We start from the raw sequence: 284,939 nt of genomic DNA, 5'->3' as shown, positions 1-284,939 counted from the left end.
ACAGTATACCTCTAGGACAACATCCTAAAATTTCATTACCATCCAACGGTCGGATCTCCGTCAATTTCCAAAACTAAGTGACGGTTAACATTCTATTTTATGAACTTACAACTCCAATTCCGGAAGATCCGTAAATCGGATTCCCAATCCGTAAGTTCCTATAATCCTCAAATACTACGTATTACAACATATCAAAGTTTGGTGACGATCCAACGGTCGGATCGTCAATTCACATTTTCACCTAACCACGAACCGAAACGAACTTAGATTCAATTACTCAATTTACGTCCATCAATTATCAAAACTGAACCTAGAACCTTAAACACATGCTAAAAATGACATTGGCGGGCCATTGGCCACGTGCCGCCGCACGGGCCGCCGCGGGTGGCGGTTGGCCACCCCGGCTCGTCGGAAATTTCAACTATTTCCAAAAATTACCAAAATTTGTAGATTTGAAGATCTCAATGAGTAGAACAACTTTCATACCTGTGGCCAAGGCCAATTTGGCCTGGAAGTGCTTCAATTTCACCAAAACCGTGAAGAACCCTAGAATTGGGTGTTTCCAATTCGACCTTCAAACTTGTTCCAACGCCTCCACTACCTCTTGGGCTTTGTTCTAGGTCCTAAAGGAATGCTAATGGTGTTAGTAATTGAAAGAAAACATTTCAAAATTTGATGAATTTAAACAAAAAGGTCGCGGCACCCGTGTGGGTGTTCTTCGCGAAATCACCATGAAATTCAATGATTCTTGGGGTGAAACGTGAAGAGGGAAGGCCTAGATGTTGATTAGGAGTGGTAACTTGATCCAATTCGTCGGAAAATTGGACGAAAACGGCGAGAACCCGCCGATTTGAAGGCGCGGGTCGGGCGGGTATACGGGTTGGGGAAAACCCATTTCTTCCTTCTCTCCTCCGCTTCACGCCCTCTCTCCTTTCCTCCTTTCCTTCCTCTGGTTGGTCAGCTTCTCCCTCTCTCTTCTCCCCATTCGGCCTCCCTTCCTTCTTCTCCGATTGGGCAGCTTTGCCCAATCTCTCTTCTTTCTTTCTGTTTTCTTCTCACGCACACACACACACAAAACTTTCTCTCATCCCAGCCATCCAATTCATTCATCATTAAATCTAGGCCGTCCATTTTCATAAAAAAATTTCTATATTTTACTAAAATTATAATTCCTTAAAATCCCAAATTTCAAACGTTAATAACTTCTTCGATATAACTCCAAATCATGAACCGTCTGCGCCCACGCGTCCGTAACGACGAGTACTATGAGGATATGACAAGAAAACAAATCTTAGATGGCACGACATGGTGATTAACCTCGAATAATGCACGTACCTCCAAAGGGCATTTTTGTAAAATCCTTTATTAAAACTTTAAAAATTCTTAAAATTAGGGACGGGCTGTCACAATCTACCCACCTTAAAGAAATTTCGTCCTCGAAATTTACACAATCTTTACAATCCATCAATATCCATGAAACAGCCCGAAACACATCTCTCTCATTCGATTCTCTGGCTTCTAAGTAGCTTCTTTCACTGAAAGATTCCTCCATAAACTTTCACCAACTCATAGTCTTATTTCTCAGTACATCATCTTTCTAATACAAGATAGGCACTGGCTCCTCATCATACGTCAAATCCAGATTGACTTCCAAAGGTTGAGGGGGTATCACTCGTGAAGGATATGAGGTTTAATGTCGAAGTATCGAAACATAAAACATATCGTGCCCTTTCGTCGACTCTGGAGGCAACTCAGCCTATACGTAACTTCACTGACTCGTTCGATGATCACATATGGTCTGACGTATCTAGTACTTACTTGTTTTTCTTTTTAAAACGAATCATACTTTTCCAAGGTGATAATTTCAAAATCATTCGATCACCTACATATACATCCGGTCAGTGGCATGTTTGTCTGCTAAGCTCTTCAGCCGATCCTGGCTCACTTCTAGGTTAGACTTAATTACTTGAATATTCCGAATAGTCTCCTCCACTAACTCAGGGCCTTGAATACCATCTGTCCCCAATTCTAACAATTTTGAACACAAGACACAGCTTCCCACGGCCTTATGGCGTTACTCTAGGGAACAAACTGAAGGGACCAACATACCCAAGAAGTTTAACAGATCCCAAATCTCTTTTTCCATAAAACAAATAAATAACTGTTGCGCTTGTCTGGAAAGGTTGATGTTCTCATACTGAAGTAACATGCGCTGACGTCACAAGTCGATCAATTAGTATTCAAATTCCAACCTAACTATTTTGTATACGAGGAAGCTTGTCCATGAAATCCATAGTAATATTCTCCAATTTCCGCCGTGGAATGGGAAATGACTACATTATTCCAAAAGACTTATTTCTTTCTGCTTTAACCTGATGACGGATGATACGCCTACTAGCATACTCCGCCATTTCTCTTTTCACATTAGAGAGTTAATTAGCACATCATAAAAAATTAAAAAGATCGAGTCAATGACGAATTATGATTTATGATCTCCAATTCCCGGATTTGGGAACTTAATTAGGAGGGAAGTGTAGAAAGCACCAAGAACAAACACAATCCACAAACTGCGGAGCTAGCTAACCCTGTTATTATTAACAACCTTGGATTTGTCAATTTGTCATTACATAATTGGATCACAGACAACTCCCAAGAAAATGGACTACCAAGTTCATGAACTTAAAAAGTTGATAAGTTTCCCGAATTAACACGATTAAACAAATAATAATAATAATCAAATCAAAAGTATTGACCAATTTTGTTTGTTACACATGAAGAAGAAGATAAAATGAAGTGGACAACACCACTCCGGGTTTTCTTACTTAGCTCCCCACATCTAAACCCTAATAATCTACCTTTAACCTTGGAAATGGAAAAACAGGGCAAATCTGTGGGCAAATAAGAAGATACAATGTATATCGTTTTCATGTGAAAGTGTTTTTGCATCTGTTGATTCTAAAAATTACAGAACTTATGTGCGGTATCGACTTGTGCTCTTATTAAGAGAAGTATGTGGAGCGCGCTCTTATCTGAACCAACATGAATATTTCTTAATTTGTGACACTGACAAGTTAGAAAACTCATTTTCTTGTTTTGCTTTATTAAGTTATCCAGCATTTTAAGTCTTTGGATCTAAAAATTCTAAACTAAAATAATCTTGTGACTAATATACATTTGATCCTCATATGTCTTCAAAATGAATTTGCTATGCTTCCACATTTTTTTTATTAGGATTTTCTTATTTTGGATATTGGGCCTGGTACTTGGTGTCCAAGATTTAATCATAATTCCCTCAAACGAAGCTCTTACCCAAACCCAACATGGCCACAGTCCAGTGGCAAACTTGCTTGATCTATATGTACACACAAAATAGTGAAACATTCGTAATCACAAAATTGCCCTCTCGCATTAAATTTTTAAATAAAATAAGAAAATCACAAAAAAACAATAAACAACAAAATAAAATAAAATAACCAACCCACAGAGTGCTTGGTAAGTAACTTTATTATTATTTTTTTCAAATAAAAAATAAAAAGAGCCAATAAGGGCTGGTTTGGTATTGTTGTGCTTTGAAAAAAAAAACTAATTCTGATGTGCTATGAGAATAAGCAGCTATGAAATAAAGCAGCAGATTGTTTGGTAAACTTTTTTGTAAAAGTGCTTTTGAAAAAAAAAAACCAGTATTATAGTGATTGATAAACTTTTATGTAAAACAAATGTGAAAAAAAATTGGTTTTTCAAAGCTGGGTTTTGCAACATGTGAGGGTAATTAAGTCATTTCACTCTTAAAAATGATTACTGTCACAACCCGTCTCGGAATTTCATTTCCGAGGACGTGAAGTTACGAAATTACCCTTGGTCGTCAAGTGGGGTTGTGTGTATGTGTGACTTAATTAAGTTGGTTTTTTGGGTGATTTTACTAAGTTTGGACCTAAAGTGATCTAGAGACTTAAAGAAAGTTGGGTTGTGGTTTGGTTTGGATGGATCACACACACGGGACACGTACACACTCACACAAACTGTCATTTCTCTCTTTCACTCTACCGTACCCTCCCTCACTCTCAGTTTCACTCTTCCTCTCTCCCTTTCGAACTCGTACGGACAAGACCCAAAAACCCTCAAATCTTCACGGATCGACGCCAAAAAGGTGAGTTCCTTCATCCTTGCAAGCTTGTGAGTTTATTGGTACCATTTTTGGAACTTAGAATCTTCGAAACTCCTGAAATCTGAACCCCCAGTTTTGAGTACTGTTCATGTGGACGTGAAATGTTGATTTTCAAGGAATTCTAAGCTTACAGGGAGCTTAGTGAGGTCCCAAGAAAGCTCGGAGTACTTAGTTTTAAGGTTTTGGACGTCGGGATCGTAGGGTTCGAAGTTGGCCGGTTTTCTTGGATTTTCTCCGGTGAGATTTCGTGTGTTTTTTAGCCTTAAAGTAGTACATCGTGATTCTACATGCTTAGGGCTTCATTTTGGTATAAAATGCGTAAAAAATGGTTGAGAAATGACGGAGAACAAGGAGTTTGAAAAATCTCCAATTTTCCGGCGCCGGCAAAACAAGTCCAGCGACTGGAGGAAGAAGATGACGCGCGTGGGGGTGCATGGGTCCATGCCCCTCCCAGCGCGTGGGGGCGCGTGCAACATTGAAATTTTTTTCTAAAAATACCTCGACGTCCGTGATGTCGAGTAGGTCACTATGGTATTTTCATATACTCAATTTGAGCATCGTATGAGAAGTTATTACGTATTATTGGTTATGTGCTTTAAATAACGTTTTTATAGTTGTTTCGCATATAGGTGAGACCTATCCCGAGGACGAGCGCGTTCAAGGGCGTCACGGGGGTTACGACCCTTCGACTTACCAGTGAGTAGGCAGTTATTTTCTATTTATACATATATACTACTGATTTTTCCCAGAAATTGAATATAAATGAAAGTATGTTTTAAAATGCCATGCATGCATATTATATGAAATATATGAATTAGTATTTGATGCATATATGTGAAATGGTGTTGTGGACGCACAGGTGAGTTTTATGTTGTTCATATGGTGTATTAATGATGTGAATTGTGTTGAGAGCTCATAATCTGCACCCCTGGTGTTAGTGCTTTTATTATTCACCCCGCACCACACGCTCACCTTGGATCCAAGTAGGTGCCTGTCGTACAGACCATTAAAGGTGGTTCTGACTTGTAGGTGACTTTAGATTGTTATACAGCTGTTGATGAGAGAAACACCATAGCGTATTCTTACACAATTCTTGTCGTATAGACTACTTCAGGTAGTTCCGATTTATGTGCAGAGTAGTGTCGTACATGTCACAGTGGTGACTCCGGTTAGGTTGGATATTGAGCTATAGAATTAACCGTACAGGACAGTTGCAGGGTCTCCGGTTGATTCATTATTGCACTTGTTATATTGATGCATCCTTATCATGTTTGAATCATAGCATGGCATATTCTTGAAAAGTGTTAAAGACTTGTGATTTGAGTTTTGCTGTGATATATGATTATGTATATACTATTTTTCTGGGAAAGTATACAGGTTTTACAGTGAGGGGTTATAAATGTTGTTAAATGAAATATTTTTGAAAAACTTTGTTTTACTGACCCACTCAATCTTGTTTTGCGCCCCTCCAGGTTCTAGTTAGCAGCGTTGGTGGCCCACGAGGATTTCCACATCGTACTGACAGACTACATAAATGTAGGACTCACATTCGGGTGTTGTAATTTAGTTATGGTCCTACTTGACTGCACTTAGTACTTATGCTCTGAATATGTGCATTTCACACTTAAACTCACTCTAGCATGCTAGTTGGATATTATTGCTAGTAGTTGGTTTTTATTCCTTCGTAATTCTTTTATCTTTTGCTTCCGCATTGCACTTTTGGTTACGTCACGCCCACGTGACGGCCAGCATACCTTGATTCTAGGATCGGGGTGTGTCAATTACAAAACTGAAAATAAATAAATAAACAAAATTTTCCCTCTATTTTTTCCTACTAATTCATATCCTCAATTTTATTTTTCCCTCTCATTCCTATGCATGAGAAATGACATATGATGTTATTGTCTTCATAAGTAGCTAAGTTAGTCTTTTTCTTAAAGCATGTACTACTATTTTTATTTTCTCCAACAAATTAATAATTTGACAAATGCTCATGGTGTTATTGTCTCCAAAACAGTGCATTAATATAAGAAACATGTTCATAATACTCATAAAAAAATGCTCAAGATAATTACATACTTTTCATAATGTCATAATAATCCCAATACAATTCCACAAAATGATCCTTAAGAAGTTGGAAAACATAACATCCTCAACCTTACTCAGCCATCAGAAATGAAAATAGATTTAGGTACAAGATTCCAACCAAACCAGGAAGGCCATGGAAAGTGTAGTTGATCTCCACATGTCATGTGCATTTCGAGCAGAATGTTTTTGCTCTTGTTTTGATAACTGAAACCTTATTTTGCTTGTGTTTGGTTAAGTGGAATGCCCATATTTTGTAATCGAGATTCTATGGGTTATATACCTTATGTATGGTAAAATCTCTTACGTTTTCCAACTTCTTAAGAATCATTTTGTGGAATTGTATTGAGATTATTGTGACGTTATGAAAAGTAGGTAATTATCTTGAGCATTTTTATGAGTATTATGAATATGTTTCTTATATTAATGCACTGCTTTGGAGACAATAACACCATGAACATTTGTCAAATTATTAATTTGTTAGAGAAAATAAAAATGGTAGTACATGCTTTAAGAAAAAGACTAACTTAACTACTTATGAAGACAATAACACCATATGTCATTTCTCATGCATATGAATAAGAGGGAAAAATAAAATTGAGAATAGGAATTAGCGGGGAAAAATAGAGGAAAAGTTTATTTATTTTCAGGTTTTTAATCATTTTATGAGTGAAATGACTTAACTACCCTCACATATTGTGCACATGGTCTCATTTAACAGAAATATGGATGAAATATATGAAAAACTAACGTTAGGGGGCAAATTGGCTAAAAAATTTAGTTTGAGTCCTTAATTTTCCAATAGAAAAGTTTAGGAGGGAAATCGAAAGTTAGGTGAAAGTTTAGAGGGTAAATCGACAATTTACTCAAACATTTAAATTACCAATTGTTAGAGGAAATTCCTTCACTGCTACTGAACCAAGAAGCCATGCATTTGGGCCCGTAAATAAAATACTAACAATGTGAGTGAATTTTTTAATTCCTTATTATTTTCTGGTATCATTTTCTCTGTCTGTTTTGTTTTCTGGGGTTGCATTCAGAGTTCCTCTTCTGCAAAACCTGAGACTAACAGCAACCACACAAATCGATATCAATTTACAATACAAAACTTGAATTCATTGGTTGTAATTGCATATTAAAATAATAATATATATATTTTTTTATTGTACTTCAGAATATGAGATACTTTAAACATCATATGTAAAAATTATTGTGAGTACGTATCTCAGTATCAATAACTTGATACTCAAGTAATTTATTATTTAAGTGACTTGATATTCGAGTAATCTTGCAGCTCTAATATGACTAAAATAATAGAATCTTAACTCTGATTAATCAATTTGGGAAAACAATTTGATTTAACAATGATTTGCTATTTGTGACACCTCAAAAAAAAATTTTGGCACCTTAATCATACTTTCCACCTACTTTATAGTTGTGTTTCTAACCTACCTTATATCAATATACTCTTTTATTCCTATTATTTTTATAATTACTCCATAAAACTTCTCCTTCACAAAAGAAAATTTACAAGCTCGTCTCAGATAAATTTTCAGACAACCCACAAAATCACAGAGCCGGCCTTATTTGCCATATTTGTAAAAAGGGAAATGATAGGAATGCTTTTTCAAAAGTAGGACTCTCTATAGATTCTCTGTCATCTCATGCGTTTGACATAAAATATTATAATGTTGACACAAAAATTAACGTTAAACTATGAAATGACAGACAATAAATTCATCATCCATGTCTTTTTCTTTGGTCTGCCTTCAAACGGCAAGTCCCCAAGGTTTCCAAATTAAAAACTTGTAAACAAATAAGATACACTCAACTGGACCTTACACCAATGTTCAAACCTAAAAGTCCACGACAAGTAATCAAGTAATGAAGTTAAGAGTTTTATCTATAACATGGATCAAAATTCATAACCAATGAATTCTTAATGGGTTAATCATTTATTAAGAATTCACTCAATCTATACTTTAGACATGTCTATTTTAGAAAACTTTGATGAAATTAATCAACATGTTAGTAGTCATTGAGTGTTGATTTGATCATTAATATAATAGTCGAACACGCTATCTAATTGAACAGTTTGATCATATTAGATGATCGGACAAATTATGTGATTAAAAAGACTAACTCAAAGATTTTTTTTCCCTTTTTGACAAACTCCATGAGCAACTATTCCCTCTTGTATTGCAGCTTGCGAATCTCTTGTTTTAGGGACGAGCTCATTGCCTATTTGAAAATAACGTATCTTGACTGTAAAAATTTCATAATTGGAGATCATTTATTCATTCAAATGCATAGAACAAACTGACAGTGTAAGTATCAAGTAATATATAACTCGTTTGAATGTGTTTTTAAAATGACTGAAAACACTTTTAGAAAGGAAAAAAAATTTGGGTTCCAAAAATACTTTTAAGTGCTTTTTCAGGATTTACTTGTATATTTATTAAATATTGGTTCTAAAAATATTTTCATTAAAAGCGTTTTTTGTGATTTTAAAAGCACATCCAAATGAGTACATAATCATGAATCATGATGAACCGTTTATTTATTTGATACGTTTGGACGATTAAACGATATCCAGTTCGAATGAATTTTAGATTAAACAATTCTGGTCGATTTTATTCAATAAAAATACATTATTTGCAAATGAGAAAATATATTCATTCCTAAATCCAAATCGGAATGAAAGTATTATCGAACATAAAATCCAATAAATGATTTTTTTATGGGAACTTTAACGAAAAGCACCGGTACTGTTCATTTTAACGAAAAACCACATTTTTACACTAAAAAGTCAATTTTGGTACTATTCACTTTACCCTTTATTTTGTCCTTATCATTAAAACTCAAAGTTTTCAAGCCTTTTCATTAGTTTTCATTTTTTTTATTGGCTTGAATAAATAAATAAAGTTTCATCTTTTTTAATTTTTTGAAATTTTTATAATTTTCTCCAAATTATTGTTAACGTAACCCAAAAACTAGAAGAACAAGAAACACAGATAAAGGGAAAGAACTCTCCAGAAAATAAAGTAGCTCCCTTTATCTCCTCTAACACACCCAAATTATAATTTGTAAAACCCTAATTTCTACCCATTTCTCTCTCTCAGCTGCTCCAGAAAAAAAAAAACCCCTAATTTCCATTGGCGAAGGGACGAAATTGAGAGAAAATCCCCAAATCGAGCTGCGAGTTGCGTCGATCACTGTATAAATTATCGATGAGAAGAATCGGGGTTGCGGAGGAATCGAAGATCGAAGCTGGGGAGGCGTAGATGCATGTCGCGGGAGTGAGCTTGGATCTGAATTGGTTCCTGCACTTCATATTTACAGTTTTTATAATCGCCTTCTGTTTGCTGCACCTGGTGAAGAACACGGCGTCGAAGTACTTTGAGGTCGACGCCAGCTTCGAGGGAGGAGGTGACGGGGGTGATCGGACCCCAATGCCTGGCGCGTTCATGGAGGATCCTGTTTGTGCTGTCTGTGGGAATTCGGGTTCCAGGAGGTGCTCTCGCTGCAAGGCTGTTAGATACTGGTATTGTTCTTCAATTTAATTCGTTAATTTTTTTTTATGAATTTATGTGCTGCTTTAATCATTGTATCTAAAGATTGCTTCTTGGCACTTAATTATGGTGATTTAATTTCTTAATTGACGCTGGTTTAATGGATTATGGAAAAGTTTTAATCTGTGATGCAATTTATAAGTTGTCTCAGATATATATAGTTTTAATCTGTGATGGAATTTATAAGTTGTCTCAGATATATATAGTTTTGATCATGTTGTCTCACAACCATCGAGTATTTAGTGTTCTGTTTCATAAGAAAGATAAGGAGGGAAGAGTTATTGTTTTATTGAGTGGAAGTATTTATCTGTCTGAGTTTCTTAGGGTCCTTCGCACGGATGGTCGGTTGTCTCCATTTTTTTTACATGTAAAATTTCTTCGTCCAATTATTGCACTTTAGGCTTTGATTCCAACTAGGCTATTCAATTCGAAAATTCTGGTTCAGTGTTATGCTGGCAGTTAATGTGTTGCAAGCATCCTACGTTTAGGCTCGGGATTGATCCATAACATAGATAACTTTGTTTTCGGTATTGATACTTGCAATGATATATGGGATTGTTTATAGGAGACGTATGAAGTAGCAATAGCATGTTGGAACTTTGCTGAACGGGTGATTTGGTGATATCAGTCTAATCTTATAAAAGTGGTGATTTGGTATGTGAATTCAATATTTGTATGATGGTGAATGTTTTTAAGACAATGGTAGAGATTCCTATAAGCGTGTATTCTTCCTTAAAAATTTTGGTCATAACCCCTTATAATTTTGTAGCTCAACGAAATGCCAAGAAAAGCATTGGAAGTCAGGGCATAAGACAGAATGCAAGGACTTTCAACTATCTGGCAGAGTGAATTCAGCTCAGAACACATTGGGTAATCGGAGATTTAAAACTTCTGGTGCTGGAGGAAAAACTTCCCCTGGACTTGCACTTGTTCCTGCTCGTGGAATCTCTAGGCCTATCAAGATGCCTAAAGAGGTGAACTTTCATTTAGTTTTTCATAAATGCTGCTTACAGATTTTTTGTAATTCTTATCTGGCACATATATGTATTAACAAATGCTTAATACTTTTCAGATTCTTTTTCCCTATGAAGAATTTGTTGAACTTTTCAATTGGGACAAGCCAGGGTTTCCTCCTTGCGGACTCTTAAATTGTGGAAACAGGTTTTTCTTTACCCTTTTTACAGTACATTGTAATACCACTAATTGGGTACTTCCATTTGATCAAGCGGCAAACTTGACCACAGATGCCTTCACTCTATATACATGCATGTTGCCTGCAAGCACGCAAGCACTCACACACTTGCACTGACATTCCTATCATACTTGTACTACCTACAATTTTGTTTATGCTTCTAATTTCCCTTTTATTTGCAGTTGCTTTGCCAATGTGGTTCTACAGTGTCTTTCATCCACTCGACCGCTTGTTGCCTACTTGTTAGAGAAGGGCCATCGGAGAGAATGTAGAGTCTTAAAACCATTCAGTGCTACTTTTTTAGGATGAAGGTGATTAAGCAAGTCTTGACTCATCAAACAATTACTCTTTTTTGTTTTTCAGGCATACGTGAAGACTGGTGCTTCCTGTGTGAACTCGAAATCCATCTTCAAAAAGCTAGCCAAAGTTTGCAGTCCTTTTCACCAACCAACATTATCTCTAGATTACCAAATATTGGTGGTAATCTTGGCTACGGGAGGCAGGAGGATGCTCATGAACTCATGAGGTTTCTTTATGTGCACTTGATGTAGTTTCTATATTGTCTGATGGCTGTTAAATTGAATACATTGTCAACACTCTACTTGCACTTGATTTTGTGCATCTCTACTTGCACTTGATTTTGTGCATCAACAAATTGTATTGAAGTTCTTGTATTGTTTTGTAGGTTTGCCATTGATACAATGCAGTCGTTGTGTCTTGATGAGTTTGGTGGAGAGAAAGCTGTGTGTCCAAGCTCTCAAGAGACAACGTTAATTCAACATATATTTGGTGGCCAGCTACAGTCTCAGGTTATCATCTTATGGCTAAGTGTAAATTCAGTTATAAGCTGAATTATTTCTTTATTTTACTGTTGAGCCTTGCTTGACTGACGCTTACAATCATGTATCGACTCACGTATGTTAATTGGAGAATATGTCACAGCAGTTTTATATTCTATATCTAGATAAGGTTGTAGTGCTTAACCTTTTTGGTTCTGGTATCGTTACTTGGAATATTTTCAATATGCCTAACATTCGAACTTTGGCTATGGCATTTTCCTTGTTTTGTAATTTTACATCCCTTCTAATGTACTTTCTCTTTTTGGAATATTTTGTAGGTGATTTGTACAAATTGCAAGAATATATCAAATCAATATGAAAATATGATGGATTTAACTGTTGAAATTCACGGGGATGCTTCATCATTAGAGGAATGTCTAGATCAATTCACCATCAAGGAGTGGCTTCATGGAGAAAATATGTATAAATGCGATGGGTATGATCTCTACTTTTTCTTTGTCAATTCCATTCGTTATATTTGTTGCCTTTTTCAGTTTTTTGTCAATTCCATTCATTATATTTGTTGTCACAATTAAAGTGGCTTCATGAAGATATATTGTTTCTGTTAACAGGTGCAATGACTATGTCAAGGCTTGGAAGCGTCTTACCGTTAAACGCGCTCCAAATATTCTCACAATTGCCTTGAAAAGATTTCAGGTTCAGCTATACTCATTTTATACATGTTGCTTTCTTAATTGATGCTATGGTGAATCCTGAAATTTTTGTGTTGGCAAATATTTCAGAGTGGACGGTTTGGGAAAATTAACAAGAGAGTAACATTTCCGGAAACATTAGATCTTAACCCCTACATGAGTGAAGCGGGAGATGGTACCAATATTTACAAGCTGTATGCCGTTGTTGTCCATATTGATATGCTGAATGCTTCATTTTTCGGACACTATATCTGTTATACCAAGGATTTCAGTGGAAACTGGTACAGAATCGACGACTGTAAGGTGATTTTTCTTGTCCCTCGCTCCCTCCCTCCCTCCCTCTCTCTCTCTCTCTCTCTCTCTCTCTCTCTCTCTCTCTCTCTCACACACACGCACACACACACACACACACACACACACACACGCATCCTATAGCCTTCCCTATTACAGAATATTCAGGTGCACTCGAAACTTTTATCTAATATGCACTATGTACCCAAGCAGCTTATTTCTTTGCTGACTTATTTTGCTATTTTCACAGGTTACGACCGTAAATTTGGAAGAGGTACTTTCCCAGGGAGCATATATGCTACTATATAGCAGGTGTGTATATGTGTGAACTTTACATGTTACTCTCATTAAGTTCTATGTAGTTGGCTTAGACGAATGCAACATGTGTGATTGTGGACCCTAGTTCAAACTGAACAACTGATATTGTGCATCTTATTTTTTATGAGAAGCATTTTGTTTTGACGATCTAAAATGGTTTTGGTTGCCTGTTGATGTGCAGGGTTCAGCCACGAGCATCATGTCTAAGGACCCTCGAACGCCCGAAGAAAAAGGAGGAAATGATGAATGTTGAAGTAGAGGCTTGCCAAAAGGAACAACTTGGATGTTCCACTGCTGAGTCTGCAGATCCTACCCACTGTTCTGGCTCTGTGCCATCTGACACTACATTGCTGCCACAGATTCCAAGCTCTGTAACAGAATCGGCTGCTGTAATTGACGCTGAGGTTGTCCTAGAACACTCTGATAATGTGGATCGCAGGCTTAAATCACCGCCAACTGTTTCAAAAGAGGTTTGCATAGTTGAAAATGGTGCGGTTAATTCCCCGTCTTGTCCATCTGTTTCAAGGGAGATTTCTATATGCAAGGACCCTGCTGGTGAGTTGGATTTGGATACCGTAAGAGGTGATTCAACTCCAGCTCCAGATGGTATGGATATGTCTAATGGTGACTCATGTCAGGCTATTCTGGACGATGTATCAGCACGCTGCGAGAAGGATCTCTCTTCTTCAGGTCGTGAAGCTGAAAATGGCGTTTCCCAAGATATGGATATCGATCATTGTGAGTCAAGTTCATCCCCTGCAGAGGACATTCAAATTTGCCGGAGCAATGGGCCAACAACTCGAGCAAATGGGAATGGTTCTCCGGTTGTGAATTCTGGTTTTCTGAACGGGAACGGAATCCACAGAACAAAAAAAAGTAGATGACGGCTAAATAATCGAAGGTGGATTTCTTAACGATTATTATTTTGTTCATAATTCTTTAGGTCCCCTCATCGTTGCCATAAGGAAAAAGATGGAGGCTGGGAAATTTTTGTCCGGGGTTTCATAATTTGCAGAGACCTCCGATTAACAATTTAGTTGGGAGAGTCATTAGTAATTTAATGAGTTTAAATTCTTATGACACAGTTAAGCGTTTTTTGTATAATGAAGACTAGAAACATTTTTAATTACTGTTGACAAATGTAGTTAAAAGCGTTTTTGGATGTTGGAAATTTAGAAGTAGGCTATCTAATAGGTTGTGTTTATTGTGTTCGAGTTATATCCGTTATCTTAACAAGTCGTGTCATGTCAAATTCATTACTTTAACAGGTGACTGAATAACAACCTCATTCATTAACAGATCATGTAATTTCATGCCGGGTTGATTGGTCTAGTTGTTTCATGGTAAATTAAATGATTATGCAAGAAATTATCATTTTTAATGTTAAGGGTTGACAAATGATATCTTATAGAGTTTTTAACTAGTGACGCGATTTGTTAAAGGGTTTTTAATGAGTGATTGGGTTGATTTGAAATTCGTTATTTTTGTATTATTTCGTGTCAAGTAAAACCGAATGTGCAAAAAGGTATCTAGAACTACTTAGTAGTAGTCTTGAACATGCTAAAATTTGGTTTATTTAGAATATTAAATAAGTTCATTAAGATTTGATAATCCAATGGGGGAAAAGATGCCAACTTGTAATTTACCAAAACAGTAACACAGAAAGCTTGGAGACCCGAGCTTGATGAAATGTACGCATCGAGATCTCTGCCAACTGCCATGGCAGCCGGCCTCGAAGCCTTGGACTTTGGAGGTATTTCACAGAGAGAGAGAGAGAGAGAGAGAGAGAGAGAGAGGATAAAAAGGTAGAAAATAGAACGTAATCAGCTGTTTTCTCTCTCTTGCTTTGTCTTTTATTACTTGTATTCTAGTTTGAAAAAGAAATGCTTGCTTCTGGGACTCGAAGAATCTGGTCTGGCCATTGACTTTGAAGGCTCACGAACACCCAGATTCCTTAACGAGGCAAATGCAGAAGCCAAAAGCACCACCAAGTTTCTGCTTTTGCTTTTGCAAACTGCAAAAGTCAGCTTCCGGCAGCAGCAGAAACCCTAAAACTCAACCCACGCATCTGAAAATATGACAAAGACAAACCCTTTAAGCACTTTGAGCCTTTGACAATGTCATGATAATATTGTTGGCATATATTGTATTCCCAACCATGTCGTTTTGTCCTTCTTTGCAACCATGCTCGGATGCTCTCTCTCTTTCTTTTGTGTGTAAAAATATTAAAAAGACAGACGACCAATTTAAAGTGTATTCTCCTCACGAGGGAGAGTTCTTTATATTCGGACCACGATGCTGTTGTGGTACTTCAAATTAATGAGACATTATTATGTATTATTTATATTTATTGTAACAATACTTTAAGCTAATTACGTATTGTTTTGTGTATATCAAGAGCGGAGCCAACTAATGATTCACGTTTCAATCCTCTCCAAGTTTTAAAAGATGAAAAAATTTGGTGTTAAAAAAGCATGTTATGGTAATTCAGTCTAATATCGCACAAAACATAAATTTAGCCTATTCTCAATGACTAAATTTCACTCCATACAAGATAAAAAATTTAGTTAACTCCTATATAAATTCTAGCTCCACCCTTGGTGTGTACTAACGCTTGATTGACGTGAACACCATCAAAATGAAATTTAACTGTATGTAAGTTAATCACACATTGAAACATGCATTCTTGTCACAATTTATTTATATTTTAAGTCAAACACACATTGTTATATATTAGGAAATTTTAACGAAAAGCTCCCGGTGTTGTTCACTTTAACGAAAAACAATATTTTTACACTAAAAAGTCAATCTTGGTACTATTCACTTTACACTTTATTTTGTCCTTATAGTTAAAACTAGACCTGACAATTTCTTACACGAACTGTTAACACGACACGTAAACGACAAGAAAATAACAGGTTTCGGGTCAACACGATAATTAATTAGGTCATTATTGGGTCACACGATAATAACCTGTTAATAACGGGTCCTTAATAGGTTTACACGAGAGTGACATGCGGATAACCTGTTTCAACACGATAAGAAAAAAGTTATTTTGATGATTTTAATTTTTTAAACTACTAAAAAAAACTTACTATAAAATACAATAGATATAATGAATATGTATATATTGTTTATTAATTATTATTCTATATAAATTTTAAATTTTAAGTTTTATTTATTTATTTTTATAGTATATTATAGGCGAATATTGAGATTAAAAATCATAAAACACATTAAAAATAAAAATATCAAGCAATTTAAAAATACCAAACACATTAAAAAAATTATAATAATTAATTTATATGTGCGAAAAATATGAAAAAAATAAGCAATGCTCATAGTCGCATCCTCTACGCTTTGAGGATGGGTATATGATCGTTTGAATTTTTAAAACCATACAAACTCTCATGAATAGTATTTTTAAGGGAGTTCAAAATAAACAAAATTCATAATCATTAATGTATAAGTCTGAAAGATGTGAACTTATAATAAACGTTCATAATTGCATCCTCAACGCTTAGACAATGGTTACATGGTCGTTTAGATTTTTAAAACCCACCAAATCTCATGAATAGTGTTTTTTTATTTTAGTGCAAAATTAATAATAATTATTGTAGAAGTGTGAAAAATGTAATCGCTCGTAATGAAAAACTTAACAACTTTCATGAAGGGGTCAACTCTGAAATTTAGTATTATGTTTCACATTTTTTTGGATCAAATTATGTTTTTCATTTTCATTTTTATTGATTTAAAATATATTTTTCTTAATGGGTAACTAGTCGGGTCATATTACCTGATAATATTAACGGGTTGATTTCGGATCGGGTCATATTACCCATTTACTTTAACGTGTATTACACGACACGATCCGTTAAGCTATCGGATATGACATGAAAACGACACGAACACGAGAAATATGACACGAATGTCAAATCTGGTTAAAACTCAAAGTTTTCAAACGATTTTCATTAGTTTCTCAAGTCGTCCGACTAATTAAACACTGCTAAGACTAAGTGCAACATTTTTTGTTTGCAGCTTGGGAATCCAAAGCCAAGAGCCGTGAGAGCAGGGAGTCAACTACTCTCTCTCTCCTTTCACACTGTATCTCTCTCCCCCTCTCTTTCTCTTGTTTTATAAATATTGGGCTGAAAAAGAAAGAAAAACCAACCACCAACCAACCCCTCGTGTGTTTGTGGTGTATGTTCTTGGTTGTCAACCCCTACAAAAAGAGCTTCCCACGAAGCTTCACACCTTCCTTCCTCCATAGCTCTTTTTCTCCCTTTCTTTCTTTCCTTTAATCTTTTCTCCCAAACGCTGCCCAATTTAAAGACAGACAAAGACCCACCAGCCTCACTTCATCACTCTCACTGTCCTCCTCCACTCAGACCTCACGGCAGCGCCGCCTTTGAAGCAGCAGCACCGCCGCTGAAACGGCCGCAGCAGGAAAAGGTACATTTTCTCTCTCTGTTCATCTTCTCCTATTGTCATCTTGTTGTTCAAAGTCTGCCTCGTTTTTCTTGAATTTTAGCTGTTTATCTGTCTAAATGTGACATTTTGATTGATGGGTACAACGTTGTTTCTAGTAACTCCAAGTCCTAGGATTCTTCTACTGTGATTTGGCGAATAATAGGACTTTGTCTCGAGATCTGCTACTTATGGACATACCAACGGTCCAATTTCATCTTTTGGCTATGAAAATTTAACTTATGTTTTCCAATTCTGGAACTTTTGAGCCTCTAAACATGCTTTTTCTCATGGACGGTTTCAAATTTTAATCCTTTTTTGCTTCAACAATCTCAGTTCATACCTGTTTCTCAGTGTTTTTGACTGTACTGTGATTTACCATCCTCGGATTTTTCTTCAGTCTCACTCTCGAAAGAAAGTCGGACTCTTTATTCGATAGATTAGATTGGTTTTCAACTTCTTCACTGCCATACGAATTGTTTGATTAATAAGATAACCGGCAGGTAGGAAATAGAAACGGAAGGATAGGGGCTGAGATGGTTAAATTGCGCTTCTGACTACATTTGGCAGAAAACACTTAAAAACGCATCTGGGTCGTTGAAGCACTTCTGCTTGAAGTGCTTATGAGCATAAGTGCCCTTTATAGAAGCAGTCCCAAACGAGCCATGAAGTAGTTTAGAAAAACATTTCGTAGATTTTTGAAGTACCGGAGTCTTTTAATGAATGTTTGAGCCAGATTCCCATTACATTTTCTGTATGCTTGATTTGAGCATTTTGTTTCTTTGGTTTCTATCTGATGGGCATTTATAATTCACAAGTAACACTTCGATCCCTTTTTGTTACTGCAGTTGTGTTCTTACTAATTTCTAGTTCATGGAGCACAACATTTGCCCAGCTTTTACGATGAATCGGAAGAGAAAATCCCTAGAGCAAGATGATTGCATTTCAAGCACCTTTGGTATGGATGAGCTTAATGAAGACCTTCTCGAAAGGGTGCTGTCGAGACTACCAACATCTGCCTTCTTCCGCCTTACTTCGGTGTGCAAAAGATGGAAATCAGTTGCATCTTCTCCCAGTTTTAAGCTTGCTTGCTCTCAGATCCCCTCTCGGGATCCATGGTTTTTCATGGTCGATCCCTTTCTCAATCGATCAATTGTCTTTGACTCCTCTGAAAGAAGCTGGAAGAAACTCAATCATCCCCCTCTCCTGCAGACAAACTCCAACTGCAATTCCATGCCTGTTTCAGCATCTGGTGGCTTGATCTGTTTCCGCAATTCACAGGGCAACTTCATTGTATCCAACCCCGTGACAGGAGTTTGCAACGAACACCCTCCACTGGATCCATCCCTGCAAAATCTCACATTCCATGCCATTGTGATGAGCTCATATACAAAGTATGATCAGTCCTCTTATAAGCTTGTTGTAGTCTTCGGTGAGTTTCCAAAACTGTCCTTTCGAGTGTATAACTCAAGCACTGCCTGCTGGGAAGAAGAGACAGCCTTGTGTAAAAACTTTGACGATGATGATTCAACAGAATCAGACTCAAACGATGACAGTGCCGTTTACTTCCTTAGCAAGGCTGGAAACGTAGTGGCAACCAACATGCAAAGAAGCCCATCCAAGCAATACTCATCCGTCATCACTACCAAAAATGGTGAGGAGACACTCCATTTCCTCAGCTCATCAGGCTCAGTTGTAGCCTGCAACCTGACCACCAAGTGCTTCTCGGAGTACCCCAGGCTACTCCCAGTCTTCTTCGAGTACTCCATTGACTTGGTAGCATGCGGAGGCAGAATGCTGGTGGTTCTTCTCTCAGAATTCTTCGAAAGCGCGAGCCTCAGGGTGTGGTGCTACGATGAGGAAGCTCGATCGTGGCAACAAATTGCAGCAATGCCTCCCGCGATGTCACACGAGTGGTATGGCAAGAATGTGGACATAAACTGCGTAGGGGCCGGTGATCAGATACTGATCTGCTTAAGCTCTGCCGAGATTTCGAGCTGTGTTCTGTGTGACTTGACTGCCAATGATTGGATTGAATTGCCCAAATGTTTTGTGGATGGTGAAGCCATCAAGTTCTTGTCTGCCTTCTCATTTGAGCCAAGGATTGAGGCTTCTATGTGATATGAAAATTGTGTTTTTGGATTTATATTTTTTGCTTCTTGATCTTTTAGCATTTGTCTTAGATTCTGTGTTGCATTGTTTATAGCCAAATGGAAAATTGGCTCTGATTTTATTGTACAATGGAAAATTGATTTTAGATTGATGAGGTAGATCAATGTAATAGACTTCCATTTGTTGGCCTTGTAACTCTTCATGTTCTAGTGGATTTTCTCTTTTGTTAAATAAGGGAGACGTTTCTCTTTACCTTTTCCTACTTTTGCACACTCGTGCTTATTTATTTTAGTAGATCAATAACGTTAGTGGATTGAATAGTTAGTTGTTAGGGGGGAGAGGAATTGATGGGGATCGAACCTGCATCATTCAGCGTACCAAAATGAACTCAAATAAAGTAGCATATGAAGATTTTTTTTTTAAAAAAAAACGAAAGATAAAAGCAAAAAAAATAAAAAATAAATTGGAAAAGCATCCTGACACGCAATGCTTCTTAGATGGTGGTTGAAAAGCACTTTACCCGAGCGCTAGACTTGATAGCATATAAGTCTCATCATAGACTTTTTTAATGTCCATGGATACTTGCGGTTGTGAGTTGACGTTTGGTTAGACCTGCCTTTGGAGCTCTGTGCCAGAAAGTTGTCAAGTCTACCACCAATCGACTTGAGCGGTCGAAAAATACTTTTTCTGCACTCGTCTCTCCTTGTTGGAAGAGAACCCAGGGCTACGAGCAGTCATCTTTGTTCTCGTGGTGGGTGTTCTGTCATATAGATTCCTTGAACTAGCTTACAAGCCCAATGACTTGATCTTCTCATCTTTTAGTGGACTTTCTCTAACCCATATTTTGGGCACAAAACAACCATATTATCTAATGAGTCTACAAGAATCTTGAGTTAACATGAATGAAAACCAAACAAATTCAGATAAAATGACGTAAAAAGAAAGAAAGAAAAAAACTAAAAGCATAGAAAAAAAAGAAAAAAGAAAAAAAAAGGGAAGCACAAACAACTTGCTACATGTCCTAACTTGTTGGTAATCTTATGCTTCACATTAATATTTGAGTGTATTGAATTACATGAAACCAACCCCTCCACTTATCCTACCTGCCGGGCAACACAGGCAAGTAATCACATGAAAAACAAACGACGTTGATAAAGGTGTCCGGAAAGACAGTTGGAATCTGAGACGGCGCTCAGACGATCCCATGCCCACCTTCGTCTCCCAACGGTGACCTCCTCGCCAACCCAAACTCCACAAAATATAAGAAAAATCCGAAACCATACAAACCGATTTAACCCGAATCTGAAAATGGAAGTCAAATTCAAAGACGAAAAGAAATTGAATTTTTGGTTTTTTAGGATATTTGTTTGACGTGAGGCTCTCCGAGGGTCCCGCCTGCGAGCAAACAGGTGGTGGCCAATCTTCCGGTGATCATGATCACGGAGGAAGTGTTGAAGAAGCTCGGAGAGGACGCAGATTGCTGCATTTGTAACGAAAACTTGGTTGTCAATGACAAAATGCAGGAGTTTCCCTGCAAGCACTTTCATCCTCCTTGCCTAAAGCCATGGCTGGTAATTCGATTTTTTCAACATTTGCTGTATTGCTTAGGTGAAGACAATCAAAACTTGTTGGGAAGCTTCGGTAGTGGTATGTTGATGGTCCACATCACGCTTTTAGGTTCTACAGAATCCCTGAAACGATAGGTAAATTACCTATTCAGCAACATCTCTATGACATTGTCCTAGAATTAAATTTTCCTAAGAAACAACCAAATAATGTATATTAAAGCCAAACAACAAACCTCATGAGAAACCTGAAGGTGACCTCAACTGACGCTCTTTATTTGGCTCGCCTCTGCTCAAGTCTAACTATTTTCTACGAAAACTTGAGCAACTAAGATAACAAAATTATGCGCCGTACAAATTTGATATCGAATTTGGTACTTACGTATGAATAGTTACTAAAAAGTGCTTCATAAATCAGTAAGATGAATGCACGCTAAGTTTCCTAGATGGTTTATTGATATCATAACTTTCACTCAGTCGTCCAGCAGATAAATTAGAAATGAGTAGCTAAAGTTAAATAATCCTTGAAATATATAAAGAAAGAAAATCACCTTTTAAAAGAAGATTAATATTTATGCTTAGCTCGCGAGTCTCCAGTTGATCCACATTACTGATACCTTTGAAGAAGAAAAATAAGAAAATTAAACAAATATGATGATAGCTTACATACATGTGTAAATAAGATAGATAGAGCTCAACTACCAGTATGTTGAGATTTTGATGTTTGGGATGTGAGAAATCTCGGGCCACTCCTCTCCACTGCTTTGTTCACATTGCTTTGAAAGCATGGGACAAGCCTTAATGATAAGATCCTGCAGTGGTGTTTTGCAGAGGAAGTCTGGCAGTGTTTTTATGCCTTTACAGTAACTAATTTCTAAAGAGGAAAGACATGGCATGATTGAAATTTCAGAATCCTCTTTGTTCCACCCTTCCACGCCTACTTCCCACTCCTCCAACGTTGACATGAAACAAATTTCGAATTCTTTCAACTTTGGAAAAAATGAGGTGGATGATGATGATGATGTCAACGACGTTTCATCTGAGTCAACTATTCCCAAAAATTCACCACCAATCTTTTCCACCTTCTCCATACCATACATAGTCAGCTTTTCAAGGTGGGGCAATTTCCCAAGAGGAGGCAAAAACTTGCATTCACTCCATCTAGATAGACTAATGATTCTTAAGTTGTGCAAAGACATCATCCAACTGGGGCAGGTGGCGCCTGAATGATAGGAAATGCATATGGATTCCAGATTTTCATGCGGTCGTAAAGCATTCAGTATTTCTATTGTGCTTCTCGTCTGCTTGTACAAGACATCCTTAGAATCAATTCCAAGATGAAATAATTGCTTCAAGTCCCACAACTGCGCCTTCTCAAGCTCCCTCTCATCTTTCACATTCCCCTTCAATTTTATTGTGAGTCTACCCTGGAGGCTAAAGACTCTCAGATCTGCCAGTTGTAATGCTCTGTCCTCATCCTCACCATAAACCACAACAAACCCATCTACTGTTTTCAAACTTTTTTTTAATCTCCGAATCCCTTTCGGCAAGTACTCCAGCTTATCACAGCCCAAAACATCAAGGTACTTTAAGCTAATCAACTTTCCCATGTTATCAGGTAGTTTTTCAAGTGACCAGCAACTAAGGAGGCGCATGGTATACAAATTGTACAACTCACAGATACTGTCCGGCAATCTCTTAAAACCATGATTCCATGACAAATCAATGTGCCTCAAATGTATCAATTCACAAATTTCCTTAGGGACTTCACTTATGCCACTGTAACTCAAATTTAATGTCCTAAGATATTTCAATTGTAGAATAAAGTTTGAGTCTATCATAGCAATAGATGTATCAAACCTCGAATATGAGATTTTTGTGAGTGAACGCAGATTTTTGCAATTGTAATATGCATTCGAAGGTGGGAGTGGCTCACCAGGTTTCAGTCTTACGGTCAAATGGCGAACCTTTTCACCCAAAGCCTCTATTTCACTGTCAACATCCTCAACGTCGGTGATCAAACATTCGTTCTTGGTGAGAGATTGCACAAATTCATGAACAATATCATGCATTTTGCAACCTATAATTTTACAACTAACACTATCTTTCTCCAAATCTTGAAAAAAAGACCGTGCTACTAAGTTATCAAAAAATGTTTGACCAACTTCTCCCTCATCTTTATTTCCTTTTGAATTAAGATAATCTTGTGCCATCCAAAGATTAATCAATTCATCCCTCTTAAACTTATAATTTTTAGGAAAACAAGCACAATACAAAAGACAACATTTGATTGCTGAGGCCAAGTCATAATAACTTAGAAAAAGTGGTTGAAAAACTTCTTGCTCCACCTCCTCTTGATCCCATATTTTACTATTCAAGACATCTAGCCATTCCCTCATTGTTTTCTTATTATACATGAGACCACCTAAAGCCTTTGCAGCGAGAGGTAAACCCTTGCATTTCTTCACAATATCCTTACTAATATCTTCAAACGCCGTATCTACTTTTATATCAGCAAACGCCATATAATTGAATATTGATAAACAATATTCTTCACTCAACTCTCCCAAATTGATCATGTCACTTCTTGCTCTCATCATATCAACAACATCATGTTGTCTTGTGGTCACCAATATTCTACTGCCATGAGCACCACTTTGAATTAGTGATGCCCTTAATTTTTCCCATTTTTACAATCGTGGGTCCACACCAAGGAGAAACCTTATGCCCTCGATGGATATTGACATGTGGTGCAAGACATGATCCAACTCATTTGAACTTTGGGCATCATCACCGCTTATAGCTTTGGCAATCTTAATCTCATCAAAAAGATCTGAGACACAAACCCACACTCTCTTTTCAAAATAGGCTTTAACCTTGTCATCATTATAAAAAAGTTGGGCTAGAGTTGTTTTTCCCATTCCTCCCATCCCTAGAATAGGGATGATAAGGAGCCCCCTCCGATCACTCAACAACTTTGTTATCAAAATGTCTTTTTCCTTATCTCGACCAAATACCTCTGACACGACGACAAAAGACGAAGTCTTCTGCCGTTCAGGTAATTCTTGAATGCCTCTTTCTATGGGTTGAAACCCATACCTTTTTCTTTGCTCATCAATCACACTTAACTTATCGTTCAAATCTTTTATCTTACTCGCAATTTTACTACGAAAACAAAAGCAGCTAGGGGAAACAGAGAGAGTTACCTTCTTCTTCTCAGGAACAGGAGCTTTTTCACCTTCTCGTTCTTGCTTCTCAACCCGTTGTCTCAGCATGTCAGTGTTCCACTCGTCCAGCACGTCCACCATCTGGAAAGATATGTCTTTGAGCTAATCTAACCAGATCCTCACGCTGGCCTCCTTGACTTGCCTTTGTTCCGCATCTTCGAGAATGGCTTGAATAGCTCTGAGATTGCCTGCAAATTCTTCAACATCTTTCTTAGCATCCAAAACAAATTTCACCTCTCCGTTAACGTACTCGTAAACTGTTGAAGTCAGCTGATCCAGTAGCATGGAGATGATCCCGTCAGCCATTTTTTCAGCCTCTGTAATCTGTTGACAGTGGAAAAAGAAATGAAGAAGAAGAAATGCAGAATGGTTTGTGGCGTTGGCTCTCTTCTATCCAAGCTTATATGATTATTCCAAGTCAATCATATAAATGGGATGGAAACAAACAGAATAGTTCAAACTGATTTGTGATGTTTGGCGTGTGGACGTGTGGTTTGAATCAATTTGGCTTGGTTGCCAGATATTCATTAGCATTATGGAAGAATACGTACAAGAGAGGATGGGGTGCACCACTGAAAGGGACCTCAATAAAAACATTGTTGGGGATTTGAACACAATCAAAGGAGAAAAGAACTCTACACGCCAAAATTACATAGTATGACTATCCTTTACAAGGAGATCTACAATCATGTAAGCTCCTCAAACCAAACTACGTCTATGCGAAATGCAGCTAGCTTCCCTGTTCACATGATTGTATTTGACCTGTTGAAAAATGGCCATGAAGGATCGTTAAGCGCAGGTCCAAGCAATGAGGAGTCAGCAGAGGAATGCTTTGAGGAATCACTTTCCAATGCCTGCAACTTCTCATGGCTTAGGTGAAGATGATCTGTCGGGAAGCTTCAGTAGTGGTATGTTGATGGTCGACATCATGCTTTTAGCTTCTACAGAATCCCTGAAACAATAGGTAAGTTACCGATTCAGCAACATCTCTATGACATTGTCCTAGAATTAAATTTTCTTAAGAAACAACCAAATAATGTATATTAAAGCCAAACAACAAACCTCATGAGAAACCTGAAGGTGGCCTCAACTGACGCTCTTTCATTTGGCTTGCCTCTGCTCAAGTCTTACTATTTTCTGCGAAAACTGAGCAACTAAGATAAGAAAATTATGCACCGTGCAAATTTGATATTGAATTTGGTACGTACGTATGAATAGTTACTAAAAAGTGCTTCATAAATTAGTAAGATGAATGCACGATAAGTTTCTTAAATGATTTATTAATAAGGAAAACTAACGAAAAGTAAAATAAAACTTCACTTTTAATGAAAAGCCTTTTTTAAATGTATAGTGAATAGTACCAGGAAAATGTATAAATGTAGTTTTTCTTTAAAGGTGAACAGTACCGTGAGTGTTTTGTTAAAACTCCCTTATTAATATCATAACTTTCACTCAGTCGTCCCGTAGAGAAATTAGAAATGAGTAGCTGAATTTAAATAATCCTTGAAATACATAAAGAAAGAAAATTACCTTTTAAAAGAAGATTAATATGTATGCCTAGCTCGCGAGTCACCGGTGGATCCACATTACTCGTACCTATGAAGAAGAAAAATAAGAAAATTAAACAAATATGATGACAGCATACATAAATGTGTAAATAAGATAAAGCTCAATTACTAGGATTATGATGAGATTTTGATGTTTGGGATGTGAGAAATCTTGGGCCACTCCTCTCCATTGCCATGTTTACAGCTCTCTGAAAGACTCGGACAATCATCAATGATAAGATCCTGCAGTGGTGTTTTGCAGAGGAAGTCTGGCAGTGTTTTCAGGAGACAACATTTTTCAATTTCTAAGGAAGAAATGCATGGCATGATTGAAATTTCAGAATCCTCTTTGTTCCACCCTTCCACGCCTACTTCCCACTCTTCCAACGTTGACATCCAGCAGATGAAGAGTTGTTTCAACTTTGGAAAAAATGAGGATGATGATGATTTCAGTGACGTTTCATCTTCGTTGACTATTCCCAAAAATTCACCACCAATCTTTTCCACCTTGTACATAAAAGAGAGAGACAGCTTTTCAAGGTAGGGCAATTTCACAAGAGGGGGCAAAAACTTGCATTCACTCCATCCAAATAGAAAGATGATTCTTAAGTTGTGCAAAGACATCATCCGATTGGGGCAGGTGGTGCCTGAATGACAAGAAATGTTTAAGGATTCCAGATTCTCGTGCGGTCGTAAAGCATTCAGTATTTCTATTGTGCTTCTTGTCTGCTTGTACAAGACATCCCCAGAAATAATTCTGAGATGAAAGAGTTTCTTCAGGTCCCACAACTGTGCCTTCTCAAGCTCCCTCTCATCTTTCACATTCCCCTTCAAATTTATGCCGAGTCTGCCCTCAAGGTTTGACAAGCAATATTTGAGAAATTCATTCGGTTTGAGAAGCAATATTTGTGTGCTTTGCTAAGGCCAATGCTATAATAGCATACAACAATAGACCGGCAACAGAGGCCGTGCCTTACTTTGAGCAGGTAACCGATCTGTATGCCCTGCTTCATAGAGTACATTAACGTTTAGGAAATATTGTTGTAAAACTTTATTTCGTTTTAAAGTTTTAATGCTTTTGCTTTTGTAAATTGTGTATTCCATAAAAAATTGTTTCCATATTTGATGGAATCCACAATTTTGCATAAAAAATAAATTGGAAAAGCATCCTGACACACAATGCTTATTAGATATTGGTTGAAAAGCACTTTATCCGAGCGCTGGACTTGATAGCATATATGTCTCTTTGTAGACATTTTTCACGTCCATGGATACATGTGGCTGTGAGTTGACATTTGGCCAGATTTGTCTTTGGAGCTCTGTGCTAGAAAGTTGTCAAGTCTGCCACCAGTCGACTTGAGCGGTCGGAAAATACTTTGAGATATGCACTCGTCTCTCCTTGTCGAAATACAATCCAGGGCTACGAGCGGTCATATTCGTTCTCATGATTCCTTGGACTAGCTTAACAAAAATGAAAATCAAACAAATTCAGATAAAATAACGTGAAAGAAAGAAAAGAAAAAAAAAACTAAATGCAAAAATAATAATAGCAAAAAAAAAGACAAAAAAAACTGAAGCACAAACAACTTGCTACATGTCCTAACTTTTTGGTGATCTTACGCTTCACATTAATTTTTGACTGTCAAACATTGAATAAGATGAAACCAACCCCACCGCTTATCCTATCCTACCCCCCAGGCAACTCAGGCAAGTGACCACGTGTAAAACAAACGACGTTGATAAAGGTGTCGTTTATGAAGTAATGAGAAGGCGTGAGAACGCAGTGACGTGGAAAGTTAGAATCTGAGACGGCACGCAGACGATCCGATTCCCACCTTCGTCCCTCCTCGCCAAGCCAAAGTCCACAAAATATATGAAAAATCCGAAAAGATACAAACCGATTTAACCGGAATCTGAAAATGGAAGTCAAATTCAAAGACGAAAAGAAATTGGAGCAGCGATTGGAATTGAATTTTTGATTTTTTTAGGATATTTGTTTGAGGGGCATTGGACGGTGGACCGGGAGCCGCCGCAGCCGCAGTGTCTGTTGCAGCCGAATCTACTGACGGCGGCCATGGCGGCGGGGTCCTCATCTGAGTCGGGTCCCGGAGTCGAATAGAACTCGGAAAGCGCGGTGAATCTGCTTCAGTCGCTCATTGACAACCTCGACAGCGTTTTACAGCCGGGGATTTTGGATGACGTGAGGGGGGCTCCGAGGGTCCCGCCTGCGAGCAAACAGGTGGTGGCCAATCTTCCGGTGATCATGATCGCGGAGGAAGTGTTGAAGGAGCTCGGAGAGGACGCAGATTGCTGCATTTGTAAGGAAAACTTGGTTGTCAATGACAAAATGCAGGAGTTGCCCTGCAAGTACGCTTTTCATCCTCCTTCCCTAAAGCCATGGCTGGTAATTCGATTTTTTCAACATTTGCTGTCTTGCTAATGTATCTCATTGGTTGTCTTCAATTCGAATTTTAAGTGGCTGACTGACTGGGGTTTTTGGGTTGTTTTGATTGTGGCAGGATGAGCACAATTCTTGTCCGATATGCCGGGATGAGCTGCAGACGGATGATCATGTGTACGAGAACTGGAAGGAGAGGGAGAAGGAGGCCGAAGAAGACAGAAAAGGAGCTGCGAATGCGATTCGAGGTGGTGAATACATGTATGTTTAATGTTTAGATGATGGCATTTGCTTCAACAATTGTCAAATTTGCAGCTTCATTAATAAATTCTTATTCAGTCCATCACATTAAGCATGTCTATGAGTGTGTTTTGATGTGAGCCTGTTTTGAAGTGCTTTTAGAATTGCTAAAAGTGCTTTCGGACAACTAAAACTGCTTTAATTGCATCTGTTGTTGTGAGCTATTTGTTGAGTGTCTTTGCTTGGAACTGAAGACTTGGATGTTCTATTTCAACTGAAATACTGGCCTTTTTCTTTAGACAAGGCCAAGGTGGTAGAGAGCTAACCATTTATTCCAGGTTCACGGCTTTTATTCCAGGTCGCCCAACTATACTTTACACCGAACTTCGTCTTAATAGTGGTTAATTCGTGTACTTGCGAACATTTTTCTTTTGTTGGAAAGAAGTATGATATTCATTAGCATTATGGAAGAATACGTACAAGAGAGGATGGGGTGCACCACTGAAAGGGACCTCAGTACAAACATTGTCGGGGATTTCAACCCAATCGAAGGAGAAAAGAACTCTACACACCAAAATTACATAGTATGACTATCCTTTACAACGAGATATAAAAATCATGCAAGCTCCTCAAACCAAACTACGTCTATGCGAAATGCAGTTAGCTTCCCTGGTCACATGATTGTATTTGACCCGTTGAAAAATGGCCATGAAGGATCATTAAGCGCAGGTCCAAGCAATGAGGAGTCAGCAGAGGAATGCTTTGAGGAATCACTTTCCAATGCCTGCAACTTCTCATGGCTTAGGTGAAGATGGTCAAAATTTGTGGGGAAGCTTCAGTAGTGGTATTTTGATGGTCGACATCACGCTTTTAGGTTCTACAGAATCCCTGAAACAATAGGTAAATTACCTACTCAGTAACATTCTATGACGTTGTCCTAGAATTAAATTTTCCTAAGAAACAACCAAATAATGTATATTAAAGGCAAACAACAAACCTCATGAGAAACCTGAAGGTGACCTGACCTCAACTGACGCTCTTTAACTTGGCTCACCTCTACTCAAGTCTTATTATTTTATGCGAAAACTTGAGCAACTAAGATAACAAAATTATGCGCAATGCAAATTTGATATCGAATTTCGTACATACGTATGAATAGTTACTAAAAAGTGCTTCATAAATCAGTAAGATGAATATTAGAAATGAGTAGCTAAAGTTAAATAATCCTTGAAATATATAAAGAAAGAAAATTACCTTTTAAAAGAAGATTAATATGTATGCCTAGCTCGCGGGTCACCAGTTGATCTTTGAAGAAGAAAAATAAGAAAATTAAACAAATATGATGATAGCTTACATACATGTGTAAATAAGATAGATAGAGCTCAATTACCAGGATTGTGAGATTTTAATGTTTGGAATGTGAGAAATCTTGGGCCACTCCTCTCCATTGCTTTGCTCATATCGCTCTGAAAGCATGGGACAATCCTTAATGATAAGATCATGCAATGGTGTTTTGCAGAGGAAGTCTGGCAGTGTTTTTATGTAGTCGCAATCACTAATTTGTAGAGAGGAAAGACATGGCATGATTGAAATTTCAGAATCCTCCTTGTTCCACCCTTCCACGCCTACTTCCCACTCCTCCAATGCTGCCATGAAACAAATTTCGAATTCTTTCAACTTTGGAAAAAATGAGGTGGATGATGATGATTTCAATGACGTTTCATCTGAGTCAACTATTCCCAAAAATTCACCACCAATCTTTTCCACCTTCTTCATTTCCGACACAGTCAGCTTTTCAAGGTAGGGCAATTTTCCAAAAGGAGGCAAAAACTTGGTTTCACTCCATTCAGATAGATAGATGAATATTAAGTTATGCAAAGACATCATCCAATTGGGGCAGGTGGTGCCTGAATGATAGCAAATGTATAAGGATTCCAGATTTTCTTGCGGTCGTAGCCCATTCAGTATTTCTACAGTGCTTCTTATCTGCTTGTATTGAACATCCTTAGAATCAATTTGGAGATGAATGACTTTCTTCATGTCACACAGTTGTGCTTTCTCAAGCTCTCTCTCATCTTTCACATTCCCCTTCAATTTTATGATGAGATTGCCCTCAAGGTTCAAGACTCTCAGATCTCCCACTTGTAATGCTGCTCTGTCCTCATCCTCACCACAAACCACAACACACTGATCAAGTCTTTTCAATTTTTTTAATCTCCGAATCCCTTTTGGCAAGTATTCCAGCTTATCACAGCCCAAAACATCAAGGTACTTCAAGCTAATCAACTTTCCCATGTTATCAGGTAGTTTTTCAAGTGACCAGCAACAAACGAGGCGCATGGTATACAAATTGTACAACTCACAGATACTGTCCGGCAATATCTTCAAATCATCATTCCATGACAAATCAATATGCCTCAAATGTATCAATTCACCAATTTCCTTTGGGACTTCACTTATGCCACTGCCACTCAAAGTTAATGTCCTAAGACATTTCAATTGTAGAATAAAATTTGAGTCTATTTTAGAAATGGATGAGCCAAAATATGAGTTTGAGATTTTTGTGAGTGAACGTAGGTTTTTGCAATTGTAATATGCATTAGAAGGTGGAAGTGGCTCCCCATGTTCCAACCATGAGGTTAAGGTCAAATGACGAACCTTTTCACCCAAAGCCTCTATTTCATTGTCAACACCCTCATCGTCGATGACCAAACATTCGTTCTTGGTGAGAGATTGCACAAAGTCATGAACAATATCATGCATTTTGCAACCTATAATTTTACCACTAACACTATCTTTCTCCAAATCTTGAAAAAAAGACCGTGCTACTAAGTTATCAAAAAATGCTTCACCAACTTTTCCCTCATCTTTATTTCCTTTAGAATTAAGATAATCTTGTGCCATCCAAAGATTAATCAACTCATACATCCCAAACTCATGATCTTTAGGAAAATTAGCACAATACAAAAGACAACATTTGACTGCTGGGGCCAAATCATAATAACTTAGTAAAAGTGGTTGAAAAACTTTTTGCTCCACATCTTCTCTATCCCATATCTTACTATTCAAGACATCTAGCCATTCCCTTTGCGTTTTCTTATTGTACATGAGACTACTTAAAGCTTTTGCAGCGAGAGGTAAACCCTTGCATTTCTTCACAATATCCTTACTAATGTCTTCAAACGCCTTGGACTCTTCTACTTTTGTATCATCAAACGCCATGAGATTGAAGATTGATAAACAATATTCTTCGCTCAACTCTCCCAAATTGATCATTTCAGTTTTTGCTCTCATCATATCAACGACCTCATGCTTTCGTGTGGTCACCAATATTTTACTACCATGAGCACCACTTTGGATTAGCGGTGCCCTTAATTTTTCCCACTTTTCACGGTCGGGGGTCCACACATCATCTAGGACAAGGAGAAACCTTTTGCCCTCGATGGATGTTGACATACGTTGCAAGACATGATCCAACTCATTTGAGCTTTGGGCACCATCACCGCTTATAGCTTTGGCAATCTTAATCTCATCAAAAGGATCTGAAACACAAACCCACACTCTCTTTTCAAAATAGGCTTTAACCTTATCATCATTATAAACTAGTTGGGCTAGAGTTGTTTTCCCCATTCCTCCCATCCCTAGAATAGGGATGATAAGGAGCCCTCTCCGATCTTCTCCACCATCACTCAACAACTTTGTTATCAGAATGTCTTTTTCCTTATCTCGACCAAATACCTCTGACACGACGACAAAAGACGAAGTCTTCTGTCGTTCAGGTAATTCTTGAATGCTTCTTTCTATGTGTTGAAACCCATACCTTCTTCTTTGCTCATCAATCACACTTAACTTATCGTTCAAATCTTTTATCTTACTTGCAATGTTTCTGCGAAAAATCACCTCTTTGGCTTTGCGAAAACAAAAGCAGCTAGGGGAGACAGAGAGAGTTGCCTTATTCTTCTTCTTCTCAGGAACATGAGCATTTTCACCTTCTCGTTCTTGCTTCTCAACCTGTTGTCTCAGCATGTCAGTGTTCCACTCGTCCAGCACGTCCACCATCTAGAAGGATATGTCTTTGAGCCGATCCAACCAGATCCTCACGCTGGCGTCCTTGACTTGCCTTTGCTCCGCATCTTCGAGAACAGCTTGAATAGCTATGAGATTGCCAGCAAATTCGTCAACATCTTTCTTGGCGTCCAAAACAAGTTTCACCTCTTCGTCAACGTACTCGTAAACTGTTGAAGCCAGCCGATCCAATAGCATGGAAATGATCTCGTCAGCCATTTTTTTCAGCGTTCGCAATCTGTTGGTAGTAGAAAAAGAAATGAAGAAGAAGAAATGCAGAATGTTTTGTAGCGTTGCCTCTCTTGTATCCAGCTTATATGATTATTCCAAGTCAATCAAGTCAATTAAAGTAAAGTGAGTGGTTAGTGTGCTGTCATATTCGAGAGATTTTTCAGTGTGATCGGTACACGGATGGTACACCATATGTCATTATACAATTGATGAGATATATATGCTAAAAAGTTAATAACTTAAAAAATAAAATTTCCTACCACTTCTATTAAAACACGTGATGTACCACTTATATTCTCGTCACAACTAAAAATTTTCCGTGCACTCTATAGAAATAAAGTAATCATGTGACAAGAAAAGGAGAAAAAATCATCAAGCCTTCATTACCCTACCATTTATAAACGACAAGCGTTCAATTATTCCTTGGTAATTTGTATTCAAACACTAGTTTTTTGGAACAGGGATTCTCTTTGAATTTTTTTTATAGGGATCCTACGGATTCTTACATCATAATCATTTATTATACATTGTGTGATTAGTTTTCATTACTTATTATTTTTAATTAATTTTAAATTAAAATATTCAAAATAATTTTTATGATAATTGATGGCACAAAAACTCCATGACTTGGGAATTCTTCTCAGATTAGCCGATGTTTTTACGAAACCATTAGGCAAGAAAACGTTCTCGGTGATGTTACGTAAGTTGAGAGTTCTTAACATTCGTTCTCCAACTTGAGAGGGTGTTAGAAAGTTACAAATGATTAGATAGGAAACTTATATATGATTGATTCTGCATGAGAGCTGTTAGATCCACTATACCATCATATAAACTTATACCATCATATAAACTTATACACTATTTTTAGTTTAAAATATAAATTAAAATTTTAGACGATGTCAATCATTTCAAGTGAAGTAAATTAAATGGTAGTGCGCTGTCATATGTTGTGGAGGCCAACTCCAACTCACATGGAACCGGATCCTCTCTGGATTCTCAAAAACTGAGCCTTCTGAAAAAAGAATCCGTACTTTTGAATTTTGATCTAACGATTATAAACAGGAGACCTCTCTAAAAGTTATAATAATTGTAGTCGTTTGATCAAATTTCAATGGTTCTAATTCATTAATTAGTGGACTCAATTTTTGAAAATTCGGAGGAAATCCGGTTCCACCTCACATCACAGAAATAAAGTAATTCTGTGTGAAAAGGAGAAAAATATCATGCCTTCATTGACCCTACCTTTTATAAAAGATAAGCATTCAATTATTGTTTGGTAATTTGAAAACTCTAGTAATTCTGTTTTTACTTTTTACCTCAATCATTGTAAATCCATTTTTATGTAAATTTTCATCTGGAGCATTTACCAAACTTGGAAGATGTTATATGACTTGCATTTGACTGATACACTTGATGCGTGAGAGATTGAATAACTGGAATGTACTCGGAGACAACCAAGAATCTCCCTATGTTCATGGAACTATACATTAAACTATGAGGAATTATTTCAATACTCTTTTTCAACACGCCCTACACTTTTATTCTGATTGTTAGATCTATTTTGGTCATATCGTGATCACGCAAACTACTTTGCTTAAATATGACTATCGCGCATTATTCACTCCACTTACTACTCATTGTTCTCCGTAATACAAAGAAAATATGCACTTAAGATACTTAAAAGACCATGGTTTCTTGGTTGCAAGGGCTGTGGAGTTTCCGATGGAAGAAATTAAACCTTTTTATAAAGGGGAGCTACTCAAGAATTCTGCCAATAACTGATGTTTGGTTGGATAACTAATCTATCTTACCATCACTTGTCTGGATATCATATATTCCGTACATATACTTAGTTGGTTTATGCATGAATCGCAGCAGCCCCAAATGGATGCCGCTCTTCGAGTTGTTTGATATCTTAAATCTACTCCTGCTAAGGTTTGTTCTTTCCATCAGACAACAAATTAAATCTAGTTGCTTATTGTGATTCTGATTGGGTTGGTTGTCCAAGGACTCGTCATTCAACTATTAGGTATTGCGTGTTCTTGGGCAATTCATTAATTTATTGGTGAATGAAAAGATAGATAACAGTTTTTTGTCTTCAACCGTATAGAGCTATGGCAGTTCTTGTTGTGTACTTGGCTACATTTTATGTTGGAAGGTTTACAACTGCCGCATTATGGAGCATCTCTTTTATATTATGATAATCAAGCAACTTTACATATACGGATGAATCCAGTTTTTCATAAGAGAACTTGGCACATTGAGATGTATTATCATTTCATCATGGACAAGATAGTTGATGGTACAAAAACTCCATGACATGGGAGTTCTTCTGAGGTTAGCCGATGTTTTTACGAAACCATTAGGCAAACAAACGTTCTCGGTGATGTTACACAAGTTGGGAGTTCTTGACATTCGCTCTCCAACTTTAGGGGGTGTTAGAAGTCACGGGTGATTAGATAGGAAACTTATATATGATTGCTTTTGTATGAGAGCTGCTAAACCCACCATAATGTACTATTTTGTCACACATTATAATTTTTCCCACCATAAAAAGTTCAAAAGTTGAAATGTTATTTCTCCACCCACTATTATTCTTAAAATAACCTCTAATATATATCTAAAATTATAAACTTATCTCTTAAAAAAAAAGAATATAAACAAATTATATATAAAACTAAGATTAAGGACATAATCGTTATAGAATTTCATCTGCTTCATCTAAGATAAGAAAAATACATGATTGTTTGATATCAAGATCGTTATTTTATATTATTTAAAGTCCTTATCGGTCATTTTATAAACAGGCAAATTTGTAATTAAAAAATAATTAAAGCATGGATGAGGATATGAGACACTAAGGTAGGAATAACAACACTTTTTTTTTTTTTTTTTTTTGGTATTTATATTAATCCCTAGAATTTTGGTTTTCCCATTGTACAAGGAATCTGAGATGTATATATGTATACAAGTCAATGAAAATATTCATTCAAGCCAAATATAATGTTCCACTATGCCTACTAGATTTTGAGGATATTATTGGATTGTTGGCGTCTCTTGACAGCGGCTTGCTGCTAGGGGTGTTAGATGAATGATCTACACACAACCACCCCTGAAAGTGAGTGAGAAATTCTTGTTAATTTAAAGGTGCCTTAGTCAAGTCTTGCGTAAGCTCTTAGGCTCTCTTGTAAAAATGTTTCAGGCGTCCCACTGTCGATCAAGATCAATGGACTGTTTACTTTTAGGTGTTGTACCGCAAGGAACTGGTCTTCTTCTCAAAGGATTGTTATTTTGAAAGGGTTAAATTCATATAAAGTTCTTTTATATGCCTTGAAGACAAAGACTTTATATTTCTTATGTTAATACCAAGAACAATGATCACAAACTAATCAAAAGATGGTTTGAGCCAGCCGGCAAATCCTTGATGGAAAAACAAAGTAAAGACTAAGAGCAAAATAAATGAAGTAAAAGCAAGAACCGAAGAGAAAGTGTTTTCAAATGCTTGCGAAGTGTTGGCAAAAGGATCATAAATAGCATTAAAAGCCATAACATCAAGTAGATTATATACATAAGCAATCGGGAGAAATTTTTAGTTGTGACGGGAATATAAGTTGTACATCACGTGTTTTAATAGGAGTGGTGGGAAATTTTATTTTTTAAGTTATTAACTTTTTAGCACATATATCCGACCGTTTGTATAGTGACACGTGGTATACCATCCCATGTACCGGTCACACTAAAAAATCTCTCAGCAATCGTGTAAAGCTTCAACCTATTTGGGCAAATTACAATGCATGTGGGGCAAGTCCTTGCAATTGCGGACAATGTACTAGTGAAATATTTTAATACATGAAATCGATACTATAAAGGAAAGTAGGAGGCCTATAAATACAAAGGGAATGTACCAAGTACAAAGGGAATAATTGAAAAGTAGGTTGCTGAACTTTTAGGCCATCTCTAACCGATCCGGTCAAATAATCATAGGGCTAAAAATATATAGCTCAACATGACACGAAAACCGTCTCCAACCGAGGACTAGGCCAAATGGCTTGTGGGTCCCACCGGGCCAAAACAACCAAATCAGGCTAACGGGCTGGCCATTTCCAACCAGCTCGATGAGCCAATCTCACATACTTTTCACCATTTCATACTATCCTATCTCATTTTATTTCAATTCTTCACATTCTATTTTCTTCCAATAATCCTTGCTTTAATTTCTACAATAATGTTCAAATAGCCACCTCTTTCAATAATCTTCCAATATGTCCGAAAATCTTATTTTAATATAGTAGTTTAATTTAATCAACTATATAAATTCAAATTATGTTTGGCCTATGGTCCTTTGGCCTCCTCGGTTGGAGATGATTTTTTGTCAAATGGCTATGTTTGGCTTATGACCATTTGACTCATTCGGTTGAAGATAGTATAAAATATAGCCTGATAATATTCATTAAAATATAATTTTTTGCAGGGCTATAGGGTTAAACATAGCCCTTTGACCCTTCTTTAGTTGGAGATAGCCTTGGAAGTCTTTTTTTTTTCTTTTTTTTTGAGTTGAGTGTCATTTACACATTTTCTCTAATTCTTTTGCTGCCTTTTATAAAAGCTTTTTTACTTCATAATTAAGCCTAACTCGGTTCATTTCCTTTCATCCAAGTTATTGATGTGATGTTTGTTAGAGAACGAGCTCCCAATTGGATACTTGAGCTTTAATCCTCTCGAAATTACAGATTTGCCATGGAAAATCACTCTTCCTTTGCAAAATTCGCTGAGTAAGCCACTTTCAGTGTGGAAGAGAGCATCTTCGCCGCCCATTCTTGCCACGTCAAAAGTACTTTCAAACTTTTGGGCCGTTCACTGTTTATTTCTGTTAAAGATAAATACCCAACAACAAAACATGAATTAAGTGAGAAATTGGGCCTTGGCTAGGCCCAACTGCTTAATTTAGGTCCAAACAGAGGGTTTTGGATGACGTGAGGGCGGCTCCGAGGGTTCTGCCAGCGAGCAAACTGGTGGTGGCGAATCTTCCGGTGATAACGATCACGGAGGAAGGGTTGAAATGGCTCGGAGAGGACGCCGATTACTTCATTTGTAAGGAAAACTTGTTTGTGAATGAAAAAAATGCAGGAGTTACCCTGCAAGCACACTTTTCACCCTCCTTGCATTGTATTCAAATTTTTGAACATTTGTTATATTGTTTATGTATCTCATTGGTTGCGTAACTTGCGTTCAATTCGATTTCCGAGGGACTGACCGGCTGGGGTTTTTGAGTTGTTTGAGCGTAGCAGGATGAGCACAATTTTTGTCCGATATGCCGGCATGAGTCGCAGACGGATGATCATGCATACGAGAGCTGGAAGCAGAGGGAGGAGGAGGCCGAAGAAGACAGAAAAGGGGCTTCGAATGCGATTCAAGGTGGTGAATACATATATGTTTAATGTTTAAAGGATGATATTTGGTTCAACAGTTTGTCAAATTTACAGTTTCGTCCATAATTCTTATTCATTCCATCACATTAAGCATGGCCGTGAGTGTGTGCTCTGTTTCTCTGGTAATGTATGTTGTAATTCAGACAAATAATAGAGCAAATTTGGTTGCTTTTTCTTATAATGAGACACATTGCATTTGCTTTCTTAAGTTTGGTGTAACCAGAATAAGTGGATACCAGCCTGTTTGTAGTGCTTCTATTCTAGAAGCTAAAAACGCGTTCTGAGTAAGACAACTGAAGTGTTTTAAGTGCGTCAGCGAGGATTGGGAGTTATTTATCTAGTTTCTTTACTTGGAACTGAAGAGTTGGATATTATATTTCAACTGAAATACTGGCTTTTGTGAATTTTGAGTTACCATATGTAGAAAATATCAGATGATTGCCGGACAGATTGGAGTAAATGAACTAGATTTCATGGAGCTGTACCGTATCTGATAGGTTGGCCACGACTTATAGGACGAATTCTAACCAACGATACGTCTCAGACATTGTGCATGTGAAGAGGGACGGTATTCATTAACATTTTGGAAGAATACGTACAAGATAGAATAAGGTGCTGGAAGGGGCCTGGGTAAAAAAGTTGCCGGGGATTTCAAAGGAGAAAAGAGCGCCACGCATCAAAATTACATTGTATGACTACCCTCTACAAGGAGATCTATGATCCTGTGTGATGGCTTCTCAAACCAAAACAGGTCTAGTGTGAGCGTCAATCCATTCCATGCAAGCAACGCCATTAGCTTCTCTGCTCACACGATTAATACTTGACCAGTTGAAAAATGGCCATGAAGGATCTAGTGTCATCGAGCGCAAGTCCAAGCAATGAGGAGTCAGCGGGAGGAATGCTTGAAGGAATCACTTTCCACTGCCTTCTCATGGCATCGGTGAAGAAGATCAAAATTTCAGTTGAAAATTCAGGAGAGGGACATTGAACATCATGCTTTTAACTTCCGACAGGATCTCTGAAACCATACACAGATTCCCAATTCAGCAACCTCTCTAAGACATTGTCTCTGAATTAAATTTTCACAGAAATTAGCAACTAAATTATGTAGGTTAATGCCAACCTCTTGAGAAACTTTGGGTGGCTTGATGAAACCGCAAGGTGAATTCAATGGAAAAGCTTGATTTGACTCCATCCACCCAGTCTATCTCCTGTATGTTCTATTCTGCGAAAAAAAAAACTACTAAGATAAGCAAATCCCGCACCATGAAAATGTGAAATCGATCTTGAAAACATAGGAGTACTTACACTTGCTGATGAATAATGACGTAAGAACCTCATCAATCAGTCAGATGAATGCGCGTTAAGTTTCCTTGATGGTTTATCGATCCCAACTTTACACTCAGTCAACGTCAGAGAAACAAGAGCATTTTCACCTTCTAGTTCTTGCTTCTCAACTTGTTGTCTCAGCATGTCAGTGTTCCACTCGTCGAGCACGTCCACCATCTGGAATGATATGTCTTTGAGCTGATCCAACCAGATCCTTACGCTGGCCTCCTTCACTTGCCTTTGCTCCGCATTTTCGAGAACGGCTTGAATAGCTCTGAGATTGCCAGTATATTCTTCAACATCTTTCTTGGCGTCCAAAACTAGTTTCACCTCTTTGTCAATGTACCCGTAAACTGTTGAAGGCAGCAGATCCGGTAGCATGGAAATGATCCCGTCAGCCATTTTTTCAGCGTCCGCAATTAGGGGTGGGCACTTGAAACTGAAAACTGCAACCGAAACACGAACCAAATCAAACCAAACCGAATGGTTTGGTTTTGTGGTTTCAAAACGGTTTCGGTTTGAAACCGAATCAAATAGGGGAAAAACGGTTTGGTTTCGGTTTCGGCCCTCCGAAACCGAAACCACGTACCTTTATTAAATGTTAAATTTTAATTAGTTATTTTCATTGAGTCCATACATTTAGTATGGACTCAACCACATCATAACATGGCCACATAACATAACCTTTTATTTTCTTTCTTCTAGTCCCGTAGTCCGTGGACTAAGACTTTGTGTTCTCTTTCTCAAGTTTCTCAAGTTTATTCATCTTTCTCAAATACATTTAGTATGGATTTTCTTTATGTTACACTTTCTGTGTGTTTGCAACTTTACTAAAACACATCTACCACCTTTTGTTATTAAAAAAAATTCACATAGTTTTGATTGGTAGGTTCTACCAAAACCAGAGTTATTACTTATTAGAATCTTTTTTATGCTTGGGTTTGCGGTACTGTCATTGGAGATTTGATGTGCTCTTAGTTGCCTCAAGTTGAATTATTTTGTTGTGGTCCTTGTGGATGTGAATTTTGTTGTCATCAATTAGGTAACCATAATAGTTTTTTCAAACAATGAAACCAAACCGAAACCGTTTGAAACCAAATCAAACTGAACCAAATGGTTTGATTTCATTTCGGTTTTAGCCTCAAAACCGCACCAAACCAAACCGTAAAAACTTGCGGTTTTGGTTTTGGTTTCACTCAAAACCGCACCAAACCAAACCGCACCCACCCCTATCCACAATCTGTTGACAGTGGAAAAAGAAATGATGAAGAACAAATGCAGGATGGTTTGTGGCGTTGCCTCTCTTCCATCCAGCTTGTATGATTATTCCAAGTCAATAATTTCAAGTAAAGTGAATGGTAGTGTGCTGTGTGCTGCCATATTCTGTCGAGGCCAACTCCAACTCCAACTCCAATTCCAATGCCTTCATTGAGCCCACCATTTATAAAAAACAAGCGTTTGTTTATTATTTGGTAATTTGTATTTATTTTAAAACTTTTTTTTTCTTGGCTCGGCACTTGGTCATTCGATGCCACGGTTGCCACCAACCAAATGTCACTATTAATTTAATTATTACTAGCATTTACCTACACACTTTATGTGTATGAACACATTTTTTTAGAAAATGAGAAGGAGAGAGGGAGAGAGAGAACGGGAGAGAGAGGTTTTTTTTTTGGTTTTTTTTTTAATATTGGAGGTATTTTAACATCACCTGTAGGTGATACTTCAATAAAAAATAATAAAACTTGAACCTTTGAAATTATATTATTGCCCATCAATTTTTTGTGTGATAGAAGACTAATTTGCCTTTTCACCATCTTTTAGTTGACATAGATGATTTCATTAATTAGTAAAGATTACATAAAGAAAATAAATACATAAAATATTAATGTACCTTAATTTGAACGCTTCAATTAAAAGTAATAAATTTCTGTAAAAGGAGAATCTACTAGCAGTCATATTTAAGATATATTACATTTATTCAAAATTATATTTAGGATTATACAATCATGATAAAGTTTAAGCAGTGACAAGGAATAGCGTGAATATTACTATAACAAGATTCGCAGTCGCATTACTTTCGTGGTTAAAGTACAGTAGACACTAAACAACGTGATTGCATCACAATATAAATAATTTAAATTAAATATTGTGGTCGGAGGAAAAAGCCAATTAGAGGCAAAAGCCCAAAGCTTTTTCTGTAATCGTGGCGCGACCTTTGAACAGAAAAATGAAGATTTACTTCACAAAATATATATTCTAACAGTGTATTAGTATGTAAATAAATAGCAGCAAGACCCATTGGGGCTTTGGACATGGAAATCGCCGCCTGTTTCTCCTCCTCCGCCGGCTTTGCCGCCAAATTTGGATGCCTGTACGATCACATCCCACATCACGCCCATACCCAAATCAACGGCTATGGTTCCTTCTTGGGTTTTCGCGGGACTAGCAGAAGCAGCAGAGCAGTGGTCGCAGGCGGCTCAGCCTCGGCCTCCGCCAAGAAGCTGGCCGTCAACGGATACGCCGGTTCCAGTTCCAGCACTAGCAGATTAACCTACACTTGGACCGATTCCTGTCTGGTGATTCCTCCGCCCGCCGGCAAGAAGCCACGCGCCATCATCAAGTTCTTGGGTGGCGCCTTCATCGGAGCTGTTCCGGAACTTACTTACAGGTCCCCGAAGCTTTTCATTTTTTGCTTTTTGGGTTTTGTAATTTTCTTCATTTAATTTTGGGTCCTTCAAGTTCATGTGAATTATATGTCGCAGCTACTTAACTGAGCTATTGGCAAAGGATGGGTTTCTGGTTATATCAGTGCCGTATAATGTGACGTTTGATCATGTCCAAGCTGCCCGGCAAGTGTATGAGAGGTTCAATGGCTGCTTGGACAACATCTCAGCTTCTGGATTGCCCAATTCCAATCTATCAGCTGCCCAACTTGCTCAACTGCCCGTGTTTTCGGTTGGCCATAGGTAAAATTTAGAGCCTTTTCAGAAGGGATAAAAGCGCTTTCTAAAAAGCGCTTGCTAGGTGCACACAGCACTTCCAAGTCTTTCTAGGTAGAACTTGGATTCTTGATAAAGATTTTAACATGTTTATAACAAGCGAAAGCACTTATGAAAATAATTGTTCTCTACTGAATGAATCTCAAACGGATCGTTAGTTGAGTGGTTTCTAAGTTCATTATCAATGTATCCTGGCAGCAATGTGACTGAAATTTCTGTGTTTTGAATATTTTTTCTAGCAATGGTGCCCTTCTTCAAGTACTTGCCGGGAGCTATTTCTCTGATAAAATCCCTAAGGTGTGGTTTGTTTTGGAAAGTACTCTTTCGTTTTAAGTGATTTGAGAAATTCATTTGCTTTGACAAGCAATATTTGTGTGCTTTGCTAAGGCCAATGCTATAATAGCATACAACAATAGACCGGCAACAGAGGCCGTGCCTTACTTTGAGCAGGTAATCGATCTGTATGCCCTGCTTCATAGAGTACATTAACGTTTAGGAAATATTGTTGTAAAAGTGTATGATTTGATTGTGCAGTTAGGTCCTTTAGTTAATCAAATGGTGCCTATTATAGAAGCATCTCCAGTTTCTTCAGTGGCAAGGACTGCCTCAGGTAGTGTTCTGACTTGCTTTCATTGTATTTTTTTTCTATGATTCTGTTTATTCTTTTCTCTAGTTTTCTGTATGAATTGCATTTTTGCTTACTTATCGGATTTCGCTTTCCTTTCCCTTTGTTAGCTAGTCATAGTACCCTACACGAGCCTGAATGATGATATACTTTCAGAACTATTAACATACTTTCAATGCAAGTCAGAGAGAAAAAGTGTTGATACTTTATGTTTTTCTGTATTGGTTCATTCTTGTAAATTCAAACTCGTAATTATTCTGCGATGCATGGCTACCCTGTGGCAAGCCATAGATCATCATGTTTTCCTAACTGCCTCCGCATTGCATCCTTTGAATGCCTTTGAACTGAACTACTCGTATACCATATCAAGGGTGGTGTACTGAAACTTTCCAGCGTTCCCACTTTTCACCACTTCCTATATATAGGAGATGCATGGAAGGCACTGATTGATGCAGCTGGAGCAATGCTACCAGACAACCAGGAAACTCTAAGTTCGGTGACTAAATTTGTTGATCAATTGCCCTCAGTGCTAAATGAGGTATCTTGTTGGATTGGCAGAAATCGTTCCCTTTATTCTTCAACAGTTAATATTGGAGACTATTTCTGCTTATTTAGTCTCATTAATTAGAAGAAGAAAAAATCATAATCTTTCTGTCAGGTAGCACAAGGGATATCAGAGTTTAAGCCAACACCCTCTGAAAACCGTGATTTTTGTAAGAGCTCGTACAATGTCAAACACACGCTACTGGTACACATGATGTCTCACTATTCTGAAGTCATGCAATGAATGAAAATTATCCGTTCTCTGGCTTAACTATTATTTGCATTTTTAGGTGAAGTTCAATTTCGACGCAATTGATGAGACAGATACTCTTGAAGAGACGTTAAAGCCTCGCGTGGAATCTATTGGCGGAACACTAGAAAAGGTCGAAATAAGTGGAAACCATATTACTCCATGCGTACAGGTGAACTTAATTCTAAGCTTTATTTCGTTTTAAAGTTTTAATGCTTTTGCTTCTGTACATGATTCCATAAAAAATTGTTTCCATATTTGATGGAATCCACAATTTTGCATTAGGCTGGAAGTTTAGAGGTCATTCGTTTACAAAGTTGAAAGCTAATTTAAACAACCTTTCGGACCTTTTAACAAATCACTTATGCTGGTGCACTCTTTTGAACCTATTTTAGTTTTGTGACACAAATTGATCAAGATCAATTAAATAATCTTTAGTAAGAACTGTCAAGTTGATTAATTACTCAAGTTGGTTCAGATTTCCGCACTAAATATGCAACTTCTTATGCTTTTAACTAAAGTTCTTTACCTTGTTTGTGCTAGTATGCTGGCAATCAACACTAGACCTTTTCTTCCCCAAATCTGTCATGTTAAAGTGGAATCAATTGTGATAATCGAATTGCTAGTCACACCAAAACAAGCCAAAGAGCCCGGGAAACAGATCAAGAAATAACATTTGACTTGTATCTTCATTCATATCCTAACTTGAACCCCTTATGGAGTCTTCATGTCCATATCGCTGTGAGCTATTAGGAAACAGTCATCTCAGGCTTCCAGCATTGCACAATTTGCATTATCATAAGAAGTTAAGAACTATGCATATCATAAGAAGTTAAGAACTATGCATCTTATTTCTGCTTGTTTGTCTTAGAAGCTTTTGGTTTATGGTCATCATGCGTCGTAATCTCTTCTCTTTCCATTTTTATGGCCTGATCAGGAACCTAAGTGGCAAGCAGGTTACGTTTACACTCCAGCAGATGCTATTGCTCAGAGTCTTAAGACACTTTCGCTAAATGACGTTAGAGTCCTTTCAAGAACTATAAGCGACTGGTTCGGAGGCTTTGAAGATTGAGCTGCCATGGCTTCAGTGAATTCATGTTGTTAGTTAGAGTCCTTTAGAGAAAATTCATGTAAAGTTTATGCTACTTTTGAATACATTAGTTGGGCCACCAAGTGAGAAGTGTCTCATCTTTTATTGGCGTTGGCCTGGTATTGTTACAACAGCAATGTCACACTTATCGCATTTTTTAAAGGGCTTATAACGTTTCTCTATTTTGTCGATAAAATATTCTTGGAGAAAACTCAACATTCTCATTTTTTACAATAATTGTGGAGCTATTGCTGACGATTTTTAATCGATTTTGTCAAAAACCATCACAAAACCTATTTTTGAGGAATGTAAGCTTCTTAAAATTTTAGGACGACATTATGAAGCAGATCGACGAAACTCTGCTCTGGCTAATTAAATTCAGAGATCCACTGGTTTTTTTTTTTTTTTTTTTCTTTCTTTCGGTTTTTCAAGCTTAAAAATTCAATGAAAAATTCTTATATCATAAAACTGCTTTTAAATGATTTATAACGTTTCTCCTGAAAATGGAAATCTAAGACTTTAGATTGACTGTGAAACAAGTTTGGGGGGCTTTCCGAAATGTTTCAGAAATAAAATGGAATTTTTTGAAATATTGAAATTACAAGAACTTAAGAGTTCAGGATGTCGAACTACATTGATGGTTGTAAGATTTAGACTACGATCTTCTCTTTCTTTTCTGGTATTCAGCAAGAATCATGCATGATATACAAAAGTGGCTTGCAAGATTAATATGACCATCTTTCCAACTTGAGGGCAAGGCAAGCCCACTGTTTGATTTTAATTAATTATGCATGCAACTCCTGAAACCTTTTGCATGCATGTCACCAACAACCCCTTTCATGTGCCCACATTTAAGCTTTTTTCACTCTTGAAGGAACCGGCAGGTGGCTTCTCCATGACAGTTTACTTTTTTGGGAACTATGAAGACACTATCGTATGATTTTTCAATGCCAAAAATTAAACCCAAAACGTATCATATGAATACAGACCTGAATTCATCCTTTACTACTAAGTCACCCGTAATGGTTGTATGACCACATTTAGTTGACTCAGAAAAACAAAAATGAAAATTTGTATTTAGCTAGATAGATCATAAAAATTCATCTCAATCTTCTTGCAAGAAAAGCGGCAAAGTGTTGTTGTTTGGAAACAACTTGTAGTCAAACATTTTGACGATGATAACGATGAAGATTGATGGTGGATAACTAGATAAAGATGATCATATACAGGACTAGTTTCTTAAAGAGATTTTGCCCAACTATACCAAAAGCGAGATTGGATAATGTTCTCCTATTAACAGGACCAGTTTCTGAAGGAGATCCGCTCAACCATAGCAAAAAATGAGATATGTTCTCCTATTGACCGTTTTATGATCATTTAGTAACTATTTGGAATTCAGCAGTTTAATTTGTCTTTTCCTTTTTTTTTTTTTTGTTTTTTTGTTTTTTGGATGAAGGTAATTTTCATTACCAATAGAGCACAAGTACAACAAAAGGGGCCCAAATACACAATAAACACAAAATAAAAAGTGAACCTCTAACACTAAACGAAAGCCCAACCCAAGAGAAGAGCCCAAAACAGAAACACACAAAAGCAAAAAAATACCCTAAAAGACGAGCTTCCTTCGCCGCCGTTGAAGAACCTGCCGCCGACCACAAGCTAGCAACCCATGCCAACGATCACACCAAACACAGCCTCAAAGAAGAAAGCACCATCAGCCTCCACCAAGCACCACACAAAACGAAACCGCACCAACCGAAGAAAGAAGCCAGTTGGAAAAAATCTTCCCCCAGCAACAAAGCCGAAAACGACATGCAATTGGAAGGTGGTGTTGAGGTTTTGGGGAGACAATACAAGTAAACAAATTACTTGTATTACACTCACAAAATATTACAACACATACTTTCAAGGACACTCTTAGAAGCTATGACACTCACTTACTTTCTAGAGACACACTCTAGAACACTCACACTCCCACAAGACTAATCTTGCTTCTCACTCACTTGGTTGCCTACTTGGCTACTTTCTTGTTGGTTGATTGGTTGATACAAATGGTGTGAATGCCTTCTCCTTTTATAGGCATGGATGGAACCTTGGAGAAGCATGGAAACATCATGCTAGAGATATCTAGATAATTCCACTAACTTCCTAAGTTAGAATTATCTACACTAATCTTGCATGTTGGTGGAAACATCACCATTCTTCTAGACTCTTCCACCAACTTAAGAAACAACCTTCTAGTCCTTTCTACAAATGACTACTTTAAGAAGGGAAGAGAGACAAAAGAAGAAGAAGAAAAAGGAATGCCACCGACCCTGGCCACTACTAGGGTCGACGGCAGAGCGAGTTGACAGAATTAGGATCACTCACACATTGGCTCCACAATACAAGTGTATTGGCTTTATGATCAATAATGTGGTCACAAAACAATCAATACAGGAGTATATCTATCTCGCATTATAAAAAATAAAAATAAAACCCGTTAAATAGGAGAGATTCTCTCATGCAACCAAATTTAGTCATAAAAACATTTTTTTCCAATAAAAATTTGAGTAATGTTATTCATACCATGTTTTTTGTACCACATTTTTATACCACCTTAGGTGTCATTTGATGTGGACATCCACATCATTTGAATTAATTAGATTTTTAAATTTAGTTCATTATTTAATAAAATAATAATTAAGAAAAACTAGTTAAATTAAATGATGATTGTGGTATACGAGGAGTCTTTCTCCTTCATTTCCTTGGGTTTTGCAAATTTTTCAAATGATGTGGATGTCTACATCAGATGTCACCTATAGTGGTATGAAAATGTGGTACAAAAATATGGTATGAATAACATTACTCTTAAAATTTGTCAAGTGTTTAAAAAGAGTATTATTTGTCTAATAAACAATTCATACAGGATCAACTCATTATGTGCATTTCGTAATGTATTTCAACGATATTTCAGTACATTATTCATAGATCATCTTTACAAAAAATTAGACAAATTCAAATTCATTAAGACATTCATTTGTAGGGGAAAAAAATGAACGAATATAGATCTAAAAAACACTAAATTTAATACAACGGTCATATGATTTTGAATTTGGATGGTTTTTGATAGATTTGATTTTTGAGGTAAGGCATTAAAATAGATTCTTGGATTGTTGAAATACATTAAGAAGAGACTTCATAAAAATGTGTGTCTAAGACGTGTTCCCAAATCCTAAACATGATCTTAATATATAGTTATATGTACATATATACTTGTGTGTATGCATATGGCTATACACACGTATGTTGGTTATGGTCGGTAGCGTGAGGATTAAGGATTGGCTTTGCTTGGTTTTTATTGGTTGCAACTTGTGGTTTGAAACCATGACTACTAAAGTTAGCTCCTTTGAATCTAGATGCTTTTTTTTCCATCTGATAACAGTAGCAAAGCTTCTTTCTTTCCTTTGTAGAACACATTGTCACGTACACGGTACACTCTCTCTTTCTCTCTCTTCATTTCTTATGCTACCGTTAGCCTTTATGGCCTTGCCTCTCAGTAACTCAGTGACTCAGTCTCATCACAGAGAGAGAGAGAGAGAGAGAGAGAGAGGGTAGAGGGTTGTTGGTGTTGATGACAGATTAAAAATGTTATGGTCCACCGCCACCCCCACTTATAGCGGAAAGTGACCATACAATTTGGGGGTTAAATGAAAATGGGAGATCAGCTGCAGCAAACTGTGTCACTCAAGAGGCTACCAGCAGCAGCAGAAGCTACTTGCAATTGCATGCAGCTCCCACTCTCTTATCTCATGAGAGGTCCCTAGCTAGCTAGCTATCCAAGTCCAGTAAATACGAACAACTTTCATTTGATTTACCACATTAAATACCATTCGGCCATTATTTCACACGATTTAAAAATAAAGCAAAAATTAATTCATACGATAAAATATCGAAAATAAATAAACTCCTCAAGATAGTAACACCTCTATATAGTCATAATTTTGGGACCAACCAATTTTATAGTTTTGAAAGGTAATTACTAAATAGAGATGTGCACACAAATATTATCTTTTGACTTAGTTATCGTTAATAGAAATTATATGAGTACAAAACTACTAATAGAGCACGTCAATTTTCAAGATGAAACATTGAAAAAAAAAACGCCTAGGCTTTAGAATCCAGTTGATGTATGCATGTAGTACTCTTCTCTATAAACATGCTTGAGAATCTTAAAGAAACATCATGGCTACACTAAGAAGATGTCCATATTGACGAGGTATTACTTACTCTTAAATTGAAAAACATGGTATCAACTCTAAAAAATAAAATAGTGTCCCAAACAATTATACGAACAACGTAAATAAAACTAATATAACCATCGGGAATCACATAATATTGTCCGATTCATGAAGATATGAGAAAGAGAAGTATTTTAGTTCATCTTAAACAAATATTGAATATTTTTGTACTTATTGATAATTTTATTATATAAAGGTACATAATTGACCCAAGTCGAAGACGATATTCTTATATAGAGGATCTATAGAGAAGTTTTATTGTAATAGAACTTTTGCAAATCCTCAATCTAACCTTGAACTATTTTTTTTTTCAATTGTCTATAAATAATGAACAAGATTTTAGAATTTCGCTACAATATTTTTATGTATTCAATACGATTATTATTGTGACATACGTATAATAATTGTATTAAATAAATATGTTCTTATGAATTATATTTATAGTCATATTATTAAAAACGTGCAAATATTATAGCCAATCCATCATATTTTATTCACGTCTTTTATTTTCTGAAGGGGTACAAAAATCTTCTCTTTTTTTTTTTTTTGGTGAACAAAATCTTTTTTTTTAATGAAAAAATGATATGACCTATACTAAGAGGAGAAGGAATGTAGATTTAACCTCACAATAAATTAATAATAATATGGTTTAAATTTACCTGTTGCAAGAATTGAATTTAAAACCTCTCACTCTCACTTATAAAGTAAAAACGGCAATACAAGTCGCAAAGGTTGTTTTCCTTTTAGACACAAAGAAAATCCTTTTCTTTTTTATGTTTTTTGGAAAATACCAGAACGGTTAATTAGGGTAATTAATGGATGCCGCAGGCTTTTTCGGCCAGGTGGGCCAGGCCCATTTGCTGCCGATTTCATGTTCCTTTCGTCGTTTCCCACGTGGCAACCACTCTCTCATTGGAGCCTTGGACCTCAGCCCACGTGGCATCCACAGCCTCAGCTCCGTTAGTGGAAAATGGCCGTTTGATTACGACCCGTCACATCATATCCGTCAGTGTCTTCACAGGCGGGCCCACAGTTCTTTAAGCTGAGAACAATTTCCGTATTGCGGTATGCACCTCCACGGTTCCACCCTTTCTCTTCGTGGAAATGGGAAATAAGTACTGAAAACTGTAAATTTTAGACATACTAGTTGGCAATAAAAGAGAGTTATTTGTTTTGTTCAATTTGATACAATTGAATATTGAAGGAATAAAAGTGTAAGAATTCTTCACGATTTTAGCTACGATTTACTACATTCTTGTTTATTCTTGTTTCTTAAACAAGAATTTGAAACGACTTTGTTACTTTTAGAAAAAATTGTGTATATTATCATACGAGCATTGTTAGTACTGTTTGTCAATTGGATCTATTGCAGTCCAATCATTCATTCTGTAATTCATACATCGTTTATGCATATGTGAGTGATCAAAGATTAAAGATTACTTATCTAATGCGTCGCTTGTGTATGCACATGTGGGTGTTCAAAGACACAACTAGTTTATGACTTGGATCGGTCGTAACTCTCCCTAACATTTGGTTGACATTTTCCTCTGTAAAGTTTGCTTTAATTCTTAATTTCTTTTAACATAATATGCAGTTGCATTAAGGTATAGAAGATTGGGCAAAACCAATTAATGAGCCAGCCACAATAATTTAGTACTTTACTTATTATTTATAAAAATTGAACTTAAAATTTTTATTTATAAATTAATAAAACTGTCAGAATAAATAAACCAAAATACCGAGCGTACGAAATTTTCAATCACAAAATTGCGTGATGGTGATATTGTAGCACTTCAAAAATTTAACCGTCTTCTAGTCCGGCCCAACCCGTATTAAAAACCTTATTCCGTCACTGCAAGGTGATTGTGACACTGACATTTTCCTTACAGTGTTTTTACCAAGTTACATGTACTAATAGATTTCTCTTAGAAATGATAATAATTTGGGTTCATTTCCAATAAGAGTTAGGTCCTTTATTTAATACTAAAAGCAGTACAATAGTTTAGTGAAGTCCAGCATGCAGCCTGCAACCCTAATTCAGATTTGGGGAAATATATCTTTGTTATGGGATAATGAGAGGGCAGAGAGAAAAGGGCACGACCAGCAGGGCCAGCAAATCAAAAGCCTTTGATGCAGTGATTGCAGTGAGGGCAGACAACAAAACTGAGCTACTGGTGGGTATGAATGGATTGCACAAGTGCGAGCTCTTTTTGGTGTAAAAGAGTTATATAAAAACTCAAGCTGATGTTACCATTTGACTTTCAAGAGATAAGAAGTTTTATTTTCTCTCACAAACACAGCGGTGTGAAATGTGAAATGTGAATGGAATCCCCAGAGACAGAGAGAGAGAGAGGTGAGGCGGTTGGTTAGGGTTTTGGTGGGTGAATGTGATTCGTCAAAAGTCATCTGTTTTGTGATTTTATCTTGAAGACACCTGCACCTGTTGCTAAGCGAGGGGATTGGTGGAAGTTGGCTGCTTGTTTTTTATTTTATCAGGAAAAAGAAAACTCATCAAGTAATCAAAAGCCCACATGCATCCATCCATTCAACTTTGATGTTATCCACAGAACACCGCAGAAGAAGAAGAGGTCTGTTTCTCTCTCTCTCTCCCACTTTCTTACGTTCTTGTATATTATGCATTTATTATTATTATTCCGAATATTTTATGCCATTCATGTCCCTTTACACTTGTAAATCATCTTATGTTGTTCTTCCAAGTTACCATCTGATATAGTTTGCTGATCTATCTGTATCATGGGTATCTTTTTTACTAAAACAAATATTGTTAATCCTTCTCATGTTTGTGAATTAATCATCTGCTGAAGTATTTGCTCCAAGATTATATTTAGTTTGTATGGCTATATTTATATTTTGTTAAAAGTTATAGGGAATTACTTATTCGAAATTTTCTATTTTGTTTAGAAAAATGGTAAACTAGCACAATTTTTGGTGTTGGAATGGTTATTTTTTCAGTGACATGAGTGCTTGCGTAGCTTATTTTAGATTTATTTTTATGGCAAGACTTGATATGTTCCAATCATGAAAACACTTTGTGTGGAGATCAGTTTTATCCTCCGGCATAATTTGTACTTGGGATGACTCTAAATTAGGTGGATAATTCTAGTTTTGCTGGGATTTCTTTGATGAAATAGTTTTGCTAGCTAGTCAGAAGCTTGTCAAAGCTGTTTGATCAACCGAACCATTTGTACTACTCAAAAACTGCTTTTCCAATTAAAATAAGAGGGAGCCCTTCGATTAGTGATGGTATACATTAGAATTTTAGTGGCTGTGTACGATAACTAAGTTGAGTTCATTGAAGGAAAAAAAATTAGCTGATTTTTAAACATTATGCAGTTTTTCAATTGGTTTTCACTCTTAATGTAGATGAAAAAGGACAAGGATTGTCTGCCCTCCACTTTCGATGCCCTTCTTGTGTCATTCTGTTTGTGTGGTTACGGTTAAGCCACGCCAACATTTTATATTATTATTCATTTTTGTCTTATTATATCTATAAAAAAATAATATAAAATGTTGGCATGACTTAACCGTGATCATACAAAACAGAAGAGCACGAAGAGGACATCGGAATTGAAGGGTGTCCGATGAAAAAATGCTGCCACACCCATCTGTTTACATTGTTGCTCTTCATGCATATAGTCTAGCTAGCAGACATTTCTGACATAGTGAAATAATTCAAGGGACTGTTTGAACAGTGTTGAGGCCCAAAAATGTACCTAAAAGTCCTCCAACAAACAGATATGAGAAAGTCTTCCCTCTCTTTATGGATTGATTTAACAGATATAATTCAGTCTATAGCGTAGTGTTTAAAGCAGAGATTGTCAGTGTAAGGATTTTGTAAAGATCTAAGATTGTTGATTTGTTAAATTACCTTTGTTGAGAATAACTTCCATGCGCCTGAGATATGATATCTCAAGCCAATTCTGAAATATTAATGTAATCATGATATCTTAGATGTAAGTAAATTTCTTTCCTACTTCGTTTTCATTGTCATTAATTAGAAGTGATTTTAGTACACTTTATACATATCCTTCTTAATTTTCATCCTTAATTCTCTTTTATTTTGTTTAATCCAATAAGTAAAGAAAAAAATGTGCAATATTAATTATTTTCCCCGCTGTAATGGCTTCTGGTAAAGTCTTAAATGAGACAAAGAAGCCATGCCTCTGTCACCATCAATTAGAGTAAAGAATGACAATGAAAAAGTTGATTAGAAAGTGCAGTAACAAAGTGAAATAAAAGAAATAATTTGAGAGAAGGTTGAGAGAGGGAGGTATGGAGCCTTTCTGTCTTGAACATGCTGTGGCATGGCTTTTGCAAAAGCCAAAAGGTGCAAGTTCTTTGTTTCATCAACGGATTCAAATCAAGTTGAACAACTTGTTTAAAACAGAAAATTTGGATGGTTTCCTTTCTCCACCAAAAACCAGAAATTTTGTAATAGGAAGGTTACACCAGACCCTGCGTAAAGCGGGAGCCTTGTGCACTGGGTACGACCTTTTTTTAAGGTTACACCAGTAATGGAGATTCTTCTGTCAGTCCTTGTGTAGGCTTAATTCTGCTGACGATTTTAGAGCACGGTCCCGTTTTACTTGCAGACAAGATACAAGAACACCATTGAATTGTTTTATGCCTGAAATGTCCTCAATGTCTTGAGTTAATTACTAGCAAATTGCATTACCAATGATCATCAAAGAAACAGGGTGCGTTTGGACGAGGGACTTTGAAATTCTATGAAACTTAGGTTAAATTTGTTAGGAATGCATTATAAAAATTATAAGTAGATTCCAAAAATGACTATCTGGGAAGTGTCATTCAGAAAGTCATTAGTTTATTTTGTTTACAATGAATTTTTAGTTGATTTAGTAGTACTTTTGTAGTGTTTGAGTAGTTCTTTCAAATTCTTTTTGTAGTGCATTTTTACCATTTGAGATTAAAGTTTCTTAAAACTTTAAATCTCTTATCCAAAATAGCATAAACGAAACGTATTGATGTCAATTGAATTTGTGTTCTCTTTTCTCTCTCTCTTTTTTTTCTTCATTTTTCTTATTTCCTGCTATGGATTATTTATTTGCACACGTTATACAACAATTGTTAGGGATGTGTCTCTGGGCTGTGGCTTGCATATATATTGTGTGAATTTATGTCCTGGTGTTGCATGCATGCCAGCTCCATCTGTTATCATTTTCATGGACAATCTTCCAAACCATCCACGAATCAATTTGAGAAAATTAAATATTTTCGAGTGATCGAGGCTATATGTTGAATAATGTCCAAGTTGTGCACGGAAAAAATGGCTGCAGAACGATATGGTCGAAATTATATGGCCATTGCTTTCGCACTAGAATTTGTTCTGTTAGGCTTCCATCTACTTACCATAATTTGCAATAGGTTTAATTCTATGTTAGTGTTGATCTAATGACATCCAACAGGCTTATTATGCTCATTCCCCTAAATTATGCGATGCTTCGGATGTAGGTTTTGTATCTTTGTCTTTTCATTTCATGTCACTCGAGCGAAGATTCATAAATTACTTAGTGGTAGAGCAATGTGCCTTGTAATTTTTTTGTTTATTCTTTAATGTCCATATCTTTATTTATGTTACGTTACTTAACGAGAGAAAAATATAAAAAAGAATATACTACCGAAGATTTCAAAACATCCATCTTGCATTATATAAACAGTTATTTTAGGAAATAAAGAAAGCTTAATTATTAAGACGAACTTGGAGACTTGGAGTTTAGTATTTCCTATCTTTAGTGGTAAAAGTAACTTTTTTCTGAAAGAATGTTCTGCAGGGAATACAAAGTAGTTAATTGGATAATGTGAGGAAGATTATCTATTAAATTATATTTTATAAATTATATAATTTAGTAGTCGTTGATTGATTAGTATTGGTTAACATGTTTATATTCTATTGGTTACACACATAATTTGTAAATTTGGTTTAAAAAGTTGATCAATTGATTTAAAATTACTCTAATAAAAAGGAGAGACTAATTAGGAAAATGCGGGTAATCATATTTTATAGACCATATTTTATAGACTATATGAAGTAATAGTTAATAGTTAATTTCTTTTAAAAGTTTAAAAAAGGGAAAATAACCATGAATCGCCACCTCAAATAAGCTACATATTACAATTCAAATAGATAATCTTTCTAACATCACCAGACTAATTAACATGAATCTTTAGTGGTAATTACAATTGAAAAATAAAAAAAGAGGAAGTGTTATTGGCACTCTAAAAATCTCATTCTACACTCCTCACAAGTGTATTTTTCTTTCCTAATATAGAAAGTTTGAAGTGTAGACTGAAATTTTTGAAGTGCTAATAACAATTCTAAAAAAAAAATTGTAAACTTTTATCAAGGCCAACTTTCCTAACTGCCCATTTAAAGAAAATTTAATGAAACTGTAACAAATGAGAGGTTTGCCAAATCAGAGAAAAATCCAAGAAAATTTAAAAACCCTAGACTGTCCTCAGCTATTTATATTTATAACACCCAAGAGCCTCCGGCCTTCTCCGGATCAACCTGTGCTTATCTGCACAGTGTGTACTTTGTTCTTCAGAATTTAGGAAAATCCCCATGATTCTCTCAACCCACCCACCTCCTTCTACATTTCCCACTTTTTACAGCTAAAATTTGTGAGAGATGAGGCAGCTGAGTCGATCCTCAAACCAGAAAACCAGACAATTAATGGAATTAGATAAACTCAGTAAGCTCAAAGAGGAGCCTCATCATCTCTCTGGTGCTTACATCCGTAGCCTAGTGAAACAACTCACCTCTTCAAGATCCACCTTGAACCCCAATAAGGACGTCGTCCTGAACTGTGACGGTATCCCAAGTCAAAACACTGTCAAGTTTGGCGATGATAATTTTAGCGAAACCCAGCAACACACCCAACAACCCCACCAGCCTCAACAACACAAAAAACAAGTGAGGAGGAGACTCCACACCAGCAGGCCCTACCAAGAGAGGCTTTTGAACATGGCTGAGGCTAGGAGAGAGATTGTCACTGCCCTCAAGTTTCATAGGGCAGCTATGAAACAAGCCACTGAACAACAGAAACAACAAGACCAACAACCTCAGGAGCAACAACCACTTGAGCCACAAATCCCTCGACCTTGCTTAGAACAAGAAGCGAGGATCAAATCGAGGAGAAACCCTCGAATCTACCTGTCAAGCGCGTCGAATTACCAGGAAACTCCGCCCTTCTCTTCTGATTTTTCTTACCAATATCCAAATCCATATCAATATTCAAATCCTTATTCTTGGACTCCTTCCACAATTGCACCTCCACCACCTTATGAAAATTTTGATTTCACACTTCCGAACCAAACCCTTGGCCTCAACCTCAACTTCCAAGATTTCAACAAAATAAACACAACCCTTTACCACCACACCAAAAGCCCGTCAATTCACTCCGCCTCCACCTCATCTCCCTCGTCATCTTCTTCCCCCACTCTCTCTGCTACCACTACCGATCCTGAAATTCTGACCTCAGCTGCAGGAGCTTCTTTCACTTCCCATATTGAAGCGGAGGATGCTTCTGCGGTGGCTGATGCTGTTGACTCCGCCGGGGTTATCACAATCAGTGGCGGAGATGGCATGCATGCAGCAATGGACGACAAAGAGATGGCGGAGATCAGATCGATAGGAGAGCAGCACCAGATGGAGTGGAACGACACCATGAACTTGGTCACGTCAGCATGGTGGTTTAAGTTCTTGAAGGCCATGGAGCTCGGTGGGGGCCCGCAAGTGAAGGTTGAGGACGATGATGATGGATACCACCATCCGTTTGATGAAGTCATGGAATTTCCAGCCTGGTTGAACGCAAGTGAAAGCGGATTTCAGAATGATCATTTGAATGATTGCTACCCAGACGATTATTTTCAAGATCCTGCGTTGCCTTGGTAAGAACCAACAAATTATCTTGGCAAACTCAGAAACTGTTTTTTATCTTTTCATCTCCAATTTTTTAATTTATTTTTTCTTTTGAATTGAAAATATTTTGAGTGAGTGACTGCATGATTAGAATCTGTTTCGTTTTGGATTTTTCTGAAAATTAGTAATTGGATTTTTTTTTGGACCGAACCAATTGCCACAGTATTTGTTGTCATTCGTAGAGCTGGCCATTAAAATACGTGGGAGGCCAAGAGAAAGTGTTGTTGCCACAGTTTCTGTTGTCCCATCAGCGTGTCTTTTTTCATTTTTTAGTCAGCTTGATCAATTGAGAGGTTATTTTTTCTGGCCAAAAGCTTTGTTGAGAGCTGTGCGAGTTCAATTTGACTGTAACAGTGTACAACCAGTTTCGAGACATATCAATCTCCCTATTCCTTATTTCTCCTCATCATAAAGATTATACAATCGAGTACAAAGCAACTCTCTTCGTCAGAGGATTTTAAATGCAATCAATAAGTTTGTGTTTTCTTCTTTTCTTTTACCACCTTAAGTTTGAGCAAGAGATTGTCCAAATTTTGTCATTTAGTTGTGCGAAAAACAGAGTTAAGCCTAAAGTTTATAAAAAACGAGTTCAATATTAATTAATTTATTTATCCGTAATTTAAATATTGTTGTATATAAAATGAGTTTTAACGAAAAGCTCACGGTACTGTTTACTTTAACGAAAAATCACATTTTTACACTAAAAAGTCAAACATGATACTATTCACTTTACCCTTTATTTTGTCCTTATTATTAAAACTCAAAGTTTTCAAACCATTTTCATTAATTTTCCTTAAAAAAAATTGAGTGATAAACCCCAAGGACGCAAAATTATCAAACTTGAGCCTTAGTCCAATGGAATTTTTGTTTCTAAGTCTACATGCCCATGTCAGCTAGTCACAAGCTTTTTCTATTGAGACTGCATTAGTTTGACTGAACCACAGGAATTCAATTTATTAGTTGTTACTTAATGAAAATCATATTATTGCATGGCCGTACAATCAAACAAGACAATTTGATAATTTTACTAATTTCATTTACTTGCAGCATGGACATTGGAGAAATTGAAGGTATTGATGCGGAGTGGCTAGCCTGAGCATGCACAAGGATTGATGTGTTTTTGTTAATCAAATCTTTGGCTCTCTTTTTTTGTTTATTAATTCTTTAAATACTTTCCTTTTTCTTTTTAGTTTTATTTTTTTCATCTTTGAGTATATAATAAAGGCATGCCAAAAAATATATATTAGGCAGGCCATAGGGGAAGACACTGGAGGAAGAAAGGAGTATGCCTTTTACCTCTTTTTTGGGCTTTGATATTTCCAACTTTTACACATCTTTCCTCCATTAAATCTTCGATCTTTGTAAGTTTCAGGGCCATTGCTTCATATAATATATTTTAGAAGATTTGCATGTGGTTCTCTTAGTGGATAGAATGATGGGTTTCAATCCATGCATCACGGGTTAGAAACTACCCTTAATAATAATAAAATTTAGAGGTATTCATCAATTCCCCCCCCCCCCCGTGAACTTGTGACTATTGGCTAATTTCCTTCCTCAACTTTAATTTGAATTTGGCCAATTTCCCCCCCCCAACTCTCATAATTAGTCAATTTGCTTAATTTTTTAATTTGATCATAATTAAACAAGTGTGTGTAAGAAACTAAATAAGATGTATGTTAATCATTTTCCTATGTCTTTATCCTATTACAAATAGATTAAAATTTAGAATTTTACAATTTATCATAGATAGTATTATTAGTCATAATAAATCAATATGGAGTAATTTTATTTGATTTTTTACTATACAAAATTGATAACGAAAAGGATTGATGTGTACATTTTTGTATGTGAATACAATTTTCTTTATAAAAGTGAAAGATAAGTTCAAGTAAATTGCGGATAATCGAGCTTCAAAAATGGTTAGTTAATTCATAATTTTTGACTCCTTATTAAGAATAACCCATTTTATTGAAATAGGTCTGATCCATGAGTTTAGGATTATTTTTTCTTCTTCTACATGCTTTAAACCCGATTCATAACTTTTTCTTATAATCAACCCATATCACATACTAATTGTATTATGTCTTTGTACATTTTACCCTATATTATGCAGGTGAGTTTATGTTAATTTTAGTATTTTGTTGGAAGTTATTAGAAAGATCGAAAGAAAGAAAAAATAGATGGAAAATTTAAAAAAAAAATTAACAGTAGGGTGCAAATTGACTAATTATGAGAGTTGAGGGGGGAAATTGGCCAATGGTCACAAGTTTAGGGGGGGGAATTGATGAATACCTCTAAAATTTAATATATATATATATATATATATATATATATATATATATTAGAAGATTTGGTTTCCTGGGCTCCACTCCGTGGAGAAAAAATTGTGTGGAAATTTAGGAAAAATAGTTATGAGAGTTTGTTTTTTTGTTTTTTGTTTTCTTCAAACAAACGATATTATCTACACTCAGGGGGAGAGGTTGGGTTTGGTCTCACAATGAGTTAGCAATAATGTGGCGAGAGTTGTGTTTAGCCTCATAATGAGCTAGCAATAATGTGGTTCAAATTCACTTTTGGCGAGAATTGAACCTAAAATCTATCACTTACAAGTGAAGAGGACTACTACTAGACCCGTAGTACTAAGTGACAATAATTATGAGAGTTATAAATATACAAAATAATAAAAGATTATATTCAAGATTTTCTATATGTGGTGAGTTTTGATTGGATAGTAGCGTCACTCAACAAAGTTATTCTACACAAGTTTTTCTCCACTATGTGATCCACACTGATATATGAGATTTGTATATAACAATATAATAACAAAAGCATAATTTTGTTATTTTATTGATCAAGCAGCTAAACACAGCTTATGAATAATATGAAAAAGAAATGCTTAAATCAACATATGGGGCGCTTAAGAGCCTAAGAACTACGTTAATTACGTAATAAGACTTGATAGGGAGCTAATAGGCACTCCAGAACAAGCTTCGAAGCTTCGAATTCACTCATTATTTTTGTAGCGCAAAAGTACATGTTTGGGTTCAATGGTCAACTTCTTTGTAGTCTCGGCTGTTATAGGGGCTAAAAGCTTCTGAAAGCCAGTTACTTTTCCTCCAAGATTTCCATCCCATCTCTTCACAAATGTCGTCGCTGTGGTTGATACTGAAAGTTGAAATGCAGTGCCTCTTGTAAAATCGGGTCGTCTTCTTCATCACTTCCATCTCTCTGCCTATCTGTTCAAGCATTTTTTGGACAGTCGGAAGCTTGAATTCGTTGTCAACCAATCTTCCTAACCATTTGCATCTCAACTCTGCTGTGTGCAGGTTAGAAACACTCTCTATGAATCCCACGAATGCCATGTTGGGAATCAGTGGATGGATCGTACCCCTGAGATAACATGCATGTGCAATCATTATATATAAGGAAAACTAATGGCTTGAAAATTTTGAGTTTTAACGATAAAGACAAAATAAAGGGTAAAATGAATAGTACCAAGATTGACTTTTCAGTGTAAAAATGTGATTTTTCGTTAAAGTAAACAGTACTGGGAGTTTTTCGTTAAAATTCCCTTATATATAAGTTAATTATATATATAGGGATATATATGTATGTATGTATATGTACACACTACCACTTGTTATTAATCAATAATTAGTCTCTCAATGTATTTGTGTAAACGGTATTGTCAATATCGACTGTGTTTGTGTCAGTTTGGTAATATGAAGACATAACAATACAATTTAAACCATTAGTAAATGAGTTTTGCGTCAAATTGGCAGTATGAAGACATAAAACGTCAAATATTTGACAGTAATTAGGGTTTACCTATACAAGGGCATAGTTCCAGAGGAGTCAACCATGAGACTGCGGAAGGGCTCGGGCAATATAGATTGGAGTTTCTGCTTTCCCTCATAGCCAGTTGCAAGAAGCACAACATCGGCCTCCAATTTGGTGTTGTCTTCAAATTCAATTCCTCCGCTCCAAAACCACCACTTTGGTGACTTTTTGAACAATATTTTGCCCTTGTCCGCCTCAGCAAAGAAATTCTCCGGCAAAATAGCCATCTGGCAAGAAGCATAATCCTCCAAAAATGGATGATCTGGCTTTAGTCCATACTTGACAAGGGGAAGCTTCCACTTTAAGTACGACTCTATGAACTTGGAAATTGCCATCCTCTGGTTAAAAAAAAAAAAAAAAAGCAAAATAATAGTTAGGAAAAAATAGCTAACAATGCATATAGAGTAGTAACGATTAGGGTAAAATGAGTGTGTTAAGAAATATGTATTTTTACCATAGGTGATGAAAGAAGACAAAACAAGGCTCGGAACAAGCTCTGGTTTGGCCTTTCATGGAGGAATTGAGATGACCTTGTTGAAAAAAACAGGAAAAATGGAAGTCCCCAAATCCAATAAGATGGAACTGTCCAATGTAGAGTCCTTATTACCATTGTGCATGCCTGCCCATCGGGTCCTTGAATTCACCACAATAAAAAATAAAGCACACCAAAACTGTCAATTTATGTTTGAATGATTTAGAGAATTATATTTCAATCTGCTCAATTGGAAGAAAAAAAAAATTAACTAATTCTTAATTTAGTGATATTTCTCTTTTAAGTGTTGATGGATATCTCAAATTTGTATCGCATTTTTTAATAGAAAAACAAAATTAAAGAACCCGGGGATCATTTGTTACAAATGATTTTGTTTTATCTAAAGTGATCATGGTGTGCTGCAAATTGATGCTAATTATGGATAAGGCCAATAAAGTAGGTGCTAAAGCCTCAAAGCAAGCTATAATTGGTAAAGTGGTCAACTGAACTGAGTTTAATGCATAATCTATGTTGCTTATGTTACTTTTCAGACTGACAGTTCCCACCAGGTTGACAATATCTGGGACTTGGCTTATCTGCCCTTCCTGCCCTTCCAGTTCCTATACATTTTCATCATCTTCTATTTGTGCGGTCACAATTAAATCACGTCAACATTTTATATCACTATTGCTTTTTGTCTTATTATCTCTATAAAAAATCAATATAAAATGTTGACATGGTTTAACCATGACTACACAAAATAAGAGAAGATGAAAATATATAAGAACTGGGAGGGCAAAGAAGCCGGGTCCCTATATCTGTCTCCTTGAGCGGCTACTGAGATAACACAATATTGGATTTTTTTTTTTTGCTTCAATATTGGTCATTAATTTTGTACGGATGTGTTTACTTCTCACACACTCCTTATTAATTTCTGTTATTTGATATTCTTTAATTCAATCAATCAAACAACCGCAAATTAACAGGGTGTGTATGAAGTAAAAAAGAGTGTGTAGATAACACACCCCATTTTGTAATGTTTTCAGAATTAATAATATGATTAGGATGTAGGATCAGATTTTAATATTTTGTATATACCTTGGTTTGCCTCTGCGCACTCAACTGCCATATCAATAGCTGACTTCTTGTAGCCAATAACTGCAACCTTCTTGCCTTTGAGGAGTTCACGAGCTGCTTGTTGGTCAAGCTTAGAATAATCCATGGAGTGCAAGACTTTGCCCTGAAATACTTCTTGACCTTTGTTGCGCGGGAAATTTGGCATTCTTGGTATGTCTCCATATTTTCCAATGCAAACTACTATGAACTCGAATGCATACCACTGGTAGGTCCAAAATAAGGTCAGGACAATTAGTTAATAACCCACAAATATTACCAAAATTTAATAAGTAAAATTTTTACGTAATTTTTTGGTCATATTTGAGAGACGAATCTTTCCAAATGTGTTTATATTGATGATTGTATGTAAAACTTTAGATGTATATCTTATTGTATATGTGAGAGATTTGATCAGTAAATATACTTTATAGTTGTACAAGATTGATCACATATAAAATAGTAATACTTAACTATTAATATACAAGTTTATATTAATAAATTTAGAATTAGAAATGCAAAATTTATCAGAAATAACAAGAAGCATGCATTAAAATACATGTAAAACTAAATTTTCAGAAAAACTACCTGAATGGTGTTTGGATTGCTGCACATCTGAACAGCGACCTCCCAAACAGGATCACCATTCAAAAGGTTCCCATACTCCCCGGAGTTCGAATTCCCGGGAAATTGGGTGGTGGTTTGATGACCAATACCACCAACATAATGTACTTCCACCACTTTGGACTCAAACTTGACATATTTCAATAGGTCAAAGTGTGTGGCATAGCCATGCAAGTACTCCAATACCTCTACATGAGAAGGGAAAGATGAATTGTCTCTGTCAGCCCAAGGGTAGTTAGAAAACTCGAAATCGCAACGAGGGGTTTGGAGTTTGGTAGAATTGTAAGAACAGTGTCTCCAAACACCCCCAATGGAATTAGTGGCCTCAAAGACCACCGGACTGTGACCTGAAAGCTGTTTAGCGGCCGCGATTCCACTAATACCTGCCCCTATAATCCCTACTTTTGATACTGAATGAAGGTGGTGGGTGTTGGCAGCAGCCATTTCGTAAATTTGGTATAGCTGGCTAAGTAGGACAACAATAAGGTGGCTAGAGGAAACGTATGTATGAGAACTTTGTAATAGATATTAAGCATGTGTTATGGACCTGAGAAATGAGGCCTATTTATAGAGATAAACGCTGACCTTTTCCTCAACTAACCTTGTATACTAGCTAGGATCGATATTAATTATAAAATGTTGTTGGTGTAGATTCTACTTTTAGTCCATTTCAATATATGTTATTTTATATCTGTATCATCAAATCCAAGTGGGTAAAGTTTCATCTCTAGCTTTGTCTCAATTATGAATCAATGATTTTTGCTCTATGAAAAGTTCCCAATAGTTGCATATCTGAGCTAGATTAGTTGTCAAAACGGTGTAACTGTTCTCTGTATTTGAGCTTAAATTTTCTATTTATAAATTAAAATAATTTAAAATATCGTTTTTTTTTTCTTTCAAAAAAAGTACTCAGTGGTTAAACACCCACTTTTTAATTTGTGAATTTAACTAAATTCTACCACTTGAGTTAATGATTATAAGCTTGGTTTCATTTCTTAATTTGCTCGTGTAAGCTGGCATAGTAACGATGCTCCAAGACATTTAGATGACATTTGTTAGGGAGGATTGAATTGACTAAGATAATATACTATCTTAATCATATTTTGAAGGAAAAAATTGATGACAATGCACATATTTTGTCCAAGTTGAAGGTACTCAAAAGAAGAAAAGTTGTCCCTTAATATAATTCTACTATTTTTGTTGGGACTAGTAGGAATATTTTTTTTTTATGAGTAACCTTCAACTTATAAAGTATGGAAGTTGTCATCTATTTATTCTTTCAAAAATACCTCCACTATAGCGAGTAATTTTATCCAAGCTAATTCTCTCTAACAACCACTACCTTAGTGTTCGCTCACAAGCAAATAAAAATTTGATATGCTAATTTACGGTATTGTTTATAATACAAGCAATATTGGAGAATGAGGAATTATAACCACGAAATGAAGAATTACTACACATAATCTTAAATCCATAGATACTACTCTTAACCACTTGATTTCCTATACTGTTGCCATTATTTTTCATTTCTTATTCCTTTAGAAAGAAGAAAAATCAGTTAACTAATGGGAACTAGGAGACATATAGCTAATTTTCTATGGGATTAGTTAGCATAACACTGGTTTGACTTCCTTGTGTTCCCATGGATACAAGTTGACGATGCATGTGTGGGTGTTTGTGATCAAATTAGGTCAATGCACGTATAGCTAAGTTGAGATTTGAGTCTACTAAATTAATTGGAATTATATCTCTATCAGTGATTTTATGTTACAAGTACATGCACTGATAAGCTAATAACAAATTAAGAGTTCATATGTAATGATTAATTTTTTATTAGTACTAATTAGAAGGCCGCGTTCACTAATCATCATCAGTCTTAGTAGCGAGTAGGATAATTTGCCGCGGCTTAGACCACATGACAATGTCTAATTATCGGTATCTGCCACTACGTGTAGCACGTTGCCTGCCCCACAGATTAAAACAAACTGTCAATGCACTCAATCCTTTTAAGTAAGAGAGTTTTAACGAAACACTTCTAGTATTATTCACTTTTAACGAAAAATCATATTTTTACTTTTTTTCTGGTACTATTTACTCACCTTTATTTGTCTTTTTTCATTAAAACTAAGGTTTTTTTTTTACTTTTCGTTAGTTTTCCTTTTAAATAATGGACACTTATCACTACACTATAGTTAGGTAAAGTACGTTTAAGAAAGTCATGAGTTTCAAACTAATCAACGATTAACAATCACTCATGCATGCGTAAAAAGTTGTTAAAAACACTCACTTCAAGTACGCTTTTCCTCAATTCTTCTCAAAACAAGATATTTTTTCTTTTAAGCTTTGACAAGCTCTCACTTCTGCTCAATTTTCTTTAGCTTTATACTCATTTTTATTTACATAATTTATTATTGAGGGTGTAGATTTACTATTTAGAGCTTTTCGGGGTTTTATTGGTTAATCCTTCAAATTTTAAATGTCATGTCTCAAATTTTGGTGTAAGTTAGAAATAAAAGTTTATGCTCTAAATGTGAACTTATTATACCATAAATAATCAACTATGTTAACAAATGAAATTGAGCTTAATCTTATAAATGCAAACAGATGATCAATTAAATTGGTTAGAACAATGTGCTTTTTTATATGCACCTAAGTTGAAATGCTTATCTCCTCATTTTAGATCGATTTGTGTAAAATATATTGTCGTTTGTAAAAAAAGTTAAAACCACCTAATGCATGGTATAGACCATCAATCAGACAACATATAGATAAATATCGAACAAAAAAAACTCATCGTATGATAACTCTTTCTTATTCGTAAACTCAGTCTAAACAACGTAAGAAAATTGGTGATCTTCTAGTCTTCTAGTACTCTCTTAAAATTTACATGTTTTTCTTACTTACCCAAATGATTGAATTTTCTAATATGAATGCAATTAACCTGGATTCTCAACAACCATATATATGGTCCTGTCCAGTACAAATGCGACTGTGCGGTCAAGATTCAAGAACTTGAAAATATATTTTCTTCTTTTATTTTTTTTTCTTGAGATAAAATATAACCCGCTAGTAATCAAGTACTTGACTTTGGAATATGTATAATAATTTGCATAAAACTATATGTAGAATTTGGTAATTCTCATCACATATTCTGGTTTGATCTGATGGCCCTATGGGTTACGTGACTGAGTTGATCATGCAATTTTAATTTTAATCAATACTAAAGTCAGAGAAAATAACGTGTTTTTATTTATAATATAGACCTTAAACCACTTGCTAATTAAACTTCCGGGATCCCTTCCTCAGTTTAATTTTCAAAACAAGGGACCTTTGGTCTTTGTTAACAATTTTCAAATATTCAAGTCCAAGAATGTGCATGAAACACGACGAGTAGTCACCAGAGGATGTCTTGGGTCAACCACAATATTCAAAAGATATTATTTTCCAGTTTGTTAGAAAAAGAAGAAGAGAGAAATTGTTTATTAATGTCATCTTGTGCATGCGGCGTGCCAACTCACGACTGAGCTCGGTTGGGCAAGTAGAATAGATGTGGTGGTGTGGTGTCGAACGCGTTGCTGACTTCTGCACTTGAGCGACTATGCCTAAGGAAGGAACATCTCCCAACCTAGAATCTAGAACATGAAGACAATGTTACTTAATTCACTTCGAAGTTCAAAATCTCTGGCACCAGGTTCAGCAACTTCAAGTATTTGTAAGAATATAAGTGTGCCGAATCGGTATCAAGTTGTATGAGCAAAGATGCTCAAATGATATGAGTGTCTTTATGGTGAATATGGTTCGATTGTCTGAATGCCGAATTTTGTATTGTACTTGCGAGTAATCGATCATAGAACACCTCACTTCACTAAGGAAGTTAATAAAGTGACCTCTTTCGGCGAAGGAATCAAAGACTATTTGCAGGCTGAGACTTGGATAGATAACCAACCGAACTAGTAGTGTTGTATAACCCAACTCAAGATACTCCAAGATCGACGACTCTAGTAATGTTCCAACGAACTAAATGTGTTGCCGGTTTGCCAACCCAATGATGTTCAACCAAACAGAATATGTGTTGACGGAGGGGTTTAGATAATTAATGTGTTTCTCAGGGTTGTGAGAAGGTTTCGCGTAGAGAATTTTGAGTTGTTGGTTGAGTTAAAGGGGCCTCTACTTTCAAAACCTTATATTTATAGGGGTAGATTTTGTGATGGCCAAGTATGTTGAGTTATAAAGTTCTGTAATATTTCAATTCCTCGACATATTCTCTAAATAAAATAGGAATTATTCTTGGTTGAAACTCTATCACGGTCAAGTCTCGTCGTCCTCGACTTTCGAATCTAGATTGATTATGTGATTGATGCAACTTTTCCTCAAAAACCAATCATGATCTTTAATATTTCTCTCATATAACAGCTTAAAATATATGGGCCAAATGTGTGCAAAATCAGATCCAAACAGTAGGCCCTAGTTGGGTATCAATGATAAGTTGGGGGTTTAACTGCGAACTGATCAACAAAAAAATTGGTCTTACTACTAAACCAAAACCCCCCGCCCCACCAACCCAACAAGCTAAGGGCCTAGAACTAATTAATAGTGATTTTTTGGCTAGAAAGCGTCCCAACTCTAGAACCAATCGGTTTAGGAAGCAGTGACTTACATCCTTGTAAAGTCTTGCAAGGTTTCTTGTAACTTCTAATGCGAAACAATTCCTCGCATCTTCACAGCTAGTAAAAGTTAAAACCCCCCTTTTTTTTTACGTCTTTCTTTTAACAATTATTATTACATTTTAATAGATGATTAGCCTTGAGTTTGGTCAGTGGTTTTTAACTTTTGACTTCCTCTTTACAAGTTTTCTACTTATCTTTTAGTACCCAAAAAAATATATCATGTTCGTTTTATAAACTTATTTGAACTACTGAAAAAGTACATTAATCTCACTAACACGGAGTTTAACTAATGACAAGCTTTGAGAATTAACGTGGCCAATCATGTTCATTAAAAAAATGGGAGTTGAAACATTTGAAATAACCTTAAAATGTCCAAAATAATCTTGAAGGGAATCGGAATGGGGAATTGAAATGTCCGAAATAACCTTGAAAAAATAAGTCATGTGCCTTGTACATGACTTATTTTGGATAGAAAACTTAAGGGAGGTGAGATGACAAATTAATAATTTTCAAAACTTGATATGACAAATCGCTAAATTTTTTTATTTAAATGACAAATTAAAAAGAGAGTACAAGTTCATATGACATTTCAAAAAAAATTCCTATCGATTTCATCACCATAGTTGATTCCATTTGCATATAAAAACCAAATTGCCCAACTACTATGGGAGGCATCAGACCATCTCTAACGGACCAGGCCAAAGGACCATAGGGCTAAAAATAGCTTGGAATGACACGAAAACTGTCTCCAACCGAGAGTTAGGCCAAAGGGCTGATGGGCCCCACCAGGTTAAAACCCCAAAATCAAGCCAGCAGGCTGGCCATTTCCAGCCAGACAGCCCTCAAGCGTCAGAATGTCAAGCTTGACATTTTGCCATCTCTCTAGCTCAGCCCATTTGAATGCCAATTGCTACCTATCGTCAGCATGACTCCAGCTAGCAATGGCTAGCTGATGTCATGCTATCGTCAGGTTACCGTTGGAATTTGTTTTTTTTTTTTTTTGGAAGAATTTAAAAAAAAAGTTCTAATTTTTTTCCTATAAATACCTAAGTCATTTGTACACCATTTCTCACATATTTTTCACCATTCTATATTATCTTACCTCATTTTATTTCAATTCTTCACATTCTATTCTCTTACCTCTTCCAATAATCTTTCTTTTAATTTTTTCAATAATTTTCAAATGGCCAAATCTGTAATGAAAGGAAGGGCTTGGACTTGAAAAGAAGATGAAGCTTTTTGTAGGGCTTATAGATGGGTCTCGGAAGATAGTGTCAAGGGTAATTCTCAAACAAGTGAAGGTTTTTGAACTCGTATGTCCAAAAAGTACTATGAGTTCTACGAAGGCACCACTCCACCGAATCCTCAGAACCACGAAAGTTGTTCTTCAAGATGGAAAACAACACAATCTCCACCCTAGTACTACGTGGGGGAGTTATTCAAACTTAAACAACATTAAACAAAATATTTAACAACATAAAACTTAAACGCCTACTCCATTGCTCTTTTGGCCCAAAGATGTGGAACAAGATCCTGTTGTAGGTACTTGTTTGTGGCATGCAAACGTATCATCCTATGACGCCTCATGTGCTCATTTAAAGAGTTATTACCAGTTCTTGGATCCAAATATAAATTAGGCCCATCATATATTTTCACATCAGATGGGGAGGCATAGGCCAACATTCGAAGTACAATAGTAACCTTTTAATGAGGTGAAAAACCATGGCGGCCTACTCTATCCATCTTCTATCGAAAGTATGGATTGACATGTTAGACATCATAAAGTAAACGCTCGAAGACATGAAGCCTCATCCGGAAATGACGTCTGAAATCCTCTTCTGTATACATCGAGTTGGAGTTGAAGTAGTTGTTCATCAGAGTCTCATGCGCGATCTCTCTATTTCGTGGTTTGTAAGAGTGACCACCAACAGAGCCACCCCATTGAGGTTGTTCTTCAGTTTCCTCACACGCCATGACCCCAGGCATTGCTACCATATATGTTGTGTTGTGCCATGCTTCATCTTCTTCATTGGACTCCTCATCTTCTCGTCTCATATGCGCCCATTTATCTTTTTATCCAGAAAATTATTAAGGTTACATAAAGATAAGAAATCTGGAGAGTTGCTCATTTTAGCGACACATGTCACTCGAAATCCTATCCGAAAAATTATTAAGATTACATAAAGATAAGAAATATGGAGATTTACTCACATTAGCAATACACGTCACTCGAAATCCTATCCGAAAAATTATTGAAATTATATAAAAATAAGAAATCTGGAGGCTTATTTATTTGGCGACAAGTGGCACTCAAAATATATCCAAAAACCTTATTTTAATATAGTAGTTTAATTTAATTAATCATATTAATTCAATTTAAATAATAAATTATGTTTGATCTATGGCCTTTTGGCCCCCTCGGTTGGAGATAATTTTTTGTCAAATGACTATGTTTGGCCTATAGCCCTTTGGCACCCTCGGTTTGAGATGGTATAAAATATAGCATGGCTATTCATTAAAATATAATTTCTTGCATAGCTATAGGGCTAAAGGGAACCATTTGACCCTCATTCAGTTGGAGATAGCCTCAGTGCATGATTTCTTATAGTGGTGAGGCAGTCTAATGTAAGGTCAAGCTTGGACCGGTCTGGATAGGGTTAAATTATAGCCCAACAGACCTGTAAACCTTGAGCCTTTTCTGTAAAGTGAACTCTCAGCCAACATTATGATCACTTTTAGGAGGGCATCATTTTTTGTATTACATTGCTGCACCAATTATTAAGCTTGAGCTGGGAAACCTTATGAATCACATCATCACTAAGCAGCTTGATGTCGTCAAGTTTCTGGTTCAGAATCGTCACAATGGTCCGATCAAGATCTCTCAGCGCAGCTTGGCACATATTATCGAACCTTCCAAAGTGATTCACCATATTCTTCAAAGAATTAGCATCTGTTGTAATGGATGTGTTTATTAAGATGTCGCAGCCTTTAAGCCCGTATGCTTCGCTTGTCACTTATGTCGTTGGTCAAGCCCACAACACAACCAACTAGCACTGGCGTGTTAATGTCAATGGTTTGTAGAGTCTTGAGCCGGGGGATGGTGTTGACGAATTTCCGGGTGTTGGTAATTTCGTTGACAGTTAATTAATGGCGTGTCGAGCTTCCAGCCTCAATGCCTCGCTGTCGGGGTCCTTATAGTTTGAACCTACTGCACCAACTACAAAAATGGTGCTTAGAATCAAGGTGATGAGCCAAGTTTTAGTTGCCATTGTACCGTTTTAAGTGGTGGATTAGGGTTTCTGATGGGAGTGTTGGAATAGGCCAGGCCTTAAAACTTTCATTTTATACGTATCTGGGAGGTCTTAGATTGAATAGGTGCTTTTGGCATGGCCTAAGCTTGTTGAGTATGGGAACTAATAACATAGCTAGTTACAAGTTTTGCAACAAGTGCGTGGCCTAAATTTATGCTAACAAAAAGTTAGAGGCTCATAATATGATTTCGTGCCAAAAACAAAGTCCATTACAGTTTATCATTGAGGCCTTGTTTGGTGGCTAGGATAAGTAGTAGGATCAGATTAGTTTAATCCAATCCAGTGTTTGGTAGTTAATTGTGAAGAGGGCCGTATTAGAATCGTTAGCCATAATTTTATTATTTGGGTATCTTTACTTGCCTAGAATAGGAATTGGGATAACTTACTTGTAATCAGATATCTTGATATGAGAAATCATATCAACTGAAAAGCTCGTTAATCCGATTCTCTTTTCTTCATTTATTTCTATGTTCTTCGATTCCTTCATTCTCCCATATCCATAAGAAATGCAGAAGTGCTAGTGCAAGCCTATAAACATTCAAATACTTTCAAATTAAGTACTTTACACATATTAAGAACCCCCGCTTGCCAATATCCTAATTAATTTCGGTATTTAAAAAAAAAAGGTAACTTGAAAAACAAAAGCAAATTAAACGAAGAGGGAGATTTATAAGATTCACTCCAGCTTTTTCACCAGATAAATACAATAATACATGGCCTCCTCTCCAGCCTTCATCTCCAAGCTTAGCTTAGAGATTCACTGGGTATTGTTCAATGCAGTCAAGCCATGGGTTCCTCGAGGGCTTCCTAACGCGGCGCATTGACCTCCAAACAATGCTGTTGCATTTGAATCCAGAACCAAATGACAACTGCCAAACCCTATCTCCTCTCTTCACCTTCTCTTTCGCCTCCAAATAAGCCAACTCATACCATATGCTGCTGCTCGATGTGTTTCCAAAGCGGTGAAGCGTCATCCTAGAAGCCTCCATGTTTTCCTCACTCAGCTCGAGGTTCCTCTGCAGCTCGTCGAGCACGGTCTTGCTCGCTGCATGCACGCAAAAGCCCTCGAAAGCCAGCTTGAAGTCCGGAATGTAGGGTCTCTTGCGTGACGCTAAAGACAACACTGAAGTGCCTCCGCCGGAAAACAAGTGCCTCGAAACCAATGTGGCAAAGAAGAGGAGCTGCTCTGAGAACGGCAGCACCAAAGGTCCCAATGTGGTGATGTTGGTTTTCAAGGCTTCACCACCAATTTCAATTAGGTCTTTGCTGATCTTCAGCCCCTTCAATCCTTTTTCGTCTTCCTCTTGGTACACACACCTGTTGCATCACATGTTATAGTTAGGTCAAAACCTAAAAAAGTTAATTTACACTTCACCTATCTAATCAAATAACTTAAGGTGAATATACGTAACTTTTAGTGCGGAATAACAATTTGCTGATGTTTTTTAACAGAGTCGAAATCAACCAATACAATATTTACCATATATCGACCAAATTCCTAAGATAAGTCAAGTTCTGTAAATTATTATCTGATACCATGTAATCTTTCCTAGTATGTCCAAAAGCAGAGTCCGAACCTTACTCTTTTTGTTTTGTCTCCTTCGTACCCAAAAAATAATTACTGGATTAAACCAAAATATTATCTGTCATAGGCCAAGTTCAAGCGCACCAATTAATGCTAATGCTAACTTTTGCGACATGCAGCTCCAAATCTCTAATTCTCTATATTTTAGGATGAAGATTAATTAGTTTATGGGACTTGGGTCCCAAATTTAATTAAAAGCTTCCATTTCTCAAACAACAAATGGAAAATCCTGTACAATTAAAATGTATTATGACTTGTAAGTAAACATATTTCCAACAGTAAAAGCATAATAATCAGCAAGCAAGAGAAAGAAATTTGACAAACCTGAAACTCCGATCATCAGCGCCTTTATGTGTCCGGACAACGTGTTCAAGCCGGTACTTAGCACGGTGATAATCGCGGCGGCGATTGGAGAGCAACACAGCGGAGCATCCCATGCGGAAAAAGCAATTCGCAACGAGCATAGACCTGTCACTACCAGGGTACCAATTATACCCCACACACTCAGTACTCACCACAACAGCATAGTTATTAGGGTTGGCTTGAAGAATGTCTCTAGCCAGATCAACGGCTATGATCCCTGCACTGCATCCCATTCCACCCAAATTGTAGCTCAAAATGTTGCCTCTCATTTTGTAGTGATTTATGATCATTGCAGACAAAGAGGGTGTGGGGTTGAAGATGCTACAATTTACTACTAGGACTCCTACGTCCTTCGGACGGACCCTAGTCTTTTCAAAGAGCTCGTCGAGGGCCCCAAACATGACCATTGAGGCCTCAGCTCGGCCTTCTTTCATGGTTGCCGTGTTTTCAGTCGACATGATGACCGATTTTGGGATGTAGGTCTCGTCTCCTAAGCCTGATGAGTTTAGAATTCTCTTCTGGAATTCTAGGCTCGCCTCGTTGAATTTGCCTGATTTTCTTGCTACCTCTATGAATTGCTCCTTAGAGGCCTAATTAACATCACAAAGTAACATGAACTCATAAATTACTTTCATTTCCAGTAATAAATAAATTACGTTCCCCTTAATTGCAATTAATTATTTTAATTTGAGATTAATTTCCAAATTACAAATGATAAGGACATAAAAAAAGGCCATATACCCCATGAATTTTTTTTCCCAATCCATAAAGGAAAAACTAAGCTAAATGTGGAGGCGGGTCAAATATTTCTGAAAGTCATTCGGTCTAGCAAAATTTAGTAATTTACTTTGGTAATTAGAAGTTTAAAGTTCAAATCTCGTGAACATGTCGAATGAAGAAAAATCGAATCCAAAATGTTATCCCATATCACAAATTAAACAAGTTAAACCAACAAATATAAGATCGACAAGAAAAAAACAAGTATAAGAGTGTTGTAATTAATGATTATAACTTTTCACCATATGTGGATAACGATTGCAAATATAAGATCGACAAGAAAAAAACAAGATTAGATGTTGAAATTAAGTTGTCAAAGTCGTATATTAACACACATAGATGGATAAAGATTGCAAATAAGTCATTGAAAAAGTCACCAAAATTAATCGGTTAATTAAAGTTAAACCCACCTTCAGATCGTCATTAGGCTGAAAACAAGCGAAATCAACGAGGTAGATGGATCGAGGGCGTGACATGAAGTAAACTGACAAAGTGAAAACAAATACACCAAAGAACCCCAGCACAGTAGCTAGGTCATAACGTCCATCATCCCAAAGCTTCTTCCACAGCTCCTCCCTGCTCAAACTTCCCACCTCAGCACTGAACACCAGCACAAGCACAGGGATTGTTGCTAAATATATGGCATGGTTGATGAGGTGGTGGTACCCCAACTTCACATACTTTAGGTTTACGGACTGTAAAAAGTCCGGCAGCCGCCTTTGCACCCTCACTGAGAATGTGAGGGAGCCGGCATTGGGGCCGGACGACTCAACCCCACGGTTGACAATCTCCGTGGACAGAAGATCTTGCTCGCTGGCCATGGTGGATGGGATTGGCATGGACTGGATTGGAGATGAAAGGGGTGTTGATATATATGAGCATGAAAGGCGGTGGGTGGAAAAGAGTTAATGCAAACACCAACCAGAACCAACTTGAACAAGGATTAGTTGGGGGGCTTTTAAGAGCTATAAATTCCTTTTTATGTTTACAGTAATGGAATGGAATTTGTGGGGTGTTCAATTCCAAGTCTTTTTCTTCTTGGTTTTCTCTACTTTAAAAAAAAAAAATTCTTCTGAAAATGGAAAATTAATTGGTTCTGGTTATGGATGAGTGGGAGTGTCACACACTTTGTTGGGTTTCTTGTGAATATTAAATATGAGTCAAGAGCAAAGGAAATTTAAAGGAGGTAGTTGGAGGGAAAGGGGGCATTTGCCCTTCAAGGCCATTAGCTGGCTTCACCAAAGAAGAGGCTTACTATTTTGTTCATCATGAGAAATTATTCGGTGCCCTTGAAACACAAGGTGGTACTCTACACGTTATTATATATGTGGAGGAAGTTTTATTTTTCAAGTGTTTCATCACTTGTATAATAACATGATGTGTAACATCCTGTATTCCGAACACATTAAAAAATCTCTCCACCTACTATTATCATCACCATTTAATTATATTTACCTAGGTTAAACATCGTACAAGAAGTAAATGGAATGCTTTATTAGTGGAGTCCCTTTATAACTGTTAATATCAGTAAAAACATTATAGAAAGCGACCATTTATTTTTCACCGGTTAATGTTGAGGGTAAATGTAATAAGTCTAATAACAGTCAAGTATTGAGAATTGAATCTTCGAAATGCAGGTTTAAGAGGCTTATTCGTGAAGAATTTAATTACAAGACTCGAAAAAAAAGAAGAGGAATATTGATAAAGTTTGTTGAAGATGCTCATTCGTTTGGATAACTCACTTTAATTGTTCTTCCTTCAAATGGGGCAACGATAATAGTATGGTGTGGATCAAAATTCTTTGGTGCTACGTCTCGGTCTTTCTTTAATATTTGGTCATCAGTGAGGAAAGTCAGCTGGTCATTTCGTACATTAACAAAGTTCTATCTTAAAAATACTTTATCTTTATCGTCATATTAACCCTTGATGTTTATTAATTTGTCTGTTACAATATAGACTTGCGACAAATTTATATTTACGAGAAATTTTTTAATGTGATATTACAAATCTATTCATGTTATAAACTTATAAAAAGGTGGGTTTTTTTTAACACAAAAAAGTGGTTTATTTACTAAGGTATTTTTTAGCCAAAATGATTCATGAGATTAACATAACTCATCAGTTTGGTCTCTGGGATTTGAAAGCGATAGAATTAGTTCATGAGTTTGTTCACGATCAATCATTTTGGTTATTCTATGAAAAAATCTCTGTTAAATAAGACCAAATGATGAAAATACTCTTAATTTAATAAACAATGAGTCAAAATGATGAGAAAAATTGAGGGGATTTTTTTCATTATATCCTTATTTAACGAAGATTTTTCATGGAATGATCAAAATGATTGACGGTAAACAAACTTAAGAACTAGTTATATCGATTTTAAATCTCAATCACAAAAATAAAGAGTTATATCAATTTCAACGATCATTTTTATTAAAAAGTCATTTACTAATTAATACATAACCAATCAAATATGTCATTCATCCACGTTACAACATTTGAATTAATCATATCACATGATGATGTGATTGTCACATCAAACAAATTTATCATATTTTATGTAGTATTAAAAAATAAGATATATTATACTTCGAGTTAACTGTAACATCGCGATCATATATAGTTGTGTGACAATAACAACGAAGGCTTGATCATGACTTGTCTTGAATACTAGAACTAATACCAACCCCCTTGCAAGCTTCCCAGTTGTCAGCCTTTCTTTATTACGCATGGGACTTTTTGCACTGCCAGAAGTTCCATTATTACAACCCTAATACAAATTGCATTGTTCCATATTTGAGTTGTGTAAAGCTGGAATGCTCGCTGTACGGCACCTCATACAGACAGTTCAAAGCAATATATCCAGTAATTAGTCACGTGCTTTTGTTAGATAGTCACGTGACTGTACTGTATAAGTAAGTCATCATCACATTAGAAAAATAGAGATTCAGATCCTCTCCGGATCTCACACTACGGAGCCAGCAGACTAGCAATCTGAACCGTTCAATTTAAGTTTTGCGGTCTTCATTAGCCTATTTTACTAGCCCACTTGACACAATTTCTCTCTCAAACACCTAAATATCTCTCTTGAACGGTTCAGATTGGTAGATTCATGGGCTTTAAAGTGTGAGTTACAGAGAGGATTTCATGTTTTACCTTTCTTTGGATAACAATTCATGTTTTACTTGAAAAGGCTAAATTCACATGCAATAGCTGCAAGCCTACAATGTGTTTTGAGTCTTTGACAACATAAAAATTCTTACGGTAGGGTTACTAAAACCACACCATGATTCTACTGGGAAAATGCTTATAACTTTACTACACGATGTTCAGGAGTGGCTCCCACACCCTGCACTTCCGCTTGCACTCCTCCCCTTTTGTTTTACGCTTTAGACATTAAAGGAGAAATAATAGACAAGGGAAGGAGTGCAAAAGAGAAACCGGGAACGTGAAAATCACTATCCTATAATGTTTGATATAGTAAAAACATTTCATCCAAGGCAATGTAGTATTGTAGCAGAGTAGGAAAGGCATCAGAAGATTAGACGAGCAACTACTCATAGTCATCAGGGTCAAGTCATCCAACTACTCATATTGATTAGAGAGAATATAGCTTCGATAGATAGAAACCTCTTCATCCAGTCACTCATACTAGCCGCAATTTCTCAGAGGAAAATAAGTACAATAAGGAAATGAAATTAAAACTTCACAAAAAAAGTACATGCTCGTTTAGAAGTTTAAAAAGGAATGAAAACACTTTTGGTGGAATTGATTTTGAAATCCAAAAATATTTTAATTGTGTTTTGAAAAAAGTATCAGATATATGCTTTTTGCAAAAAGCACTTCAAGTGCTTTTTCAGGATCCACTTGAATTTTTACTAAAGATTGGTTTCAAAGTTATTTTCACCAAAAGTATTTTCAGTCATTTTAAGAGTGCTTCCAAACGACATGAACCAAAGATACTCATGCAATTTTGCCAACATATGAAGACATTCATCAACTTCTGTTAGTTTCTCATACGAAATGCATCCAAATTTACCGTTTCAAGTGTCATAAACATTACCACTTTCTACAAGAAAATAACAAAAGTTGACATTCTCGAATTGAAATCATTTGTAAACTAAAGGGACTATATTCAATGCAATGTAAATACAAGGATAAAAGCGGAAGAAAACTACACGAACTAAAACAGTGTTTCATTTTTGGGTCAAAAGCTATAATTGGGCCTAACACCAAAGCCCAATTTAATTTTGGCCCAAACAGAAATAAAGTCCAAGTTTATTTTGGGCCGAATGGCGGGTCTAACCGTCAACTAGATTCCTCTGGTTTTCCTCCGTAAATTTCTGTCACCTTCTTCGTCTGTTTGCTGACTCTCTCACCCACTCACACTTCCCACTCTCTCTCTCACTCTCTCCGATCCTCATTACCTTCACCTCCCCCGATCACCGTCGTCTTCTTACAATGCCCGGTGACGAAAAATGGTGCGTGGTCACCGGAGGTCGAGGCTTCGCGGCGCGCCACTTGGTCCAGATGCTGATCCGATACGACGTGTTCCGGGTCCGAATCGCCGACCTGGGCTCCACCGTCGATCTAGAACCTTCCGAGGAGAACGGCATTCTCGCCGAAGCTCTGAGCTCCGGCCGCGCCCAGTACGTGTCCCTCGACCTTCGCAGCAAGAGCCAAGTTCTTCAAGGTCAGCTTTCTTTCTCGTCCAATATCTTGAGATTGCATCAATGGCGGCTGATTTGTTATAGCGTGATATGATTTGTGCGTTTTGCTTTCAATCTGCAGCGTTTCAAGGTGCGGAGGTTGTGTTTCACATGGCGGCTCCCAATTCGTCCATCAACAATTACAAGCTCCACCACTCGGTCAACGTAGAAGGTACACAATCACAATGGTGAATTTTACGTCTTGTTGTTACCAAATTTGGTTTAGATCGATAAATACTTTCGTAATTCGGGTTTAGTCGATAGATTTGATCGATACTTGGAGTGTGTTTTTGGGGTTTTATGCAAATTTTTAGTTTTATTCAAACTATGCTTTGATCTTGTTCAGGAACACAGAACGTGATTGATGCTTGTACTGAGCTGAAAGTAAAGAGACTAATCTATACTAGCTCCCCGAGTGTTGTTTTCGATGGGATTCATGGGATTGTTGACGGGGATGAGTCGTTGCCATATCCACCTAAGGTACTAGTATTTGCTAATGAATTTCCTGTGATGTAAGAAACACATTGTTTCACTACGATTTTGAGAATGGGTTGTGTTTTGTAACTTGTTTCAGCACAATGATTTCTATTCGGCAACGAAAGCTCAGGGAGAAGAATTGGTGATCAAGGCAAATGGTGTTAAGGGGCTTCTCACATGTTGCATTCGCCCTAGCAGCATTTTTGGACCTGGTGATAGGTTGCTCGTTCCGTCTTTGGTAGTTGCTGCCAGGGCAGGGAAATCCAAGGTAAGTAAGATGGCGGTCTTGTTACTTTAGTCTTGCATCTCCCTTACACCATTATCAGTTAACACCTTCTTTCATGATAACACCTTCTTTCACGATATCTGATGTTCATTGTTTTCTCCTTTTATCTCAATTGAACAGTACATCATTGGTGATGGCAACAACATATATGATTTCACATATGTTGAAAATGTGGCACATGCGCATATATGTGCAGAGCGAGCTCTTGCATCAGAAGGGACAGTTGCAGATAAAGCAGCGGGGCAGGTACCATTATATTATTAAGTTTTTTGACACCTGGGATGAATATAAGAGAGGGTGAGCGGCTGTTAAGAATTGTAGATGATGAAATAAAGAGAGGTTTTAATTACTCAACTGCAATGATTTATTTACTACCATAAAAAAGATTTGTTGGATACTGGTTCAATACATTTTCTGAAGCTCACAAGAGAGCCTTGCATGCTTCGGGAAGTGCAAGCTTTTTGGGGAATAAACTTTCAAAGTTGCATTGAATTATCTGACTGTAGATGTAAGAATAAGATGTATCTTTTCTACCAAGTCATTCCTTCACGTTTTCTTACCTTATATTTGCTCTAAAACATGGGATGGTCATGCTTTTGAAACTTACTTTGCATGTCTGCTTGATGTCAAGCTAAACTATATGGAGACGGCATTTCTAGCTAAAAGCCTAAAAGGATACTGCGTTTGCAGGCATATTTTATAACCAATATGGAACCTATCAAGTTTTGGGAGTTTGTTTCACTTATTCTAGAAGGTCTTGGCTATGAAAGGTACTTCCTTTTCATAATCCTTTCATTTTAAACAGACCTTAATGTAATCACCATACTCCTCAATGCCTATTATAATGATTGTTCAAGTTCTTTCTTTTTGTTTTCCCTGAATGAATGTTGTTTACAGGCCAAGAATAAAAATCCCTGCATTTGTTGTGATGCCAATTGCACATATGGTGGAGTTGACATATAAGCTGTTAGGCCCATATGGGATGAAGGTTCCACAGTTGACCCCTTCGAGAATCAGACTTCTCTCTTGCACCCGATCTTTTAAATGTTCGAAAGCACAGGATCGAATTGGCTACACACCCATCGTATCGCTTCAGGTTCAATATTTTTTCATAAAAAGAGTGATAAGTCCTTTGGTTAATACAAGAGAATTGCGCTGAGCACTCTAGATGGTGGATCATCCAACATTTATATTCTTCTCTTTCACCCCTTCACCACCTTGAACATTTGAACCTGTGATTAGGATGCTGTTTGTGCTATATTAGAATATGGAATGTGTCATTAAACTTATCTCTCAAATTGGTGAGCACTTAGTAATTAAAAAGGTCTAAGCACTCTCATCTTGTCATTGTGCATTTTATGTTCAAATTCTGGATAAAGTGCTTTCTTGTGACACACTGTTATTTACTTTATTCAGGACGGTCTGAAAAGGACAATCGAGGCATACCCACATTTGAGGGCTGAACATCGACCGAAAAGAGGAGGACCATCTAAAGCGTCAATATATCTTGGAAGTGGAAGGGGTATGAATCTTCAGTTTCTACTCATCTTACTTTGATGTTTTTTATAAGTTAACTAAATTCAGGCATAATGAAATCCTTATGATTGACTCTGCATGCACAAAATAACAGTATACATGCACTCATGTATCACACTTATGGTTTTGACAGTTGCTGACACATTACTCTGGAAGGATAAAAAACAGACCTTTAAGGCGTTATTTGTTTTGATTGCAATCTACTACAGCTTCATTGTACCTGGATCTACAATTATTACTATGCTTTCAAGGGTTCTCCTGGTAGCTTCAGTATTCGTGTTCATTCATGCTGTTTTACCAGAAAAGATGTATGGCCTATTCCCCTTCTTGTATTCACATTCTTTAGTTGCTTTGTCCGAAAACTGCTGTTTTCCTCGGCTCTCATAATTAAGTGAAGCTGACTACTAACTACAAAAAAAATGTCACTGCCTCCAGATTAGGATACAAAATTGAGAAGCTTCAGTCATCACATTTCCACTTATCAGAAGAGACGTCGCAACAAATTGCCAAGTCTGTGGCTTCATCATGGAATGCATCTGTTAAAACTCTGAAATCTCTTGGCCAGGGAGATGATGGGATATTGTTCCTTAAGGTATTGATCTGCCGTTCCCATCTTCTTTTGTGCTTCCTGCTATATATTCTTTTGATAGTGTATAAGTTCACGTATTGCATTGATGCAATACTTTTAAGGTCCAAAACTGGCCTAGAATGTACCTGAAGGGGTGCAGAATACATATACTAGTAATTTGTAGAGTTGCAGCTCTCTTCTTCCTTTTGTTCTCTTCTTTTCTGATGTCTACTTTATATTTACTGGTGATGTTGTAGGTTGCTCTCACCCTATTGGTTCTTAGCTTCCTTGGAGTGTTTTCACTTCAGAACTTATATGTTATAGGTATCTCTCTTCTCTCTTTCACTCACTCGCAGAATTCAAGGCATCAGGATTTCATTTGAACTTTGAACCATATTAAAAGTTCTGACATTCTGAAATTCGGTCCAGTTTTATATAGAAAATCATTAAAATTCATCTAGAAAATAGAAGGGAACTTTGGGAGTCTGAAAAACTGGTTTGGGTAATTAATGAACAAACCAATGTTTAGGACATTGAATTTATGGTATTTAAATTTCTTCCAATTGCCTGTTTTTGGGATAAGCTGTTAGTGAACTAGTCTCAGCAGGATATTGTGTAAATTTTAAAGAACCGGTCATTTGATGATTCTTAGTTCTTCCACCTGATAATTTAGCCGTGTACGGACTTGGTTGGATGGTCACGGTGGTACTTTAATATTTCTTTGGACTGACATTACTCATCCTTTGGTAGTTTAGGCATCAAAAAGTTTTTTTCTGCCCTGCCTTGACCCTTAGTGTCTTTGTTTTATTATCGTTCCAGGAGTTCCCGCTGCCTTTATAGTTTTCTACGTGTATGAGAAGGAGGAGCAAAAAATTGACGACATGGTCCTCGAAGCTCTCTCTCGTGGATGCAAATTGAAATCAGATATTGTCAAAAAATTCTGTACTTCCAAGAAGATTGACTGACTGCTGATAACTACCATATTGCTGCCTGACTACCACTGCTTGCCTGAGAATTCATCGAGAATTGCGGTGTTCGATATGATTGGTGTGCCCTGTATTCGCTTTTCTTTCTTCAACCCCAACCTCACTCCAAAGAGATAGGAAAAGAAGAAAGACCCCATTTGATTTTTTTGACCCTTTTTTTTTGAACCTGCATTGTATGGTTTTGTGTATTGCTCCATTTCTTTTATTCCCATGGAGTTACTTGCCAGGTTGCCATGTTTTCTGTTAATATTATCCAAGTATGTTCTAGTTCCTTGTTCTCGTGTTGATTATATAACGTCACTTTCATAGCTTAAATGCTAGGTTTAGTAGAGTATGCACATGCGGGAAGTTGATTTTGGCCATTCATGTTTATGGAACCCGTATGTCAAGATCAGCGTGCATGTGGGCGACTAATTATAGCATTCGTTTTCATGTTGTTATAACTCATCATCCATGATATCATAATAACTGTAGACAAATTAAAATGACACGACTAATTGTGCATCTTAGTGGTTACAATCATGGAGTCAAACCAAGAAATTATTTATTTGGTTGCACGTTACATCCCTAAACTTAAGTTCATATTAGAGTTTGCTCATTAAATAATTTGGGGACAACTTTTTGTAGGTAATCCAAAGCCAAAGAAAATTTTCAGTGTGCCAAGAATATGGTTTGATATACTAAGTGTTATAATATAAGTGAGTTAAATTATTTTTTTCAAGTTTTCAACTACTTATATTATGATATTTAATGTATCGGATCGTATTTTCGAACTAGAAAATCTTTTCGAAAGCCAAAGGTGTCAATCAATTCATGGAAAATGATTGACATCCGAAAGGACAGCCATTGAATTTCCAACAAAACAATAGTGACCACAAATTGGCCACATTGTTTCTTTCGGCTGTGGTACCAATGCAATCGGAATACATTGTGCATAATTTATAGACAATTTTATAGCATCCCCCACCAAATGCCTAGAACCGAGGTCAATTCTTTTTAAACATCAGCTAGGAAATTTGAACTCCTATACAACAGAACGAAATATTATCTTGATCATGTGGCTTAACTTATGCGAAAATTGATACTATGGAAATAACCGTATTTAATTTCTTACGCATCTCTATTGTTTTCATTTAATTTTTGTTCAATCTGATAACAAAAAATAGTAAGAAAAATGCTAGGGAATCAAGCTTTGTAAACCACATATAAGTCATATATCTAATAAATGTGAGACCTACTTGTATTGTGGACCATATTTCAATTAGAGAGATGATTGTGATCTACAAAATGTGGTAGACTAAATTTTTTTCTTGATCCCTATGGTAAGACATTACTTTTAAATCGACCCATGTGGTAAAGTGTTAATCTTAATCCAATGGTGAAGTTCGTTATCAATCGAAGTCCAAATTAAGATTTTTGCCAAAATCCCATCTACATACAGAGGTAAAAAGGTCATTCCATTCTTTTTTCTTTTCTTTTTGGTAATTCTACTTTTTTTATAATCAACAAAAATAGAAGAAGAAAAAAAAAAAACGGAAATCCCTCCCCAATCCCTACCCTTGTAAGCCACAGCCACAGCCCACCCACCACCTTCCCCCCTCTCTCTCTTATAACCCTTGTCATCCCATCCACCAGTGTTCTTAAAATGAAACTAAATTCAATGTTTGCATAATAACTTATATTCTAACCTAAACGCGGTAAAGTATTTTGTGAATTTTTAAATCTTGAATTTGAACTCTTGGCTCTCTTGAAATGAGAAAGTCTGATAATATGAACCTTGTAATTTATTTTTATTTATTCTTTTATTTTAGCTCTAAAAGTTTTAAAAATAAAAACAATTTATGTCCATATGACACTTTATGATTGGTTGATGAAATCAATAAAAACGAAAATAACAATTTTGCCCCTACAAATGACAGAAGAATGAGAAAAAATCTAATTTGAACCATGATTGATAACGAATTTCATCACAGGATTACAATTAATAGTTTTTTCACCACACGACTAAATAAAAATGAGTGTGTGAGATGTATAACTTGAGTTATACTCTTATGTACGACTGATTGTAAGCAAAAAATACAAAAGAATTTATCAATCTAACTTCTAATATTAAACTCATATAATTAATTGAAGTATACCGTTACAATAACGTTTCGAATACAGAGATGCTCACCCATAAAACAAAATCACAGGCCCAATTGAGAAAACAAAAAGCGTTTTGACCAAAGCCTCTCTGGCACTTTGAATTCGCTTTGCAATTTGCGTTGCAATTCCCGTTTCCTCGAACCAAACTTTGCAAAAAAGAAGCAAATAAAGCAAGTAAATACTCAAAATCTTACACAAACGGCACGTAATTCAAAAACTCTCTTTTTTCGCTCTCTATCACTCTCTCTCCCCCTAAAGAATCCATCTTTTTCAGATTCATTCAGTCATTCCGTTTGTTTTGTGTTCGAAAGCGAATTTACTTGCGCAGTCTCCAAACCCAAAATTCACTCTTTGTCTGCAACCTCTCTGAATATCTGACTCTCTCTACCTCTCACCGCCTGCCAACCACTTTGTTTGCTTTATCTTTTTCCCTTTCGAATAAGATTCTTATTCCGCCATCTCTGCAATTTTTTTCTTCAATTTTCGTTGCTGGGTTGCATCATTTCTTCCATTTCTCAATTGGGTTTGCTCAATTTTTACTTCATTCAAAAACCTTTTTTTCCCGCGCACCCATCAATTGTTGTTCTTTGTCCTTTTTTCCACTTACCCCTTTGAGATTTTTCTGAGTTTTTTCTAAGTTCATGGAATGCTGGTGTTAATTTCACCTTGTGTAATATTTATTTTGCAATTTTTATCGGAAAGTTGAACGGAGACTTGGCGGGTAATGGTGAATTTGTAATGGGTGGCGGTGCCGGTGGAAGAGTGGAAGTGGTGAAGAGCAATGGTTGCTCATGGCTGTCTGTTGGATTACCATCTCCATTGCCTTCCTCTAAAGCTCTGCAACCATTTGAGCCAGCATCGCCGGCCGTATCCTCTATTGGGTCGGAGGCGGTGGCTCGATCAGGCGGCGGACCCTTTGCCGGCCTTGTTATCTGCGTTACTGGCCTATCCAAAGGTAAAAGAAAAGGCTTTGACTTCTGCCTGCTAATCTTTCTATGTGATGGATTGAATGTGTTTTCATATTTATATTTGATAGAATTTGTAGCTGTTAATATTAGTCATTGTTGCTTTGGCAGAAGCAAGGAAACAAGTTAAGGAAGCAACTGAGAGATTAAGTGGCCAGTATAGCACTCAGTTGGATCCTCAATGTACCCATTTGGTGGTCCAAATATCCTTAATTTTCGAAATTATCGAACTTTCGTTTTTTGTTTTGTTTTTGGTATATTAATATTTGGGAGAAATTCATCAGTGTTTTGATACATTTGGTGTTATTGTTTGTGTAAATTGTAAGGCTTGAGTGCAATCTTTAACTAGTTTTACAGCTTCGGTGGACGCAAGTTTGAGCATGCTATGAAGCATGGATCAAAAAATGGTCTGTCCATTGTTACCATTGGATGGTTTGTGGATAGTGTTAGGAAGAATGGTAAGATAGACCATCTTACTTACATGCTACCTTCATTTCTTAAGTTTTACGTTGGTTTGGCGAGAAACGCTCTATTGGTATTGGTATGTATTACTTGATTAGTCAGCCTAAATCCATTTGCTTTTGTGTGTTTCAGTGAGGCTGAGTGAATCACTTTACAGTATCAAGAGTTTTGGGGAGAATGGTATGCGTTTGGATGAGTTGAATAGGTTCGTTGGGTTTATTGGCACAGAAAACACTTGTCTTCCTGTTGGTGTTCATGGAGCCAAGCAGTTGGACACGATTGAAGAACCACGTTTATCCTTTCCCGTAAGAGAGTCTACCAGAAATACTGACTCTAGTCACTCTACTCTGTCTGGTCACTCAATGTATGTTGACTTAGACATTTCATCCGAACTGAGGAAAAAGGTAAAGTTATTTCTAGACAAAAGTTGCTTGGTTTCTTTTGAAACACAAACTTCTCTTTAGTCTTTTGTTATCCTTGTTTTACCTGTACCGTTTCGTCTGTTTTGCAAGGTTACGGAGGCTGCTAGTAGAGAGGGTGCCACATTTGTAGATCAATGGTTTGTTGGTTGCAAAGCCAGTCATGTGGTGTGCGAAGGGTCTTCTAGCCGTAAATATCTTGGCCATTCAAGCAATATCGTTACAGTGAGTCCTGCTATACATTCTTTGGTTTATTCGAATCAGCACCGTTTACACACTATAACAACTTTTGGCTGTCTTCATATTTTTCCTCCTTGTTTCTTAAGACAACTGATGAAATCACTTGTAATTTAGAGATTTCGGGGGTGCCTTGTATAATTTTTGTATACGATGAAATTTATTTGGTGTTTGATGTGTCACAGCCACTGTGGGTGTTGAAAACAGCCAAGGAGAAGTATGTGCAACGGCTTGTGCACATGTCTGCAGATTTGGCCAGGCAAGTTGGTGCAATGCTTGAAGAGCTGCAGAATGGCATTGCAGATGGGGTATCATTCTACACAATGGATGAATTAGTCATATAATTTTGGTATGCCCAAGTTCGTATTTTAACAATAGTTTTTGTTTAACTAAAAGGATACGGATGAGGGAAAACTCCCTGAAGATGTTCAAGCTTATAGAAATAAAGCAAGCCATGAAAAGAGACAACAGATTGTGAATTCTGCTAAAACTGGGGTGAGAAATCGTCGCGGTCTCCGTATGCAGGTAATGATTAATTTTGTTGGATTCTCTTTGGTGTTTGATCAATCTGTGCTTCTTCTTTAGTGCCTCGTAAGTGAATTCGTTACATCTGTTGTGAAAAAAATTCATGGTGAACCCTCTTATTTATGTGCCTTCTTCTCGCAGACTTGCCAAACGCCAATGCGTCCAATAACACCTAGCAGCCTTTTGGATTCAATCTGCTGGTCAATATCCGAACCAACATCAACGGCTTCAATCTACACCGAAAGTGTCAGTGTTGAAGATGATAGCGAACATCATACATCTGTATTCTTTGATGCAAAAGGTGATGGAAGGGATTCCGAAGCTTCATTTGCAAACTTAACCAGGCCTCTCAAGGAAAGGTTGTTAATCATCTTCTTCCTTCTCACTTCCAAATGAAATAAATTTCCCCAACTTGTTATATCATCTCACACCAGTTCTCTTTTCTGTATTTGTCTGCAGTGAGAAATCTGAATTGATATTCAAAAACCATTTTCTTACTATCCTGTTTCCTGTCGACCGATTTGCTGAGATGGGGCCATCCTCTAGAACATTTGTCAGCGATAACGGGTTCACATGCTTGCAGGTGTTGGATCATATCTATGCATTTTATCAGGTACACAACAAGACATTCCCCTCCGGAATACTGTGTCACTGGCTTAATGGAGGGAAGGTCTTATAAATCTCATGTGTGTTTGTACTGCAGGAGAACATGTCAGCCCTTGAAATAGAGTCTGCAATCCACACCGATTCAAGGCATGCTGACCGGCTTCGATCAGTGTACTCCGGTAAAGAAACAGCAAAACGCGGTTATGCAATTTTTAAGCGGATTGACTTTGTAGGCAGTCGTAAAAGTTTTGAAATGTTGAAGCGCGTCAACGGAGAGAACAGCGGCAATGTGTATGAGCTGTTGATTAGAGCCTAAAGATCATCTTCCCCTCACTTGGAAAAGTCTTGAAGGAGCTCAAACTAAAGTTCTTCAAGACCATGATTTCGAAACTTTTGTCGTCTTTATTCATAGATAAAAACTAAGTACATAGAGTAAGAGAAAGGAGAGTAAAAGGGGGTGAAGGCAGCACATAATTTACAGTTCTTTTTCCTGGTGACGTTAATCTACTTGCATTGAGATTAACCATGCTCCATGCATTCATGGCAATGCCAGATCCCAACTGTTCCATATGAACAAAGATAACTGGGATGGTGGATTCGGAAATTATTAAACCCTCCGATTCTTAAATTATGAAACTAGCCGGAAAAAGATATGTTATCTTATCACCCAGCAATTACAACTCTTCCCTGTCGTTGAAGCTCTTGAAACAAGACGACGGCTGCAGAATCTTCTGAACTCCCCTTGTCAGGTCTAGCATCTCCTGTGCATTCAATGACGCCGGAGTTGGGTATGTGCAAGGTTACTTGTGCGACAAAACTGTTGAAGTACTTGGTTGAGCTTTCACCAAATGTGAATGGAGTTCTATGGGAAGAAAGACGGTTGTGAGGCCAAAATAATATAAATTAAAACACAATTTTGTAGTAGATTTGTAGGATTCGGTTATGGACTAACCTTGACTGAGTTTCTGTTATTTTAAAGCCCGGCTTTGGCCACTGTTGTTTCATGCACAGAGCAAAAAGAGCAGATCGAGGCCCTCCTTTCTTCATGTTGATTGCTTTAATGACTGCATAAAAGAATCCGCAGCGAGCATGAAGTAGATTAATAACATAGGATAATGCTTAATAATAACATATGATAAGCCATAGCTCCTATCTGAATCTCTAAAGAAATGAAGCCACTTAGGGCTGGTTTGGTATTGCTGTGCTGTGAAAATATGCAGCTGTGAAATAAAGCAGCAGAATGTTTGGTAAACTTTTTTGTAAAAGTGCTTTTGAAAAAAAAAAAAACAATATTATAGTGTTTGGTAAACTTTTATGTAAAACAGATGTGGAAAAAAGCCGGTTTTTCAAAGCTAGGTTTTGCAGCTTCTGTTTTTGGCTTTTTTTCATCCAAAACTGTGAAAAAAAGTTGAAGCTGAATGTTTACCAAACACAAAAACAGCTCCCAGCTTCTTTTAATACCAGCTTTTTTCAGAATCACCTTAGTACCAAACTAGGCCTTAAAGCAATCCTTGATCTTGTCAGGGAGCATGAAGTAGATTAAGAAAAGCAAATGCTTTTATGCATTCCAGTGATCTATCAATTTGCCATTTCATTTGTGAAAAACAGTTTTGAACGTTAATCATACAATTTGGAATGCATATCACCCGTTTGAACAAACAGGAAGAAAGAGATTATCATGCAAAAATGTCAAATATCATGGACCTTTGCACTAATTTGTAGAGAGTATAAAAAATCCTCTCAAAAGTTGGGATCGCTTCAATTATAGAAAATGAGAACGAATAAATGGTGCAAACCTGGGGCGGCATTGTTGGGGCTAGAGGTTTTCCTGGCAATTACTGAAGGAGAAACTCCAGCTGGTGGAGCAGCTAGAGGCATTTCAGTTGTCTTTCGCCTTTTATAGACCATTAACGCTGAAGAATCTTTGACAGTTGCTTGGTCGCTGACCTTATGGTTGATGTCAAGGGAAGAGGAATCACCTACTTGGTTAGCATCCAGTTTCCTCTTCTTGGAAAATGAAATACCTCTTTCCTGTTCCATAACAAAGTAATACAGTATTAACAACGTTTAGTGAAGGGAACTTAACAATCAGAGAGATGCAGCAGACTACTCATTGGCAACAATTTGGTACCTCAGATCTGAACCAAGACACGTGAACAAAAAATCTGGACCCCAGACTAGTTCTGGGCCCCAAAATCCTGAACCTAGGACTCAGAACCCTAGACCCTGAAACCCTGGCTTTGACCCTAGAACCCAGAAATCCTAACACTGGAGCCCCAGCTTGAAACATGAGCCAAAATTTCCAAATTGGGATCAAGTTACAAGCAAATATTACAATCAATTTCATTCTTTTCCTGATCCCCTTTCGATTCTCATTCCCACAACCAAATAAAAACTAACAGACATTTAGAAAACCAACAAACCTCAAGTTTCTTGAGTAAACGACGAGCTGCTTCTCCTTTTGCACCTTTTTTAGTCCGATCGCACCCCTCTCCAGTCAACAGAACATCTTTCAGTTGTACAGTAAGCTCCGCATTAACTGTTTCACCCTTATTGGTACACTTCTCTTTTTTATAGTACCCGAACAAGTCGCATAATTCAATCAGCTCCCGTAGTGGAGGTAGCTCAAGTTTGTCAGGAGTCACAATTGGAGATAATAGTGGCTCAAAAATTCTCCACACTTCATCAAGATTAAGTTTGGTATCAATTAGAATAGCCCCTGCAATACTTTCCACCATGTCTCCGAGAGCCTGCACAGATACTATTCATGATCACAAAAACAATAATATATAATATAGTAGTAACAATCGTTGTGACAATGGTAACACAATGATAATAACAATAGAGATTTTAGTCATGATATTTGACTTGAAAAGGAACCATGGCAAAAATACATGGGAAGTATACAAAAGGATCCCTCCAGACCGTAAATTTTAAATTAGAAAGCTGAAAGAACCAAATAAAGATAAAAAGGTGACTGCCTAAAAGAAGCAGACATTCAATCTTTTAGCAAAACCTGAAAACAAAAGCTCAAGGAAACCTTTCAAAAGTATTGAAGAAAAAACTTTGGACATTGAGTGAGATCGTACCTTAGGACCTTTGGTGCCTTGAAGTGTGGTACCATTGTCAGGTTCTGAAAGAGACTTCACATATTCTGTTATCTGACTTAGAAGTAACATCGATGCATGTTGCAGATGCTGCTGGAGGTCATGTCTAACAGCAACTTGCGCAAAACTTTCATTATTAACAGAAGCTGAGCGCAAGTCAGTTAACTCGCCTGGATCAATATCTGTGTGGCTATGATAGAGATGCCTTGTGATAAGCAGGTCCAACACAGAGTCGCCTAGAAATTCAAGTCGCTGTTGAAAATTCAAGAAGTTAAGAGAAGTAATATGGAATTTTCACTCTCGTTCTATACTAGGTCATTTATTACTTGTAGGTAAAACGAATAATCTATCAAAGATTCATTTTCATAGTAGATTAATTGGTCAATTTCTGTTTCCAAGCTCACAACAATTTTCCTTGTTATTGTTGTAAACCATATGAGGAAAAAAATAAGTGAAAAGGTAAAGAGTCAATCAAGGCAACTCCACATAGAACTCTCAGTATACCTCATAACAGTAGCCACCTCCTGATTCTTGGTCAGATGCATGTGTCATGGCCTCCAGTAACAGACCCTTGGTAGAAAATTCATAGTGAAGCTTTGACTCCAAGACTGCAATCTCATTAGCTTTCGGGGTGTACAAATGAAGAGATGCCGTAGTAATTGCATCAGCAACCAAGGAAGGTTCAAGTTCTACATCAATATCGAGCCACTTCATCACATGCAAGGCAGCAGGCAATCCACCAGCAACATAGTATGCTCCTATAAGGGCTTCAACACAATCAGAGATTGTTTTTGAACACATCCATCTATGGCCCTTATCACAGCTCTTTCCAACCACAACTTTCGGGTCTTCTGTTTGGAATTTGCTATCTAATGGTACTTCTAAAGTCTCCACTCCACAATTACAAGGAACAGGTCGTAGAGAAATCTGCCCTGGAGCAACCCAACGACATGGGTCAAATGCACCATCACGGATATATCCCTATTAAAAAATTGCAAAGCCATTATGACAAGAGCTTGAATATCAGTACAACATGAGCTTGAACATCAGTACCCGAGTGAATAAATATAAGCCATAGACAGCATGCGGTACAAGGGAAATACCTGTAACTTGCGATTCATTCCCAATCTATGTAGGTTTGAGTTACAAATAGTCAGCATGCGATAGTTAGTTAACTGTCCTTCATGCTTTTTGGGATATTTGAGAAAGAGGTGGCAGCTCACGGTATATTTTAAAATTGAATCACCAAGCAATTCCAGGCGCTCCATAGAAAAATCATCATTACATCTTAGTGTTGTAAGTGCTTCTAGAATCTGATCACAAAAACATCATTCAGATAATAAATCTTATTACTCTATTAGAAAGATAAAAGGGCAAGTCACATAGTCTCTAAAGAGATGACATACCAATGAGCTTGATATCCCAAAGCTGCTACAATGATAATTAATATCTTCTCTAAGTTGACTGGCTAGCATCAGGGACTCCAAGCGATGAATCAACGATGGTAGTAAATAACATGACTTTAGAACGTCTCTTGGGACACCAATAGTGACTAGAAGCTCAGGTGGCATGTGAGCATACATGCGCTGCTTTCCAATAACAACGCCAGATTGCAACGTCTTACCATTACCACCTGCCCAGTTGAATATTAGCAACCAAACATACAAAACGCAATTGTATTGCTAACATAGCTTCAACAGCATGTAACTCACACTGCAACAAGTCAATTACTCACACCCACAACCTTCTGTCACCTCCATTTACTCTTCAACAACTTGCATCACATAGATTTATTAATATGATTGTAAAAGGACCACATGCTCAATAAGTCAAAACACCCAATCCCACCATCCGCAAGACCACACTTTCAAATGATATACTTCATAACAATATTGAGTACCATTACTTGCAAGAAACCACGTAAGCAGCTGTCTAACTTTAAGTTTTAGTAACTAGTGGGAGTAGAAGAAGCAGAACTAAGATGGTATTTTCACTCAGTACATAATACATATATGCACTGTTAGGCCAATTTTCTGCTTCAATCAATGTTATAACATGGGGAAATACAATAGAAGGGACATGAACAACAGTTTCATGAAAAACTTTATAGATACAAATATAAATTAAAGAACGGGTGCTTACAAAAAATAATAAGGTATATTGCTAAAAGATCAAGCATGCAAATCAACAAACCTTCACCATTGAAGTTCACAAGAAGGTTGTGCGGATTATGACTTTGTTTCAGTCGCAACAGAGGCTGACCAGGATATAGGAGCACAATCCCATATCTGAACAGAATTAACATCATTAAGAAAATTGCACAGTAATATTACTAAAACATCACACAAGGTATAAAATAACTTACTTTTTGTTGAAGTACTCAGAAAATGAAGTATATTGTGATGGTACATTGTCTTTCTTTCCATCAAAAGGACTCTCAGCCGAAGTGTTACTCATAACCTCATAAACTGAGTAGATTCTTCCAGTATGGATAGCCACCACCACCGTATCTTCGAGATTTTTTACATCAACAGAGCAATTAGCAAAGTGAACTATCCCCGCACTGCTGCACTCAGTCTCAGATGAGACAGTTCTACTTGGAACTGAACTCCCTGTGTCAACGTTACACTGGTGACTACCCAAAGACGAGTTTCTCTTTAAGAACTCTACCACAGAAACACAAGAGTTGATCCCTGCCCAATTTATTCTCCAGGATTCATCTTTTGAATCATTCAATGTCTCAACCGGAAGAAGCAAATATAAGCATGATGGAGTCCACAGTTTTCTTGTTTCTTTCTCCAGTAAAAGTTCTCTCTGTTTTCTAGCCGATTTGGTTCCATACAATTTCCCAAACAATCCATTAAAGAAAAATTCCTGGAAGCACTTTGCTTTTTCCATCTGTTAAGAAAATACTAGTTCCAGTAAGTACTACCACGAAATGAAACAAATTTGAGTTCAACAGCTTAAGTTGTACCTGTTCCCCGTCCAAATGAACCTCCCCACAGGAAGAAACAGAAGCCTTAACTGTCTTCGAAAGCAGGTAAAGATCCAATTTGATATTCCCCACATCATCAGCAAGCTTCGATTCAATGAGAAAAACAAATCCAGAATACAATTCACTGGCAATATTACAGGAGAAGTCAAACTTATATGCCTGAAAAATAGCACCATCAAGTTTCTCCCCCCAAGTTCCAGATAGCATACGAATGCCAGTTGTACCATGTAGTTCCTTCCTTTTAGTAGTTCCTTTAAAGACCAAATACAATTATTTAAATTAAAAAGATGAGAACAAGAAAAGTAGGAACAGAAACTGCATCAGCACATAGCCACATGCAATATGGGGTGCCAAAACACAAATCAAGCTGCAGTAAGACAGGGATAAAGCTGATTTAGAAAGTGAATACAGATGTGATAACCAAAACATTTTGGCCGCCCAGTTTATATTTAGCAGTTAAATTTAAAGCAAATGACACCAAACATTAGGCCAAGGAACAACTTGTTGACTTGAAGCCACAATAGAAAACAAATAGAAAGTGATCATTCATAAACATAAGTCAAAGAATGACTGACTCATAAAAAGCAACTTAAGTTCATTGTGCATCAGCGAACAATCATACACTGATTTTCTCAGATAGTACCTGCACCAGAAGCTTCCTCTTTTCTTTTCACATCGGGCACATCAATGACTGGGAGAAGATGGTCATTCAGGGCACCCATTTGATGTAGCTGCTTACATGCTTCCAAGCAGACAAGCTGCTTTGCTAAAGAAGATTTTTTGCATGCAGGGCCAACTAAAGTTTGGAAAGCCGCATTTGGAGGCAATGTAATCTTACACTCATAAGACCCTCCAAGATATGAGAAATGAAAAGTTGGGTTTGGAGTGAAGTACCTAAGTTACAAGTTACAGAGTAATCAGATAAGGGTGCAAAAAGAATTAATTTTTTTACGCAGTAAATTCAAGAAACAGTACTGAATAGTTTGCAGATGCATACTTATCCCTAGGCAGCGTTTCACAATATTTATGTATAAGACTGACACTGGAATCTGCCGTGACTAATGCTCTGGTGGAATCCACAGTATATATATTTGTTTCCTCCAAAGTACATTCTTTCAAAATGCATGCTTCAGGATCTCTTTTGACAGCTGTATCTGTCAGCAAACACTCACTCTTGACAATCTCATATAGTTGATCCCTTTGTTTTTTGTTTCCCCTGTACTTTATGAACATTCAGAAAATAATTACATACATGAGAAACACACAATAAGGACACCTACAGAGAAAATCTTCAACTCGCTGAAGATTCTCTATATATATCTATCCACTACCCATATGCCAATAAAGTGGAACAATAAAGAGATGGCCTCACCTCTCCAGCATTGTGATGAATTGAGAGTTATCTTGCCGAGCTCGTCCCCTTGACTGGACATAACTACGCACTGTCTTTGGCAAGTCGAAACGTACCACACAGGAGCAGCTCAGAACATGAATTCCCTCCTCAACTACATCGGTAGCAAATAATAAATTGACCTATTCAGAAGGGGTCAATTGAGTATCAGGTTTGCAAACGTCAAAATTTCTCATGAGTCAGTTCCTTTCCTACAAAATAAAAGATCATATACCGCCCCAGAGCAGAATAACTCCAATGTCTCCTTTTGTATTTTCGGCGCCAGAGCGTCAACTGATGTAGTGCTTCCAGTCAAATAGGAAACCGTAAAATGAGACAGGGAGGTAACCTTCTTAATGAATCTCTCAATCACTTTAGCTGTGATGATTTTATCAACAAATATGAGGCACCGTACTTCCCTAGATCTTCTGCAATAAAACATTATGGATTGTAAAGCGACTTGCAATGATAAGAAATTGCGCAATGAAGGTATTGTCTTACCCAAAAGAATGAAAAATTTGAACAAGTTCATTTAATTTTGGAGATATGTAGCCCACATCTACTGCCTTCAAATAGTCAAACCCGAAATCCAAAAAATTTTCAGAACCTGACAAGAGAAGGAAATAATAGCTCATTTTACTACAACAAAATTGGAGTGATTTGCATCATCAGAACTATATGGCAACAAAAAGTATGTTGGGAAAATAATGGCATTATTCATCTATTCTCAAGCATGTCAATGATAACACTATCAGAACTGAGCAAAGTGCTATGTCCTTATTAACTGAACATTACAAGATTATTGTTGAACAGGCATCTTTTGCTTTTAAAAGCTAAAATCATATGATCTAATGCCACCCCATAGTCAGCAAAATAATGGCATTATTCATCCATTCTCAAGCATCTCAATGATAAAACACTATCAGAAATAAGCAAAGTGTTAAGTCCTTATTAATTGAAAAGACAACAAAAGCAAACAGAACAGGGACCGAGAAAGACATTATATATATAGGGTTAGGATCCAGGGACACGCTTTTGACACACACTTTGTACGGTAGGGCCCACTTTGTAAGGTATTTTAACTATCCTAGCCGTCTATGTTTTAGCACATCATCCTTGTAAAAAAATTAGACAAATCCAAAACCATTAAGACATTCATTTGTAGTGAAGAAATTGAACGAATACAGTTCTACAAAGAAACACTAAATTTAATCCAACAGTGGTTTTGGATTTGGGTGGTTTTTGGTAGACATGACCTTTGAGGTAAGACATAAAGATAGACAGTTGGATTATGGAGTGGGTCCCGCAAAATCATGTGTCAAAAGAGTGTCCCTGGACCCTAACCCATAAATAAATAAATATATATATATATATATATAGGGAGGGAGGGAGGGATGGACGGAGAGAGAGAGAGAGAGAGAGAGAGAGAGAGAGAGAGAGAGAGAGATTTCAGTACTTTATAGCATATCATTAACAGATGATTTTTAATATAAAGTTAGACCAGTGTGGTATAAATGCTGATAAAAGAGTTAGGAAAGAAAGCTAAAGAATGGCATACCATGCAGAAATGATTCCTTAATTATACCAAACACTTCCTCAAGAAAACATCTGCACTGCAAAGAGCCTTCTCTATAAAGTTCAATCACCTCATTGCACTTCGGAGCATTCTCTAAACAGATCTTAACAGCCTACAAAAGAATTAAGGTTATATGTTCTCATAATTAGAACCAGAAGGAAAGATCATAAAGTAGAATTGGGGAAGAACAAAGTGACCTTTCTCCTGTACTACTATCGTAAGATATATCCCAGTAAATGGCTATATAAGAGTACTTATAATCAGAGTCATAAATAAAAAGCACCAAGCCCCGGTAATGGGTCACACCATGTGTATCATAGAAACTATTTGGTGTGACCTGAATAATAACTATCCATTAAGGCTCACATTATGCAATTAGACCTGCTTGAATTCGTTTAGAATGAAAAGAAAAACCAGTCTGAGGGTGACAACAGCTCGGTCCTTTAATTTTCCTAAAACAACCACCTTTCACCCGATGCATTATACTTACAGTCATACCTCGTAAGTACATATGAGACCAAGGTCATCAAGGCAATACAAGATCTTTGTGTAGTCTTTAGACATTCGTTTCCGCAAGGTCTTAATTGTATCCTCCATGTCATTCACATTACTTTCTACTGATTCTTGCAACTTTGACAATGAAGCATCAACCTATCAATGTAAGTTTGTTAGTATTCACACAAGTTTGCCACACGAAAGTAGGCTAACAATGAATGGTAAATTTGTTAATATACATGTAAAGCAGAAATACCTTGGACCAAGAGGCTTTCATCTTTTCTTTCAAATCTGAACACGGAAACCATGCTTGGCCATAAAATCTACATGTTTCTTTTGCAAAGGGGACACATACTTCCATCTCTGTTATGTCCTTAATAGTATAAATCTGTGTAAGCAAATTTCAAGATATTAAACCATCACCATCAGTAACTGCTACATGTATAGTAATCTTACTGGAATATTTCTGTATACCTGGGAATCTAAAGTGCTTTCAAGTTCTGATAACTGGCCCTCACAATCCTTTGTGGATGAGACACCTAACACACAATGTTGTATATAAAGATGCACATACTAAGATTTGTGATACAGTAGGTTTGGACTCAACAATGGACATGTAAAAAAGTGAACCTCTAGAAACACAAAAACCAAACAACGGGTTGAAGGAAGAGAGAGCACAAATGATAAACGATAGCCATACGTTACCTTTTTTTATAACAGGTGATGCCGTCAAGCCAAAAATCCTTGGCTTTTTACTAGACTTGTGATAAAATTCCTTCACCACAACAAACTATTTGTTCAAGATAACCCTTAACTATAAAAGAAATAAAGGAGACAATACAAAGCAAAAATGAATTGAAAGAACATTACACAAAAGTGAAATTAACCTTCATTATCTTTGTATATGGATGGTTCCCATTAGCCCGATGGCACTCATCAACAATCATCAAGCATACCACTTCCAAACTCAAGAATGCCTTTCTTAAGGCATCCAAAAGAATTTGGGGGGTCATAACTAGCACCTAATGGATAATATATAAACAAAAACGCTTCAAATTAATAGCCTCTGCAAAAAAATTAAGAATACTATTTTGTTATAAGGTTTTTAACATATCACAGGGGTGCATGAATGCCATTCTTTTGAGAATTATAGTTTTGAAAAGTTACCCTGCTAATTATTTTCTTCACATTCTAAGTAAGTTCTCGCTATGCTAGAAGTCAAACAAATGAAGCGTCAACAATGGGTCGTACCCAGTGCACAAGGCTCCCGCTTTACGCAGGGTCTGGAGAGGTGAATGTCGGCTAGCCTTACCCCCATTTATGGAGAGGCTGCTCCCAAGTCTCGAACCCGAGACCCACCGCTTATGGGCGAAGGCACTTGCCATCGCACCAAGTGCGACCTCTCCCAGACCTCTGAAGGAAAACGGGCCTACATGACCTCTGAAGGAAAATTAAGTGATTCTTATAACTAGCACGAAAAGAAACAAACTAAGCAAAGTGAAGCATCAATTAGCTGCTTACATTATCGGCAATGATTGAAAGGATAAGAAACACTCAAATCATCGAAAAGAAGTGTGAACCGATGCAGATTGTGATAGTTTTCAATATTACTCAACAATAAACAATCATAAAGAGGACAACTTTTGACAAAAAAGGAAGAAAACTCACATCGTGCTCATTTATTTCCTTTTCCCAGCGCTCCATGGTCCACGAGTCCACCCCCAAGGCTCCATAATACTCTCCCACACTACAATTTGTGCTTTCTTTAATAACCTTAAATTGCTGCAATCACAAGAACATATAATTCCATTAAGTTACAAGACCACCAATGAGCCACATTGCATAAGGGCATCCTACCACGACGCATTAGCCACATAAAAAGCAAAAATTTATAGGAATAAAATTAAGAAATAATACTTGGTGAACAAGATGAACAGTTGGAGCCAAGAAAATAATCAATTTTTTGGCACCACTACTTGAATTTATAGTTTGGCAGCCTTCGTAGTCTCTGATGAGCATCACAGCTATCATCGTCTTCCCGGAACCGGTTTCCAGCACCGCTATCGTGTTTTTCCGCCGCGCAACCTCATACACCTCCGACTGATACCTAAAAATTCACGCCAGAGAAATTGACATTGTAAAAAACAAACCTTCAAATTCAGAGAGAGAAATATTAGAGAGAGAGAGAGAAAGCTTGAGAGAGAGACCGTCTGGGACTGAATTTCTTGGACGACTGCGGTGACTGATCATCATCGGCGGCATGATTGAGGGGGCTGGAATTGGATTCCTCTACTTCCATGCCGTGAAAGCTCCGTTCTTTGATTCCGATTCCGGCCGGGAACGCGAGAGACGCCGGAAGGAGATGGCGGAAGGTGAAGAACGCGAGAATCGTGACTCGTGAGCCCCAGAGATTGGGTGCTTTCTCTTCACTGCTTCTGCAGAGCAACGGAGAGTGGAGAGCTAAGACTGTCTCTGTAACTCACTTTCGCAGCCCTTTTGTGGGTTTTGCTAAAATCCGCCAGCGGTCACGTAGGGGGGGACGACCCGCCTGCTTTAAATGTGCTGGTTTTTGGAAATGTTGTCGTTTTGTTAGTTAGTGGAGTCCCGCGCTTTGGTTGACACTTGACTGGACGCGTCGCACGAGGAATTGTTATGACCGTGACCGCTTTCCAGTGCGGGCCAGCACAGGATTCGGGGAAGAAAATAAATTTAAAAAAAAACTTTTTATTTCTCTCATCGTTCTTCATGAGTGCATTTTTCTCTCTAAATTCAAACTCATCTAATGGTAATAAATAGCGTTCTTGCATTTTTACTCTATATTTGTACCATACTTAGGGCCTCCGTATTTAGACCTTGTATAAATACTCGGATGACTCAAATATAATTATTTAATAAATAAATGAGCAAATATGTAATAAGTGAAGAGCTCTTATTCTATAAAAGGGATTCCTCACTCTCACAATGGGAGAGGCCTGAGATCCCCAAGGCCTCACTCTCATATTCGAAGCTCTCATCCTCACCCTAAATAGAGGCTTTCTCAAACTCTCTCTTTCTCTAGGGGACTCCCTCACACTTGTAATTCATACATTCATACAGAGAAAAAAAATACAAACAACATCAATGTGAACGTAACCCAAACATTGGGTTGAACCACGATACATTCTTTACTTTCTTGCAGATTCACGGTCGGATTTATGTTGTTCCAAGACCCCTCCGGTTTTGTGCATCAACATTTGGCGCTGTCTGTGGGAATCGATACCAAAAGTTGTGTCGGTTCTCTTTCATTTTTTTCACCTCCACTGTGAATCTACAAAACCCCAGAACCAGACCGGTTACTTAAAATTGCCCACCCAACTATAATCTCTCTATCCGATTCAAACCCTTGAACCTCACTGCGACCCAATCCAACCAACCCCCCAAAGATTTCGTGATTAAAGTTAAAGTTCAAACCTCATGGCATGGATAAAGTCGCAGGTGCTGTTACTTCAGAGCAAGAAGAAGAATGGGCCGACTTGAATCAGTTTCACCACCATAGTTATGTGCAATGTAATCATCGCCTTGGTCGCCTTGTTTTTAGTCGCCACTTATCGCTATTGGTTTCAAATGTCGCTGGACCAATTTGGGTCGGAGTTATCTAATCGAGAGGATTTTGATGGGTTTGGAAAGAATGGCGATCTTCCAGGTTATGCTGTTGAGATGCTGGAAGTTGCAAAACCCTTCAACGATGATCCTGCAAAGCAATAAAATTTTGAGCGATTTCTCAAGGAAAAATACCAACGAGGACTTCGATCTACTGAGTCTGGTGAAGCTAGTCATATGTCAGAAGCAGTTCGTGCTTGTGAGAGATTGGACTTTGAGGCTGCAGCTGATGCAATATAGAAGGAGAAGGATGAGTGGATTAACTCGATCAGACGGTCCATAGTTCAGCACTCCAGCTTGCTCGCGGATTCCAAGGTCGTCGATTACGATAGCAGCCGACAGTGATCATAACGTCTCGATTTTCATGTAAAAATGAGGCAACAACATATCCAGTTGTCCTAAGAAGTTTGGTGGATAAGTTGAAGACAGAACTACGATCAATTTACAGTCAGTTGTGTTAAGATGACATGCCTATGGTTAGGAGGTCTGCTGCTACAAACCTGGGAAAATTTGCACCAATTGTTGAACCTGCGCATCTGAAAGCTGATGTCTTGTCTATATTTGAGGATTTTACTCAAGATGGTAATTGAATGTTGTCTTCACATTCTCAAATTTTCGGATATAAACTTATCATGGCGCCACCAGCTCATCTCTCTCTTCCTTGGGATACCGTTGCATAACCCCCGACCTCCGAGGCTTCAGTGACACCGACGCGCCGCCGTCTCCGACGTCCTACACGGCCATGCACATAGTCAGCGACCTTATCGGGCTGCTTGACCATCTGGGTATTGACCAAGTCTTCCTGGTCACCCACGACTAGGGTGCCGTCATGGCCTGGTGGTTATGCCTGTTCCGGCCCGACCGTGTTAAAGCTTTGGTCGACATGAGCGTGGCATTCAATCCCATGAACCCTAAAAGAAAGCCTATCGATACTTTCAGGGCACTGTTTGGCGACGATTACTACAATTGCAAGTTTCATTTGCCAAAGCCAGCAGCTCAGTTGGAGAATAAGAACACAAGCAGCCATGGCTGACAGAGCTCCGAGACTGGTCCAGCTGAAAAGCAAGGTAGAGACAAAAGCACAGACTCACCTGTGTCACCAGTATCACAAGTTTTAGGGAGTTTCATCTCAACAACAGTGTCTGATCTGGACAAGGTGTTGGGTAGTCGCCGACCCAGATCCCATCTCCTGTGAATATCACGAGCACTAGTGGAAAACCAGGCAGAAGATAAGCTGTCTTACAATAATTCCATTATTATTCCCCTTATCTGCCATCTGCCAAAAGGAAAAGAGAAATAGAAGTGAGGGATCCACTAGTCCACTTCCTGAAAAACCCACGTTCTGATACCTGACAAAAAGATAAGATGCTCTCCTTTAATATCCCATCATTATGTTTTCTCAATATCATTGTTTATTTAATATCTTATTATTTTATTTGTGTTATGATGACTAATTATAAAATAATAATTTTATTATTTTTATGTCATGATGACTTATGATTAAATAATATAATTATTATTTATGATATTACATGATTATATATACATATACACACACACATTTAGGCAATACCTAATATATTGTTGAATTTATGCAGCATGTCATTTATCAAACAACTGAATAAAACATTTATTCATGATTATATATATACACACACACACACACACACATTTAGGCAATACCTAATATATTGTTAATTTATGCAACATGTCACTTATCACACAACAGAATAAATCATTTATTCACAAAAGACACATAATACAATATTTTACCTTGACAAACTTTGTCAATTTGATTTATTCATTATACGGTCGTACTTATACTATCATTTATTGTCAGGAATTATTGAGCAACTAAATCCACTGATCAACATTGTTGCTGATTAAAGAAGTCTACCAACTTATAAACTGATAAGCCACGTGCTCATGGTGACCTCTTGTCTGACCGACACCCACTTGCTTATCACCCACTAGGTGATCAAAGTACGTCCAGTACTCCAAAAATTATTCGGCAGTCTGCCGCTATTATCACCAACCAAGTGATCAAAAGTACGTCCAGTACTACAAAAAATTATTCGGCAATATGCCGCTATTATCACCCACTAGGTGATCAAAAGTACGTCCAGTACTCCAAAATTATACATGAGCATCACTCTTGTCAATCATACATAAACATTCATGACCATCATTCATGTCAACATTCATGAGCATCACTCATGTCAACGTTCATGAGCATCACTCATGTCAACATCCATGAGCATCACTCATGTCAATCAGCTTCGAAAGCTTCATTTACAGAGCTCTAGCTTCAAAAGATTCATTTACAAAAGCTTCAGCTTCAAAAGCTTCATTTACAAAAGCTCCAACTTCAAAACTTCACCTGCAAAGCTTCACCTACAAAGCTTCAATGCAGGGTATACAAATACCGCCTCCGAACAACCGCCACTTCAGCCCATACATGGATTCAATTTGAAGTCTCCAGCCAACAGATTCTATTGACTGAATGAAGGAATTATTTTGAAAAACATGTTCATTTGAATAACATCTATAGCATGCAATTAACAAATTAAAGGCGGAATCATGCTTGTATGCATTCAAAAACAAAACATTATCCATGAAATTCAAAGCCTAGTAGATTGGTGAACCAATAATCAACTCAAAACAAAGTGAGTTGAAATTAATACCTTTGTAGATTCCTCTTTGCATAAGCAAAGGCTAATCACCCAAAGAGATAGGGGCCTTCATTCCTTGCTTCTTAGATCCATGGATTTGGATGGAAGAATAGGTTTCTCCAAGTTCCCAAAATAGGGAACCTCTAAGTCTCTTCACCAAGGTTTGATTGTAGAAGAAATGAGTGACCTTGGAGTAGTAGGATTGCTAGATGTACCCTCCAAGGTGTTAGCTTCTTTAGAGAGAAAATGGAGAGACAATTCTCACCAATTTTCCCCCAAAATAAACCCTTAATAATCTTAATGAATATTTGGCTATAAAGTCCTTTATATAGTCACTTCTTTAAGTGACCTAAACAACCAAAACCCTAATTCATCACCATATGGCCGGCCACCTAAGGAATTTTGGGCTTTTGGGCTTTAATGAATCTTTATTCATTAAATTGTCATACAACTTAAGTTAATGGGCTTGACGTTCGAAGCCCATTGGGCCTTAAGGTCCAAAACTATCCCGAGGTCTTTAACGAACTTATTCGTTTGATTAATTAACATATTAATTAATCCTTGCCATAAATAAATGATTAAACCATTTAATCATTCTTACTCATTTCCGTTTAATCTTCAATCTCCACCTTTTATGGTGTGCGATCCATTAGGTTCCTTTTAGCGAGGTAGTGGGCGATTAAAACCATTTTACATCGATTGTGAATTGAAACTATTTTCAATTCTCCCTTTAGTGATTACACACGTTTAGGGCTTCCACAAACCATGAGTGACACCTAGCAGCATATCATGGTTACCCAAGCTAATCAGAAGAGGATAGAGAACCTATTCAGTTTGGGATTACAAATGCAATACGGTCATTCTCTAATCTAATACTCTTGACCACATTGTTTGGTATGATAGTTTATTTATTCATGTCTACTATCCAATGTGATTCGTGTGCTTATATGATTTCCTTGAATGTGATTTGGAACGCATTCCCTAATCTCATTCATACTCTGGCCAGAGATTCCAAATCATATCATAGAGTATTCTCCCTCAACTGTTTGAAGGTTAGAGATCCCTTGTTGCGCATTCACTTGTCTCCATAGCTAAGTGGCTTAACCCCAACGATGCCGTGGACACCCCGAGGGGGTGACTTTGACATAATCAAAGATCAAGGACTTAACCACAAGACAACTGTGATGCCTCAGGTCAAAGGACTACTTTGCATTATCCCAACCATGAGTTCTCATGTGACATGGAATATAAGAACTCTTCGTTGATCACGTTCAGTGAACTCATTCTCTATTGAGCACCTACGTACTTGTCTTGATGTCACACACACCAATGACTCGAGACTAATCACTCTCCCTGAGAGAAGACATAGTACGTACTGATCTTAACGAACTGTCAACGTCCAATTGACAATCCTATGATCAGGAACGTTTAGGATGTGTCTACGAAAGAATGGTCTCATGAATCTAACTTCATTAGATTACATTCTCCCAATCACATATTCCTTGGACTTTATCGTTTAAGCATATAACATTTATATGAGACGGCTCAAACAATAATGTATGCCCTTTATATGTAAAACTAGATTAGTTTAACATGTGAAATGTCTGTAAAGTATCATCACATGATTGGCTTTAGGGCACATTTCCAACAATCTCTCACTTGCACTAGAGCCAATCAGCTTGGTCATCTTGATGATACCTCTTCTGTAGTCATTTCATAAATAGCTGAATAGTAGGCCTAGGCAGTGGATATCTATGTGTGTTATCCACAGAAGCAACCTTGAGAATAACGACGTCACCATTATACATGATTCTCAATCATGTGGTTCAGTCTCTCATTTGTGTTCGGATCTTGATGAGACCTTGATTCCCAGGCTTGAGCTATCGCCCCATTAGTGTCATACACTTTCTGGTTGGAATCGAATAGAGAGTTCATAAATGAACTTTCCCATCCAAACAACATTGTTGTAAACTTCTATATGGCAATATATCTTGCATTCATAATGGAACACACTAAAGTCATTACTTTAATGTTTCCATCCAAATATCTCTTTAGTCATAATAAAGAGATATTCGTTTATCTCTTCATTCATAATGAAGAAACATCCAATGATGGATTAGATTCATAATCTAATACATTTACGCTTCCATTACGTTACTTTGATTCTTCCTCGATCTTTGAGGAATTTATCCTTTAGTATTTCTTAAATACTTAAGGACTCACTTGACAGTTGTCATGGTTCTGATCCTGGGCTTGCATTGATATCGTCTTGTACCGTTCTAGGTACAACTCATATCAATGTTTTTCATACAATATGAAATACATAAATCACCTTTCTGCTTACGCATAAAGGATTCTATTTACGCATTATTTCTTTGGGAGTCAAAGGGGCACGTTCCCTTTGAGAAGGGCAACTTGCTAGTCTCACTAGAATCGTCCTTCTTATTGAAGTTTATCATCATATGAGAAACTTCCTAGCATCCATTGTCTATTATTAGGGATTGATATAATCCAATTATATCATGAAATATATCATTATAGATTTTCATCCCATGTATATAGACTATATCTCCCATATACATTCTATCGTTTATAGAATGCTTAAAGTCATAACTTTAACGAAGAAGCTTTCTTTTCATTTCCAAAATTAATATATCATATATACTTAAATTTTAGGAACATGATTAACTCCCACTAATCTTTTGTAAAACTAGTAAACAAAAGATTCATTTACATCTTTATGAGAAATCAAACGATTTGATCATTTTCTCATAAAATGCAAATAGCTCCCACTAACTTGCTAAGATCCATGATGGATGGATCTCTACAACTTACATGTCTTGTGATTTATAGTTTTAGACATATATTATCAAGACTATCTTAATAATGGTTTCGGAAACCCATATTATGTCAAAACATTGAATCACCATTTAGTTGTAGCTAGCAATCTTCGAATTAATTGAAACCAAGACTATCTCAAAGATGGTTTCTTCAAAGTCAACCATTCTCTTTGATTGTAGTCACCTTAAGCTACCAATTAGCTATGAAGGTTTCATTATTTCGAGTCAAATGGTACTTTACCATTTCCTTGAGTATATATCGTATATGCACTTAATGTAGTCATAAGGATAATTTTTTTTTTTTATTCTTATTTCTTTCGAATTAAGAGGTGCAACTCTATGACATAATCATAAAGTTCAAAACCATTCAACTGAGACGGTTTATAAATCCTTATCGACTACCTTGGAGCTTGAGGTATAGGAACTAGGTTGTTATATTTGTTGATTACTTTCTTGTCTCTCAAAGAACTCATTCTTCGAGTTCTATCTCTCGTTCATTTGCTTTTAGGCAAATCACATTGTATAATTACAATGAACTACCCAACAAAACAACATTTGTTAGTTGGTTTATAGAAGCGATATCCAAAAGTTATTTTAAGGATATCCTACAAGATTGTTATCAAACAAATATTGCTAGTTAGCACACAACCCCAAATCTTTAACATGCTTAAGATTTGTCTTTCTTTTCCAACTACATCTTATGGAGTTATGAAAATTTTGGAAGATCTTCTAATTGACAATCATATTGTTTTAGAAGTATATATCCTATATATGGGTAATAGATAACATCTAACGAACTAAATCTTATTTGAGTTCGTTCTTCTCCTAATGGAGAAATACATTATCTTATGATGCTATTTTCCTTGATATCTTTCAAGGAAACTCATCTAAAGTGTTACCTTTCCTTGGATCAAATCTAAGGAGGTAAATACTTTAGATATCTTACTCATCTATTTACATTTCTTGAATTCTTTGAAACCTTTTGCAAAGTATTCGGACTTGTGTTTATTCAAAATAAACTATAGTCCAACCGAGAGTGATCTTCGGTGAATGTCATATAACATGAGTAGTATTATGTTGTGGACAAGTGACACTAACATCTAAGTGAATTAACCTCAACAACTTTGTGATTCTTTCTTCTTTCCAAAAGAATAAAGATTCGAACATTTCGCCTCTATACAATTTTAACAAGAAGGTATTGGATCCGGATCTAACGATCCAAAGCATCCTTGTTTCACCAACTCGTAACTTATGTTTTTAGAGGTATCACAATTTAGTTGGGATTAGTCACTACCTTGCAACCTTTTGGGTTTTAAGCATCATTATATTCTAAACAGTTAACACTACCATATCATCTCTACTATAGAGACAATCAATTAGATTACTATAATCCAATTTCTTTGGTAGTTCATATGAGGAAGTAAGTACTATCTGCTTTCGCAGAGATCTATATCTTATTCACGTTCCGTATGTGAAGCACCTTTTCTTCTCTCATATATCTTCTACTTCTTATTAGTCACACTTTTACAACGATTTGTAAAACATAGTTACTAATACGGAATCATACATTCAAGTAGAAGAACCAACTGTTTTGAACTATTCAAGAACAATTTACAACACCTTCGAAAGGTGTGTTCTTGACACTTGCAAGACATTTCTTGCAAATACCCCTTCCAATGTCCATCCTTTCATAAAGAAAGTTTGTTCCCTTGGAGTTATTTATCTTCTTTATTTGACTTTCACCTTTGACTACATTAGTCATGGTCCCTAAACTCCCACTATCTCTCTTGAAACCTTTTTCAATTGTGTTATACATATCAAACAATTTGGAGAGTATGTGGTTATTGTTCACTACATAGTTTACCATAAACTTAGTGAACCATTAGGATAGGGAAACAAAGGTGAAGTCCTTGCCTAGTTTCCGTCTCGTTAAGTGGTTTAACACTTCAACACTCAATGATTCAAAATCATCATAAGTCCATGTTAATGGACTATTTTTGTCAACCAACCATTATGTTCTAAACATAATTACAAACTTTCAAGAGTTGTACAAGGCAACTCTCATTTCTTCATACAACAATTTGTAAGTGAAGAATCATGGCACATAAAGTGTCCATGCCCTTGTGCTTACTTCTCAAGTTCTTTGTTCAATTAACAAAGAAATAAGCACTAAGTGTTTGTATTGACTAAGGGTTGTTCAAAGCAACTCTTATTTCTTCATACAACAATTTGTAATTGAAGAATTATGACATTAAAAGTGTTGTCCTCTTTATGATAGACCTTTTCTAACATATTCTTCTAATGATACATTATCAATAGGAAGATTGTGAGGATGAGACTACTTTGGTACTTTTACAAGCCATTAAAGACAATCTATGGTTTTGTAGTACCAAGTCCGTAAACTAAACGTTCGGCTTTTATTTGTCAAGTGTTGAATAGCGTTTGCAAATATATTGGTAATCAAATACATAACGAATATAAATTGATTGATTTTAAGCCATTTGATTTGGGTCTTTAAATCAAATAGCACCACCCACTATTTTTGGCAAATTTCATATCCCTCATAGGAATTCGAGAGTTTTGGATGAAACTCCTAGTAGGTTATGGGAGGCTCACTATTACCAAGCCCACCTCACGATGATACGATATATGGCTAGCAACAATAATAATGAGAGAGTACGCTTACTCTTTTGCAACTCATGCAAGTACCCATCTTATTTGGCCTCTAGAGAATGTAACCTCACAATGATATGATATTGGTTCCATTGCACTTAGTTAAGTTCTTCCCACCATGCTTAGTTCATGAAGGGGTTCAAGAATAGCCTCACAATGATATGATATTGGTCATCCTCGTTGCCTACACTCACCTCATCATATGTGTATGGATTCCTCCTGAGTATAAGCATGCACTTTGTACTCCCCCATGATAGGGTGAAGCCGGTGTACAAGTCATAAACGATTGGATCCCACCACGGTGGAAGGCCACGAAAGAGTGTTCTAAGCACTCTCCGCTTATCAACTTAATATTGGTTTGGTTGAGGGTTTTTGGTCTCATCACATATAAACATACATTTTAATCTATATTAAAACAATTTTGGTCCTCTTACAACTATTGGTCCATATGATTGTTTTAGTTGTACATAATACTCCCACTATGCTTTTAAAACGGTTTTTAAAGCAAGAGTATATGTTACTACTAACATAAGGTTTGCATTCATTTGATGGACTATATAGTTGCCTTAGGGCCTTAGGATGACTATGAACCTTTGTTTAGATTCAACACGAGCCTTGTGTTGAATCTCGGTCTAGGGATGGAGATTGATTTTAGTTACGCGTTTAATCACATTAAGACGTGTTGTCTTAGGGGCGTTGGACCCAATTACTTCATTTTCATGCATATCATATAAAGCAAGAAAGAAATACTTCAAAGTAAAGGATGAGCTTATGCTCATTACAACATTTGCATAAAACAAATTACCTTAAAGTAAAGAAGGACTTATGCCCTTTTACAACATTTGATCAAATCAAATTACAACCAAAATCTAATCTACACATTCCCATGGTTCAAACAAATTTGAAACCCCTTTCACATAGCTCAATTATATTAGGCTTAGGTTCATAATCATCCTTTAATTAATTAACGCTTTAACTAATTAATTGAATGCAACATTTTCATTTGGTTTTTGTATCCATAAAATTGATTTAAGTGGAGCTAAACAAAATGAAAATCCAATTCTCATTTAAAGAGACAAAACAATTTTGTTCTCATCCTATTTGGGTCATCATGCAATAACCACAACTTTTTGGGCCATATTGCGAAAACATAAACTTTGGGGTCACTTTGTAAAAACACAAAAGTCACTACTTCATGTAAATACAACTAGAACCCAAAATTTAAATAAATTCAAAACTTCATTAAAGGAGCAAAACAATTTGTCTTTTAGCGTTTTTAGGCCTTAACGTCAAAACGTAAACTTTCGGGTCAAAGTACAAATACACAAAAGTATCAAAACTTTATGTAATTGCATAAAAGCCCCAAAAATACCCTATTTTATTAGGGTGGCCGGTTTTTAGGGATAAAAAGGAGTGGTGGATGTTTTGATTTATTAGTTTTGTCAAAAACAATCAAGTAGTGCTTTCACCTTTCATAAAAATAATATATGTTTTGATGATTGATATTTCTTTCATCATTTATACAAATATTTAACACTTTAAATACTTTCATAAAAATAATATATGTTTTGATGATTGATGTTTCCATCATCATTTATACAAATATTTAACACTTTAAATACATGATAAATCATTTGAAAAACATATATCATAAACTTTATGAAATAAATCAAAACTTTGAATCAAAACACCAAACATTTTTGTTCTTGGCAAGAACATCAAGAACAATGAAGAACATCCATGAAAAACCCAAATTTTTCCATGAACTTTTTTCACCCAAAAACATTCCAAAACCATTCTTACTTAAGGGAAATAACATCTAACCAAACTAGGGTACTTAGGGATTCCAAAGAACACATTAAAACACTTTTAACAAGTCAAACAAGAACCCAAAATTCCACCCTTTGGATTTGGCCGAATTTTCCCAAAAGCATGGCACCAAATTTTAGCTCCAATATTCATGCTCATATGAACAACATCTACAACATTTGAGATAGCAAATTTTCCAACAAAATTTACTTTCAAAGAAGCAAGAATAAAGCTTGTAACAATTACAACTTTTAAATCACAAACTTATGAACTACAAAACCCAAAAGGATTCACCAACTACTAGACCTAGGCTCTGATACCACTTGAAGGAATTATTTTGAAAAACATGTTCATTTAAATAACATCTATAGCATGCAATTAACAAATTAAAGGCGGAATCATGCTTGTATGCATTCAAAAACAAAACATTACCCATGAAATTCAAAGCCTAGTAGATTGGTGAACCAATAATCAACTCAAAACAAAGTGAGTTGAAATTAATACCTTTGTAGATTCCTCTTTGCATAAGCAAAGGCTAATCACCCAAAGAGATAGGGGCCTTCATTCCTTGCTTCTTAGATCCATGGATTTGGATGGAAGAATAGGTTTCTCCAAGTTCCCAAAATAGGGAACCTCTAAGTCTCTTCACCAAGGTTTGATTGTAGAAGAAATGAGTGACCTTGGAGTAGTAGGATTGCTAGATGTACCCTCCAAGGTGTTAGCTTCTTTAGAGAGAAAATGGAGAGACAATTCTCACCAATTTTCCCCCAAAATAAACCCTTAATAATCTTAATGAATATTTGGCTATAAAGTCCTTTATATAGTCACTTCTTTAAGTGACCTAAACAACCAAAACCCTAATTCATCACCATATGGCCGGCCACCTAAGGAATTTTGGGCTTTTGGGCTTTAATGAATCTTTATTCATTAAATTGTCATACAACTTAAGTTAATGGGCTTGACGTTCGAAGCCCATTGGGCCTTAAGGTCCAAAACTATCCCGAGGTCTTTAACGAACTTATTCGTTTGATTAATTAACATATTAATTAATCCTTGCCATAAATAAATGATTAAACCATTTAATCATTCTTACTCATTTCCGTTTAATCTTCAATCTCCACCTTTTATGGTGTGCGATCCATTAGGTTCCTTTTAGCGAGGTAGTGGGCGATTAAAACCATTTTACATCGATTGTGAATTGAAACTATTTTCAATTCTCCCTTTAGTGATTACACACGTTTAGGGCTTCCACAAATCATGAGTGACACCTAGCAGCATATCATGGTTACCCAAGCTAATCAGAAGAGGATAGAGAACCTATTCAGTTTGGGATTACAAATGCAATACGGTCATTCTCTAATCTAATACTCTTGACCACATTGTTTGGTATGATAGTTTATTTATTCATGTCTACTATCCAATGTGATTCGTGTGCTTATATGATTTCCTTGAATGTGATTTGGAACGCATTCCCTAATCTCATTCATACTCTGGCCAGAGATTCCAAATCATATCATAAAGTATTCTCCCTCAACTGTTTGAAGGTTAGAGATCCCTTGTTGCGCATTCACTTGTCTCCATAGCTAAGTGGCTTAACCCCAACAATGCCGTGGACACCCCGAGGGGGTGACTTTGACATAATCAAAGATCAAGGACTTAACCACAAGACAACTGTGATGCCTCAGGTCAAATGACTACTTTGCATTATCCCAACCATGAGTTCTCATGTGACATGGAATATAAGAACTCTTCGTTGATCACGTTCAGTGAACTCATTCTCTATTGAGCACCTACGTACTTGTCTTGATGTCACACACACCAATGACTCGAGACTAATCACTCTCCCTGAGAGAAGACATAGTACGTACTGATCTTAACGAACTGTCAACGCCCAATTGACAATCCTATGATCAGGAACGTTTAGGATGTGTCTACGAAAGAATGGTCTCATGAATCTAACTTCATTAGATTACATTCTCCCAATCACATATTCCTTGGACTTTATCGTTTAAGCATATAACATTTATATGAGACGGCTCAAACAATAATGTATGCCCTTTATATGTAAAACTAGATTAGTTTAACATGTGAAATGTCCGTAAAGTATCATCATATGATTGGCTTTAGGGCACATTTCCAACACTGAAGACTTTGGGGATTGCAATATGTACCAATATATTGGGCTTCCACAACTAGGCCTCATGAAAAAGACTTGAGGGACTTAACTCATCATTCATGTATTGAGGAACGAGCCCTTATTATATAAAAGGGACTCCCTCACTTTCATTAGAGAGCACCCATCACTTATGTATTGAAGAGCAAGCCTTTATTCTATAAAAGGGACTCCGTCACCATCATTAGAGAGCATCGCCGCCTGCTGAGCAACCGCCTCGCCACGAGCATCAACTCTAGCCCATCACTTATGTATTGAAGAATGAGCCCTTATTCTATAAAATGGACTCCTTCACCATCATTAGAGAGCATCGCCGCCTGCTGAGCAACCGCCTCACCGCGAGCATCAACTCTAGCCCATCATTTATGTATTGAGGAGCGAGTCCTTATTCTATAAAAGGGACTCCCTCACCTTCAACGCCACAAGCCGAGCCAACCAAGGCAACATAAGCCACAAGCCGAGCAGCCTCGCAACATGTGCTACATCTAGTTGAGCATCATTTCACATTGAGCACCGCCTCATATCGAATATTCAATTCTAGACGACATCTAGTTACTTCGACCCACAGATGGACTGAATTTCAAGTCTCTAACCAAAAGACTTTCTTGACTGAAGACTTGGGGGACTACTATTTGTACCATACTTAAGGCCTCCGTATTTAGACCTCGTATAAATACTCGGGGGACTCAAATGTAATTATGTAATAAGTGATGAGCCCTTATTCTACAAAAGTGACTCCTCACTCTCACAATGGGAGAGGCCTGAGATCCCCAAGGCTTCACTCTCATATTCGAAGCTCTCATCCTCACCCTAAACAGAGGCTCTCTCAAACTCTCTCTTTCTCTGGGGGACTCCCTCACACTTGTAATCCATACATTCGTACAGAGAAGAGAAATACAATCAACATCAGTGTGGACGTAGCCTAAACATTGGGATGAACCACGATACATCTTGTGTTCTTTACTTTCTTGCAAATTCACGTCGGATTTACGTTGTTCCAAGATCCCTCCGGTTTTGTGCATCAACACTCTATAAATTCACACTCATCTAATGGTGATAAATAGCGTTCTTGCATTTTTGCTCTATAAATTCAAATTCATCTAATGGTGATAAATAGGATGGTGAGCATATACCACACTAAATGTGGTAAGCAAAAATACTCCCTTAATTTATGTCTTTTAATCTTCTTGAATTTATCTAATTCGACTATCAAAAATTTAAAAAAAATATGTGAAAATTTAAAAAAATAGTATGTGGACAACACTCCAAAAGGAAAAAGAGTTTCCTTCAAAGGGTAAGGAAGAAAACAAAAATAAATAAAGAACTTGTGTGAGCAAAGGGAGTAAGATTGCCTTTTTATTTTTAAATCTCATTTTTTTCTTTTACTATTTGAATGGTCATGAATAAATCACGTTAATATTTTGTGTTGAATTCTTTATAGAAGAGAGAGATAGAGTGAAAAATGTGAGAGGAGGAGGGAGAAAATGAAGAGGAAATAATGACTCAAAATTGGAGTTTTAACGAAACACTACTGGTACTGTTTATTTTTAACGAAAAACCACATTTTTACCTTTTCATGTACTATTCACTACACCTTTATTTGTCATTTTTCATTAAAACTAAATTTGTTTTAAAATTTTCGTTAGTTTTCGTAAAAATTTATTATCATTGTGAATAACACTGGAAGAAGAAGAATTTATAATTCACCAAAACACAAAAGAATTTACTAATTACTACGAATAACATTTCCTTTACCTTATGTTTGGATGAAGAGATTTAAGATTACTAAAGAATTTTAAAATGACGGAAATTGAAATGACAAGATTTTATTTTCAAGAGTTTGTAAATTTTCTTGTTTAGTTAATCTAAAAGAACAATAGAATTGAATACTGAATTTGTTATTTTTAAACTCTAAATCATAGAAATTGAGAAATGACACCTATTTACATGAAATTTGAACTTGGGAATTAGAGGTCCCAAATTCCAAGTTTTTTTTCCCTGTGGAAATTCTAAATTTCTATGTTTATGAATCCAAACAAGGGAATTGGTGCATGTTAATTTATAAATTCTAACTTTTACCAAAATTTCAAATTTATTTCTCTCATCCAAACATAGTGTTAGTTTTAGGAAGGAAAATGATTCTTCGTCCTTATTGATGTGGCATTATTTTACTATAAAAAAAATAGTATTCTTTATTCATTATCTTAAAAAGAATTTATTTTATTTGAAGACTGTTTATTTGTTTATATAAATCAAATGAATTTACAGTTTAATTGAAATATCAACGTGGAAATCATGTAACGTAAAACTTGCTTTTTAAGTGTTCTTTTATTCTTTAGATATTAAAGGCTTGGTATCGTATTTGAAATTTTTTATTATTTCTCAAAACATTTCTTTAAAACAATTTTCTTTAATACTCAAAACTTGATTGGTTTGTTATTTAAAAATTTTAAATCTTACAACTTAAACTAAATAAAGATATCTAAAAAGAATGGGTCGCAAGAAAGAGAGAGAGAAGATGAAAGAAAGTAATAGATGATTGAAGGAAAGAGAAAGAAGGGTGAGGGTCGGACGAGATAGAGAGGAAGAGGAGTAAGAGAAAGAACTGTGAGAATAAATAGAGCAGATTGGAGAAGGGATGAAAAAGGTAAAAACAAAAAAAAATTAAAAAAAGAGGAAAGAGAAAGAAGAAAAGAGAGATAGATTTAGAGTGAGAGGGGATGAGCGAGAAAAAAGAAATAAGTGAGTTTAAGACTATTTTTTAGTTAGTCTCGATTTCAGTTTTTTAAAATAGTCCTACCAAACAAGTTTTTAAGACCTAAAACTTGAAAATTGTTTTTGAGTTTAAAAAGTTGAATTCAAGTAGATTCCTAAACAGATACTAAGTTGTTGACGACTTTTTTTTACTCCATTTTGTGGAATCATGTTTACGGAGAACTTTTTGGCAAATACAATCACTAGCATTGGTTTTAGTTTTACTAATGTTCATATTCGGGATGGGACATTGCCTTCTATGGCAAGAAAAGCTTTCTTGTTTGAGTGACGGATCCTCTTTGTCAAGATCCGGAGATTCATAAATCGTGTGTGTTCATTGTATATCGTGCGATTAGAAATCATTTTAAATTTTTTTATTTAAAATTGAATACAAATAGTACCTGACAAAAACTGACTGCACGATGTACGATGAACGAAAACGATTTATGAATCCCCTAGATCCTCACAAAGAGGATCCGAAGAGAATCATCATTGTTCTTAATTGTATTGGAACTGGTTGTGATCATGGTATCACTATCTAGTGCTTTTTCGTTTCTTAGAGCAAAAATAAATAAAAAATAAAAATACTATATGGGTAAAGTCTTTTAACATTTTTTTTTCTCAAAATTCTGTGTGCGCTATGAATTCTTTGACTAAACACTCTTGACAATGATTTCAACACGCTATTTTTTTTTGTTAAAACAAATTAAGTAAAAACAATGAAGTATATAACTCTCACCTCTTCCCTTTTTCCATCAGTCATTGAAGTTAAAAGGGGATGAGCCTTCCAGACATCAAAATGTTCCCTGAGTTGATGAACGAGATGCCAGACTCAAATGCTTGCCTTGCCTATTAAGTGCAGATATGGGGATTTCCCTCAAACCCTCTAAAAATCTTGAACTTTGCCATCTGACCGTCATCCCACATTACGTATCCGAACATCATTGCATTCCAAGATGCCAGATTGAACTTGAGTTTATTCTGTCAGCAACAATATCGGATTTTATATCATGAACATGAATTGTTTGCTGGCTGACAGCCCATCATGTAATAATAACCTGTAAATAAGTTTACCGCTTCCTTCCTAAACCACTTTGCGCACAACATGATATCATTGAGTTCGCCGAAATTAAGTCCACTTCTTTCACACGATTGAACACTTTTCTCGATGAATAAGCAGAACGAGCGTTTGAATACACTACAGCAGTCAGCAGCCCAATTTTCACCAGCTTTACCATACTCGGACAATGTCTTGTTCCAAGAATATATGTCCAAACACTCCTACTTTGTATCATACAGAAACAATTTCTTCGCGTATGCTTGAACCTGCTCCATATGCCTCTTGCATCTATAAGAATCAACTTAGTCAATCCCACGGAGAACAGAGTGCACACTAACATCATCAAGACGCAATCCACTCCAATGAAATGCAGAGAAGAAATAAAGTCCTTCCTCAAGAACCGTTTCCACATATGCCTTGAGCATTGTATTCCATAACACAACATCCCTTTCCATCATCCCATCAACAACACAAGAGCGGCCTTAATTCGTCCGAATTTAGAATATATATTCACAAGAGCACCAGAAACAAGCTCATTCCAAATCGGTCAGTTGAATCCCTAAATCTAGCAATGTTGCCAATGAAGTACCATAAGCAAAAACCGAAGGTAGAAGATGGGGTTACCCAAAAGTGATTCGCCACGAAATCCATCTGTTCAAAAAATCTAGGTCGGTTAGCAGGCAGCTGCGCTGAAAGAACCCCCATGAAACGATCTCTCTCTGATAAACCTTCGATAAGTATTTGACTGCATTATGGCAATCTTCACAAACTCTCAGGTTTTTTATCACCCAAATGGCAGCGGACGGAGGAGTGCTTATGAGTCCATAAGCTATTGCTAGCTTCTGACTGAGGTAGTACAGAGAACACTGCAGCTGCGTAGATGTTGGATAAAAGCACGTAAGCAGACGAGTAAGATGGCTCCACAGCCAGGAGCTGTACTGCTACCCGTTTTCCAGTTTCGGTTTCCCCCTTGATTCTACGAGCATAACTCTACAAGCACATAGAAGGGCTCTATACATTGAAGCAGAAGCTTCAAAGGGCATTGATGCTATCAGTTTTTCTGCCTCTTGGACTAGACCTGCGCGGCCAAGGGCATCAACTAGGCAAAAGTAGTGCTCCATATCAGGTTCGACACCGTAATCTTTCTGCATTTTAGAAAAATACTCAAATGCTTCGGATACTAAACCAGAATGGCTGCAAGCGGAAAGGACGCCAATGAAAGTAACTCTATCAGGCTCGATGTTCTTCGTTTTCATGACTCTGAAAAGGCTTAGTGCTTCTTTAGCATTTCCATGCTGAGCTAAACCGACCAACATGGCATTCCACAGGGTGACATTCCTAACTTCCATTTTCCTGAATAAATGATAAGCATCTTCTATGTTGCCGCACTTGGCATACATGTCAACAAGTGATGTCGCAACAAAAGGGTCTGAGGAAAAATCCAACTTTATCACATCAGCGTGTATCTGTTTCCCTGGTGCTAATGCTGTCAGACAAGAGCTGGCTTTGACAAGGGTGGCTAAGGTATATTCATCGGGATCGACTCCTGACTGCCTCATCCGATGGTATATAGAAAGAGAGCGCCCTTCATCTCCATTTTCTACACATCCTGAGATCATAGTTGTCCATGCAACACCATCGGGTGCAGGGATGTCGTTGAACACTGTGTGTGCACTTCCCATGTCACCACATTTGATATACATCTCCAGAATTCCACTGTTAACACATAAATCCGAAACAAAACCTGTTTTTATGGCATGAGCATGAATTTGCTTGCCTGGTCCTGGTCCCAAAGCTACCAGGCTACTAGCAGCCTTAGCCGCAGTTGTTAAAGATATCGCATCTGTGCTGTGTCCACCTTCGTGCATTATCCTCATAAGTTCCAATGCCTTGTGACTGTCATTACACATTATGTATCCGAACATCATTGCATTCCAAGATGCCAGATTGAATTCAAGTTCATTTCCAAGAACGACCTCTGCGTCCTCCATGTTTCCACTTCTAGAATAAACATCAATAAGAGCTGTCGAAACAAAACTGTCAGCAACAATACCGGATTTTATAGCATGAACATGAATCTGTTTGCTGGCTGACAACCCTTCTTCAAGGGAGGAGCAAGCCCTTAGAATACTTGCGATAGTAAATTGATCCGGTCTCAAACCATTATGTAATAAGCCTATGAATAAGTTTACGGCTTCCTCTCCTAAACCACTTTGCGCACAACATAATATCATTGAGTTCAACGAAATTAAGTCCACTTCTTTCATGCGATTGAACACTTTTCTTGAAGAATAAGCAGAACGAGCCCTTGAATACATGTTGATGAGGCTATTTGCAACAGAAACAACAGAATCAAAACGTGATTTCAAAGCAAGACCATGAATCTGTTTCCCCAACTCCAAATCATTTACACCGGCAACCGTAGACAGAATAACAACTAATGTCACCGTGTCAAACTCTACTTTTGATCGTACCATGTTTCTAAAGCAGTCTATAGCAGCCCAATTTTCACCAGCTTTAACATACTCGGACAACGTCTTGTTCCAAGAATATATGTCCGAACACTCCGACTTCGTATCATACAGAAACAATTTTGTCGCGTATGCTTGAACCTGCTCCATGTGCCTCTTGCATTCATAAGAATCAACTTTGTCAATCCAACTGAGAACAGAACGCACACTTACATCATCGGGATGCAATCCACTCCGATGAAACGCTGAGAAGAAAGAAAGTCCTTCTTCCTCAAGACCCGTTTCCACATATGCCTTGAGCATTGTATTCCACAACACAACATCCCTTTCCATCATCCCATCAAACAACACACGAGCGGCCTTAATTCGTCCGAATTTAGAATATATATTCACAAGAGCACCAGAAACAAGCTCATTCCACTCCAATCCAATCTTAACAGCATACCCATGAACCGCCTCGGAAACCCATAGGTGCCCTGATATCAAACACATCTTCAAAACCGGCGCCAAAGTGAGCCGACTGGTAAAAACAACCGACTCACGAAGACGCCGGAAAAGGCTAAGACCCTCTTGAACATTCTCAACATCAGAGCCCGCAGCATGCGCATAGGCGGCTAGAATGGAGTTCCATGTGACAAGGTCTCGGCCGGGCATTTTATCAAACAGGCGGCGTGCGGATAAAAGCGATCCGCATTTGGAATACATGGCGATGAGGTTGTTGGTCAAAAACTGATCCGGGACATCGCCGGAGGTTACGATCAGCGCGTGCACACGCTTTCCGAGCTGCAAGTCTGCGGCGGCGACGGCGGCGCGGAGGATGGAGAACCATTGAGAGGAGGAGGAAGAAGAAGATGGGGATATGCGGGCAGAGTGAGAGAGGGCAGAGGAGAGTAAGAGAAGAGATTGTGGTCTCTTAAACATTTATTTGATGGATATATGCACAAATAGAATCAGTTACAAACGTTTTTATTTTAATGAGACGGTGTATATTGTAAGCTTCTTTAATCTTTGGATGGATGCGTCGAACTCAAGTACAAGGAAACGAACACACAACACATGGCCAATTGGGCTCAACCTTTTTATTGATTATAAACGTGTAATAAAAAAATAAAACTCAAAGACCACTAAACAAACAATAAAGGAGCACTAAATCGTAATTTTATTGGTGATTCTCTTAAATTCAACTTGTATTCAATCAGGATTTTAAAATAATTTATTAAAATCCAAAGAAATCCGAGTGTATTCAATTAGGATTATGAAGAAGTTTAGAACATTCTTGGAGTATTCCATTATGAATTTGTTTTAAAGAATTTTAAAAAGTTGAGGAGTTTGAGAGAATTTGAGAGATTTCGTATGGTATTTTAAGCATTCACAAACCTCACATCTTCCCTTGAGATTTCGAGAGAATTGGTTCAAAATTTTACATATAATCTCTACAAATCAATTAAACTCAATCAAAATGCATGAATTTATAAATCTATTATAATCCGTCAAAATCTCAATTGAACACACCCTCCTAAAACAAGAGTGCTTTTTTTTTTTTTTTTTGATAAAGTGGGAAATAGATTCCGGGGCAAAGATGCTAGAAACATACACCGAAAGCCTACATAGAGGCAAGCGCATAAGCAGTAACCAACACAGTGTAGAGGGGTACAACAAGGAGGACGCTGCAACCATGAAAAAACATCACCCCTTACACTACCCAAACAAAACTAATGAGGACAAGGTAAACCTTCGTTGTTCAGAACAAACACCAATGAAGTTGGACGGCTATCAGCCCACACAACATTGCACATCTCGGTATTACTAACCAACGCAAGAGAATCCGCCTCCATATTGGTATAAATTGCCCATGATCAGATCTAACCGTGAAACGGATGTGAAGATTTGGTATATATATTAAATCATCCCTTCCTTGTTAAGGTTTCCATAGTTGATGATGCCGGTCAAACTCCGGTAAGCCGGAAAAGGAACTGGAAACGGGGAAGGAAAAAACCACTCTCAGGTTGCCGGCGAAACATAAAGTTCCGGCTAAATGGCACAGGGTATAATTGGCAAGGTGAATTGTTCTATCATGTAATTCAATTCTATCAGTTACATCTGGGAATCAAAAAGGAATTTGACAAAGAAATAAAATTTTAAGATACAAAAAAAAAGCAAAAGATGCAAGGCACCTGCTAATGTAGGATCATTTTCGGCTACAGAAAACGTAATCCCTCGGTCAACTGCTCCAACTTAATGATACACTTCTTTTTTTTCGTTTTGTCGGTCTTTTTCACTCTAACTTTCCGATCCTTCGTTTTTTTTCCTTTCGTTTTTCAGACTTGGACTAAACTTGTTTTCTTCCCATATACAGATACAAGATTCGCTATGATGACTATGGCTTCACGGACTGTGCTGTGTTAAAAAAACATCCTATACCTCAAACACGTCATCTTCGTGGCTCAGTATAACAGAACTCGGAGCAGCCCCGGCTGTGGTTCAGTGTAGTCAAGGCCTTCTTCGAGTAGGTATCGCTGTACAGCAATTGGGAGCCTAGCTGGAGTGCGGGAACCCCTGGTGTGGTGGCCCGTTCCAACACATATATAAACCAGAAGACCAGGCTCTCCTGCTCTGGCAGCATTCCTCAACACGCTCAGCTCGTGCTTCAGGACATGAAGGGCTTCACTTACGTGCAGCCCGTGCAGGTCTATCATCCTCTCTTGTGATCTCCCATTGCCCTGCATCTCTGGAGAAACTGGGTTCCTGTGTTTTCAGAAAACAGTACACAACAGCAGAAAAGGCAACCAATTAACTTTATCAATAAAACAAGAAAAACATCCAAAACTAAGGTCATTGAGGGTGAACGCAAAAATTAGTCAACTGCGTTAAGTATGTTATCCAACTCATGCTCTGCATGATCAAGTAGCACTCTAGCGATGCTTGTATAGAAGCATTCTCGGATCAAAATAACAAGAAGTTCAGGAGGTGGTAATAAGTCAACCAGAATATTCGTTTATTCCCTCGAAGATAAATGGATTTCGGTAGAAGATAAATGGATTTCGGTAGACAAAGACGAGGAGGGGTTTAAAATTTTAGTCTAATCCAAACGACTTAACTAAGAAATGAAAAGAAACCAAAAGACCGCATCAAGCCATCACAAATGCACATAAGTATAGACAGTATGGTTAAACAAAATTCTATAAATACTAGGGCATCCTTGCCCAGGCGAAGCACAAACAGTGGGGGACAACAAACCTCTGACGATATATAGACTCTTGAGCTTTTCCATGAGCTTCCTTCATATGCATGTTGTGCAGCTGTCCTTTAACGCTCAGCTCCTTTGCTAGAGCCTTGTTTCCAACAAGGTATGCTTGCCGTGCCTGTTTTTTAATAGAAACAGTAAGGGTAAATTTGGTTTCATAGCAACATTAGCTGAAAAAGTTAGTAGAGGGGATTGGAGTGAACCCACAAATCATTATGTGGCTCAACATTCGGCACGCATGGTAGAAAGGAAAAAAATGAAACTGCAGTAGCATGCCGGTATGACAATTTGATATGGGAAAAACACTCCTACAAATACCTATTGGTTAAATACACATTTGTTTCCAACCCATGGAAGGTGAACACCCACCATGTGCTGCTGCAGTTTGTTTCTTGGCCATGTATTTAATTTTTAATGTTGACATCTTAGGCAAAGAGAATTGGTGTTCAACTCACTAGAGTCAATCATGATCGAAAATTAAATCTACCAAGATGTCCATATGCTGCACCAACACAATTTTAAGCCAATTTAAGGCTTCACTCTTAACATAAAGCAAGAAGGATGTGGCGGAAAGGGTGCAGAAACAGACCATTTAAGGCAAAGAACATTGAAGACAAACCTGCTCAAAATATGCATTACGTAGGCGTGCATGGTCCCGAGCTTCATCCCGCAGATCAGAATACATATTTGCTGTCATCTCAACAATGTTAAAGCATATATAGATCGAGAAGAATGTCCATAACTAAACAAAAATGAACAGAACTAATTTGGTTGACCAAGGGACATTACCAACGGCATCTCCCGTTTCAAGCCAAACAGGTGCAGTTCGAGCTGAACCACGATTCTGCGACCTGTCGCTGTACATGCCTCTTCCATGCCCAGTATTGTAAGTGCTGTTCGAAAGATGGGAACGGCTTGAGCCAATAGCAGCATCAGCAGAACCATTTCTCTCATACTTCCATCCAGAATCCTGGGTTGCTAATTTTCTGACAGCTGAAGCAAAATCTATTGCACCTCTATTAGGAATTGATGAGCTAGACTTGAACAAAAGCATGTTGTCTTTGTCAGAAGATCGATAAGGATTGCTTTGCTGGAGATCAGCATCTCCAGCATATTTTGAATGATCATGATGACCATCTGTTGGCGTAAGTGCAGGGAAGTCCATTGAACTAAGATCAGGAGCTGACAAGGCCTTTGAGTTCAAATTCTCATTAAAACCACCGTCAACTTGAAGCTACAAGTCAAAACAAATAAATCCCATCATACACCTCAATTCACACACAATGAAAAGGATACATAGAATCTAAAGAATTAGCATGAACAATTTAATAATGTTTTCTTTGACTTGATTTTTTGAAAAAAATACAATATTTAACTTTAAAGAGAAATATTAACTGACAACAATCCAATGTAACAGTAGACATGCAAGCTGCCTTGATTGAGGATGGCAAACTTATTTTTGTCAATTTGAATTAACAGATGCAAGTATACCTCCAACTGAGTCAACATCTCAATAGTCAGGTTCAAATCACAGCCATTGGCAAAGTAAACTTCAGCAACGCTCTGAGCAGAGAAGCCAGGGAACTGTGAAGCCAAAAACTCAGCAGGGTTAATATCAGCATCTTCCACAACTGCATGCTCACCCATCATATCATTCATGAACCCGTGTCTAGAAAAGCCATCATAAGGAGACCCCTCCTGACCATTGCCAACAAGCTGATTACTGTTCAGAATCTGTTTATCCCAAGGCTTCGGTGACATATGAAGGAAACTGGCCGATGAAAGATCCTCCCCGCCAAAGGGAGGTGCAGAAGCTCTTAACTTTTCGGAAAAGCTATTGCCATTAGTATGTGACTCGTTTAATAAGTATCCACTGCCCGTAGAGGCAGCAAACCGTGTTGCTTCAACATCATCGTGTAAGGACAAACCTGCCAAAGAGAGGTTCCCAAGGCCTTGCGACTCATCTTCCCCCATGACCTTAAAGTCAGGGGTAATATCATCAGGGAGCTGGTGGCGCCAGTACTGGTGGGCCTCGTCATCGGAATTGTTTGATATAGAAGATTCTGTTCGATCTAGTACTGCTTTTCCAAATGTTCCAGCGGAAGAAAACTTTTTTGAGCCCTGAGCCGTGCTGGTGCTTCCAGATGACGGAGATCTGAGGGAAAAGGGAACAAACTCTGCTGCATTGGGATTCAACACAGTTGCCTTGTTTGCAGTGCTTAGTTTGGTGTCGTTGGTAAAGGATCCCTTCTTGGACAAGTTCATTATTTACTCAAATGAAAATAACTAAAACAGCTTTGAATAAAACAATAACTTGATTTTCATTAAGCTTCAACCAAACCCTGCAAAACAGTTCATCGAGTGTTATAATTAGCCCATTGACCAAAAACTTCCCCTTCTTGAAAAACCAACTTGCAATTCAACAAGTCCGTCAAAGTTGATGCAACCAGTTATAAAATAATCGAAAATAATACCTAAACAGGAAGAGAAAATCTACTTATTTTGAAAATTGAATCATACATATATCAATCATTTTCAAATATACACCAAACCTGCAATTATTTGTTCAAACAAACATGCTTTAACCCCTAAAAATTCAAGTTCAAACGCTGATTAAAGTAACAAACAACAAAAAAAAGTTTAATTTTTAAGCAGAAGTAAACGATATAACACATAAAAAAATTATAAAAAAAAAATCTCACACATTAATTATATTCAACGCTCAATTAATTAAGACCTGATATTCCACACTACCATTTTCCACAGCAAAATCTATACAAAAATCTTGATTAAAAATAAACAATAATTAATAACACTTGATTACTCAAGCAACCAAATCCATAACTACTCAAGCAACCGAATTCAATAGATCTCAACAAATTCAACGTCAATGATTAAAAGAAATCTAAAAAAAAATCAAATAAAAATTCAAGAAATGAAATTAATGAAGCTGCAAAACTGAACAGATGAAGCTCAAGATCCGATTGAACGAAGCAGCAAGAGTATACCTTTTCGTACCAAATCGAAGGGATCCATCGGCTAAAGAATACACAAACTAAAGAGAAGATTAGAGGGAAAGTAGAAGATTTGGGGGTTTTGTATGGAGTGCTTGGAGAGCTGCGTCTCCAGTATATTATCTTCAAGCTTTCAGGGCTATCTCTCTCTGGTTTCTCTCTCTAGTTTCTCTCTCCTCTGTGTGTTTTTGTTTGAAACCCTCCGTGGGCTAGAAAGAAAGAAAAAGGCGGAGAAGGGCTAAATGGAAATACCACCACCACCACCACAGAAATCTGTAAAAGACAACCCAACCCCCTTCGCCACTCGATTTGACCCCTCTCTCTTTCTCTCTCTACTTTCTCTCTCTATCTCTGTACGACTCACTCATTGCTTTTTTTTTAATATTTCTTTGACGTAATTGGGATTCGGAGGAGAGAGAGAGGATGAGCACAACTTTTTTAGCCCTATATTTTTGTTTTTTTTTTCTATTTTTGTTTTTCTTTTTTTGTTAGCGTCATATTTTTGAAAAATGGTTAGGACTTTTTTATAAAGAATATGAAAATGGATAGGTTTGGCAATTTGTGTTTACTTGTTGGGTTCGTGTTGACACGACATAACAGATCAATACTACATGATTATGAATTGCATCATTAATTTCAGACCGAAACGATACACGATTTTAACATGTTACGTGTCAAGAAAACAGAAGATTCAAGTTTTATTTTAACGTGCTACATATGGGTTGGCTCAAAAATATGTTCATGCGATTATGACTTGAGCATAATTATGGCCAACTAAAACCTATTTATTTTTATCGTTTTTTCAACTCATTGTCGTGTTGTGTACCAAATAGTCATCCCTAGATTAAGACTTATGATCCAAGGTTTTTTTTTTTATCACATTACCATTATTAATTGTCTAAGAACTTGAATTTCAAATCATGATTTATGATTCAATATAGTTTTTGTTCGTCGCAGGAATCTCCTGGCGGACGAGCACACAGCTCCCCTGGGAGAATGGCGTCGGTTGAGGGTATCTGTCGTACTTCTGCTTTCTTCTCGGGCTCGCTCGGGAAGCCTTTGTCGGGCAGATCTTGGTCGGGCAAGACACACTTCGGGCAAGGCTCGTCGGGCAGTTCTGAAAGAGAAGGACAGAGTTAATTTGAAAGGGTGCCTTTGTGGGGCCTTAGGTGTAGGTCTTAAGGCTCACAATCAAGATTAACTTTGTCGTGCTCAGGCGTGCCACTGCCATCTTCAGTATGGCAGATGTTGAATGGGTGTTAAGCTTTGATTGAATATGTATACGCCCGAGAAACCAAGTTAGATATAACAGGTGCCTTTGTGGGGCCTTAGGTATAGGCCTTGAGGCTTCCTGTCAAACTAAACCAGCGCTTGGATGTATCATATTTGGTCTTTTATGGTTGCCAGAGTCTTATCACTATTATACCTTTGATTATCTGAATCCAAGAGGTAGGACGAACCCAAATGAGTGCCTTTGTAGGGCCTTAGGTATAGGCCTTGAGGCTTCCCATCAGAGTTAATCCTTATACTCGGACCAACTAGACCGCAACATGAAATGAAGCTAAATAGATGCCTTCGTGGGGCCTTAGGTGTAGGCCTTGAGGCTTTCTATCAGAATTCACTTCATGCTTAAGCCTTTTCTACGAATCAAGATATAATAGCAACAAAACGGAGAAATAGATTGATTACTTGCGCCCCAAGTAACTTCGGACTTCTCGCTTATCAAGGATTGTCGTGGATGGGTTGAGTCCACATAGAGTTCTTTTTTATGCCTTGAGGCCAAGGACTTTTAAACTGATCTTTAAATTACATGCCCGCCGGGCTTAAGACTTAGATCTGATTTGAACTCTGACGCGATTCAGATCGGATTCAAGTGCTGAAGACTCATTTTCATTATGACTTTGCTAGAAATAACTTGTATATAACTGGGAATATATAACATGTTATTGTGCTTTTAAAAGAAAGAAAAGACAAAGACAGAGCAAAGATAGTCGGGTAAGTTTGAACCTTATCGGCTAAGGCTGAACTTCTTACAAAATCTATCTTTGTGGCTCTGTCAGAGGTCTGAAAGCTTTTAGAGGGGTTGACGGGGGAGAAGAGGATACAAAATGAATCGATACCACCATGAACAAGGTAGCAGAGCTATTACAGGGGTTTGGGAAGGTTTATCCCGAATGGGATGAAGGCTTGTGCTGACTACAGCTTCGTTGAAGGCAAATCTGGCTTGAGCAGAGTTTTGGCTTTTGTTTGTTTGTTTGAGTGTCCCTAATTCTGTCTTCTCTTCCTCCTTTTATAGACGACTTCAGCTTGGGTTCCTGTAGCAATAGCGGTGCCCGAATGCGGTTTGGTGATGACTCACTAACTTTTTACATGAATGCCACCAATAAAGTACTTTATTGGGCTGTGTAGTGACTGAATAGCCTACCCCCTTTGGTATTTGAGCAGGTAAGCAGGTGGCCTTTGTAACTTGTGCCCAGCCGAAAGCCTCTTTCCTGCCTCCTAAGTTTTCCTCTGGGCCTTGGGTTTGGGCCGACTTTCTCTCTGGCCCAAAGTTCAGATTTTATCCCAAACAGTTTTAATTGTTGGAATGGTCTTTAAACTAAATAATCAAATGACTAACACACATTTTTAGTCAAAATGATAACCAATAATTAGTGTCTCCCTTTTTATGTCACTAGTTACATATGCAGAACACAATAACTTTATAATTAATTTTGTTAATTTTTAAAACATGTACGTATTTCAATCTTCAATGAATATCGTATTTCTTCTCAAAAAAATTATCACGAACTCCAAACTGTAAAATGCAAAATGAAATTGACCCTAATTTCTAACTGCTAAAAAAACAATTACTATCCAAAATTCCCATGTGATAATATGGTTGTGTCGCTTTAAATTGCCTAAATAAAGGAAGCAATGGTACATGCACATGAGGATTCAGTACAAGCAAATCCTAAATTAACTTATTATCTTGTTTATTATTTCAATAAATAATTGTGTGTTCATCTTTTTCATCACGTAACTTTAGTAAACAAGTGATGACAACACATTTTTTCTCGCATATTAGTTTTCAAAGTTTTTACGGTATGCTCACTTGAAACGAGGAAAATCATGATAATGATATGTTAAGAATTGGAGAAAGAAAGAATGAAATCAAGATCAACTACTAGTCTAGTCAACCTAGTTTCTAATTTATGATTTTGTATAGTAAATGCCTATAAAGGGTCATAAGACTTTATATAAATGTTTTTAAAGTAGTTGAAAATACTTTTGGTGAAAATAATTTTGGAATCAATTTTTAGTAGACATGCAAGTAAATTCTAAAAAAACACTTAAGGTGCTTCATGCAAGAAGCACATAATAACCAAAAAACATTTTCTCTAAAAATACTTTCAGTAATTTTAAAAATACTTCCAAACTAGTGCATAATTTTTCTATTTACACTCCAAAGGCTAATCTTAGTTCACCCAACAAAATTCTTTTACACCTCAAAACCCATTTTTGCCCTATTCAAATCCGAAACACCCACTTAAAATTGAAAAAATAAATAAACGATGCACTTCATGCAAGATCCCACATCGCCTAGAGGAGTGATCCTTATATATATAATCTCATCCCTACTTAGTACAAAGCCTTTTGGGAGCTCACTGGCTTCAGAGTTCATCGGAACTCAGAAGTTAAGCGAGTAGCGCATGAGAGCACTCCTATGATGGGTGACCTACTGGGAAGTTCTCGTGTGAGTTCCCAAAAACAAAATCGTGAGGGCGTGGTCGGGGCCCAAAGTGGACAATATCGTGCTACGGTGGTGGAGCGGGCCTGGGAAATGGTCCGCCCCTGGCTGGGATGTGACAAATGATATCAGAGCCTAACCCTGGTCGTGGTGTGCCGACGAGGATGTCTGACCCCTAAAGAGGGTGGATTGTAACATCCCACATCGCCCAAAGGAGTGATCATTAAATGTATATTCTCATCCTTACCTAGCACGAGGCCTTTTGGGAGCTCATTGGCTTCGGGTTCCATCGGAACTCTGAAGTTAAGCGAGTAGCGCGCGAGAGCACTCCCATGATGGGTGACCCACTGAAAAGTTCTCGTGTGAGTTCCTAAAAACAAAACCATGAGGGCGTGGTCGGGGCCCAAAGCGGACAATATCATGCTACGGTGGTGGAGCGGGCTCGGGAAGTGGTCTGTCCCGGGCCGGGATGTGACACTCCACCTCCCTTCCTCCGCCATCACTTACACTCAACCACCATTTATCAAGAGATTTTAATTTCGTTGAAATCGTTTTAATTTGATCTCGTTGGAACCCATTTTGATCTAATTTCGATAACAACCAATAATTCGTGTAGAAATTGCCTGATAGAAATTTTGGTTTGATCTCGTTGCAAATTATACACATGCTTGTCATCACATGGTTTAGGGAAGAGGGGGTTGCTTGATGGGGGTAGGATAAGAAGAAAATTGAGATAGAGTAAGTTTTCTTCAATATTTTAAACTAAATGAACGGTTACTATTAAATCGAAGAAATATTATTTTTATTTACTTGAGAGATATAAAGTCGGACTACCTAATAGCCGAAGTACTGGAAACTTATTTGAAAGAAAGAGAAAGGTAGTACGTGAGGGAGGATGGGGGCCAGGGTGGTTGGTCTTGTAAGAGCAATATTGGACATTTAGGTTTAACAAACAATATGACAATTTACTTTAAACTACAAGAAGAGAGATTTTAACACGAAACTTCTGATGCGAAGATGAAATGCGTTTAACCAACTAAATTATAAGCTACTCGTTATGGAGTGACCTTAGATTAGTAGTGAGCTATAACTAAAAAAAAAACTCAAAATCCTAATTTAGAATAATTGGGATGCTACTCTTGATAGGCAAACATGATATTCACATCTTTTGTTTTGGGTATGTTTGCCCACAACGCATAATTAAATGCTAACTTTAAAAAAAGGACATTAAAAAATGAGAGAATATTTTATATGACTGACACACGAGATGATACACTATGTGTCACTATACAAATAATGAAATATATGTGTTAAAAAGTTAATAACTTAAAAAATAAAATTTTTTACCACAACACGTAATGTATCATCCGTATTCTTATCACAATGAAAAATTTCTCCTAAAGAGACATGAAACTCGACAATACAGCAAGTGAGGCGGCTGTTTGAAGTTTTGCAATGGGAAAGAGTGGATTTTTATCAGAAATAGAAAAAAAGAAAAAAGAAAAAAGTCTATCCATTTATGGAATTTAACTGCACAGAAGAATACGTGAAAAGCTTTGGAATATTCCACTAGTGGAACTACACGTGTCAGGTTGTTGGAGCTGGACCATCTGGTTTTTATGTTTCTTAACAAACTAAATTGTAATAACTCTCAATTTCGTGTGGCTAATATAGTAATATGTCAATGGAGTCCCACATTATTTATTGCCACCATTGAGATTGAGATATGTCGACAATTCTGTAAATAAAATGTTTGGACCATATTTTTTTATTGGGCCTTGGATTGGGCCTACTTGGATCAAAACATTGACTTGGATCGCTCCATCTTCTCCAACTATTTATCCCAACCCATGGTAATAGTGTAAAACTTGTTCAAGCCCAGTCGAACACACATTCATTGCTAGTTCCTACACTGCACCAACATACGGCGAGAGTTTTCGGTGGATCGAAGCACGTACATATATCATAATTACGTATGCAATAGCTGAATATAATTGGAGTGTACGACAAAAATAATCACTTAACGAAAGAGATAAATATGGTTTAAATTTAAGGAGTGAATGATTGAAACCCAACTAAAGAGAATTGTTATTGACGCTAAAAAATTCTCATTATATACCCCGTAATTTCAATATTTAAAATAAAAGTATAGTGGTGAAAAGTACACGACGAAATTTTTGAACTGTCAATAACAGTTCTAATGCATATTATTATTTAGAGATTTGATTATTCTAGAAACAAAAATCTAAACTTTAATTTACCCCTTTTTTTTTCTGAGGAAACTTTAATACCCATTTAGGAGTCATAAGGTACAACTTAATCGCACGCGAAACACGTGATTTGCTAAAATACAATTTATTGGGACCCATCCGCATGTAGTACTGGTTTGGTACTGAGGTGCTTTTATAAAAAGTGGGTATAAAAAAAATGAGCTAAAAAAGGTTTTTGGTAAACACTTAAAAACAGTTTATTTTCATAGTTTTGGGTGAAAAAAGCTAAAAAAGTGAAACAGCAAAAATGAGCTTATTCTCACAGCACAGCAGAAGCTGTTTTTTTTCAAAGTACAACAATACCAAACTAGCTTGTAATCGGACCTCGCCTAGCATAAAAAGGGGCCCACACGCCATGTCCATGATGACTCAACCTTCGACAGACGAGCACGTGCGAAAAAATACCTCGTGGTTACTTCCTTGAATATCACGTTTGGCTCGGAGAACTCGAAACACATATATGCTTGTACATAATGAGAAATTTATAATTGTGACGAGAATACGAATGGTACATCACGTGTTTTTATGTAATGGTGGGAAATTTTATTTTTTAAGTTATTATCCTTTTAACACACATATACCACCATTTATATAACGACACGTAGTGTACCACCTCGTGTGACGGTCATATTGAAAAATCTCTCGTACAGAATCTGATCCCCTACCCAGCAAGCCAAAGAATGCAAGTTATGCAACCCTCCACCCAAGCACAACACTACGCGTGGCAGATCAAAACGAAATCAGGCAATAAAATTTAAGGAAAACTAATGAAAATGACTTGAAAACTTTGAGTTTTAATGATAAGGACAAAATAAAGGGTAAAGTGAATAGTATCAGGTTTGACTTTTTAGTGTAAAAATGTGGTTTTTCGTTAAAGTGAACAGTACTGTAGGCTTTTCGTTAAAACTCTCTAAAATTTAGAGGCCGTCGATTCCACCCAATCGCAAGGCCACACGTGGAAAAATCCAAAACAAAATCAACAAAACTTTCCCGAATGTTTACTCCGAAACCCAAAAGCAGTAACAAATTGACGAAACAGACCGAAACTCAACCCGAAATCCAAATATCCAGTAACAAAATTAGCGGGCCCCCAAATACGTAACTCCTTCGGGATTCGGGAATCGGGAATCCAAATTCGAATCCAAATCCGAGAAGTGTCCTATTTCGGCTCCGAAACAGTTCACTATAAATAAAATAGTAATACAGAGCATATCAAGCCAGTCTGCAAATTCACAGTGAAGATTTTGAAGTCTCTGCCATAATCTCGCCGTAACGTAGAAAATTGCGTCAGAAATTCTTCAAAGTTTCGTTTTTTCTCGAGAGGTTTTGTTATGGAGTCGGCGGAGGTGAAGCGGATTTCGGAGCCGGAGGAGGTGGTGGAGGTGAAGTGCTACTGCTGCTGTTTGAAGGAGGAGTGCACACCGGCGTACGTAGCGGCGGTGAAGGAGAGGCACCAGGGCCGGTGGATTTGCGGACTCTGCACTGAGGCGATCAGTGACGAGAACTCGAGGTCGCCGAGGAAGATTAGCACGGAGGAGGCGGTGAAGCGGCACTTCAGATTCTGCAAGGAGTTTCGGAAGTCGATTCCTCCCGCGAACCCGACGGCGGATCTGATATCGGCAATGAAACAGCTGTTGCTGCGGACTCTGGACTCGCCTAGGAGGGAGAGGTTGGGCGACTGCCGGCCGGCGATGGTGAGGTCGAAGAGCTGCTTTGCGACTGTGGGGAAGGCACAGGGAAATTGATTGACTGAGAAACAAGAAACAAGATTAATGGAGAGTTTAGTGATTGACTGAGAAACTAATAATACGGATTAGTGATGAGATTAGTGGAATTTGGTTAACTGATAAAGTAAGATTTTTTTGACTTGATTAATTAGGTTTAAGTGGTTTTTTTTTGTTTTTGATTAATGAAGTGGATTAGTTTTGATAGTTGATTAAATGTACATGTTCTTTCTTTTAATCCAAGTTTCCTTAGATACATGCTTATGTTTTTTGTTTTTAATTAATTAATTTTTTGAACCAAAATTATTTTATTTTTATTATTTTTTGGTTTTGGTAATTAAACTAGAGACACAAGACACAAGAGTGCCTTGGAGTGTAAGTTTTGTGCCCTAGCTAATTGCAAAGTGAGTTCTTTGGTGGGTTTTGTTCCGTGGTGATTAATGACGCTCAAGTGTTTAATGGCTAATGACTCTCAAGTGTTTAATAGCTGACTGTATGAATTCTAGAACGTCTCGGTTTTGCGCCATGTCTTCCACTTGCTCGTATTCCATATCTTTTCTTAAAGTCATTTTCTAAGTCTTCTTTTACCCTTCTACCCTGAGTCCTCGTCTCATAGTCACATTTTTTAACTGGAACATCTGTAGATCTTCAGTTCACATGTCCAAACCATCTAAACCCTAGTCTCTAGTTTGTATACGCGATTATGTATTTATTTCTCACGTTTTCATTCAATTTGTTTTTTCAATCCTTTGTTGATGTGTTAAGTCATGCGATGATAAAGATATACAAACTAATAATATAGAAGTCGAGTAGAGTATGGTCATCTGGTAATCTGGTGGACTGGTGGTTGTACTCTTGTAGGCTTGGAGCATTATTTTCCATAGCATGCATCGGTGTTTGTGTTTGAGTACAATTTTAAGACTTCTATAAATCCTAATGACACTCTTAGCGGACCCCTAACCTTGATTTGTTTAAAGAAATTATCATTAAAGGGTATTGTTTTCGGTATTATCGAACCCTATTACTATTTACCATTAAAGGGTATTGTTTTCCTCCTTGAAAATTCGTTACCGCCATCACATGAAAACACTGCCGGACTTTCTTTGTAAAACACCATTGCAGTGTCTTAGCATCTGGGAATGCCGGAAACTTACCGAGGGTTGTGAACAAGGCAGCGGAGAGAAGTGACCAAAGATTTTTCGCATTCCAAACATCATACACAACGCAAGTATTAGCTTTCTCTCGAGTAACAAAGCAGGGCACTGCAGACGAATGAGTCTCATCCTGGTAATTGAGCTCTTATTTACATATTTATGCATGAATCTATTGCAGCTATCATCATGTTTGTCTTTCTTATTTTTCGTTTTCTATATATCATCAGATGATCTTGAAGCATGATTTTATTCAAGGAGCAATGTTGATCAAGCAGAATTAATTTAAATTTTGATCCATGCGTTCCAAATTTTGTGTTGAAGATTCTTTCAAACATTAAACCCGTTCCCACTAATAACCTTTTGAACTATATCAAACTAGCAATGATGAAAAAACTTACAGATTTCTACCACCAACAGATTTCTAATTTCTCTGCAGGACGACTGAATGTAAAGTTGAGATCGATAAACCATCAGTGCGTGTTAAGTACTCCTATGTTTCCATGTCGCAGGATTTTCTTATTTTAGTAGTTTTTTCGCAGAAAAGAACATACAGGAGATTGACTTAGACATGCATTTTGGACCCGAACCGATCCGATCCGTTAATATTAGTATTTGAGTGGATGTTTAACGGGTCGAATCGCTAACGAGTGAACCCGTTAACAACCCGTTAAATAACGGGTCACTTTGGGTTAGACCCGTTAACACCGTTAGTTGAGGATGTTTTAGTAATTTCAGTAAAGTCTTAACAACAAAATATAAACTCTATGCAAAATAATAATAATAATAATAATAATAATAGTTATTAACGGGTGAGGTTCAGGTGACCCGTTAGCTTAACGGGTTGGGTTCGAATGACCCGTTAACTTAACGGATCGGGTTCAACCCAACCCAAATCCAATAAAACCGACCCGTTTACAGGTCTAGATAGACTGGTGGATGGGGCCTAATTAAGCTTTTTTGCATGATTTGCTTATCTTAGTTGCTGAAGATTTTTCGTTGAATTCACCTTGAGGTTTCATCGAGTCACCCAAAGTTTCTCATGAGGTTTGTTGTTTGGCTTTAATTTACATGAATTAGTTGTTTCTGTGAAAATTTAATTCCAAGACAATGTCTTAGAGAAGTTGCTGAATTGGTAATCTGTGTATGGTTCAGGGATTCTATCGAAGTGAAAAGCGTGGTGTCAACCATCAATGTCCCTTTCCTGTAGTTTCAACTGAAATTTTGATCTTCTTCCCCGATGTCATGCGAAGGCATTGGAAAGTGATTCCTTCAAGCATTCCTCCCGCTGACTCCTCAATGCTTGGACCTGATCTTGATGATACTAGATCCTCCATGGCATTGCTTGCACGGAATGGATTGACGCTCGCGCAAGACATATTTGGTTTGAAAAGCCGTCACACAGGATTACAGATCTCCCTCTAGAGGGTAGTCATACTACGTAATTTTGGTGTGTGGCACTCATTTCTCCTTCAAAATCCCTAACAAAATTTGTATCCACACCCCTTCCAATAGAGCACCTTATTCTATCTTGTACGTATTCTTCCAAAATGCTAATGAATACCTTCCTTCTTTGCATGCACGATGTCTGAGATGTATCGTTGGTTAAAATTCGTCCTATAAGTAATGGCCAACCTATCAGATAAGGTACAGCTCCATGAAATCTAGTACATTTACTCCAATCTGTCCGGCAATCATCTGATATTTTCTACATATGGTAACTCAAAATTCACAAAAGCCAGTATTTCAGTTGAAATATTACATCCAAGTCTTCATTTCCAAGTAAAGAAGCTGGAGAAATAACTCCCAACTCGCTGACGCACCTACAAAACTTCAGTTGTCTGACTCAAAACGCGCTTTTAGCTATTCTAGAAGCACTACAAACAGGCTCGTATCCACTTATTCTGATTACACCAAACTTAAGAAAGCAAATGCAATGTGTTTCATTATAAGAAAAAGCAATCAAATTTGCTATATTATTTGTCTGAATTACAACATACATTACCAGAGAAACAGAGCACAAACTCACGGCCATGCTTAATGTGATGGAATGAATAAGAATTTATGGACGAAGCTGCAAATTTGACAAACTGTTGAACCAAATATCATCCTTTAAACATTAAAGATTTATGTATGTTGGAGCAATATTAGAAAATATGAAAAATAACAATATAATTCCAATGATAATAATCATAAAGAAATTCACAACATCAATTATATATGAGATTAATATAAACAACTAGAGTGAAAGTTAGAAAAACTGACAAACTTGGAGATTGAGGCTTGCATAAATGCAATGTCCTAAAGATAGAATTTCGCCCATACTCTTGTGCTTGTAGTTCAATAGGCGTCCATCTCCCAGGATTCAACAATCTATAATCCGAAGTCAAAGCACTTCAATCTTCGGACTCTGGCGAACTTTATATATTCTGTACTCTCAAGACACGACTCGGAATTTGACACATGAAGCATGAGAGAAACAAAGTGGGGAAACCCTATTTCTCAAAAATAAAAATTAACTCTAATTTCTCTATTTATAATACCAATGGTTTCATGGGTTTATGTAGAATCTAATTTCTACTTATTAAAGAGATGTAACTTTTCATCTATAAGTATACATCACTTATCAAGGGAATACACCTAAACAACATAACCTTTCTAAGAAATTGGTTAACACTATTTTTCATTCAATTATTAAAATTATATATTACAATATTTCATATTATAATATATAATTTCCAACAATGTATTCACCACCTCGTATCGCATTCGAAGCCCCTTTTCTGTCTTCTTCGGCCTCTTTCTCCCTCTCTTTCCAGCTCTCGTATGCATGATCATCCGTCTGCGGCTCATGCCGGCATATCAGACAAAATTTTTGCTCATCCTGCTACACTCAAAACAACTCAAAAACCCCAGCTGGTCAGTCCCTCGAAAATCGAATTGAACGCAACCAATGAGATACATGAACAATACAACAAATGTTCAAAATTTTGAATACAATGCAAGGAGGGTGAAAAGTGTGCTTGCAGGGTAACTCCTGTTGCGTGAGGAAATCTTAGGAAATAAGGAATGAGGAGATATTTTGGGTATAAAATTATGTAATTGGTATCCTTGTGGATTTGGGATACTTGTTTCCTAGTTTGTAGGAGATTGTATAAGTTTATATATTCCTCTATGTGAGAAGAAAAAAAGTGAGAAAAGTATTCATCTAAAACCTAGAATTTAACTTGGTACCAGAGCAGGTTTCGACCTGTCTCGTCTCGGAAAAAACCCTAGCCGCCAAAACTCTGATGTTCATCAAATTTTGAACCCAGAAACCAAAGCACCGTAGCCTTTGGAATCAACAAAGCTACAGAAAAAAAAAAACAAATATACATAACCTGCACATCTGTCCGTGCAATGGCAGACATCAAAACTGGAGATATAATTCCCATGCAAACCATATCGGTCCAAGGTGAGTCATCCAACGTCAACTCCATTCCGTTTGGGTATCGATTGAGCGACTCGAACTTCAAGGTTTGGTCGAAGATGATGGAGGTTCATGCTTCAAGTCTTGGTAAGCAAGGGTATCTAACGGGAAAAATCCCGGCAGTAGATGAAGATGATCCAGGATATGTGAAGTGGTCAACGGAAGATGCTATTGTGCGTGGGTGGTTGCTCAAAACCATGGAACCCCACCTGCTTGGCCTTTTTATAGACTTGCCCACGGCTAAAGATATCTGGGAGAGTGTCACCCAGATGTTTTATGATGGTTCTGATGAGTCCCAATACTATGAACTCCGGTGCAAAGCTACAAGGACAAGACAGGATGGTCGTCCAATTAATTTGTACTTCACTGAATTAAAGAGTGTGTGGCAGGACCTTGACAAACGACGTCCTTTCCGTATGGTGTGTGGAGTAGATTTGAAAACTCGTAAAGAAGAACTCGCAAAAGATAGGGTGTATGATTTTCTTGCGGGATTAGATAGTGTGTTTGACCAAGTTCGGAGTGAGATTCTAAGGATAAAACCTATCCCCGAAATCGAAGAATGCTTCAATTTGGTACGATGTGAATCCCAAAGGCAGGTCACTATGATGGGAACAAAGACTACAATGACAGCACCTCCTATGGCTATGGCAACTAAGGCACCTGGGTCGCGTCCACCATCTAATGGAAGTTCTCGGTCATTCCGAACCCATGAGGATATTGATAAAGACAAACTCCATTGCAATCATTGTAATGGAACAAGACACACTGAAGAGACCTGTTTTGAAATTCATGGGTACCCAGAATGGTACTGGGAAAGGAAGAATGAGCTAAAGGCACGGGGGAACAAACGGGCTGGACAGGCCCGTATGGCAGCCACTGGATCAGGAGTCGCATCTAATGCAGCAGGGAGCCAAGCTGGGTCCAAAGCCCAACAAGAGAAATCTGATGCGAGCAGGGGGATAGCTGCTGTTGCAGCGAGTCAACTAAGGCCCAGCCCGTTAAGTCCAATAGCGGCAGCCCAGTTTGCGGTGCCAATTTCAGAGGCAGCTTCCAAGGAGACAGAAACGGGCCCACTTCTATCCTTAATCAATCAAATTTCAATGGGTGACAACTCAGAAGATTCAGGTAAAATCGGTACTGTTTTAATAACATCCACCAAAAGAGATACTGGTTGGATAATTGACTCTGGAGCTACAGACCATATGACTTACGATGCATCATTATTTTATCACATGACTTCACCATCTAAAGAAGATGTCATTACAGCCAACGGTGATGTTGCTCCTATAACGGGAGCGGGTTCTATTTCCCTTACTCCATCTTTGTCTATTCACAATACACTACTTGTTCCAACATTATCTAATCATCTACTTTCTGTTGGTCAAGTTACTGAGCAATTAGATTGTGTTGTGTTAATGTTTCCTACATTTTGCCTACTTCAGGATATCCAGACTCGGGCGATAATTGGGCGTGATACTAAGAGGAGAGGGTTGTATTATGTGGATGATGTATCGGCAAGTCACGTAAATCAAGTGTGCAGTGGTCATCTGAACAAGAATAAGACAATTTGGTTATGGCATTGTCGATTAGGGCATGCATCTTTTGGTTATTTGAAAAAATTGCTACCGTCTTTATTTCATGGCATTCCAGACTCTAATTTTCAGTGTAATGATTGCATTCTTGCAAAAAGTCATCGTACTTCTTATCATTCGAGTTTCAATAAAAGAACAATTCCTTTTGAGTTAGTTCATTCTGATGTGTGGGGGCCTTCTCCAGTAGCCACTAATCATGGGGTTCGTTGGTTTGTTATCTTTGTGGATGACTGCACCCGAATGACATGGCTTTATACTATGAAGCATAAAAGTGATGTTGGACAGATTTTTAACCAGTTCTACTGCATGGTTAAAAATCAATTCTCTCTACCCCTTAAGGTTCTTAGGTCAGATAATGGTGGGGAATATATCAATACCGAACTTTCTCAATTTTTTTAGGAGCATGGCATTCTTCATGAGACTACTTGCCCACACACTCCACAGCAAAATGGTGTAGCCGAGCGCAAAAATAGACATATTTTGGAAACCACTCGAGCACTCCTCATTGGTGCTCACGCCCCTCACTCTTATTGGGCAGATGCCGTCAGATACTCCGTTTATCTAATGAACCGCATGCCATCCCGAGTGCTTAATTTTCGCACTCCTATGGAAGTTCTTGCTGACCATGTGACATTACCATTTTCTCTTCATTTGTCCCCACGTATCTTTGGTTGTGTGGCATATGTGCATCTCCATAAAAATCAGCGCAATAAGTTGGATCCATGTGCAGTTCGTTGTATTTTTCTAGGATTTAATAGTCAACAAAAAGGGTACCGATGTTATCACCCACCAACTAAGCACTTGTACGTCACCATGGATGTTACATTTTCCGAGCATGAGATGTTTTTTCCCACTGAACACACTTACTATAATCTTCAGGGGGAGATGAGCACAAATGAAGATTATAGTTGGATTGATCTGCCAACTGTGCAGGTGAATGACACCCGCCGTAATACCATATGCCAGCCAGCCGAGAGTTCTAGTGGTCTAAATAGCCGTGAGTCCAGCAACTTGTGTGAGCCCAATCTGGGCTTATGCCGTGAGTCCAGCAACCTGTGTAAGCCTAATATGGGCTTGTGTCGTGAGTCCAGCAACTTGTGTGAGCCCAATCTGGGCTTGTCTACTTTGGATCATGTGACAAGTGGGTCTGAGGGCCTAGGGGCCGAAAGCCTTTCTAAGTCCAGCACACAAATTGGACCGAGCAGCAGCACACAAATTGGACCGAGCAGCAGCACACAAATTGGACCGTGTAGTGACAGCTCAAGCACTTCAAGAAATAACCCTCCTCTAGTTGTACCCGTCCGTGTGCCCGAGGATATCCATGAGGTAAGCTTATTCCAATCTAATGAATCTCATAATTTGACTAACATTGAAAGTAATTATGTATTGCCCCCGAGACAAAATCGTGGGAAACCCCCTGACAGGTATTCTCCGGATGGGAAAATTAGATATGCTATTGCAAAGTATGTTTCTACGCATCGACTGTCTTCCAAGTACCAAGCCTTTGTGAATACAATGGATGCTATCAAAATTCCAACAAAAGTGGAAGAAGCTTTGCGAGATCCTAGATGGAAAGAGGCAATGAAGGTAGAAATGAAAGCCCTACAAAAAAATGAAACTTGGAGCGTGGAGTCACTACCCCAAGGAAAAAGACCAGTGGGATGCAAATGGGTGTTCACCATCAAACACAAAGCTGATGGAACCATTGATAGATACAAGGCAAGGTTGGTTGCTAAAGGGTATACACAAACTTTTGGAGTAGATTATCAGGAAACATTTGCCCTAGTAGCAAAGATGAATACCATACGAGTTCTTTTGTCTTTAGCTGCAAACTTTGATTGGTCGTTGAAACAATTTGATGTGAAGAATGCTTTTCTACATGGCGACTTGGAGGAAGAAGTATACATGGAACTCCCACCTAGGTATGAAGTGCAGAATAAAGCAGGCAAAGTATGCAGACTACGAAAGGCTCTTTATGGACTCAAACAATCGCCAAGGGCCTGGTTTGGAAGATTCACTGATGCAATGAAGAAATACGGGTACCAACAAGGGAATGCGGATCACACTTTGCTTATCAAACGCAGGGGAGGAAAGGTTACCTTGTTGATAATCTATGTGGATGATATGGTAGTCACATGTGATGATACAGAGGAAATGGAAAGATTACATGAGTATCTTTCTTCTGAGTTTGAGATGAAAGATTTAGGGGGTTTGAAGTATTTCTTAGGAATTGAAGTTGCTCGTTCCCGTGATGGTATTTACTTATCCCAGCGGAAGTATGTTCTGGATCTTTTGTCTGAAACTGGGATGTTGGCATGTAAACCCGCAGAAACACCTATAGTTCGGAATTATCATTTGGCTGTCTACCCGGACCAGGTTCCTGCAAACAGGGAAAGATACCAAAGGTTAGTAGGGAGGTTAATTTACTTGTCTCTCACAAGACCAGATATTGCATATGCTATTAGTGTAGTAAGTCAATTTATGCACTCTCCTAGTGAAGATCACATGGCTGCAGTAATGCGAATATTGAGTTATTTGAAAGGTGCACCTGGAAAAGGGTTGATTTTCAGGAAACATGGGCATTTAGAGATAAAAGGGTACACTGATGCTGATTGGGCCGGGAACATTACTGATAGACACTCTACATCAGGGTACTTTACATTTGTTGCAGGAAATATTGTGACTTGGAGGAGCAAGAAACAGAATGTGGTGGCAAGGTCTACGGCAGAGGCTGAATACCGTGGGATGGCGCATGGGATTTGTGAGCTATTATGGTTAAGGATTCTTCTTACAGAGATTGGGTTCAAGCCACGTGAAACGATGCTTTTATATTGTGATAATCAAGCTGCGCGAGAAATAGCTAATAATCCAGTTCAGCATGATCGTACAAAACATGTTGAGGTGGATAGACATTTTATTAAAGAAAAGTTGGATGTTAAGCTAATTGACATTCCATATGTGAGATCCGAAAACCAGCTAGCTGATGTGTTAACGCATGTAGTGGCGACAAAAGTGTTTCAGAACTCACTTGACAAGTTGGGCCTAGGAGATATCTACGCACCAACTTGAGGGGGAGTGTTGCGTGAGGAAATCTTAGAAAATAAGGAATGAGGAGATATTTTGGGTATAAAATTATGTAATTGGTATCCTTGTGGATTTGGGATACTTGTTTCCTAGTTTGTAGGAGATTGTATAAGTTTATATATTCCTCTATGTGAGAAGAAAAAAAGTGAGAAAAATATTCATCTAAAACCTAGAATTTAACTACTCCTGCATTTTTTCATTCACTAACAAGTTTTCCTTACAAATGCAACAATCGGCGTCCTCTCCGAGCTTTTTCAACACTTCCTCCGTGATCGTGATCACCGGAAGATTCGCCACCACCAGTTTGCTCGCTGGCAGAACCCTCGGAGCCGCCCCCTCACGTCCCTGTTTGGACCTAAATGAAGCAGTTGGGCCTAATCAAGGCCCAACGTCTCAAATAATTCATGTTTAGCTGTTGGGTGTTTATTTTTAACATAAAGGAACAGTGAAAAGCCCAAAGGCTTGAAAATACTTTTGACGTGGCAAGAATGGGTGGCGAAGATGCTCTCTTTCATACTAAAATATGCTTACTCAGCGAATTTTGCAGAGGAAAAGTGAATTTCCATGGCAAAATCTGTAAGATTTCGAGAGGATTAAAACTCAAGTATTCAAGTGGGAGCTCATCTTCTAACAAACATTACATCAACAACTTCGATGAAAGGGAATGAACCGAATTTTGCAAAGGAAAAGTGAATCAGAGAAAATGACACTCAACTCAACAAAATAACAAAAAACCTCTAAAAGTTCTGCAACCTACTTTTCAATTATTTCCTCTGTACTTCGTACAATCCCCTTTGTATTTATAGCTCTGCTACTTTCCTTTGTAGTAGTAATTTCTTGTATTAAAATCTTTAACTAGTACATTGCCCGAAACTGCAAGAACTTGCCCAACAGACATTATAATTGCCCAAATAGGTTGAAACTTTGCTCGATTGCTTGTGTTTGTAATCTACTTTCATCTTATGGCTTTTAATGCTATTTATGGTCCTTCTACTAACACTTCGCAAGCATTTGAAAACACTTTCCCTTCAGTTCTTGCTTTTACTTCATTTATTTTGCTCTTTGTCTTTACTTTGTTTTTCCATCAAGGATTTGCCGGCTGGCTCAGACCATTTTTGATCAGTTTGTGATCATTGTTCTTGGTATTAACATAGGAAAATATAAAGTCAAGAACTTTATATGAATTGAACCTCTTCATAATAACAATCCTTTGAGAAGAAGGCCAGTTCCTTGTGGCACAACACCTAAAACTAAACAATATGTTGGTCTTGATCAACATTGGCACGCCTGAAACATTTTTACAAGAAAGCCTAAGAGCTTACTCAAGACTTGACTAGGGTACTTTTAAATTAACAAGAAATTTTCACTCACTTTCAGGGGAGGTTGTGTGTGGATCATGCATCCAACACCCCTAACGGCAAAACGCTGTCAAGAGACGCTAGCGATCCAATAATATCCTCAAAATCTAGCTAGGCACAGTGGAAAACTATATTTGGCATGAATGAATATTTTCATTGACTCGTAGACATATATACATCTCAGATTCCTTGGACAATGGGAAAACCAAAATTCTAGGGATATAATGTAAATACCCAAAAAAAAAAAAAAAAAAAAAGTGTTGTTATTACTACCTTAGTGTCTTATATCCTCACCCAAGTTTTAATGTATTTTTTAATTACAAGTTTGACCGTTTATAAAATGACCGATAAGGACTTTAAAAGATATATAATAAGTTAATAACAATATTGATATCAAGCAATCATGTATTTTTCTTATCTTAGATGAAGCAGATGCAATTCTATAACGATTATGTCCTTAATCTTAGTTTTACATATAATTCGTTTATATTCTTTTTTTAAGAGATAAGTTTATAATTTTAGATATATATTAGAGGTTATTTTAAGAATAATAGTGGGTGGAGAAATAACATTTCAATTTTTGAACTTTTTACTGTGTGTAAAATTATAATGTGGGTGGGAAAATAGTACATTGTGGTGAATCTAGCAGCTCTCATACATAATCATTCATGTATAAGGTTCCTATCTAATCACCGGTGACTTTCTAACACCCCCTCAAGTTTCCTCAAGTTTGAGAATGGATGTCAAGATATCCCAACTTGCGTAACATCACCAAGAACTTTTCCTTGCCCAATGGTTTCGTAAAAACATCGGCTAATTTGAGAAGAATTCACATGCTGGGCATTTTTTGTGCCATCAACTATCTTGTCCATGATGAAATGATAATCCATCTCAATGTGCTGAGTTCTCTTATGAAAAACTAAATTCACCGCTATATGTAAAGTTGCCTGATTATCACAAACAATATAAAAGAGATGCTCCAGAATGCGGCAGTTGTAAACCTTCCAACGTAAAATGTAGCCAAGTACACAATAGCTACCAACCATAGCTCTATAATCGGCTTCGTTGAAGACAAAAAAACTGTTATCTATCTTTTCATTCACCAAGAAATTAATGAATTGCCCAAGAACACGCAATACCTAGTAGTTGAACGACGAGTCATTGGACAACCAGCCCAATCAGAATCACAGTAAGCAACTAGATTTAATTTGTTGTATGATGGAAAGAACACACCTTTGGCAGGAGTAGATTTAAGATGTCAAACAACTTGAAGAGCGGCATCCATTTGGGGTTGCCGTGTTTCATGCATAAACCGACTGAGTACATGTACGTAATATGTGATGTCCAGACAAGTGATGGTAAGATAAATTTTTTGTCCAACCAAACATTAGTAACTGGCAAGATCCTTGAGTAGCTCCCCTTTATTAAAAAAAAAAAAAAGGTTTAATTTCTTCCATCAGAAACTCCACGGGCCTTGCAACCAAGAAACCATGGTCTTTAAGTATATCAAGTGCATATTTTCTTTGTATCAAGGAGCTCTTTACTATAGTGATGGAAATGTACTAAGTTTTTGCATGACGGTGGGTTCGAATTTCGTCAGTAACTAATCTAACCTCTAATCTAACAAAATATATCGTTTGACTAAAACAAATGAGAACGATAAGTAGTAGGTAGAGTTGGTTGCATTAACATTATTGCATGTGATCACAGTATCATCAAAATAGATCTAACAATCCGAACAAGGGTTTAATGTATGATTCCATATTTTCTTCTTTGACCATGAACATAGGGAGATTCTTGATTGTCCCCGAGTATATCCCAGTTATTCAAATGCAAGTCATATAACATCTTCCAAAGCTTTGGTAAATGCTCCAGATGAAATTTACTTAAGAAATTAAAAATGGATTTACCATGATTAAGTAAAAAAGTAAAAACAGAACTACCAGAGTTTTCAAATTACCAAGCAATAATTGAATGCTTGTCTTTTATTGAAGGTAGGGTCAACGAAGGCATGATATTTTACTTTATTTCTGCGATGTGAGATGGAGTTGGCCTCCACAAAATATGACAGCGCACTACCATTTAATTTACTTTACTTGAAATGACATTGATTAAAATTTTAATTTATAATTTAATTTTAAAATAGTATATAAGTTTATATGACGTTATAAAAATTTATTTTTATTTAAAAGATTTTACGAGAAAAGTTGCACGACCCAACCAACGAATAAAGACGACGTACAATACCAAGCAAGCTTGGTAATGCTCCAGCTGAAAATTTACACACAACAAAATAAAAAGTAAAAACAGAGCTAGTGTAATTTTTTAATTGGAAACGATGCATATCATTAATAAACAAATGGTTTCAAACAAGCAATGCCGACATAAACTCAAAAAACAGGGAATTGGATCCTCGCCGGATCTAATTCATGGGGATCCTAAGGATCAACTTATATAGCCGTTGATAAAAAATCGTGCAGTTATAATTTTTTTATTTTTTATTTTTCACGTAAAACGAGATTATTTTACTTTTAAAATATTTAATTGTGACCGTACTATTTTTTATCAACGGCCCACGTGGGTTTATCCCTAGGATCCCCAGCAATTAGATCTGGCGAGGATCCAATTCCAAAAAACAGGGCTTTGGATTTCAATTCGGATTCAAAAGATTATAATCATCGTCATATCTTAACCATTTATCGTATATCGTATGTTTATAAATTATTTAAAATTAAAAAAATAATAATTAACAAAAATTGATCGTATAATTTATAATAAACAACCATAATGTAAGAATCTGTAAGACCTCTACAAAAAGGATATCCTCTTCCCAAAGAAAGCTAGTGTTTGAATACAAATTGCAAAGTAATAATTTCTTCCAAAAAAAAAAAATACCAAGTAATAATTGTACGCTTGTCGTTCATAAATGGTAACTTAATGAAGGCTTGATGATTTTTAATCCTTTTCTTTTTCACATGATTACTTTGTTTCCGCGGAGTGCGTTGGAATTGGCCTCCACAGAATATGACAGCACACCAACCACTCACTTTACTTTAATTTACTTGATTGACTTGGAATAATCATACAAGCTGGATACAAGAGAGGCAACGTTACAGACCATTCTGCATTTCTTCTACATCATTTCTTCTATTTTGCGGAGGCTCAAAAAATGGCTGACGGGATCATTTCCACGCTACTGGATCGGCTGGCTTCAACAGTTTACGAGTACGTTGACGAAGAGGTGAGACTTGTTTTGGACGCCAAGAAAGATGTTGAAGAATTTGCTGGCAATCTCAGAGCTATTCAAGCCGTTCTCGAAGATGCAGAGCAAAGGCAAGTCAAGGAGGCCGGCGTGAGGATCTGGTTGGATCGGCTCAAAGACATATCCTTCCAGATGGTGGACGTGCTGGACGAGTGGAACACTGACATGCTGAGACAACAGGTTGAGAAGCAAGAACGAGAAGGTGAAGATGTTGTTGTTCCTGAGGAGGAGAAGAAGAAGAAGAAGGTAACTTTCTCTGTTTCCTCTAGCTGCTTTTGTTTTCGCAAAGCCAAAGAAGTGATTTTTCGCAGTAAAATTGCGAGTAGGATAAAAGATCTGAATGGTAGGCTAACTGAGATTGATGAGCAAAGTAAAAGGTATGGGTTTCTACACACAGAAAGAGGCATTCAACAATTACCTGAACGGCAGAGGACTTCGTCTTTTGTCGTCCAGTCAGAGGTATTTGGTCGGGATGAGGAAAAAGAAATTCTGAAAAAAAAGTTGTTGAGTGATGGTGGAGAAGATCGGAGGGGGCTCCTTATCATCCCTATTCTAGGGATGGGGGGAATGGGAAAAACAACTCTAGCCCAACTTGTTTATAATGATGACAATGTTAAAGCCTATTTTGAGATGAGCGCATGGGTTTGTGTCTCGGATCCTTTTGATGAGATTAAGATTGCCAAAGCTATAAGCGGTGATGATGCCCAAAGCTCAAATGAGTTGGATCGTGTCTTGCACCGCATGTCAACATCCATCGAGGGCAAAAGGTTTCTCCTTGTCCTAGATGATGTGTGGACCCACGACCGTGAGAAGTGGGAAAAATTAAGGGCACCACTAATCAAAAGTGGTGCTCCTGGTAGTAAAATTTTGGTGACCACACGAAAGCGTGAGGTCGTTGATATGATGAGAGCAAAAAATGAAATGATCAATTTGGGAGGGTTGAGGGAAGAATATTGTTTATCAATCTTCAATTGCATGGCGTTTGATGATACAGAAGTAGAAGAGTCCAAGGCGTTTGAAGATATTAGTAGGGATATTGTGAAGAAATGCAAGGGCTTACCTCTTGCTGCAAAAGCATTAGGTAGTCTCATGTACAATAAGAAAACACAGAGGGAATGGCTAGATGTCTTGAATAGTAAGATATGGGATCGAGAAGAGGTGGAGCAAGAAGTTTTTCAACCACTTTTTCTAAGTTATTATGATTTGGCGCCAGCAGTCAAATGTTGTCTTTTGTATTGTGCTAGTTTTCCTAAAGATCATAAGTTTGAGAGGGATGAGTTGATTAATCTTTGGATGGCACAAGATTATCTTAATTCAAAAGGGGATAAAGATGAGGGAGAAGTTGGTCAAGCAATTTTTGATAACTTAGTAGCACGGTCTTTTTTTCAAGATTTGGAGAAAGACAGTGTTAGTGGTAAAATTACAGGTTGCAAAATGCATGATATTGTTCATGACTTTGTGCAATATCTCACTAAGAATGAATGTTTGATCACTGAGGATGTTGACGGTGAAATAGAGGGTTTGGGTGAAAAGGTTCGTCATTTGACCTTAACCTTTAGGTCGAAACGTGATAAGTTTCTGTCGTTCCGACCTTCTAATGCATATTACAATTGCAAAAACCTACGTTCACTCTCATATTTTCATTCATTCTTTGCTACGATAGACTCAAACTTCATTCTACAATTGAAATGTCTTAGGACATTAAATTTGAGTTACAATTGCATAAGTGAAGTCCCAAAGGAAATTGGTGAATTAATACATTTGAGGCATATTGATTTGTCATGGAATCATGGTTTGAAGATATTGCCGGATAGTATTTGTGAGTTGTACAATTTGTATACCTTGCGCATTTGTTATTGCAGGTCACTTGAAAAATTACCTGATAACATGGGAAAGTTGATTAGCTTAAAGCACCTTTATGTTTATGGTTGTGGTAAGCTGGAGTACTTGCCAAAAGGAATTCGGAGATTAAAAAAATTGAAAAGAATTGATGCGTGTGTTGTGGTTTGTGGTGAGGATGAGAACAGAGCAGCATTACAAGTGGGAGATCTGAGAGTCTTGAACCTTGAGGGCAGTCTCATCATAAAATTGAAGGGGAATGTGAAAGATGAGAGAGAGCTTGAGAAAGCACAGTTGTGGCACATGAAGAAACTCTTTCATCTCGAAATTGATTCTAAGGATGTTCAATACAAGCAGACAAGAAGCACTGTAGAAATACTGAATGGGCTACGACCGCACGAAAATCTGGACTCTTTAGACATTTCTTATCATTCAGGCACCACCTGTCCCAATTGGATCATGTCTTTGCACAACTTAAGAATCATCTATCTATTTGAATGGAGTGAATGTCAGTTTTTGCCTCCTCTTGGGAAATTGCCCCACCTTGAAAAGCTGACTTTGGATGCAGTGGATAAGGTGAAAAAGATTGGTGGTGAATTTTTGGGAATAGTCGACGAAGATGAGTCGTCATTGAAATCATCATCATCCTTATTTTTTCCAAAGTTGAAAGAATTCGAAATTCGTTTCATGTCAGTGTTGGAGGAGTGGGAAGTAGGCGTGGAAGGGTGGAACAAAGAGGATTCAGAAATTTCAATCATGCCATGCCTTTCCTCTTTAGAAATTCGTTTCTGCTAAGGCATAAAAACACTGCCAGACTTCCTCTGGAAAACACCACTGCAGGAACAAGGCAGTGGAGAGGAGCGGCCCAAGATTTCTCAAATCCCAAACATCAAAATCTTTTAATCCTTAAGGTAATTGAGCACTATCTATCTTATTTACACATGTACGTATGCTATCATCATATTTGTTTATTTTTCTTATTTTTCTTTTTTCAGAATTAAGATAATCTTCAAAGGACATGAACAACGTCGATCAAGTGGTGACTCGCGAGCTAGGCATATCTATTAATCTTCTTTGAAAGGTTATTTTCTTTCCTTTTTATATATACTGATTTATGAAGCACTTTTTAGTAACTATTCATATGTCCGTGCCAAATTCAATATCAAATTTGCACGGCGCATAATTTTCTTATCTTAGTTGCTTAAGTTTTCGCAGAAAATAGTAAGACTTGAGCAGAGGTGAGCCAAATTAAAGAGCGTCAGTTGAAGTCACCTTCAGGTTTCTCATGAGGTTTGTTGTTTGGCTTTAATATACATTATTTGGTCGTTTCTTAGGAAAATTTAATTCTAGGACAATGTCATATAGATGTTGCTGAATAGGTAATTTACCTATCGTTTCAGGGATTCTGTAGAACCTAAAAGCGTGATGTCGACCATCAACATACCATTACTGCAGCTTCCCCACAAAATTTGATCATCTTCACCTAAGTCATGAGAACCTGCAGGCATTGGAAAGTGATTCCTCAAAGCATTCCTCTGCTCTCTCCTCATTGCTTGGACCTGCGCTTAATGATCCTTCATGGCCATTTTTCAACAGGTCAAATACAATCACGTGAAAAGGGGAGCTAACTGCATTTCGCATAGATGTAGTTTGGTTTGAGGAGCTTACATGATTGTACTTCTCCTTGTAAAGGATAGTCATACTTTGTAATTTTGGTGTGTAGAGTTCTTTCTCCTTCGATTGGGTTGAAATCCCCAACAATGTTTTTACTGAGGTCCCTTTCAGTGGTGCGCCCCATCCTCTCTTGTACGTATTCTTCCAAAACGTTAATGAATATCATACTTCTTTCCAACAAAAGAAAAATGTTCGCAAGTACACGAATTAACCACTATTAAGACGAAGTTTGGTGTATAGTATAGTTGGGCGACCTGGAATAAAAGCCGTGAAACTGGAAAAAGTGGTTAGCTCTCTACCACCTCGGCCTTGTCTAAAGAAAAAGGCCAGTATTTCAGTTGAAATATAACATCCAAGTCTTCAGTTCCAAGCAAAGACACTCAACAAATAGCTCACAACAACAGATGCATTTAAAACAGTTTTAGTTGTCCGAAAGCACTTTTAGCAATTCTAAAAGCACTTCAAAACAGGCTCACATCAAAACACACTCATAGACATGCTTAATGTGATGGACTGAATAAGAATTTATTAATGAAGCTGCAAATTTGACAATTGTTGAAGCAAATGTCATCATCTAAACATTAAACATACATGTATTCACCACCTCGAATCGCATTCGCAGCTCTTTTTCTGTCTTCTTCGGCCTCCTTCTCCCTCTCCTTCCAGTTCTCGTACACATGATCATCCGTCTGCAGCTCATGCCGGCATATCGGACAAGAATTGTGCTCATCCTGCCACAATCAAAACAACCCAAAAACCCGTCAGTCAGCCACTTAAAATTCGAATTGAACGCAACCAATGAGATACATTAGCAATATAGCAAATGTTGAAAAATTAGAATTACCAGCCATGGGGCAAGGAGGATGAAAAGTGTGCTTGCAGGGCAACTCCTGCATTTTGTCATTGACAACCAAGTTTTCCTTACAAATGCAGCAATCTGCGTCCTCTCCGAGCTCCTTCAACACTTCCTCGGTGATCGTGATCACCGGAAGATTGGCCACCACCTGTTTGCTCGCAGGCGGGACCCTCGGAGCCGCCCTCACGTCATCCAAAATCCCCGGCGGCAAAACGCTGTCGAGGTTGTCAATGAGCGACTGAAGCAGATTCACTGCGCCTTCCGAGTTCTCTTCGATTCCAGGACCCGACTCAGAAGACGACCCCTCCGCCATGGCCGCCGTCAATAGATTCGACTGCACCAGCCACCGCGGCTGCGGCGGCTCCCGACCCATAGTCAAATTTTCCTCAAACAAATATCCTAAAAAACCAAAAATTCAATTCCAATAAAAGACAATAAATTTTGCGTTTTTCAGAAAATTTTCCAAAATAATTACATGAAAATTTTGCGTTTTTCGGAGTCGGATTATTCTTATATTTCCGTGAGTTTGGGTTGGCGAGGAGGTCACCGTTGGGAAACGAAGGTGGGAATCGGATCGTCTGCACGCAGTCTCACATTCCAACTGTCTGTCCACGTCACTGCGTTTTCATGCCTTCTCGTTACTTCATAAACGACACGTTTATCAACGTCGTTTGATTTACATGTGGTCGCTTGCATGAGTTGCCTGGTGGGTAAGTTTTGACACTCAAAAATTCAACATGAAGCAAAAGATTACCAAAAAGTTAGGACATGTATGAAGTTGTTTGTGCTTCAGTTTTTTTTTCTCTTATTATTTTTTCTTTTAGTTCTTTTTTTTTCACGTTATTTTATCTAAGTTCGTTTGATTTTCAATCATGTCAACAAAAGATTCTTGTATACCCATTATAATATGTAGTTGTTATTGTGCCCAATATATGAGTTAGAGAGAGCCCACTAAAGATGAGAAGATCAAGTCATTGGGCTTGCAAGCTAGTCCAAGGAATCTATATGACTGAACACCATCATGAGAACGAAAGACGACTGCTCATAGCCCTGGATTGTCTATCGACAAGGAGAGACGAGTGCAAAACTTAAATTATTGTTTAACAATCTTCAATCACATTGCGTTTGCTGATATAGAAGTAGATGAGTCTAAGGCATTTGAAGATATTAGTAAGGATATTGTGAAGAAATGCAAGGGTTTACCTCATGTATAATAAGAAAACAAGGAGGGAATTGCTAGATGTCTTGAATAGTAATATATGGGATCGAGAAGAGGTGGAGCAAGAAGTTTTTTCAACCATTTCTTTTAAGTTATTATGATTTGACCCCAGCAGTCAAATGTTGTCTTTTGTATTGTGCTAGTTTTCCTAAAGATTATGAGTTTGAGAGGGATGAATTGATTAATCTTTGGATGACACAAGATTATCTTAATTCAAAAGGAAATAAAGATGAGGGAGAAGTTGGCCAAACATTTTTTGATAACTTAGTAGCACGGTCTTTTGTTCAAGATTTGGAGAAATATAGTGTTAGTGGTAAAATTATAGGTTGCAAAATGCATGATATTGTTCATGACTTTGTGCAATCTCTCACCAAGAACGAATGTCTGATCACTGACGCTGAGGATGTTGATAGTGAAATAAAGGCTTTGGGTCAAAAGGTTCGCCATTTGACCTTAACCTTTAGGTCATAAAATGGTGAGCCACTGCCACTCCCACCTTCTAATGCATATTACAATTGCAAAAACCTACGTTCACTCACAACAATCTCTCTCTCATGTTTTGGTTCATCCATTGCTAAGATAGACTCAAATTTTATTCTACAACTAAAATGTCTTAGGACATTATATTTGAGTTACAATGACATAAGTGAAGTCCCAAAGGAAATTTGTGAATTGATACATTTGAGGCATATTGATTTGTCATGGAATGATGGTTTGAAGATATTGCCGGACAGTATCTGTGAGTTGTACAATTTGTATACCTTGCGCCTTTGTTATTGCAGGTCATTTGAAAAACTACCTGATAACATGGGAAAGTTGATTAGCTTAAAGCACCTTTATGTTTATGGTTGTGATCGGCTGGACTACTTGCCAAAAGGGATTCGGAAATTAAAAAAATTGAAAAGAATTGATGAGCGTGTTGTGGTTTGTGGTGAGGATGAGGACAGAGCAGCATTGCAAGTGGGAGATCTGAGAGTCTTGAACCACCTGCCCGAATTGGATCATGTCCTTGCACAACTTAAGAATCATTTATCCATATAGATGGAGTGAATGCAAGTTTTTGCCTCCTCTTGGGAAATTGCCCTACCTTGAAAAGTTGGCTCTGTATGCAATGGGGAAGGTGAATCTTTGGGAATAGTTGACGAAGATGAAACGTCATTGACATCATCATCATCCACCTCATTTTTTTTCCAAAGTTGAAACAACTCAATATTAGCTGCATGTACGCATTGGAAAAGTGGGAAGTAGGCGTGGATGGATGGAACAAAGAGGATTATGAAATTTCAATCATACCATGCCTTTCCTCTTTACAAATTAGTTTATGCGTCTATATAAAAACACTGCCAGACTTCCTCTGCAAAACACCGCTGCAGGATCTTCGCCTTGTGGATTGTCCCATGCTTTCTGTGCGCTGCGAACAAGGCAGTGGAGAGGAGTGGCACAAGACTTCTGACATCCCAAACATCAAAATCTCATAATCCTGGTAATTGAGCTCTAACTATCTTATTGATACATGTATGCTATCATCATATTTGTTTAATTTTCTTAATTTTCTTTTTTCAAAATTCAGATAATCTTCAAAGGACATGAACAATGTCGCTCAATTGGTGACTCGCGAGCTTGGCATATCTATTAATCTTATTTGAAGTTATCTTTAGGTTTCTCGTGAGGTTTGTTGTTTGACTTTAATCTACATATAATCTAGTTGTTTTCTTAGAAAATTTAATTCTAGGACAATGTATTAGAGACATTGAATCCAGAATCCATCTATCGTTTTAAGAATTATGTTGAAGCGCATGAAAAGTGTGAAGTCGACTATCAACGTCCCTTTCTGAAGTTTCAATTGAAATTTTGATCATCTTCAACAATGCCATGAGATCTTAGCAGGCGTTGGAAAATGAGTCCTTAAAGCCTTTGACTCCTCGCTGCTTGGACCTGTGCTCTTGCATGGTGATTTTTCAACAGGTCAGATACAATAATCATGTGAACAGAGAAGTTAACGGCATTGACTGGCACGAAATGGATTGACGATAGCACAAGACTCAGAATAATCATAGCGATCAAGTGGTTGGATTTTGGACTTTGGAGAAGGATTATATTTTCTTAATGAATGAAGTAAAAAGTTTCATCATACAACTAGTTAGTTATAGATGGATTAAAGCTTGTGAATCTCCTAAAATTGAGTCTCACTCGACCTAATGTGAGACAACTATACTTAATGAAAGATTCTCTCTTACAATCAAGACATAGTCTAATAACATTATTCGCCTAATATATATTTGCTACATGTTCTAAGTTTGTATTACGTATATTATAAGAGTTTCTCTCTTACTCAAAATACTTGTCGGAGTCTAAAAATACTTCACATGACATTGCACACACCTAAAAGTTATGTAAAAGGGTTTCAATCTTATTGTGGGTTATCACTTCTTTTTTTTTTCTCAAGATTCAATTTTTTTTTTGGTCAAATGATGATTTCATTGCAAGAGACGGATCCCATATAAAAAATTCAACAAAAATATTTAATAGTTCGAATTGTTATGTAAGTATAAATATTACATAATTAGGTGTACTTGATTAAGTGTGCATTCTACAATTGCTTTTTATGTGTCTGTTCAAAATACAATGATTTGTTAGAAAATAAAGTCTTTTAAGTGTTTTTCCAACCATCAAGCAACTTTTTATAAGAAAAAAAAAAAAAAAAAAAAAAAAAAACTAACCAAAAGTTCAAATAAATGTGTAGTGAATAGTACCAGTGTAAGTGAATAATACTGGGAGTGTTTCGTTAAAACTCAAAAAAAAAAAAACCCATAAAGCAACTGTATATTTTGACTCAAATTCCTCGACAATCAAGAAATTCATGGATTGTTGAAGGAGAGAATTCAGTTTGCTTGAAACATGAGGCGCTATACTCTAATTATATAATGACATGTGGTGTTTTGTTCCGTATTCCGAATACACTGAAAAATTTGTTGAATAGCGAGCCAAGTTATAATTCACTCGTGATGCCCATCCGCTGACAGTCATCATTCAAAATTTTTTTGTACTATTTTTATTTACTATTCACCTGAATAATTTCATTTGCTTCATCTAAAGAGAGCAAGAGGAAGATAAAGTTGGACCCTTTCTAGACCTTAGTGCCCCGAGTTCAAGGATCAGGAAATATGTGCTTTTGGGTGTGAAAGAGAGAAATAAGAGTCATTGATTTGTGTGAGATGAGCTAGCGAAATAAGTTAATAGGGACTATCAAATTCAATTTTGAGTAGTCCAGATTACCTGATCCTTGAGCTTCGGACAATTAGATACAGAGTGAATCTTTATCCCTAGGTTAGTACTTCCTGCCTATCAAATTGTAAGACTTATAGGCCTAGTCTCCTTTGATGTAGAAGCTTTTGATTGAATATATTGGATTGGAGCAAGTGAGACTACATTCATAATACCATAATTCTATCTTGTGACCTCCTGATCTAATAATTCAATATCATGTAAAAAAACATATAAATAATAACAAAACGTCACAATGATGATAAATTCGATCCATACAAGTTGCTCTCCCTTTTGGAGAGATAAGGGTAGTTTTGGGCCTTCGTCTGGGTTGTTCAGATTGTACTGTCTGCAGTACAATCTTTAGCATCTTCGATCCTTGTACTGCATTTTGGGTTTTTTTTCTTAGGACAAAATTGCCATCAAGCCCAAATACTTAGCGGGGCCCATATTTTCTAAATTCCAAATCAGCCCCTCTAAACACTGTTAATCATACAAAACCAAAAGACGTCCAGAAACCCATGGAGACAAAACCGTAAATAATAACAACTCCAAGGGTACATCCCAATGCACATCTCGTACCAAACAATTAACTGTAGAAAGCCAAGACTCACAGTTTCTAAATATCTCTCATATATTGATTCAATGTAATAATCTTACAGTATGCAGCAGTGTATATATAGACAGTACACTGCTCTAATTACAATTATATCCTTGTCTAATCTATCTATTTACATAAGAAACTTAACACACATCTAACTAATTTTACTTGACTCTTTACACCCCCTCAAGCTGAACTTGGAGGCATCGAAAGGTCCAAGAGCAAGCTTGGATTGCAAATACAGAAATCTGGATTTAGACAGAGATTTAGTATGAATATCAGCTAACTGATCATGAGAACACACATACTGGACTTTGAGAAGATTAGCAAGGACCAACTCTCGGATATAATGGTAATCAAGTTCAATATGTTTGGTTCGAGCATGAAAGACTGGATTAGACGCAAGAGAGATGGCAGACAGATTGTCACACCAGAGAGAAGGGACTTGAGGAAGATGAAGGCCAAGATCTTTGAACACTTTACAAATCCATGTGATTTCAGCAGCGGTGTGCGCTAACGATCTGTATTCGGCTTCAGTTGATGAACGAGCAACCGTAGGTTGCTTCTTAGCACTCCAGCTAATAAGATTGGATCCCAGAAATATGCAATAGCCACTAGTAGATCGGCGATCAAAAGGGCAGCCAGCCCAATCAGCATCAGAATAGGCAGTAAGATGAACAGTCCCTTTCTTGAACCACAAACCATGACTCACAGTGGCTTTAAGGAATCGGAGAATACGTTTGGCGGCTTGAAGATGGGGTTCTCGGGGAGCATGCATAAATTGACAGACTTGATTGACAGCAAAAGATAAATCAGGTCGTGTCCAAGTTAGGTATTGCAATGCACCGACAATAGATCTGTATTCTGTGGGATCATGCAACAATGGACCGGTGTGATCAAGTTTATGAGAGCCAAGAGGAGTGAGACATGGCTTAGCACCAGCCATGCGGGTCTTGTGAAGTAAGTCAGAAATATACTTGCTTTGATGTAAGAAAAGACCATCAGCAGATCGCTGAACCTCAAGACCCAAAAAATAATGCAAGGGGCCTAAATCCTTCACAGGGAAAACAGTACTGAGTTTCTGAATGAAACGTTGACAAGCTGCAGTATTAGGACCTGTGACAAGTATGTCATCAACATACACCAAGACAATAACAGGAACACCGTCTTGGAGCACAAATAAAGAAGCATCAGATTGAGATTGATGGAAGCCCAAGGACTTAAGGACTGCAAATAATTTTTCAAACCAGGCCCGAGGGGCTTGCTTCAAGCCATACAAGGATTTGCGAAGCTTGCAGACATGATGGGGATAAGTGGGATCACTGAATCCAGGAGGTTGCTGCATGTAGACATCTTCTTGAAGGTCACCGTGCAGAAAAGCATTACTGATATCCAATTGATTGAGAAACCAGTCATGTTGAACTGCAAGAGAGAGAAGAATGCGAATGGTGACTGGTTTTGCAACAGGACTGAATGTTTCCGTGTAATCCAAACCAGCTTGCTGATGAAATCCTTTGGCCACAAGCCGAGCTTTGTATCGATCTATAGTGCCATCAGGATGTTTCTTGACCCGAAACACCCACTTACATCCAACAATATTTTGTTGGGAGGTAAAAGGAACGAGAGACCAAGTGCCAGTGGACTGCAGGGCATTGATTTCATCCTGCATAGCAGACCGCCAATGGATATGTTTAGAGGCCTGAAGATAAGTAGTGGGGATAATATCAACCGTATCAGGTAAAGGGTGTTTGGTGGCTGAGTAGGCCTTGGGTTTAGAGATACCAGCTTTAGACCTAGTGATCATAGGATGGGTATTAGGGACGGAAGAAGGCTCATGAGTAACAGGAAGATCCTCTGGAGGTACCGAAACATCAACAGGTACTGGAAGATTTACTTGAGGTACTGGAACATCACCAGGTGCAGGAAGATGCACTTGAGGGACTGTAGAGGAACCAGATTGAGCAGCAGGTATGGTAAATTGTAAATTGACAGAGGAATTCACTGGAGAAGAATCAGTAAGAACAGGAGATGCACCAGGAAAGGCAGAAGATAAACTCTGAAATGGAAAGGTAGTCTCATCAAAAAGGACATGCCGAGAGATATAGACACGTTGTGTGACTGGATCAAGACAACGATACCCCTTGTGTTGAAGACTATACCCAAGGAAAACACATGATGTACTTCTGCTGGCCAACTTGGACGTAGTATAAGGTCTGAGCCATGGATAACAACAACAACCAAAAATTCTGAGCCGAGAATAATCTGGAGAAGTGCCGAAGAGAAGTTCCCAAGGGGATTGCAGTACACCACCAAGGGGAAGTCGATTAATCAGATAAGTAGCAGTGGAAAAGGCTTCAACCCAAAACCTATGAGGCACTTGAGATTGCACCAAGAGTGTACGAGCAGTTTCAACCAAATGACGATGTTTCCGTTCAACACATCCATTCTGCTGAGGAGTATGAGGACAACTAAATTGTTGGAAAATGCCATGAAGTTTAAGAAAATGCTGAAATTGGTGACTAGTAAACTCACCCCCTGAATCAGAGCGAACAACCTTTATTTTATTACCAATAGCGTTCTCTACATAGGACTTGAAGTCCACAAAGGTTGAAAATACAGAGGACTTGGACTTTAAAGGAAAATACCAGCTATACTTGCTGTAATCATCAACAATAAGCAAGTAATATCTATAGCCACTCACTGATACAACAGGAGATGGGCCCCAGACATCACAGTGCAACAGTTCTAGACTTGCAGTAGATACAGATTGAGGAGAACCAAAAGGAAGCTTGTGATTCTTTGCTAAAGCACAGTCTTTGCAGAAGAAGGCCAGAGAGGATGTGCCATGGACAACAACTTTATTGGTAGACAAAACTTTACGAAAAATAGCAGAAGATGGATGACCAAGTCTGCTGTGCCATATGCGAACATTAGCAGCAGTACTTACAAGGGCAGTAGGAGAATGAGAGACAGTGGAGAGAGCAGGTGAACCATGAAGCGGAAAGAATCCATCTTTAACTTGGCCCCGCAAAAGCGTCCTCCCCGTAAAACGATCCTTGACAGAGGATCCATTAATATCAAGAGTCAAAGAACAATCATTATCTTTAATAAACTGATAAGCAGAGAGAAGACTATGCTGCATTTGAGGCACATGAAGAACATTGTGCAGTTTAAAAGAGTGAGCAAGAGTATGTAAAATAGATGTGCCAATATGATCTATAGACAGACCTTTACCATCTCCGATGTACACCTTGTCTTCACCATGATAGGGAGTAGGAGATTGGATATTGGATATATCATTCGTAATGTGAGAGGTAGCACCCGAGTCGATGAGCCAAGAATTGGAGGACTTTGCAGTATAATGAGCACACATGGCAGCAAGTTTAGCTGGAGAAAACTTGCCTGAGATTTCTGGATTCATTCGGTCGAAGCAATCAAGAGCTTCATGACTGGTAGAACCACAAATTTGACAAGAAGTTTTGTGACCTGAAGAAGAAGCAGGACGATTGAATCCAGAATTATAAGATCCTCGATTGAAACCAGAGTTGAAATTACCACGATTGGAACCACGATTGTAGTTGCGATTAGAACCACGGGAAAATCCTCGGTTAGAGCCACGAGTGTAGCTTCTGGTAGAATTATACCGAAAAGAATTCTGAAGTGGTGATGCGCCAGGATTTGGAGCAACCAGAGCGTGTGGTGGTGGTGTAGGAAGGAGAGGCGCTTGGCTTTGCACAGAGAAAGCATGAAAAGGCTCAGAAGAAGAAGATTTCTTGCGACGCTCCATGGATAACTCCTTAGTGAGCAACAAGCCATGTAATTCATCCAACGAGGTAGAAGAAAGACGAAGTAAGATAGAATCAGTGAAAGATTCAAAATCATCAGTGAGACCGGCAAGAGTCGCAGCAATGAGATCACGATCGGTGACAGAGGCACCAGCGGCAGTGAGAGAATCTGAGATCTCCTTGATTTGTTGAAGATAGTCAGCCATGGATTGAGAGCCTTTCTGAATATTTTGAAGCTTCGAACGCAATTGATGAATGTGTGCATCCGAGACACCACCAAAACGCTGCTCAAGTTTGAGCCAGAGATCACGAGCGGAGGAAACACCGACGGTGAACGGAATGATTTCCTCAGAAAGCGTCGAATTGAACCAGATAAGCAGATTCTGATCTTTCTCATACCATTGCTCAAAATGTGGATTGATTGAGCGATCTGGAAGAAAGGGAGAGGGACAGGGCTCAGTGCCATCAACAATCCCTAGAAGCTTGTAGCGACGAAGAATCGGAGCAAACAAGGCCCGCCACGGCAGATAATTGGATCGCCGGAGCTTGATCGGAACCATACTGCCAATGTTCTGAATCGTGAGAGAATGATACATCTGAGAGGTATTGAGATTTGGGGAAGAAGAATTAGGGTTTGAAGGAGGCACCGACTCAATTGGAGAAGAAGAATCAGAGGGAGACGCCATCAAGATGCAAGAAAAAGAAATCAAGAATCTGAATCAGACGCAAACAATCACGTCGGAGAAGACGATCAGAGAGGAGCGGAAGATCGAAGAAGAAAATTGCAGGATCGAAGAGAGGCCGTGAGGCGGTTTGGCGATGGTACCATGTAGAAAGCCAAGACTCACAGTTTCTAAATATCTCTCATATATTGATTCAATGTAATAATCTTACAGTATGCAGCAGTGTATATATAGACAGTACACTGCTCTAATTACAATTATATCCTTGTCTAATCTATCTATTTACATAAGAAACTTAACACACATCTAACTAATTTTACTTGACTCTTTATTAACAACGTACACACCAAACGGAAACCTTCCATTTTTCTAAATTTCTTGCCCGTCTCTCGCAAGTCTTCTTCTCCAAAAATCCGCCGCTTCTACTTTCTCTCTCTAGAAATCGGAGAAGATGATGCACATGACTTTCTACTGGAGCCGGCAGGTAACGCTACTCTTCGACTCGTGTAAAACCGACACGTGGACGAGCTACTTCCTCACGCTGCTTGCCTGCCTCCTCGTCCCGGCCTTCTACCAGTACCTCGAGGCCCTGCGGGTGCGGATCAAGCGCGTGGCCTCCTCGTCTTCCCTGAAATCCGTGTCCGACGCGGCGATCCGTGCCCCGCTGCTCGCCTCCAAGCTCGGCGGCGCCGGAGGAAGGTTCTCGGCGGGGCGGCTGGCGGAGAGCGTGCTTTTCGGAGTCAACGCGGCGATCGGGTACATGATTATGCTGGCGATCATGTCATTTAACGGCGGAGTGTTCGTGGCCATCGTTTTGGGGCTGGCGATTGGTTACTTGGCGTTTCGGAGTGGGGACGATGACGTGGCGGGTGTGGTGGTGGATAATTCGTGTGCGTGTGCTTAGAGATTTGTTTGGGTGGATTTAGTAATTTTATAGATACTATTCGAAATCCAAAGGCTGCAACTTGCATCTTTGCCAATTTGCTATCGACATGCGATTCTCTGCTTTCTATAAAAAAAAAAAAAAAATTGCATTATTGTTGTTGTTTGTAATTTATACGTTGCTCGATGCATTACGAAGATGTGAATCCAAAAACGAAAACAAAATCTATCAGCTCGTTTGAAACTTTATTAAATTCTAACATTTACATCTTCAACAAAAATATTTAAAAAATACTCGAAATAAAAAGTATTCAATCGCAAAGTACTTTTTAAAAATAATTACAAAGATTTTTAACATGTTTATAAATAATAAAAAACATTTTTGATGAAAATATTTTTAACAACAATTTTAATAAAAAATCGTGAATAAAACTTCTTACAAAGTGCTTTTAAAATATAAAAAACATTTATCTCTAAAATCGAGTACAATTTGCTATGTTTCTTTATCTTCCGCATCCTCCGCAGAAGAATCTTTTCGCCTCTTCCAATGGTAGGCAGCTTCGAAAAGCTTCCAGTTCGTGTTATGAGCTTCTTCTGGAAAAAGATAATCAATGTATTCTTCAAACCCAGCAGAACCACCATCTTCAACAACTATTGGCCTCTTCCTCTTCAATCTCCGCGGCAGCTTCGCTTGCACTAACGTAACATCACCGAAATCCCCAAACTCCTCCTCCGTGTTCCGCCATTGTTCTAGCAGCATACTTCTTTGTTCCTTAAGTTCCGGCGCTGAAGTTCGAAAATAGTCCGACGCTCTCTCGAAAACCCTTCTGGCGCGCCGAATGCATTGTTCCTTTTGCTCAATAACATCTTCTGAGCGCATTCCGTCTCCTCCCACCATAGCCGATGCCTCGAATGCTGCGCAACTGATCCAGACTTTAACGTGTTGGGTCCGTTCCAAGAGTCGCCCGTACAGATTTCTAGCTCTCTCAAACTCTCTCTCTGCTAGTTCAAAGTCGATGTATGACTTCCACAGCAATTCGGGCTTGTCGAGTTGTTTTTGGCTGATGGCAAGTTCATAAACTGATCTGGCTCGTTCCGTGTCGCAATTTTTTTCCTCAAACTCTGCATAACTGATCCACGCATAGCAATTTTTCGGCGACCAATGCAGATACTTTTCATACAGTTTCCGACAGCGATCAGCATTACGTAGTTGCCACTCAATCTCAATGTACCTCTTAAATATCTTGCCTCTAGCTGCCTTGCCAATTGCAGTACCAAGTATCTTACGTGCAGACTCGAGTTTCAGTTGTCGGATCTCAAACTCGGCTGCGAGAATCCACATTTTTGCAAATGTAAACTTCTTATGAGGAATCAGTTCAAGGCACATTCTATAGACAGCGCGTGCACGGTCCTCATCGCGAGCATCAATCTCCTCATACAATGCATAGTTGATCCATAGATAAATGTAGCGCTGCCAATACCGCTTTTCTTGAGCCGGTGGTACATTGGCAATCGCTCGATCATAAACTTGTCTAATCTTCTCCTTGTTCCCTGCATTTTCTTCCAGCCTTATATAACCGAACCAGGCATCATAATCCAAAGGATTCTTCCTAACCTCCTGCTCGTACTTGAACCTTGCCTTGTTCACAACTGCATCCTCTATCGCCTGTCTGTCCCCATACCGCTCCTCAAATTCCTCGGACATCCTATGCAAAGAAGCAGCCTTTCCTTTTGGTATACGATCGCGCCCTAACTTATAAATACTCCTTGCACGCTCGATTTCTTTGCACCCTTCTTCAAATTCAGCAAAAGCCAGAAACAACCGTTCGGCCTCCTCCTCCTCATTGTCTACCATATCCACTGCCGTCTGATACACATCCCTTACCCTTGCAAGGTCACCATTCTTCATCTCAAACTTGGCATACCGAATCCAAGCGTCAGCTTTTGGATGTGTTTGGGCCCAAAATAATAGTTTGGGCCGAGGGAAAGACCACTCTCGGCCCAGGAGGCCGGGCGGCAAAAGGACCATGGATCGGTCAACCCGTGGGAATCCAAACCTAGGGCGGTTAGGACGAATCCTAGTGCAATGGGGAGTCTCGACGGGATCGGATATCCAGGAAACTAATCCAGCTTCGCTAAGGACTAGGTTCATAGTCCTAGTGGATGTAGGACTGGTCGAGGCGATCCGGAGGGGGAAACCTAGTCCGAGTAGGATTTAAACTCGGACTCAAGGTTCAGTACTATAAATAGGGGATGCTGTGCATCAGGACGAGCCCCACAAAAATCAACACAAAATTGCCCTGCGCAAACTCTCACAACTTGAGATCTTTTTCTTTTCCTTTTTCGCTGACACATCTTCCGTTGGCATCAACAGCACTGTGGAAGCAACCGGTGGTATCTTAAGTCGGCATAGATAGCTCTGTCACCGTAGAGTCGGTCAGTCTCGCAGTATCTTCCGTTGGCATCAACAGCACTGCGGCGAGGACGGTCGGTTACCTATCCAAGTCTCGGTCGAGAGGGGTTTTCGGATCCTTATTGGTCGAGGTCATCTCATTAGCCTTCTCGGCGAGGTGAGGTGTCACAGTTATTATTCGGCACATTGCAAGCCGAATACGGTTCGTGAACTTTGTAAGAAATAGCAGCCTTGTCTTCAGGCTCGAGAACCCAAGAGGCCGAGACGTGTTCCTTTCTCGGCCGCAATCGCAAGACGCAGAAGTCAGTAGCGCGACTCAACACAGCATCATCAAATTTACTCCTCGGCCGAGCCTCGGCCGACGAGTTGGCACGCCCCGCAATCACCGAAGGACGTAGTTAGCTTAGAATATACTCGGCCTGCGCGCCACGTAGGCTTTGTAGTTTCTAGGGTCAACATTTTGGCACGCTCGGTGGGACCAGTGCTAAACTACGAAGTTCATGCCAATTGAAACACGATCGGTAAAAAAGAAAACAGCTATGGGAAAGTCGACAGCCGATTTACTGAGTCAGAGCATAGGACAGAGTGTGCCACAGGCGCAGAATCCCCTTAGCATTGGTACACCTGAGTCCACGAGCGCGACTCGCCGAGAGAGAGAACTTAATCTCGGCGGTCAACTCCGTGGTTTAAAGATCCCTAACAGAAACACATGCGTTCTCAATGAAGGGATAATAGAGGAATGTGACGAGGATGGTGGTGAAGGATCAGACCCACCAACGAGGTCGTTTCTCCGAAAGCGACTGGACGAGCAGTCTCGGTCAGTCGAGCAGACGTTCAGTCGAGGCATTGACAAGCTGCATGACGCGATACTCAGTGCCAATGATCGGCAAACCAAGCTGCTCGAAATGCTGGTTAGTCAAGTTGGTGGCAACAGGCCTTTCGATCTTCGCCAACCTTGTTTACCAGGAAACAACCCGGCACCGATTGTACCGGCCGGGCCTATTCCTGCCCTGCCCAAACCAATTAACTTGGAGAAAGGAGGAGGGTCGAATAGTAGGTCAGACGGGACCGACCAGAGGGTCGAAGTAACACCTGTTGATATGACCGAAGTTCAGCGGATGATTGACTCGGCCATGAAGAAAGGGCCGAAGTTTCCTAAGTTTATTCATCCGTACCCAGCTTACGTGGAATCGTTTGGGTACCCGAAGGGTTTCAAGATCCCAGATTTTAGTCTTTTTGCCGGTGAATCGTCTTTATCTTCGTTGGAGCACGTGGCTCGTTTCACTGCGCAATGCGGAGATGTCAATAGTGACTTTCATAAGTTACGGCTATTCAACTTCTCATTGACCGGCTCAGCATTTGCTTGGTACATTAATCTACCCCCCAATTCCGTCCAGAACTGGGAAGAGTTGGTCGAGAAGTTCCATGAGCAGTTTTATCGACCAGGGATGGAGATGTCAGTTTCTTCCTTAGCAAGGATGGCTCAGGCATCTGATGAATCACCAATGGACTATCTCACTAGGTTCAAATTGGCCCGGAATTGGTGCCGAGTGCCCTTACCCGAAGTCGAATTTGTCAGGCTTGCATTGAACGGCCTCGACGTCGAATACAAAAAGAAATTCCTGGGGGCAAACTTTCGGGACATGTATGAATTAGCCCAGCATGTTGAACAGTACGACTACTTGCTCCGTGAGGAGAAGGTTTCGAAAACGCCATCTCGGGGGACGTTGTACAAAAATCCTACTGTCAGCTATGCGTCAACCGAGGATGAATGCGTCAGTGTGGATGCGGCCGAGATAGTGATAGATAAGCCATACGTTTGTAAGGCATTAACTCAGGTTGATTCTAGAGAAGTCAAAAGTCGCTCGGCCGCTGAAGGAGTGTTGAAACCATCAAAGGTCTACACTTTTGATATTACCAAGGCTGACGCAATCTTCGACCAACTGTTATCCGCAAGGATTATCAAGCTTCGGCCTGGTCACAACATTCCTAAGGCCGAAGAGCTTAAAGGGAAGGTGTATTGCAAATACCACAATTCAAGCAAACATACGACAAACAATTGTGTCGTATTTCGCGACAGCGTTCAAAACTGGATTGATAATGGCAAACTGAAATTCCCCGAAAAAAAGATGAGTGTGGATACTGATCCATTCCCCGCGGTAACAGTAAACATGGTCAACGCGTACCTGCCCAAGGACAAAGGGAAAGGCAAGGCTGAAGTGGTTGAGACACAAAGCCCGCGGAATCAGAATGTTCGGCCACGGTTCATGGCCGATTTTCGTTCAAATAAACCACCTACAGCTTTAACGGGGCCCGCTATTGTCAAACCTATGGTGGATTATAGCGCCGGTGAAGACAGTGGGACGGCGGTTTTGTGCAAGAAATGTAGAGCGGAGGTCGACAGTGAACCAGAGGAGAAGCCTTCTTCGGAGCCTGTGGCCGCAACTCGGCAAAGGGTAGCCAGTGAAGGCCACCATCACGGGGTTTTTGAGAGGCTTGGTTCTGAAGTACAGATGGAAGAGACACCCCCGATCAGGCGGCGCCTCGATTTTGATGCTTCATTTTATGACGATGATTACTATAAGCGTAATTCTAGCAGTTCAGGATCATCACGGAGTCAAAAGACTTTCAAGCCTCCCGAGCCTAGAGATCAACGTTGGTATACATATCATTCTTCGAAGGGCGTCTACACCGCGTTGTCCAAATCTCAGAAACGCCGGCATCAACGGATAGATTGCATGGCTCGCCGACAAGCAGCCCAAGAAACTTCGGCCCCTAAGTGGCGGCCGAAGGATACAGTTGCCAATGATGAGGAGCGACCACCTCCAGCAATTATGACAGAGTTGGCTCAGGGGAAACGGCTGGTCGATCAAGACATCGAGACCGTGTTTGAAGAAGCTGATAAACGGATCAAACTTCTTATTCGACCAGGGGAAATGAAGGCACGCCTTGAACATTTTCGGCAAGAGGCCGAAAGCAAATTATCCCCGCTAGTTATACAAGAGCCTTTGGTCAAAATTAGGCGGAATTTGCATCCCCCGTTCCTTGGGGAGTCTTTAGAGTATATGCGAGAATTTCATAAGAATCATTCGGCCAACGATCTGTATGGTTTGCCGAAGGCATGCCAGGACACCATTGATCTGATCTTGACTTGTCCGGATGCCGAGCGGATCATCCAGAAGACCTCAGATCCAGGATTGAAAGCAAGGTTCCAGCACATACGAGAAGCTCGTGTATTTGGATTTGAAGTTGACCCGTATACCGATATCGATGTCGCTGACCTTCCTTTCTCGCTGGAGGACCTTCAGTATTTACGGTATCACTTTGAAGTATTTTCGGCGGTTTCTCTCTTTGGCCTTACGACCAATGAGATAGCACGTATTGCCCGTTTGGATGCTTATCTCGACACTAGGGATGCTCGGCTACATTACCAGGAGCAGGTTCAGGTCTTGACCCCAAGTTCATTGTCAATCTCGACCTTACCTGAGGCGGTCACGCAGAACCAACAAATGGCCGAAGCAGCTCCGCCGAGTGACGTTGTTGAAGGGACGGAAGAATCTCGTTGTCCGACTCTGACGACAACTGAGTTCGTAGTCGCTGACCAACCAAACGAGGAGGGTCTCGACCAGATGGGCCCGTCGGTCCTGGATAATATGGAAATTAGTATGGTCCATGTTTTACCTGCCGATTTTCAATCAAGCACGGCTCAACCAAATTTCCTCGATGGAGATGTGGTTGTCGAGGAACCTGGCCATGTTGATTTTGTATCGATTGCTGAAGGCGAGTCAACAGCAAAAGATGATAGTCTAAAGGCCGCTTTGGCCGAATTGTTCCCTCGTTTATCATCGGCCAAGCTTCACCATTTAAAGCCATTGTATGTAACAGCACACATCGAGGGATATCCGGTTTCTAAAGTTTTTGTCGATTGTGGAGCTACTGTCAATATCATGCCCCTGAACATCATGAAGGCTTTACGCCGTTCAAATGACGAGCTTATTCCGTCAGGGATCACAATGAGTAGTTTTGTCGGCGAGAAGTCCCACACCAAAGGTGTGCTTCCGTTAATTGTGAATATTGCCGGTCGCACCCATATGACCGCCTTTTTCGTGGTTGATTCCAAAACCGAGTATAATGCACTGCTCGGCCGAGATTGGATTCATCAAACCAGTTGTATTCCTTCCTCATTGTACCAAGTGCTTGTCTTTTGGGACGGCAAATCGGTCACTGTTCATCCGGCCGATAGCCAGCCCTTCGAAGCCAACATGATTCAAGCACGGTATTATGACGATCACGTCGGCTATATTACGTTGCAAGGCTTCAATGAAGAAGGACGGCCGACTCGGATTTCCGTTCAGAAAGCTATCGAGGTTGGCGCTGAGACTGTCCAGCAGGACTCGGCGAGACTCGGATTAGCTAACTTTCTTCCCGAGACCGATGTTTGACGCCGATCGGGAAGCACGTAGGGCCGCGATTTCATCTACTATGGAACGACTGCTGGCCCATTGGTATACGATATCTAAACAACCAAATTCGGGCGTCAACCTCGTCGAGTTCCTTGCTGAGGGAGATAATGGGCCTGTATTATCTTTGGATAAAATTCGAGCCGCCCCGGCCGAGCTCGAAGATCATCGGCCCCTTGTTAAGGACCCTTTGGAAGAGATTAATGTTGGGACGGCCGATGACCCACGACTTTTGTTTATTAGTGCGTTACTTCCTCAACAAATGAAGGACGAGTTGCGGGCCTTGCTTACGGAATTCAAAGATTGTTTTGCTTGGAGTTATCATGAAATGCCCGGCTTAGATCGTGCTTTAGTCGAGCACGAATTACGTATTAAGCCCGGATTCAAGCCTTACCGTCAGCCACCTCGTCGATTCTCGACCGAAGTACAACTCAGTGTCAAGGACGAACTAGTTCGACTTTTGAAGGCCGGGTTCATTCGGACAGCTCGATATGTCGAATGGTTGGCGAATATTGTTCCTGTATTAAAGAAAAGTGGTGCACTGCGCATCTGCACTGATTTTCGAAATCTGAATCTGGCAACGCCCAAAGATGAGTATACAAAGCCGATTTCAGATCTGTTAATCGATGCCGCGGCGAATCATGCGATCTTATCCTTTATGGATGGACATGCCGGATACAACCAAATATTTATTGCCGAAGCCGATGTGCACAAAACTGCTTTCCGTTGCCCGGGGGCACTCGGCACTTACGAATGGGTTGTCATGCCATTCGGCCTCAAGAATGCCGGCGCCACGTACCAACGGGCGATGAACACCATCTTCCATGATTTAATTGGCACCATCGTCGAAGTTTATATCGACGATGTTGTCGTCAAATCTAAACGCCGACAGACACATCTAGACGATCTCCGACAGGCTTTCCTCCGTATGCGTCAGCACAACCTCAAGATGAATCCTGCCAAGTGTGCCTTCGGTGTATCGGCCGGGAATTTTCTTGGTTTCCTCGTACATCATCATGGGATTGAAGTCGATGAGAATAAGGCACGCGCAATCATCACCGCCCCACCCCCAACAACGAAGAAACAATTACAGTCCTTACTCGGCCAGATCAATTTTTTACGCCGCTTTATTGCTAATTCGGCAGGCAAAATGAAGGCATTTTCCACACTTTTGAAGCTCAAGGACTCAGATAAGTTCATGTGGAATGAGGAGCACCAGGCGGCGTTCACGCAGATCAAGGTTTCCCTTACAAACCCACATGTCCTGGTCCCTCCTCAGCGCGGTAAGCCTCTCAAGCTGTACATTTCGGCGGCCGATGAGTCCATCGGTTGCCTCCTCGCGCAAGACAACAATGCCGGACGGGAACAGGCTATCTTCTACCTCAGCCGTAATCTGAGTCTTCCGGAGATCAATTATTCCGCCGTTGAGAAGCTCTGTCTCGCCGTGTTCTTCGCTGCATCCAAGCTTCGGCATTACATGCTCCCGTCGGTCACCCAAGTCATTGCCCAGACCGACGTTATCCGGTACATGCTTACCCGGCCGATTGTGAAGGGCCGAATTGGGAAATGGACGATGGCGTTGTCCGAGTTTAGTTTGCAATACGTGCCGCAGAAAGCTGTGAAAGGACAGGCGTTGGCCGATTTCCTTGCCCAGCACCCTTCGCCTTACGATTTCAGGGGTGCTGATGTCGAGATTGGCATGGTGGTGACCCGCGACAACTATTGGACGATGTATTTCGATGGTTCCAGTACTTCGTCCTCGGCCGGCGCAGGCATCGTCATTCAGTCTCCTCACAACGATCGTTGGTATTTTTCGCTCAAATTGGATTTCGACTGCACCAATAATCAGGCCGAATACGAGGCTCTGGTCATTGGTCTAGGCCTCCTTCTTGACCTACATGCCACTCGTGTCCTCGTCCTCGGGGATTCTGAACTAGTCATTAACCAAATTAATGGGTCTTTTCGCTGCATGAGTTGTACTCTGGCGCCTTACCACATGGTCGCCAGCTATTTGGCCGAGTCCTTTGACGGTATTACATTCGAGCATGTTTCTCGGGTTCATAATACCGACGCAGACGAGTTGGCTCAAATCGCCTCCGGTGCACAACTCCTGAGGGGCAAGCTAGGCTGAGAGATACCAATATTACAACAATTATACCCGGCCTTGGTTGATCAGCAAATCCTCCGTCGAGACAATGTGATACGCACCAGGGTCATGTCCTTGCCTTCGTTGTTAGATCGGCAAGACCAGGACTCTATAGAAATTTGTGCGGCCGAGGCAGTACCAGATGATTGGAGAAAGCCCATTATGCAGTACCTTGACAATCCTAACGGAAAACATAGTCGTAGGACACGGGCTCACGCCACGAACTATGTCACGTACCAGAACGAGTTGTACCGAAAGGGCGAAGATGGTTTGTTATTGCTATGCCTCGGCCCCCAAGAGAGTGCTCGAGCGATCGCAGAGGTTCATGAAGGGGTATGCGGAGCTCACCAGTCTGGACGGAAAATGCGATGGCTACTCCGACGACACGGTTATTTTTGGCCGAGAATACTGAAAGATTGTATCAAGTTTGCACGAGGATGCGTGCAGTGCCAAATCCATGGGCCTATACAAAGGGTCCCGGCCGAATCGCTACATTCGGTCATTAAGCCGTGGCCGTTTAGAGGATGGGCCATGGATGTAATCGGCAAAATCACGCCGACTTCTGGAGCTGCTAAGCATGCATGGATAATAGTCACAACTGATTACTTTACTAAGTGGGTCGAAGCAAAATCATATGCCGAATTAACGTCTAAAGAAGTTTGCGATTTCATGGAGGAACACATTGTGACCCGGTTCGGTGTGCCAGAAACGATCATAACCGACAATGGAACAATCTTCACAGCCGAAAGGTTTAAGGAATACACGGCCAATTTGAATATTCGACTGGAATAGTCCACACCGTATTATCCACAGGCGAATGGGCAGGCCGAGGCAAGTAATAAAGTGTTGATTGGCATCCTCGAAAAAATAATAAAAGAGAGGCCTGGCATGTGGCACTTGAAGTTGAACGAGGCATTATGGGCATACCGAACGTCGTCCCGATCGGCGACTGCAACAACCCCGTACGCATTGACTTACGGACACGATGCGGTGCTACCAGTCGAGTTGAGCATAAATTCGTTGCGATTAATTGAACAAAGTAGTTTGTTTAGCGCCGAATATAATCAGTCCATGAGACAGGAACTAGAAGATTTGGAAGAGGCGCGACTTGACGCTTATAATTTACTGGTGGCACAGAAACAGATTGCCGAGCGAGCCTATAATAAAAAGGTACGACAGAAAACGTTCGGCGAGGGTGAATTGGTGTGGCAAACGGTGTTGCCCGTAGGAATAAAAGATCCTAGGTTCGGCAAGTGGTCGCCGAATTGGGAAGGGCCGTTCATTGTGCATAAGGTATACGGTAAAGGGGCGTATCGTCTTAAAGACCGGACTGGAGTAGTTCACAAATTACCAATTAATGGGAAGTTCTTGAAGAAATACTATCCGGTCACATGGGACATGCGTGAATAAAAATTTGTTGTAGAAAAAGTCATTCCATTAAAATTGACAGGTATTACAAAAATGAGTAGGTCTAATACATTCAAGGAGACGAGGGAAGAAGAGTGCTGAGCAGAGCTTTCAACTCCAACCACCGCACGTCGGCCATGATGACTTCGGCTTGCGTATTCTTTTTGTCCAGCCTCAGGCGCTCGACCCGTTTTTTGGCCGCCGCATACTCAGTTAGGCGATCCTTCCCGCCTGACTCGAAGTCCCTCGCAAGCTCAGAAGCAATGACCGACCGGCGTTTTGCTAGTTCGGCCATCTGACGGTCGAGCTCGGCTAACGCTTCTCCTTTTGCCCGTAGATCGTCAATCTGGAAGATGCTAAATGTCTCCCGAACACGCTCCAAGGCAGACGATGCCCGAACAATGGCATCTCCGCTTAGGCGACCGTCGACTCCAAGGTCATTCAGACACACGCCGAGCAGATCAAGACCGTTGCGCTCAAGTACTTGCGATGATGAGAGCGACAGGACTTCTTGCAACTGGGCTAGGGCGCTTGGATCGGCAGCCTCAGTCGGAGCGGCCGAAGGGCTGGACTCTGCAGTCGTGCTGGAGAGGAGAGCCCTGAATTCAACCTCCCATGAAGCCTGCGCGAATAGACAAGGTTAAGCTTAAAGGAAGTCATGACAAGAATAGCAAGAAGGTGTCGTTTTTAACCTGCCGAGAGGAGACCTCGGCCATGTCCCCAGGGTCGGTGCTCGAACCTAAAGAACTCAATGGCCGAGCCCAGTGTCTTAGATTGCTTCTCACTTCACGCGGCCGATGGAGGTTATCTACGTTTGATGGCCACTGAGGCGGCCAGGAAATATAGATAACGCCCTTCGGCGCATAGAATTGACGGTGAAAAGAATGTACAGGCACCTGACATTTAGTTTTCCTTGTTTAGAATTCTAAAGCAGAAAAGCAATCAGGAGGAAAGTTGAAGGTACTTACAAAAGCCGAGGTAACCTCCTGTGGAGGAATGTGGAAGCCTTGGTCTTGAGGGTGGACCGGCGATTCCGCCGTGGCCTCGGGTTCCTCGAGCAATTGTTTGCCACGATCGGCTGCCGATGGGCCGACTGGCGCAGCTGCTTCAGTGGAGGCAGGGACGTCCTGGCCCTGAGAAGGAACGAGAGGTTCGGCCACCGGGGTCGGCTCCTCGACCGTGCGCTTGCCACGATTAGCCGAGGAGGGGCCGGGTTGAACTGCCATCTCAGATACTGGAGGAGGTTGTTGACGAGTATGAGGACGACGCGCCAGCGGGACCTCGTCGCTCCCCTCACTCTCTTCCAACACGAAGACCGTGGGCTTTGGATTTTTGGGAGAGGTTCCCTCGGTCGTAGGAGCCGCCTGTTGTGAGACAGGTGCCTTCTCGACAGAGGGAGGAACAACTGATTCGCCGGCCACAGAGGCAGGCCGCGCTGGGCCCGTCTCTATGGCCGAAGCCGGCTGTTTCTTGACCCCAGAATGGCCGGCGGCGGAAGAGGGGGAAGCACTGGGAGTCGTCGTGTGGCTGGAGATAACGTGGATCTCCCGTGCACCTTTCTTCGCCAGTTGTTTGACCCGCTTGGCGGGCGGGGAAGGCTCGATAGCTGGCCCGGCCTCTCGGCGAGGCCGTTTGATCAGCGCGGCCCTACCAGCGGGTTTGCCCTTTTGGGCCACGACCGATTTTTTCCCGGCCGTGGCAGTGGCAACTGCCTCCGTCTTTCTCAAAGGCCGACTACCTAAAAGGATAAAGACAATTCAGTAGGGCGTACAATATGCAAGGTTGAAGAAAAAAGGGAAATTGAACAACTACCTTGAGAATGGGGGGCCGGGGCTTTCTTAGGTCGGTCACCGAAGAGCTTGCTTAGCACATCTTCGACCGGCGCACCGAAGAACTCCTGAGTGTAATTTTCCCACCACTCACCAAAGGTGTCAGTACAATGGGTTTCTGGGGTGGCCGGTCGAAGGCGAAATCTTTGGCAGTACTCTTGAAATTCCTTCGCGGCAGTCCTGCACTCGTTCTCTGAAGAGCGAGGCTCACGTCCGCGGCTCAAGACTGTGCGGGAAGAGAGAAGGGGGACGGGACAGCCCTGAAGATAGCCGAGCTGACGGGCAAGGAAGTTCGGATGGTACACTTCCCACCCCGACCGTTTCCCGTCGCAGCCGAGAGGAAGGTCGCGAGCAAGCACGAACGACCCCCAGGTTTGGCGAAGAGCGGCATCCTCCTCTTCAGCCCACGTAGAGGTAGGCAGTCTGATGGAGGGGGGGTAGTCGCGACGGCGACAAACCAGGAATTCGTCGCTTGAGAGATCGTCAAGGGCGAAGAGGTACCTAAATACCTCTTCGGCCTGATGAGGAGGTGTTGGTCGGGAGGCTAGCTGAGGACCAAGAGCCTCTGTTGCTGAGAAATCAGCTATAGCCGGCCGAAGGGAGGCGAAGTACACCTGCAACCAGAGCTGGAAGACCCAGAGAGGGCCATTCTGGTGGGGGTCCACCGTGTGGAGAGTCGCCTCGGCCAGGCAACGGAAGAGGTGGGCAAGAATATTGGAACTCAGCGCCATGACGTGACCACTGGCCAGGGCTTCGGCCACTGGCATATTCTCGACCAAACATTTGTTTGACTTGGTACAACAAATGTATTTGTTGTACCAGTAGAAGAGGAAGGCTTCATGCTCTCCTTCTCGCAGGTCCTCTTCCCCTCGGCCGGCGAAGTGAAGGTAGAGGGTGTTGTAGTTGAGAAAGTTCTTGTGGAGCTTCTGTATTTCATCCCTCGACGGGATGTGACCGTCACTGTTCAGGGTCTCGAAGGCTCGACGGTCGAATAGCGTCTTTAGATCGATATTCGACGGGTGCCCGGAGAGCGTCGCGTCGACAGGGATCCCGGTGGCCGAGGTCCCCAAAATGGCGGTGATGTCCAGGATGGTGGGACCAATGGGACCAAGGGGAAGGACCATTGTGTTGGTGACTGAGCACCAGAAGCATAGAGCGGCTAGGAGCAACTCCTTGTCAGGGACAACGTCCATCGACGAAAGGAGGATGGCGTCGTAGATACCCAGGATTTTCCATTTTTCGCCGAAGAGCCGTTCCATTCGGACGACCCAGGTTGCCCAGGTGGTGGTCGTCGAGGGCCAGGAGGCTTGGGGTTTTGCCGCCTCCCATCTCGACCATTCAAACCCTTGGAGCAAGGGTGTAAGGCAGTGTTCCTGGAGAAGACCAGTGATGGTCGGCGGGATTGTTGCCTTGAAGAGAGGACCCAGGATTTGGTGGACGGTGCTCATATCGTTTTCGAACCGTATAGTCTTGATCGAGCTCCGATCAAGGATCTTTTGATGCTGGTCGCATTCCCGGGAAAGTTTGGAGATGAAGGAGGCCATTGTAAAGTACAGCGTAAGGAGGTTTTCTGGGTTGGGGATTTGAGGACGAAAACTTGGAATGGAGGAATGCACCTGAGAGCAAGGGTTGGGGTTTCAGGAAGTTTGAGAGCGTAAAGTACAAATGAAGAAATTTCGGTATTTATAGAGTTATGGGAGGTAGAGCAATCGTTCGAAATTCGAAATAAAGGGCAAAATCGACCGGAGGAATCGTTGATCATAATGAACATTTGGGAAATGCGGTTGAGAAGACCGACGGTTTTAGGTTTTGGGGGCGTACGATTGAGTGTGACGGCAAAATTAGTGATGAAAGACGGTTCGACGCCCACACGATGACAAGCGAGCTCACGGACTGAGGTGGTGGCTCGCGGATTGAGATAGTGGTCATGATGGCAAGACGGTTCAGGCAGCTGCACGCTTTAGACGTTATTATGGGGGAGTTGGCCATGTTAGAAGACGCCACGTGGCGAATGGGTTAGCAGGATCAAGATCGTGCGATCGTGTTCAATAAATGCGCCTTGGAACTCGGGTATTAGGATCCTGAGTGGTAGATTCGCTTCTTCAAGGCCGAAACTCGGCCGAAGGTTTCAGGCCGAAGACCTCAGAAGCGAGGGGGCAATGTTTGGGCCCAAAATAATAGTTTGGGCCGAGGGAAAGACCACTCTCGGCCCAGGAGGCCGGGCGGCAAAAGGACCATGGATCGGTCAACCCGTGGGAATCCAAACCTAGGGCGGTTAGGACGAATCCTAGTGCAATGGGGAGTCTCGACGGGATCGGATATCCAGGAAACTAATCCAGCTTCGCTAAGGACTAGGTTCATAGTCCTAGTGGATGTAGGACTGGTCGAGGCGATCCGGAGGGGGAAACCTAGTCCGAGTAGGATTTAAACTCGGACTCAAGGTTCAGTACTATAAATAGGGGATGCTGTGCATCAGGACGAGCCCCACAAAAATCAACACAAAATTGCCCTGCGCAAACTCTCACAACTTGAGATCTTTTTCTTTTCCTTTTTCGCTGACACATCTTCCGTTGGCATCAACAGCACTGTGGAAGCAACCGGTGGTATCTTAAGTCGGCATAGATAGCTCTGTCACCGTAGAGTCGGTCAGTCTCGCAGTATCTTCCGTTGGCATCAACAGCACTGCGGCGAGGACGGTCGGTTACCTATCCAAGTCTCGGTCGAGAGGGGTTTTCGGATCCTTATTGGTCGAGGTCATCTCATTAGCCTTCTCGGCGAGGTGAGGTGTCACAGTTATTATTCGGCACATTGCAAGCCGAATACGGTTCGTGAACTTTGTAAGAAATAGCAGCCTTGTCTTCAGGCTCGAGAACCCAAGAGGCCGAGACGTGTTCCTTTCTCGGCCGCAATCGCAAGACGCAGAAGTCAGTAGCGCGACTCAACACAGCATCATCAAATTTACTCCTCGGCCGAGCCTCGGCCGACGAGTTGGCACGCCCCGCAATCACCGAAGGACGTAGTTAGCTTAGAATATACTCGGCCTGCGCGCCACGTAGGCTTTGTAGTTTCTAGGGTCAACAGGATGACATTGCACGAACTGCTCAAAAATCGCTCTTGCGTGATCTACTTCGTTATACCGAAGCTCAAACTCGATGAATTCGATCCAGCCTTGCTGGTCCGGGTTCCAATCCATCCATCTCCGAAATATTTCCCGAGCACGAGCCGCATTCCCTATCATCTCCTCCATGTGAATATATTTGTACCAGAGCTGATCCACCCTCGGCAAGAGTTGCACAGCACGCTCCCACACATTCCTCGCATGGTTGATCATCTTATTCTTCATCTCCATCCCGGCATACTCGACCCAGACGGTGTGGTTTCGATAATCTACCTCAAGTAGCCGCTCCCAAACAGAGCGTGCACGGTCCAATTCCTTCTGGGACTCCTCCCACCGAGCATACTTGATCCAGACGCGGGCATTCCGCTTCTGGCGCCGGGTTTGGTCCTCGAATCCCTTGCGCATTCGGAGGCGAAAATCAGCGAGCTCGGTAGCGTCATTTATTTGCTGTTGGGGAGGACGGATTTCACCCTCCTGACCCTCACGCGCCTCGCGGAGGAGTTGCTCTGCGGTGATTTGGACAGGAGCTGGGGCTTTGTTCTTAACCCTTTTCGCCCGCGGCAGCTTGTCGTCGGTGTCCTTGTAGCCATTGTTGTCCTTCGCCATAATTCTCTAGAAACTGAAAGGGTGGAAAATTTACCTTAAGTTTGGGAGAAGAAATTCTCAGGCGAAGGGAAAGAATGAGAGGTGTGATTTCTGATTAGGGTTACGAAAATCACAATATATAGGAGACTGAAAATCCCAAATCAAATAGGAAATCGAGAATCCCAAATCAAATAGGAAACTGAGTCCGCGATATAATTGGACTCGGAATTGCACCGACACACTGACTGACGAGTTACTCCTCCCCAAAGCGACTCGCTCGTCTCGACGCCCCTGCGTGGAGGACCTGCGCCGGCGCCTCAAGGTCTGGAGTCTGCTCCTTGGAACGAAGCTATAACTTTTATGGGGAAGATGAAATTCGCCACAGGGTTAAAAATGTAATTTAGTCTTAAAAACGCGACGGCTCGGCTCGGCTTCTATATCTGATTGCTTCTATTTCTTCTTCCTTCGTCTTTCGTTTATTTGTTGTGAGAAGTTCAGTGATCGAGGAAAAGAGAGATGGCTTGCTTGCACGACCACAGCTGCGAAGATCATGATTATTCGTCCGGTTGGACTCTCTACGAGCATATCGACCTCCCCAAGGTCCAAATTCTCTGCCTTTCTCCTTTGCTCGCTCTTAATTTTACTATTCCTGCGTTTTTTTTTACCTTATGAGCTATCACACTGCTGCTCTATTTGGGTGGGATTGCAATCTGCTTAGTATTTTATGATTTTTCGGGTTCATCTGAAAGTACCCAGATGGAAATTAGCGTTTTGAGTAAGCATCGCGTTTGTGGTGTATAGATTTCATGATTGTAGTGGAAAATTTTGAAATGGGGGTTTGTTGGGCTTTCCGATTTCTGTATGGGTGGCTTTGTGAGGAGTATTTGGTGATTTCTGATGAGCGTCCATGAAATTTACAAAGCTTATATTGAGATAAAATGTTTCACAAAAATAGATTTGTGATGGTTTTCAGTTTTTGCCAAAATTGATTAAAAATTTAAAAAAAGAAGAAGATAAAAAGAAGCTACATTTATGATGTTTTATATGGAATTGGATCCTCTCCGAGGCAAACCTTCGGGATCCTCCTGACCGGGGTTAGTGGACTGTTGAATTTTTATCCAACGGTTACAATTATTATAACTTTTAAAGAACTGCTTTGTTTGTAACAGTTGGATTTTTATCCAACGGCCCACTAACACCGGTCAGAAGGATCCCAAGGGGTTGCCTCGAAGAGGATCCAATTCCGTTTTATATATCATGTTTGTACCGTCCTGTATTACAGAAAAATTACAAATGTAATAAAAAATGCGATAAGTGTGACATTTGTTGTAACATTCAATAAATGTTGTAACATTACCAGGCCAACGCCAACAAAAGATGAGACACTTCTCTCTTGGTGGCCCAACTATTGTATTCAAAAGTAGCATAAACTTTAACATGAATTTTCTCCAAGGGACTCTAACTAACAACAAGAATTCACTGAAGCCATGGCAGCTCAATCTTCAAAGCCTATGAACCAGTCGCTTATAGTTCTCGAAAGGACTCTAACGTCATTTAGAGAAAGCGTCTTAAGACTCTGAGCAATAGCATCTGCTGGAGTGTAAACGTAACCTGCTTGCCACTTAGGTTCCTGATCAGGCCATAAAAATGAAAAGAGAAGAGATTAAGACGCATGATGACCATAAACCGAAAGCTTCTACGACCAACTAGCAGAAAGGAGATGCATAGTTCTTAACTTCTTATGATAATGCAATGCTGGAAGCCTGAGACTGTTTCCTAATAACTCATAGCGATATGGACATGAAGACTCCATAAGGGGTTCAAGTTAGGATATGAATGAAGATACAAGTCAATTGTGATTTCTTGATCCGTTTCCCGGGCTCTTTGGCATATTTTGGTGTGACTGGCAATTCGATTATCACAATTGATTTCCCTTTAACATGGCATAGATTTGGGGAAGAAAAGGTCTAGTTTCGATTGCTAGCATACTAGCACAAACAAGGTAAAGAACTTTAGTTAAAAGCATAAGAAATTGCATATTTAGTGCGGAAATTTGAACCAACTTGAGTAATTAATCAACTTGAAAGTTCTTACTCAAGATTATTTAATTGATCTCGACCAATTTATGTCACAAAACTAAAATACGTTCAAAAGAGTGCACCAGCATAAGCGATTTGTTGAAAGGTCAGAAAGGTTGTTTAAATTAGCTTTCAATTTTGTAAACGAATGACCTCTAAACTTCCAGCCTCATGCAAAATTGTGGATTCCATCAAATATGGAAACAATTTTTTATGGAATCCACAATTTACAGAAGCAAAAGCATTAAAACTTTAAAACGAAATAAAGCTTAGAATTAAGTTCACCTGTACGCATGGAGTAATATGGTTACCACTTATTTCGACCTTTTCTAGTGTTCCGCCAATAGATTCCACGCGAGGCTTTAACGTCTCTTCAAGAGTATCTGTCTCATCAATTGCGTCGAAATTGAACTTCACCTATAAATGCAAATAATAGTTAACTTAAGCCAGAGAACAGATCATTTTCATTCATTGCATGACTTCAGAATAGTGGGACATCATGTGTACCAGTAGCGTGTGTTTGACATTGTACGAGCTCTTAAAAAAAATCACGGTTTTCAGAGGGTGTTGGCTTAAACTCTGATATCCCTTGTGCAACATGACAGAAAGATTATGATTTTTTTTTTAATTAATGAGACTAAATACACAGGAATAGTCTCCAATATTAACTGTGAAGAATAAAGGGATCGATTTCTGCCAAGCCAACAAGATACCTCATTTAGCACTGAGGGCAACTGATCAACAAATTTAGTCACCGAACTTAGAGTTTCCTGATTGTCCGGTAGCATAGCTCCAGCTGCACCAATCAGTGCTTTCCATGCATCTCCTATATATAGGACGTGGTGAAAAGTAGGAACGCTGGAAAGTTTCAGTACACCACCCTTGATATGGTATACCACTCAAATTGAGTAGTTCAGTTCAAAGGCATTCAAAGGATGCAATGCGGAGGCAGTTAGGAAAACATGATGATCTTTGGCTTGCCACAGGGTAGCCATACATCGCAGAATAATTACGAGTTTGAATTTACAAGAAAGAACCAATATATATTGACCAAAAGAAAATGAACCAATACAGAAAAACATAAAGTATCAACACTCTTTTTCTCTGACTTGCATTGAAAGTATGTTAATAGTTCTGAAAGTATTTCATCATTCAGGCTTGTGTAGGGTACTATGACTAGCTAACAATGGGAAAGGAAAGCGTAATCCGATAAGTAAGCAAAAATGCAATCCATACAGAAAACTAGGGAAAAGAATAAACAGAATCATAGAAAATAAATACAATGAAAGCAAGTCAGAACGCTACCTGAGGCAGTCCTTGCCACTGAAGAAACTGGAGATGCTTCTATAATAGGCACCATTTGATTAACTATTAGGGTGCGTTTGGTACGCAGACGGGACGGAACGGGACGGGACGGGACGGGACGGAACGAAGGTGTAATTTTTGAAAAAGACATGGGGTATATTTGTCTTAAAATGGTAAAACATTGTGTTCCACAGACGTGGAACAAACCCGTTCCAGGGGGGGCAGATGGGACGCAAAAACACCCAAAATCTGTCCCGTGGAACAGCCCGTTCCACCCATTTTGGCGCACCAAACGCGGGAAGGAACGCCTCGTCCCGTCCCGTCCCACGTACCAAACGCACCCTAAAGGACCTAACTGCACAATCAAATCACTTAAAACGAAAGAGGACTTCCCAAAACAAACCACACCTTAGGGACTTTATCAGAGAAATAGCTCCCGGCAAGTACTTGAAGAAGGGCACCATTGCTAGAAAAAATATTCAAAACACAGAAATTTCAGTCACATTGCTGCCAGGATACGTTGGTAATGAACTTAGAAACCAATCAACTTACGATCCGTTTGAGATACCTTCAGTAGAAAACAATTATGCACATAAGTGCTTTCGCATGTTAAAAACAAGTTAAAATCTTTATCAAAAATGCAAGTTCTACCTAGAAAGACTTGGAAGTGCTGCCAAAAGAAGCACCTAGCAAGTGCTTTTTAGAAAGCGCTTTTATCCCTTCTGAAAAGGCTCTAAATTTTACCTATGGCCAACCGAAAACACGGGCAGTTGAACAAGTTGGGCAGCTGATAGATTGGAATTGGGCAGTCCAGAAGCTCAGATGTTGTCCAAGCAGCCATTGAACCTCTCATACACTTGCCGGGAAGCTTGGACATGATCAAACGTCACATTGTACGGCACTGATATCACCAGAAACCCATCCTTTGCCAATAGCTCAGTTAAGTAGCTGCGAGTCTGCGACATATAATTCACATGAACTTGAAGGACACAAAGTTTAATAAAAGAAAATTACAAAACCCAAAAGGCAAAAAATGAAAAGCTAACAAAATTTATAGTTTGACCAAAAAAAGGAGAACGATAAGTAGTAAGTAGAGTTGGTTGTATTAACATTATTTCATGTGATCACAATATTATCAAAATAGATCTAACAATCCGAACAAGGGTTTAATGTATGGCTCCATATTTTCTTCTTTGACCATGAACATAGGGAGATTCTTGATTGTTCCCGAGTATATCCCCGTTATTCAATCTCTCACGCATCAAGTGTATCAGTTCAATTGCAAGTCATATAACATCTTACAAGCTTGGTAAATGCTCCAGATGAAAATTTACATAAGAAATTAAAAATGGATTTACCATGATTAAGGTAAAAAGTAAAAACAGAACTACTAGAGTTTACAAATTACCAAACAATAATTGAATGCTTGTCTTTTATAAAAGGTAGGGCCAATGAAGGCATGGTTAACACACCCCGTCCCGAAGGAGGGCATGTTGGCCGTCACGTGAGAGTGACGTAACCATTTACACAGTACGGAAGCTTTAAATATACAATTTCTAAGATGAAACACCCAAAGGTGAGACCTAATTTTGTCCATTCTGTCAGAACACCGTTGAATTCCTCGTAGTCACCACATCTCTGCAATCTTGAACCTGGAGGGGCGCAAAACCAAGTTGAGTGGGTCAGTAAAACAAATCTTTTCCAAATCCAAACATTTCTCAAAACGTTGTAACCCCTCTCCGTAAAACTTGTATACTTTCCCAGAAATGTAAAATATAAATATATATATATATATTCTCAAAACTTCAAATCACTATCTCAACATTTTTCATTAGAATTATGCCATGCCAATTTCAACAGTTTAGTATGAATGCATTAACATAAATCAGGTGGAAGAAAATAAACAACCGGAGACCCTACAATGGTCCTGTACGGCTGAATTTAGAGCTCAAAATCTCATCTAACCGGAGTCACCAACTGTGACATGTACGGTCCTGCCGGAGTCACCTAGTATGACCTGTACGGCACTACACTGCACATAAGTCGGAACTACCTAATGTAATCTGTACGACTTAATGGTGTAATAATATGCTCTAGTGCTTCTCTCATCAATCATCTGTGCACATAATCTAAGGTCACCTACCAGTCGGAACCCCTCTAATGGTCTATACAACTGGCATGTCGGAACCACCCCCAGTGGTCTGTACGACTAGCATCTACTTGGATCCAAGGTGAGCATGCGATGCGGTGAATAATAATAAGCACTAATACCAAGGTGCAGGTTATGAGCTCAATATATCTCAACATCATCATAGCAGTAATAATACTCACTTGATACTCACCTGTGCGTCCACAACACCATTTCACATATATGCATCATACATCAATTCATAATATTCATGAAATTCTATGCATGGCAAACCAAACTATATTTCACATTTCAATTCAACATACTTTTCTTATAATTTTATACATTGCATTTAAAGCATACTTTCATTAAATTTCAATTTCTGGGAAAACGTCAAGTATATATATATACGGAAAACAAAACAGCCCACTCACCTGGAGTTCGCCCTACAACTCCCTAGCACAATACGCCAAGGCGTCATGACGATCAGCGCCTAAAACAATAATCAATTCCAACCTCAGAATTCATATCGATAGAATATATAACTTATATAAAATACGTCACTACGTAGTTCGATCCGGAAGATCCGCCACTCAAATTTTAAATCCATAACTTCCAGAGGTCCACAATATATCTCTAGGATAACATCCTAAAATTTCATTACCATCCAACGGTCGGATCTCCGTCAATTAACAAAACTAGGTGACGGTTAACATTCTATATTATGGACTTACAACTCCAATTCCGGAAGATCCGCAAATCGGATTCCCAATCTGTAAGTTCCTATAATCCTCAAATATTACGTAATCCTCAAATATTACATATTACAACGTGTCAAAGTTTGATGACGATCCAACGGTCGGATCGTCAATTCACATTTTCACCTAAATGCGAAAACTATAAAACGTTATTTAAAGCACCTAACCAATAATCGTAATAACTTTCTCATACGGTGCTCAATTTGGGTATATGAATATACCACATTGACCTACTCGACGTCACGGACGTCAACAAATTTTTAAAATAATTTTTTACTGTAGCACGCGCCCCCACGCGCCAAGGAAGCCACGGGTCCACGCGCGCCCACGCACACCTTCTTCCTCGCGAGTTCGCCGGACTGGTTTTTCTCCGGTGGCCGGATTCTGGGCATTTTTCAAATGCCTTGTTCTCCTTCGTTTCTCAACCATTTTCTTCGTATAATATATCAATTTAAATCCCTCAACATGTAGAATCACAATATACTACTTTTAAGCTAAAAAAACAACTAAATCTCACCGGAAAAATCCAAGCAAAACCGGCCAAACTTAACCCTCGTGATCCCGACGTCAAAATCCTTCCAAAGAAGCACTCCGAGCTTCCTTAGGACCTCACTAAGCTTCCTACAAGCTTCAAAATCCCAAAAACATAAGGATTTACGTGTGCATGAACAGTGCAAATTCACGGGGACATTGAAAACTAGGTTTTCCGAAGTAAAACTTACCTGAAATTGGTGTCTACGTGATCGTGGAGGTTCTAGGAGTTCGATGGTGGTCTTAACTCCGTCGTTGGTAGTAGTTTAGGGTGGTTTTGGAGTTTGTCCGTGTGAGTTCGAAGGAGAGAGACAGAGAATGAGAGATTGTGAGGGAGGAGAGAGAGAGAAAGGGTACGGGAAAGAGGGAGAAATTGAGGGGTGTGGGATCCTACCCAATCCCCAACTACAAAATTCTAACATAAAATTTAAGTCTAAGTCTCCACTCTACTTACCAAATTTTAGGAGCTTAGATATAACGAACGTAAAAATTATACCTTAGTCACGTATTAGGGGCATTTTTGTAATTTCACGTCCTCGGAATTAAAAATTCCGGGACGGGCTGTGACAATGGTATTTTTCTCCTTTTTACACATATTTACGAGTAATGTTATTCATACTATATTTTTGTACCACATTTTCATACCACCTTAGGTGTCATTTGATGTGGACAACCATATCATTTGAATTAATCATATTTTTAAATTTAGTTCATTATTTAATAAACTTATACTTAAGAAAAACTAGTTAATTAAATTATGATTGTGGTATACGAGAAGTCTTTCTCTTTCATTCCTTTGGGTTTTGCAAATTTTTCATTGGGCATAAAACCATGAATTAATCATTTTCATACCATGTTTAACTAAATTAAAAAATCTGATTAATTCAAATGATGTGGCTGTCCACATAAAAAATCATCTAACATGGTATAAAAATATGATATAAATATCCACGAGAAAAGTTTATATGATGTTATAAAAAAAAATTTATTTAAAAGATTTTCTTACTACTAAATACCCACGAGAAAAGTTGCACAACCCAACCAACGATTAAAGACCACTTACAATACCAAGCAAGCTTGGTAATGCTCCAGCTGAAAATTTACACACAAAAAAAAAAAAGTAAAAACAGAGCTAGTGTTTTTTATATCGGAAACGATGCATATGATTAATCAACAAATGGTTACAAGCGTGCCGACATAAACTTCAAAAATAGAGATTTGGATCTCATTCAGATTTAAATTGTAAAAATCTTAGAAATTTTCACATTTTAGCTATTTATTATATATTGTACGGTTAAAAATTATTTTAATTTTTAACTTAAAATTAAACAAAAATAATTACTAATGAAAACTAACCACATAATATACGATGAACAGTTATAATATGAGGATTCAGATCCTCTTTTGATGCTCTTCCCAAAAACAGAGCTAGTGTTTGAATACAAATTAGCAAGTAATAATGAACGCTTGTCTTGTATAAATGGTAGGGTAACGAAGGCTTGATATTTTTTCCTTTTCTGTGGTGTGAGATGGAGTTGGCCTCGACAGAGTATGACAGCACACCAACCACTGACTTTAATTTAATTGACTTGATTGACTTGGAATAATCGTATAAGCTGGATAGAAGAGAGGCAACGCTACAAACCATTCTGCATTTCTTCTTCTTCTTCATTTAGTGTCAACAGATTGCGGACGCTGAAAAAATGGCTGACGGGTTCATCTCCATGCTACTGGATCGGCTGGCTTCAACAGTTTACGAGTACGTTGACGGAGAGGTGAAACTTGTTCTGGACGCCAAGAAAGATGTTGAAGAATTTGCTGGCAATCTCAGAGCTATTCAAGCCGTTCTCGAAGATGCAGAGCAAAGGCAAGTCAAGGAGGCCGGCGTGAGGATCTGGTTGGATCGGCTCAAAGACATATCCTTCCAGATGGTGGACGTGCTGGACGAGTGGAACACTGACATGCTGAGACAACAGGTTGAGAAGCAAGAACGAGAAGGTGAAGATGTTGTTGTTCCTGAGGAGGAGGAGAAGAAGAAGAAGGTAACTTTCTCTGTTTCCTCTAGCTGCTTTTGTTTTCGCAAAGCCAAAGAAGTGATTTTTCGCAGTAAAATTGCGAGTAGGATAAAAGATCTGAATGGTAGGCTAACTGAGATTGATGAGCAAAGTAAAAGGTATGGGTTTCTACACACAGAAAGAGGCATTCAACAATTACCTGAACGGCACAAGACTTCGTCTTTTGTCGTCGTGTCAGAGGTATTTGGTCGAGAAAAGGAACAAGACATTCTGATAACAAAGTTGTTGAGTGATGGTGGAGAAGATCGGAGGGGGCTCCTTATCATCCCTATTCTAGGGATGGGAGGAGCGGGAAAAACAACTCTAGCCCAACTTGTTTATAATGATGACAAGGTTAAAGCCTATTTTGAAAAGAGAGTGTGGGTTTGTGTCTCGGATCCTTTTGATGTGATTCAGATTGCTAAAGCTATAAGCGGTGATGATGCCCATAGCTCAAATGAGTTAGATCATGTCTTGCACCGCATGTCAGCATCCATCGAGGGCAAAAGGTTTCTCCTTGTCCTAGATGATGTGTGGACCCACGACCTTGAGAAGTGGGAAAAATTAAGAGCACCACTAATCAAAAGTGGTGCTCCTGGTAGTAAAATATTGGTGACCACAAGAAAGCATGAGGTCGTTGATATGATGAGAGCAAAATATGAAATGATCAATTTGGGAGGGTTGAGTGAAGAATATTGTTTATCAATCTTCAATCGCATTGCGTTTGATGATACAGAAATAGAAGAGTCCAAGGCATTTGAAGATATTAGTAGGGATATTGTGAAGAAATGCAAGGGCTTACCTCTTGCTGCAAAAGCATTAGGTAGTCTCATGTACAATAAGAAAACACGGAGGGAATGGCTAGATGTCTTGAATAGTAAGATATGGGATCGAGAAGAGGTGGAGCAAGAAGTTTTTCAACCACTTTTTCTAAGTTATTATGATTTGGCCCCAGCGGTCAAATGTTGCCTTTTGTTTTGTGTTAGTTTTCCTAAAGATCATGAGTTTGAGAGGGATGAGTTGATTAATCTTTGGATGGCACAAGATTATCTTAATTCAAAAGGTTATAAAGATGAGGGAGAAGTTGGTCAGGCAATTTTTGATAACTTAGTAGCACGGTCTTTTTTTCAAGATTTGAGGAAAGACAGTGTTAGTGGTAAAATTACAGGTTGCAAAATGCATGATATTGTTCATGACTTTGTGCAATCTTTCACCAAGAACGAATGTTTGATCACTGAGGATGTTGACGGTGAAATAGAGGCTTTGGGTGAAAAGGTTCGTCATTTGACCTTAACCCTTAGGTCGAAACGTCGTGAGTCACTGCGATTCCCACCTTCTAATGCATATTACAATTGCAAAAACCTACGTTCACTCTCATGTTTTGCTTCAATCTCATATTTTGCTTCATTCCTTGGTAAGATAGACTCAAACTTTATTCTACAATTGAAATGTCTTAGGACATTAAATTTGAATTTGAGTGAAATAAGTGAAGTCCCAAAGGAAATTGGTGAATTGATACATTTGAGGCATATTGATTTGTCATACAATCATGATTTGAAGATATTGCCGGACAGTATTTGTGAGTTGTACAATTTGTATACCTTGCGCCTTTGTGATTGCGAGTCACTTGAAAAACTACCTGATAACATGGGAAAGTTGATTAGCTTAAAGCACCTTTATGTTAATGGTTGTGATCAGCTGGAGTACTTGCCAAAAGGGATTCGGAGATTAAAAAAATTGAAAACAATTGATGTGTGTGTTGTGGTTTGTGGTGAGGATGAGAACAGAGCAGCATTACAAGTGGGAGATCTGAGAGTCTTGAACCTTGAGGGCAGTCTCATCATAAAATTGAAGGGGAATGTGAAAGATGAGAGAGAGGTTGAGAAAGCACAGTTGTGGCACATGAAGAAACTCTTTCATCTCGAAATTGATTCTAGGCATGTTCAATACAAGCAGACAAGAAGCACTGTAGAAATACTGAATGGGCTACGACCGCACGAAAATCTGGACTCTTTAGACATTTCTTATCATTCAAGCACCACCTGTCCCAATTGGATCATGTCTTTGCGCAACTTAAGAATCATCTATCTATTTCAATGGAGTGAATGTCAGTTTTTGCCTCCTCTTGGGAAATTGCCCCACCTTGAAAAGCTGACTTTGACTGCAATGTATAAGGTGAAAAAGATTGGTGGTGAATTTTTGGGAATAGTCGACGAAGATGAGTCATCATTGAAATCATCATCATCCTCATTTTTTCCAAAGTTGAAAGAACTTATTATCTCCAGTATGTTTGCGTTGGAAGAGTGGGAAGTAGGCGTGGAAGGCTGGAACAAAGAGGATTCTGAAATTTCAATCATGCCATGCCTTTCCTCTTTAAAAATTAGTTTCTGCGAAGGCATAATAACACTGCCAGACTTCCTCTGGAAAACACCACTGCAGGAACTTATCATTGATGATTGTCCGAGTCTTTCAGAGCTATATAAACAAGACAGTGGAGAGGAGCGGCCCAAGATTTCTCACATCCCAAACATCAAAATCCTTTAATCCTTAAGGTAATTGAGCACTATCTATCTTATTTACACATGTATGTATGCTATCATCATATTTGTTTATTTTTCTTATTTTTTTTTTTTCATAATTCAGATAATCTTCAAAGGACATGAACAACGTCGATCAAGTGGTGACTCGCGAGCTAGGCATATCTATTAATCTTCTTTGAAAAGTTATTTTCTTTCCTTTTTATATATACTGATTTATGAAGCATTTTTTAGTAACTATTCATACGTACGTACCAAATTCGATATCAAATTTGCACGGCGCATAATTTTCTTGTCTTGGTTGCTTAAGTTTTCGCAGAAAATAGTAAGACTTGAGCAGAGGTGAGCCAAATTAAAGAGCGTCAGTTGAAGTCACCTTCAGGTTTCTCATGAGGTTAGTTGTTTGGCTTTAATATACATATTATTTGGTCGTTTCTTAGGAAAATTTAATTCTAGGACAATGTCATATAGATGTTGCTGAATAGGTAATTTACCTATCGTTTCAGGAATTCTGTAGAACCTAAAAGCGTGATGTCGACCATCCACATACCACTACTGAAGCTTCCCCACAAATTTTGATCATCTTCACCTAAGCCATGAGAAGTTGCAGGCATTGGAAAGTGATTCCTCAAAGCATTCCTCTGCCGACTCCTCATTGCTTGGACCTGCGCTTAATGATCCTTCATGGCCATTTTTTAACAGGTCAAATACAATCATCTGAACAGGAAAGCTAACTGCATTTCGCATAGACGTAGTTTGGTTTGAGGAGCTTACATGATTGTACATCTCCTTGTAAAGGATAGTCATACTATGTAATTTTGGCGTGTAGAGTTCTTTTCTCCTTCAATTGGGTTGAAATCCCCGACAATGTTTTTACTGAGGTCCCTTTCAGTGGTGCACCCCATCCTCTCTTGTACGTATTCTTCCATAACGCTAATGAATATCATACTTCCTTCCAACAAAAGAAAAATGTTTCCAAGTACACGAATTAACCACTATTAAACATACATGTATTCACCACGTCGAATCGCATTCGCATCTCCTATTCTGTCTTCTTCGGCCTCTCCTTCCAGTTCTCGGACAAGAATTGTGCTCATCCTGCCACAATCAAAACAACTCAGCCACTTAAAATTCGAATTGAACGCAACCAATGAGATACATTAGCATTACAGCAAATGTTGAAATATTCGAATTACCAGCCATGGCTTTAGGCAAGGAGGATGAAAAGTGTGCTTGCAGGGCAACTCCTGCATTTTGTCATTGACAACCAAGTTTTCCTTACAAATGCAGCAATCTGCGTCCTCTCCGAGCTCCTTCAACACTTCCTCGGTGATCGTGATCACCGGAAGATTGGCCACCACCTGTTTGCTCGCAGGCGGGACCCTCGGAGCCGCCCTCACGTCATCCAAAATCCCCGGCGGCAAAACGCTGTCGAGTTTGTCAATGAGCGACTGAACAGATTCACTCCGCTTTCCGAGTTCTCTTCGATTCCAGGACCCGACTAAGAAGACGACCCCGCCGCCATGACCGCCGTCAATAGATTCGACTGCACCAGCCACCGCGGCTGCGGCGGCTCCCGACCCACAGTCAAATTTCCCTCAAACAAATATCCTAAAAAACCAAAAATTCAATTCCAATAAAAGACAATAAATTTTGGGTTTTTCAGAAAATTTTCCAAAATAATTACATGAAAATTTCAAAAATCAATATAAAGAACAACGGGTTTCTGTAATTTTCAGAAAAGGGAGATCTTTCATACCTTTGATTTGGAGAAGACGACGGCTGCCGGGGGTCATTTTCCTGATGAACGACCTGTCGTGCCTCATCGATGCAAGCGAGCAAATGGGCCTTCTCGGAAGGGTCGGAAACAAGGGAATGGGAGAGATGAAAGAGATCGAGTCCGGCAGCCCAGAAACCCGGGGAGGTGTACCGGGTCTTCAACACGGTGGCGACCCCGCAAACGACGCCATAGTACAGTTTCCTCAGCGACGGAGAAGCGGAGGAGTAGTGGTCCCGGAGCAGCGAATTAAGAGCGGTGACGGCGTCCTCGAACTTGTGCTTCTTGGAAACGTCCTTGTGGAGCTCCTCCAATCGCTGCTCCAATTTCTTTTCGTCTTTGAATTTGACTTCCATTTTCAGATTCGGGTTAAATCGGTTTGTATCGTATCGGATTTTTTATTTTTCTGCGTTTTTCGGAGTCGGATTATTCTTATATTTCTGTGAGTTTGGGTTGGCGAGGAGGTCACCGTTGGGAGACGAAGGTGGGAATCGGATCGTCTGCACGCAGTCTCACATTCCAACTGTCTGTCCACGTCACTGCGTTCTCACGCCTTCTCGTTACTTCATAAACGACACCTTTATCAACGTCGTTTGATTTACATGTGGTCGCTTACATGAGTTGCCTGGTGGGTAAGTTTTGACACTCAAAATTCAAAATGAAGCAAAAGTTTACCAAAAAGTTAGGACATGTATGAAGTTGTTTGTGCTTCAGTTTTTTTTTTTTGTCTTATTATTTTTGCTTTTAGTTTTTTTTTCTTTTTTTTTTCAAGTTATTTTATCTGAGTTCGTTTGATTTTCAATCATGTTATCAAAAGATTATTGTATACCCATTAGAATATGTAGTTGTTATTGTGCCCAATAAATAGGTTAGAGAGAGCCCACTAAAGATGAGAAGATCAAGTCATTAGGCTTGCAAGCTAGTCCAAGGAATCTATATGACTGAACACCATCATGAGAATGAAAGACGACTGCTCATAGCCCTGGATTGTCAATCGACAAGGAGAGACGAGGGCAAAACTTAAATTATTGTTTATCAATCTTCAATCACATGACGTTTTCTGATATAGAAGTAGATGAGTATAAGGCATTTGAAGATATTAGTAAGGATATTGTGAAGAAATGCAAGGGTTTACCTCATGTATAATAAGAAAACATGGAGGGAATTGCTAGATATCTTGAATAGTAAAATATGGGATCGAGAAAAGGTGGATCAAGAAGTTTTTCAACCATTTTTTTTTAAGTTATTATGATTTGGCCCCAGCAGTCAAATGTTGTCTTTTGTATTGTGCTAGTTTTCCTAAAGATTATGAGTTTGAGAGGGATGAATTGATTAATCTTTGGATGACACAAGATTACCTTAATTCAAAAGGAAATAAAGATGAGGGAGAAGTTGGTCAAACATTTTTTGATAACTTAGTAGCACGGTCTTTTGTTCAAAATTTGGAGAAAGATAGTGTTAGTGGTAAAATTATAGGTTGCAAAATGCATGATATTGTTCATGATTTTGTGTAATCTCTCACCAAGAACGAATGTTTAATCACTGACGCTGAGGATGTTGATAGTGAAATAGAGGCTTTGGGTGAAAATGTTCGCCATTTGACCTTAACCTTTAGGTCAGAATATGGTGAGCCACTGCCACTCCCACCTTCTAATGCATATTAGAATTGCAAAAACCTACATTCACTCACAACAATCTCTCTCTCATATGTTGGTTCATCCATTAAGATAGACTCAAATTTTATTCTACAACTGAAATGTCTTAGGACATTAGATTTGAGTTACAATGACATAGGTGAAGTCCTAAAGGAAATTTGTGAATTGATACATTTGAGGCATATTGATTTGTCATGGAATGATGGTTTGAAGATATTGCCGGACAGTATCTGTGAGTTGTACAATTTGTATACCTTGTGCCTTTGTTATTGCAGGTCACTTGAAAAACTACCTGATAACATGGGAAAGTTGATTAGCTTAAAGCACCTTTATGTTTATGGTTGTGATCGGCTGGACTACTTGCCAAAAGGGATTCGGAAATTAAAAAAATTGAAAAGAATTGATGAGCGTGTTGTGGTTTGTGGTGAGGATGAGGACATAGCAGCATTACAAGTGGGAGATCTCAGAGTCTTGAACCTTGAGGGCAGTCTCACCATAAAATTGAAGGGGAATGTGAAAGATGAGAGGGAGCTTGAGAAGCACAGTTATGGGACATGAAGAAACTCTTTCATCTTGAAATTGATTCTAAGGATGTTCAATACAAGCAGACAATAAGCACTGTAGAAATACTGAATGGGCTACGACCACACAAAAATTTGGAATCTTTAGACATTTCATATCATTCAGGCACCACCTGCCCGAATTGGATCATGTCCTTGCACAACTTAAGAATCATTTATCCATATAGATGGAGTGAATGCAAGTTTTTGCCTCCTCTTGGGAAATTTCCCTACCTTGAAAAGTTGGCTCTGTATGCAATGGGTAAGGTGGAAAAGATTGGTGGTGAATCTTTGGGAATAGTCGACGAAGATGAAACGTCATTGACATCATCATCATCCACCTCATTTTTTTTCCAAAGTTGAAACAACTCAATATTAGCTGCATGTACGCATTGGAAGAGTGGGAAGCAGGGGTGGATGGATGGAACAAAGAGGATTCTGAAATTTCAATCATACCATGCCTTTCCTCTTTACAAATTAGTTTCTGCTTCTACATAAAAACACTGCCAGACTTCCTCTGTAAAACATCGCGGTAGGATCTTCGCATTGTGGATTGTCCCATGCTTTCAGTGCGCTACGAACAAGGCAGTGGAGAGGAGTGGCACAAGACTTCTGACATCCCAAACATCAAAATCTCATAATCCTGGTAATTGAGCTCTAACTATCTTATTGATACATGTATGCTATCATCATATTTGTTTAATTTTCTTAATTTTCTTTTTTCAAAATTCAGATAATCTTCAAAGGACATGAACAATGTCGATCAACTGGTGACTCACGAGCTAAGCATATCTATTAATCTTATTTGAAATAGTATTTTTTTACCTTTTCATGTATCGTTTCAAGAATTATGTCGAAGCGCACGGAAAGTGTGAAGTCGACTATCAACGTCCCTTACTGAAGTTTCAACTGAAATTTTGATCATCTTCAACAATGCCATGAGATCTTAGCAGGCGTTGGAAAATGAGTCCTTAAAGCCCTTGACTCCTCGCTGCTTGGACCTGTGCTCTTTCATGGTGATTTTTCAATAGGTCAGATACAATAATCATGTGAACAGAGAAGTTAACGGCATTGACTGGCACAGAATGGATTGACGGTAGCACAAGACTTAGATACAATAATCATAGCGATCATGCGGTTGGATTTTGGACTTTGGAGAAGGATTATATTTTCTTATGAATGAAGTAAAAAGTTTCATCAGACAACTAGTTAGTTTCAGATGGAGTTACAATTTTAGTTAACTTGGCCATGCCCAACGATGTATCAAAGCTTGTGAATCTCCTAAAATTGAGTCCCACTCGCCGTAATGTGAGATAGCTATATTTAATGAAAGATTCTCTCTTACAATTAAGACATAGTCTAATAACATTATTCGCCTAATATATATTTGCTACATGTTCTAACTTTGTAATACATATATTATAAGAGTTTCTCTCTTTCTCAAAATACTTGTCGTAGCCTAAAAATACTTGTCACATGACATTGCACACACCTAAAAGTTATATAAAAGGGTTTCAATCTTATTGTGGGTTATCACTTTTTTTTTTTCTCAAGATACAATTTTTTTTTTTGGGTCAAATGATGATTTCATTGCAAGGGACGGATCCCATATAAAAAATTCAATAAAAATATTTAATAATTCGAATTGTTATGTAAGTATAAATATTACATAATTAGGTGTACTTGATTAAGTGTGCATTCTACAATTTCTTTTTATGTGTCTTTGTTCAAAATACAATGATTTATTAGAAAATAAAGTCTAAGTGTTTTTTCAACCATCAGGCAACTTTTTAGACGACAGACCAAAAAAAAAAAAAAACACTAACAAAAAGTCCAAAAAAACTCTAGTTTTAATGAAAAATGACAAATAAATGTGTAGTGAATAATACCAATGAAAGTGAATAATATCGGAAGTGTTTCGTTAAAACTAAAAAAAACAAAAAAAACCCATAAAGCAACTGTATATTTTGACTCAAATTCCTCGACAATCAAGAAATTCATGGATTGTTGAATAGGAGAGAATTCAATAAGCTTGAAACATGAGGCGCTATACTCTAATTATATAATGACATGTGATGTTTTGTTCCGTGTTCCAAATACACTGAAAAATTTGTTGTTGAATAGCGAGCAAAGCTACAATTCACTCGTGATGCCCATCCGCTGAAAGTCATCATTCAAATTTTTTCTTTTGTACCATTTTTAATTACTATTCACCTGAATAATTTCATTTGCTTCATCTAAAGAGAGCAAGAGGAAGATAAAGTTGGACCCTTTCTAGACCTTAGTGCCCCGAGTCCAAGGACCAGGAAATATGTGCTTTTGGGTGTGAAAGAGAGAAATAAGAGTCATTGATTTGTGTGAGATGGGCTAGCGAAATAAGTTAATAGGGACCATCAAATTCAATTTTGAGTAGTCCAGATTATCCAATCCTTGAGCTTCGGACAATTAGATACAGAGTGGATCTCTATCCCTAGGTTAGTACTTCCTGCATATCAAATTGTAAGACTTATAGGCCTAGTCTCCTTTGATGTAGAAGCTTTTGATTGAATATATTGGATTGGAGCAAGTGAGACTACATTCATAATACCATAATCCTATCTTGTGACCTCCTGATCTAATAATTCAATATCATGTAAAAAAACATATAAATAATAACAAAATGTCATAATGATGATAAATTCGATCCATACAAGTTGTTCTCCCTTTTGGAGAGAAAATGGTAGTTTTGGGCCTTCGTCTGGGTTGTTCAGATTGTACTGTCTGCAGTACAATCTTTAGCATCTTCGATCCTTGTACTGCATTTTGGGTTTTTTTTCTTAGGACAAAATTGCCATCAAGCCCAAATACTTAGCGGGGCCCCATATTTTCTAAATTCCAAATCAGCCCCTCTAAACACTGTTAATCATACAAATCAAAAGACGTCCAGAAAACCCACTGAGACAAAATCGTAAATAATAACAACTCCAAGGGTACATCCGAACGTACATCTCGTACCAAACAATTAACAACGTACGCACCAAACGGATCAAACTTTCCATTTTTCTAAATTTCTTGCCCGTCTCTGGCAAGTCTTCTTCTCCAAAAATCCGCCGCTTCTACTTTCTCTCTCTAGAAATCGAAGAAGATGATGCACATGACCTTCTACTGGAGCCGGCAGGTAACGCTCCTCTTCGACTCTTGGAAAACCGACACGTGGGCGAGCTACTCCCTCACGCTGCTCGCCTGCCTTCTCGTCCCTGCCTTCTACCAGTACCTCGAGGACCTGCGCGTGCGCATCAAGCGCGCGGCCTCCTCGTCTTCCCTGAAATCGGCGTCTGACGCGCCGATCCGGACCCCGCTGCTCGGCTCCAAGCTCGGCGGCGCCGGAGGGAGGTTCTCGGCAGGGAGGCTGGCGGAGAGCGTGCTTTTCGGAGTCAACGCGGCGATCGGGTACATGATTATGCTGGCGATGATGTCATTTAACGGGGGAGTGTTCGTGGCCATCGTTTTGGGGCTGGCGATTGGTTACTGGGCGTTTCGGAGTGGGGACGATGACGTGGCGCGTGTGGTGGTGGATAATTCATGTGCGTGTGCTTAGAGATTTTTTTGGGTGGATTTAGTAATTTTATAGATACTACTCGAAATCGAAAGGGTGCAACTTGCATCTTTGCCAACTTGCCATCGACATGTAATTGTCTGCTTTCTATAAAAAAATATTGCATTATTGTTGTTGTTTAATTTATACGTTGCTCGATGCATTACGAATATATGAATCCAAAAACGAAAACAGAATCTATCAGCTCGTTGAAATTTTATTAAATTCTAACGTTTAAACAAAAATATTATAAAAAAAAACTCGAAATCAAAAGTATTAAATCGAAAAGTTACTTCATGCTAGGCAGCGTGTGAAGCAATAGCATGCTAGGCAGCGTGTGAAGCAATAGCATGAGCATGCATGTTTGAAATTACTTTTAAAATAATTAAAAACATTTTTAACGTGTTTACAAATTATTACAAACACTTTTACGAAAATATTTTTAATATCAATTTTAATAAAAATTCTTGAATAAAACTTCTTACAAGTGCTTTTAAAATATAAAAAACATTTCTCTCTAAAATCGAGTACAATTTGCTATGTTTCTTTATCTTCCGCATCCTCCGCAGAAGAATCTTTTCGCCTCTTCCAATGGTAGGCAGCTTCGAAAAGCTTCCAGTTCGTGTTATGAGCTTCTTCTGGAAAAAGATAATCAATGTATTCTTCAAACCCAGCTGAACCACCATCTTCAACAACTATTGGCCTCTTCCTCTTCAATCTCCGCGGCAGCTTCGCTTGCACTAACGTAACATCACCGAAATCCCCAAACTCCTCCTCCGTGTTCCGCCATTGTTCTAGCAGCATACTTCTTTGTTCCCTAAGTTCCGGCGCTGAAGTTCTAAAATATTCCGACGCTCTCTCGAAAACCCTTCTGGCGCGCTGAATGCATTGCTCCTTCTGCTCAATAACATCTTCTGAGCACATTCCGTCTCCTCCCACCATAGCCGATGCCTCGAATGCTGCGTAACTGATCCAGACTTTAACGTGTTGGGTCCGTTCTAAGAGTCGCCCGTACAGATCTCTAGCTCTCTCAAACTCTCTCTCTGCTAGTTCAAAGTCGATGTATGACTTCCACAGCAATTCGGGCTTGTCGAGTTGTTTTTGGCTGATGGCAAGTTCATAAACTGATCTGGCTCGTTCCGTGTCCCAATTTTTTTTCTCAAACTCTGCATACCTGATCCACGCATAGCAATTTTCCGGCGACCAATGCAGATACTTTTCATACAGTTTCCGACAGCGATCAGCATTACGTAGTTGCCACTCAATCTCAATGTACCTCTTAAATATCTTGCCCTTAGCTGCCTTGCCAATTGCAGTACCAAGTATCTTACGTGCAGACTCGAGTTTCAGTTGTCGGATCTCAAACTCGGCTGCGAGAATCCACATTTTTGCAAATGTAAACTTCTTATGAGGAATCAGTTCAAGGCACATTCTATAGACAGCGCGTGCATGATCCTCATCGCGAGCATCAATCTCCTCATACAGTGCATAGTTGATCCATAGATAAATGTAGCGCTGCCAATACCGCTTTTCTTGAGCCGGTGGAACATTGGCAATCGCTCGATCATAAACTTGTCTAATCTTCTCCTTGTTCCCTGCATTTTCTTCCAGCCTTATATACCGCTCCTCAAAGTCCTCGAACATCCTATACAAAGAAGCAGCCTTTCCTTTTGGTATACGATCGCGCCCTAACTTATAAATACTCCTTGCACTCTCGATTTCCTTGCACCCTTCTTCAAATTCAGCAAAAGCCACAAACAACTGTTCGGCCTCCTCGTCATTGTCTAGCATATCCACTGCCGTCTGATACACATCCCTTACCCTTGCAAGGTCGCCATTCTTCATCTCAAACTTGGAATACCGAATCCAAGCGTCTGCTTTTGGATGACATCGTACGAACTGCTCAAAAATCGCTCTAGCGTGATCTACTTCATTATACCGAAGCTCAAACTTGATGAATTCGATCCAGCCTTGCTGGTTCGGCATCCAATCCATCCACCTCCGAAATATTTCCCGAGCACGAGCCACATTCCCCATCATCTCCTCCAAGTGAATATATTTGTACCAGAGCTGATCCACCCTCGGCAAGAGTTGCACAGCACGCTCCCACACATTCCTCGCATGGTTGATCATCTTATTCTTCATCTCCATCCCGGCATACTCGACCCAGACGGTGTGGTTTCGATAATCTACCTCAAGTAGCCGCTCCCAAACAGAGCGTGCACGGTCCAATTCCTTCTGGGACTCCTCCCACCGAGCATACTTGATCCAGACGCGGGCATTCCGCTTCTGGCGCCGGGTTTGGTCCTCGAATCCCTTGCGCATTCGGAGGCGAAAACCAGCGAGCTCGGTAGCGTCATTTATTTGCTGTTGGGGAGGACGGATTTCACCCTCCTGACCCTCACGCGCCTCGCGGAGGAGTTGCTCTGCGGTGATTTGGACAGGAGCTGGGGCTTTGTTCTTAACCCTTTTCGCCCGCGGCAGCTTGTCGTCGGTGGCCTTGTAGCCATTGTTGTCCTTCGCCATAATTCTTTAGAAACTAAAAAGCTTGAACTGGAATTCGAAAATCAAAGTGTGGAAATTTCGTAAGGGACAAAAAAAAGATGAAATTCGCTACGGGGTTGAAAATGTAATTTACTCTTTAAAACGCGACGACTCGGCTCGGCTCTTGTTATCTGGTTGCTTCTGTTTCTTCTTCCTTCGTCTTTCGTAATTTTCTTGTGAGAAATTCAGTAATAGAGGGACAGAGAGATGGCTTGCTTGCACGACCACAGCTGCGAAGATCATGATTGTTCGTCCGGTTGGACTCTCTACGAGCATATCGACCTCCCCAAGGTCCAAATTCTCTGCCTTTCTCCTTTGCTAGCTCTTAATTTTACTATTCCTGCGTTTTTTTCACCTTATGAGCTATCACACTGCTGCTCTATTTGGGTGGGATTGCAATCTGCTTAGTATTTTATGATTTTCCGGTTTCATCTGAAAGTACCCAGATGGAAAATTTTCGTTGAAAGATCAGTGACTCGGATTAACCCGTTGAGCTGAAATTCTATATCTTGCTAGCGTTTTGAGTAAGCATTGTGTTTGTTGTGTATGGATTTCTTGATTTTAGTGGAAAATTATGAAAAGGGTTTGTTGGGTTTTTTTTTTCGGTGTCGTTGGCTTTGTGAGGAGTATTCGGTGATTTCTGCTGTGGGTTTGTTGGTACTTTGGAATACTTTCACACTTAAGTGTTCTGTAAATGGCGTGTTTCGCTGGACTTTGTGTTTGCTGGTTGACATGATGCCACTTTCAGCTGAATTCTGTTTGGATTCTAATCATCATTATGCACCATGGTCCCTTCTTGAAAGGATTTCGAATTGTGTTGTTTAGGTTTCTGCTTTGAATGAGGCGGTTCCAGAAAGCGTCAAGTCGGTTTTCAAAGCTTGGGAGCAAAGACTGAATTCTAGTGTGGTAATGATCCCTTATACATGATTGTCTGTTTTATCTTCTTTTTCTGAAGGTGTTTTGAACACTTTCCTGTGAGCGAAACAATAGAGTGATTCACAAACATTATTTGTAGACGTCATTGTTAATGTACTAAAGCCCAACTTCGTAAGTTTTTATAAACGAAATCTCAGATTGATATACCATGACAATATTTGTAGATATCATTCTTTCTTTTAATCCAAGTTTCTTTAGATACATGCTTATGTTTTTTGTTTTTCATTATTTTATTTTTATTATTGTTTGGTTTTGGTAATTAAACTAGAAACACAAGAGTGTGTCTTGGAGTGTAAGTTTTGTGCCCTAGCTAACTGCAAAGTGAGTTCTTTGGTGGGTTTTGTTCCGTGGCGATTAACGACTCTCAAGTGTTTAGTGGCTAGATGTATGAATTATAAAACGTCATTGCACTCGATTTTGCGTCATATTTTATTCCATATCTTATTTTTTAAGTCTCTTTCCAACCATTTCTAGGTCTTCATCTACCCTTCTGCCATGAGACTTCGTCTCATAGTCGCATCTTCTAACCGGAACATCTGTAGGTCTTCGGTTCACATGTTCAAACCACCTAAATCCTAGTCTCTAGTTTGTATACTCAATTATGTATTTATTTCTCGCGCTTTCATTCAATCTTTCTTTTTGATCTATCGTTGTTGTGCTAAGGCATGTGATGATAAAAATATACGAACTAATGATATACAAGTCGAGTTGAGTATGGTCATCTGGTAATCTGGTGGATTGGTGGTTGTGCTCTTGTAGGCTAGGAGCAATTTTTTTTCCCATAATATGCACAGATGTTTGTGTTTGGGTACAATTCTATAAATCTTTTTATTGGCACACAACGTATTTAAACTCTCGTACACTCTTTTTAGTTTTAACCTTCAAATTAAATGGATTAAACAAAAATGGACAGTATTAAACAATTGAAAATTTTAAATTGGAGTAATTAGGTTTTCATCCTTATTTTTACTACTCTATTGATTAAAACCTTATTACTTTTCAATTTTTGATCAAGGTCCTTTGTATTAATAATATCATTAATTATTTCAATAATAAAATTCAATAATAAAATATTTTTTATTTCTAAATATATTCATTTAATATTAAAAATGTTACAATTAGTATATTTATATTTATGGCTAAATTTTTTATCATATATTTTTATTTTTAGTTTGTACCCATTTTTAATTTGCAACCCTTTTTTAATTTGTACCAATTTTCCTTTCAATTTTAATTTGTACCCATATATTAATTTCTTTTTGTGCCCATATTTTTTAAAGTTTTATTTGTATTGTACCCATATTTTTTTATTTATTTGTACCCATTTTTATTTTTGCTAAATGTACCCATTTTGAAGAATGTACCCATGTTTTGATACAATAATTTTTTGGTTATTTTTTATGAATGTACCCATGTTTACACACACACACACAATAGTATATTTATATTTTAATATTTTTAATCCCACAAATTATAGTTTTTTATTTAAAATCTCATTACTATAAACAACTATAAATTTTAATTTTTAATTTAAAAAATATAGTAAAGTATATAGAAATAAATTATCAATTAATTTTAGGGACTTGGATCAAAAATTGAAAAACAACAAGGTTTCAGTCAAAAATTGTTCATAACTAGGGACCGCATCTAAAGTCTCCCTTTTAAATTATATTGGTCCATGTATTCAACAAATTTTGTAATTTAGGGCTTTCCCCAACCATGATCGCAGATAAGATATGGCACGAAAAAACCAACAAAATCTAAATTATAATTAGTTAAATTTTGGGAGCTTTAATGAAGTCCCTCACAAAACAAAATTTTAACCATAAAAGTAACAAAACTGAAAAAGAGACCTAACAATAACCCAAATCAAAGCCCAGCCCAAGGCCCATTAGGACATTGCCAGCCCGCGCATGGTTCACATGTTGGGCAGAAAATCAACAAAAAAAAAATATAAGGAGCAGCTGCGGGAAGGTTTGAACCAATACTGTGTCCGAATTAAAAAATTTAAGATTACTAAAATTTTTTCAAAATAATGGAAATAAAAATGACAGAAGTTCATTTGCTAGAATTTGTGAATATTCTTGTTTTGTTAACGTAAAGGAACAATGAAATTTGATAACGAAATTTAATGTATGTATAGAATCCTTAATATATAAATGAAAAATAGTAATTATGAAATATGCCAGTAATGATAGTGGTAGCGGCAACGTCGGTGATGATGGTGGGTCGTGACAGCAACTGTGATAGCGGTGGTGGCAGCAGCAAGGGCCATAACGACATGTGGTGGTGGCAACAACCGTGATTTTGACGATGATGATAAATGATGGTGGTGGTGGTAGGTGGTGGTGGTAGTGACCACTCATGGGAGAGATTTTTCAATGTGATAGGAATATGGGATGGAACACCATGTGTCACTGTACAAATGAGGGGATATGTGTGTTAATAATATTTTTCACCACTTATATAAAAACACGTGATGTACATCCCGTGTTCCGGTCACAATGAAAAATTTATCCACTCATGGGTGAGTTTATTTATTTATTTTTGAAGTCACGCTCACAAAAACTTGAAAATGATACCTAGTCATATAAAATTTAAACTTGGAATTGGAGATCTCAAATTCTAATTATTTTTTCACATGAAAATTCTAATTTTCTATATTTATGAATTAAAAGAAGGGAATTTGTTCATATCAATTTATAAATTCTAACTTTTTTGTTTTCAAATTCCAAACTTATTTTTTCACACGAAAAATTTATGTTAACCATTATTTCAAGATGAGGAGTTAATTTGACAAAAATATTATCAATTAAACAAGATGAGAAGTTGATTTGACAAAAATATCCTCAATTTACCAGAAATTTCTCACAAAATGACCAAAATGATTCATAGTGAATAATCTCAGGTATCACTTCTATCGATTTTAAATTTCAATGACCAACAATAAAAACCTAACAAAAATAGATGATCTGGGGTGCATGAATGTGCACAACTTGTGCAGCACAAGGGTACACTCGATATTCAGAATAATTGTAAAACTGCACGCTTATCTCAAAACAGAAAAGTTGTTTAATTGATCTTGTATCTAATTATTCATATAAACACAATAAAATATTTTTATACATTCATTATACAATTATATGTTTACACTAAATGATGAAAGAACAAATTAATATCGAATTTATCATTTAAGATATTCGAACCTAAAAAACTTCTCGTTTACAAGTGCAAAACAATATCAATAAGTACATTTTTGTCCAACCCTTAAGTGAGAGATGTTCACCCTCCTATTGATTGACGATACGCTATTCTAAATTTCAAAATTCGTGTGTTAAATCAATTAAACCAAACAATTCCAAATTTTTACTACTTATTACAACTGGAACCCCATGAGAAAAGTTGCATGACCCAACCAACAAATAAAGAAGACGTACAACACCAAGCATGGCAATGCTTCAGCTGAAAATTTACATAAGAAAACAGAGATAAAGACGATTAAGGTCAAAACTGAAATCATAGCTAGGGTTTTTTTCATCAGAAACGATAGCATGATTTTTTTATAAACAAATAATTATAAGCGGTACAGACATAGATACGTAAACTCCATAAACAGAGCTAGTATTTGAATACAAATTACCAAGTAATAATTGAACACTTACCTTATGTAAGTGGCCTTTTATCGCAATAGTGGCCCTCACATGACGCGTAAATTCGAACTTCGTTGACAAAAAAAAAAAAAAAATTGAACGCTTGTCTTGTATAAATGGTAGGGTAATGAAGGCTTGATATATTTTCCTTTTCTGTGGTGTGAGATGGAGTTGGCCTCCAGAGAGTATGACAGCACGCCAACCACTCGCTTTACTTTAATTGACTTGGAAAAATCGTATAAGCTGGATAGAAGAGAGGCAACGCAACAAACCATTCTGCATTTCTTCTTCTTCTTCATTTCTTTTTCCACTTGGTGTCAACAGACTGCGGACGCTGAAAAAATGGCTGACGGGATCATCTCCATGCTACTGGATCGGCTAGCTTCAACAGTTTACGAGTACGTTGACGGAGAGGTGAAACTTGTTTTGGACGCCAAGGAAGATGTTGAAGAATTTGCTAGCAATCTCAGAGCTGTTCAAGTCGTTCTCGAAGATGCAGAGCAAAGGCAATTTAAGGACGCCAGCGTGAGGATCTGGTTGGATCAGCTCAAAGACATATCCTTGCATATGGTGGACGTGCTGGACGAGTGGAACACTGACATGCTGAGACAACAGGTTGAGCAGCAAGAACGAGAAGGTGAAGATGTTGTTGTTCCTGAGGAGGAGGAGAAGAAGAAGAAGGTAACTTTCTCTGTTTTCTCTAGCTGCTTTTGTTTTCGCAAAGCCAAAGAGGTGAACTTTCGCAGTAACGTTGCGAGTAACATTGTGAGTAAGATAAAAGATTTGAATGGTAAGTTAAGTGTGATTGATGAGCAAAGAAAAAGGTATAGGTTTCAACGCATAGGAAGGGGTATTCAAGAATTACCTGAACGGCAGAAGACTTCGTCTTTTGTCGTCGTGTCAGAGGTATTTGGTCGAGATAAGGAAAAAGACATTCTGATAACAAAGTTGTTGAGTGATGGTGGAGAAGATCGGAGGGGGCTCCTTATCATCCCTATTCTAGGGATGGGAGGAATGGGAAAAACAACTCTAGCCCAACTAGCTTATAATGATGACAAGGTTAAAGCCTATTTTGAGATTAGAGTGTGGGTTTGTGTCTCAAATCCTTTTGATGAGATTAAGATTGCCAAAGCTATAAGCGGTGATGATGCCCAAAGTTCAAATGAGTTGGATCGTGTCTTGCACCGCATGTCAACATCCATCGAGGGCAAAAGGTTTCTCCTTGTCCTAGATGATGTGTGGACCCACGACCGTGAAAAGTGGGAAAAAATAAGGGCACCACTAATCCAAAGTGGTGCTTCTGGTAGTAAAATATTGGTGAGCACACGAAAGCATGAGGTCGTTGATATGATGAGAGCAAAAAGTGAAATGATCAATTTGGGAGGGTTGAGTGAAAAATATTGTTTATCAATTTTCCATCGCATGGCGTTTGATGATACAGAAGTAGAAGAGTCCAAGGCATTTGAAGACATTAGTAAGGATATTGTGAAGAAATGCAAGGGCTTACCTCTCGCTGCAAAAGCTTTAGGTAGTCTCATGTACAATAAGAAAACACGGAAGGAATGGCTAGATGTCTTGAATAGTAAGATATGGGACCGAAAAGAGGTGGAGCAAGAAGTTTTTCAACCACTTTTTATAAGTTATTATGATTTGGCCCCAGCAGTCAAATGTTGCCTTTTGTATTGTGCTAATTTTCCTAAAGATTATGAGTTTAGGAGGGATAAATTGATTAATCTTTGGATGGCACAAGATTATCTTAATTCAAAAGGGAACAAAGATGAGGGAGAAGTTGGTCAAGCAATTTTTGATAACTTAGTAGCACGATCTTTTTTTCAAGATTTGGAGAAAGACAGTGTTAGTGGTAAAATTACCGGTTGCAAAATGCATGATATTGTTCATGACTTTGTGCAATCTCTCACCAGGGACGAATGTTTGATCACTGAGGATGTTGACTGTGAAATAGAGGGTTTGGGTGAAAAGGTTTGTCATTTGACCTTAACCTTTAGGTCGGAATATGGTGAGTCACTGCCACTCCCACCTTCTAATGCATATTACAATTGCAAAAACCTACGTTCACTCACAACAATCTCTCTCTCATATTTTGGTTCATCCATTGCTAGGATAGACTCAAACTTTATTCTACAATTGAAATGTCTTAGGACACTAAATTTGAGTTCGAGCGGCATAAGTGAAGTCCCAAAAGAAATTGGTGAATTGATACATTTGAGGCATATTGATTTGTCATGGAATAGGTATTTGAATATATTGCCGGACAGTATCTGTGAGTTGTACAATTTGTATACCTTGCGCCTTTGTTATTGCGTGTCACTTGAAAAACTACCTGATAACATGGGAAAGTTGATTAGCTTAAAGCACCTGTATGTTGAGAAATGTTATAAGCTGGAGTACTTTCCAAAAGTGATTCAGAGATTAAAAAAATTGAAAAGAATTGATGAGTGTGTTGTGGTTTGTGGTGAGGACGAGGACAAAGCAGCATTACAAGTGGGAGATCTGAGAGTCTTGAACCTTAAGGGCAGTCTCATCATAAAATTGAAGGGGAATGTGAAAGATGAAAGAGAGCTTGAGAAAGCACAGTTGTGGAACATGGAGAAACTCTTTCATCTCGAAATTGATTGTAAGGATGTTCAATACAAGCGGACAAGAAGCATTGTAGAAATACTGAATGGGCTACGACCGCACGGAAATCTGGAATCTTTAGGCATTTCTTATCATTCAGGCACCACCTGCCCCAATTGGATCATGTATTTGCACAACTTAAGAATCATCTATCTACATGGATGGAGTGAATTCAAGTTTTTGCCTCCTCTTGGGAAATTGCCCTACCTTGAAATGCTGACTTTGCAGTTTATGGAGAAGGTGGAAAAGATTGGTGGTGAATTTTTGGGAATAGTCGACGAAGATGAAACGTCATTGAAATCATCATCATCCTCATTTTTCCCGAAGTTGAAACAGCTGACAATTATCTTCATGGACGCATTGGAAGAGTGGGAAGTAGGCGTGGAAGGGTGGAACAAAGAGGATTTTGAAATTTCAATCATGCCATGCCTTTCCTCTTTGAAAATTCTTTTCTGCAAAGGCATAAAAACACTGCCAGACTTCCTCTGCAAAACACCCCTGCAGGATCTTATCATTAAGGGTTGTCCCATGCTTTCAAAGCGCTATAAACAAGACAGTGGAGAGGAGTGGCCCAAGATTTCTCACATCCCAAACATCAAAATCTCATAATACTGGTAATTGAGCTCTCTCTATCTTATTTGCACATGTATGTATGCTATCATCATATTTGTTTAATTTTCTTATTTTTCATCTTCAAAAGATACGAGTAATGTGAATCAACTGGTGATTTGCGAGCTAGGCATACATATTAATCTTCTTTTAAAAGGTAATTACCTATCGTTTCACGGCGCATAATTTTCTTATCTTAATTGCTCAAGTTTTCGTAGAAAATAGTAAGACTTGAGCAAAGGTGAGTTAAATTAAAGAGCGTCAGTTGAGGTCACCTTCAGGTTTACCATGAGGTTTGTTATTTGGCATTAATATACATTATTTGGTTGTTTCTTAGGAAAATTTAATTCTAGGACAATATCATGGAGATGTTGCTGAATAGATAATTTACTTATCGTTTCAGGGATTCTGTAGAACCTAAAAGCGCAATGTCGACCATCAACTTTTGCTTCTTGGAAACGTCCTTGTGGAGCTCCTCCAATCGCTACTCCAATTTCTTTTCGTCTTTGAATTTGACTTCCATTTTCAGATTCCGGTTAAATCGGTTTGTATCGTATCGGATTTTTTTATTTTTTTGCGTTTTTCGGTTTCGGATAAAATTTTATTTGAACCCAGTTGTCTTATCTATATTAGGGGTGGGTTTCCGTTTGGTTCGATTTTTCGCCAAAATCGGAAAACGAACCAAAATTACTGTTTGATTCGGTTTGTCTCAATTCAGTTTCGACCCGGTTCGGTTTTTTTTTCCCATAGCCAAAAAAAAAAAAAATTCTTAGAAAACAACTTGCAGCCATTTTGTAATACATCTTCCAGAGAAGTATAAATAAAATCAAAATCCTATTTCAACATAATCGATGAAATAAGCATTCCAAATTTCTACTCGAAGATGAGTTCGTTTGATCCTGAGGCCTATTTGATTTTGATCTCATTGAGTTTGAACTTGAGCTTAAGGCCCTTGAGACCTTTGACTTCATCTAATTCACACAAGACGATAAGAGGATAGTAGTTAGTACTACAAACTTATACAAATGTATATTGGTGCAGATTCGCATACTGGTGCATATTTGGTTATTGGTATAAAACTTGTATAAAAATGCAGCAAGAATAAGACAGAACAGACCTATGAGGTGTATACCGTGATAAACCACATGAAATCAAACATATATCAAATGATATGTAAAATCCACTTAACACTAAAACCCCTTCACAAAATCTAACTCGAAGAAATGACAACACTCTTGTTTAACATATCAACCAGACAGACAACTCATATAATACCTCACCACTTGCTTTGTAATTTGCAGTTAACCCCATGCTAATTGACCATTCCATAACTAGAATACTTCACCAGTTCTTATACTAAAGTAACTTTAACATCAAATCAAAATCAACATGTATAATGCTAAAAATAAGATAAAATTGTCTTCCATTTTCTCAAAAATAGTTGAAAGACACATTATTACAATTATTTCTTTAACAATTAAGCAAGATAAGCTTGTTAATTTTGTTGTTGGTGGGTAATACTGTGGTCGAAGGAATATGTTTTTACAGTAACTATGCATAATAAAAGACCAGTTACAGATTTCCATAGGATTCCAAAAATACATAGTGTAAAATGTAAACCTCTCCCGTGAGTATAAAATTTCGAGGAATGATTTGGATGAACTTGAAACAAGAGTGCAGAGCAGGAAATCAGATAATAGTACCCGATCGCCGGAGGGAGGTTCTCGGCGGGGACGCTGGCGGAGAGCGTGCTTTTCGGAGTCAACGCGACGATCGGGTACATGATTATGCTGGCGATCATGTCATTTAATGGCGGAGTGTTCGTGGCCATCGTTTTGGGGCTGGCGATTGGTTACTTGGCGTTTCGGAGTGGGGACGATGACGTGGCGGGTGTGGTGGTGGATAATTCGTGTGCCTGTGCTTAGAGATTTGTTTGGGTGGATTTAGTAATTTTATAGATACTATTCGAAATCCAAAGGCTGCAACTTGCATCTTTGCCAACTTGCTATCGACATGTGATTATAAATAATAGAAAACACTTTTAAAATAATTAAAATAATTACTTTTTTTAAATAATTAAAAACATTTTTAACGTGTTTATAAATAAGAGAACTTTAATGAAAAGTTTCTGTTACGGTTTACTTTAACGAAAAATCACATTTTTATACTAAAAAGTCAATCATGGTACTATTCACTTTATCATTTATTTTGTCATTATCGTTAAAACTCAAATTTATCTAATCATTTTCATTAGTTTTCCTTTTAAATAATAGAAAACACTTTTAATGAAAATATTTTTACTATCAATTTTAATAAAAAATCTTGAATAAAACTTCTTACAAAGTGCTTTTAAAATATAAAAAACATTTCTCTCTAAAATCGAGTACAATTTGCTATGTTTCTTTATCTTCCGCATCCTCCGCAGAAGAATCTTTTCGCCTCTTCCAATGGTAGGCAGCTTCGAAAAGCTTCCAGTTCGTGTTATGAGCTTCTTCTGGAAAAAGATAATCAATGTATTCTTCAAACCCAGCAGAACCACCATCTTCAACAACTATTGGCCTCTTCCTCTTCAATCTCCGCGGCAGCTTCGCTTGCACTAACGTAACATCACCGAAATCCCCAAACTCCTCCTCCGTGTTCCGCCATTGTTCTAGCAGCATACTTCTTTGTTCCTTAAGTTCCGGCGCTGAAGTTCGAAAATAGTCCGACGCTCTCTCGAAAACCCTTCTGGCGCGCTGAATGCATTGTTCCTTTTGCTCAATAACATCTTCTGAGCGCATTCCGTCTCCTCCCACCATAGCCGATGCCTCGAATGCTGCGTAACTGATCCAGACTTTAACGTGTTGGGTCCGTTCTAAGAGTCGCCCGTACAGATCTCTAGCTCTCTCAAACTCTCTCTCTGCTAGTTCAAAGTCGATATATGACTTCCACAGCAATTCGGGCTTGTCGAGTTGTTTTTGGCTGATGGCAAGTTCATAAACTGATCGGGCTCGTTCCGTGTCGCAAAGTTTTTTCTCAAACTCTGCATACCTGATCCACGCATAGCAATTTTCCGGCGACCAATGCAGATACTTTTCATACAGTTTCCGACAGCGATCATCATTACGTAGTTGCCACTCAATCTCAATGTACCTCTTAAATATCTTGCCTTTAGCTGCCTTGCCAATTGCAGTACCCAGTATCTTACGTGCAGACTCGAGTTTCAGTTGTCGGATCTCAAACTCGGCTGCAAGAATCCACATTTTTGCAAATGTGAACTTCTTATGAGGAATCAGTTCAAGGCACATTCTATAGACAGCGCGTGCATGGTCCTCATCGCGAGCATCAATCTCCTCATACAATGCATAGTTGATCCATAGATAAATGTAGCGCTGCCAATACCGCTTTTCTTGAGCCGGTGGTACATTGGCAATCGCTCGATCATAAACTTGTCTAATCTTCTCCTTGTTCCCTGCATTTTCTTCTAGCCTTATATAACCGAACCAGGCATCATAATCCAAAGGATTCTTCCTAACCTCCTGCTCGTACTTGAACCTTGCCTTGTTCACAATTGCATCCTCGATCCCTTGTCTGTCCCCATAACGCTCCTCAAATTCCTCGAACATCCTATACAAAGAAGCAGCCTTTCCTTTTGGTATACGATCGCGCCCTAACTTATAAATACTCCTTGCACGCTCGATTTCTTTGCACCCTTCTTCAAATTCAGCAAAAGCCAGAAACAACCGTTCAGCCTCCTCATCATTGTCTACCATATCCACTGCCGTCTCATACACATCCCTTACCCTTGCAAGGTCGCCATTCTTCATCTCAAACTTGGCATACCGAATCCAAGCGTCAGCTTTTGGATGACATTGTACGAACTGCTCAAAAATCGCTCTCGCGTGATCTATTTCGTTATACCGAAGCTCAAACTTGATGAATTCGATCCAGCCTTGCTGGTCCGGCATCCAATCCATCCACCTCCGAAATATTTCCCGAGCACGAGCCGCATTCCCTATCATCTCCTCCATGTGAATATATTTGTACCAGAGCTGATCCACCCTCGGCAAGAGTTGCACAGCACGCTCCCACACATTCCTCGCATGGTTGATCATCTTAATCTTCATCTCCATCCCGGCATACTCGACCCAGACGGTGTGGTTTCGATAATCCACCTCAAGCAGCCGCTCCCAAACAGAGCGTGCACGGTCCAATTCCTTCTGGGACTCCTCCCACCGAGCATACTTGATCCAGACGCGGGCATTCTGCTTCTGGCGCCGGACTTGGTCCTCGAATCCCTTGCGCATTCGGAGGCGAAAATCAGCAAGCTCGGTAGAGTCATTTATCTGCTGTTTGGGAGGACGGATGTCACCCTCTTGACCCTCACGCGCCTCGCGGAGGAGTTGCTCCGCGGTGATTTGGACAGGAGCTGGGGCTTTGTTCTTAACCCTTTTCGCCCGCGGCAGCTTGTCATCGGTGTCCTTCGCCATAATCCTCTGGAAACTAAAAAGTTTGAACTCGAATTCGAAAAAACCCCAACCCCAAATCAAAGTGTGGAAAGGAAAGAATGAGAGGTGTGATTTCTGATTAGGGTTACGAAATCACAATATATAGGAGACTGAGAGTCCCAAATCAAATAGGAAATCGAGAATCCCAAATCAAACAGGAAACTGAGTCCGCGATAAAATTGGACTTCGAGTCCCTGCAGTTCCCCTCTGTGCCCTTTACTTTCGTAATGTTTTTTTAATTAAAAACATTACGAAATCACAATATATAGGTGTGATTTCTGATTGTAGTAATGTTATTTTTTTAAACTCAATTGGAGCCATTGTTTCTTGATTAAAAATTTATTATCATTAATCTCTTAATTTATCAAAACGTGTATTCTTAACTAAAAATTCATTACGATTGGTTATTAAACTTTAATCTAATTGGAGAAATTGTCCCTCAATTTTAACCAAATTGGAGTAATGATCCCTCAACTTTAACCAAATTGTAGCAATGGTCATTCCAACATGACTCATTTTGATACAATTGTGACGAAGGTGACGAAAATGACCATAGCTACACGTTTTGATGAGTTGAGGGACTCCAATTGCAGCAATGATCCTTCAAACATAACTTATTTTGATAAAATTCTAACGAAGTTGACGAAAATGACTATATCTACACATTTTGATGAATTAAGGAACCAATGATAATGAATTTTTAATTGAATGATTATTGTTCTAATTTGATTAAAGTTAAGTAATCATTGTTACAATTTACACATTTCGTAAGTGACAAAAAAAGGATGAAATTCGCCACAGGGTTAAAAATGTAATTTACTCTTAAAACGCGACGACTCGGCTCTTATTATCTGGTTGCTTCTCTTTCTTCTTCCTTCGTCTTTCGTAATTTTCTTGTGAGAAATTCAGTAATAGAGGGAAAAAGAGATGGCTTGCTTGCACGACCACAGCTGCGAAGATCATGATTGTTCGTCCGGTTGGACTCTCTACGAGCATATCGACCTCCCCAAGGTCCAAATTCTCTGCCTTTCTCCTTTGCTCGCTCTTAATTTCACTATTCCTGCGTTTTTTTTCCTGTATGAACTATCACGCTGCTGCTCTATTTGGGTGGGATTGCAATCTGATTAATATTTTATGATTTTTCGGGTTCATCTGAAAGTACCCAGATGGAAATTTTTCGTTGAAAGATCAGTGACTCGGATTAACCCGTTGAGCTGAAATTCTCTCTCTTACTGGCGTTTTGAGTAAGCATTGCGTTTGTTGTGTATAGATTTCATGATTGCAGTGGAAAATTATGAAATGGGGGTTTATTGGGCTTTCCGATTTCTGTATGGGTGGCTTTGTGAGGAGTATTTGGTGATTTCTGATGAGCGTTTGTTGATACTTTGGAATACTCCCACACTTAATTCTTCTGTAAATGGCGTGTTTCGTTGGAGCTTGTGTTTGCTGGATGACATGATGCCACTTTCAGCTGAATTCTGTTTGGATTATAATCATCAGTATGCACCATGGTCCCTCCTTGAAAGGATTTGAAATTGTGTTGTTATAGGTTACTGCTTTGAATGAGGCGGTTCCTGGAAGCGTCAAGTCGGTTTTCAAAGCTTGGGAGCAAAGACTGAATTCTAGTGGGGTAATGATTCCTTATATATGATTGTCTGTTTTATCTTCTTTTTCTGAAGGTGTTTTGAACACTTTCCTGTGAGTGAAACAATAGAGTGATTCACGAACATTATTTGTAGATGTCATTGTTAATGTACTAATCCCAACTTCGTAAGTTTTTATAAATGAAATCTCAGATTGATATGTCATGACAATATTTTAGCACAAGTTTAGGAAGTTACTGATTGAGATCCAGTTCAGGTTTACCATATATTTTGGTGGTAATTTATGTTTGAATTTATAGGCGTAAGAAGGCTCATTGGATCCTACTTTCTGCTACAGGGGCACTTGGAGAGCAATGAGGGTGATCCTGAGTTACTTGTTTACATTCCGTGAGTGTCCCATTTTTTGTTGTTTGATATGTTGTCTTTTATAACATGAGTTATTGACTGCATGAGCATGAAATGGATGGGGACAGGTAGATCCAGTGCTTCAGTACTTTTACCCATTTTCCATCTTTCCGTTCAATTTCAATGGTAGCATGTGCCTGATTCTCCGTAATCTGGTCTGTATGAGTTTGAGTAAGGGACTTAACCTCAGTAGCATCTTCAGGTTCTTCCAAAACGTGAAACTTAATATGTGCATCATTTTATAATTTTCCTTTTGTCGTGCACTCATAGCTCCCTTTCGTGTTTCTTGAATGGTTTGTCATTTCTGTGAAATCCGTAGGAGATACAAGTCATGATCTTGAGGATGTATTTCTATTTTAACTTGTCATTGCTTGTTTTTGCAGAGATTTAATTAGAACCTAGTATTCGCTGATGTTGTTACATACATCTAACTGAGTAATATTTTCCTCATTTATTTTTTTATAGATTTACATCAGATGTAAAGATAAAGAGCATATCTGTTGTCGGTGGTGTTGACGGAACAAGTCCTTCCAAGATGAGGGCGTAAGTTTGACATTTTATATCTTCTACCTAAGGCAAAGCCTTCTTATATTGGTGTAGTTAGAATGATGAGGATTTAAGTGATAATTCGTTTTGGGGTGTGCTATCCACACACCCCTTGTTAATTTCTGTCCTTTGATCTTCTTTAATTCATCCGATCCGACTGCCGAAAATTAAAAGGGTGTGAGAGAAGTAAAAAGGGGTGTGTGGATATCACACCCCTTCGTTTTACTCAAATAAACTCATTGGTAATTTTTTTTCGTCATAATGTACCACCATTTCCTTGCATAAAGTTCATATTTTCTTGTCTCATCCATTTCATGTTTATGTAGTCAGTACCTATGATTTGGAATTAACTTGGAATATGCAGGGAATTTTTTGCGTTCTTTTCAATATATAGTAGTGATCGTGAGTGTAGCCCTGTATGAGTTTTCTGAGAAAATATCTATTGAAACAGCCTTTGATGGATGTCCAATATTCACTTCATCTCGTTTCATATATTTGGAAAAACTAAAATTAGAACTGCATTGCTTAAATTAGGTTCATCAACAGAGAAGGCATTGACTTTTCAGATGCTCAAGGAATGCAAGCTATTCAGGTATTGCATTCGTATTAGCTTGTTGGAAAGCTAATTGATAAGTTCAACTTTTCAGCTTTGAAACATGTGTTCTTGTTGTTTTAAGGAGTGGGATCTGGTCGAAAATTTCCAAGGAACGTTGGAGTACCAGACAAGGTATTTATTTATAGCCTCCTGTGCTACAAAGATCATGTTTTGTAATGTTTGAGAACATGATACCTGTAAAAATTGAGGGGAAATATTATTCCTTTTCAAACTGACAACACCGAAGGTAATCCATTTAAACCATCAACTATCCTTCTGATACTACTTTTGTCCACATAATCAGATATTCCAAATTTCAAAACGTGGCCAGCATCACATTGCATTTTCCCGATAGTTTTGGTGGTGATACAACTAAGATAGAGTACATTGGCTTTAAGGGCGAAGCTACAAAGGTAATTTCATTCCATACGAGCAGATTTTGTTGTGCAACTTCGGCAAATAATACATTTTTCTTGTCTACGATGAACAGTTGAAGAGGGATGTTGTCGCAACAATTGTTTACGAACTCAGGCCAAATCCTTCCGATCACAAGTAAGTCTTCGTTATCCATGTGGAATCGTAAAATGTTGATGACTCCTTTATTTAGACATAGCAGTCGTCATTAAATCTCGCTTCATGGACATTGCATTTTCTTTGGCACGCTGCTTTATCAGTACAACTCCATCCCTAGAGTTTCATGTCCTGTCAAGTGAACTGATGCATGTATATGTTTCGTTTTTTGTCAATTGTTCTCGTCTGTAGGACAAAGGCTGAAGGTGGGGGTCTCTCACATGTTGAATGAACAAGTCAAACGCTACCTGCAATCTGCGGTGTTTCTTAAGGATTAAATACTCTCTGTAGTTTGTATGTTGATACCTTAAAAACAAGGAAGTACTGAATTGTTGGCACAATTCTTTTATTTGTGGCATCTTTATGGTTGGGAAATGTTAGTCGAAAGAAACCAGATGGAGGTTATGATAAGGCTTATGCTATCATATTCATATGCTTCACTTTTAATTTTCTTATATCTTTCGAGCTAAGCCACACAATGCTTTGTCATAATAATTTGATTTCGAACTTGTCATTGCGAAATTGAACCGATGAAATCTCAGTTACACCTTACCAGTAAAGATAATTATCATTGACAAATTAACCCATATTTAGTTTTAAAACACAATCTTGGGAGTTACAGCTTAATTTAATAACAAACAATTCAATAAAAACCCAAAATTGCACTAATAGTAGTTACTCGAATTTTCCCTATCCTCTCCGTAGTTTTTTTTTTTTACCTTTCGTCTTTGTAGTTTTGCTTTGTTTTCACTTTAGTTCAATCCGTTAAATTAGTTTTTCATTTATTTTGTGCACACTTTATTCAAAATAATTTTTCTTCAATAGCCTGAGACAACTTAATAGAAATTAATCGAACAATAAAAAATATTTAAAATTTCAGACTACTCGATAAGCCAAACTACCGAAGACAAACCATTTGAAAAACAAGTTGGAAATTTCTTCGTTTAATTGCACAAGGACAAAAATGCAACTAAACAACTACAAGGACGAAAATGAAAATTCGAGCAAACTAGACCAGCTATTAGTGCAATTTACATAGTCCTAGTTTTATACTTTGGTCCCGCTCTCTCTGACGAAGCTCGTTTCGAGTCCTAGGGTTTAGTCTCAGGGCTTCCCTGCAAACGCATCGAGCTGGGTTTTTTGCGACTCACTCTCTCTCACCGTTTACCTAAAGGTTAGCTCTTCTCAGCTCCAATTTTTTTCTCCGTGCATCTACCTTTACTATTATATATCTGCTTCCGTCACTTCGATTGCATTCGTTCCCAAAATCCTCGATTGCTTTGAACGAGTTGTCGAATTCTCAAAAAATTGATGCTTTGAAAATCGAAACTCTACACAGCTCAGTATTTTCTGTTTGGTTGCTAGGAAAGTTGAGTAACAGATTTCCCAGAAAGGAAGTTTCAACTTGATTCGCTTTTCGGTTTTGATTGCTTTCTGGGTTTTCCAATTGTTGAGTCATCTGATTTTTGAAACTGTACATTTCATATTTTCTTTTTAGATTTCTGCTTTTTGTTTCAATTCTCAGTAATATGATATGGATGTGATGCAGGCTTGGGATTTGGGATCTGAAAAGATGGGAAAAAAGAGTAAATCAAAAGCTCCCAGGGAGGTGAAAGATGATACGGTTGTAGAAGAGGAAAAGCCGCCATCTTCGGTGAAAAAGCCTACTTCTGAGGTTGATGAAACATCTGCAAAAAAGAGGAAGAAACCCGAAACTGAGAAGGGCGAGAAGTCTCCGTCTTCCGCGAAGAAGCCCGCTTCTGAGATTGATGATATATTTGCAGCGAAAAAGAAGAAAATCGGGACTGGAAAGGCTACAAAACCAAAAGAAAACGCGACTGGAAAACCCCACAAGCTCAAGACAAAGAAGAAGGATAAAGGGATTAGAGATGGCGGATTTGGGGACCTGTCTTCTCAGCCGAAAAAGAGAACACAGGATGGGCTTGCTGTTTATACAGAAGATGAGTTGGGAATTAACAATGCAGATGCCGGAAACACCCCGCTTTGTCCGTTTGATTGTTCCTGTTGCTTTTGAGATGCCTGCAAAATCCTAGAGATTTTTTAGTTTTAAAGATTTGCCTTTTCAATTTGAGTATGGCGAGTGTAGTTTTCGGCATTTGTTGTAATGTGCACCAGAACCTGATTAAATGAATCTGATCGTGTTCTGTTAGCCTCATCTTATAAATTTGTATCCTTCTACAACGAGTTTCTCAGTTTTAATGCCAATGAAATGAAAGAGGATGTTTTGCTGCAGCTGCACTTCCCTTTTGTCTGCAGCAGACTCGAGTCTCTGATGTTTTGTTTTGCTTGAATGTAGGTTCAGTCACAGAGAGTTTCTTGAATAACGGTGTAGCAGGATACGAGTGCCGTGTCGATCGGCACCATACAGCTGGTCCGACCGGCCACTCATATCCCGCAACTTAGATTCCATGGTCACTGGCATTGGTGATACTTAGGCCATCTCCAACCGATGGCTGGCCAGAGGGCTCGTTTTATCCCTCTGCCCCTCCAAGATTCTCCAAGATATTAATATTTTAATGAACAGTACAGGGCCATATTTGCATCCGTCTCCAACCGAGGGCCAGAGGGCCAGAGGGCTCGTTTTAGCCCTGTCAAAAAAAACCGTCTCCAACCGAGGGCTAAAGGGCCATAGGGCTAAACATAATTTATTATTTAAAAACTACAACTTAATTTTATTTAAAAATCATGTTGGTTAGTGTTGTATAATTTTTATGTCGGTTAATGTTATTTAATGTTGTTTCATGTTACTTAATTTAATTTAATGTTGTATAATGGCTTAGGAAGTTATAGGAAAAAAATTAGAATTTAAAAAAAATATGAAACAAATTTTGTGAAATAGAAGTTATAGGAAAAAATGGAATTTAAAAAAAAATATGAAACAAATTTTGTAAAATAGAAGTTATATGAAAAAAATATGAACCAAATTTTGTAAAATAGAGGTTATAACCGACAGAAATAAGAAACATTAAAAAAAAAATAGCCAGCCCGGGGCTGGCTGGCTGGCTGTAAAAAAAAAATAGCCAGCTCGGGGCTGGCTGGCTGGCCGAAAGCAGCCAGCCCTCCAGCCCTCTCCGATCCCGTGGGGCCCTTCCAGATTCCCGAGCCCTCTGGCCTAGCCCTCGGTTGGAGACGGTTTTAGGACTATTTTCGGCCCTCTGGCCCTGTGGACCCTTCGGTTGGAGATGACCTTACTGATACATAATAGAAATCCCTGTGTTCAAATGATTCAAATTGTAGTAATGGCGTTTCAACTTTAACTTAATTGGAGCGATTATCCCTCAACTAAAAATTCATTACCATTGGTGTATCAACTCATCAAAATGTGCAGTTATAGTCCCTCAACTAAAAATTCATTACCAATAATCCCTCAACTAAAAATCAATTACCAATAGACCCTCAACTTTAATCCAACTAAAGATGATCTCTTAATTAAAAATTCATTACTAATGGTCCCTCAACTTTAATCCAGCTAAAGAAATGGTCCCTCAACTTTAACTCAATTGTAGCAATGGTCATTCCAACATAACTCATTTTGACAAAACTCTGACGAAGTTGAAGAAAACCATAACTACACGTTTTGATGAGTTGAGGGACCAATAGTAATAGATTTTTAGTTGATGAACCGTTGCTACAATTTATCCAAATTTCAAACTTCAAATTGAACATATGACCATAGATACTTGCTCAAAATGTGCAAAGTTGACACTCAATTTTGATTTCATTCATTGTTTTAAAATACAAGAAAGTTGTAGCACAAAAAACAAATATGCAGCAAATCCTTCAAATTTTCACCACTCAAATCTGCCACCTGCATCGACACAAAAATAGCAGTTCCAAACAGATGAACGAACAAGGTATCAAATCCAGTCACTTAAATCTCCGAATTTAAACATTATCAGTGTTCCCGCCCCATTGCACCAAAGTCCGAATCCCCCATCTTATATACTAGTGTGAATTATCGATCTCGTATACTAGAGTAGTTTAGAATGTAGCCAAAAATTGTAGCATGAAAGCAGAGAGCATTTCAAGCTATCTTCTACTGCCAATCTCATATCGGCTCCAAGCGGCGGTCAATGCACCATCAAACCGGTTATTGCTGTTGACTCGTATGGACAGAGCTTCCCAACACATTCACTATATCCTCATTCAATCTTATTATTCACTTACAGGGTTTCTAATCTTATCGACATTTTTTTTGGTTAATTCACCATGACAGAACATTTTTATCGACTAATACCATCGTTAAAATCAGTAACCTGTAGTTTGACAACCTGATTATTATCCTAGTTGAAATAGAATTCTTAAATTAATTTTGAGGTGTAATTTCGACACACCCTTTTTACTTTTTACACACCAGTCGAATTTTTTATCATCAGATCGAATGAATTGAAGAATATTAATGACAGAAATCAACATAACATGTGTGAGAAGTAAAAAAAAATGCGTATATAACACACCCCTTAATTTTTTTAGTAAATTAATCCTTCGATGACCGATGAATTAATCTACCAGTCCATATAACACTTTGCTTTCAAATATCCAGCACGTGATTCAGTTTTAAGGGTAAATATTTGACAGTAAAATGAATGAAATTTCAATAAATCTGACGGTAAAGAATTAATTGACCAAATTCAAATAATTCAGTATATTAATTTGCCCAAAAAAATAGTTTAATTTCAAATGGAACAATAGTTTAAGAGGGTCAAACGACAATTACCCACTAAAATATAGCAATTAATCAAATTACAGGTCTGTCCTTCAGCTACATTGCATCAAATGCAACACCAAAAGCTAAAATCTTCCGAATCTTCACAATGTTTTTACTAAAAAAGAATCAAGATTTAGATTTAAAACACAAAACCCAACAAATTATTCATAAAATTTGAAGATTTAGCTGCTTTAAATTTGAAGGAAAGCGTGGAAAAAGAACATCTTTCCTCCAATCGTGACAGTAGCTATTTCTAGGCACCATGCAAAAGGTCGCTTGTTATTGGATTTAGCAACAAACACCCGTGTCTGACTGGAGTGCCCTCATTTATTCATTCACAAATTTTAATATTTTTCATAAATCCAACCAAAATTATTTTGAAAAAAAAAGATTTAGAAAAATGTACGGTGGATATTGTGTCATGAAACAAATTGGGATTTCGGTTTCATGGATCTTCACCCACTACGAACATTTACTATTGGCTCCAAGCGGCAGTCGGGTCGCCACCAATCGGGCGCCTGCTGTTGACTCGAATATGGAGCCCCGATCACATCATAACCCACTAACAAAACCCAGAATCTACAACCATATAAATATTAAATCAAATAAAAAATGAAATTTAATTACCCAGAAAGAGCTAATTGCAGGGAGGTTAGACTTTCAGATGGAATTCATGCGAGCAGGCAGAGATCGAAGTAGAAGGGGGGATGGTGGAGCGGGCAAACTACTAATTTATAGCTGCTGAGGCCACCTAACCCTAACTGTACGGAGTATTACAAAGTCGAAGCCCACTTCAAAAGCCCGTGAGGTTTTTCATCCAATTGGGTGAGCCCATTTAATTTTATCATTGTCTAGCCCTCGATCCATCCTCAAGCCCAACCCTTACGGCACGTGTTATCACGTGACTGTCGACTCTCCCTAGAAAAAAAATGGGTAAACAATGGCAGTCAGATTCTTTTAACTCCTATTCTCATCTCCTTCCTCTCCTTCTCTCATATATTATTTTTTATCTTCTTATGACTGTTAACAAATTAACATAAAATATTGACGTGACTTAACCGTAACATTTCAAATAAGAGAAGAAGGAAGAAGATGAAAACTAGGAGGGGAGATGAAAAATTAATACAAATTTTTTCATTGTAATGAGAATATGAGTGATACACCACGTGTTTTTTTTTTATAAATGGTGGGAAATTGTATTTTTTAAATTATTAACTTTTAGTACACATATTCTACCATTAATATAGTGACACATGATGTATCATTCTGTGATCCAGTCACATTAAAAAAAATTTCCACGGAAACCGCCTTTTTCGAGGAAGACCCAGGATCAAGTGATCCAGGCCGTTGAAATTTGATCCAACGACTACAAACAGAGGATACCTCTAAAGTTATAATAATTATAATCGTTGGATCAAATTTTAACGATTCAGATCACTTGATCATGAGCTTTGATAGAAGAGATCAGATCTCTTTCCCGTTTTTCGTTGGACTTGTACGCGTGGACGTTGCACTCTTCGGACACGTATTCTCAACGGAAATTAGAAATCTCAGAGGAGAGAGAGTATGTTAGGTAGTGGAGTTGGTTGGAGTCGGGCGACTTCGTTAAAAGGAAGCGCTGAAGACGTTAAAGCTTCTTCAACGATTCGACAAAAGTTTTGGGTTTCTTTTTTTTCCGCCGTCGACCACCATGGACTCCGCCACATGCTCCCGCGTTCTTCCCCAAATCAATCTCTCCCATTCAGATCGTAGAGTATCCGCGTAAGCCCTCGAAATTTTATTTTATTTTATTTTTTTCTGGTTTGTTTTGCAATTTGGATCAGTAAATGGCTCTTTTATTTAATTAGATTCGTGTTTAGAGTTAATCGCGCGAGAAAATCCTAGTAATATCTTGGGTGAGAGCTCTATATTGTATGGCTATCCCGTTTCCGTTGTATTGAAAGTTTGCATTTTCCCTGCAACCAAACAGAAATCGAATTATGTTTGGGTCTTGGTTATTGGTTTGGCTAAGCTGAGATTTTGGCTATATGTGTAAATTTGCATTTTCCCAGCAACCAAACAGAAAAGTTTTCATTTTTACGACAACCAAACAGAAAGTTTGCATTTTTACGACAGCCAAACAGCAACAGGAACATTGAATTATGGCAATCGAATTATGTTTGAGTTTTGGTTTATTGGTTTCAGACTTTCATTTAAGCTAGCTAAGATGAGATTTTGACTAACCGTCTAAATGTAATTTTAGTGGTAGGTCGGGATCTGCCTCTTTCCGTTCATCCAGGGGATTGAAAATTTCGAAGCAGCTCACAGTTTCATGCTCTGCAGCGAGTGATAAAGGAAATGACATGTTTGGGTTATCACATTATTCTAAGAAAAACCCTGTTGAGGAAGTATTATGTCCGGCGGGTGTATGCACTTATGGTGGGACTGGTGTAGAGTCTCATTCCCATGTTGGGGAAGAGAAGGTTGGAGTGCTGCTTCTGAATCTTGGAGGACCCGAGACGCTTAATGATGTTCAGCCGTTTTTGTTCAATCTTTTTGCCGACCCGGTATGTTCATCTGCTTTTGGTGCCTTGCCTTATTGGTGTCAGCATGAGTTATTCACTTAATGCACTCATTACTAACATATTCACGTGTTGTGGGAGACAGGATATCATTCGCCTCCCAAGGTTGTTTCGGTTTCTCCAGCAACCATTGGCGAAATTAATTTCTGTGCTTCGAGCCCCAAAAAGCAAAGAAGGTTATGCTGCTATAGGAGGTGGTTCACCATTGCGTAAAATTACAGATGAGCAGGTAGAGCAATATACATAACATGCCTGTTGAAATGTTTTCTTTAGTTTTTATTTGTATAATCTTGTCCTGTTTCCTTACCCCACAAAAAATAAAAAATAAATCGATTATATTCTACAAGAATGTATAATTTGAGAATATTTGGTGGTTTGTTAGGTACGTTTTTTTATATTTTCTCATACTTAGGTGGCTTGTTACAGGCAAATGAACTCAAAAAGACTCTGGAATCGAAGGACTTGCCTGTTAATGTTTATGTGGGAATGCGTTATTGGTACCCGTTTACTGAGGAAGCAGTTCAGCAAGTGAGTCTTAAATTTCAGTAACTTAGTAATATTTTTATATTTTAAAGGATATGGGACAATAGATTGTAACCTAAAAGTCTCCCAATGTTTATATTGGTTAGTCTTGAATTTGTAGTTACTCATCATGGGGCATCTTCTAATTGAATGGATCAAATGACTAACAGTTTTCCACATTATCTGTGACAGATTAAGAAAGACAGAATAACCAGGCTTGTTGTCCTGCCTCTATACCCTCAGTTCTCTATCTCTACAACTGGATCAAGCGTTTCTGTGCTCCGGGATATTTTCAGGTGATAGTTTGCTGTCAGTTTATGAAACTACTTATGTCTGTTTACAATGGTCAGTTTTCTGAATGTGAGTGCCCATCTTGCAGGAAAGATGCGTACCTATCAAGGATGCCTGTTTCTATTATAAACTCATGGTATCAACGTGAAGGCTATCTTAAGTCAATGGCTGACTTGATTTCCAAAGAGCTAGAAAGTTTTTCTGAGCCTGCAGAGGTGCGCTTGATGCTTCTATTGAACATATGCTTTAAATTCATCAGAAATGGCTCTTTTGATGAAATTAAATTTCACTTTCTTTGGTTTATAGATTTTGTTATTGAATTTGAACGTATGTTTTCATTGTACGGTTATTGCATGAAATTCACAGCTCAGGTAAGCGTTGCTTATTGTGTATGAAATTCAGGTCATGATATTCTTCAGTGCCCACGGAGTACCGCTCAGTTACGTGGAGGATGCCGGAGATCCTTACAAAGATCAAATGGAGGAGTGCATCTTCTTAATAATGAAAGAGCTGAAATCTAGAGGAATCAACAATGAACATACCCTTGCTTACCAGGTGGGTTGTAAAACTCTATTTTCTGAGTCCTACATTTTACTTTTCTACCTTTTTTGGTTCTCAGAACTACCATCAGTTGTTGTCCATCACGTATGGCTACAACTTTCTTTATGTTGTTTTCTGATTTTCTTTCCCTTATTTTGGGGTCGGGTGGTGATCAGAGCCGAGTTGGTCCTGTGCAATGGCTAAAGCCCTACACTGATGAAGTTCTTGTTGAGCTTGGCCAGAAAGGCGTGAAAAGTCTCCTAGCTGTTCCAGTCAGGTACTTAACTTTGTTTCTGGCCCCGGGCATTATTTGGTTATTTCTCTCACGGAAGTATAGTAAGTTAATTTGACATCTAAATTTTTTTTATCCAGCTTTGTGAGCGAGCACATAGAGACTCTTGAAGAAATTGATATGGAGTACAGGGAATTGGCCCTCGAATCTGGCATTGAGAATTGGGGCCGAGTCCCTGCCCTTGGTTGTACTCCTTCGTTTATAACAGACCTGGCAGATGCAGTAATAGAAGCCTTACCACTTGCAACAGCCATGTCAACCCCACAAACTACCTCAGAAGTAGTCGATCACGACCCCCTGAGATACGCTATCAAGATATTCTTTGGTTCCTTTTTGGCATTTGTTTTGTTCTTCTCCCCGAAAATGATCATGGCTTTCAGGAACCACCTGATTTAAGGAAGGTATTAAGCTTTCACGTACACAGAAAATAGATTACGAGTCAGAACACCACGAAGAATCCCCCATTCGCTTCCAATTGATCCTCAACTCCATACGGAACAAGCTTTGCAGTTTCCAAGAGATAAGTTTTGTATTTAGCCCATTCTTCCTAAACGTAAATTTTTTGATAATGTTTTGGTGAACATGCTTTGATTCGTGAGGCATATCTTAGATTCTACTTTGTACGTTTTGGATGTTATGATTTGCACGTAAAGCTGGTTTACGATAACTGTTTTGAGTATAATCATCTGCTTCTGGTTTCTTACGTCCATCTCCGGTCGGACTGACAGTTTCCTTTCGATTTCTCCCTTGTAGCCGGTACCCAAACTCGACAGTCCGGCATCCTCGCTAACCACTATACAGGTTTCCAGTTCAGATGTAAAACAAAAGTACAGAGCATTGTATGTACTAAAAAGGGTGCTAACATATGAAAATCAAAATAATTTTTCAAGTCGTATTTTCATCGTATCTGTCGAAAAGAAGCTAATATATGGAAATCAAAATCAACTGATGAGAATGTGAACGTCGATGCTTCACATGGTCACAATCTCAGCAGCGTCTAAACGCGGTAACCTGTGAATGTGAATCCTAGACCTATCATCTCACCGGCACAAAACCAGGCGAAGCATTCTAAGCCGAACAGGGCAGCTATTCCGGCATCCTCCACCCTCAGCGCCGGCCTGTTCTTCCACGTTTGCTTGACCGAATCAAGCTCCTTCTGAAATGTTTCATACCGCCCCGGTATACTGCATGAGACAAAGATAATGATTAGAGACTACCCGTATGGCATCCATGTATCATATTTTGACGTCACACTATCCTGACCAACTGGCCTAACTTTCGTCTGCAAGAATTGAAAGTTATTAAACGGCTGACCTAGCAAGACGGGTATAGAACAAGCGTTTGGACAAAAGGCTGCATTTTTCAGCAGTGGGAGGCTCCTGAACGTAATGCCTGTTCTTCTCCAATACCTGCTTGTAATAGGAAGATCCGTACTCTGCCACAACCCTTGAAGCTTGAGTTGCCTTGCCTTGCAACTGAAGAAACACCTTCGATGCCATCACTCGTCCCTGAAATCCAAATAACCCCACAAAATGGTAACTTTATTTTTTTTATATATACAAGCAATAGTGCGGGAAGAGGGAATCAAACTCCGAACTTGAGTGCAGAGATAATTATTCTTATTCAAATGCATCATGACTCTCATCTCAAAATTAAATCACCATATCGGAATGGAAATTAATCCAAAATAAAAACAAAATCCAATGTAAAAGGACTAAACCTAGAATTTAAATTGAAAATTCACAATAATAATAAATAAATAAAAAAGATTGTATACCTTAGTGCTCTGGTTTTTTAGCTGAGGGGAGCGGAAATTAGGGTTTTTATTAGGATGCAGCGGTGGAGCAGCCACCAAGAAAAGTTTGATGTGATATTTCCACGTCATTAAAGCCAATTAATATTAAGAAAAACTAACGAAAAGTCCAAAAAAACTTCTCTTTTAACGAAAAACCGTTTTTAAAAGTACAGTGAATAGTGTCAGTTAAAGGTAAAAATGTGGTTTTTCGTTAAAAGTTAACAGTAGCGGAAGTGTTTTGTTAAAACTTCCTATATTATAATATAGGATGAAATCGGACTGCCCGACTCATAAGTATGTGGTTTTTCAAGATTTAATTTACATATGCGGTAGTACGGTCCTATCATTTATTGAGTAATATATGTATGCTTAATCAAATTTTAATTCTAGAACTAGACACCGAAAATATAATCGAACACAATTTGTCAACTGAAGCCCATAATGTAATGTTCTTCTTTAATTTTAAGAAGCTTACAGTTCCTGAAAATAAAAAACAAGTTGACACGTCAAAATAAGAGTAAACTGTCATTTAACCCCCTAAACTATCACGTGAGTTTCAATTTCCCCCCTGAACTATTTTTTCAGCCAATTAACCCCCTAAACTATGTTAAAGTGGCCAATTAACCCCCTACCGTTAAGTATCTTTAACTTCATCCAATTTTCTGTTAGAAAGTGTCATGTGCTTGGCATACGACCACCTTTTTACATTTTATGTCTAAATCTTTACAAAGAAAACATATAAAACAAATATTAAAAAAAAAAACATACAAACCTTAAACTTAATCATTCAAAATAATAGAAAAGGTAAGGCTTTTTATATTAACACCCCATAAAATGTTGAATGCACCTCATATTAAAATTTAGTATTAAATGACTTATTTACTCCACTATGTAATGACAATTTTGACCTTATTAGGTTTAAAAAAAAAATTATAAATACACCTCAAATCACTTTTAGCGTATTATTTATCTTCTCAACTATCAAAACCCTCTCATATTCCATTGTTGAACAAAACCCTAACCAATGAAACTACAAACATGTTGATTGAGAAAAATTGTTTTTGACGAATGAAACACGAAATCGATGTTTCTGAAGCTTCACATGAGATAAGACTTCACATTTTTCATTGTTTTAGTGATTTCGATGACATCGATAATTATTTAATCTTGCATTTGTTGCATTATTTAAACTTATATATTCATATTCATCTATTAGGGTTTATATTGAAAAATAATGCAGCAATAAGCAAATAAGAGACTAACAGAAACAAAGAAAGAGAAAATTTGCATAGAAATCAATATATCCAACAAGTTCTTGCAATTACCAAATCCCCTGAAATCCGAAATACCGAAAACATAAGTACAATGTTCACCAAATACTAACCTCACTAGCCTTACTACTACAGAAAATACAACGAAACATCACCAAGTACCCAAAACGCCATAACGCATCAACTCTGAGGGGAAGTTTTGGCAACTCCACTTGGGGGAGCAGTCTGTGAAGCAGGTGGCGGAGCATCATAGGTCCCACGAGCGTTCCCATTCGTGCTGGTATCAGCAGAGTAAGGAGGAGGTTGTGCATATCCAGCACCATAAGATGCGTTGTAGGGTGGTGGCACCTGCCCATATCCTGGCTGGCCAGCTGGTGGTGCGCCATAGGATGGAGGCCCATACCCGGTCTGTGGTGCTGCAGCACCATAGCCAGATGTAGGGGGACGGGTAACAGGATCTGGCTGAGCATATCCAGAAGCTGGAGGCTGAGAATGCGGGTATCCTGGCTGCACAGGAGCTGGCTGGCCATAGCCTCCTGGAGTGCTGGGGGATTGAGCAGTTTGCCCATAAACTGCAGGATTTGCAGGAGGCTTTTGTGCTGGTGGTGCTCCATATCCAGCTCCATATGCAGGCTGAGCCGGTGGTTGGCTTCCATAACCAGTTTGAGAAGTTGGGGGTGCTCCATAACCTGGCTGAGTAGAACCTTGGGGTGGATAACCAGCAGGGTTAGGGCTAGGCTGTTGACTGGCATTGTATCCTTGCTGAGCAGGAGGCGCCTGAGCTGAATCCCCCTGAGATCCATAAGAGGGTGTATGCCCATCTTGAGGTGGGTTACTCACATTACCATAGCCTGCTGCAGAATAACCCTGCTGTTGATCATATGCTGGTGGCTGACCATACCCAGATTGAGGTGGTGCATGATATCCACCATAGCCATCTTGAGCATACCCTTGTCCTTGTTGATTATAGCCTGAAACTGGCGGCGGGCCATAATTGTAACCAGCACCATCAGCAGGAGCAGCAGGACCTCCAGGATTTTGCTGTTGATGTGAAGGTTGTTGCTGGCCATAGTAATCATAACCACCACCCTGGGACGTCTGCTGAGTTGGAGCAGCAGCTGACTGGTCCCAACTGGACGGATAGCCACCAGATGTTGGTTGAGGAGGATAGCCTGGGTAAGGAGGCTGAGACGCATTATACTGATGTGGTGGGGCAGAATACCCTCCAGACTGTCCGTATCCATAACTAGGTTGTTGCATTGAGGGACCAGAAGGAGCCCATCCTGAGGGTGGTCGTGCTTGATAACCTTGCTGAGAGTATCCTCCAGACGTTGCTGGATTTCTAACACGGTTCTGCAATAAAATTATTCTCACAAATAACCATGGCGTACTTCCCATGATGTTGGGACATATGGAGGAATAAAAAAACACAGAATGTACAAAAGCAAACATTGGAAAACATGTATAAAAGAAAAACTCTATGATTCAACAGACATAACAGATAGGAAAAACAAATACATTCATATAGTGATTAATGGATTTCATTATTATATTGGGAAGAGGTGTAAACGCCTACATACCGTACCAGTGGTTGTATAAATTGAGTTACTCCAGCAGAGGTCCACACTCTCCCTATTTGAAGTGAATGGGTACGGAAAATAACAAAACACTATATAGAAGCTTTTATGTAAAAACAAACTTCCATATAGCCTTAATTGTGACGATAGACAGTCATAAAAACAAGTGCAAAATGCACAGTAAAACATTACCAAATATCAAAGTATGCATAGGTATTAATTAAACATATTATAAGAGACCGATAATTAGACATCTAAGAAAGAATTTCAGACCAGAAGACATTGTCCATGCACTAATACATCACAAATGGGCTACCACATGTGGTATGATCAGTAAATTCCAAACAAAAGGTATCTAAGCTTTTGCGAAAAAAGTAAATCATCAGTACAGAAAACCTGTTATGTCAACCAGGGACATTAGTTCATAGATTATCTTAGATGCTAGCATAAAAGGACCCTTAGATCCTCCCGCAAGTGTGAAGCTGAATCATTATTGGCCGAATAATATCCCAAATAAGCAGCAAGAATCTCTCTAGGATTTAATAAAAAGAACAGAAATAGAGCAAGAGAAGGGACAAGAGGTTCTGAACAATTAGGATGAAGGACCCTCAATATTTGTACTCTTAACAAAAAATTATGAAAATACTCCTTATAAGAAATAAGTTATAATATAGAATAAAAAAGAAAGCATATAAACAGGAAAAAGAATGGAGAAATAAACAGAAAGCAGGTGAGGCTGACTGATCATAAATTCAAGTTCAGCAAAAATACGCTGGACTTCAATAAACTGGTACTCAGATATTAAATCCAGCAGAAGACAGGAAAACAAATTTTATGGAAGCCAACCAAAACTGTTCAATATCTTGACAAAAGATTCACAGAAATTCTCACAACGATAAAGCTATAAAACATTTTAAAAACACTACAGAATAAACAGTATAAATACTTGTAAAATAATACCAAGATAATAATTTGATAGAGGCTTCAACACAGCAAAGCACCACATAATTATGACAAAATAAAAAATACTCAATAGAAAAGCTATGACTTAAAGTCCATTATTCCAACATTATACTAATTCACAACTAATTAATGTATTTAGAATAAAATGGTTCAAATTTTCTAGGAGTTATACTATTAACCTTCAATCCCTCCAACAGAAAGCTTCACTCCGCAATATCATTACTAAATACCAGAAAACGGGATTTAGAACCATACCAGAGTGATGCTAAGGGAACACCAACACAAAGGATTCCATGTTGGTGTCACCAACAGTCCAATACAAACTAACCCTACAATAATTCCCAATAAGAATCAGTTATATGATGTAAGAGAAATAAGCATATTGATGGTAGATCAAGCTGTTGTCCCAATAATTTTTCACTTAATGAACCAATAATCGTAATGTTAAACATTATGAGAGTTAATGAAACTTTAATGTAACTTAATAACCTAAACCTGTAACATGAACTCCCGTAGACTAAATTCCCAATAAGTGCATATGGCCAAGAACAGCCCAATGTGTTGTAATCACTCCTCCAAATATTTGTTCAATCTTAAGGTCAAATAAGCCAATATCTGCATCAATCATATGGGAAGAAGAAACTTATTGCATCCATTTATGATAACAATTCAGATGACCCTGCAGGTTTATACAATTAAAGCTAAATCTATATGACATCTAAATGGATTTCGCAGAGGTGAAATCGTGCCAACCAGTTTCTTAAGTTGAAACTAGATCCCAGCAAATGCTACAAAACCCAAAGAATAAATACTTGCATAAACAGGCTCCTTCCAGTGTTCACTTGACATGTTAGACTCAATCTCTGCCAGCTACACTGTGCATGGCAAAAAGATCAGCACAAAAAAAATCTGAATTAATAAGATCTAAAGCCAAAAAAGACAATTGAGAACCATACAAACTTATCCAATCCTCATAAAATCATAATATTTGGGTCATAAACATATTCAAAATACCAAGTGCCGTAACCACTAACCAGTACAACATTAGGGATACTGTGGTCCACCATTGGCCGAAAATATAAAGTCAGCAATAGTTCGACTAGAATTAGTTTCTACACCTTACATGACACAGTGGAAAAATTGCACAACCAGATAGACTACAAAATACATACCCCGAACAATTGTACAATGTAAATGCAACTAACCAGCATAAAAGTCAAATCCATAAAATAAAGAGAACGAAAAGGCAGAGAAACTCAATTTAATGACAGAAATGTAGCATCATGCACAACATAAAATGCAAAATGAAAATAAAAAAAGAGACGAACTCATTATCAGGGAAAATGTTTAACAATATCAAGAGATAAAACTGTCCGAGGGCTTATCAGAAAATGGTACAGATTAATTGAGCTCAAAATTTAAAATTAAAAAAACATACACAAAGCCCTGCAAGGAAAAAAATTAATAACAAAGCAAAATGCAAAAAGGTCAACCTAGCAACCAGGTTGGTTAACCTAATTTGAGCAAGCAATATGAACAGTATGAATATACAAAATAAGTAACATCGCTACAGCAGGGAGCCTCAACATATCAACAAAAAAACCCCAAAATCTGATTGCAGAAAGTAGTCATGTGCAAATTAAATACATTGACAGAAAACAGAAGTTCAAATGGCCATGCAAAACTATAAAACCTAGAGAATCACATCTATTGTAGCCTACCCCTCCTGAAGCTAACAACTTCTGACTACTAAATATGTCAGAGAGGCTTACAAGCCAAATTTTAAGGCAAACACCAATAAAACCTACCTCACTGATAACTTCAGCTACCAACTGTTTTGCAGCTTCAATTTGTTCAGTAGTACCATCAATCTGTAGCGTCCTTTCTGTTGATGGGTCACCAGGTGGCAGATGCAAGGGAATAACCTAAAAAAAATAAAATGTCAGCTCATAAAACCATTTCTTGTATTTGATTCCACCCATATACGTTACTCAAACCGATATACCAGAAAAGTTATGTTTACAACGTGTATCAAGAAAAATGATAGAAGAATACATAGAGTTCCAAAAGAAGACAAATAGAAAACCATACAAAAGACCAATATTCTGCCCAAGATTGAAAACAAACCTGGATACGAGCTCCAGACCTAGCTTGCATACTTTTTATTGTTTCACCTCCTTTACCAATTACAAGCCCAACCTGAGATTACATAGTCATGAATCCTCAATAAGTAAATCACCAGAACACGCAGCTAAATATATAAAAACTATGTAGTCTGTACCTTGTTGTTAGGAATTTTCGTAACATATTGTTCACCACCGGTATGTACAGTTAACCTTCGAGAAGCTACGGCAGGACCTCCTGATTCAGCCTGGCACAAACATAAGAGCTTATATGTGTAAGCCATATTTCCAAGATCATATGTACCAATTTGATAAAACTCAACCATCTCAAAATTAACAAAAAGGATCACAATGTGGAGGATTTTAAACTCAAATGTGTGAACTTGTTTTAATATATCACAAGCAGATGATAAAACTCATCTAAAAAATTAATGCACAAGCCGAACCTCAGCAAGAACATCATTTATCAAGTGCTCGGCCTTCGCAATCTGCTCCGGAGTACCCATGAGCTCCACCATCCTAGTTGGAAAATTGAGGTCTGCATCAGAATCTCGGGTAACTTGAATCTTGGCGCCTGACTGAGTCTGTAGATACTTGATAGTCTCCCCACCTTTACCAATTATGACACCAACCCTGCCATTGGGAACCTCAATCTTTTTGCTTGGTCCCACGAACCCACCATAAGATACAGGGATCGACGAAGGAGCTGGGTTTGAGAAGTGAGGCTTTGGATCTGTATCATTTTCACAAAACCAAAATTACAAATGTTGCATCGATATTCACATTCTAGGCATAAACATGTACAATCAAAACACAAATAGCAACTCCGCATCACCCTAAAACACTAAACCCAATCAAATTCTTGGATGTCAAGCATATTAAAAAACGAACCAAAACCCTAACAATATAATAAAAAGCATAAAAATTAAATAAAAAGAGAGTAAAAATTTAATGGAAAACGTAAAATTCAAAAGATGGAAGGCGAACCTGGCGGACCAGAGCTAAAGCCCTTGTCAAAAGAGTCGGAACCACCATTCTCAACCCTAGCACGCTTAGCATCGCCGCCGTTCAACAACCGAGCGGCGATCTCCTGCGCCTTCTGCTTGGCCAGCTGGAAATCTTCCATGGGCGGAGGAACGCTGCTGTACGACGTCGGCACAGAGTCGGGGGACGATGACTTGATGGGGGCCGAGAAACCGGTGACTCTGCGGGTGGACGGCGGCGTTTGCTCCTCGTACTTCCGCTTGTTCCCTGAATCAGGACCGGATGAGTATTGGGCTTCGTCGGCCATTGTCGTAGAAACCCTAGAAGAGAGAGAGAGAGAGAGAGAGAGAGAGAGAGGAGTGAGGGATAGGGTGAGGTGGAAAAACACCAGTTGGATATTTATACGTAAGGATATTTTCTTAAAAAAATTAATGAAAAAAATTTAAAAACTTTTGAGCTTTAATAAAAGAATAAAAAAAAGTATTGTTTGTATGATTAAAAATGATATTTTAGAATAAAAATATTCTTAACGTTGAAAAATGAACAGTATCAGTGTTCATAAGACTTTTTTTGACAAAGACCTTTGCTTGCGTACGGGAATAAGGGTCTCTTAATTTTACCGGACGGAAAGCGAGTGGTAAAAATGTAAAAGTGAAAAGAATTTGTGAGGTTTTATACCCGTTCTTTTTTGTCAATTAATTTTATTTTTCTAATTGTAAGTAAAATGTAAAAAAAGTTTATCAGAGAATATCTCTCATATATACACGATTATACTGTTACATACGATTATGTTTATTTTTATGTGGCGAGAACATCATATAAGATTTACGTTTTAACTAGCGCGAATACCAAATAAAATAATCTAAGCAATAAGCACGATCATTCGGAGAAGCAAAAATTAATGTTGAGTTTTGTAATGCTTATCTTTTTATTTTTTAAATTTTACTATTATTAAGAGGATGAGAAAGTTCGAAACTATTACATTAATTAGAAGAGAGAGTTTCGAATTCGAGATGCATTAGTAGAAACTCAACACCCAACCCATTAAGATATTGCACTACATGCCGGGAGGATTGATAATCCATAATGTCAGGAGGTTAGGATTGAATTGGACATGATAATACTAAGCTATGTACCCTTCTTAATAAACAAGCCAAAATGATCGTATGATTGGGGCTACCAAACACTGAGGTTCTGAGTCCAAATCCCATGCATCGAAAGGTCCCAGATTTGAGTCCCAAGCTTCCAGAGGTCCCCAATCCCCGTCCCCGGCATTTGGGTTTCGGGAGATGGGGTTCATGTCCCGCACATTGAAGTCCTCGGGCACCTAGGTGACGGGTTGTGTCTTCAACACCTGACCTCCGAGTCGAGTCCTAGAACCCTTGGACCAGTCTCAGACAAGAAGATTTCCAACAATAATATGACTACGAAACTGAAATCACAAACTCAAGGGTTTACGAAAAACACGGCTACATTACTTAATCCCGGGTTAAACAAAAAGTATAAGCAGCTTCCAACAATCAATCAAACAAGTAGATAAACATGGGAGATCAGTTCAAGCACCCAGATTGAAACAGAAAAAAGTTTTACAGAATCAGTGGCTACTATTATAGCTCCAAAACGACGGAAATATGCAGAAAGCACAATACAGGACACCCTGGGATCTAAAATTTATAACACGTAAATGCAAAATCTCTCCCTTTACATGGTGCTTTGCCAGGGCAAACCTCCCCTGATAGACTTATTATTGGATAAATATAGCAAAAGCAGCCCCCCAAAAAAAAGATGAAGGCCCTCACTTGGTCCACCAAAGGAGGAAATCCTTGCGCCGGTTGATTTTCTTCTGCAGCTGGAGAAGGCCGTAGAGTAGGGCTTCGGCGGTGGGAGGGCAGCCTGGAACATAGATATCAACGGGTACGATCCTGTCACAACCCCTAACAACAGAATAGGAGTAATGGTAGTAACCACCTCCATTTGCACAGCTTCCCATGGAGATGACCCATCTCGGCTCAGGCATTTGGTCATAAACCCTGCAACAAAATTTAGCATAAAGATCAAAACAATTCATACCTCTTTGTTTACTTGTGCAAACATTACAACAATGCCTAGACTGAAAGGTTGGCGAGGAGCTTTTAACTCCCAAAATCGAAGGCAATTATGCACTTTCCAAAAGAAATCCCATCCATCAAAAGACACAACACGGTAGTTTTTTCTTCGATACAAGCGATATTGTGGAGGGCAAATCCCATGCATTGAAGACACACAATCCTCTTAAATATTTGAGCTACAACCCCCTTGGAACTAGATTTTGTTATTCAATAGCTAATACATTTTTTATATGGGAATTGTTATTAACACTCCAAAAATCTCATCCTACACTCCTCACAAGTGTATTTTTCTTTCTATTTATAGAAAGTTTGGAGTGCCAAATGAAATTTTTGGAGTGCTAATAACAATTTCCTTTTATATTCAAGCGATAATCTTGTCTATAATCTAAACTAGAGGGAGGTCGAACTTGATGGGAGCGGGAGCATACTGCTCTAATGAACTTGGCTAATCACCATAACCAGCACTTTCATTGGCAAAATGCATATCCTAAGTCCTAATAACGAACTGGAGGAGAAGGGTGTACATGTTATTCCCATTTAATCGGAGATTTCCTTAAAATTGAGCTTAATCAAAGCCCCCAATTGTTCCAATTTGAGATTACATTAGGTAAATACAAATCTAATTATCACCAAAACATTTTCTAAGCTCAAAAATCCAGAAACCCTAAAACCGAGATTCAGAAAATTGAGAGGGAAGGAAGGGGTTGTTGCTTACTTGCGGAGAGCGGGTGCCATCTTGTTGGTGAGAGTGCCGGCGACGATCATGCAATCGGACTGGCGAGGACTGGGCCGGAAAATGATGCCGAATCGGTCCAAATCGTAGCGGGCAGCTCCGGTGTGCATCATCTCGACGGCGCAGCAGGCGAGGCCGAAGGTCATTGGCCAGATGGAGCCGCGGCGGGCCCAGTTCATGAGATCGTCGACCTTCGAGATCACGAACTCGGCGGCCTTAGAGAGGCCAGGAGGGGGCGGGGAGGCGGAAGGGGGAGGAGGGCGGGCATAGGTGGCGGGAGTGGAGCCGGAGGGGGCGGAGGACGAGAGGGAGGGGACGGTGGTGTGGAGAGAGAGGGCCCGCTGGGCCGAGAGCTGGAGAGGGATGCGGGCTCGGGTCAGCAGAGCCATGACCGTGGAGCTTCGGAGGAGCTGAGAGAGAGAGAGAGAGAGGGAGGAGAATTTTGAGGAAAGCTGAAATATTTAGCCTGAAGCTGTTTTCTCCGTGTCAGTTTTGCATCTGGAAGTGAAGGACAATTTCTAATTTTCTTAGGATTAGTCTATTTTTTAGGTTGCTAATTGGGATTTTACGTTTACCCATTTTTGGACTTCTATATTTTGGATTTTCCTAAATTACGGTAGTGCGATTATGAGATTTTGAGATCTTATTTTTTAATAACAGATATGCGTTATCGCAAATTTTTACTTCCAACTCATCATTTGTTAATTTATAAGATTTAATATTCTTCAATTCATTTGATTCGAAGATTGAAAATAAAAATGTACGTGAGAAGTAAAAAATGACGAGTAAAAGGAACCACCATTTAGCATTACCTCGGACATATTACTTATTCCAGTTTGCCTACTGAACTTTTAATTTGGGTACAAATTTTGTCCGTTGAACTTTTAATTTAGTTCTAAAATTTTAGAACGTGCTAATTCGCTTCTACTATCAGTTATGAAATTATTCCGTTAAATTTAGAATCATTTTCATCAATTCAATCGAGAAAAAAAAAACAATTTGCACATTTTAAGAGTCGAAGGGACAAATCAAAAGAAGTCACTAGATTGAGAGGGCATTGCTAATTTTATGGTTTTCATGTGATGTTCATCAAATACTAGTTAAAGGGTACATGAAACCGACTTAAACTATCACGACTTGAGTTGCTACTCAACTGTTTATAAACTTTTAAGCTGCTAATGTGGCAAAATTGAGACCATCAAACAAAAGTCCACCGCCATGCCTAACGTCCATCTCATAATAAAAGCTTCACCCTTATGATGTGGAAGAATCACTTTCATGCATCCGTTGTACAGTACAAGTCTCTTACAATAAGTATAATTTGTTACACGAAACGAATCTCTCAAAGACCGTGCTACTCATCTAATACAACAAATGTGATCAGTTGCACGAAACGAATTCTCATAGTGATCTACTCACGTGATACAACAAAAATTACCATACCATAGGGGAAAGACCTCAACGCAGTAATTTTGTGAAAATTATGCCCAGTAGATAAAAAATGAATGGGAAATCGGGCTTACAAGCCTTTTACAAATATATTAGAGTATCATCTCCGGATCTAATAAAAATGAACCTAAGGATTAAATGATCCGGATCATTGAAATTTGATCCAACGGTTACAATTATTATAAATATTAGAGGACTCCTTGTTTGTAGCCGTTAGATCAAATTTTAACGGCCGAATCATTTGATCCTTAGGCTCCCTTTTTTTAGATCCAAAAAGGATTTGTACTCAATACACTAACTAAAACTAGCCCTCCTCGAATAATGCAATCTTTATTTATCCTCTTTGATGAAAATACCCTAAGATTGAGTCAATAATCTACTAATATTGCGTCGGTAATGAGGGTAATTGTCTCGGTAATGAGTATTTTCGTCAAGGAGGGCATTTCGAGACGACTATTTTTGGTTGGTGGGTTTGGAAAAGGGCCACTAACCCCAATTTTCCAAATCAATTCACAAGGGTTTGGAAAACATAAACAAAAAGAGGAAAAGTTCACCATATGCTTGATAAAATAGTGGTTTAAGAACAAAAGAAAAGTTTGCTACAGTTCCTAGCTCCCAAGGGCTATACTAATGCCAGCACAAACTAAACGAAGGAAGCACCTAATTCACCAAAACTAGTCCATATGCTTCGATATTGTGACCGAACCTCGTACAATATAGAGATGATCAGTTTGCCTACACCAAAAACATTTACCTAAAACAATAAACACCCGATAACCAGATGAATTAAGACCGACAAATCTTTGATTCCCAGTGAAACTGTCGAAAGAATATCTAATATGGAGCCTTCACTGTCCAAAGGAACAAACAAAGAAAATCAGCAGACTCTGAAAGAGGGGGAAAGAATGGTTAGAATAAATGGAACTTTAACGAAAAACTCCCGGTACTGTTCACTTTAACGAAAACCCACATTCTTACACTAAAAAGTCAATCCTGATACTATTCACTTTACCTTTTATTTTGTCCTTATCGTTAAAACTCAAAATTTGTAAGCATTTTTCATTAGTTTTCCTTAGAATAAAAACAGTGATAAAAATTTCACAAACCCTTTTAACTTTACTTCAAATAATACAAGGTTCAAGGCCCACTACAGCTTCTCCCCGCTTCAGGATATAGGACCCAATTGGTTTCTACTGTGGCAGCAAAGGTATTCTTTCGGTAGGCTGATGAGCTAATATCACATCTCTTCAACTAACAAGACACAATTAGGACTACAGTATTCTCCCTTACGAGTTACCATAAACAGCAAGGTATCGCCTGTATGGGAGGGGCAGATACTACTTTCTTCTTGAAAATGTTGACATCAGCAAAAATGCTTCCTCATTTTGTAGTTAGGTAGGGCGCAGCTAACATCACTAACCGGAGAAGAACGCAAGCAACCTTTTGTCAATAGAAATCAGAAGAGCTTTGCCGGCCAAGACATACAACTTTCCGTACTACTTTTACGCATAATACATGTATAGGCTGTTTGAAGCAGCACAGGCGATTAAATCCTCAGAAGGGTGCCATGCAAGATGTAGCAACTTTGTTGTGAAGTCAAAAGAGTTTCCGTTTGCATCAGCTCCAGAGTTATCCGCATCAGCTCCAGAGTTATCCGCACCTTTTATGTTACAATGGAAGCACATACCTCGCCTGAGAACACGACGAAGGTTGCCCAAAGATCTAGAAGGCCTTGCTAGCGTTTGAACTTGTCTCCTGGAAGTTCAGGAGAAAAATTGTAAGCACATTTGACCAAGAGAACAAAAGAAAATAAACAAGAGTTTTTCTTGGACCAAAATGATACTGTGCCCTAACAATAGCATGCCTGACGAGCATATATAGAATTTAAAAAAGATACCTCAGGGGGTTTTTGCTGGCCTCCAATGTTGTTGCTTCTGTGCTCCCTTCAGAACAACCAAACACTCGAAACAGATTGCTGGAATCACAAAAATGTGTTTCTTCATATGTTGAGTCCCACACTACTTAGGTCAGGGTGTAAGTACAAAAGCAACAAAGGATGTGTATGGTGTAAGTCGAACCTGTAAGAACCTGTTGCCACTCGGTGTCCATCTCCACTTAGACAGCACTCAAACTTATCGAAGATAGAATCATTTTCGCAAGAATCATTTTCGAAAGAATCATTTTCGAAATAATCATTTTTGTATAAATCACAGAGCTGAGAAAGGTAAAGAACTTAATAAGTTGAATTGTATGGTATTACTTAATTAGTCTTGTCTTCTTTTAAGATCACATGCGATCAAAAAAACTTTTCGAAGGAATACATTACCTTTGGTCTTAGATGTTCATGAACCTGGAAAGTGGCAACTGGGCCAGAATCCATGTTGATGTCCCATAACTGAGAAACCCCAAAAAGAAAAGGTGAGAACAAAAATTGTAACGGACAGGGTTAAGAATCAGAGAAATCTGAAGATAAGAAGTAGTTGCAATGCCCCAACTCACCACAAGCACAAAATTGAAAATCATGATATCAAGTACTAACTCTAAACATCACAGTAACAACATTAGCATATTTTAGCCGAGGAAGCAACAGAAACAGTGAGATATTGGGGGCTGCACCCATAGAGGGCATTGCCCACGTCACCAGTCCACTGTAAGGAAGGCAGGGAAAGAGGGATGGCACAAACAGTGAGATATTGAGGGCACCCATAGAGGACATTGGCCATGTCACCAATCCAATGGAAGGAAGGAATATTTTAGCTGAGGAATCAACAGAAACAGTGAAATATTGAGGGGTGGCACCCATAGAGGGCATCACCCATGTCACCAATCCACTGAAAGGAAGGGAAGGAGGGACGGCAGAAACAGTGAGATGTTGAGGGGTGGCATCCATAGAGGCCATTGCCCATGTCACCAATCCACTGGAAGGAAGGGAGGGAGGGAGGGAAAATAAGGTTTTTAAGTGTTTGTTACTTGCAACTTTGTTTCTAGGACTAATGATACTGAAGTTTCTAAATATTGGAAGTATGAACCATCTTATTATAAGAGTATGAATATATGAACCTTAAGAGTCATGTAATCCCGACTTAGTATATGTCGTCCATTCTTAGCAAACTTCATATCTGAAATTGATGCTAGTAAGTCAGTGAAAAAAGATCTTGAGCCGAGCACTTCTTGTTCTTCAAACCTGCACCGTTACAAATCATAATTACGATTCAAAGCAAACCAAGAAAATTAAAGACGGCAAAAAATGTCAAAAGATTTCTCATACATTTATTTTATTATAATACTAAATCATCTTTGATGAGTGCAAGAATGGAAGGAAGGAAGAATGAAAGATGACTCACAATTTGCTATGAGTGTCACATAAAGCTGACTGCCGCAGATCGATAAGACGAATTGAGCCTTTTGAGCTACTGTATGCCAACATGTTACAATGAGTAGGGTGAAATTCTGCAGATGTTATCAACTCTGCACGTAAATTTCAAGTATGTAAAGATAAATAATTACACATGTGGAGCTCTTTGACAAACAAAGCATATAAATAAGGCATAATTTAAGTTTACTACATGGCGAGAACATTTCAGCCATCCAAACCTAACGAAAGGGAGATCAAAGTAAATAGAAACAGATGAAATCTAAGAAAGACATAATAGCATGCCATTTAATGAAACATTATCCAGAATATGACTGAATGGAAGACCAGGAGCCTTGTATCAGGCCCAAATAATTGGGTCAAGGTTATGTCTACTGCCATTTCTCTTCAAATGATAGTTAAAAGCTAGGAAAGTAAGCAATTGTCATCATAGTGTTGTGGGTTCTACCAGTTAGATCCTCCATGTTTGCCGGCTTCACGTCAACAATATTAAAACTTTGATTGCTAATCTCTAAGTTCCAAAGATTAATTCGAAGGTCATCAGCTGATATAAAAGTTTCACCACCACTGCAAAACCAAAAGATAGCTACATTATTAGTGACCAGAAGATGGAGACCATGTTAGATTATATCCATGCAATAATACCAGAGAATATACTGCATAATACATATTAGCAAGACTCGAAGATAAATCTTTTTCATCTAGTGACATAAATTGTTCTTTAGTGTCACCGTGTGCTACATAAACTGTTTTTTTTTTTTTTTTCTTTTGGGGGTGGGGGAAGTTCGACAACTACACAATTGTCTCCTCCATGATAAGACCATCTCCAACCCTGGGCTAAAAGCCAAATTACCCCCCAAATTACCCCCCAAACACTCTCCAACCCATGCTAAAATTTTAGGCTAAATGCCAAATGCTATTTCTGGGCCAAATACCCCCAGCTTTCCCCCCGGGCTAAATGCGAAATGTTTATCGGAATTTAAATTTTTTTAGATTAAAATGTTCATCAAATTAATTTACAATAATCTACATATTTATTTTTAAAAAAAAATTGATTTAAGAAAAAAATTTAGGCTAATTTCATTCTTTAATAATTTCGGGCTAAAATTATAGGGTAGAAGGGTTGGAGCAGAAAATGTGTTTCTGGGCTAAAAAATTTGGCTTTTAGCCCAAAGGTTGGAGATGGTCTAAGGTAATAAAATAATGGAATTTTCAAATAGGAGCACAAGCATCAAGGCAAACACTGAACATACACAACAAGATTAAAAACAGATGAAAAGGTGAAGGCATATTCCATTGAAAAAAAAAGATGTACCTGTTATTTGAAATCGAATTAATATAATAGTCATGAGCATTGGCATAGAGTCTTCGACATCTAGCCACAAGGCTCGTCTCTTGACTGGTCACCTGGATGCCACAAATGGTCAAGTGTTAGAGCTAAATAATAGGACGTCATTCACCAAGAAAGTTAAGCACAATTGACTCTGGAAAATTTTCGAAATATCATAAAGGAAAAACCATATGCTGTCAGAAAATAAACAAGTCAAATAGTGTACAACTACCACTGGCAAGTGCAGAGATGGAAATGAACTTGCTGACATGCTCCATTTGCAAGATACGGTTTTGAACTTGCTGACATGGGACTAGCAACTGCACCATTTTCCATAGATTTAGCCACAGTTTGAAGTTAAGGTGATTTTTTAAAAAGATGGTATGAAAAAAAGTTGGAAAAGTTTAAACATTCCAAAACAGCTTTATTTCAAAAGTTCAGATGAAAAAAAAAGCAAAAAAGTGAAAGCTGCAAAAAGCAGCTTCAAGAAGCGGCTTATTATTCAAAACACAGAGCTACAGTACTTTGTTAATGAATTTTTCCAATTTGCCATTACTGCTCCTTTCTCCCGATTCCTCAAAACACTCCGCACGCCCTCTTCTCTCTCGCAAAACACTCCGCACGCCCCTCTTCCCTCCTGCCGCTGCACAACTCCTCATTTTCCTCTCTCTCTGTCGGTCTCAGCGCCACACCGCCGTCGCCTTCCAGGTAGCAGGTACTCGATTTGCTGTAATTAATTAATTTAATTTTTAGGTTAGGGTTTGGCTACTCTCCAGTTTGCTTCTATTTTTGTAGTTTAATTTTAATTCAGGGTTTGGTTCTAGCAGCTAACATGGACGATGAACCGATTTTTTTGGGGTTTTCTGAAATAGCGTTTATTTGGCAACCAACGAACGAGCTCGATCTCATTGATTAGGTAAACATAACTCTCTCTCTCCCTCTCCCTCTCCCTCTCCCTCTCCCTCCCTCTCCCCCTCCCTCTCTCTCTCTCTCTCTCTCTCTCTCTCTCTCTCTCTCTCTCCCTCTCCCTCCCTCTCTCTCTCTCTCACATCGTTGAAGCAATTTCAGTTTTGGTGTTTGAATTAATGTTCTAATTTTCAGTTTTGGTGTTTGAATTAATGTTCTAATTTTCAGTTTTGGGGTTTGAATTAATTCTCTAAATTTCAATTTTGGGGTTTGAATTAAGGTTCTAATTATTATCATGAGATCCATGAAGCAATTTCAGTTCTTAGGGTTTGATTGGCAACATGATGTTGCTCTGTTTGTTATCATTGATGAGGCCGCTGCATACAGGCTGTAGTATTGCGGAAGTGATAGCGTCTGTTGCACAATTGTTTTGTTGTGAGCCACCTAGCGGAAGTGACAGCGTCCTTCCACAATTAAAAAATTAAAATAATTATATCTTAAGTTATTGTACTGCCTATTGGAAGCCATAACAATTCATCCACTACACTCTGCATGTGCGTATGCGCGTGTTCATCTCAAGAATAATGTATAAAATGAAATGGCTGAAGTAATAGCCATCTTTGTTCCGAACAATATATAAATGGAAAGGGCAATGCAACTAATGTCGAGAAATCATCTTTTATATAATAATCTAACCACATACGAGTTCAAAAGGTTGGTGCTACCTTCCAGTATTTGATGGTTTTGTCATTAGTGGAGAGGAGAAACAGTGCACCGTTAGCTGTTTGACACCATCTGATCTTGTTGATTGTTTCCTCAATTGCCTTGTTCTTATAATAATCAAACTGAGTTCAGGAAAAACCAAGTAAGATGCAAGTTAGGATGCAAGTTAGTCAAATCCAGATTCCAGCAAAGAGGAAATCTTCATAAGCCTATTTATACTTGTCCTCGTTAAGCACAAAGAAAGTCATACCTCGATTTTATGACTCTGGAATTCAGTTTTATAGCGGAACTCAGGATGCCCACTGATTGAATAATCCATCCTCTCCAGATCTCTCCGGTGTCCACCATGCTAATTATTTAAGTTTATACCATCAAAGTACAACTAAATCACACCAGTGTAACAAATATAACGGCATATTAAGTACAAGGAAAATGCACATCCATGCCCCAAACCCCTCAAAAGAAAAATGTATTAACTTACATCCTTTATATCAGTTCTTTCAAATAAAACCACCGGGCCTCCACGATCTCCAGCGGCAAGGTGGTCCCCCGTTCTATCAAATTCAATAGCGGATATTACATCAACTGCAAAAACAACCAGCAAGTAAGCAAACCTAAGTAATTCTGCACCAAAGCACTTCAATGCCCTCAAACACTCTATAAAGTATCTTTTTCAGAAATTCAAAAGCGGGTATATAAGAATAGCTATTGATCGCAAATGACGCGTTCTTCACACTTGATTAACAAGTTCACTTATTTCTCAAATCTAGGGCCTTTAAGTTTAAAAATATAGCTCTACATGTATCGATTGCAACAATATGTTCGAAAATGAATCCCTATACTAATCAACATCATAGCTCGTTTTTTAAAGTACTTTTAAAATGACTGAAAATTTTTTTGGTGAAAATGTTTTTAGAACCAACCCTGAGTGAAAATGGAAGTAAATCATTGAAAAACACTTAAAAGTGTTTTCTGAACGATGCACATAACTAGTGGTTCTTACAGAAAGCCCTTCAAGTGTTTTTAGAACCCAAACACATTTTTTCTAAAAGTGCTTTTAATTATTTTGAAACACTTCAAAATGTAGTGAATTAAATTAAAAGAAAAATAAAAACTGACAGCTACACAAATAGACAACCTCCAAATGTATAGCTTAATCAATAATAGCCACAAAACCACCAGCCAATAACTTAAGTATTCAGCTCAAATGCTTCGGTCATCAAAAGACCAAACTTTTTCGATTAAATTTCATTGGCGTCTCCCGTCATTCAATACACAATTTCTGCAACAAATCATCCGCTACATGTATTTAACATTAAATTAATAGTATTAAACGTAATGAGAACGAAAGCAATAGTGAATCCTTAACAATACGAAACGAAACGAAAATCAGGGGAAGAGTATTACTCTTACCTTCCTCAACTTCTTCGCCGGCGGTCCTTTCTCCGAAGACCTGCGAAAACTTCCACTCGAGCGGCGATACGGCCGCCCCTGACGTCGCCCGAGCCGCGAGGCCCTCTCCGCAGCAGTTCATTTGTTTATTCCAAAAAAATCGACTAGAAAGAGAGAAGAGAAATCAATGAAGAAAAATCGACTAGGAGACGTAGCTTTTTAGTTGACTTCGTGGATGTCCAAATAATTCAGCGTCCTCACTATTGATATATATATATATTTTTTAATGTAGCACTTTTTATTGTTGAAATTTTATAATTGAAATGGTTTGGCAGTTAATATTATGGTTTAATGGTGTTTATTTTTACTTGTAAATAAGAGGTTTTTGTTGAGCCATATATTTTCATAGAGAAAATATATTAGCAAGTTTTATAAAGATGGAGATACATTAGAAAAAATAGTAGTCCAAAACGTGGACCGACTAAAAATAAGGTTCACATTATATATATTAGCATTTGCCTACACATTTTGTGTGTATGAACATATTTTTTTAGAAAATAAGAAGGAGAGAGGGGGAGAGAGAGAGTACGGGGAGGGAGTGGGAGGTTTTTTTTTTTTTTTTTTTTAATATTGGAGGTATTTTAACAGTAGGTGAGACTTAAAAAAAACAACAAAATTTAGTTGTGTGAATTACATTTCTGCCCAAAGACTAAAAAATAGAGTTCTTGTCTATCCAGAACTCTCCTAAGCTCCCACATCTCAACTCAGTAAAGTGATGGCCTTCCTCAACTTCCCCACACCCCGGGAAAGTAGAACACGTAACAGAAAATGGAAGAGGTTAATGGAACTGCTCCTTGCGTTTATAAAAAGGGGAGGGCACACGACAAAAGCATACGGAGGAGAGAAAAACAAAAAAAACGCTGCAGAAATTAAGAGACAACAGAAAAGAATATATGGCAGAAATCTTCAGAAAGTTGAAGAGCAATCAAAGAAGTAAAGTGTTGCAGAAATTCTAGGAGACAAGGGCAAACAGAGAAGAGGATACATGGCAAAGGAAAGCAACAAAGCATTCAAAGGCACAAATCCATCCTTCTAAATCTTTATTTGTTTGGTTTCTCTCGGCTTTGCAAGAAAAAGAAAAAGAAGCAATTTGCTTCTTCAATGCTATCCGCTCCCCGCCGCTGCCATTAGTCCCATGAATTTCTTTGGGGTGGTCTAAACCACCCCGTGAAGTTCCAACCAAGTCTAAGTGATCCACTCCCTGCCGCTGCTGTCAACTCCATGAATTTCTTATGGGTGGTCTAAACCATCCCTGAAGTTCCAACTAAGTCTAAGTGATCCGCTCCCCGCAACTAATGCTCTTAAAAATCAGATCGTCAACGTCTCTTTCGGTAATTGCACCGGCTTGGTGTTGAAGAACAAAAAGTGGTCTACCTGTTAAAGAAACCCTGAAGATAGCCAACAAAAAAAAAAACAAAGATGAAGCAAGCAGCAAACCTACATGAAAATATTTAGGTACCAAATCCGTGCAAATCTTGGATGCCATATTCATCCAGTGGAAGGCTCAAAATCAGCTTCGTCTCTTCTCACAGCTACTGACAATCTGTAGATGGGAGACCGCACAAATAAGGAGTGCGTTCAGGCTCATCTGCTATGTAATGTCCACCAAAAATGGTGCATGTTGTTGTCCAAGTCAGTAGTAGCAAAAAGAAGATTTGCAGAAAAAGGATTTTCAATTCCCTCATCTGCGCATCATTGGTCGTCTTACAAAGTGTTGAAAGAAAGTAGCAAGTCCCTCAATTTCCATAGCAGAGTGATTATTGTCGCAATTTTTTTTGTGCACAGAGAAGAGTCCTCGTGCCTTTCTCTCTCAAGTTCACACATGGTGGAAAAGCCATCTCAAAGACTTAGTTTTTTCTAAAAAGAAACAAGTTGTTGGGCTGCCATATTTTAATTTATAAGAATTCCATTATTTCTTATAAGTCAGCTTGATGCCAGATATGGAGCAAAAAATAATCAAGAGGCGACACGTGGATTTTTAGGTGAAGAGGATAAAATTACCCTCGAGACACACCTGGTTTCTTACACGCGAGCAGTGGATAATCATTTATCAACCGAGTCAAGAGTGCCCAAAAATAGGTAACAAGTTCAAATTTATCTCATCCATCTTTACTCCATATCCTTTACAAGGAAATCGTTCCATAACCTTCAAAACCTTCCACATAAATTACATAACCTCCCAAAAACATTCCTTTTATTATGTTAATTAGCCAATTAATATATTTATTCCTAATCAATATATTAATTGCTAATTAAATCACCAAATAACACCCAAAATATACATAAAGGACCAACCATGCCCTATAAATATGACTCACTTTTCTCTAAAAAGGGAGGTTCCACACGCTTGCAAAACTCTCAAAAAACTCTCCAAACACTTTTCTCTCTAAATTCTAACTTTGGCATCGGAGGTTCTTCGGCCAAAGCCCCCTATTCATCATGGGTGCGTGAGGCTCTTGGGCTTGACCCTAAGGTGTTAATTGTTTTGTAGGTGCAATTTTGTTCAAGAAAAATGAGGCGGAAATTTGCATCCACAAATTGGTGCTTTCATTAAGAGTTGAGATCCATACTCGTAGAAGACTCTCACATAAAAAAGTTTTTCTCTATTTTCTAGTCCATTTGAATATTTTTCATACGTTCTTATTATTAGAATTTTTTATTTACAAAGGTTCTTTGATAAAACGTATAAGAAAAATATAATGGCTAGAAATTTAGAAAATTCCACAAGTGAAAATTCTAATACTCAAGAAATGGGACCGAGGCAATCCACGAGGCTAAATGTGGTCATAGGCGGAGTGGTACCACCACTACGAGGTTCCACTATGGCCCAAGCCATGCCATCCAAGCTTGCACGGGCCCAGGCCCAAGCCTCGCATTCGCATGCATCACGCACTGAGCAGCCTGCTTCCGCCGAGCAGCCCACTCCCGTGGCTCAGCCTGCTCCCACCGAGCAACCTGCTCCCGCTGAGCAGCCCACTCTCGCGGCCCAGCCTGCTCTTGTGGCCCAGCCTACTCCCGCGGCCCAGTTTGCTCTCATGGCTTTCCAAGTAGCTTAAGTCGGCCCAAGATTATCTCAACCATCCAGACCTACCATCGAGTCGGAGGCATTCTTACCACATTTTTCCGTGAATTTGACATTTCCCAATTCAAATCTCATGCCCGGAGTCTACCACCCTTCCACTGCCCAAGGAGGAACATTCCTTTCAAGTTCTTCCAATCTAAGTGGCGAACAACACTTGTCTCGACAAGTCATAGAGTTGACGAGTGCCCTTGCACAACAAACGACCTTAGTGAACCAGCTCTTGCAGCGCACCAAGATGCAATGTGCCCCAGACAAGGTCTCCCGAAGTAGGACAAGGGCAGACGAAGAACCTCTCCAGCAATGTCCTGGTAAGCAGCCACTCGACCAACTACGAACCGAGCATTCTGGCGGTGTACATTCCTGACTGGGCCTTCGAGATAACGTATACTCCCGTCTTAGTGTGCAGAGGAGCGTGCACTCTTGATTAGGCCCACGGACGAACATACACTCATGGTTGGGGCCACACTCCGATAATCAACATGAGCAACCTTCTAGGCAAAGTGTTCATTTGTGACAAGGCCCGCAAGAAGCATCATCCACCTTACATCGGAGTAGGCAGCACAGCGGATGGAGATAAGCAATCACTCAATCCAGCTCAAGTTCAACCAGCAGCCTGCGAGTTACTTGCTCTCTTGCTAGAAACATACCATATCGACCGCAGCCGCGGCATAGACGAGTCAAACACATGAAAGAGCAGCTTAGACCAGCAGGTCACGACCGAGGGTAGCCGAGGGCTCTGCCACCCCTAACAAAGGTAAATTTAGAAAGAAGTAGAAATACTCATGACCGAGCGATTGTGTGATTTCCCGTGCAACGAAGTTATTGACAAAGCACTTTGATGAGACATGACCAACATAAGCGAGTTATCTTTCAATGACAAGATCGAGCAAATGGGACTACCCCTCATAGATTGCCGGATATAAAGACTTTTTCTGTTACGACACGCCGGGGGCAGACGAGTACCATAATGACACACTAGCCTGACTACCAAGAACCTGGGGCAGACCTTGTTCTCAATATTCCAGACAATTCCTCCCGCTGCGCACAACCTGGCCCAAGCCAGCCCCATCTCTGATTTCACAACCACGCATGCCTGCTCCACGGCTTCCAGCAGCCATTGATCTATCATCATGGCTCATATCTGTGCCAATATTGCACCGTGGCTCCTAGCTATGCCAATCTTGCCATATGGCTCGTGCCAACCAAGCCTAAAAAAGGCACACGACGAAACACCTAATAATGGCACAATAATTCTGGGAGCAGCTTACTGCGCTTACACCCTTACGCGAGATCCACAAACAGTTTGAAGTCTCAAACAGATCGCCAAACATGACCTCGCAGGCTAATGATTATTTCGATTGTCCCAGCAGTTCAGTTTTCCTGAGCTGCACTCACGACAACGACTTCCATGCTCTCCAGTACGAGAGAGTAAACCAATTCCCCGACACCCATATGGGTCTACTCTCCAGTGCGAGAGGATAAACTAATTGCTCTCCAGTGCGAGAGGGTAAACCAATTCCCCGACACCCAAAAGGGTCTGCTCTCCAGTGCGAGAGGATAAATTAATTGCTCTCTAGTGCGAGAGGGTAAACTAATTCATCGACACCCATATAGGTCTGTTCTTTAGTGCGAGAGGATAAACTAATTGTTCTCCAGTGCAAGAGGGTAAATTAATTCTTTGACACCCATATGAGTATACTCTCCAGTGCGAGAGGGTAAACTAATTGCTCTCCAGTGCGAGCGGGTAAACTAATTCCCCAACACCCATATAGGTATGCTCTTCAGTGCGATAGGGTAAACCAATTGCTCTCCAGTGCGAGAGGGTAAACTAATTCACTGACACCCATTTGGGTAAGCTATCTAGTGCGAGAAGGCCACATCGTTCAAAAGATCGAATGCTTGAAGATCAACTAAACAACAAATGGTTATGGGGCAGCAGCTACTTTTACACTTAACAGTTCGCTCATCCGACACTTCATCTTCAACAACTCTGATCTTGGCAGCTTCATCCTTGACTGCTCCATCTATGGCAGTTGAAAAATCAAACTCAAGCAGTTTCCTCATTTTCAGCAGGCAGCCCAAAAAATTGCCTATTCCACACCACTTCATTAGCCTATGCCAAACCAATCATTGGCTTTAATCAAGCCGAGCTGCTCAAGCAATGGCCCCCTGCTACATCACCTCATTGGCCCTTGCCAAGCAGATTCTTGGCCCCTGCCAGTCGACGTGCAGCACCACCGCGACGACTGCCCCATGGTAGCACCACCCAAGAAGAAGACAAGAAGAAATTAAGTTTTTATTACGTTGGTGCGACATGGAGAAGACAAAGAAAGCAACGAAAGACGGTCCTTTGCACGGGCAAGATGTAGAGGATTGCTAGAGGAGGGGGAACAAATATCCTCTAAGCTTTCTCTTTCTTGTAGGGTAGAATAAATCGTTGTCCAAAGTTGATTTAACAACCCACTTAAGGTGGACTTAAATAGGCTTTGAGAGAAATTTATTTCCCTTTCCTAGAATGATCTAATTTCATATTAAAGAGGGAATCTACATCAAAATAGGAAGCAGTTCTAAGTTTCCTAGAGCAAAAAGATCTCTACACCTGTTGCTCTTTTTCTACGAGCAGCCCAGCAGGTGTGGGGGCATTTGTGGAGCCAAAAATAATCAAGAGGCGACACGTGGATTTTTAGGTGAAGACAAAATTACCCTCAAGACACACCTGGTTTCCTACACGCGAGCAGTTGAGAATCATTCATCAACCGAGTCAAAAGTGCCCAAAAATAGGTAACAAGTTCAAATTTATCTCATACATCTTTACTCTATATCCTCTACAAGGAAATCATTCCATAACCTTCAAAACCTTCCACACAAATTACATAACCTCCCCAAAACATTCCTTTTATCATGTTAATTAGCCAATAAATATATTAATTCCTAATCAATATATTAATTGCTAATTAAATCACCAAATAACACCCAAAATATACATAAAGGACCAGCCATGCCCTATAAATATGACTGAATTTTCTCTAAAAATGGAGGTTCCACACTCTTGCAAAACTCTAAAAAACTCTCCAAACACTTTTCTCTCTAAATTCTAACTTTGGCATTGAAGGTTCTTCGGCTAAAGCCCCCCCCATTCATCATGAGCGCGTGAGGCTCTTGGCCTTGACCCTAAGGTGTTAATTGTTTTGTATATGCAATTTTGTTCAAGAAGAATGATACGGAAATTTGCATCCACACCAGACAAAAAAAAAATATAAAATGTAGAAAGGAAAAAACTACAACAAGAGAGGAAAACAAAAGCTACTCCAAAACTTTCCACTCATGTGAGCATTATGAGCATGGCCCCCATGGATTAAATTTTGTGCATAAAACAAGAAACATGTCAGCGGCACCGTGCTTCAAAGAATTGACCAAAAAGAAGGAAGAAGTCTTTCAAACGACTTAAATGTGGATATCATTTTGATCAAATATTGGGTCAAAAATATTAACCAAAAGCATTGAAATCAAATTGACAGATGCTACAAGACAAAAGGAAAGAAAGGAAATTTGCCACATCTCTAAATAAATAGCTAAAAGATATTTGCTTCTCTGCCAACAACAGCAAAAGAACCATTGCCTTTGCCACCAACAACAGCTATGCAAGGACGTTGCTCGGAGGTGTGCAGCAACTATACTTGACTAAATGACAAACGCAGCAAGACCATGGCTTCGAGATCAACCTCACTTGTAGAAGAAAACCAGCAGGAATTAATCTAATGTTCTCGTGTTCAAAATTAACATGGGATACAAGAGTTCCACCCAAAGCCTTTTGTGCCAGGAATTCGAAAGATAAGGAAAAAATGGAGATTGCTAAGTCTGCAAAGGAAAACTACGATAAAGAAGAAGAGAAATAAATTTATCTTCTAAACCATGCACGTGGTCACTTAAAAAAAAGGCAGTTGTCTTCCATGCAAATGCAAAATAAATGGAAAGGTAAAATATGGTTTTCCTCTCCAAACACCACCACTTGAAGCCCTATTTGGGACTTAGAAAATTTGAAGTCTTGAAATAGAAGAAGAAATAAGCTTTCTGCAAAACAAAATCTCTCTAAGTTAAGTGGGAATGCTACCCACGTGGAGAACAAAGAAAAGCCACAACTCCCCATCTAAATTCATATAGGCTTTGTAAATGTAGACCTTATGAATTAGAGCCGAGGACGAGCACCAAATGACAGGAGCCTAATAGCGTGATGGAGACATGTTGAATCCAACCAATCCAAAATAAAGGATTATGGAGATAACATCGACGACACCAAATTCGCGGATGTAAATTACTCTAAATACCGTGGATCTGAACTATCTCAAAGTACAAAACTCGATGGATTCACCACCTCAAATTGGTGAAAATCATGCCATATCAAATACCAAATGGCACGAAGCCGTATCAAATCCCAAAATGGCATGAAGCCAAGATAGAGTCTCAAATGGCACAAAGCCACTCTAAATTCAAATGGCATGAAGCCCACGATAAGTTTTAAAGGGCACGAAGCCATATCACATCCCAAATGGCACGAGCTGAAACTGCACAAGGCATCAAACCCCAACAAATACATAAAGAACTACGAGTGACTTGATCCCTCAACGAAGGTACGCAGGCAATCTAGGGCTCAACCAAGGTGCAGTAGCAAAAATCAAACACTCAAAATCTCCAAGTTACGATTTATTCATATTGGAATCAAAGGGTTTTTCGTTTTAATGAAGGATTGTAATTAATAGACGCATAGTCTAGAATGAGTCGAACTTAAATTAATAAAACCCTCTTTGAAAAAAATGAATGAGGGTGAAATTGTGTCGAGTGAATTATTTGTTTACATATTATGTACAATTTTGACTCAACGGTCTTAGGTTCGATTCTCGCCAAATACGAGTTTGAACTACATTATTGCTAGCCCATTGTTAGGCTAAGCTCACCTCCCCCCCCCTTAATGTAGATAATATCGTTTGTTTATAATTGAAATGGTTCAAATTTCTTAATTATTGTTTACAGATCTTATTTGTTTCAAATTACTTGAATTGGTTATTATTTAATTCTTATTAGTTGTTTTTTTTTTTCTTAAAAGGAGGACAACTGGTGGCAAGCCATAATTATCCACCATTTTCGGGAGCTGGAAAAACTCACAGAGGCATTTCAGCCTTCCATGGCCACAAGTCTGGCTTCCACACCAGCAACGGGTTTCGAACCCAAGACCTCTAGTTTTTAGTTTTAAAAAAGCCTCGTAATCCGCCATTTACCACTAGACCACCAACTCGTGGTCGTTCTTATTAGTTGTTTAGTCACGCATATACGTCAGAACAATTGTGGGTTTATTGTGGAAATTATTGTATGTTTAATTGAGTTGTTTTGTTCAGACACTCGATTAAATTATCATTAATTTAGTTGAATTTTTTTTTTCCTTGTGTAGTGATGGTAGTTACATAGTTATTAATAGGCCATTTGACATTTTTTTTTTACTTTTTTAAAAATTAAAAATTAAAACTAAAAACGAAAGTCAATAAACGGCCCAAAAAAAATAAACAATTTCAACCGTAATAATATATAAATAAATGTCTGAATGGTTTTGTCTTGTCTATTTTTTGCAAAGATGATCTATGAATAATGTTTTAAAATATAAGACGGTTCAAAACATTAAAATACATTACATAGTAAGCTTCACTTCATTATTTAATTAATTTATTTTTTCATCTTTTTTGTGTTATGTTTTGGAGGAATATTTGTTTGGGAAATTATGGAACTTTATTAAAGCAAGAGACAATGCCAATTTATAGTAATGAAATAAAAAGTGGATATTTGTCATGAATTGTGATTGTGTAAATCCTAGTTTAAGTGTGATTGTGTAAATCCTAGATTAGATTTGATTCTAGTTATCATTTCCTATTACAACTTGTATTACTTGGGGAAGAAGAAATATCTTCTCTCTTTTACTATTATAAGTAAAGGCACAATGTATGAGGGATAACAACACACATTCCCCTACAATTCTACAAACATATTTCTCACACTCTCTCTTCTCCATGACGCCGACCACCATAACCTTGTCAAATAAAATAGGCCACAACATGTTATCAGCACGCTCCTACCGCTATGCTTAGGAATCTGACGTTGAAGAATTTTTCTGCATCAAACCAATTCATCCATATCATCACGCAATCAGGTTCTTTCAAAACAACGGTTTTTATCTCAATATTTTTGCAGCCCTGATAGCATAAACATTTACCATAATGCATGACCCAAGTTTACGTTTTTCGAATTTTAGATTCTACATAAATTGTGTATGCATTATATTCATAATTATTAAATTATGTGAATTTGATATTTTGCCATGAATTGTATCAAATATATTTACATGCATCAAATTATTGAATTGCATATGCATCAAATTGAATTATATATGAATTGAATTGAAAAAAAAAATCCAAATCGGGAAACCTAGGGTTCTTTCGAACTCGTGCCCTGCACTATCCCATCCATGGCGATAGGCCACACCATGCAAACCCAGCCCAATATTGAACACCGGTCGGGTGCACTTGATGCACCACCGTCCCAACCCACGGCTTGAAGCCCAGGTCTCCCATGTCGGTTTTTTATGAAACATGACTGGCAATCGTGAAAATTGGACAACACCCATCGTTTTTCATAACGATTTCTCGAAATTCCAGAAGAATTTCATACTTTTTTTTTCTCGAATTCAATTGAATTCATTCGGTTCTCTCTCCCTCGACGTTGAGATTTCATCTCCATTGACAAACACTTGGTTCTCCGACGAACCATGGCTTGCCCCGACTTGGAAATGCCGTCAACTAAATCTGACATTCTTCCCCGGCAAAGCACACCCAGCACGCGTTAGGTTGTTCTTTTGGTCTAACAACATAGCCCTTTGGGCTTTGGTTCTTCACGGACCAATCTAAAACCAAAACTTGATTTTGGGTTTGTAAGCCAAAGCCCGTTGCAAACCCTTCTCTCGGCCCGATTGGTTTCCTCTAACCCGTGAAAAAAAAAAATCGTGTGCAATTTTTTAAGGGTTCACTTTCAACGGCCCGACCCATTTTCTTCTCCCTGTGGGCCTGCAGCCCACCCTAAGGCCTAGGATGCACGGCACCATTTTTCTTAAACCACCCGTGGAAGTAGTTTTTCTTTTGGGCCCCGAGCTTTATTCGCCTAATTATTTTAGGGCCAATGGTTTTTATATTTTTTCACCCATTCTTTAATTTGGCCCGAAGTCCAAATAATTGAATTCAATTATAATTATTGACCAAAAAGACATACTTTTTGCATATTCTTGTTGCATATTTTTGTGTATATATTTGTGTTTGCCTGCAGGAATATATTGTGACAGCCCGTCCCAAAAAATTATGATTTTTATAATTGTATTACGTGGAATTTCGAAAAGGCCCTTTGAGGCATATGTCTTGATTTGTGTTAATCGCTTGTCATGACACGTAAGACTTGATTTTTTGGCATATTCTTGTAGTACTCGTCACTACGGACGCGTGGGCGTAAGCGGTTCGTGATTTGGAGCTATAGCGAATAAGTTATTAAAGTTTGAAATTTGATCAATTTATTAATTTCAGAAAATATGGATTCTTCCTTTATAAAATCTGGTTTGCTATTTGGATGGCCTAGATTTAAAGAAGAAGAAATGGATGGTGCGGATGGAAAGGAAAGAAGGAAAAAGAAGAGGAAGAAGAAGAGGTTGGGCAAGCTGCCCAACCAGAGGGAGAGATGCAGTAGCTACGGGAGAGAAAGGAGGGAGCTGGCCGAATTGGGAGGAGAGAGAGAGAGAGATTGATCAATCGGAACAGGGAAGCGGAGGAACGGAGGAGAAACGGGTTGAGGGAACCCGCAACCCGTGTTCAACCCGGTCGGCACTCGTGTGCAATTTCAACGATTTTCACCCATTTTCCGTGTCGAATTGCTGCAAGAAATTACTTAGGAACTTCTCCACGACCTTCCCTCTATCCATTCCATCTCAAATTTGGAGAGATTTGGTCTTGAAAATGGAGGAACCCGCGAGGAAAGGTGCGGCGGTCTTAGCTTCGAATCACCCAATCCCGAAGCAATTTCTTTCAATTGCCACCACCCATGGCATCCTCTTGAGGCCTAGAACAAAGCCCAAGCAATGGTTGGGATGGCGAAGTTGATTTGAGGACGGATTGAGCACACCCAAAACCTAGGGTTTCCGACGGGTTTTGTTGAAATTAGAGACCTTGCCGACCGAATTGGCCTTGGCCACATGTATGAAAGTTTCTCTACTCATTGATATCTTCATTTCTGTAAATTTTGGTAATTTTTGGAAATAGTTGAATTTTCCGGCGAGCCGGGGCGGCCGACCGCCACCCACGGCGGTGCGTGCGGCGGCGCATGGCCAGTGGACCGTCAATGTTATTTTTAGGCTATGTTTGATATCCTGAATTCAGTTTTGATAATGGTTTGTCGTTGGTTGATCATTTGGACTTAAATTCGATACGATTCATGGTTAGGCCAAAAAGGTGAATCGAAGATCCAACCGTCGGATCTTCATTAAACTTTGATATGTAGTAGTACATAATATTTGAAGAATTTGGGAACTTACGGATCGGGAATTCGATGGATGGATCTTCCCGAATTGGATTTGTAAGTTCATAAAATAAAAGGTTAACCGCCACTTAGTCTTGGAAATTGGCGGATATCCAACCGTCGGATCGTAACGAAATTTTAGTATATTGTTCTAGAAGCTTAATGTGTATGTTGGGGAGTGACGGATCGGAAATCTAAGTTGTGGATCTTTCAGATTGAGTTATGTGGGGTTACGACCCTACCGTCGAACTTAGTCGACGGTTGACCTTTGATCAAAGGGTCTCGCATTATTCTTGAATGCCCTTGTGGCTATGTGTTATGTGAATTTCATATTATATGGATAAGAGTTCTGAGACGTGGTTTGATAACTGTTTTAGGAGCCGAGCGTTCGGGACGCCTTGGTTTTGATGTTAGGAGGTCGTAGCGCGGACCCCAGGTGAGTGGGCATTTGTTTTCTATATATATCTATATACTATTGATTTTCCCAGAAATCGAGTTAAATGAAATGCGTTATGAAATGAGTTTTGAAATGCCATACATAGAAATTATATGAATTATATGATTTGGTATATGATGCATATATGTGAAATGGTGCTGTGGACGCACAGGTGAGTTTTATATTATTCAGACGATTTATTTATGTGAATGGCATTGAAAGCTCATAACCTGCACCCTAGGTGATAGTGCTTATATTATTCACCACACCGCACGCTCGCCTTGGATCCAAGTAGGTGGATGTCGTACAGACCACTAGAGGTGGTTCCGACATGCCAGTCGTACAGACCATTAGAGAGGTTCCGACTGGTGGGTGACCTTAGATTATGCGCGCAGATGATTGATGAGAGAAGCACTAGAGCGTATTATTTCACCATCTTAGTCGTACAGACTACTATACGTAGTTCCGACTTATGTGCAGTGTAGTGCCGTACATGTCACAGTTGGTGACTCCAGCAAGGCCGTACAGGTCACAGTTGGTGACTCCGGCTGGATGGGATATTGAGCTATAGAATCAGCCGTACAAGACCACTATAGGGTCTCCGGTTGATTTGTTATTTCACCTGATTTATATTGATGCATTCATATTATATTTTGGCATATGGCATGGCATGACATATTCTTTCTGAAAAGCGTTGAAGGATTGTGATTTGAGCTTTTGATGATATATATATGTTTATATACGATTATATATTATTTTCTGAGAAAGTATACAGGTTTTTCAGAGAGGGGTTATAAATGTTGAATAAATGAGATGTTTTGAAAAGCTTTATTTTTGCCCACTCACGTTTTCTGTTTTGCGCCCCTCCAGGTTCTAGTAGCAAAGTTCTTTATCGACGAGGATTCGTGGCATGTCCCTGTTAAGGTGGCTACTTTTGTGGGTACGGTTTCTACCTATATTGCTGTACTTGACTATGCTCTGACATCACATGTGATTTGGGTTCATACCCACGCACAGTGCACTCTGTTATTAGGCACCTTTAGGTTTAAAATTATTCGCATTTTTCCTTATCACCACTTTATGGCTTCGTCACCTTCCAGGTGGCGGCCAACACAGCTCGATTCAGGGTCCTAGTGGACATTCCGGATCGGGGAGTGTCATATATAAACCTGAAGTTCATAATTATTTGAAACCTGAAGTTTCTTATAAACATGCCTTGTTTGAAAACCTAAAGTTTTCATTTAAAAACATCACCCATGAAACTCCGAAGTTTTTCATCCAAAAATAAAGCAATACATGTCTATTAGAACATGTATGTTCTACTCCTATGTGAATGGATTGATTTTTTTTTTCTCCATTACACTAACCACATCTTGTCCATCTATTTTGTGCTAAGAACATGTCAAATTTAAACAAACTTGACTTCACTGCTTTGGATGTCTCTGGAAGGAACTACCTCAAGTGGGTCCAAGATGTGAAGCTCCACCTCACAGCCAAAAACTTGTGTTCTGCTATTGAAGAAAATACGAACAACCCAATTGGCGAAGTTGAAAAAGCCTCTGCTATGATCTTCATTTGAAGATATATCTTGCTGAGGAGGATCCACATGCACTATAGGTCGCTTTGGCTGATCGCTTTGATCACCAAAATGACATATTTTTGCCTGAAGTAAGACAATATTGGCAGCATTTGCGCTTCCAAGACTTTAAGTCCGTGAATGAATATAATTCTGAAGTTTGTCGAATCCAATCACTTCTCAAGTTTTGCAATGAAACTTTGACCGAAGAGGATCCCCTGGAGAAGACCTATTCGACCTTCTCTACTTCTAATGTTGTCCTGCAGCAACAATATAGAGGTCAGAAATTCACTAAGTTCTCGGATTTAATTTCTGTTTTACTTCTCGCTGAAAAGCAGAATCAGTTGTTGATGAAGAATCATCAAGCTAGACCTAGGGCGACTGATGTGCCTGAAGCACAAACCAATGCCCAAAATTCCAAAAGAGGCTTGGTAAGGGCGGCCAGAAGTTATCCCACCAAGGTCAACAGAGTCAAGGCCCATCTAAGGGAAGAAACAAAGTGAAGTGCTCAAACTTCACTCCCAAGGCCCCGAACTTCAAGAATAAGGGCAAAGCACCTGAAACCATGGATGCGAATATGTGTTATCAATGTGGTTCAAAGGACCATTGGTCCCGTGTTTGCCTCGCTCCCAAGAATGTTATAGATGAATATCATTCTCGTTGTAAGAAGTTTGAATCAAACTTCAAGCAAGTGGACGAACTGGAGACTACAAAGATGGAGGTTTCTAACTTTCAAGAGGATACCACCCCTATGGAAGATTAGAATCTTAGACATAAATTTATTTTTTAGTTGAAATAAGACATTGGGACCGAATTCCACCTAGTGGCCGAACCCCCTAATTTGTTTGTTGGTTGATTTTTGAACAATTTTCCTTTATGTTTGGATTATTTGTTGGTGATTTGTTTTTGAATTACCATCCTTGAATAAATAAAATTATTTTGAATTCATATTTGTTTTTTTAGAACTTTTATGCATGTGATCAATTCAAATTAATTTTTCATTCTAGGTATGACTAGTGGGGAAATTAGTTGTCTGGCAGATAGTGCAACCACACGCACAGTTTTGCGTGAACGCATCTATTTCACTTTCATACCTAAGAATGCACCTCTGACAACCCTCTCAGGCTCATCCAACATGATTGAAAGATACGGTAAGGCACATATAATGTTGTCCAATGGTACAATCTTGACTATTGTTGAGGCACTCTATTCTCCACATTCCGGAATAACGTTAAATTTCAAGGACATTAGAGATAACAATTACCTCGTTGAAACCCACATAGAAAACAGAGTTGAATTTCTATGCATAACTTCCTACGAATATGGCCAGAAGCGTATTCTAGAGAAGATGGAGCGTATCCCGAGTGGTCTGTATACTACGACCATACGTCCCATAGAATTCCACTATATGGCAGGCCCTACTATTGGGACCGCGCACGAAATTACACTTTGGCATGATTATTTGGGATATCCTGGACAAATAATGATGCGCCGTATCCCCAAATCATCACACGGGCATCCACTAACCCGAAGCTTAGGTTCAATCAAAGGAATCGCATGTCAAACATGTTCTATGGGAAAACTTATTACTAAGCCTTCTTAGGACAAGATTTGTTCGAATCCTCCCATTTTTCTACAACGAATTCAGGGGACATTTGTGGAACGATTCACCCTCCATGCGGACCATTTAGATACTTTATGGTTTTAGTTGACGCTTCCACATGTTGGTCACACGTGTGCTTGTTGTCCACAAGGAATGCTGCATTCTCCAAACTGTTGGCTCAGGTTATCAAGCTCGGGGCTTACCACCCTGATTATCCGATCAAATCTATTCGATTGGATAATGCTGAAAATTTCACATTTAAAACTTTTGATGACTATTACATGTAGGTTAGGGTTGATGTTGAACATCTTGTACCCCATGTTTACACCCAGAACGACCTGGCAGAGGCTTTCATTAAGCACTTATAAATGATTGCTCTATTGTTGGTCATACGTACCCAGCTCCCGATCATTGCTTGGGGCCATGCAAGATTGCACACAGCAATGTTGGTCCGCCTGAGGCCTGTTGTAACACAACCATTTAGTGCCCTTCAGTTGGTTACCAGATACAAACCCGATATATCGCATCTGCGCGTTTTTAGTTGTGCGATATATATGTCGATCTCGCCACCTTTACGTACAAAAATGGGGCCTCAACAAATGATGGGAATCTATGTTGGATATTATTCTCCTTCGATTATTCGTTACTTAGAACCTTTGAAAGGTGATTTGTTTACTGCTTGTTTTACGGATTGTCACTTCTATGAGACAGTTTTCTTGTCATTAGAAGGAGATAAGAACGTCAACATTCCTAAAGAATGATGCGAATTATCGTGAACGATCCCCACTTTGTCTCATTTAGATCCTCGTACTACTCAGTTTGAAACTGAAGTGCAGCGCATATTAAATCTTCGGAGCATAGCTCAAAGCATGCCATATGCTTTCACCTATCTAGCGCGCATGACAAGATCACATATTCCAGCTGCGAATACGCCTGCAAAGATGGATGTACCAAATGTACGATGAACTTCCTTCCTTGAGGCCCGGGATGCCAATCTTGGTGATCCACGTACATTAGTTGCTAGCCAATCATCTGCCCCTACACAAAAGTATGGCAGACTCCTTGGTTCAAAGGATTCACACATCCGGAAGAGGAAATCCACGGTATAAGGTTCTGAAGAGCCTATCGTGAATCCAACTATCGCTTACTCATTCTACCCAACTCATGAGGAAATTCTAGATTATGGAAGCGACCTTGAAGAAACAAATCATCCTCCTGAGAATCGTGAGATTTCAGTCTATTATGCTAGCTTAGATGATGTGTGGCGTAGAAATGAGATGATTGTCGACGATGCATTAACATTTGTAGTAACTACTGAGATCATGTTGAGCGATGATATTGAACCGCGTTCCATTGATGAATGTCAACGTAGAACTGATTTGTCAAACTGGAAACAAGCAATCCAAGTTAAACTCGATTCGCTTACGAAACGTAAGGTGTTTGGGCATGTACCTCCTACTCCTCCACATATGAAGCCCGTTGACTACAAGTGGGTTTTCATTCGAAAACGTAATGAGAAAAGCGAAATTGTGCATTACAAAGCTCGTCTTGTTGCACAAGGCTTCTCACAACACCCCGGGATTGACTATGACGGAACTTATTCACCCATTATAGATGTGATTACTTTTCGTTACCTTATCAGTTTGGTAGTTTCCAAAAAATGGATATGCAGCTAATGGATGTAGTAACCGCGTATCTTTATGGGGATCTTGATATAGTAATCTATATGAAAGTTCCCAAATGACTTACATTGACTGATTCAAATATTTCCAAACCCCAGAACAAGCTCTCAATTTGGCTAAGGCATTCACTACGGTTTGAAACAATCCAGAAGAATGTGGTATAACTGTCTGAGTGAGTATTTGACTAGTCAGGGATATGTGTGTAGAAATCAAAATTTTGGTGAAATAAATGTTGACCAGTAATTACAATTTCAACGCTCACATGTCACATAAATTTTACACGTAGCGTGTGACTAAACAAAAAATCAAAATAAATCGAAAAAGTCATCAAATAAGGACACGTGTCAACACCTGGCAGAAATGATTTATTTCATCTGAATATTATATTCAAAATTAGGCCTTGAAAATTTGTATAAATACAAGGCCATTTCATTCATTTTAGGACACAAATTCATAACCAATTCACATAACACCAAAACCTTGAAGCTTTGAAACTCTAAAGCGCCCAAGCAAATCCCGAAGGATCAAAAAAGCTCTCTTCATTCTTCATCAAATCCTCCATCAAGATCAAGCCCCGATGGCCCTTGAAGAACTTTCACCAATTCAAGATCAAGTCCCGACGGCCCTTGAATAAAGTGTTCATCGTTCATCATCCATTCATCCTAAGATCAAGCCCCAACGGCCCTTTGGATCAACAACATTAACAAATCCTCTAACCCATTTTTCACAAGATCAAGCCCAAAAGCCCTTGAAGAAACCCGCACAACTGTTCTTCAAGATCAAGCCCAAAAGCTCCTTGAAGATCCGTTCCCTCGACCTTCAAGATCAAACCCCAATGGCCCTTGAAGAAACTTTCAAACATTCATCCAAGATCAAGCCTCGATGGCCCTTGGATCAATCACACATCCACAAATCAACATCTTACGGAGATCGAATCAGATGATCAAATTTGAGAGAGATTGTAACCCCAAAATCATTAATACAAAATATTATTTTGTACACGTGTTCTTGTCTCGTTTGTTTCAGAAATTTCCGTGTTTACAATGTGAACAACGAACTATGCCACATTTTAACATCTCGATCTAATGATATACTGTTGCGTGTAATTTTATCTCTACACGTCATTGCATTATTCCTTTTTCTTTTGAATAAACAATATTATGTACTCTAGGGGTGAGCAAGTGGGTTAAATCTCACAAAGACAAGCAATAATGTGGTTCAAATTCGTATTTGACAAGATTCAAACCTAAAATCTCTCATCTCTCACCTCTCACTTACTAATAAATAAAAATACCACTAGACTGTAATTCTAAATGACTGCATTATTAAATTAGAATGTTACGTAAGAATAAACTCGTTCTATATAAGTTATTTCACAATTTCATTAAAACTATTGAATTGAGTATCATAATCGGCTTTATATGCAAATAATTAATGATTATATTCCCATATATCGTACTTCTAAATCATTTTTAAAAATTACTAAATAAGATCATTTGTCCAAGCTCATCGTGACTTATCATGACAATTAAAAAATTAATAATAATCTAATGAAGCACAAATGTAAACGCACATTTCAACCCGGTCACTCGTGGGAGAAAATTTTGTGTGGGGTTTGGCATGTTACTGGATTTTGCTGAGTGACACTACAATCCACTAAAAAATTACCACGTGGCAAGTCTTAAATATAATTTTTTTTCCCATTCTTTTATATTTAAAATTCACGTAATTATTTTTTTTCACTAATTAATATGCATCAATTTAATGGCTTATATTTTGTTCATCCCCCCCCCCCTCCCTCCCTCTGCATGCCTGCCATCTTTAACTTCCCAAACAATATCATTGTGTAATAGTATTTGTTTTATCTCTTCGAATATGCTCTTTACGAAGACTGAACCCTTTCCTCATAGCATAAGCATTGCGTACTTGAAAGGCTTCAGCGTCAGGATTCACCACCATTTTAATTTTTACATCTTCTTAAAACTCCATTGTCTTAGCAGCAACCTACCAAGTGAAAATAAAATAAAATAAAAAAAGACTACCACATTAATAAAATACTCATAGTAAAGAACGGAAAAAATTATTGTATAAATATGTGGGTAATTCGTATCAACATATTAACCATAACATTGATTAACATTTGAGCCCTAATATTAGATAAACATGTTAACGAAAACAAATAAAAAATTAGGCTAACCCTAATACGCCTATATGTAAAGGTTATTCATGTCAAGTTCACTTGATCAAATCAAGTATTGTATCAATAACGAAAAAACTTAAAGATTCTTGATTGCTTCCCATGACAAAAGTTGGAGAAAGTGATTTTGTTTAGGGTACAAAATTTTTTATGAAAAACAGCGAGAGAAAATAGTCGGAGAGACAAAGAAGTGGGAGAGAGAAGAAAGTGAAAGAGTCCTGCAACATAAATTGGAGGGAATATTTGGAGTGGATAACCATGGCCTGCCACCAGTTATCCCATTTTTTTTTAAAAAGAAAGAAAACAAAAAAAATATATCCATTAGATTGATGTATATTAATTAGTGAGAAATATAATTATGAGAATCCTAAATATAAAAGAATGGGAAAAAAATATATATATTTAAGACTTGTCACGTGGCGATTTTTTAGTGGATTGTAGTGCCACTATGCAAAGTCCAGTAGTAAGTCAAACCCCACACAAGTTTTTCTCCACACGTGGGCATAAACAACTCGTGTCTAAATGTAATTGGCCCTTGAATTTTTCTTTAAGCAAGCATGCTCAATGATACAAATCTCTCACAGATCGTGCTACTCACGTAATACAATAAGTAGAATCTATTACACGAAACAAATCTCTCACAAATCGTGCTACTCATGTAATACAAGTAGCACGAGACGAATTCTCACAGTGAGCTACTCACGTGATACAACAAAAATTACCATACCACATAGGAAAGACTTCACCACAGTAATTTTGTGAAAATTATGCACAGTAGATAAAAAATAATGAGAAATTGGGCTTACAAGCCTTTTCCAAATACACCAACCAAAATTAGCCCCCCTTGTAGAATGCAATCTCTACTTGTCCTCTATGACGAAAATACCTTAAGATTGAGTCAATAATCTACCACTATTGCATCGGTAACGAGGGTATTTTCATCAAAGAGGGCATTTCGAGACGACTATTTTTGGTTGGTGGGTTTGTAAAAGCGCCACCAAACCCAATTTTCCAAACCAATTCACAAGGGTTTGGAAGACATGAACAAAAAGAGGAAAGTTCACCATATACTTGATAAAATAGTGGTTTAGGAACAAGAGAAAAGTTTGTTACAAATTCCTAGCCCCCAAGGGCTATATACTAATGTCAGCACAAACTAAATGAAGGAAGCACCTAATTCACCAAAACTAGTCCATATGCTTCGATATTATGACCGAACCTCGTACAATATAGAGATGATCAGTTTGCCTACACCAAAAACATTTACCTAAAACAATAAACACCCGATAACCAGACGAATTAAGCCGACAAATCTTAACATCACTAGCCGGAGAAGAAGGCAAGCAACGTTTTGTCAATAGAAATCAGAAGAGCTTTGCCGGCCAAGACAAGCAACTTTCCGTACTACTTTTACGCATAATACATGTATAGGCTGCTTGAAGCAGCACAGGCGATTAAATCCTCAGAAGGGTGCCATGCAAGATGTAGCAACTTTGTTGTGAAGTCAAAAGGATTTCCGTTTGCATCAGCTCCAGAGTTATCCGCACCTTTTATGTTATGATGGAAGAACATACCTCGCCTGATAACACGACGAAGGTTGCCCGAAGATTGAACTTGTCTCCTGGAAGTTCATGAGAAAAATTATAAGCACAGTCGACCAAGAGAACAAAAGAAAATAAACAAGAGTTTTTCTTGGACCAAAATGATACTATGCCCCAACAATAGCATGCCTGACGAGCATATATAGAATTTAAAAAAGATACCTCAGGGGGTTTTTGCTGGCCTCCAATGTTGTTGCTTCTGTGCTCCCTTCAGAACAACCAAACACTCGAAACAGATTGCTGGAATCACAGAAATGTGTTTCTTCATACGTTGAGCCCCACACTGCTTAGGTCAGGGTGTAAGTGTAAAAGCAACAAAGGATGTGTATGGTGTAAGTCTAACCTGTAAGAACCTGTTGCCACTCGGTGTCCATCTCCACTTAGACAGCACTCAAACTTATCGAAGATAGAATCATTTTCGTATAAATCACAGAGCTGAGAAAGGTAAAGAACTTAATAAGTTGCATTGTATGGTATTACTTAATTGGTCTCGTCTTCTTTTAAGATCACATGTGATCAAACAAACTTTTTGAAGGAACATATTACCTTTGGTCTTAGATGTTCATGAACCTGGAAAGTGGCAACTGGGCCAGAATCCATGTTGATGTCCCATAACTGAGAAACCCCAAAAAGAAAAGGTGATAACAAAAATTGTAACGGACAGGGTTAAGAATCAGAGAAATCTGAAGACAAGAAGTAGTTGCAATGCCCAAACTCACCACAAGCACAAAATTGAAAATCATGATATCAAGTACTAACTCTAAACATCACAGTAACAACATTAGCATATTTTAGCTGAGGAAGCAACAGAAACAGTGAGATATTGGGGGCTGCACCCATAGAGGGCATTGCCCACGTCACCAATCCACTGTAAGGAAGGCAGGGAAAGAGGGATGGCACAAACAGTGAGATATTGAGGGCACCCATAGAGGACATTGGCCATGTCACCAATCCAATGGAAGGAAGGAATATTTTAGCTGAGGAATCAACAGAAACAGTGAGATATTGAGGGGTGGCACCCATAGAGGGCATCACTCATGTCACCAATCCACTGAAAGGAAGGGAAGGAGGGACGGCAGAAACAGTGAGATGTTGAGGGGTGGCACCCATAGAGGGCATTGCCCGTGTCACCAATCCACTGGAAGGAAGGGAGGGAGGGAGGGAAAATAAGGTTTTTAAGTGTTTGTTACTTGCAACTTTGTTTCTAGGACAAATGATACTGAAGTTTCTAAATATTGGAAGTATGAACCATCTTATTATAAGAGTATGAATATATGAACCTTAAGAGTCATGTAATCCCGACTTAGTATATGCCTTCCATTCTTAGCAAACTTCATATCTGAAATTGATGCTACTATTTCAGTGAAAAAAGATCTTGAGCCGGGCGCTTCTTGTTCTTCAAACCTGCACCGTTACAAATCAAAATTACGATTCAAAACAAACCAAGAAAATTAAAGACAGCAAAAGTGTCAGAAAGATTTCTCATACATTTATTTTATTATAATACTAAATCATCTTTGATGAGTCCAAGAATGGAAGGAAGGAAGAATGAAAGATGACTCACAATTTGCTATGAGTGTCACATAAAGCTGACTGCCGCAGATCGATAAGACGAATTGAGCCTATTGAGCTACTGTATGCCAACATGTTACAATGAGTAGGGTGAAATTCTGCGGATGTTATCACCTCTGCACATAAATTTCAAGTATGTAAAGATAAATAATTACACATGTGGAGCTGTTTGACAAACAAAGCATATAAATAAGGCATAATTCAAGTTTACTACATGGCCAGAACATTTCAGCCATCCAAACCTAATGAAAAGGGAGATCAAAGTAAATAGAAACAGATGAAATCTAAGAAAGACATAATAGCATGCCATTTAATGAAACATTGTCCAGAATATGACTGAATGGAAGACCAGGAGCCTTGTAGCAGGCCCAAATAATTGGGTCAAGGTTAGGTCCACTGCCATTTCTCTTCAAATGATAGTTAAAAGCTAGGAAAGTAAGCAATTGTCATCATAGTGTTGTGGGTTCTACCAGTTAGATCCTCCATGTTTCCCGGCTTCATGTCAACAATATTAAAACTTTGATTGCTAATCTCTAGGTTCCAAAGATTAATTCGAAGGTCATCAGCTGATAAAAAAGTTTCACCACCGCTGCAAAACCAAAAGATAGCTACATTATTAGTGACCAGAAGATGGAGACCTTGTTAGATTATATCCATGCAATAATACCAAAGAATATACTGCATAATACATATTAGCAAGACTCGACATGGAAGATAAATCTTTTTCATCTAGTGACATAAATTGTTCTTTAGTGTCACCGTGTGCTACAGAAACTGGTTTTTTTTTTTCTTTTGGGGGTGGGGGAAGTCCGACAACTACACAATTGGCTCCTCCATGATAAGGTAATAAAATAATAGAATTTTCAAATAGGAGCACAAGCATCAAGGCAAACACTGAACATACACAACAAGATTAAAAATAGATGAAAAGGTGAAGGCATATTCCATTGAAAAAAAAAGATGTACCTGTTATTTGAAATCGAATTAATATGATAGTCATGAGCATTGGCATAGAGTCTTCGACATCTAGCCACAAGGCTCGTCTCTTGACCGGCCACCTGGATGCCACAAATGGTCAAGTGTTAGAGCTAAATAATAGGATGTCATTCAACAAGAAAGTAAAGCACAATTGACTCTGGAAAATTTTCGAAATATCATAAGGCAAAACCATATGCTGTCACAAAATAAACAAATCAAATAGTGTACAACTACCACTGGCAAGTGCAGAGATGGAAATGAAGTGTCATTGCTTGGAGAACTGACGGGTCTGTCTTTACATGCTCCATTTGCAAGATACGCATTTGCAAGATACGGTTTTGAGATTGCTGACATGGAACTAGCAACTGCAACATTTTCCAAAGATTTAGCCCCAGTTCGGGGTTGAGGTGATTTTTAATAAAGCTGGTATGAAAAAAAGTTGGGAGAGTTTTTGGTGTTTGGTAAACATCCCAAAACAGCTTTATTTCAAAGTTTCAGATGAAAAAAAGCCAAAAAGTGGAAGCTGCAAAAAGCAGCTTCAAGAAGCGGCTTATTAAACAAAACACGGAGCTACAGTACTTTGTTAATGAATTTTTCCAATTTGCCAATACTGCCCCCTCCTTTCTCCTTTCTCCTTTCTCCTGATTCCTCAAAACACTTCGCACGCCCTCTTCTCTCTCTCTCTCTTCATTCCATTGTTAGTTTAGCTGATTGCATATATATAGTTGCCGGTAGCAGCTGACAATTACTCTTTAAGTTTTGTGGGGGCATGCCTTTGATTTTATAGCAGGCAGCGTTAGCAAAGTCATTATTTGTTTCTGCTTGCTGGTAATCACGAGTATTACCTGTTTCCTGCAATGTGGGTTTGTTTTTTCACATGGGTTATCCAATGGCAATTGTGACCGTGAGCAACAACTACGAATTCCCTGCATCTATATTCTTTTTCATGCATATGCTAGATGCATTGTACGTTTATTTGGTATATCAAAGGGAATGGCTGAATCATGATTATCATTGAAAACCTCCAACACACACACACACACATATATGATTGCGAGTTGCTTCTGCTTATGTTAGGTTTACTACCTGTTTTCTGCTTGGTTACATTACAATATTATTTGTTCTTGTTTTAATATATATATATATATATATATATATATATATATATAAATCACTGGTTGGTATCGATGGCAGAGAAGGGGGCATCTTTGTCAAATCCTACAGCTACATGGAATGCCCACAATATATCTATATTTTGTGATGTATGCATCAAGGAGGTTGAGGCTGGACATCGTCCGGGCACTCACTTTGACAAAGATGGATATGCAAATATTAGAGCTAACTTCAAGGCAGAGACAGGGCATGATTATGAAAGAAAGCAACTGAAAAATAAGTGGGATGCACTTAAAAAGAGTGGAAGTTGTGGAAAGAGCTAGTTTGTAAAGACACTGGCCTAGGGTGGAATTCGAGCAAGGGTACCGTTGATGCCTCTGAGGAGTGGTGGAATAATAAAATTCAGGTTTGTGTATTTATCTTTTAATATGTATTATGATATCATGCAATATGTATTAACCATATTCTTTCTTTACTTGTAGATAAACAAAGAATATGGAAAATTGCCAAAAAAGGGCATTAGACCTGAGATGGAGGAAAAGTTAGATAGGATGTTTTCGAACACAGTTGCTACCGGTGAACATGTCTGGGCATCTTCATCTGGAGTACTACCACCGGAGACAAGAGAGGAATCCGTAGGACAAATTGATTTAGATGACGAGGAAGAAAGTGAGACTATGCAGGATCTAAGGAAAGCTACTAGGAAGGGAAAAAAAAGAGCGGCTAACCAAGGAGAATTGCAAAAGAAGAAGATTGATAAGAAAGGGAAAAAAATTGGAGGTGTTGCAAAACTTTGTGGTCATCCCAAGAATAATGTATAAAATGAAATGGCTAGAGTAATCACCATCTTTGTTCCAAGAATAATGTGTAAAATGAAATGGCTGAAGTAATCACCATCTTTGTTCCGAACAATATATAAATGGAAAGGGCAATGCAACTAATGTCGCTAAAATTACTCTGGAAGATGTGATATCGAGAGAAATCATCTTTTATATAATAATCTAACCACATACGAGTTCAAAAGGTTGGTGCTACCTTCCAGTATTTGATGGTTTTGCTACTAGTGGAGAGGAGACACAGTGCACCGTTAGCTGTTTGACACCATCTGATCTTGTTGATTTTTTCCTCAATTTCCAAGCTCTTAAGATAATCAAACTGAGTTCAGGAAAAACCAAGATGCAAGTTAGGATGCAAGTTAGTCAAATCCAGATTCCAGCAAAGAGGAATTCTCCATAAGCCTATTTATATTGTCCTCGTTAAGCACAAAGAAAGTCATACCTCGATTTTATGACTCTGGAATTCAGTTTTATAGCGGAACTCAGGATGCCCACTGATTGAATAATCCATCCTCTCCAGATCTCTCCGGTGTCCACCATGCTAATTATTTAAGTTTATACCATCAAAGTACAACTAAATCACACCAGTGTAACAAATATAACGGCATATTAAGTACAAGGAAAATGCACATCCATGCCCCAAACCCCTCAAAAGAAAAATGTATTAACTTACATCCTTTATATCAGTTCTTTCAAATAAAACCACCCGGCCTCCACGATCTCCAGTGGCAAGGTGGTCCCCCGTTCTATCAAATTCAATAGCGGATATTATATCAACTGCAAAAACAACCAGCAAGTAAGCAAACCTAAGTAATTCTGCACCAAAGCACTTCAATGCCCTCAAACACTCTATAAAGTATCTTTTTCAGAAATTCAAAAGCGAGTATATACGTATAGCTATTGATCGCAAATGACGCGTTCTTCACACTTGATTAACAAGTTCACTTATTTCTCAAATCTAGGGCCTTTTAAGTTTAAAAATATAGCTCTACATGTATCGATCGCAACAATATGTTCGAAAATGAATCCCTATACTAATCAACATCATAACTCGTTTGAAAGTGCTTTTAAAATGACTGAAATAGTTTTTGATGAAAATGTTTTTAGAACCAACCCTAAGTGAAAATGGAAGTAAATCATTGAAAAACACTTAGCTTTCTGAACAATGTACATAACTAGTGCTTCTTACAGAAAGCGCTTCAAGTGCTTTTGGAACCCAAACACATTTTCTCTAAAAGTGCTTTCAATCATTTTAAAAGCACTTCCAACGAGCCCAAAATGTAGTGAATATAATTAAAAGAAAAATAAAAACTAACAGCTACACAAATAGACAACCTCCAAATGTATAGCTTCATCAATAATAGCCACAAAACCACCAGCCAATAACTTAAGTATTCAGCTCAAATGCTTCGGTCATCAAAAGACCAAACTTTTTCGGTTAAATTTCTTTCGCGCCTCACGATTCTCATCATTCAATACACAATTTCTGCAACAAATCATCCGCTAAATGTATTTAACATTAAATTAATAGTATTAAACGTAATGAGAACGAAAGCAATAGTGAATCCCTAACAATACGAAACGAAACGAAAATCAGGTGAATAGTATTACTCTTACCTTCCTGAACTTCTTCGCCGGCGGTCCTTTCTCCGAAGACCTTCGAAAACTTCCACTCGAGAGGCGATACGGCCACCCCTGACGTCGCCATAGCCGCGAGGCCCTCTCCGCCGCCGTTCATTTGTTTATTCCAAAAAAATCGACTAGGAAACGAGCAGAGAAAGAGAGAAGAGAAATCAATGCAGAGCAAATCGATCTGAGGGATTGGATTTGCGTGAATCTCACGGATTCGGACCAATCTTCATCGAAAAATCAATGCAGTCTCTTCCTTCTTCTTCATCCATTCCCAGCCTTACGCGTACGGTCCTCACAGCGATGGAATTTCCACTCTCTCGCTCTGATTCTCTCTCTCTAATCGCTTGTTTTTTCTTTTTTTTTTTTCTTCGTTTGTTGCTGAAATAGAGAGGAAGAAAACGACGCAGCAGGACGTAGCTTTTTAGTTGACTTCGTGCATGTCTAAATAATGGACAAGGATTGTCTGCCCTCCAGTTCACGTGTTCTTCCGTGATCTTCTGTTTTACGTGTTACGGTTAAGTCACGTTAATATTTTATATTATTTTTTATAGATGTAATAAAACAAAAATAAATAGTAATATAAAATATTGACGTGATTTATCCATGACCACATAAACAAGAGGGCACGGAAGGGCACCGAAAGTGGAGGGCAGACAATCCTTGTCCCTAAATAATTCAGCGTCCTCACTATTGATACTTTATTTATTTATTTTTAATGTAGCACTTTTTATTGTTGAAATTTTATAATTGAAATGGTTTCGCAGTTAGTATTATGGTTTAATGGTATTTATCTTGGTATAATGGTATTTATCTTCACTTGTAAGAGAAGTCTTTGTTGAGTCATAATCTTTCATGGAGAAAATATATTAGCAAGTTTTATAAAAGATGGGGACACGTTAGAAAAAATAGTAGTCCAAAATGTGGACCGACTAAAAATAAGGTTCACATTATATAAACTAGTATTTGTCTACATACTTTGTGTGTATGAACATATTTTTTTAGAAAATAAGGAGAGAGAGGTAAAGAGAGAACGTGGGGGGAGTGGGAGGTTTTTTTTTTTAATATTAGAGGTATTTTAACATCACATATAGGTGAAGCTTTGAAAAAAATTACCATACCACATAGGAAAGACTTCACCACAGTAATTTTGTGAAAATTATGCACAGTAGATAAAAAATAATGATTTTCCAAATACACCAACCAAAATTAGCCCTTCTTGCAGAATGCAATCTCTACTTGTCCTCTATGACGAAAATACCTCAAGATTGAGTCAATAATCTACCAATATTGCGTCGGTAACAAGGGTATTTTCATCAAAGAGGGCATTTCGAGACGACTATTTTTGGTTGGTAGGTTTGTAAAAGGGCCACTAAACCCAATTTTACAAACATTCACAAGGGTTTGGAAGACATGAACAAAAAGAGGAAAGTTCACCATATACTTGATAAAATAGTGGTTTAAGAACAAGAGAAAAGTTTGTTACAAATTCCTAGCCCCCAAGGGCTATATACTAATGTCAACACAAACTAAATGAAGGAAGCACCTAATTCACCAAAACTAGTCCATATGCTTCGAAATTATGACCGAACCTCGTACAATATAGAGATGATCAGTTTGCCTACACCAAAAACATTTACCTAAAACAATAAACACCCGATAACCAGACGAATTAAGACCGACAAATCTTTGATTCCCAGTGAAACTGTCGAAACAATGTCTAACATGGAGCCTTCACTGTCCAAAGGAACCGATACTTGCTAAACAAAGAAAATCAGCAGACTCTGAAAGAGGGGGAAAGAATGGTTAGAATAAAAACAGTGATAAAAGTTTCACAAACCCTTTTAACTTTACTTCAAATAATACAAGGTTGAAGGCCCCGGTATCAATGAGTGTTGATGGCACCACTACAGCTTCTCCCAGCTTCACGATATAGGACCCAATTGGTTTCTACTGTGGCAGCAAAGGTATTCTTTCGGTAGGCGGATGAGCTAATATCCCATCTCTTCAACTAACAAGACACAATTAGGACTACAGCATCCTCCTTACGAGTTACCATAAACAGCAAGGTATCGCCTGTATGTGAGGGGCAGATACTACTTTCCTCTTGAAAATGTTGACATCAGCAAAAATGCTTCCTCATTTTGCAGTTAGGTAGGGTGGAGCTTAACATCACTAGCCGGAGAAAGAAGGCAAAGCAGCCTTTTGTCAATAGAAATCAGAAGAGCTTTGCCAGCCAAGACATACAACTTTCCGTACTATTTTTACGCATAATACATGTAAAGGCTGTTTGAAGCAGCACAGGCGATTGAATTCTCAGAAGGGTGCCATGCAAGATGTAGCAACTTTGTTGTGAAGTCAAAAGAATTTCCGTTTGTGTCAGCTCCAGAGTTATCTGCACCTTTTATGTTACAATGGAAGAAAATGTGCAGATATAGTGGTTAGCAGATAGGCTACCATCAAGTACCAAACCTCGTTAAATCTAACTAATTAGGATATAAAGAAGAGAACTACCGAACCTAAATGATTCAAATCTGAATTTTATTCTCTCTTTTACCAAAAAAAGTTAAGTTCATTCGAGACTTTGAGTGGAAATCAATTATGTTAAATTTTATTTAGACCACTCAAAATTTTCAGACAATGGACTATGTATACAAAGTTTACATGCAAGCAAGAACATACCTCGCCTGAGAACACGAGGAAGGTTGCCCAAAGATCTAGAAGGCCTTGCTGGCGTTTGAACTTGTCTCCTGGAAGTCCATGAGAAAAATTATAAGCACATTTGACCAAGAGAACTAAAGAAAATAAACAAGAGTTTTTCTTGGACTAAATGATACTATGCCCTAACAATAGCATGCCTGACCAGCATATATAAAATTTTAAAAACTACCTCATGGGGTTTTTGCTGGCCTCCAATGTTGTTGCTTCTGTGCTCCCTTCAGAACAACCAAACACTCGAAACAGATTGCTGGAATCACAGAAATGTGTTTCTTCATATGTTGAGCCCCATACTACTTAGGTCAGGGTGTAAGTATAAGAGCAACAAAGGATGTGTATGGTGTAAGTCTAACCTGTAAGAACCTGTTGCCACTCGGTGTCCATCTCCACTTAGACAGCACTCAAACTTATCGAAGATAGAATCATTTTCGTATAAATCACAGAGCTGAAAAAGGTAAAGAACTTAATAAGTTGCATTGTATGGTATTATTTAAATAGTCTTGTCTTCTTTTAAGATCACATGCGATCAAACAAACTTTTCGAAGGAATACATTACCTTTGGTCTTAGATGTTCATGAACCTGGAGAGTGGCAACTGGGCCAGAATCCATGTTGATGTCCCATAACTGAGAAACCCCAAAAAGAAAAGGTGAGAACAAAAATTGTAATGGACAGGGTTAAGAATCAGAGAAATCTGAAGACAAGAAGTAGTTGCAATGCCCAAAGTCACCACAAGCACAAAATTGAATATCATGATATCAAGTATTAACTCTAAACATCACAGTAACAACATTAGCATATTTTAGCTGAGGAAGCAACAGAAGCAGGGAGATATTGGGGGTTGCACCCATAGAGGGGACTGCCCACGTCACCAGTCCACTGAAAGGAAGGCAGGGAAAGAGGAAGGGCAGAAACAGTGAGATATTGAGGGGTGGCAACCACAGAGGGCATCGCCCATGTCACCAATCCACTGAAAGGATGGGAAGGAGGGACGGCAGTAAAAGTGAGATGTTGAGGGGTAGCACCCATAGAGGGCATCGCCCATGTCACCAATCCACTGGAAGGGACTAGGGAGGGAGGGAGGGAGGGAGGGAGGGAAAATAAGGTTTTTAAGTGTTTGTTACTTGCAACTTTGTTTCTAGGACTAATGATACTGAAGTTTCAAAATATTGAAAGTATGAACCATCTTATTATAAGAGTATGAAGATATGAACCTTAAGAGTCATGTAATCCCGACTTAGTATATGTCTTCCGTTCTTAGCAAACTTAATATCTGAAATTGATGCTATTATTTCAGTGAAAAAAGATCTTGAGCCGGGCGCTTCTTGTTCTTCAAACCTGCACCATTACAAATCATAATTACGATTCAAAGCAAACCAAGAAATTAAAGACGGCAAAAAATGTCAAAAGATTTCTCATGCATTTATTTTATTATAATACTAAATCATCGTTGATAAGTGCAAGAATGGAAGGAAGGAAGAATGAAAGATGACTCACAATTTGCTATGAGTGTCACATAAAGCTGACTGCCGCAGATCTATAAGACGAATTGAGCCTTTTGAGCTACTGTATGCCAAAGTGTTACAATGAGTAGGGTGAAATTCTGCGGATGTTATCACCTCTGCACATAGATTTCAAGTATGTAAAGATAAATAATTAGTAATTACACATGTGGAGCTGTTTGACAAACAAAGCATATAAATACGGCATAATTCAAGTTTACTACATGGCCAGAACATTTCAGCCATCCAAACCTAATGAAGGAAGATCAAAGTAAATAGAAACAGATGAAATCTAAGAAAGACATAACAGCATGCCACTTAATGAAACATTGTCCAGAATATGACAGAATGGAAGACCAGGAGCCTTGTAGCCTTGTAGCAGGCCCAAATAATTGGGTCAAGGTTATGTCTACTGCCATTTCTCTTCAAATGATAGTTAAAAGCTAGGAAAGTAAGCAATTGTCATCATAGTGTTGTGGGTTCTACCAGTCAGATCCTCCATGTTTGCCGGCTTCACGTCAACAATATTAAAACTTTGATTGCTAATCTCTAGGTTCCAAAGATTAATTCGAAGGTCATCAGCTGATATAAAAGTTTCACCATCGCTGCGAAACCAAAAGATGGCTACATTATTAGTGACCAGAAGATGGAGACCATGTTAGATTATATCCATGCAATAATACCAAAGAATATATTGCATAATACATAAAAGCAAGACTCGACATTGAAGATAAATCTTTTTCATCTAGTGACATAACTTGTTCTTTAGTGTCACCGCGTACTACAGAAACTGGTTTTTTTTCTTTTGGGGGTGGGGGAAGTCCAACAACTACACAATTTGCTCCTCCATGATAAGGTAATCAAATAATAAAATTTTCAGATAGGAGCACAAGCATATAGGCAAACACTGAACATACACAACATGATTAAAAATAGATGAAATGGTGAAGGCATATTCCATTGAAAAAGATGTACCTGTTATTTGAAATCGAATTAATATGATAGTCATGAGCATGGGCATAGACTCTTCGACATCTAGCCACAAGGCTCGTCTCTTGACTGGTCACCTGGATGCCACAAAAGGTCAAGTGTTAGAGCTAAATAATAGGATGTCATTCACCAAGAAAGTTAAGCACAATTGACTCTGGAAAATTTTCTAGATACCGTAAAGGCAAAACCATATGCTGTCAGAAAATAAACAAATCAGATGGTGTACAACTACCACTGGCAAATGCAGAGCTGGAAATGAAGTGTCATTGCTTGGAGAACTGACGGGTCTGTCTTTACATCCATTTGCAAGATATGGTTTTGAGCTTGCTGACATAGAACTAGCAACTGCACCATTTTCCATAGATTTAGAAGCATCCACATTCATCTCACATACTTTCTTTATCTTCTTCTCCTGGACCTGCTCAGCATTAGAGCAGGATTAGAACGTTTCCTTCCACAATGAAAAAAATTAAAATAATTATATCTTAAGTCGTTGTACCACCTATTGGAAGCCATAACAATTCATCAACTACACTCTGCATGTGCGTATGTGCGTGTTAATCCCAAGAATAATGTATAAAATGGAATGGCTGAAGTAATTGCCATCTTTGTTCCGAACACTATATAAATGGAAAAGGCAATGCAACTAATTTCGCTAAAAATTACTCTAGAAGATGTGATATCGAGAGAAATCATCTTCTATATAATAATCTAACCACATACAAATTCAAAAGGTTGGTGCTACCTTCCAGTATTTGATGGTTTTGTCATTAGTGGAGAGGACAAACAGTGCACCATTAGCTGTTTGACACCATCTGATCTTGTTGATTTTTTCCTCAATTTCCAAGCTCTTAAGATAATCAAACTGAGTTCAGGAAAAACCAAAGTAAGATGCAAGTTAGTCAAATCCAGATTCCAGCAAAGAGGAAATCTTCATAAGCCTATTTTTAAATGTCCTCGTTAAGCACAAAGAAAGCCATACCTCGGGTTCATGACTCTGGAATTCGGTTTTATAGCGGAACTCAGGATGCCTACTGATTGAATAATCCATTCTCTCCAGATCTCTCCGGTGTCCACCATGCTAATTATTTAAGTTTATACCATCAAAGTACAACTTAATCACACCAGTGTAACAAACAAAATATAACGGCATATTAAGTACAAGGAAAATGCACTCCATGCCCAAAACCCCTCAAAAGAAAAATGTATTAACTTACATCCTTTATATCAGTTCTTTCAAATAAAACCACCCGGCCTCCACGATCTCCAGTGGCAAGGTGGTCCCCCGTTCTATCAAATTCAATAGCGGATATTATATCAACTGCAAAATCAACCAGCAAGTAAGCAAACCTAAGTAATTCTGCACCAAAGCACTTCAATGCCCTCAAACACTCTATAAAGTATCTTTTTCAGAAATTCAAAAGCAGGTATTCAAGTATAGCTATTGATCGAAAGTGACACGTTCTTCACATTTGATTAATAAGTTCACTTATTTCTCAAATCTAGGACCCTTAAGTTTAAAAATATAGCTCTACATGTCTCACAAATGAATCCATATACTAATCAACATAATAGCTCGTTTGGAAGTGCTTTTAGAATGACTAAAAGCGCTTTTGGTGGAAATGTTTTTGGAACCCAAACACATTTTCTCTAAAAGTGCTTTCAATCATTTTAAAAGCACTTCCAACAAGCGCAAAATGTGGTGATTTAAATTAAAAGAAAAATAAAAACTGACAACTACACAAATAGACAACCTCCAAATGTATAGCTTCATCAATTAATAGCCACAAAACCACCAGCCAATAACTTAAGTATTCCGCTCAAGTGCTTCGGTCATCAAAAGACCAAACTTTTTTGATTAAATTTCATTGGCGTCTCACGATTCTCATCATTCAATACACAATTTCTGCAACTAATCATCCGCTAAATGTATTTAACATTAAATTAATAGTATTAAACATAATGAGAACGAAAGCAAAACTGAATCCCTAACGATACGAAAATCAGGGGAAGAGTATTACTGTTACCTTCCTGAACTTCTTCGCCGGCGGTCCTTTCTCCGAATACCTGCGAAAACTTCCACTCGAGCGGCGATACGGCCGCCCCTGACGTCGCCGGAGCCGCGAGGCCCTCTCCGCCGCCGTTCATTTGTTTATTCCAAAAAAAATCGACTAGGAAACGAGCAGAGAAAGAGAGAAGAGAAATCAATGCAGAGCAAATCGATCTGAGGGATTGGATTTGCGTGAATCTCACGGATTCGGACCAATCTTCATCGCAAAATCAATGCAGTCTCTTCCTTCTTCTTCATCCATTCCCAGCCTTACGCGTACGGTCCTCACAGCGATGGAATTTCCACTCTCTCCCTCTGATTCTCTCTCTCTCTGATCGCTTTTTTTTTTTGTTTTTTTTTTGTTGCTGAAATAGAGAGGAAGAAAACGACGCAGCAGGACGTAGCTTTTTAGTTGATTTTCGTGGATGTCCAAATAATTCAGCGTCCTCACTATTGATATTTTATTTATTTATTTATTTTTAATGTAGCACTTTTTATTGTTGAAATTTTATATTTGAAATGGTTCAAATTTCTTAATTATTGTTTACAGATCTTATTTGTTCCAAATTACTTGAGTTAGTATTATTTAGTTCTTATTAGTTGTTTTTTTTTAAATGACAACTGGTGGCAAACCGCAGTTATCCATTCATTTGTGGGTTGAAAAGACTCATAGAGGCATTTTAGCGTTTCACTGGCCACAAGTCTGACTTCCAAACCAGCAGCGGGATTCTAATCTGAAACCTCCAATTTTTTGTTTTAAGGAAGCATCGTAATCCGTTATTTACCCCTAGATCACTAGCTCGTAGTTGTTCTTATTTGTATTTTAGTCATGCATACACGTCAAAACAATTATGAGTTTATTGTGGAAATTATTGCAAATTTAATTGAGTTGTTTTGTTCAGACACTCGATTAAATTATCATTAATTTAGTTGATTTTTACTCCTTGTGTAGTGACTGTAGTTACATAGTAGGCGGTTTGACAATTATTTTTTATATACTTTTTAAAAAATTAAAAATATAAAACTAGAAATGAAAGTCAATAAACGGCTCCAAAAAATAAACAATTTCAACAGTAATAATATATAAATGAATATCTTAATAGTTTTATCTTGATTATTTTTTTACAAAGATGATCTATAAATAATGTTCTAAAATATAACACGGTTCAAAACATTAAAATACATTACAGAGTATGTTTCACAATTCGTTATTTAATTTATTTTTTTTTTCATCTTTTTTGTGTTTATGTTTTGGGGGAATATTTGTTTGGGAAATTATGGAACTTTATTAAAGCAAGAGACAATGCCAATTTATAGTAATGAAATCAAAAGTGGTAGTGGTATATTTAGAAGTGATAACTAATGAAAGAGACATGAATAATATTATAAATTCTTTTTCTTTCTTAACTTTATGGATATGTTCGAGTGAAATTCGGCGTAGCTTACAACGAAGTTGTCTTTCTTTGATCCAACGTTGTTTGTCGGACTGTAGCAAGGAAAAAAGGTAAAATCAACGGTGGATGTTTTACTACTGTGAGCAATACATGAATTTATTTTGCTTTTGTTTTTTTGTAATTAAAATTTAATCTACCAAATTATTCTGAAATGACAATTTTATCTGTATAAGATTGATGCGAGTATTTGACACAAAAAAGTTGATGTGTGTGTTTTTGTACACTAATGGAGAAAATGTGACCGTAATTATGTCATTCTCTTATAAATTCAATTTCGATTTTATGTGATGTTATGGGTACAAAAATATCGTCCGTGACGAGTTTTTTTTTTATCTGCAAAGAGAATTCAATAAAACTAACTAAATTCATTGAATAATTGTACTTAACTATTTGACCAAAAGTTAAATAATTTTATTTTCATTTTGTTGGAGTAAAGGTTTGTCTTATTTACTCGAATCATATTTTGTAGACCACATAATGTGACAGTTGATTGTTGGAATTTTTGTTTATCACTTGAGTGAAAGTTAGGTTCCTAAACTTTCTTTTTTTTGATAAAATAAGTCTCTAAATTCATTTAAAATTGCTAATTTTTGTTTATCACATGACTTAAATTGATGAAAATTTTGAATTGAATAGCTTCAAATCTAATATTAGAGATGTAATTAACAGATTTTAATTAGTTAAGGACCGATTTTTTTTTGAAAAAAAAAGTTAGTTTTATGAACCTAACTTTTACTTGGTTAATAATTCAAGAATTAAATCGACACATTACTCTAATAAATAACAAATGAGATGCATTGATAGTTAAGGCCCAAACTAAGTCCAGAAGCAAATCTATTGACCCATTCAATATGGGCCTGACCCATGGACTCAATGGAGGACAGAAAGCGCCCAGCAGTCTCCCTTGTCTTTGTGTCGTCGTTTAAATAGATTGGGTGATTTGGGTCATCGTACCCACAGGATATTGGGTCGGACCTGTTTCAACTGTAGCTCCTGACAAAAATACACGTCAGATCTGAATAAAGTCGTCTTTATGTCAGGACAATCCTCGTCACATCTTCTTTGTTTGGATCCTAGATATCCTCAAATCACATTCGTTTATCGTACATCGTACGATTATAAATTATTATAAATTTTTTATTTAAAATTAAATATAAATAATACCTAATAAAAACTAGCTGTACAATATATAATGAATGAATATGATTGAAGAATCCCTGAATTCATGACAAAGAGGATCCGACGAAAATCCTGTCTCACCTTTGTGAACGATAGAAGCCATGAGGCTTTAAATGGGGCCCATTTGACCAGGTGTGAAACTTAAAAACATTTTCACTTGTAATATATGGGTGCTAGTTCCAAGTTTCGACGAAAACGAGGTTCACATGTCTGCCAATTGCCATGCTATGATGTCCAACTTTTTTTTTCCTTTTAAAAACGGACATAACTAATGATGAATTGCGGTTATCTATTTTTCTCAGATTAGAGGAAGTTAGTTGAAAATTACATCCTATTCGTGATCATGATCAAATATATTCAAGGCTATATGATTATACCCACAAAGGAAAACTACGTGTGTTGACTATGTTTTCACAAAAAAAAAATAATAATAATAATAATGCATCGACTATTGTGATAATTGTTTTAGTTATACATTTGTACCGAAATTTTTAAAGATAAGACATAAAATACATTTTGTATACAATGATACGTTTATTTTAAAACTTGTCACTTATAAATAAAAAATAATACATCTAAAATATAATACTATGAGCCATAAAATAACATATTACCAACTTAAAAGTGTAAGGGTGGCTTTGGCTCAAGCTATATGAGGCAGAAACTAGTCCCACGTACGATTCGGAGGCCAAGCCCTACCCCAATAGTAATGGTGTAGCTTAAGTCAACTGGGCTTCTCATCACAAAAGCTCTATTGAGCTGGGCACATAAGGATTGTTTGTCTACTATATACTTCAAAATCATGAATATTATCCACGCACCCAATTTTACTTCTCACACACTCCTCAATTATCGATCGCCATATAGAATGAATTGAAGAATATGAATAGACAAAGATTAACAAGAGTGTGTGAGAGATAAACAGAGGATGTGTGAATAGCACTACTCAAGTGTAATTGTTCCATTTATGCATAACTCGTGGATGCAAACAACGTAACACTTATTATATAATGAATATTTAAAAACTAATAATTAGCGTGAGTTTTAAAATTTGTTGTAGTTTTAGTTATTGCATTCTAGCATCAATGTATTGTAACAATTTTTTTAGAAGACTATCTTAAGAAGACCCATTTTATAAATTTCACGCGACTCCTAAAATCTTCTCTAGAGACAACACTGTCCAGCATTGTCCACCACTAACATCATCGATATTATTCCAACTTAATCACTTATTACTAGTTGTCTCACCAAAAATCTTAGTAATACTAAAGGTGGAATCTCTCATATATTAATTGTATACTTTTTTGTCATATACCGGATGTGGCTGTTCTCAAACAAGCAATCAACAACATGCCAAATATTAAAGGGTAAAAATTATAGGAATTATATAATTGGATTAAATTCTCATTGTTGGTGGTTAACGTTGATGGGATATTGGAACTTATGGTGTACTTATATATGTAGGTTTTTATAGTCAAAGATTTTAATTTACGACCTTAATTACAAGAGTGTATCTTAAGTATAAGTAATTCCAAAACAAATTCTATTTGACATATGATTGCGTTATGAATTAATTAATTTTAAAGCAAGTTCAAGACAAACATATATATATAGATTATGAAGTTGGTAAGTGTCATACAGACGGCCGGTGAAGGGTTTTATATATTGACAAGATCCTCTCATGTTGTTTTCAGTTTAATTAGCTATTGAGATTGAGTAGGTAGAATTTAACTGGTGAATAAAAAATGAAGCACATTTTTATATACAATAAAAAAATTTAGAGTTCTGTTTGCCAGAAAAGGATCCGGTGAGGATCCCTAGGGATTTAGTAATCGTGTTCATTTATCGTATATCGTACGATCAATTTTCGTTAGATACTATTTATATTTGAATTTTAAATTTTAAATGATTTTTTACCACACGATGTACGATGAACGGACACGATTGCGGGATCCTTACGATCCCTATGAAAAGGATCTGCCCTATTTGCCACTAGTGGAAGAAAGACTAATTTTTTTAAGAACTAGCGAGTGGTTTCGTTACGACAATTTATTATTTTAGGGGTACATTTCAACATTTTCATGGCCGCCATCTTGTGATTTATCAATGCCTGAAATTAAACCCAGTACGTGCCGTGTGGAATACAAGCTTGAAATTCGTCCCAACCACTGAACTTCATGCGATGATTAGAAGAAAGGCTTATTTGAAACTAGTTAGCCACCATTGAAATATCTCAATCTAATGATATATTGTTGTGTGTAATTTTATATCTATATGTCATTGCATTGTTTTTTTCCTGAATTAATGATATTATGTACACTAAGGGATAGATAAATGGGCTAAGCCTCACAATAAACTAGCAATAATATGGTTCAAATTCGCCTTTAACGAGAATCGAACTTAAGATCTCTCACCTCTCAC

General features: G+C 38.4%; 26 protein-coding genes, 4 long non-coding RNA genes and 3 pseudogenes across 41 annotated transcripts in view; 18 read left to right on the top strand and 15 right to left on the bottom strand.

Moving 5' to 3' along the window:
• LOC126631102 (uncharacterized) overlaps positions 1-717 on the bottom strand; it is a 1,929-nt gene extending 1,212 nt beyond the window's left edge. The window contains exon 1 of the long non-coding RNA XR_007626236.1: positions 487-717. This is a non-coding gene — a long non-coding RNA (uncharacterized LOC126631102). The remainder of the gene's footprint in view (positions 1-486) is intronic.
• Positions 718-9,248: 8,531 nt separating this feature from the next.
• LOC126632961 (ubiquitin carboxyl-terminal hydrolase 18-like) lies at positions 9,249-14,241 on the top strand. Of its 3 annotated transcripts, none has more exons than XM_050303497.1 (12): positions 9,249-9,794; positions 10,592-10,796; positions 10,895-10,983; positions 11,197-11,282; positions 11,378-11,540; positions 11,700-11,823; positions 12,132-12,289; positions 12,426-12,510; positions 12,597-12,809; positions 13,048-13,109; positions 13,297-13,670; positions 13,754-14,241. In XM_050303497.1, the coding sequence occupies exons 1-12, from the start codon at positions 9,535-9,537 to the stop codon at positions 13,810-13,812; spliced, it is 1,878 nt and encodes a 625-aa protein (XP_050159454.1). In that variant the 5' UTR covers positions 9,249-9,534; the 3' UTR covers positions 13,813-14,241. The 3 variants fall into 3 exon arrangements, with proteins under 3 accessions (XP_050159454.1, XP_050159453.1, XP_050159455.1); XM_050303498.1 differs by adding an exon at positions 10,388-10,476 and having other exon boundaries at positions 9,654-9,794; positions 13,297-14,241; XM_050303496.1 differs by having other exon boundaries at positions 13,297-14,241.
• A 3,024-nt stretch (positions 14,242-17,265) lies between these two features.
• Positions 17,266-19,928, top strand: LOC126631756 (F-box only protein 13-like). Its single transcript, XM_050301895.1, has 2 exons — positions 17,266-17,567; positions 18,431-19,928. The coding sequence occupies exon 2, from the start codon at positions 18,456-18,458 to the stop codon at positions 19,701-19,703; it is 1,248 nt and encodes a 415-aa protein (XP_050157852.1). The 5' UTR covers positions 17,266-17,567; positions 18,431-18,455; the 3' UTR covers positions 19,704-19,928.
• Positions 19,929-20,720: 792 nt separating this feature from the next.
• LOC126631749 (putative disease resistance protein RGA3) lies at positions 20,721-32,730 on the bottom strand. 3 transcript variants are annotated; one of them, XR_007626448.1, is made up of 4 exons: positions 30,975-32,730; positions 21,962-22,877; positions 21,811-21,876; positions 20,721-21,385 (listed from the first exon to the last, which is right to left on the bottom strand). XR_007626448.1 is itself a non-coding variant. In XM_050301886.1 (3 exons), the coding sequence occupies exons 1-3, from the start codon at positions 32,728-32,730 to the stop codon at positions 21,313-21,315; spliced, it is 2,745 nt and encodes a 914-aa protein (XP_050157843.1). In that variant the 3' UTR covers positions 20,721-21,312. The 3 variants fall into 3 exon arrangements, 2 of the variants coding, with proteins under 2 accessions (XP_050157843.1, XP_050157844.1); XM_050301886.1 differs by lacking the exon at positions 21,811-21,876; XM_050301887.1 differs by lacking the exon at positions 21,811-21,876 and having other exon boundaries at positions 21,360-21,385; positions 21,930-22,877.
• Positions 23,734-33,090, top strand: LOC126631768 (uncharacterized). Its single transcript, XR_007626451.1, has 2 exons — positions 23,734-24,317; positions 32,643-33,090. It is a non-coding gene; the product is annotated as an uncharacterized LOC126631768 (long non-coding RNA).
• On the top strand, positions 27,798-28,895 carry LOC126631765 (E3 ubiquitin-protein ligase AIP2-like). The gene is made up of 2 exons (XM_050301903.1): positions 27,798-28,437; positions 28,553-28,895. Exons 1-2 carry the CDS (start codon positions 28,297-28,299, stop codon positions 28,700-28,702), a joined length of 291 nt encoding a protein of 96 aa, XP_050157860.1. The 5' UTR covers positions 27,798-28,296; the 3' UTR covers positions 28,703-28,895.
• A 4,883-nt stretch (positions 33,091-37,973) lies between the features above and the next one.
• On the top strand, positions 37,974-38,604 carry LOC126631769 (uncharacterized). Its single transcript, XR_007626452.1, has 2 exons — positions 37,974-38,058; positions 38,253-38,604. It is a non-coding gene; the product is annotated as an uncharacterized LOC126631769 (long non-coding RNA).
• A 3,316-nt stretch (positions 38,605-41,920) lies between these two features.
• LOC126631757 (uncharacterized) lies at positions 41,921-45,417 on the top strand. Its single transcript, XM_050301896.1, has 9 exons — positions 41,921-42,396; positions 42,491-42,694; positions 42,967-43,024; positions 43,115-43,177; positions 43,262-43,337; positions 43,778-43,890; positions 44,011-44,100; positions 44,186-44,317; positions 45,083-45,417. Exons 1-9 carry the CDS (start codon positions 42,041-42,043, stop codon positions 45,215-45,217), a joined length of 1,227 nt encoding a protein of 408 aa, XP_050157853.1. The 5' UTR covers positions 41,921-42,040; the 3' UTR covers positions 45,218-45,417.
• A 6,074-nt stretch (positions 45,418-51,491) lies between these two features.
• Positions 51,492-58,896, top strand: LOC126631755 (uncharacterized). Its single transcript, XM_050301894.1, has 3 exons — positions 51,492-53,978; positions 54,039-57,447; positions 58,526-58,896. The coding sequence occupies exons 2-3, from the start codon at positions 56,186-56,188 to the stop codon at positions 58,572-58,574; spliced, it is 1,311 nt and encodes a 436-aa protein (XP_050157851.1). The 5' UTR covers positions 51,492-53,978; positions 54,039-56,185; the 3' UTR covers positions 58,575-58,896.
• Positions 58,897-60,480: 1,584 nt separating this feature from the next.
• Positions 60,481-70,249, bottom strand: LOC126632526 (probable flavin-containing monooxygenase 1). The gene is made up of 7 exons (XM_050302950.1): positions 70,018-70,249; positions 68,112-68,219; positions 63,492-63,937; positions 62,889-63,129; positions 61,773-61,951; positions 61,307-61,656; positions 60,481-60,868 (listed from the first exon to the last, which is right to left on the bottom strand). The coding sequence occupies exons 1-7, from the start codon at positions 70,247-70,249 to the stop codon at positions 60,523-60,525; spliced, it is 1,902 nt and encodes a 633-aa protein (XP_050158907.1). The 3' UTR covers positions 60,481-60,522.
• Positions 70,250-72,020: 1,771 nt separating this feature from the next.
• LOC126631754 (3-ketoacyl-CoA synthase 10-like) lies at positions 72,021-75,092 on the bottom strand. Its single transcript, XM_050301893.1, has 3 exons — positions 74,641-75,092; positions 73,415-74,043; positions 72,021-72,822 (listed from the first exon to the last, which is right to left on the bottom strand). The coding sequence occupies exons 1-3, from the start codon at positions 75,067-75,069 to the stop codon at positions 72,255-72,257; spliced, it is 1,626 nt and encodes a 541-aa protein (XP_050157850.1). The 5' UTR covers positions 75,070-75,092; the 3' UTR covers positions 72,021-72,254.
• A 3,484-nt stretch (positions 75,093-78,576) lies between these two features.
• Positions 78,577-83,063, top strand: LOC126631752 (3beta-hydroxysteroid-dehydrogenase/decarboxylase-like). Its single transcript, XM_050301891.1, has 12 exons — positions 78,577-78,923; positions 79,022-79,111; positions 79,286-79,419; positions 79,514-79,684; positions 79,823-79,948; positions 80,393-80,472; positions 80,600-80,798; positions 81,119-81,224; positions 81,372-81,546; positions 81,674-81,830; positions 82,064-82,130; positions 82,626-83,063. The coding sequence occupies exons 1-12, from the start codon at positions 78,692-78,694 to the stop codon at positions 82,769-82,771; spliced, it is 1,683 nt and encodes a 560-aa protein (XP_050157848.1). The 5' UTR covers positions 78,577-78,691; the 3' UTR covers positions 82,772-83,063.
• A 1,962-nt stretch (positions 83,064-85,025) lies between these two features.
• Positions 85,026-88,674, top strand: LOC126631753 (uncharacterized). Its single transcript, XM_050301892.1, has 10 exons — positions 85,026-85,892; positions 86,014-86,099; positions 86,252-86,360; positions 86,497-86,768; positions 86,877-87,008; positions 87,206-87,328; positions 87,417-87,545; positions 87,687-87,904; positions 88,005-88,158; positions 88,249-88,674. Exons 1-10 carry the CDS (start codon positions 85,676-85,678, stop codon positions 88,465-88,467), a joined length of 1,659 nt encoding a protein of 552 aa, XP_050157849.1. The 5' UTR covers positions 85,026-85,675; the 3' UTR covers positions 88,468-88,674.
• LOC126631746 (endoribonuclease Dicer homolog 3a-like) lies at positions 88,534-100,229 on the bottom strand. Of its 3 annotated transcripts, none has more exons than XM_050301882.1 (25): positions 99,922-100,229; positions 99,632-99,821; positions 99,383-99,496; positions 98,602-98,736; positions 98,420-98,489; positions 98,189-98,253; positions 97,971-98,102; positions 97,718-97,870; positions 97,202-97,331; positions 96,145-96,250; positions 95,879-96,071; positions 95,626-95,786; positions 95,251-95,469; positions 94,897-95,147; positions 94,233-94,504; positions 93,624-94,156; positions 93,452-93,546; positions 92,665-92,891; positions 92,362-92,571; positions 91,763-92,239; positions 91,241-91,510; positions 90,575-90,901; positions 89,948-90,182; positions 89,104-89,215; positions 88,534-89,013 (listed from the first exon to the last, which is right to left on the bottom strand). In XM_050301882.1, the coding sequence occupies exons 1-25, from the start codon at positions 100,011-100,013 to the stop codon at positions 88,815-88,817; spliced, it is 4,968 nt and encodes a 1,655-aa protein (XP_050157839.1). In that variant the 5' UTR covers positions 100,014-100,229; the 3' UTR covers positions 88,534-88,814. The 3 variants fall into 3 exon arrangements, with proteins under 3 accessions (XP_050157839.1, XP_050157840.1, XP_050157841.1); XM_050301883.1 differs by having other exon boundaries at positions 95,879-96,068; XM_050301884.1 differs by lacking the exon at positions 98,602-98,736.
• A 16,715-nt stretch (positions 100,230-116,944) lies between these two features.
• Positions 116,945-126,417, bottom strand: LOC126632525 (pentatricopeptide repeat-containing protein At4g33170-like; annotated as a pseudogene).
• A 6,665-nt stretch (positions 126,418-133,082) lies between these two features.
• LOC126631764 (uncharacterized) lies at positions 133,083-134,043 on the top strand. The gene has a single exon (XM_050301902.1). The coding sequence runs from the start codon at positions 133,395-133,397 to the stop codon at positions 133,806-133,808; it is 414 nt and encodes a 137-aa protein (XP_050157859.1). The 5' UTR covers positions 133,083-133,394; the 3' UTR covers positions 133,809-134,043.
• Positions 134,044-147,540: 13,497 nt separating this feature from the next.
• LOC126631747 (putative disease resistance protein RGA3) lies at positions 147,541-208,495 on the top strand. Its single transcript, XM_050301885.1, has 4 exons — positions 147,541-149,129; positions 188,487-188,696; positions 206,650-207,802; positions 208,201-208,495. Exons 1-3 carry the CDS (start codon positions 147,611-147,613, stop codon positions 207,795-207,797), a joined length of 2,877 nt encoding a protein of 958 aa, XP_050157842.1. The 5' UTR covers positions 147,541-147,610; the 3' UTR covers positions 207,798-207,802; positions 208,201-208,495.
• On the top strand, positions 161,969-162,661 carry LOC126631762 (copper transporter 5.1-like). Its single transcript, XM_050301900.1, has one exon. It carries the CDS (start codon positions 162,076-162,078, stop codon positions 162,526-162,528), a length of 453 nt encoding a protein of 150 aa, XP_050157857.1. The 5' UTR covers positions 161,969-162,075; the 3' UTR covers positions 162,529-162,661.
• LOC126631767 (uncharacterized) lies at positions 189,882-190,825 on the top strand. Of its 2 annotated transcripts, none has more exons than XR_007626450.1 (3): positions 189,882-190,040; positions 190,166-190,249; positions 190,362-190,825. It is a non-coding gene; the product is annotated as an uncharacterized LOC126631767 (long non-coding RNA). The 2 variants fall into 2 exon arrangements; XR_007626449.1 differs by having other exon boundaries at positions 189,888-190,040; positions 190,175-190,249.
• Positions 190,776-192,162, bottom strand: LOC126631766 (E3 ubiquitin-protein ligase AIP2-like; annotated as a pseudogene).
• On the top strand, positions 196,802-197,550 carry LOC126631763 (copper transporter 5.1-like). The gene has a single exon (XM_050301901.1). The coding sequence runs from the start codon at positions 196,972-196,974 to the stop codon at positions 197,422-197,424; it is 453 nt and encodes a 150-aa protein (XP_050157858.1). The 5' UTR covers positions 196,802-196,971; the 3' UTR covers positions 197,425-197,550.
• LOC126631751 (uncharacterized) lies at positions 197,881-199,982 on the bottom strand. Its single transcript, XM_050301890.1, has one exon. The coding sequence runs from the start codon at positions 199,945-199,947 to the stop codon at positions 197,959-197,961; it is 1,989 nt and encodes a 662-aa protein (XP_050157847.1). The 5' UTR covers positions 199,948-199,982; the 3' UTR covers positions 197,881-197,958.
• Positions 204,440-206,024, top strand: LOC126631759 (disease resistance protein RGA2-like; annotated as a pseudogene).
• A 1,582-nt stretch (positions 208,496-210,077) lies between the features above and the next one.
• Positions 210,078-212,488, bottom strand: LOC126631750 (uncharacterized). Its single transcript, XM_050301888.1, has one exon. It carries the CDS (start codon positions 212,264-212,266, stop codon positions 210,191-210,193), a length of 2,076 nt encoding a protein of 691 aa, XP_050157845.1. The 5' UTR covers positions 212,267-212,488; the 3' UTR covers positions 210,078-210,190.
• A 651-nt stretch (positions 212,489-213,139) lies between these two features.
• Positions 213,140-216,453, top strand: LOC126631760 (uncharacterized). The gene is made up of 9 exons (XM_050301897.1): positions 213,140-213,295; positions 213,834-213,914; positions 214,226-214,275; positions 214,759-214,836; positions 215,374-215,431; positions 215,517-215,566; positions 215,739-215,847; positions 215,925-215,986; positions 216,197-216,453. Exons 1-9 carry the CDS (start codon positions 213,212-213,214, stop codon positions 216,234-216,236), a joined length of 612 nt encoding a protein of 203 aa, XP_050157854.1. The 5' UTR covers positions 213,140-213,211; the 3' UTR covers positions 216,237-216,453.
• Positions 216,454-217,072: 619 nt separating this feature from the next.
• LOC126631761 (uncharacterized protein C6G9.01c-like) lies at positions 217,073-218,257 on the top strand. The gene has a single exon (XM_050301898.1). The coding sequence runs from the start codon at positions 217,539-217,541 to the stop codon at positions 218,037-218,039; it is 501 nt and encodes a 166-aa protein (XP_050157855.1). The 5' UTR covers positions 217,073-217,538; the 3' UTR covers positions 218,040-218,257.
• Positions 218,258-222,312: 4,055 nt separating this feature from the next.
• Positions 222,313-225,606, top strand: LOC126632789 (ferrochelatase-2, chloroplastic-like). The gene is made up of 9 exons (XM_050303282.1): positions 222,313-222,494; positions 222,976-223,279; positions 223,380-223,523; positions 223,721-223,822; positions 224,009-224,112; positions 224,196-224,322; positions 224,510-224,662; positions 224,824-224,924; positions 225,020-225,606. The coding sequence occupies exons 1-9, from the start codon at positions 222,424-222,426 to the stop codon at positions 225,333-225,335; spliced, it is 1,422 nt and encodes a 473-aa protein (XP_050159239.1). The 5' UTR covers positions 222,313-222,423; the 3' UTR covers positions 225,336-225,606.
• Positions 225,607-225,756: 150 nt separating this feature from the next.
• On the bottom strand, positions 225,757-226,799 carry LOC126632793 (uncharacterized). Its single transcript, XM_050303285.1, has 3 exons — positions 226,717-226,799; positions 226,254-226,447; positions 225,757-226,123 (listed from the first exon to the last, which is right to left on the bottom strand). The coding sequence occupies exons 2-3, from the start codon at positions 226,436-226,438 to the stop codon at positions 225,937-225,939; spliced, it is 372 nt and encodes a 123-aa protein (XP_050159242.1). The 5' UTR covers positions 226,439-226,447; positions 226,717-226,799; the 3' UTR covers positions 225,757-225,936.
• Positions 226,800-228,000: 1,201 nt separating this feature from the next.
• Positions 228,001-234,040, bottom strand: LOC126632786 (uncharacterized). The gene is made up of 6 exons (XM_050303275.1): positions 233,656-234,040; positions 233,115-233,401; positions 232,827-232,916; positions 232,673-232,744; positions 232,354-232,470; positions 228,001-229,358 (listed from the first exon to the last, which is right to left on the bottom strand). Exons 1-6 carry the CDS (start codon positions 233,957-233,959, stop codon positions 228,186-228,188), a joined length of 2,043 nt encoding a protein of 680 aa, XP_050159232.1. The 5' UTR covers positions 233,960-234,040; the 3' UTR covers positions 228,001-228,185.
• Positions 234,041-235,204: 1,164 nt separating this feature from the next.
• On the bottom strand, positions 235,205-237,014 carry LOC126632791 (NADH dehydrogenase [ubiquinone] iron-sulfur protein 7, mitochondrial). Its single transcript, XM_050303284.1, has 2 exons — positions 236,476-237,014; positions 235,205-235,682 (listed from the first exon to the last, which is right to left on the bottom strand). The coding sequence occupies exons 1-2, from the start codon at positions 236,880-236,882 to the stop codon at positions 235,448-235,450; spliced, it is 642 nt and encodes a 213-aa protein (XP_050159241.1). The 5' UTR covers positions 236,883-237,014; the 3' UTR covers positions 235,205-235,447.
• A 2,024-nt stretch (positions 237,015-239,038) lies between these two features.
• LOC126632788 (serine/threonine protein phosphatase 2A 55 kDa regulatory subunit B beta isoform-like) lies at positions 239,039-245,915 on the bottom strand. 2 transcript variants are annotated; one of them, XM_050303281.1, is made up of 13 exons: positions 245,688-245,820; positions 245,413-245,556; positions 244,756-244,859; positions 244,525-244,623; positions 244,277-244,396; positions 242,631-242,722; positions 241,764-241,882; positions 241,287-241,410; positions 241,003-241,126; positions 240,269-240,337; positions 240,021-240,157; positions 239,840-239,917; positions 239,039-239,697 (listed from the first exon to the last, which is right to left on the bottom strand). In XM_050303281.1, exons 4-13 carry the CDS (start codon positions 244,591-244,593, stop codon positions 239,445-239,447), a joined length of 1,185 nt encoding a protein of 394 aa, XP_050159238.1. In that variant the 5' UTR covers positions 244,594-244,623; positions 244,756-244,859; positions 245,413-245,556; positions 245,688-245,820; the 3' UTR covers positions 239,039-239,444. The 2 variants fall into 2 exon arrangements, with proteins under 2 accessions (XP_050159238.1, XP_050159237.1); XM_050303280.1 differs by lacking the exon at positions 245,413-245,556 and having other exon boundaries at positions 245,688-245,915.
• Positions 245,916-265,944: 20,029 nt separating this feature from the next.
• On the bottom strand, positions 265,945-273,029 carry LOC126632790 (serine/threonine protein phosphatase 2A 55 kDa regulatory subunit B alpha isoform-like). The gene is made up of 12 exons (XM_050303283.1): positions 272,615-273,029; positions 271,671-271,774; positions 271,440-271,538; positions 271,197-271,316; positions 269,037-269,128; positions 268,541-268,659; positions 268,063-268,186; positions 267,779-267,902; positions 267,045-267,113; positions 266,842-266,933; positions 266,661-266,738; positions 265,945-266,518 (listed from the first exon to the last, which is right to left on the bottom strand). The coding sequence occupies exons 1-12, from the start codon at positions 272,733-272,735 to the stop codon at positions 266,308-266,310; spliced, it is 1,353 nt and encodes a 450-aa protein (XP_050159240.1). The 5' UTR covers positions 272,736-273,029; the 3' UTR covers positions 265,945-266,307.
• On the bottom strand, positions 265,945-280,259 carry LOC126632787 (serine/threonine protein phosphatase 2A 55 kDa regulatory subunit B alpha isoform-like). 4 transcript variants are annotated; one of them, XR_007626830.1, is made up of 15 exons: positions 279,863-280,259; positions 279,053-279,156; positions 278,818-278,916; positions 278,581-278,700; positions 278,065-278,253; positions 277,821-277,912; positions 277,332-277,450; positions 276,841-276,964; positions 276,558-276,681; positions 275,901-275,969; positions 275,698-275,789; positions 275,517-275,594; positions 275,309-275,376; positions 274,173-275,027; positions 265,945-266,070 (listed from the first exon to the last, which is right to left on the bottom strand). XR_007626830.1 is itself a non-coding variant. In XM_050303276.1 (14 exons), the coding sequence occupies exons 1-14, from the start codon at positions 279,981-279,983 to the stop codon at positions 274,891-274,893; spliced, it is 1,536 nt and encodes a 511-aa protein (XP_050159233.1). In that variant the 5' UTR covers positions 279,984-280,259; the 3' UTR covers positions 274,047-274,890. The 4 variants fall into 4 exon arrangements, 3 of the variants coding, with proteins under 3 accessions (XP_050159233.1, XP_050159235.1, XP_050159236.1); XM_050303276.1 differs by lacking the exon at positions 265,945-266,070 and having other exon boundaries at positions 274,047-275,027; XM_050303278.1 differs by lacking the exon at positions 265,945-266,070 and having other exon boundaries at positions 274,047-275,027; positions 278,068-278,253.
• Between the last annotated feature and the right edge of the window lie 4,680 nt (positions 280,260-284,939).

The sequence above is a fragment of the Malus sylvestris genome, chromosome 8, assembly GCF_916048215.2.
Source record: "Malus sylvestris chromosome 8, drMalSylv7.2, whole genome shotgun sequence".
Taxonomy (NCBI): Eukaryota; Viridiplantae; Streptophyta; class Magnoliopsida; order Rosales; family Rosaceae; genus Malus; species Malus sylvestris.
The sequence above is the reverse complement of the archived record's forward strand: the minus strand, read 5'-3'. Positions and strand labels throughout refer to the sequence as shown.

Bases quoted from the DNA above. Each gene is read 5' to 3' on its own strand.
- LOC126632961 (XM_050303496.1), top strand. From the start codon at position 9,535: ATGCATGTCGCGGGAGTGAGCTTGGATCTGAATTGGTTCCTGCACTTC. The intron at 11,824-12,131 runs GTTATCATCTTA...AATATTTTGTAG, and splicing joins GTGGCCAGCTACAGTCTCAG to GTGATTTGTACAAATTGCAA. The intron at 12,290-12,425 runs GTATGATCTCTA...TTCTGTTAACAG, and splicing joins AATATGTATAAATGCGATGG to GTGCAATGACTATGTCAAGG.
- LOC126631756 (XM_050301895.1), top strand. From the start codon at position 18,456: ATGGAGCACAACATTTGCCCAGCTTTTACGATGAATCGGAAGAGAAAA.
- LOC126631765 (XM_050301903.1), top strand. From the start codon at position 28,297: ATGATCGCGGAGGAAGTGTTGAAGGAGCTCGGAGAGGACGCAGATTGC. The intron at 28,438-28,552 runs GTAATTCGATTT...TGATTGTGGCAG, and splicing joins CTTCCCTAAAGCCATGGCTG to GATGAGCACAATTCTTGTCC.
- LOC126631749 (XM_050301886.1), bottom strand. From the start codon at position 32,730: ATGGTGGACGTGCTGGACGAGTGGAACACTGACATGCTGAGACAACAG. The intron at 22,878-30,974 runs CTGATAACATGG...TTGAAAAACTAC, and splicing joins CTGGTCACTTGAAAAACTAC to CTGATAACATGGGAAAGTTG. The intron at 21,386-21,961 runs GTAGTTGAGCTC...CTATCGTTTCAG, and splicing joins ATCAAAATCTCAACATACTG to GGATTCTGTAGAACCTAAAA.
- LOC126631757 (XM_050301896.1), top strand. From the start codon at position 42,041: ATGGAAATCGCCGCCTGTTTCTCCTCCTCCGCCGGCTTTGCCGCCAAA. The intron at 42,695-42,966 runs GTAAAATTTAGA...TATTTTTTCTAG, and splicing joins GTGTTTTCGGTTGGCCATAG to CAATGGTGCCCTTCTTCAAG. The intron at 43,178-43,261 runs GTAATCGATCTG...TTGATTGTGCAG, and splicing joins CCGTGCCTTACTTTGAGCAG to TTAGGTCCTTTAGTTAATCA.
- LOC126631755 (XM_050301894.1), top strand. From the start codon at position 56,186: ATGAGGCAGCTGAGTCGATCCTCAAACCAGAAAACCAGACAATTAATG. The intron at 57,448-58,525 runs GTAAGAACCAAC...ATTTACTTGCAG, and splicing joins CAAGATCCTGCGTTGCCTTG to CATGGACATTGGAGAAATTG.
- LOC126632526 (XM_050302950.1), bottom strand. From the start codon at position 70,249: ATGAGACGAGAAGATGAGGAGTCCAATGAAGAAGATGAAGCATGGCAC. The intron at 68,220-70,017 runs GTCATTTCCGGA...GTTTCGCATTAG, and splicing joins TACAGAAGAGGATTTCAGAC to AAGTTACAAGAAACCTTGCA. The intron at 61,952-62,888 runs GTATATACAAAA...GGTGAATTCAAG, and splicing joins GTGCGCAGAGGCAAACCAAG to GACCCGATGGGCAGGCATGC.
- LOC126631754 (XM_050301893.1), bottom strand. From the start codon at position 75,069: ATGCCAATCCCATCCACCATGGCCAGCGAGCAAGATCTTCTGTCCACG. The intron at 74,044-74,640 runs GTGGGTTTAACT...GATGTTAATTAG, and splicing joins AGCCTAATGACGATCTGAAG to GCCTCTAAGGAGCAATTCAT. The intron at 72,823-73,414 runs GTTTGTCAAATT...GTGATGCAACAG, and splicing joins GCTGATGATCGGAGTTTCAG to GTGTGTGTACCAAGAGGAAG.
- LOC126631752 (XM_050301891.1), top strand. From the start codon at position 78,692: ATGCCCGGTGACGAAAAATGGTGCGTGGTCACCGGAGGTCGAGGCTTC. The intron at 79,685-79,822 runs GTAAGTAAGATG...TCAATTGAACAG, and splicing joins CCAGGGCAGGGAAATCCAAG to TACATCATTGGTGATGGCAA. The intron at 81,831-82,063 runs GTATTGATCTGC...GTGATGTTGTAG, and splicing joins ATGGGATATTGTTCCTTAAG to GTTGCTCTCACCCTATTGGT.
- LOC126631753 (XM_050301892.1), top strand. From the start codon at position 85,676: ATGGGTGGCGGTGCCGGTGGAAGAGTGGAAGTGGTGAAGAGCAATGGT. The intron at 86,769-86,876 runs GTAAAGTTATTT...CTGTTTTGCAAG, and splicing joins CATCCGAACTGAGGAAAAAG to GTTACGGAGGCTGCTAGTAG. The intron at 88,159-88,248 runs GTACACAACAAG...TTTGTACTGCAG, and splicing joins ATATCTATGCATTTTATCAG to GAGAACATGTCAGCCCTTGA.
- LOC126631746 (XM_050301882.1), bottom strand. From the start codon at position 100,013: ATGGAAGTAGAGGAATCCAATTCCAGCCCCCTCAATCATGCCGCCGAT. The intron at 95,470-95,625 runs GTGAGGCCATCT...CATAAAGTACAG, and splicing joins TTCATCACAATGCTGGAGAG to GGGAAACAAAAAACAAAGGG. The intron at 91,511-91,762 runs GTATACTGAGAG...AATTTTCAACAG, and splicing joins GAGGTGGCTACTGTTATGAG to CGACTTGAATTTCTAGGCGA.
- LOC126631764 (XM_050301902.1), top strand. From the start codon at position 133,395: ATGGAGTCGGCGGAGGTGAAGCGGATTTCGGAGCCGGAGGAGGTGGTG.
- LOC126631747 (XM_050301885.1), top strand. From the start codon at position 147,611: ATGGCTGACGGGATCATTTCCACGCTACTGGATCGGCTGGCTTCAACA. The intron at 149,130-188,486 runs GTTGCAAAATGC...GTAAAATTACAG, and splicing joins TGTTAGTGGTAAAATTACAG to GTTGCAAAATGCATGATATT. The intron at 188,697-206,649 runs GTTTTGCTTCAA...TCTCTCTCTCAT, and splicing joins AAACCTACGTTCACTCTCAT to ATTTTGGTTCATCCATTGCT.
- LOC126631762 (XM_050301900.1), top strand. From the start codon at position 162,076: ATGATGCACATGACTTTCTACTGGAGCCGGCAGGTAACGCTACTCTTC.
- LOC126631763 (XM_050301901.1), top strand. From the start codon at position 196,972: ATGATGCACATGACCTTCTACTGGAGCCGGCAGGTAACGCTCCTCTTC.
- LOC126631751 (XM_050301890.1), bottom strand. From the start codon at position 199,947: ATGGCGAAGGACAACAATGGCTACAAGGCCACCGACGACAAGCTGCCG.
- LOC126631750 (XM_050301888.1), bottom strand. From the start codon at position 212,266: ATGGCGAAGGACACCGATGACAAGCTGCCGCGGGCGAAAAGGGTTAAG.
- LOC126631760 (XM_050301897.1), top strand. From the start codon at position 213,212: ATGGCTTGCTTGCACGACCACAGCTGCGAAGATCATGATTGTTCGTCC. The intron at 215,848-215,924 runs GTAATTTCATTC...TACGATGAACAG, and splicing joins TTAAGGGCGAAGCTACAAAG to TTGAAGAGGGATGTTGTCGC. The intron at 215,987-216,196 runs GTAAGTCTTCGT...TCTCGTCTGTAG, and splicing joins CCAAATCCTTCCGATCACAA to GACAAAGGCTGAAGGTGGGG.
- LOC126631761 (XM_050301898.1), top strand. From the start codon at position 217,539: ATGGATGTGATGCAGGCTTGGGATTTGGGATCTGAAAAGATGGGAAAA.
- LOC126632789 (XM_050303282.1), top strand. From the start codon at position 222,424: ATGGACTCCGCCACATGCTCCCGCGTTCTTCCCCAAATCAATCTCTCC. The intron at 224,663-224,823 runs GTGGGTTGTAAA...GGTGGTGATCAG, and splicing joins AACATACCCTTGCTTACCAG to AGCCGAGTTGGTCCTGTGCA. The intron at 224,925-225,019 runs GTACTTAACTTT...TTTTTTATCCAG, and splicing joins CTCCTAGCTGTTCCAGTCAG to CTTTGTGAGCGAGCACATAG.
- LOC126632793 (XM_050303285.1), bottom strand. From the start codon at position 226,438: ATGGCATCGAAGGTGTTTCTTCAGTTGCAAGGCAAGGCAACTCAAGCT. The intron at 226,124-226,253 runs GTCAGCCGTTTA...TGTCTCATGCAG, and splicing joins TTCTATACCCGTCTTGCTAG to TATACCGGGGCGGTATGAAA.
- LOC126632786 (XM_050303275.1), bottom strand. From the start codon at position 233,959: ATGGCCGACGAAGCCCAATACTCATCCGGTCCTGATTCAGGGAACAAG. The intron at 232,917-233,114 runs GTTCGGCTTGTG...TGTTTGTGCCAG, and splicing joins TAAATGATGTTCTTGCTGAG to GCTGAATCAGGAGGTCCTGC. The intron at 232,745-232,826 runs GTACAGACTACA...ATGTAATCTCAG, and splicing joins CGAAAATTCCTAACAACAAG to GTTGGGCTTGTAATTGGTAA.
- LOC126632791 (XM_050303284.1), bottom strand. From the start codon at position 236,882: ATGGCTCTGCTGACCCGAGCCCGCATCCCTCTCCAGCTCTCGGCCCAG. The intron at 235,683-236,475 runs GTAAGCAACAAC...ATTTTGTTGCAG, and splicing joins ATGGCACCCGCTCTCCGCAA to GGTTTATGACCAAATGCCTG.
- LOC126632788 (XM_050303280.1), bottom strand. From the start codon at position 245,808: ATGAACTGCTGCGGAGAGGGCCTCGCGGCTCGGGCGACGTCAGGGGCG. The intron at 241,411-241,763 runs GTAGAACCCACA...ATTTACGTGCAG, and splicing joins AAACATGGAGGATCTAACTG to AGTTGATAACATCTGCAGAA. The intron at 240,158-240,268 runs GTAATGTATTCC...TACCTTTCTCAG, and splicing joins ATGAACATCTAAGACCAAAG to CTCTGTGATTTATACAAAAA.
- LOC126632790 (XM_050303283.1), bottom strand. From the start codon at position 272,735: ATGAACGGCGGCGGAGAGGGCCTCGCGGCTATGGCGACGTCAGGGGTG. The intron at 271,317-271,439 runs GTATGACTTTCT...TCCTGAACTCAG, and splicing joins TCCAGAGTCATAAAATCGAG to TTTGATTATCTTAAGAGCTT. The intron at 268,660-269,036 runs GTACATCTTTTT...TTGGTTTTGCAG, and splicing joins AATTCGATTTCAAATAACAG to CGGTGGTGAAACTTTTTTAT.
- LOC126632787 (XM_050303276.1), bottom strand. From the start codon at position 279,983: ATGAACGGCGGCGGAGAGGGCCTCGCGGCTCCGGCGACGTCAGGGGCG. The intron at 278,917-279,052 runs GTAAGTTAATAC...TTAAATAATTAG, and splicing joins AAAGAACTGATATAAAGGAT to CATGGTGGACACCGGAGAGA. The intron at 278,701-278,817 runs GTATGGCTTTCT...TCCTGAACTCAG, and splicing joins TCCAGAGTCATGAACCCGAG to TTTGATTATCTTAAGAGCTT.